This window comes from Pezoporus flaviventris, unplaced genomic scaffold (assembly GCF_033815535.1).
Source record: "Pezoporus flaviventris isolate CSIRO_AGI_PZ_B2104156 unplaced genomic scaffold, CSIRO_AGI_Pfla_v1 ptg000004l, whole genome shotgun sequence".
Lineage (NCBI taxonomy): Eukaryota > Metazoa > Chordata > Aves > Psittaciformes > Psittacidae > Pezoporus > Pezoporus flaviventris.
In genome coordinates this window covers 717,746-999,333 of record NW_026892552.1, presented here as the reverse complement: position 1 = coordinate 999,333, position 281,588 = coordinate 717,746, and the positions used below count along the sequence as shown (strand labels likewise).

Below are 281,588 nucleotides of genomic sequence, written 5' to 3'. Positions count from 1 at the left end.
ATACATTTCTAATACCCTAAGCCATGTATCTTATTTAATTGCTTCTGCACACTTAGCTGTACTTGTGCAAAAGTAAGGATGTTAAAATACTATTACAGAGAAAAAAAATGTATTACCACTTTTTCCAGAAAGACAAGTCAAAGAAAGACACAAAAACATTGAGAATAAAGACAGAAGGTATGCCTTTTAAATGCACATAGAGACATACATCTCCTGAAGTTCTCCTCTTGGTTATCTGTTTGAGGAAACATATACCAGCATAACATGCTACTATAGTCAATCATTTTCAGAATGTGGCTAAGAGTAAGATCATTACCTACCTATTACAATCAGACACCAGCCACCCACACAATTCATACACAAAATGACTCTTGACTTCCTCCTCCAGTACTACCAGTAACAGGAAATGAAGAACACTCCACAAGACTTTAGCAAAACTGAGAATAAAAGCGTACTGCAGATTATGAAATGCAGCTTTTTCTTGTGCTTATTTAAGTAGCCACTGGAGCAGATTTCAATGGACCCAAGTCTCTTTTGCAAAGCTCACTCAGGTTAGACTCATTCTCTTCATTTGGTATTCCTTCAGATGTCATTCACAATGCAGACTGTTCTTGGAACAGGCACAGGTTGGGAAAAGACAATTCTGAATTTCAGTAATCTGTAAGTCCAGCCTCTGGCAAATGCAAAAATTTACCTAAGTCATACAAACATTGACATTAGTCAGTACCTCAGAAACCAGCATGAATGAAACAACAAAACTGATTTTCAATTATCACTGCACAGTCATCTCCCTGGAGGATGTGCAGGCTCTAACCTACTGTGATCAGCACCCTCTGCTCCTGATCTAGCCAAAAAAAAAAAAAAAACCCAAACCAAAACCCAACCTACTTCTGAGCTTAACAAAACAGTGAAAATTCTCAAATACTGATAGTCTTCAAACTGTGTACACATAACATGACCTACCTTGTGAATGCCAGAGCTACACTTCCACAGTTATAAAAAGGCCATTTCACTCCAAAAAGGGAACAAGATATATGACAACATCAGCTTCAACTGCATGTTCAAGTAATTTCTTTTACTTAAAGAAAGATGCCTCCAAAAGTTCAGAGCATTTTTCAGCCCTAGAGGAAAAATCTAAGCACATCTTAGCCAGGCACATGCTTTACACTGCCTTTTTTTTTTCAAAAAGACACACTTGCTATCTGCCTTCAGCAGAAAGAGACAAGTACTTTTCTTAAGGTAAGGAAACGGTACAAGTTATCAATACTAGAAATAGGTATTACTCCTCTAGCCACCTCAAGTGGCTGAGAGGAGTAATGTTAAGTCTTGCCAGTCTGAACAGGGACACTCTGAGCATAATTTTCAGACTGCTGCTTCTTTAGTAAACCCAAGATACTAAATGTTCTGATAACCATTTGTCAAAGTAATTTTTTTGTTGCCCCCTCTCAATTCTCAGCAGTTCCCCTTCTTGTCTCTTCTCTGAGCCCTCAACTGTTGTGCTACTCAGTATTTTCTGTTTTCTACCTTTACAGCTACACAATTTAGAGAATTAATGAAAAGCAAAGACTTACACTCTTTCCTTCCTCCTTGCCTGATACTTCTACATAGTGCAGAGGCAGTCACAGATGCTGCAGTCCAAGAGCTGTTTTAAAGCATTACAATGCTAAATGTAAAGGCTTAAACATAAATATTACAGGCTTACGTTGTGATATGTACAGGACTTGCTTGTGCTGGGGAGGAGCATAAAGAAAAAAGTGACTCATTTTAAGTTTTCATTTTCAGAAGGGACTAATAGTTTTACTTTCTTAGACTACTGCATAGAAGATTCTCAAGCTACTACACTTCTTAACTGTTAAGGGCTAAGTGACTTACTCTACTGTCTTGGTTCTTCACTTCAGCATGCATGCATAGCGCTTAAGAACAATTCATACCTTACTTGTAGCAGTAGCACTGGATCCTGCTACCACAGGCACATTGGTCACTTGCACTGATAAGTAGTTATTGTCTATGAGAGGCCAAGCACCTTCCACTTTGCATGTCTGGAAGTGATCCTTAAACGTTCTCAGATGAGGATCACCAAACAAGCCACAAAATAGGTAAGTAGGGGGATCAGTCTTCTCCCCACCCTGATGTTCTCTGGCTTCTGGGTGGCCACTGTAATTGCAGGGATCACGGGTTACTTCAGGGTTGCTGGGTGATGTGGGTCCATCTTTGGAACAGTTTCTCTGGCTCATGAGGTCACTGATCCCAAGCACTGCAGAATGATAAACTAGGTTTCCACGGCATACTCTGGAATTGCGATAGGTACAGGCAGAGTATGCTCTCAGGGCCTTGCAGAACTCCAAATCAAAGCTCTCAAGAGCCAAGTTTAGATGTGAAGTTAAGGATACAAAATCAGTGGTGCACTTCTGGATTCGACAAGGCATTTGCAGCTGGCCATAACCTAAGCACGAAACAGATGTCAGAAAGAAATCAAACAAACCTCTTAGACTGCAACACCCCATGACATACCCACAGACACTGTAGAAAACAACCTGAAAACAACTTACAGTGCTCATCCACTAATGAAACACCATATAATAGAGAAAAAGGGGTTGAGAGGCAGAGAGATAGCAATACAGACTATCTCAACGGCTGAGATGACCCATGCACGACTTAACTGTTACTTGATATTGTCTAGATGAAAATTAAAAGCACTAGCTCCTGCCAAGCAAGAGCCCAGCCTTTCTTTCCAGATATCAAGGTAATGATGCAATTCTGTGCTTAAGTTAATTGCTTAGTCAATAAGCAAGCCTCCATTTTGTCTTTCAGTGCTTTACACAAGTTACTCAACTTTTAAACAGAAACCTACTCCTCTGAAGAACGTGGTAAAGGCAGCAAGCAATATATGTTCAGACAAAAACAGACTGAATGAACCAAAGTTTCTTTTCTACAAAACAAGGTGGGGGGGAAGGATGGCAGGGAAACAGGCAGGCCATAAATTAAGTCTGCTTTATTTCCCTGGCATTGCCATAGCTATAAGCTTCACTGCTCGCCTTCTGCAACTTATGAACAAGAAAACCCACAGCTGTCTGAAGTGCATATTGCCAGCTAAGGAATCCATACACTGCAATAGCAGTATGTCTTACAGGGCAATTCAATAGTAAGATTAGGAGCAAAGAAACTCTCCCCACAAAAACCTTTACTACTTATCAGATGTGGACAACAGGTACACACTTCAGTTTACATGAACAAAACAGTTATACCTTATCTGGTCAGCTGATTCCCACAGAAAAAGGCATAATTACCATCCCAGCAAGCAAACTGGAGTTTTACAGCCCTCTCCTCCACAGCTCTCATTGTCATGAACTGAAATCCTTCCAGATTTTCACTGGCAGTTAACAGTCTTCTGCAGGTAATTTCTACAGAAGAAGGAGCAGAAAAAAATGAGACTGCACCCTGCACTAAGGAAACAACAGCCACATGTTTCACAGGGGTTAAAATTAGGAGTACCCCAGTCAAATGAGAGATCATATTCCTTCCCATCCAAAGACATGAGAACAGCCTTAACAGAAAATGGACCTTCATGAAAAGTATGTGCAAGACTTTATCCAATAGCCTGGGGGGTGAGGGGAATAATCAAATTCTGGTTTTCAGATACACAAACAAAAAAACCCTGTGCCTAGCAAAATACTCAAATCTACTAGAAAAATGCTGCACTTATCTGTTAATTTATAACCTATAAAATTCAGCTGTGCATATATTAATGTATAATTTTTAACTGTCATAAAGCAGATTTTGAACACCACAAAAATGCTTACAAAGATACATGGAAATATCTTTGGGATTCCTGGGATACTTAATAGAGAAAATACCTAACAGATATTCTTTTCCCTCCTCTCAAACCCTTTTTTTCCTTTTCCCACTTGCTTTGTGTGTCCTCTAAGTAAAACAGGCATGGGTCCAGCCTGACTTCTCACTTAGCAGCCTACTTAAAATATTCCTGAGACACCAGGAGTGGAAAATGGACTGAATAGTAATGTAGCACTTCTAATTTTAAAATACAGTTACTTTCTACAGTTCCCAGTGATGAAAGGTTAGATACTAGCAATTTCTTTGCTTCCCCCTTAGCTGACCCTCCTGTGAGTCAGCACTCACATGACTTACCCTGAATATCTAAACCACGAATTTAAAGGCAACATGTTTTGCCAGCGATGCGTAGCTAACACAAATCTCCCATCAAAATCCCAAGCAACAGAGTAGAAGGAGGAAGGCTCTAGCCTAAAACCAAGCATGACCATGAATGAACAAGCAATATATTTCTCACTTCATCTTTGCTCAAGTGACATGTAGCTTTGCAAAAGAACGGGGTGGGGTGAGGGGAATAATCGAATTCTGGTTTTCAGATACACGAACAAAAAAAACCGTGCCAAGCAAAATGACACAGGCAACACTGGTCAGGAGCCTGATTGTCAAAGCATCAAAACTTCGTGTATTTCCTTTCAGTTATGATTTGTGATAATATTTTAATCACATAAAAGTCTAGCTGAGCAGGTAAGTCAAGTTATTAAATAGTCTAATAAATCTGTTCCTGCACACTCCTTGCAACTTCAGGTAATCTGCTTGCTGCTTTTAGTACGCTCTTGGTACAGAGGGGGGTGAATGAACAGCGACTTGATTAAATGGGATGACTTCTCCCTAGAATTTATTTCATTAAGACTATAAATATACGAAAGAGCTCAAGTTAGAGAAAAACATTTTCACAGAAATACAACTTTTCAGATCACTTCCGAGTTGAAAGCAGAGACCACTTCAGCTAGCACCTCCAGTGTGCGGGGCAACTTTCACCTCCTTCCCAAGGTTTACAGTCTGCCAGGCAAACGCTGGCTCCACCTGAAGCAAAAAAGCAACAGCGGTTCCCTGTGTCCTGAGGCAGGCCGCCGCACAGCCCGGCTTCGCTCCCATCACTTCCAGCGCTGCTTTCCCCTTCCCACCCGCAAGGTGCCCCTCGCCCCGGTACCTGAGCCCAGCAGTGGCCCCAGGGTGGCGAGAAGACAGACGGCGGCGAGCGACGTGCGGCGCGCCGGCTCAGCACAGGCGGCGGGGAAGGCCCAGCTCTCCCCATGCCCATCCATGCAGGTCCCCAGACTGGCGGCGGGACGGGGCCGTGGCATGAGGCGGCAGGCGGGCAACCTCCTCCTTGCGGCTTCCTCTTCTTTCTTCAATGGCGCGGAGACGAGGGGAGGCTGCTGGCACACAGCGGGGCGGGCGCGGGGCTGCACGGCATGGCTGCAGAAAGAGACCCGCACAAAGGGAAGGAACCGGTGAGGGGGCGAAGGAGGGGGGTGAAGAAGGAGGGGGGGTGAAGAAGGAGGGGGGGTGAAGAAGGAGGGGGGGTGAAGAAGGAGGGGGGGTGAAGAAGGAGGGGGGGTGAAGAAGGAGGGGGGGTGAAGAAGGAGGGGGAGTGAAGAAGGAGGCAAACGCGGGCGCGGCTGCTGCATCCCCGAACACCCCACCAGCCTCCCGCGTATTGTGCCCACCCCCCACGACTCTCCACCCCTCTAAGGCCGCCTCCACCCATTGCCTGTCCGGCCTGTCCGACGAGCCCCACGACGGCCCGCCCCCTCGCGCCTTGCCTCCTGCCCTGCGGGGCGCTGCTCAATAAGCCGCTCCCCTACCCGGTCCAGCCGGACGCGGCCACGCTTACTGCCAACCGCGGCGGTCCCCCCCGAGGGGATTGGCAACATGAGTGGCGGGAGGGGCTGCGGTGCTACGTGTAGCCGCCAGCGGGCCAGGTGCAGGTGGGGGTGTCGCAGTGGCAGGGCTGGGCAGGGCTGGGCTGGGCCGCACCGGTAAAACCGTAGCTGAAGCGAGGCACGGGTAAAACTTCCTGCAGACTGACCCGTCCCACCACAAGCTATATTTACTGGTACACCGTCTTCCTCTGCGTCCGGCCATTCATAAGGCAGAAGTCCCAACACTATCAGTCAGTGGTCACTCGCCCAAGGCACACCTCATAGTACCGCAGAATGGTTTGGGTTTGAAGGGCCCTTTAAAGCTCATCCGGTTCCAGCCACCTGCCACGGACAGTGACACCTTCCACTAGCCCAGGTTGCTCCAACCCCCATCCAACTTCAGTGGTTAAAGCTATTTACCTGAATTATTTGTGGACAAAAACTGACAGGAATTTCATTCGATCAAATAAGGCAAGTCGTCTGAGTGGTGTTCACATGCAATCACGTCTGACTGATGTGGGGACTCATCTGCAGTTGATGCTGTAAAGCCCCTGGGAAGGGTTAATTTCACGGCAGTCACAAATTCTTTGTAGTACCTCATCACAGCTTAATTATTCATTTGGCTGTCACACAGCATCAAAAGTGTCCTGACATAAACAGTGCTACTCAGGGCATACTTTTTTCCCTCACAGATAATTCAGCATATGAGCATATGATGCCACTTTAGAATAGGAAATTATGAGTCTTTTGGACAAAAGACGTACCCATTTTCTTACTCAAGGGAAGCTCTTTATTGTTCCTAAACACAGCCCACAGCACAAAAAGTAGACCAGTTACTTAATTTCAACACCTTCAGGCTCACCAGGGAAGTTGTAAGACAAGTGAAGGAAACAAATATACACCATGTATCTTGGGGTCATGCCCCAAGATTAATGAGCTCCCAGATGTGACAATTTATCCCTCTCTCTCTCAAGCTCTGTGAATGTGCTAGTAAAGCTAAATTAAGACATTTGGTACATGTGTTATGTTGGAGCAAGTAACCAGAGGCCTTTCAGATCTACGAAAAAGTAGAGTATCTCTTCAGACATGATTACTGTTGTTACTTTCACTATGTCAAATACCAAAGGGACAAGAAAGCCAATTTTATCATATCAAAGTTTAGCTGGACTAGGATAAGCACGTATTTCTGCTTTAACAAGAAGACCTCATGTCACTGAGTTTAGTCAATGATGTGTTTTGCTTAAGGGAAAAACAAATGAAAACAGCTTAGTATTTCAAAAAGGAAATTCAATTAATATCTTTAACAGATGAGCATAGAATGTGGTAAGACTACTGTGAAATATCCTTTGGGTTTTAATCAATTACACTTTATAGTTCAAGTGGCTCAAATACATTAATAAGTCTTGGTGATCATATGGTTTTATGGTGGCAGTTAACTAATAAAAGGCAAAGGCAAACTTCAAGGACAATTTAGCAGCTAATGAGACCAATAATAGTAATATGAGTGATGTAGAAATTTATTTCAATACCACAGGGGTGGGAAGATACAGATCACCATTAATACTATGATATCCGTCATTGTGGCAGAAACCTACAATTCAGTCAACAAGCCAAATTCTTTGAAACCCAGTCACATCAACATTCTCTTGGGGAAGACAATAAAATGTGATTCCTCAGTTGTCGCAACTTGTCACTGAAGGAACAAGAAGACTGCCATGCAATATGCTTAAGAACAAAATTAAGGGAACATAAAAATCATACTGTCAGAAATTGATACTTTGGTTTTATTTATCAATATGAATCCAGTGAAGTTTGAAATGTTAAGGTTTTTTTTTCCAGTGAATGGAATGTGGAAACAGAATATATTTGACTGTAGTGAAATATATTCTCACCAAATAGTAACGTTTTATAACAAATATTACAATGTCATTTTCTAAATAAACCAGAAATAGTGAGCACTGCCTCAGTTCAGTAATGATACACATCTTCCTGTAGTGGCACGAAGTCTCCTGGGCCACTGAGAAAGGTATTAACTTACTTATTTTAATATGTAGTAATTTCTTGGCCAGCATAGATTGTTTCTGAAATCATCTGAACCATGTGCCTTAGTCTTTAGAAGACCACCATTAGTTACAGGAAGTGTAATTCAGACAGACAATATATTTTGTAGTAGAAAAAGATAATATTTGGGTATACCAAACTGCCCAAGAGCCAAAGCAGGAGAACCTCAGTTGCCAAAGACAGGAAGTGGAAGAAGAAATGAGGCCTGTAGAAGACTTTTGTTCTGTTCTTTTCTGTTCTGATTCTGTGATTCTACACTTTCTCCATAAAACACAACTGTTCTATCTCTAGTACATTATTTATACTTGCTGGTTTTCATTAATAGATGAAATCAGAAGGGACCTACAATCATTTAGTTCAACTGTCTGAGAAATTTAGCACTGACCGAAAGTTAAAAGCATGTTACTCAAGTTATTGTCCAAATGCCTCATAAACGCCAACAGCATGGGACATGGACCACTCCCTAGGAAGCCTGTTCTAGTGTTTGACCACCCTGTTAGTAAAGAAATGTTATTTAATATAGAGTCTGAGCCTCCCTTGATGCCATACTTTGAACCATCCTGATGCATCCTGATACTGGATACTAGGGAGAAGAGATCAGCACAGACAGATTTCATGCTGTACATGCTATGTCTTTCCACTGTCTTCTCTCTACTAATATTCTGACTCGATTTATTTTGCAAGACCCCCACACTCAACCTCAATATATCCAACATTAATTGGATTAGAATCTGATTTTCACATTAAAAAAATTGCCAAGCAAACACAGCCTTTTAACAGTGCAGTCACGGTTAGCAAAGTTCCTAGATAAACTGTTCTCTATGCAGTAATGAAAGTATTACAGATTATGATCCATTAAACAAAGCAAGTACTTCAAGGAGGAAGTGTAGAGTATGAATTTGATTTATTACATCAGGCCAGTTATTACTGCAACAGGCCACCTAATTACAGTAAATGAAAGGTGTCTCTTTCCTTTGAAGTTACCATGAAATACTAGTTGCAGTGCAGTAATAGTACACAAAGACATCAACTGGGAATACCAAACAGTGGACACAAACAGGATGAGGAATTTCATAAAGCATGTGGAAGATAACTTTGTCCAGGTACTACAGGAGCTGACTAGGAAAGATGCCCTCCTAAAAAAAAAAAAAAAATAATCAAAAAGAGAAAAATTGGTATTTTTAATTATAAAAGAATATAACAGTTTATCACACTGTTTTGATTTGATGAGGCAAGGTTTTGGCACTGGAGGAACTGCATGGGTGGATGAGACCAGGGGCTGCACCAGTGAAGCTGGTGGTGCCTCTGTGAAAAACATATTTAAGAAAGGGTAAAAAATGCTGCCCAGTGACTGAAAGAGAAAAAAATATGGAAACAATGATCCTGCAGCCACCAAGGTCAACAAAGTAGGAGCAGAAGGAGGTGCTCCAAGCACTAGAGTAGATGTGCCCCTGCCACTCATAGAGGACCATGCTGGAGCAGAGGAAAGATTCCTTCCATACATCAGCCCATGGAGGACACTATGCTGCAGGAGGTGAAGATGCTCTGAAGGAAGCTGCAGCCCACAGAGAGCCCACACAGGAGCAGGTGTTCTGGAAGGAGCTGTGGCCCATGGGGAACCCATGCTGGAGCAGTCTGTTCCTGAAGGACCATAGTCCATGAAGAATGACCCAAGTCAGAGCAGTTCACGAAGGACAGTAACACCTGGAAGCGGACCAACGCTGCAGCAGGGGAACACTGTGAGCAGTGAAGACTGGCAGAGAGGAATTCTTACGGACTGTCCACAACTCCCATTTCCCCATCCTCCCTGTACTACTCAGAGTGGGCAAGAAGGTGGACAAGTCAGGAATAAAAGAGTAAAGTTGAACCTGGGAAGAAGGCTGGACAGAAGGTATTTTTAAGTTATGTCACCATCCTACTGTGTTTTAAATCAGCAATAAATTAATTTCTCCGAGCCTGTTTTGCCTATGACAAGAATCTCTAAACAATCTTCTGTCTTTATCTTGAACCAGAAGCATTTGATTTTCAATCCCCCTGTCCTGTTGAGAAGGGCATGTGAGAGAGCAGCTGAGTAGGTGTCTGGCAGCCAGCCATGGCCAATCCACCACACCAGGTTTGGACTCCATGAAAGGACTTGCATATGAGCATAGGGAGGGAAAAAAAGAATAAAGGGGAAAAAAAGGATGAGAGAGGTCCAATGCTTTTAACTGCTTTACTGGGAATGAATATTCACAGTATATTTGGCTGATCCCTAAACAGCCACTACAGAATAGAGGCCCAAGTCTGTATTTCCATGAAAACCATATGCCCATATGCCAAAACAAGCTCATTTGAAAAATCTTACCTCATATGTGGAAACATATGTATCTTTTAAAAGAAGGAGGACAAAAGAAATAATTAAGTGAAATATTTGCCATGCCAATAATCATTATTTATTAATTGCAACATGACATACATATTGGGAGGTAATCATATTGCTTACAGACTTCGCATTTACTGCAAAAATTCCTAAATTCCAAGAATATTTACCATCACAAAAGACTACTGACTCCAAATGTCTACATGGATACAAATATTTGATGGGTTCAAACCGCACACTGGACTCTTGTTAGGCAGAACACTTTTTTTTCAGTGGAATAATCAGCACATATTCCAATAGCTCTCTTTCTACCTATTATAATTTCAAAAAAAGGCACCTGTTTCTTTGCACAAGCTAAGTAAGCAGGTCTTTGCCAAGATTCCTGTCTATTGTGCATTTATGAAAGCAAACATGAATGCCACTGGATGCCAGTAGGAAGTCTTGCAGGCCTGACACATTCAGTGCCAAAACAACGGCTCTAATTAGTGAGCAGTTCTGGTCAGACAATAAAGGCCTTAACCTTCCTTGGGAAATAATGAGCAAGGCAATGTTTGAAGCCCCCAGATAAGCTTTAGAGAACAGGGAGGGTGCAGAGAACTGTGTTAAAGGGACTAAACTGACAGACACAGATGACCTAACAGTGAACTGTGTACTTGGCAATCAGCAGCCAAATGCCTGCTATACATAGGCATCATTCAGTCTTTGATTTCCCTACTTTGTCTGGATTATCAACAGAATTCAAAGGATTATATTGGTCATTACAACTATTTAAAACAAAGCAAGGGATTTGTTGAAATAGTTTGGAGTACCTCCAAACTTAAGCAATTACTTCTATTCCAAGACAAGGCTTCCTGAGTATACTAGGTAAAATTTTATCTTAACAGAATAATTAAAAACTTACTAGCAGTATCAGACTTTGAGAAGTAGAATCATCCAGCACCATCTGCAATTTAAGACTGTTATCAAGTCACATACTTTTATCAATTTCTACAGGAAATCTATCTAAAGAATAAACCTACACAGGAAGTCCTTTCATATTGAAGAGTGGGGTTGATTGAAGAATAAGGTGGATTGAATAATGGGGTTGATTGAAGAATAGGGTTGTAAATAAGTAACCTCAAGAACTTTGGGCTTTGTTAGCAACTACAGAGAAAACTAAAATTACTAAAATAAGCTTTGCCAGAACCACCTGGTGGTTGCTGATATAACAATGATCCTAAAACAAAGTGATGAAGAAATAACCACCGGGGGTCCGAAAGCCCACTGCCACATTTTTGTATGCATACAGGAGGCATTGTCTAAGAAGTATGATGTAATGTATGTAATGTAATGAATATGTGTGTTTAAGGACAATATAATGACAGCTTGGTTGATGCCTGGTAGAGACACACTTGGAGGAGCTATCCGTGTCTCCTGGCGCTGCAATAAAGAATACCTGCTTGTCAACCTAAAACTTTGTTGGCGAGTTCCTGGAGTTTTCTCCAAATCAATCTGGCACCCCAGATGGGACCCTCTTTGCTCGGCTGCAGGACCCACTGAGGACAGGGCTCCCTAGGGCCCTCGGGAGTTTTTCCTGGAGGGACCCCTTGACTCATTCGGATCACTGCGGGAGCAGACAAGGACCATCTCATAAAAGGTATTCTTTTCTTTTATATAGTCTGTAAGATGCAAGGGGCATCTCGGTTTGGTAAACTGGTTTGGTAAGCACATGCATAGTTTGGAAGCCTTCCGTAAATCATGATAGGAAATCTCGTGGGTAAAGGCGTATACCCGGCTGCTAGCGTCCGTTTGGTATACACCCACAAGAAGCAGGGGGCTTCCTGTGATTTGGGTCCTGCAAGACGCAGTGGGTGTCTTGTAGAAAAGGTTTTGGTTTTTACCGGTATACAATCACAAGAAGCAGGGGGCATCTTGCGGTTTGGGTCCTCCAAGACACAGTGGGTTGTCTTGTAGAAAAGGTTTTGGATTTTAGTGGTATTTGACTTATGTTGTGGCTTATTATAGTTATGATTTTGGTCTTGTGATTTTGGTATTGGTGACAGACTGTTATAAATGAGTTATTAATTGTTGTCTCTGTTTCAGGTGTTCTAAGATTTTGGTCTTGTGATTTTTGTATTGGTGACAGGTTGTTAGTTTGATACAATTTTAGTCTCTGTCTCAAGTGTTGTAACTGTGTGGAGTGTGTCTGTGGGATCCCATATGTGTGTGTGAATGCGAGATTGATAATGGGAAATCATCAGAGTGGAGAGATCTTGAAAAAGAGTCCTTTAGGATGCATTTTGGCACACTGGAAAGAACTTGGAGGGTTTCCTGGGGGCTCAGTAAATGAGAAAACATTGACAAAATATTGTAACCAATGGTGGCCTTTGTATAGTTTGGAAGATCAGGAAAAATGGCCTAAAAATGGAAGAACTTTGAATTATAATACATTGTTACAATTAATGTTGGTTTTGAGGTGGCAAGGAAAATGAGATGAAGTAATGTATGCAGATACGTTTTTCACTTTAAGAAACCACCCCACGTGACAGATGGAATGCGAAAGTAATATATCTCCATCAGATCCCTTAATTTTGGCTTTGGAAAAGGATAGAGAAAATCAGAAAGCTAAGCTGGAGAGATGTTGTTCAGCCTGTGATATTGGGGGAATGATGTTTAAAGCTAAAAAAGAAACCCACAAAAAAAAAAACACAAAAGAAAAAAAACAAACCCAACAAACCAAACAGAGTAATCAGGAAGATAGGTTGGGGGATTATGTATCACAGGTACCTCTGAGAGGAGCACTCTTGGCATCTGCCCTATTTGTTATTGATAAGGAGGAAGAGGTTGCTGTCACTGGTAACAGAGCAGAAGGACTTGAGAATGTTAAAGAAGTGTGGGGAGTGTATTGGAATCGGAAACATGTAGAGAAGAAAGAGCTGAGTTGTGCTATAGGCATGGCTGCAGTGGCTGCTTTGGGACAAGTAGAAACTGCTGGAGGGACTAATGTGAGAGGATGAGGCAGAGGTAGAGGAGGAATGACAGGCAGAGGTGAGAAACTGAATTCTCCTGTGGGATGGGATCAGTGTGCATACTGTAAGGAGTTTGGATGTTGGAAGTGAGACTGCCCTGGGCAGTGCCATGGGGTGGCTCCAGTGACTGAACTGGAGCTAGACTGACAGGGACCTGGGGAATCTATCCTAGCAGATCCACTGATTAAATTAAAACGAAGAACTAGAGGAAATAAAGTGGAATTTTTAAGTGGATACAGAAGCAACCTATTTGGCATTAAATCAGAGGGAAAAGAATTTGTTACAGATGTGGGAGCTACTGGCCACCAAGGGAAAAAAAAAAAAGGGGGGGGGCAAAAAGAGGCATTCTTTCTGAAACCCTTAGAGTACAAATTGAGAAAACAAATAGGAGTGCATAAAATTTTTATGCATGCTAAATTCTTTAAAATCTTTATTAGGGCGAGAAGCAACATTTAAAGAAGGCAAAATGGAATTAAGAATTAAAAATCAATGGCCCAGATGCCTAAGGGCTGTGGCAGCAGTTGTCATGAATATTGAAGAGGCTCATAAATTCACCTTAGGACAAAAGATTACTGTACTAGTGTCCCATGTTGTAACAGCAGTCCTGGAACAGAATGGAGCCCACTGGTTATCTTCATGTTTTTTAAAATACCAGGCCACCCTTGTGGAACATGATGATATAGAAATTGTGGTCACTAACGTTGTCAATCCAGCATCCTTTTGTAGGAACAACCAACAGAACTATAACACATGACTGCTTGGCCACTATAGAGACTGTGTATTCAAGCTGACCAGATTTGAAAGAAACCTCTGGAACATGCTGAACGAGAGCCCTGGAATTGGCTAAAGACAAAAGGATAAATATTTGGACTGATTCTAAATATGCATTTGGTGTGGTCCATGCACATGGTGCCATCTGGAAAGAACGAAGACATTTGAACACACAGGAGAAACAGATTAAACATGTGTCGTGGTTTAAACCCAGTCAGGTAACTTGTTCACTCACTCCCAGTGAGTGGTGCCGAGCTGACAACAATCGAGGTCGACAAGAACAGTCCAGCAACAAATCACCACCGCTACTATCAGCTAAAACAATACTATACCACCGGCCAAGAAAGCGAGTTCCACCCGGAAGCCCCTGTCCTTCCGGGTAACTCCCAGTTACCCCCCCACCCCGGGCATGACGTGCTGTGGTATGGAATACCTCCCCGGCTAGCCCGGGTCAGGCGACCCGTCTCTGCTTCCTCACAGCTTCCCCTCCTCCCTGGCAGAGCATGAGCCTCACAGAGTCCTTGGTCAGGGTAAACATCACTTAGCAACAACCGAAAACATCGGCTTCACCAACACTGTTCTCAAGCTAGAAGTCAAAACACAGCACTGCACCAGTTAACACAAAGGAAAAACATGACTGCTACTGCTGAACCCAGGACAACATGCTACAGAAATTCTACAACTACTGGAAGCTGTTCAGCTACCTGAGGAAGTAGCTATTATATATTGTTGAGGGCATCAACAAGGTGACTCTGATCAGGAAACTGGAAATAATTTGGCCAATTTTGAAGCCAAACAAGAAGTTGAACAATCTAAACTCATTCCCTTAATCCCTGACAGCAAACTAACAATTGAGAAATCTAAACCTAGATATTCAAAGGAGGCCAGAATATTGATTGGAGATCTCAAAGGAGAGGAAAACAAAGAAGGCTGGGTTCAGATACCTGATGGGCGAATTGTAATCCCCTATAACCAACTCTGGAAGCTAGTTCAGGAGGAACATAATAAAACTCATTGGGGTAGCAACTCTTTGTATAAATACTTAGACGAACAAATTGCAGGAAGGAATCTATATACCATAGTTCAATTAGTGACAATGTCAGCTCTGTCTCAAGAATAATCCTAAAATTGAAAATAGAAATCAAATAAAGTTTTCTGAATTACCGAGAACAGGAGGTTACCAATATTTGTTGGTGTTAACGAATACTTTTTCAGGGTGGCCAGAAGCATTCCCTTGTGGAATAAATAATGCAAGACAAGTAATTAAAACATTATTAAATAATGTAATACCTTGTTTTGGAGTATCAGAAGCTATTTCTTCCGACCGAGGCTCACACTTTAGTGCAAAATAATTACAAGAAATTAGTAAAAAAAATTAGAAATTGATTGGCAACTACATGTTCCATACAGGCCTCAGGCCAGTGGGCAAGCAGAAAAGATGGTTCATCTGATCAAACAACAGACTGGTAACATATGTCAGGAAATGAATTAATATTGGTACCAAGGTTTACCACTGGCTCTATTAAGAATTCAAACTAAACCTCAGTCAAAAGAAGAGGCTAGGCCATGTAAAATTTTATATGAAAGACCATATCAGTCCCAGTTTAAAGGAGAAAGTCTTCTGGAAGTGGGAGAAGGTTAGGTCCTAGAGTTTCTGGTCAATCTGGGAAAACAATTAGAAGAAATAGGAGAATACTGGGGACAAGAGCGAGAGGCATGTTATTATCCGACTCATCCTTTTAGATCCAGAGACTGGGTTTATGTTAACAATTTTTCAGGAGATTCTCTACAGGAGAAGTGGAGCAGACTGTACCAGATAACATTGACCACCTTTACAGCAGGGAAGATAAAGAAACAACCTGCTTGGATACATTATTCAAGAACCAGAAAGACATCAGAACCAAGAAAAAGTATGGTGCATCGAGTCTTCAGGACCCACACATATGAGACTACATCGATTATAATTTGGACTTGTATAATAATACGTGTAGAAGCATACAATCAAAACCTGTATCTGAGATTGGTACAAAATGTTACTAATGTCTTAAACAAGAGTGATTGTTGGATCTGTACTCATCTACCTAAATCAGGAGAGAGACTGGATATTCCTTTAATTAGCCTCCCTATCCCCTTTAAGACAAATTGGAATAGATTATGGAGAGATCCTATTTACACCGACAAGGGCCATACAAATTTACAGGCTTTAAGGATACAAGCCTCAAATATATCAGAAGTTAAATGTATAACCACTAACAAAACTCTTAATCAAGGCAACATGTCAGTAGGAAATTACCCATATTGCAGCTGGGCAATGTAAATATCTCAGCGGCAGTTGAGGAAATGGGAAATTGAACTGCTGATGCTATTCTAGCATTACAAGAAGAAATAACCAGCCTGTCTAAAGTAGTGCTCCAAAATCGAATGGCATTAGATACACTGTTAGCATCCCAAGGAGGAGTTTGTTCTGTAATCAATGATAGCTGTTATTCCTATACAGATCAAAGTGGAAGAATTACAACTGATCTAAAGAAAATGTGGAAACAAGTTAAAATATTTCATGAGATGGCGCAGGACAACACCTCATGGGGATTCGAAGAAATTTGGGAAAAATTAACATCATGGGTATCCAATTTCTCCTGGTTGAGACAGTTGTTTTTTACTGTATTTGTAAAAATAGGAGTGGTTGTAATTACATGTATAACGGTCCAATGCTCCTTTTGGTGTTGCAAACAAACCACAACGAACTATGAAGAATGGAAGAGAAATAAAATTAAGCATCAAATAGAAACAGGGAAATACTTCAGGAAACTTTAAATAAAAATGACACAACTCAGTTGTTACAACTTTTCAAAAGACTTCTGAAAATACTTTTTAAAAAAAATAAAATGCAAATTTTAAAAATTAAATATTAAAAGGATAAACAGAAACTAAGAAAAGCAGGCATCCAAATTTGTATTATATAGATATGCAAATTGCATTTTTCCTTTCGACAAGAAAATGTTTGGTCTTTGTGATGTATGTTTTATTTTTAGTGTCAAGTTGATGTTAATTTTAACTACTTGCTTTCCCTAAGTATCCTTCATTCTTGAAGAGATGTAAGAAAATTATCTGGGGAAAAAAAAGAAAAACAAAACAAACATCACAAGCAAAAACCCAACAAATACTATTTCAAGCTAATTCTTGAAGATACATGAGAAAATTATTTATTTATGAAAAAACATTAATAATTTCAAACTGGTTTCTGATAGTAAAGTTTTCTGCATTTTGTTTAGAACTGATTATTCTTACTAGTCTGAGAGTCTATGATTCTCTTAGCAGCAATACTGCTATAAATCTATACTAAAACAATTAAGAGATATTAAAAAAAAAACCAGAAGAAAGTAAGTGTATCAGGAATTACGTTTATACATAAAAAAAAAACAAAACCAAAAACCTACCTTAGTGGCAACAGTATGTGGAGTGGCCTAAGGAAATAAAACCACAGACCCACAAGAGCATTATTAGAACTGAGAACAAAAATACACTTATAATACTGCTCTTCTTTTCTACAAACCCACGCAGAGTAGAATTAAGGATACAACTTAAAATGCACAAATATATCCTACAAATGGCTTTCTTAGAAATCTTATTACAATAAAGGGATGTATTTTATTAATTCTATTCATAAAAAAAAGTCAAGCAAATAATCAGAATGTTATAATCTACACCAATTTCAATTAATTTACTGACCCAATTGCAAGACACACATATTCAGACATCTCTCTACAAGAAAGTTATGTAGACACAAAGTACTTAAATCCAGCAAATACTAGTATTTTTATTAAATGCGGACTTGTCATGATCAATAGCCTCCAAACAAGAATGTCAAGGGAAAGAAGCTGGAGAGGTGTTATATGGAACAGAATCCCAGGGCTCATTTAGGGTAAAATTTTATGAAACAGATGTCAAATCCCACTGCCTCCTTGCGCTCACAAGAGGCAAATAGTCCCCTCCTCATTCCCTGATTGGTGCTACGGCCTCAGATGTCCCACATGGCTGCTCTTGTTTCTTGGCTGAATACACACAAGGAAGCCCTTTTTCTCCTCAAGCCCTGCTAACCAGCCCAGAGAGCTGAACTGGCACACAATGGAGACAGAGGACACTGGCAAAAGCATCTAGTCAAGGGGAAGTGCATTATCACTGGCATTAGGTCTCCTGATTAGTACTGCTGCCTCTTGAAACCTCACCCCCTTATAAAAAAAAAAAAATTAAATAAAAGGAGAAAAAACACAGCAGTTCTAGAAAGAACAGCATTCATCAGAGTTTAGACTCTCAAACTAGAACAAGTGGGAAAGCAAGTCCAAAAGGCTTGAAAGTCTAAAAGGCTTCAAAGAGCCTTCCATATAACCCATACGGCTACACATCATAAAAAGCTCCATGACTCTTCAGTTAAACCTAAAAAGCTCAAGAAACTAGTGTGCTACAGAAGACAGAAGGAGCTTGCAAACACAAGGATCAATTTCAATATGCAAGAATGGACCACAGGGTTCTAAAGAGGTAACGTCCTTATCAAACTGCCAGCCCAAGCCTAAAATCCCATTGAAAATAATGAAAATTTTGCGTAAACAATAACTATTACATATGGTATGACTATTCTAGTTGATATATAAGAAAACATGGAAAACTGAAGAAAATTCAGGATGATCCTTTTTTTCCAATCTAGTCAAATGTAACACTAATCTATACTCCAGGATTATTTGCAGCAATCAATACTTGACAGGAATAGACACCTTAGTAGCTGAAAAATTCAGAAGTAAACATTAGATACATAGGCCCGCAATCCTAACGCAAATACAATTTCATTACTTCCTCATTTTCTTCCACTTGATTGCTATTTTTTCTGTTTTGTCAATAATTTTTTTTTTTTTTTGAGTCATGGAAGATTTGAAGGAAGAAGAAAAAAATTACAGTCTGAAATGCAACATGAAATAGCAATATTGATTTACAAATGAAATTTTATTGTTACAAAAAAAGTTTGGTTTGGGGTTTTTTTTTTCAAGTACAACATGCGCTGATTAATTCAGATTGGCTTTACAGGCTGTTCTGAAGGGCTTTAACATACTTAATGTACGAGTCAGTTACATCGAAGGGACAGGGAAGAAACAAGCTTTGATAGAAGCAAACAAAAATTTTACAAATACTTCTTTCTGCATAAAATCTGTGAAGGCATTCAGATGAAGAAAAGGAGAAAAACACTGGAATGCTTTGTTGCAGTAATGTTCTTGCAGAATTAATCCAGATCATAAATTAGGATTAAAAAAAAAAAAATCACCTATTCAGGCAGAGGACTCAGGTATGGAAGGGAAACAAAATAATTTCCTAAATACTAATATTAAAAGAAGACTCTAAACATATCCCAGGTTACATGAAATCACTTCAGACAGTATGGATTATTAGATCCAGCAACTGCAACCACTGCTCTGGCTGATACACTACAATTCTCTGCATTGGTGTCTTCTAACAGTGCTTTTCAGCAAATACAAAGTGTGTTTTTCCCCTATTACCCTTCTGACCTAAGGACCTCAAGCCCCTGTGGTACTAAAGACACAGGATTATAGATGTTGCAGATTCTCCTGGAAGGCATGCTAAGGCACATGAAAATCAACAAGGTGCTTGGTGACAGCCAGCATAGCTTCACTAAAGGCAAATCCTGCCTGATCAATTTGGTGGTCTTCTATGATGGGGCTACAGAACTGATGGACAGGGGTAGAGCAGTTGATGTCATCTACCTGGACTTGTGCAAAGTGTTCGACACTGTCCCACATGACATCCTTGTCTCTAAATTGGAGAGACATCAATTTGATAGGTGGACCACTCAGTGGATAAAGAACTGGCTGGATGGCCGCACACAGAGTTGTGGTCAATGGCTCAATGTCCAGTTGGAGACCAGTAATGAGCGGTGTCCCTCAGGGACTGGTGTTGGGACCGGTCTTGTTCAACATCTTTGTCAGTGACATGGACAGTGGGATTGAGTGTGCCCTCAGCAAGTTTGATCATGACACCAAGCTGTGTGGTTCGGTTGATATGCTGGAGGGAAGGAATGCCATCCAGAGGGACCTTGACATGCTTGTGAGGTGGGCTGATGACAGCCTTATGAAGTTTAACCATGCCAAGTGCAAGGTCCTACACCTGGGTCGGAGCAATCCCAGGCACAGCTACAGGTTGGGCAGAGAAGAGATTCAGAGCAGCCCTGAGGAGAAGGACTTGGGGGTGTTGGTAGATGAGAAAATGAACATGGGCCAGCTTCAGTGTGCGCTCGCAGCCCCAAAACCCAACTGCATCCTGGGCTGCATCAAAAGGAGCATGACCAGCAGGTCGAAGGGGGTGATCCTGCCCCTCTACTCTGCTCTTGTGAGACCTCACTTGGAGTATTGTGTACAGTTCCGGTGTCCTCAACATAAAAAGGACATGAAACTGTTGGAGCAAGTTCAGAGGAGGGCCACGAGAATGATCAGGGGGCTGGAGCACCTCCTGTATGAAGACAGGATGAGAAAGTTGGGGCTGTTCAGTCTGGAGAAGAGAAGGCTGCGTGGAGACCTCATAGCAGCCTTCCAGTATTTGAAAGGGGCCTATAATGGTGCTGGTGAGGGACTCTTTGTTAGGGACTGTAGTGATAAGACAAGGGGCAATGGGTTAAAACTTAAACGGGGGAAGTTTAGATTACTGTTAGGGTGGTGAGGCATTGGAATGGGTTGCCCAGGGAAGTTGTGAATGCTCCACCCCTGGCAGTGTTCAAGGCCAGGTTGGACAGAGCCTTGGGTGACATGGTTTAGTGTGAGGTGTCCCTGCCCATGGCAGGGGGGATGGAACTAGATGATCTTAAGGTCATTTCCAACCCTAACTATTCTATGATTCTACGTTTTTGTAACATACTGCAAGAGGAAGAAATATTCTTCAAACCCCTGTATCATATTCTCATTTTTAAAAACTATCTTGACATCCTACATGGATACAGGTAAAACAAAAGTGCATATGTGAATGTGCATCAAGGAAAAAGGAAAAGACGGGTGAAAAAAAAAGCCGTATCAGTAAGGCAAGTTAGGTATTCTAAAAAAACCCAGACAAACAACAAAACACAACTCTTCCCTGTAAAGAAAGCAGAACAAATCCAAATTCAGTTTTAAGCTACATACTGTAGCTTAGAAGAAACCTGAACAATTGAGTAACACTAAATATGTCCCAGTTTGATGGCAGGTATTGCAGATTAGTTCTAGAACCACCTCCCATAAGAATACTTTTGTTGCCACTAAGACTTCTGACACATTGATTTAAGACATACAGGGGAACAAAAAAGAAAAAAAAAGAAAAAAAAAGGCATGACCTATGATTCCTGTTAAATGCTAAAGTGATTTTAAAGAAATGCACAGATTGATTGTGAAGATGCAGTTACAATATCCAACAACCACTTTTGTTTAATCAAGTGTATATGCATATTACCAGGACTGAGAGCATGTTTGCTTGTAGAATCAATGCTGCAGAGAATTAACTAGCCTATCATTCCTTGGAAAGGTCCCCACCAAGAGGGTATAGAGGTATATTTAAGGTCCATTTGCGTTTTCTACTCAAACTTATATACTGAATAGGTGAATAATAACTAACTTGGGAACTATTGTTTGGATAAAATTTTTAATTTCTCTTTCAAGTAAAAAGGTAGGAGGAAAGGGGGAAAGGCAGAAATTACCTAGACACAGTCTGTAACATCTTCTCTTCTTCAGCTAATCAGTAAAGAATACCACTTCTCTGAATTTAGAAAGACAGTCAATTACTAATTCACAGTGCAAACCTGACTCCAGAATCTGTTTATTCATATGACTTTCCTGTCTGGCAGAACAAGTGATATTAATAGAAAATGCAACCATTTTTAGGACTGTTTCCACCAGAACTGCACTAATTTGAAGGTTATTGGGCAAGTCTCTCCTGTCCCTCACTTAATTTTAAAGTAAGAATGCCAAAGAATTGTCAAGTATTATGACAATAAAGTTGTGGAATATTTTCAGCATTCCACTCATGATGTACCACTATTAAATACTGTGTGTATTTTTTAAAGGGAGTTTTGTGGGTTCAGGTTTGTTGTTTTTTCTTTTTTTTTTTTCTTAAAGTACCTAAGAGTGTGGTGCTTTAAACCTTGAAAATTCAGCAAATACATTTTTAAATGATTTTGTGAACAGCTCCAAATACAAGCTCATTACATTTGCAGGTATACCTATCTGCAGATGTCTGTACATTTCTGATTTAATTGTTTAGTTACTCTATGCAAAGTAAACCAAATTGTGACATTTATTTACCACACTTCTTCTGATATGATTAATGTACATCCTGTGTGCATGCAAAGAAATTCAAGTATTTTAGAGTGTTATTTATTATCAGTTTGCTGAAATACAGACCAAATGAACAAATATATTTTTAAAGACTAATCTGTGCTAGTTATGTATGCCATACTTAATAACAAACTTCAAAATCACCTTTACAATAAACATCACATTTATCAGTTCACATCTACCTGAGTATAATTCTTCCAAGTTCTCTACCAGTGCATCTCATATTCTAAACAGGACTTTTCAGTGTACACTACTAAAACTAGACAACTAAATGCAAAGTTCTCTTTTCAAGATTATTTAAAAGTGATAAAATTATATAACAGGAAACTTGAACTTGTATGAACATGCTTTAAGGTTACTAGCATGCCTAAATAGTAGCTTAATGTTTATAACATTCATAAGCCTACCCCTGCTACTTGGATCAGTATCACCATAATAAGGCAAAGCAGGGAAGTTTGCACTCATGGAAAGAAACCCTCACTAATATCCTTCATGATCACTAAGATTCACACACTGCTTGGCGTAACAAAGCAATAACCATAGAATAATAGAATAGTTAGAGTTGGAAAGGACCTTAAGATCATCTAGTTCCATCCCCCCTGCCATGGGCAGGGACACCTCACACTAAACCATGTCACCCAAGGCTCTGTCCAACCTGGCCTTGAACACTGCCAGGGATGGAGCATTCACAGCTTCCCTGGGCAACCTATTCCATGCCTCACCACAGTTACAGTAAATAACTTCTTCCTTATATCCAATCTAAACTTCCCCTCTTTAAGTTTTAACCCATTACTCCTTGTCCTATCACTACAGTCCCTAATGAATAATGGTGTGGTTTGTGTTTTTAACAATGGAGTCTGAATAGCTGACCAAATAGCTATTCTGAGAAAGATTTATGAGTGTTAAACATTCTATGTCATTTAATTAGAACAGAAAAGTTCCCATGTTACCTACTCTGAAAACTACCCTGCTTTAACTGTCTTCCAGGAGGGTATTTTCAGCCGTAATGAGGGAATGGATCACAGCTAGACCTCACACATATTGCATGAGCTACAACTTTGATGCAAAGTGAGCTGTCTGACCACCAACTAACATTCATAAAGTGACCAAACACCTCTTCAAGTGCCAAATGCTGACTTGGAATTCCAGGTATAAACATGTGGGTAAAATACAGCAATTGCTGTGGGATCCTTATACATACAGTATATGTATATATTTTAGTAATTCAGACATATTAGGAGTTACCTAAACTAGAAACTGTAGCACTGCCACAAACTATCCCCTAAAGAATTACTACTAATTTTCATTTTAAAAGTGACTCCTGACAATAAAATTATAAGCATTCATATCTGTCTTGAGAACAGTAGTTTTCCAAAACTGCTATCGAAGAGTCTACTACATGAACTGCGCTGTTCAAACCTTATATCCAACTAGAGCTTTTTGGGGATTTATAAAACTACCTTCAGAAAGGAATGTGCAGCATTTGTACATCTGGCATAGACTTTGCTAATCATTAGAAAAGTTTTTACAAATACCGGGGGGGGGGGGGGGGGGGGGGGGGTGGTGGTGGTGTCTATTCACATACACAAGCACACATGAGTCAAAGTTTAAAAATATCAAAAATGCTATTTTGCTATTCATATTCTTCCTGATAAAGGCAATATGACCTTAGAAGTACACTGACCAGCCAAAAATAACCATATTTTTACAGCCCCCACTAACTTTGTTATATGAGTGCAGACTTCTAGAGAACACTTTTTTTTTCATGGTTATAATTTTAAGCTCACAAACAATTTTTAAGAAAGCTTCAATTATTTTAACTGTTTGTACTGGGAATTTATCATCTCAGTTTACATGTTAAACTTTCTAGAGACCTCCTTGTAAGTTCAGAATATATTTGTGCTGGAAAGAAGTGATTCTATATTAAGAATATGCAAAGTATCTGAAGGACAGTAGCAGTAGCTCATACTAGAGACAGACAGGAGGGAAATCTTTAAAGTTACTATTCCTTGTTAAGGGCAATGAAAATGAAGTTCTGGAAAGAAGTATTATTATTACAGAAGTATATTCAGGCTCTTAACTAACAGCCAGTTTCTTAATTAAGTAACTGTACAGTGGCTTAGTGTCTTCATTTTTTTGCCTTGAGATACCTCATTTGGAAACTCATCTTGCAGTCACATGCTCCTGGTGTTTCTAGCACAAAGATGTTATAGAGCCATCACATCTTCTAAGGCTTCCCAGCAAACCTTGCAGAAGAGATTCCAGACAGCAGATCAGAATATATCATTGTGAGAACATGGATGAAATGAAAATAGTATTAATTAAAAAACCAAACCCAAACAAAAATACACAGTACCTCCTCAAAAAAAACAAAAAAAACCTAACCACCCCCCCCAAAAAAAAACAACAAAACCACCACAAACCACAAAATAACAACAACAAAAAACAAACCCACACCAAAACAAACTACCCTAAAACAACAAAACACCTGACACAGGTGCATTAACTGACATACATTATCTAGCCAACACATCATAGAATCATATAGGTTGGAAAAGACCTTGCAACCCTCAAGTCCAACTTCCCCCACACTGCCAAAGCCACTAAACCATGTTACTAAGGGTCTCTTATACACGGATTTTGAACACCTCAGTGGATGGTCCCATTACCAGTTCTGTGGGCAGCCTGTTTCAATGCCTGAACACCCTTTTGGTGAAGAAATTGTTCCTAATACCCAGTCTAAACCTCCCCTGGCGCAGCTTGAGGCCATCGTTTCTTGTCCTATTCCTTTTCCTGGAGTGAAGAGACCCCCACCTCCTGACTCTATCCTCCTCTCAGGTAGTTGTAGAGAGCGATAAGATCCCCCTGAACCTTCTCTTTTCCAGTCCAAACAACACCAACTCCGCTGTTCCTCATCACATGTTTACTCCAGGCACTTCGCCAGCTCCGTTAGCCTCCCCCAGACCCGCTCCCCCACCAGTGACAAACACAACCGCCAGCACCCCCGCACGCAACTCCCTCTACCTGGGCGGTGCTTGCTGCTCCGTGTGAACACTCTGCGCATGCGCTTGGGCGGTGCGGTGGTTTCCTCGCTGCGGAGGGGACTGGGTAAACGTTTTTTGGCGTGAGCGGACTGTGCTGCTAACGCGTGCCGGCGGCAGCAGTCATGGGGAAGCTGAACGTGGTGATGCTTCGGTACCTTTCCAGGGAGCACTTCAGAGTGCTGACAGCGGTGAGTCGGTGGGGAGGCCTGGCTGAGGAGGCGGGGAGGAGATGAGGCCTGGCCCAGTCCTGCTCACGTAGCTCCTCGTGGCTAGTTAGTTAAGCAGGGTTGGGCGCGCTCCATGCGTTCATGGGAGACGCAGACGGCAGCGGAAGAAAGGCTGCAGGAGAATGGTTCTCGCCGCTTTGCCGAGGGTCCGGTTTGGCGTTTTCTGGTGAGGAGGGCCCGGTGAGGTCGTGCTGGTCTTTTCTTCCTCTGACCACCGTGAAGGGATTATTAACACTAGGGCTGCCCAGGTGATATAAGTCATTGTCACCAGTTTCTCCACGCATGCTGATTGCTACTGACAGCTGAACTATTAGTGGAAAGGCAAAGTGAGCCATGATTGTATGGGAAAAGAGTCTCATTTCAGAAATGTAGAACTCCTGAGAATGAAATCTAATAAGCTGTTCATCTTCTGTCCAATACTGTAGAAATTTCAAGGCAGAATTATTCGAAGGATATCAAGGGCCAGTAGTGCATATTAAAGGTTTGGTAAAGTAATTAAAAAGTAACAATTTATCCGTGAAAATCTATTTTAGTCTCAAGTGGGATCTGTTATTATTCCATTGTTGAACACAGGATCTAACAAATCTATTTTTATTTATTCTTTTAGGTGGAAATGGGCATGAAAAACCATGAAATAGTTCCTGCTAGCTTAATTGCTTCCATTGCCAGCCTTAAACATGGTGGCTGCAATAAAATTTTGAGAGAGTTGGTGAAACACAAACTTCTAGCTTATGAACGAACTAAAAGTGAGTTTGAATTTTGTATTGGATTTCCTCTCTTGTTCTGTCCCTAATGTCTCACAGTGGTAATTGCAGAAGTACCGCAGCTTGGTACGTGTGAGCATCCAGAGCACTTGCTAGCCTTACCTTCTGGACCTACCCTGGAAAAATGGGTTTGTGCAGCACCAAATGTTGTAGCTGTCTGCTGAGTTGCTTATGCCTGTAAGGATGACAGACAGAAAAAGATGAACCGTTAACTTTATTTTTTGCAAAGTCATGAAAAATAGAAGAATCATCAGTTAAGACAGTGTTAAGTTGTGCACAGTAATCAAGCCAAATCCCAGATCCCTGCTGTTTCTCTTATATGCATATCTTCTGAAATGCTCCTTATGTTTTTCCAGGCTATTTAAAATACTACGATTGCCTCTATTAGAGAGGGGCTGATGGCATGTTTGTCATTTGCCCATTTGTCAATTTTCATAAACCTGCAGGAACTTAAATGTTTTTACCATTCTGTCAGAGTGGACTGATGTTAGCCTATGGGTGAAATATTACTTGGGTGTAGTGCGCTGTAAGCTAAAAGAAGACTAAATTGAGACTTACTTCAATTGTAATGTATACGTAATGAGAAATTGTTTATTCTTACCTAGCTGTACAGGGTTATCGGCTAACTAATGCAGGATATGATTACCTTGCTTTGAAAACTCTGTCTTCTCGACAAGTCATAAATTCTGTTGGAAACCAGATGGGTGTTGGCAAAGAATCAGGTAATTAAAAAAAAAAAAAATTAAGTAAACACACCTGTAATGTTGTGTATATTTTGCTAGAAACTAGGCAAGTTTTACTCTGGAGAGTGACATCAGTTAATCTGTCAAACACCGAGATTTGTGGCTCACTAGTTGAAGTACTATGTGAGGCTTCTGGCTGCATTTGAGTATTTCTTCACAAGAGTATTGTTATACTTCGACCATTTTGTCTGATTCTTAGTTCATCCCGTAAAAGGTACTTTGCATGCAGATGCTGTTTGTCTCTGTCCTGGATTGGCTGGGATAGAATTATTTTTCTTCCTAGTAGCTGGTACAGTGACGTGTTTTTGCTTTAGTCTGAGAACAGTGCTGATAACACACCAATGACTTAGTTGTTGCTCAGTAGCCTTTACCCTGATCAAGGACTTTCCAGCCTCTCATGCTCTGCCAGTGAGAAGGGGCACAAGAAGCCGGGAGGGAGCAGAGACAGGACACCTGACCTAAACTAGCCAAAGGAGTGTTCCATACCAGAGCATGTCATGCTTGGTATAGAAATCAGGGGGTTACCTGGAAGGGAGTGATCACTTGTTGGGTCAGTGGATGGTAAGCAATTGTATTGGGCATCACTTGTGTTCATTGGGGTTTGTTTTGGTTTTGTTTTTTTTTTCCCCCTTTTAGTTTGATATATCTCTCCTTGTTATTTCCCTTATTATTACTACTAGTAGTATTAGTATTGTATTTTATTATATTTCAATTATTAAGCTGTTTTTATCTCAACCGTTGGTTTTAAATTCTTTTGATTCTCCTCCCCATCCTGCCGGGGGAGGGGAAAGAGAGGGGTGAGTAAGATGCTGCTTGGTGCTTAGTTGCTGGCTGGGTTTAAACCATGATAGTCTCATGGTTTGTGAAGAGTTTTGGACCATTTTGGCAAAAAGATAATCTTTTTCATCACACTTAAGTCTGTTTTACTTTACTATCTTAAAACTACTGCAATACTTTACTGGTTCATATTATGTTAATGTTGATGTTTATTTGATAGAGTACATAACTTGTGGAATTGAAGAATGAGAAGGTGATTATTTGGGACAAATGGTAGAAATAAAACATAGGGTATTTGTTAGCCATGTTTAAATTTAGAAGCTGGTCCCTTGGGTTGTCAACTCAGTAGAAAAAAAGGCAGCTCTTCCACAGTGTGATTAAGAACAGCAGTATCTGCCCTAGATTTCTCTCAAGGATTGCTTATACTTGTTATTTGCTGTGCAGATGGCCTGGGGATGTTAACATGAGTATAGGAATGGTAAAATCTAGTGCTACATGAGATGTTTCAGATCACATCAATATTTCTTCTAATAGGGTACTGTGTAGCTGTCTTTACTAACTGTAGTAGAACTGGCCATGCCAGAAATAGTAATTGTGAGAAGTGACATAGCAAGCTTATTGCTGCACCTTTTTAATCAGATACTAGCTTGTTGGATATCATTTATTTCTTGGACCTATGCCATTATGTGCCTTGCAGATATTTATATTGTTGCAAATGAAGAGGAACAACAGTTTGCATTGAAATTACATAGGCTTGGAAGAACTTCCTTTCGCAGTCTGAAAAATAAACGTGACTACCACAAGCACAGACATAAAATGTCATGGCTGTATTTATCCCGGCTAGCAGCAACGAAGGAGTTTGCCTATATGAAGGTAGGTGACCACTCATGCAATATCAACAGTGGTGTAATAGACTGGAAGATACTTTTCTAACTGTCTTTTGATCAGTTTATATTTGCAATGTTTGTAAGATTTACACTTTTTTTGTCCCAAGTGGACTTAAAGTATATGTCTCGGAATTTCAGTGCTGTATGTCTTTTACACTTTCCAATGACAAAATGAAGCTTTGTCATGGAAATCATAAGAATAGTTAGGGTTGGAAAGGACCTTAAGATCATATAGTTCCAATTCCCCCTGCCATGGGCAGGGACACCTCGCCTAAGCCTCTGTCCAGCCTGGCCTTGAGCACTGCCAGGGATGGAGCGTTCACAGCTTCCTTGGACAACCCATTCCAGTGGCTCACTACCCTCACAGTAAAGAACTTCCTCCTTATCTCTAATCTAAACTTCTCCTGCTAAAGTTTGAACCTGTTAACCCTTGTCCTGCCACTGCAGTCCTGTGGAACAGAAGCAGGTGTCATGAAAAAGTTTCAACAGTTGTTACTTAGGGATAGACAATTTATGTATCACCAGTTCTGCTGTTTTTCCTTTAAAATTTATTGCATAAGCTTGCAAAAATACCTTAAAAATTAAGGAAATTTACAATTATTTGGCAGAATTACTGGGAGTTTTTCTGTTCAGTTGTCGTTCTTTTCTTTTTTTTTCCCTTTTTTCCTAATTTCCCGTGTTTACAGTTGTTCCTGTGCTGTTGTGGAAAATCTTTCAATCTAGACAGGTGTTCTGATCTGAAAAGGCAGGCTTTGTTCTATACTGTGGGAAAAGATCGCATTTCCAAGCATATGTTGCTACTCCGATTTTTTTGTTTGTTCGTTTTTAACCTGCTTTAAAAAAATACAGATGTTCTACAGTGATTGAAAGTTAATAGTGAAAAACATGATTATTTATAAAAATCTAGTTTTCTCTCCTCCTTTTGTCTGTTCAACAGATCTAGATATATTTTCTTGTTTCTCTTAATAAGCACACTTAGTGTCTAAACTTAGGTTTGTTGTTTTTTTTTCAGCAAAAGCTGAAATGGCTGTTACAGTCTTCCTTCTTAAGTGTGTCACGATGCATCCAGTTAGCATTTGAGGAGTGTATGGTGCCTCCACAGTAACATTTATCTTAGGTGGAAGTTTGTCAATATATATAATGTTTTCTTAACTATTCAATTTTAATTTTTCAATATACTGTCTCCAGGCTTTACATGACAGAAATTTTCCTGTTCCGAAACCCATAGACTACAACAGGCATGCAGTTGTTATGGAGCTTATTGATGGCTATCCTTTGTAAGTACTGAAGCTTGAATTCTCTGTCTTATTAAACCCTAACAGTGTTAGGCTCAATAAAGTAACAGGGTTATGTTTTTTCATTGTCATGTGAGCGAATTCTGACTTCACCATGCAGAATAATGTGCTCTAATCCACACTTACTAGCATTCTACTTAACTTGTAGTCTTTCTTCTCTTACCTTTTTATTAAGAGAAATTGTTTTTTTCTTAGTCTGACGAAACTAGTGAAATTTACTAATTTTTTAAAGAATACAGTAAAAGAGTAGCATGACACAGGTTAGTATTCCAACAGTTTCCTACACATAAACCACATATTCTGTATGCTATTGGATATGTACAATATTGAATATAATATCCTTCAAGTTCTGAGCTCCAGTTTGTGATCCTTGCTCTGGTAGTTCGGGTAAGGTTATAATTTACTGGTTTAGACCTTCTGCTCTGTTTATGTATAATTTGGTTCTGCTCCTCCAAAACAGATTACTTTGCTTGAGTTGTTCAGCATCTAGGAAAATTAAATCTCTTTGTTTGAGCATAAAGGGATGGTTTGTTCCGTTTGCAAAACAGAATGCAAAAGCCCTATGTAGTTGATATAACGTAGAATAACTTAGCTACTTATCCAGAGGCTTAAAGTGTAATTCTAGAACTAACAAATCCATGCTCTTGTATAGTAATCAAGATCTAAAGTGGGCAGTTTAATCAAAAGGAAATTAATCCCAAAGTATAACAGTTGAAGAGTAACATGGAAGAGACTTCATTATATTTTCTCCCCACCTTCATTTTTTTTAAATAATTCCACATCCATCATATACATAGAGGACTTCCAAGTTCCATGTTGACATCTGCAATGGAAGTTTACCATGCTTTTCTTGTTTCGTGATTCTAACTTGGAGATAAGGATTGGATGAGAATTATTTCAAATATAGCAACATAAAATAATCGCCAAAAAGCTGGAGGGATTCCAGCCAGTTGCCAGTTTTATTATTGTCCATTGCCTGTGTTGAAAAACTAGTGCAGAGTTGGTGACCTTGGTAAACAGTTATTATGCTGTCTTTGACAAGTACAACCTTATTCAAAGTTCTGGCAAATTGGTCTCAGTTTTTCTTAGCCTACCTCTTTATTTCACATTTCACAGAGCCAGAGAGTATTTGAGGTTGGAAGGAACCTCTGGAGGTCATGTAGTCCAGCCTCACTGCTTGAGCAGGGCCATGCAGAGCTGGTTGTCAAGGACCATGCCCCGATGACTCTTGAGTGTCATTAAGGAGGGAGACTCCACAACTTCTTTGGGCATCCTGTGCTAGTGCTCAGTCATACCCACAGTGGAAAAAGCGTTTCCTATGTTCATACAGATTCTCCTGTGTTTCAGTGTGTGCCCATTGCTCTTGTCTAGTCACTGGGCATCACTGAAAAAAGCTTGGCCTTGTCCTCTTTATACCCTCCTTTCTTCAGGTGTTTATATAAATTGATTAGATCCCCCTGAGGCTTCTCTTCCCCAGGCTGAATGGTCCCAGCTCTCAGCATTTTCACACAGGAGAGCTTCTCCAGTCCCTTAATCATCATTGTGTTTTTTAGTTGGTCTCCAGTATTGTAAGTGCAGTGATGCAGTGCTCCAGGTGTTCCCTCACCAGTGAATAAAGGGGAAGCATTACCTCTCTTGACTTGCTGGTGATGGTTTGTCTAATGCAGTCAAGGATACCATCAGCCACCTTTGCAGGAAGGGCACATTGCTGACTGACATTCAACATGGACCCCCAGGTCCTTTTCTGCCAAACTGCTTTCCAGCTGAGTAATACACAGTGTATACTGGTGCATGAGGTTCCTATGTGCAGGACTTTCCACTGATTTTTGAACTTCATGAGGTTCATGCTGGCCCATTTCTTGAGCCTGTTGAGGTCCCTCTGGATGGCAGTACAATCCTCCGGCATATCAGCCAAACCCAGTTTGGTGATGTCTGCAAACTGCCCAATCATGCAGCTCATTAATGAAGATGTTAAATGGAAACTGAAACCACTTTCAACTGCTGGGGCCGCACTGTGAGTCACTGGTCTCCAAGGAGACTTTGTGCTCAGGCTTTCAGTTTTCAGTCTACCTCACTGTATATCTAGACTATACATCAACATCAGATCCTTTTCTATGAGGATCATATGTGAGGCACTGTAAAGGCCTTACTAAAGTCCAGGTAGATAATATTCACTGCTATCCATGCCATCTAGCAGGCCAGTCAGTTAATCACAGAAATTCATGTGGTTGACTATTCTGGATGATTTTCTTTTCCTTAATGGGTCTGACAGTGGTTTCCAGTATTACCAGTTCCTTCACCTTTCCAAGGTTCAAGGTGAGGCTGATCAGCCTGTAGTTTGCTGAGTCCTTTTTCTTGCCCTTCTTGAACATCAGTGTCATTTGCCTTTCTCCAGTCTTCAGATGCTTCTCTCAGTTGCCATAATTGATCAATGATTATCAAGAATGGCCTTGCAGTGCCACCTGCCAGCTTCCTTAAAGCTCAGGTGTACATCCTGTCAGGGTTCATGGACTTCTATGTCCCATTTGCCTAAGTATTTAGTGAACTCCAAGGGTAGATCTTCCTTGCTTCAGCCTTTCCCCCTGGTCACTGGGACCTGAGATTCCTATCTTGCAAGGTATCAGTTAACATGACTTCCAAATTCAAAGAGCATGTGGGATAGGAGGGACTCTTCGCTAGGGACTGTAGTGATAGGACAAGGGGTAATGGATCAAAACTTAAACAAGGGAAGTTTAGATTGGATATAAGGAAGAAGTTCTGTACTGTAAGGGTGCTGAGGCACTGGAATGGGTTGCCCAGGGAAGTTGTGAATGCTCCATCCCTGGCAGTGTTCAAGGCCAGGCTGGACAGAGCCTTGAGTGGCATGGTTTAGTGGGAGGTGTCCCTGCTCATGGCAGGCAGGTTGGAACTAGATGATCTTAAGATCATTTCCAACCCTAAATATTCTATGATTCTATAATACGGACCTGTGCCTGTGAGAACAGTCACCAATTTTGGTACAAATATGAAAGGGTTCAACAGAAGCCTTTTAAATAGCGGCTATATTTCCATTGTTCATGCTTTGTACTGTACAACCGATCCATTCTTATCATATTGTAATGCTGCATTTAGATAAAAATACTTCACAATAACTGTAAATGCTGACAGTTCCTGGTACAAGAAGATAACTGCCACTTTACTTGGTCTGTTTCTAAAGACATGTTACACTGAAGGTACTTTGCTTTCTCAGATACAAGTTCAGCAATACTTTCAGCTTTTTTTTATTTTTTCCCATAACTTGGTCTAAAAAATACATTTTTGCAAAAGAAAATGTTGTGGAGATTTTGAATTTCAATACAATACCTATTTTCTACTGAGACCATAAGATGGTACCTGAAACAGGAGACATAAACATTTATGGATCTATTATTTAAACAATGCATCATGACAGTAGTGCCTGAGAGGGAAGACAATGAGCATAAGCTGAAATGAGATTTAGCCTGGACAGACATTTTCTCCCCTTGCAGAGAGCGAGGCAGTGCCACAGTGTGCTTTGTGAGATTGCACAGTCTCCATTCCTGGAATTTTTCAAGCCCTGAGCAATCTGGTCTGATCTCACAAGTGACTCAGCTTTTGAGGAGCTTCTTAGACTAGAGACCCAAGGACCCTTTTAACTTGAATTACCCTGGAATTCTGTCAGATGTATTTCATATATTTTGTCAATATTTTAAAATTAAGAGTTTTTTGAGGTTCACAGTATTTTATTTAACTTTTCAGGTGCCAGGTGCACCACATGGAAGATCCTGCCTCTGTCTACAGTGACTTAATGGATTTGATTGTAAAACTTGCCAATCATGGTTTGATTCATGGCGATTTCAATGAATTTAATCTCATATTGGATAATGATGACCATGTCACTATGATTGATTTCCCTCAGATGATATCAACATCACACACAAATGCCGAATGGTAGGTTCAAATTTAAAGATGTTTTCTAAGTAAATCTGACAAGTGCTTGTGACAGTAAATTGTCAACCATTATTTGTTTCCATACACCTGTCTCTGATGCTTTTTCTACCATTGTTGTCAGGCAGCATGAATAACATTTCAAACATAGTTTGATTTATGAAGGAGTAGAAATGTCTCTTTAGGATAAATAAATAATTCACTGCTTCTCAGATAGAATGATGTTTTTTAGTTAAGAAATGCTTAGAAATAAACTGCATGCAGTTTTTTTCACTATCCTTTTGTCTTGGGATCACTAACAAATAATTTTCAAATGAACTCAGTATAAGGTGAGAAATATACGGTAAAAGTTTGTCATTGCAGTAGACTTCATTACCTTGATTTTGTGCTTGTACAATTCTGTGTTTTTTTTCTTTTCAGGTATTTTGACAGAGATGTGAACTGTATTAAGGAGTTCTTTAAGAAACGCTTCAACTACGAGAGTGAGGTCTTCCCAGAATTCAAAGATGTCAGGTATAAACTTCCAGATGAATTTGAGTTTCCTATTTGTTCTGGTTTTATGAGAAAAATGGGTGTCTGTAGGATACCTGTAGAAGAAATTAAAGACAAAAAATTAAAATATGCCCAACTGTGCATTTTTTAGATTATATTTTTGTCATTCCTATTATGTTTTCTTCAACCAGAGTTACTGTAAGTGGCTTCCAGAAAGCCAGGGCATGCTTTAAAATCAGCTATTGCCTCCTTTGTCTTTCCTCTTGCAGCTAAGGAAGAAAGATCCATCCAAAAGCTTGATCCAAATGGTAAAGGATCTGGGAAATGTTACCAGTGATGCAGAATCAGTTTCTCCCATTTCTCAAAGCTATTTGACAGTTCCAGTATTTGGAGGGTTAACTTGGGTTTCAATTTTAAATTTATTTTTTAAATGCTAGTAAATAGTGCTTGCCTTGTCAAACATTATTGTGTTCAAAGTTTCATCCTAATGTCTTTTGTCCCTTCTGAAAAATAATTTTCAACTTATTTTAAGACTGAACCTGTTGGAATTAAAAGGGTTTTATTTCATTCTGAGCACTTTTTCAATGTGGTACCACACTTGAGTCAGTCTCTGTGTGTCCTTTATTCTTCTGTTTACTTAAACATAATCTGAACCTAAAGCCAGATTGTATTCCTGCTAACGTAAAATAATTTCTATAAATAAATAAACAAGTGAATGCTGGTTTTGAAGATGGAGTAATTCTCTGTTTGTTTCTCTCAGGTCACATTCTGTTAATACTTTACCTAAGCAAAGCTTAGCACTATCATCTGGTGTTTTGTACGTTTCAACAGAGTACACCCTCTTTGTTAGTAGTATGTGTAATTACAGTCTAGTTTGATTAGTAATTTTAATCCAAAATGTAGCATATTGGTAGCTTGATGAATCAGCTTATCAAAAGAAAACATACTTCTTTCACAGGAGAGAGTGTTCCCTTGATAGAGAGATTGCTGCCAGTGGTTATACAAAAGAAATACAGGAAGATGGTGAACTGCTTTACTCACGAAGTTCTGATGAGGATGGTAATACAACAGAGGCATCAGAATTTGTAGAAGATGCTGAAAATAAGCTCAACTTCTTCAGCAAAGATAAAGAAAATAATGCAGACTTCATGTCTGAAGTGGGTGATTTCTCTGGAAGCAGAACCTCTGACCACTTGTATAACAATAAAGAGGCTGACACAACTGAAAGTAGTGAAAATACACGAAGGCTGGATATGTCAAAGTTAAGTTCAGCCTTAGAAAAAACTGAAGAGCAAACCATGCTTTGGAAGTCCAACGAAAGTGCAGAGAGTCCTGCAGTTGCTTTTTTTAAGGGAAAAAGCGAAACTGAAAATGCTGCTGAAGTAAAAAGTAAGACAGGTGGAAGAAGGTGCTCTGATGATAAGGAAGATGAAGACAAATGCCCTGATCTGGCTGACTTGTCAACTTTAAATGAGAAATTCGGGCATTACAGGTAGATTTATATTTACAATCTAGGAGTGTGGTTCCTCCTCTCTCCCCAGTAAATGTAAATCTTTCAAGTAGCTCAAAAAGGACTACTCTTTGGCTACCCTTGTTTAAACTGAAGATTAATAATTCAGTTTATTTAGAAAAAATTGCAGTATCTTTCCTATTGATCTCATGATAGGTAACCTGTTGATAGATACAAATTCTTCCTTTCATATAATACCTGTTTTGAAGAACTAGTCTTAATACTTAAAATGTAATTGTTTTGTAATACTTGCATATTCTATTGGGAGTTCTCAGATTATATCTCAAAGTTAAGACTTAAATTGTGCTCATAAAGGCAAAGGATGTTTATCTTGCTAGTGGAATAAATTTATTTATGTTTTTTAGAAATGAAGAGAGCATCACTTACATTGCTGAGCACAGAACAAGGACTGAAAGTATCACATCAGTAAGAAGTGCTGGGAGCTGCTCAACCATACCAGCAGTAAGTACTATTGTTGTTATGTTACTATCTAGTTTACTCTCAGACCATGTTAAAATGAACACAGCTGTTAGTACCTGTGTGTAAAAATGTTCTTCAGGATTAATTATCTTTAAAGAAGACTGTTACCATGTACCTCTCTGGTTTGCATTTCCATGCCCACAGAAAAATAGGACTGATAGCTGTGTAAGTTTTTATGGGGAATGATTTCCAGATCTTTCCTTCATGTATTGGTCTTTAGTGTTTTACCTAAGCTCTATATCAGCATTAACAACTCTCATTTACCCAATAAGAGGTTAATGTATGTTAATGTACTAACATGTAATCAGTTCATTCACTTCTTTTGCTAGCCACAGTTAATACTACTTAATTTAAAATTGGATGCTTGACTCAAGATTTAATTTGGCCTTTTTCACCTGTTGATACTGAAAATGCAATATCATTGTGTCATGTCTCGGTCCTAAATGATCTTCAGAAAGTTCCGATACTTGTTTGTTTATTTGTAGGAACTGGTGAAAAGGAAGATAAAACGTCAACTGACCAAGCAGCAAAAGTCTGTTCTGAGGCAACAGTTGCAAAAAGGAGAGGCAAATATTTATACCAAGCAACGTCGAGAAAATATGCAAAACATTAAGTCAAGCTTGGATGCAGCTTGTTTCTGGGAATAATTCATTAAAGCTCCCACAGAACATGAGAAAATTCATAATGTCTACAGTTGAAAAAAATTATGCTAATAACCAATAATCCTTCCATATACATAAGCAAATGTTTTCCTGGAAGCTAATAAACCTTATTATGGTTACTGTGATTTTGATTGGGGGATTTTAGTTTGTGATTGTGATTGAAACTGTTGACTGTAATTTAAATGGTATCAGTAGTACTGCCAAGATCACTTAACTACAGCGATTTCCAACAATATTTTTTTAATATATAAATCAGTTGTACTGTGTCTTACGATTTGAAAGTCCTGGGGAGCAAAGGCATCTTTGTCCATTGGGCAGAAACCGGAAGTGTCTTTGCTTCAGCACATCACCAACGTCACTGGCACAGGTTACCCAAGGAGGTTGTGGCTGCCCCATCCCTGGAAGTGTCCAAGGCTAGATTGGATGAGGCCTTGGATGACATGGTCTAGTGTGAGGCACCCCTACCTCACAACACTCCCTGCAGGTGGGTTGGAACAAGATGATGTTAAGGTCCTTTCCAACCCTAACAATACCATGATTCTGTGATCCTGATCAAACACTTTCTCCCCCTGTATGTCAGTGTGTGGAGCAAAGAAGCAATAGGAGTGAGCCCAGACATCTGCCTTTACAGCTAGTTAGCACACAGCAAAAATAAATAATCCAGGGAGGTGGACCCTATGAAAGATTCTGGAGTTAGGGGCAGTGTCTCTTTGGCAGAATTGAGGAGATTCTTTAGGAATATAGTGCATAAACAAACTGCAAAAATTCAGCCCAGGATTCAACTAATTCTGCTATGTAGACAGCTTGTGCATAAGGAAACTGTCTGTAAAAGCAAACCCAAGATGTACTGAACCTTGGAGTCTTTGCAACTTGTAATTGCACAAGTTCTTCTTAATAGAAGTATTTCCTACCCTAGTATTTGAAGACTCTGAATACAAAATTCTTCAATTGCTTTATTTAATTAAAATGTCTGCTACAGTCAAGATATTAAGACATAGAAGTAATTAATTATAGAATCATAGAATGGTTAGGGTTGGGAAGGACTTTAAGGTCATCTAGTTCCAACTCCCCTGCCATGGTCAGGGACACTTCACACAAGACCATGTTGCCCAAGGCTCTGTCCAACCTGGCCTTGAACACTGCCAGGGATGGAGCATTTACCTTTTTGAGCAACCTGTACCAGCGCCTCACCACCTTCACATTAAAGAACTTCTTCCTTAGATCTAACCTGAACTTCCCCTGTTTAAGCTTAAACCCATTGCCAATTGTTCTATCACTACAGTTCCTGATGAAGAGTTCCTCTCCAGCCTCCTTGTAGCCCCTGGGAGTGAGTGAACAAGTTACCTGACTGGGTTTAAACCACGACACCCCCCTTCAGATACTGGAAGGCTGCTATGAGATCTCCATGCAGCCTTCTCTTCTCCAGCCTGAATAGCCCCAACTTCCTCAGCCTGTCATTGAATGAGAGGTGCTCCAGCCCCCTTACCATCCTTGTGGACCTCCTCTGGACTTGCTCGTTACCAGTCTCCAGTTGGACATTGAGCCCTTGACCACAACTCTGCATCCGGCCATCCAACCAATTAGTTATCCACTGAGTGGTCCATCCATCAAATTTACGCCTCTGCAGTTTAGAGACAAGGATGTTGTGTGGGTCAGTGTCAAACACTTTGCACAAGTTCAGGTAGGTGACGTCAATGGCTTTGCCCCTTTCCATCAGTTCCGTAGCGCCATCATAGAAGGCCACCAAATTGGTCAGACAGGATTTCCCCTTAATGAAGCCATATTGGCTGTCACCAACCACCTTGTTGGTTTTCCTGTGCCTTAGCATGCTTTCCAGAATGCCCCAAGAATTTGCCAGGCACAGAAGTGAGACTGACTGGTCTGTGGTTTCCCAAGTCTTCCATCTTCCCCTTCTTGAAAATGGGGGTTATATTACCCTTTTTCCAGTCATCAAGAATTTCACCTGACTGCTGTGGTTTTTCAAGTATGACGAACAGTGGCTTAGCAACTTCATTTGCCAGCTCCTTCAGGACCCACGACCCACAGGTGGATTTCATCAGGTCCCATGGACTTGTGCACATTCAGGTTCTCAAGATGATCTTGAACCTGACCCTCTCCTACAGTGGGCCTAAGGTCTTCATTCTCACTGTCCCTGCATCTGCCTTCCAAGACTTGCGTGGTGTGGTCAGAGCACTTGGCAGTGAAGACTGAGGCAAAGAAGTCATTAAGAACCTTCAGCCTCCTCCAAATCCAGGTTAGCTAGGTGACTTGTATTTGCATGCATATCATAAACCATAATACTATTTTAGCTCCACATCACCTATCTAAACAGATGCTGGTTGGGTTTTAAGTTTTCACTTCAGAAGATTGATTCAGATCTTTTTTCTTAAGATACTTAAATTACATTCTTTGTAACATCCATCTGGTGGTAAAAATTTCTACTTGACAGCCTTGGAAATTTGGTATCGCTTTTCTTTTTCTAGTAGTTTGTTCAGTCTGCTTTTTAACTGGGGTTTCTGTAAAGCTTCACAGTATCAAAACCTTACCAGTTATGTTTATACAGATGCAATTTAATATGCTGCTTCTTGAGCATACAATGTTTTTCTACAAGTAAAGGAATGGGGGTGTGGGTTTGTTTGTTTTTTTTTTTTTCTATCAGACTTGAGCTTAAATGCACATTTCACATTCATTAATAACCTGGGAATAGTGTCCATAGTCAAGTCCATCCCTCGATCACAAGCCCATCTATATGTTCCATCTCTGTCTTGATGGCCTGAGGTGCCATGGGCCCACCAGGCCAAAAATAATTCACCCTTCTGTTGCCATAATAACTAGATAAAATAATACAAAGAACGAAAATTTAAAAAGCTATGCATCCCATGACAGACAGGAAATGATTCAAAATAGAAACAGGAGTGAATAAAAGTATATGTATTTCAAAACGAAAGCAATATAATTAGGTTGATAAATGAAAAAACTAAAAATATGGACAGTGAACTAATGCAGAGACCAAAAAAGCAAATTTAAAAACCAGCATAGTACACAACAGACAAAAAAAGAAGTAAAAAATAGGGATGACAACTTGATAAAAGCCACCATGGAAAGACAATTTAAAAAACAAAGGTAAAAGGACATACAAGAAAAAAGTTTAAAAATACAGACAGTGGACTGGATAAAAAAACACAGAAAATATTAAAATTAACGGGAACTACGAAAATAAAGGAAAAACATAAAAATAAGGGCAAAATTAAACAGAAACAACAAATTTTTAAAGTGATGGGGATTTAGAAAGGAAAAGATTACAAAACAGAGACAAGAAACTACATAGACACACATACACAAAAAAATAACAACCATGTTAAAACAGGGGGAAAAAAAACACACCCCCCCCCCCCATGACCGACAGGACACAAATTAAATATAAAGCTTGATAAAAGCAGACATAGCAACAAAATCTGCAAAATCCAAATGGTAAGAGGGATGAGTGAATGACAGAATAGGCCAAGGGAACCAAATAAAGGAAGACTAAGATAGAAAATGCAAAAAACGAGAGCTGTAAAGAATGCAAGAAATACTAAAAAATAAAGACAGAGCAGTGGATAGAAGCAGACGTGTTATCCGACAGACAGGAAAGGGTTAAAAACGAAGGCGTGAACCCCGCGGCGTTGCCCCGCGGTTGCAAGGGTCGTGTTCGGGGACGCGTCGCTGTGCACAAGGACGCTGCCGTGGAACGAGCGCCGCCACCGCGGTACTATAGCCCTGCTACGGCGCACGAAGCCCTGCGGCGGAGGTGGCGGGCATCAGGACTCCGTTTCCTCACGTGACTCCTCACGTGACACCCCCTCGTTCCCGGTCGGGCACTCTCAAGATGGCGGCGGCAGCGGCTGCGGTCCGGGGTCGGCGCTTTAAGTGGTCGTTGGAGCTGGCGGCGGCGCCGGGGGGGCGGTGAGGCCTGGACAGGAGGGGGGGGGGGAGAAATGACACGTATTTTGTGAGGTCCAGGGGTCTCCCTGTCCTCATCTGCTCCCTTCTATCCCCATACAGGCCCCGCGGAGCCGCAGAGGGCCGTGGGCCGCTGGGGTTCGCCGAGCGGCAGCTGGGGGAGGGAGGTGTCCACGAGAGCGACAAAATCCTCATGGAGAAGGTAGGCCGGGGGGGGGGGGGATGGGGAAGAGGGAAGAAGGGACACCCGCCAGATGCCTAGGTGTTCCGTGGCAGAGTAGTCCCAGTCCCACATGCCCAGGTGCTGTATGGGAGCTGTCCTGTATGTATCATGGACTTCTGTGCTCTCTCCTTCCCTGCAGCGCTGCTGGGATGTGGCACTGGCACCGCTAAAGCAGATCCCAATGAACCTGTTCATCATGTATATGGCTGGCAACACCATCTCCATCTTTCCTGCCATGATGGTTTGTATGATGGGCTGGCGCCCACTGCAGGCCCTCATGTCCCTCTCTGCCAGTGAGTACAGCCCCGTGTGGGTGTGGGTGACAGCTCCCTGGGTGTCCCCACACAACCAGCTCCTGCCACACCACACTTGCCCCACTTACCTGCTGTGGTCCACTGCCTTACATCTTCCCCAGCAAAAGTCATCCCCTCATATCCCGCCACACTTGTTCCTGCAACAGCCCCTGCCCCACATATGTGGGACATTGAAACCTGGACAGGGCTTTTTACAAGGGCATGGCACCACAGGACAAGGGGGAATGGCTTTAAAGTGACAGAGAAGAGATTTAGATTATATATTAGGCAGAAGTTCTTCCCTGTGAGGGTGCTGAGGCCCTGGCACAGGTTGCCCAGAGAAGCTGTGGCTGCCCCATCCCTGACAGTGTTCAAGGTCAGGTTGCACAGGGCTTGGAACAATTTGGACTAGTGGAAGATGTCCCTGCCTGTGGCAGAAGGTTGGAACTGGATGAGCTTTAAGGTCCCTTTTAACCCAAACCTGTCCCACTGCAACAGTTGGCCCTGTGTCACTTACCTGCACGGGTACCCCAGCAGTCATTCCTATGATATGATCCCTCATCAGTTTCTCCACATGTTCCAGAACAGTTGCCCCCATCCTATGCATCCCCCAGCAGTCACCCCAATGTCACTTTACCACCATGCTTTCCCCTACAGTTGTCCCTAAGACAGTTGTATCCATGTTGGTCACTCCTGTGTGTTCCCCAGCAGCCACCCCTGTGCAATCCACCCAGTGCCCCCCCCCCCCCCCCCCCCCCCATGAATCCCCACCTGTCATTACCCCTGGTCCCCAGTGGGGACAGGTCCCCCATCCTCCCCATCTCTTCCTGTCACCCCTGCAGCACTGAAGGCACTGGAGAGCTCAAGCCGGCGGGCACTGCAGGGTCTGGTGTTCCTGGTGGGCAATGGGCTGGGGCTGGCACTGGCTCTCTACAAGTGCCAAGCCATGGGTTTGCTGCCCACCCGCCCCTCCGACTGGCTGGCCTTCGTTGCCCCCCCGCAGGTATGCCCAGATGTCAAGGTCTCCCCACCCCATTTGGCCTGATGGCAAGGTTCCCCTTGGCCTGGATACTGGGGTTCCCACACTTACCCGATTTCTCTCTCTTCCCTCTGCAGCGAATGGAGTTCACTGGTGGGGGCCTCATCCTGTGACCCAATGCACCCACCCACCAATAAAGGTGATGGCAGGCTGGTAATACTGTTTTTGAAGGAATTATGAAGGTTTAGGGGTGCAGCCCAAAGAGGCACGGGTCAGAGCAAAAACTGTTTTTGCTGTCTGCTGGGAACACTTGGAGTGCACTGGAGGAGCACTAAAGCCTGTGCTTGGAGTGCCCTGTGAGCTTTGGGGCATGTACCGGGAGGCTTGGGATTCACACCCAGAGTATGCTGGGGCTGAACTCAGAGCCTTGGGGCCCATCCTGGGAGCCTCAGGGCCTGTACTGGGAGCACAGGGAGCCTTGGGGGTCACAATGGGAGTACATTGGAGCCGTAGTTAGAGCTTCAGGGCCCATATTAGGGTGCATGCTGGGAACACCAAGAATGCACTGGGAGTGTTTGGGTCCATACTGGGATCATACTTGGAGAGCTGCAGCCCAGGCTGGCACTGTACTGGGAACACTCGGTCCATACTGGGATGTTTGGGCTCATATTAGGATCTTAGTTTAAATGTAGCTCATACTGGCATTATACTCAGAGCACTGGGCCCACAGGGGGAGTGTTGGAGCCATATTGGGCTCCCAGATGAAGAGCTGTGACCAAAACTGGCATTGTACTGGGAGCATTGCCGCTGTACTCAAAGTACTGGGCCCATACTGGGATCATGCTTGAAGACCTGTGACTTAGGCTGTCATCATATGGGGAGCACTGGTAATATACTGGAATCATACTCCCAGACTGGCATTGTACTGGGAACACCTGAGCTCATACTAGAACACTGAGCCTGTACTGGGATAACGCTTGAAGACCTGTGGCTCACACTGCCATCATACTGGGAGCACTGGGCCCATATTAGGATGGTGGACAGTGAGTTAGGGCAGTGCATATGCAGTACTGGGATCTGTGAGGCCATACTGGTGTGCTCAGGGCCTTGGGGAGATCCTATCATCCACACTTTGGATGTGACCCCTGACACCTTTTACCACAGAGAAGCCTCAGCCCCTTTGTCAGCACCTCCAAGAACTCCATGTCTGACCTACTCCAAGAGCTTGAACCATGGCTGCCCCTCAACTACCTTCCACTGTCCGTAACTGCCCTGCAGTTCTCCCAGCTGCCCCCAAACTATCCCACACCTCTCCAGGTATCCATAATAGCTCCAGATTTCCCCCAAGTGTCCCATAGCTGCTGTCCCTGCCCCACAAACACCTACAGATTTCCCCAACTATCCAATTTTTGCTTCTTTTTCCCCCCATTGTTGTCTCTGTTTTGCCTCTGTATTCACCAGGTTTTGCTCCTTTTGTCCTGTTTGCCCATTTTCACCCTGTTTCCTCCTATTTATTCTTGGTGTTAGCTCACTTTTCCATGGTTTTCCCCCATTTTTCTGTGCTCTTGTATGCCCCATTTTGGCTTATTCCAAATGTTCCTGCCCCAGCCACCGTAACTGTTTGGTTTTGCCCCATATTGCCTCCCCACCCCCCCCCCTCCCCGTTTTTGACCCATTTTTCTTCGTTTGTGCTGTCTCCTTCCTCTTTCCCCAATTTCCTTCATTTTTCCACTTCTGTTTTCCATAATTTCCCTGCTTTTACCATTTTTCCTGGTTTTGCTGCACTTCCACCCTTTCTCCTCCTTCTCCCTATTCCTGACTCATATCTGCGTATTTTTCCTCATTTTCCCAGTTTCCCCTTAAGTTTCGCCATCTCATGTTTTCCCTTGGCTTGTGCCTGTTTCTGCTCTTATTTCCCCATTTTACCCTAAGTTTTTTTCCGCTATTTCCCCTGGTTTTCTCCCTACTTTTTGCCGATTTGTGCCACCTGTATGTGGCACGTTCCCCCTCTCCAACAACCACCAGTAAGTGCCAGTACACAGCCATTGCCGCCGCCCGTCCCGTCACCCCCTCCGCCCCCCCCCATGCCCCCGTACGTCTCCCAAGTATGGCTCAGAGCCTCGTCATGATTTTCAGGATGGTCCAGACCCTTGCTTTTCAGTAGGGTCCAGTGAATCCTAGTATGGCTTAGCGCCTTCCTCAAGACTTCCAGTATGATCCAGATCCCCATTCCAGTATATTCCATTGCTACCCAGTACACCCCACTGGCCTCGTAGCGCTTGCTTTCCAGAACACCCCGCTGCCTCGCAGTGGCACTCGCAGGCTGGGGCGCCGGCAGAGGACTCCCTTCTCCCACGCTGGGGCTGCGATGAGGCTGGTGACCTTTCCCGCCTGGTCCCCCTTCTCCCAGTTGCTCTGGCCCCGGAGGCCATTTCAAGCCGGCCAGCCCCGGGACACTGCCGCCACTCTGCCATCAGCCAAAGGATTCGGACCCTCTCTAAATGGCCGCTCCTTGCCACAGCCAGCTCCTTCAGCCGACTCCGACAGCTTCTCCACTCCACTCCGCTCTGCCCCCCCTGCCATCCGCCACCGGGTACCCTCCAGCGCCATGACCCCCCCCCCTCAAGCAGCCAAGACCACGCCCACTCTCAGACTCGCCAATTACCTGGGCACCCCGTGGCCACGCCCCATCCTCTCCGCCCGCTCCTGCTGCTGCCGACCCCCATCTGTGACAGGGCCGTGACTCACCAGGACGGGCCTCAGCGGCCACCAGCACTGCGGTGGTGGCCAAGGGGGCACTGAGGGACGTGTTAGAGACCCCACCGCGTCCCCTGTCTCAGGGCCCAGCGCCCCTGACCACAGCCTCAGGGATAGCCCCCTGCTCCCCCCATTACTCTGAGGCCAGTACCCCTGTACTCACCACAGTCAAGGTCATTGATGGCCTTGGCACTCAGGGACATGATGGCAGCACAACCTGAAAGGGGTATGTGATCCCTGACACTTCCCTTTTACCACCAGGTGTGACCCTAGCTTTACCACAGGCCTGACTTGCAACCTCCCCTCAGGGTCATTAGGCTGGTTAAACAGTACATTTTGGTGTCTCTGAATTGTAAATTTCAGCATGTGACTTTTTTTTCCAGTGAGTGATATTTTCATTTTTCCCAAAATTTTCAAGTTCTGTGAATGAGTCACACATTACTTCCAATCATGAGAAACTGGTGAGTACTAGTATTTGAAAGCATTGCTCTCCATCTTCAGGCACCAGTCAATAAACTTGCATTAAGCCACCTGATTTGTAAGTGGACTGAATACTAAATATCTGGCATTCGCCAGTGCAGTGCCAATTGCTGGCAATCAAAGTAACACCTCCAGAACAGAGGCTTAAGTGGAGAGAAATTTTATTCCTGCATGTGTGATAAATGGACATTTTCAAACTTAATTGTACTGCCAAAACTGAACTTAAAACCACTTTGTGCTTGTACAATGGGGGATATGGGAGAGAGGAAGCACATGATTTGACTGGTTCAAAACCTGACATGGTTTTATGCTAAAGGTTCTTAAACATTATGGCTGTAGAAAACTGAAAGTGAGTATGAAGTTGAAGCTGCATTCATAAAAATGAATAAAAGTAACTGGAAATTAGTTGACTGGGACAGAAATGGGGCAAGCTGGCAAAATAGCTATGCAACTTCTCCGTGTAGTGAGCAAGACTAGCTCTCTCAGCCTGTCTCCAAAGCAGAGCTGCTCCAGCCCTTGCAGCATCTCTGTGGCCTCCTCTTGACTCACTCCAGCAGCGGCACATCCCTCTTGTGTTGTTGCCCCAGAGCTGAATGCAGCACTGCGGGGGGGGGGGGGGGGGGGGGGAGACTCACCAGAGCACAGTACTGGGGGCAAATCCCCTCCCTTGACCTGCTGCTCACACTCTGGGGATGCAGCACATCGCACAGCGGGCTTCTGGGCTGCAAGTGCACACCGGGGGTGCTGGGGCATGGGGAACTTCTCATCAACCACGATGACCCTCCAGGATGGGGATACATCCAAAAGACAGGGCTAAAACCTAAAGCAAAGCACTGCATGTAGACAAAGAATATTCCTGCCGTAAAGCCTAGGCCCTTCAGTTGGGGAGTCTTAATCAGTGGCCATTGCATAGGAGCTCTTCCTTTTTTTGTCACCCCTTACATTGGTTGCCAGGAGCACAAAACTTCATTAAGGTTTTCTGACTGTGTGACACTGTGTGCTGTATTCAAGTTGGTGGAGTTACCAAAAGCTTTTAAGAAATAGAGAGGCTTGTTTCTTTCTGCACTTGTCTGTACTGAGAAGGGGCCAGAGGGGCTGGAATATCGTCTACAAGTATGACAGAGGACACATGGAGACCTGCCCCACTCAAAACAGCTGCAAGAGGCTGGCAATCACCAGTGAGCAACTGGATCAAGCCCTTGATACTCCACCACAGTGAGAAAAAGCCACATATAAACTGGAGGGCGACACTGTAAGGGTACTGTTTAAAAGTCAAGGATATTACTATTTCCTACCAGGCTCTACCAACAAAAAAACCCACACAAGATGATTTTCCCTGCCTCTGTACAGCCTGGGAGTCAAATCTGGAAGTGTCAGCCATTGTCAACTGAACTGCTTTATAAATCCTTCCATTTGCCTAGATTGTTGCACCATTTGTGTCAGCAGCCTTCAGCAGGTTTCCAGCTTACTGAGTTGACTGAGACTGCATCTAGAGTAGGCTGGGCCGCACTTCCCAATGTGTTGGCTGCTGGGTCACCTGCCTGTCTCCTCCAGCTGCTGGATCTCACACCAAAGCACATGGTCAGAGCTGTGTAGCTGATGTGTGGAGCTGTGCACTGGGGAAACATAAGAGAAGAGAGGTATTCTGACAGCATGTAAAGGGAAGAGCACTTTTATCTCTACTGAATAGCATCTGTCTTTCTCAGGGAGGGGGCCAACTAGAGACAGCTGCTCTTTATTTGGGAATTATTTTCTCACAAACACCAGGACAGTTAGTTGCCGAATACAGCCCATCCCAGGATGCCTCTGTCCTCTGTGCCTGCATCAGATAATCCCAAGCAGAAGATTAATGCAATTTAAGTGAATATTTGCACATGCCTAATAGGTTCTTGTCTGGTATATATATCAACTCTGTTCGGACAAAAAAATACTACCAATTTCTTTAGTTTCTGAACTAGGCAGCCGCAGAAAAAGCCTGTTACACAACCTTGTCACTGAAAAGGAAAGTTGTAAATGGGGAAAGCATTGGACAAAGGACTTCTCTAGCTGCATGTTTGTGACACATTTAGTAATTAAGAGGCCCAGAATAACGCTTTGTAAAAAAGTGCAAAAGGTCTTCATGCAGGAGAGCCACACAGACTATTCAGTTTTAGATACAAAGCTGCAGTTACCTGAGTTAAGCTATTTAATGTTCTGCTTTAATTTGAGTACTGAGTAGCATAGATCACTAACATTATTATCCTTTCATGCAATGGGTGATACACAAATCTTCAGGTTCAAAAGTAAGGTAAGCTTATTTTAGAAAATGCCAAAACAGCTCTGAGAAGCGTAAGTGCATGGAAATGTCATGCTGATATGGTCTCATGCTGGACTTAGGATCAACTTTTTTTCAGTCTTAACATCCTTTACCTAAGGCAAGCTTGCAACCTGCTTGCATCATGTTAACTATAGTCAAACAGATGAGGACTCCACACTGAGTGTGACATAGGTTTAGACTGTCCTCAACACTCAGACTTCCATCACAAATGGATGACATCGGTCCCTGAGACAGAGCAGAAATAAAACTCTGTTACTAAGGCCTAGAATGTGTGGAAAAATTAGAATGTTTTCCTCCTACTGCCAACAGTCATAACATCACCTGAAAAAAGGTACCTACAGGATAAGCTGAGCTCTGAACTTCACAAGGACTTATGTTTTACTTGTCTTGCTATCCTGACCCTATACTTGACATAGGCATTCTGTTTGTGATGAGATGTTTCTGCAGGGTCTGAGACCACACAGCAGCAGCACATCTTACACTTCAGCAGAACAGGCCATAGAAGTGAAAAGGCAACAGATGAGTCATCAGCCAGACTGCAGTCTGACACCCCACTCACTCTCCTGCTGGAGATCTCTCCCCTCCTGCAAGAAGGCTGCTGATAATGAAGTTGCCTGGCACATGAGATTGCAGAAAACCAGAGTCATCAGAAAAATATCAGCCATTTATTTTCTGCTATTTTAATAAAGAGATGGCTTCATCTCTCAATGTGCCTGAAAGCAAGTTCCAAGAAGTGTCTTTAACAGTTCTCAACAGCCAGTTTGAAGAACTGCTGACATGTCAGCTGTGTTATGCCTTGAAACGTGCCTGCAAGTGGACAAACTGCCATACATGATTTTAAGGATAAAGTGAAGTTGCTTGCTAGAAACCTTCACATCCTTACACTGCTTGAGTACTCCACCCCTCTATCTCTTGACCTTGCACGAAGACCCAACACCAAAAGGGATTCCAGTGTTTCATTCTCCAGAGCTGGGCAGAGGACAGGGTGGCTGAAGATTCTGGCCAGCACAGGCAGAGTATCTCTTTAATGTATCTCATTACTCCCACCATCAACATTGTAACTCCAATGCAGTTACCTACTGCATTAACTTAATTTTAATTAGTAACTGGATAATATAATTCCACAATTTATTCAGTTACGCTTGCTCTATTTTACAAAGATATCAGAACAATGAGCTCAGGAATATCCTTACTTTAATTTCTCCGAAAAATCCTGAGAATTAAATAGGACTGGATTATTTGACTGCAGTGGGCATCCAAGGCTCCAGTGCTATGCATCAGCTCTGGTTAGAAGTCTTCAGATTAATTTGTTATGCTTCCAAATTAATATCCAGTTTCCCAGCCTGCCATTCATGAACTGCACTTTCAACCCCTACCTGTCTCAGGGGCAAGTACTCAGTGTGCCTTTTTACAAGTGGCTTTGCTTGCACTCCCCTAAGTTATTTCCAGGCATTAAGTACAAGTCTGAGAAACATTTAAGCCTCTCTGGAGATTTAGTGTGCAGCTGATCTAAGGGATATCAAGTCAAATCCTAAATATATCTTTTAAGACTTAGGCAAACCAAACCAACTGAAAATCCAACTCCTGCTTTGGTAACTTGTTATAGGGCCGATACTAATAAGCATTAGTACAAAGTTTACTAAACCCCTTTCAGAGAGGACAATCACAATCTCCTTTGTAAAGCAAGCTGTTTCTCTGAGGAAATACCCCCTATTTTGACATCAGCATAGGCAGTGCAAGCATATTGCAGGCAGCTTTGGAGTAAAATAATACTCTTGAACTACCAGAATACAGCAATTTGTCATGGTAAAACAAGCTTGATTCATGATACTAAATTAAAAAAAAACAACAAACTAACAGACCACCCAAACCACTGCCAGTACTGGCAAGAGGCAGTAACAGGCATTGTAAAAAGACTGTTGTGACTAAAATTCGGTTACCTCTTAAAGAAGAAATATGGTGGTGTTCCTGCTTTTCTTTGTGGAAATTCAAGACCCAGGAGGTTCTAATTGAAGGGAAAACTGGTACAGATCTGCTGGATAAAGCTTTAGCACATTTCTTCATTTCTCTGAATCTTGACTAAATGATCATGTCTCTCAGTTGCTTCAGGTACACATTTAGCAACCTGAAAAACACACCATTACCTTGTCTTTTTTCACTCTCTCTTGCTTTTCCTCAATATAAGTTGATTTTTAAGGTGGAGGAGGGAGCAAGGTTAAGACAAGAACCAGAGATATAATACCAGATGACCTCTAGCTTAAGTGATGAGTATTAAAAACAAATCACTACCAGAGTTAAGTGACAAAACTACTCTTCCATTTATTTCAAATCAAGCTGCTGTGAGCTGGATTCATTAACTTCATTTTTCAAGCTGGATTCTTTAACAACTTCATTTTTCATACATACAGGTTCAGTAACATTGATAGCATGTGGCAATTTAGAGGTAGCTGCATAATAAAAAGAAATTACTAACATTTAACACTTTGTATAAAATGGAGGTGAAGGGTTTTTCAAAACAGTACAAGAAATGTTCCATCACAAGTCGTTACTTGATGACACTAGGGAGTATTCTTTGACCAGAATTCACCTGCAGGAACAGGCATCTTCCTGGCTATCCTTCTCAGGTCAGATATGCTTAAGTGAACATTTTAGAACCATTTAGTATTAGATGTCTGCCTCTATCACAATACTTAATTAGCAAACAGGAAAGCAGCTACAGTCCATTTTATGTTTTCATACACTGAGACTTAAATGTTCATATACTGTCCAGCTTCTTCAGGATGAAAGGAGCTGAAAAAAGAAAATAAAGCCACATGAACTTAACTCAGCTGAGAGTAACAGGAAGTCTACAGTGAGTCTGCGATGAAACTACAACACGTTTACGTGGCATCTAAAATATTCAGACTTTGGGTGAGATACCACCCCCCGCCTCCCACATCGTCCCTTCTCTCCCTGCATGACTGCTTTAACGGGTGAAGTAGCATGATTCAAGGGGGAACAGGGTATGCCCGCTTGTGTTGCAGTTCAACGCCGTGGGCAAGCGCTCGACACCACCGGGCGCAGACGGAATCACACAAACGGAGTGAAGAGCACCCTGAAGAAAAGCTCTGATGCAACAAGTTACAGCACTGCCTGCAAGAACAGGCAGCATGGCGATGTTCTTCCATGCTCTGGGGAAGTCCAGAACCGCGGAGTTCGCCCAGGCCCCGCCGGGATGCCGAAGCTCTCCCGCCCCCGTGAGGACGCGCCCAGCCACCGGCACACGCAGGCCCTGGCTGCCACCAGACCAGACCCGACCCGACCACGCCGCGTACTCACTGATCCGCAGCAGCGCGACATAGATGAGGAAGTTGCGGACGGAGGTGAGGACGTCGCGGCGCATCTTCCGCTTCAGCTCCTCCGGGTCCATTTTGGGCCCCAGGCCCTCGATGCGGAACATGCTCACGCCGGCGTCCCCGCGCGCCGCTGCGGCTGGCGCGAAGAGCCACGCGCGCTGGCCTCACGTGCACAGGGTGGGCGGCGGAGCGAGCGCAAAGAGGCGCGCGGATGCGCTAGATTGCAGCGGCAGTACTGCGGCGGCTCCCCCCCGGGGCTGAGAGCGTGCTACGTGCTTACGTTCTACCCCTTCCGGCGCCGCGCTTCCGCCTCTCCTGCGCTCGCATGCTGCCTCTTCCGAGGCTGTAGTTGCTCCTGCCTTGCGCTTGCGTCCAGCTTATGGGTGCCGTGCTTCCGCTTCTTGTGCGCTCGCGTCCTGCCTCTCTTCTGGGGTCGCGCGTCAGCCTCTTGTGCTAGGCTGAAAGCCGGGACACGGGCGCCTATTAGGGGGAGCGAGCTCGGGGTGGGGGGTTGTGTGAGATTTCCGCAGGGAGAGTTCCACTGGTTTGAACTCTGGTCTTCAAAGCCCCTTCCAACTCAAACCAGTGGGTGATTCGATGGTTCTGCCAGCAGCAGTGCGTGTTTCTTTTGCTCCTGCCAGATTGCAGACAGTAGCATGCTGTTTCCTGCGGCAGAGATGGGTCTTTGGTGGGGAGCTGAGCTGCTGCCTGTTTGGAAAAGAAGTCTCGAAACACACTCCAGCTCTGTTCAGAGAGGAGACAACGTTTATTTTCAGAAGGTTGCTTGGGACATTTCTACAAATAGAGCACACCCAATGCTGTCTTGTAGGTTACATTTATACACAAAAGTTACAAGGTAGTACAGTCCAGTTACAATGACTGGTCAGTAATGTACAATCGTTGGCTCTTCTGTTCTCCCATCTCCTTTTAAAGGCATAGTATTGATTTATTTCACCATGCATGTTCTGTGAGTAAGTGTCTCTGTGGGCAAGGGTCTCATCTCAAAGAAGTGTGATTTTTTTTTAATATCAATGAAGGCAGTCCAGGACACCATAAAAGTTAGTTTCATTGCCAACTCTAGTAGAGATAAATGCTCTTGGCCAAAGCATGTTTTCCTCCTCCTCTGGCGTCCTTTGGCCTTTGTCCATTCTGTCATCTACTGAGAACAAGACAGTTCTTTGTCTAAACCTTGACACATATTTACACAGTTTCGTCTGGGTTAAGTCTTCCTGCTGCCAATCCAGAATCGGTACCACCTGAGTCTCTGATCCTCAAGGGCTGGAAGACAGCTCTCTCCACCCTAGGGTTAAGAATACAGCAAAGCAGCCTAGAAGCTGCCTGGTCTGGTTGACCTGTGGGTGTGAACTTGGGAAGCTGTGGTGCAGGCAGGACACTTGCATGGGGGCATGGAACGGGAGTTCTGGTTAGATGTAGCTGTCATGGAGGAGAGTCATGTATATATCACAAACCTTTCTCCTCAGCCCAGTGCTTTCCCTCAGACGTAAAACAACCCTACATAATAAGGCACAGAGAAATTGTACAGTGCCATTCAGTGACCTTGATTAAGGGTTACAGTGTCCCTTCAGCAAGTTTGCTGATGATACAGAGCTGGGTGGACTCTCTGATACACCTGAAGCTGTGCTGCAATTCGGCAGGACCTTGATAGGCTGGAGGATTGGGTGGGGAGAATGAGGTTCAACAAGGGCAAGTGTAGGAAGGGGAACACATGGGGAGGAAGAACCCTGAATTCCAGCACAGGCTGGGGGGTGAGCTACTAGGGAGCAGTTCAGCTGAGAAGGACCTGGGAGTGTTGGTGGATGACAAATTGACTTTGAGCCAGCCCCTGGGACAAGAGTGTACTGGGGTACACTGGGAAGTGTGGCAGCAGGTTGAGGGAGGTAATCCTCCCCCACTACCTGACCCTGGTGAGGCCACATCTGGGGAACTGTGTCTGGAGTCTTTGGTACAAGAAAGACAAATAGCTACTGGAAAGGGTCCAGGGGAGGCCCACAAGGATCATCAGGGGTTTGAAGTAGCTTTCTTATGAGGAGAGGTTGCTGGAGCTGGGCCTGTTTAGTCCAGAGAAGAGCAAACTGAGAGGGGATCTCATTAATGCAGATGAATATCTCAAAGGTGGGTGCCAGGAGGATGGTGCCAGACTCATCAGTGGTGCCCAGCAACAGCACAAGGAGCAATGGCCATAAACTAAAACACAAGAAGTTTCATCTCAACATGAGGAAAAGGTTCTTTACATTGAGGTTGTCAGAACCCTGGAACAGACTGCTCAGGGGGGTTGTGGAGTCTCACTGTCTGGAGACATTCAAAACCCACCTGGACATGTTCCTGTGTAACTTGCTCTGAGTAGCCCTGCCTTGGCAGGGAGTTGGACTGGGTGACATACAGAGGTCCCTTCCATCCTTAATGGTTTTGTGATTCCATAGCTCTGTAGTAGTAGTTCTTGGGATGTCTGTTACCAGCGATTGGTCTGTAATTGATAATGGTTTCAAGGAGCTGGTATTATGTCTGATCTTACCTTGGGGATGGGAATGCCTTACGTGGCTCTGTCTAGAAGTGGTGGACACAAATAGAGGAGAGCCTCCTTTTGTGGATTACAGTTCATGACACTTCAAAGCATGTCCCAACACAACAGCTTCAAAGTCAGCAGCTCCAGCCATGTTATTGCATCCCCCACTGCAAACCCCACTGGCTTCCCAGTCTGTGTGGTACTACTGTGTGTACATGAGGACAATCCTGAAAAGTAGACTAGTCTCAGTGTGCTTGATCACTGGGGAGAGAAGGTTATAGTGCACCAGGCAGGAGCGGAGATTGCCTTGCTAGCCCCTCTGAACTCTTCTGAGTGCTTTCATTCTGGGTAATCTATTAACAGTAGGACTTCATAGATAACTGTTTTTTCTCTAATTGCAGTAAAGAATTAATGTAGTTGTGCAGTCTTCTGAATAACACACCATTGTCTTTGGTACCATTGCTGATCTAGAGAGTTTGTTACTGCTTCAGCTAGTAACTGACTTATCTGTGCTACTTCATTTAGTATAGTGGAGCCTTCACCTCAGCGCAGAACCCCATCATGCAAGGTCTTGTACAAAGGCAACCCCTGTTCCCAAGGAAGTGTAGAGAGAGCATCCAAGGGCAGTAATACTTAACAGGTACAAAGAGACAAAGAGGGACAGAGATCTTGACTTTGGCAACGTCCCTTGCCAACCACAAAGCCACCTCTCTGGGTGCTAAAGGTCATGGGAAGCTGGGCTATGGGTGAGTTTCAGTCAGGGTAATGGATCACCCTGATTGCTGACTTGAATTACCTCCCTCTGAGCTCCGTTTGTAGCATACAGGTTTCAGCCAGCCAGCCAGGTTTCAGAAGTAGCAGTACTTTCAGAACTTCTACTCACATTCCAGGAATACGGTCAGAGATGGCCACAGGTGCTGTTAATGCGTGGAGACAATGAAGCAAGCAGTCAGAGTCTTGTGGCTCTATCCACCACCACCCACTGGGTGCCGCAGGCCGCCCTGCTCTGCCTATGATTTTTGGGATCAGAGAATGCACTGTAGGCAGATAATTCAAAAAATGGATTTCTCTCAGCTAAACTGCCTATGATCCAAGGCAAAGCAAAGTACAGAGCAGCTGCTTTCATTGTGCCACTGTCTGGGCTGTCACCCAAAGTCAGGAGAATAAAACTCCTTAATACCAATGTAGCATTAAAAAGTAGGCACTTCTTTATTGCAGCACTGGGTGCTAGGTGGAATTTCCACAGATCAAGCATATCCCATGCCTATCTCATAGTTACTTTTATACATTAAAATTACAAGATAGTACACTCCAGTTACGATGATTGGTTAGTGATTTGCACACAATTATGGTATCTGCTGTGTCATTCTCTTCTGTTACTATGCTTGTGCTGAGGAAGGGTCTTCACCTGGGCAAGGGTCTTCTTGATCCGTGGGTACATTTTTTAGTATTATAATGAGAGCATAATAAGGATATTTCATCTAAAGGACACCCTAAACTTATTTTGTTGCCAAGTTGGCTGGCTACCTTGCCAGGTTGTCAAATAACTCATCCTATATACAATAGACCCTAGGTGCTCTGGTTATGGTTTAGAGAGTAAGGACTAAGGTAATATGTGCCAGAGAACAGGGACTTCAAGCAACGCAGCATTGGATTTCAAGCAGCACAGCAACCCATACTAACATAAGGGCTAACTTCTTCAATCAAGATGTTCTTATAGGTAAGTGTTTCACAAACAAACACAAAATATAGAAAGATTCAGTAAAACTTAAGACAATCTGCAACAGTGCTACCTCAAGAGCCCTCCATGACTTTGCAAAGAATGGCCAAGGAGGAGTGTTCTTAAACTACCTTACTCCTAGCATATTTGCCAGACATTCAATCCCACTCCCCAGTGCAAATGAAGGGGCAACATCACCGCTGAAGTTGGAAGACTGCCCTCCTGAGAGCTTTACAGCAAGGCTCTGGAGGAAAATACAATAGAGCTGCCCAGATCTGCAATTAACATAAACTAGCCTTTTTCTGCTGTCTTCCAAAAAGTCTTGTTGAGATTTCACTCTGAATGTAGGTTTCTCTGGTCTTTGCTAGCAGAAACAGGTAGGCAGGTGCCAAGCCAATCTTTGCAGAAAAGCAAGGAGTCTTGTCTTACATTTCAAGACTGTTGGTCCTCCCAGTCTTGATTTGTATTTGAAAAGCAGAAGTGATGCTGTTTTCCTGAGCACTGCTCTGCAGAAGATAAAGGAACCTGGGCAAATCTGGGCAAAGCTGAATCAAATATGACACACTTTTGAAAAGAGACTAGAGCAAGAAGAGCAAAATGTAAGTGAGGACTCTGCCAGGACATTGGCCGAGAAGCTGTTGCCACAAGTTTTTTCACCGGAGCCACCCCATTCTCCTTGTCCTTTTATGAGATGTGGGGATGATAAACATTTTCTTTAGGAGACATCCACATGGAGTAGGCAGGAGACTTAAGGTGTGGAGTGACCAGCAAGGAACAGAAGACATTGGCTTTGGGTTTTTACAGCAGGATGAACAACTTCCTGAGCTGTCCTTTGCAGCAATTTTCCAGCATTCCCTCAAACCTCCAAGTGAAGCAGTTTTGATAACTTGTACTCTGCCCTTAGTTTTACTCAGTCCTGTAATTGTATGAAAATTTAGCTTTCATTTCCTGGGGCTACAGGCAGACTACTAGCCACTGACTTGAGGTTAAAGTCTCTGAATAGAACGTGGACAACATGGTATGTGAAATGGCTGCATGTGGCAGGTAATAGCATGAAAAGCTGACAAAAGTTGCAGATAACGAGTGGCGTCCCTCAGGGATCAGTGTTGGGACCAGTCTTGTTTAACATCTTCATCACTGACATGGACAGTGGGATTGAGTGCACCCTCAGCAAGTTTGCTGATGACACCAAGCTGTGTGGTTCGGTTGATAACGCTGGAGGGAAGGAATGCCATCCAGAGGGACCTTGACATGCTTGTGAGGTGGGCTGATGCCAACCTCATGAAGTTTAACCATGCCAAGTGCAAGGTCCTACATCTGGGTCAGAGCAATCCCAGGCACAGCTACAGGTTGGGCAGAGAGGAGATTCAGAGCAGCCCTGCAGAGAAGGACTTGGGGGGTGTTGGTCAATGAGAAAATGAACACGAGCCGGCTTCAGTGTGCGCTTGCAGCCCCAAAACCCAACTGTACCCTGGGCTGCATCAAAAGGAGAGTGACCAGCAGGTTGAAGGAGGTCATCCTGCCCTCTACTCTGCTCTTGTGAGACCTCACCTGGAGTATTGTGTGCAGTTCTGGTGTCCTCAACATAAAAAGGACATGGAACTGTTGGAACAAGTCCAGAGAAGGGCCACGAGGATGATCAGGGGACTGGAGCACCTCCCGTATTAAGACAGGCTGAGGAAGTTGGGGCTGTTCAGCGTGGAGATCTCATAGCAGCCTTCCAGTATCCGAAGGGGGCCTATAGGGATGCTGGAGAGGGACTCTTCATTAGGGACTGTAGTGATAGGACAAGGGGTAACGGGTTAAAACTTAAAAATGGGAAGTTTAGATTGGATATAAGGAGTAAATTGTTTCCTGTTAGGGTGGTGAGGCACTGGAACAGGTTGCCCAGGGAGGTTGTGAATGCTCCACCCCTGGCAGCGTTCAAGACCAGTTTGGACGAGGCCTTGGGTGATATGATTTAGCGTAAGGTGTCCCTGCCCACAGCAGGGGGGTTGGAACTTGATGATCTTAAGGTCCTTTCCAACCCTAACTATTCTATGATTCTATGATTCTATAATGCCACAAGGAACAGCTGCATCTGCCAAGTGGCTTTGAAGCAATGATGTGAGGAAAAGCGAAACTTTCAAAGATATCTGGAGAGAAGCAGGGGGGTCTTTCTGGGATAATGCCAGTAACTGTCAGTAATAGCACATAATGCCAAGATTACCTAGGTAACAGTGTCAGAAATACCAAAGTGGACATAGATGTTAAAAAACCCCAAACAAATGAACCCCACCACAATACCAATGGGGAAAAATAGTTATAAGACAGTTGTTCCTTTGGGAGGAGATTGGGACAGACAAAGGAAGTACAAGATTTGCAAAAAGGAAGGCTGAGGAATGGGAAAAGGGCATACCAAGGTACACAAATGTTGTGACCAGTGTTGCATAGAGGAAGCAGCCAAGCAGCCCTGTGTGTGATCGCCATTGCTAGAGCAGAATCTTAAAACAAACCTGTTGTTTTGACTGTAGCATGTATATCAAACCTATGTCCTGATCAGGAAGATGAAGGGGAAGGCATGTTGTTTTCCCTAATAGACTTGAGAACACTCAGGTAAATGGATTAAGCTTCTCAGTATTGCCATATAAAGGCATCTTCTATGTTTGATGGCTTTGGCAGCCATCAAAGTTCCTAACATTGCTTAAAAAGAGGTTCATTTTTTTCTAGCCTTGCTGAGAAAAGGTTGACTAGTAACACAGAATATTAATTTGTACTCCTTTAGTAAGCAAACCAGTTCACTCCACATGTCAGTCACTTAAGGTTCACATAAGCCAAGGTGCATTTCATATACCAAGGATATGATACCGTGGTCTGGCTGCCGCTTTAACTCAGTGGCAAAACTACCAAGAAGCAGGCCCAAGTCGAGGCATCCTTCTGCATGCACATTAAATAAATCAACATTCCCTTGTGCCTGTGATTTGGATGACTTGTGTGTGCCTAAGTGAGGAGCTTTGGTACTGATTTCTTCTTCCATTGCTGTGAGTGGAAGCTATCTGGGAAACTGCAGGATTCAAGTGCAAACAAGCTCTGCAAGCCTTGGAACAGAGACTCCAGATGACAGTGGCAGGACTGTATGCTGGGTGGGAATGCAGAGAAGCATCAGGGCTGTCCATGGATCTGAGCTAGGACACACTAGTGAAAACTCAGAATTCTTGCACTGGGGATTCTCCCCCTCCCATGAAGTGCTGGCACTGATGCTGAGGTAAGCCACAGCTAGTGCAGAGGAAAGGCAAGAAATGGTGCTCAGTAATTAAATTCGCCCTGATCGCCTTTTTTATGACCTCAGGCAGGTTTGTGGGAGAAAGGAACTCACTAAGATGGCTTGATCCTCCTTGATGAAAATGTTTTGTGAAGTGGCCCTCCGTACACTCTTCTGGGGTGTTTCTGGGGCTTCTGGGCTGCTCCCACATCATGGAGATGGTTCATCATGGCTGCCTTTCTCTTAGGCAAGGCTGCATTAGCCTGCTCTGGCTAATGTTGGCCCCTTGAGCATCTACCAGTAAGATTCAGAGAAGTGCCAGAAACCTTCACTTCTTGCATTGGATCATGCGGTTTATCACTGATTCATATCAAAGGCATTTTAGAGGCCCAAGGGAAGCCTTGCAGAAGCGCTAGGGGGAGGCAAAGCAGACAGTGCTGGAACCTTGGTGCTACCAACCATGTTTACCCTTTCACCCCATCAAAGGAATCGATATTGATACATATACTAATGGCAGCATTTGTCTTTGTGGGGAAAAAAAAAAACCTCTGTCTGGCCAATAAATTTCAGCTTGACATTGTGTAGTCTCTCTCTATGGGCTCTACACAGTCGGTCAGACTGTACAAATATGTATTTTCTGGGCTTCATCAAACCAGCACAAAAAGCAAATTAATGTGACTGCCAATTCAAGTTGAAGGGACACTTCCCTCCCACCCCACTGATGCCTCTCAGCTTCTCAGGCCTGGTGTAAAGGGCAATGTTATCTCTCCTAGTGCATAGGTACACAAATAGTGCGCATGGCCCTTGCTGCTGGAGTCTGAGCCTCGGTGCTCAGTGCATTGGCTTCCTGGTGCCTTGAAGCTGGAGCAACTGTACTCACTGTTTCAGTTCTATTTCACTAGATATGGCTACAGACCAGTTGTATGATGAGTCTAGAACTGGCAAATCTACTGCATACAGTGCTGCACAGGTATGTGAGAAGATAGAGCTACCTAACCCAGGCTTAACCAGGCAAACGGTGTCTGAGTTAGACTGGATTAGGCTGGTTCAGTGAATGCAAGAGAGCTCTCCTTCATAAAGGAGAATGCTCTGGCAGACCCTCCAAACAGGACTGTTTGTCCTGCCAGTATTGCCTGTGAGAAGCTGGGTCTGCCATTTCAGTTCAGTCTCATCCCATTTTTCATCTCCCTTTTTTTTTTTTTCCCAGCCTGTGTTTTCCAGCCTGTATCTGCAGCCTCTGGAGTGAAGGATAGGTAAGAAGACAAGGGCTGTTTTATAGGATTCTGCAAATTTCCAGCGAGTTTTTCTACTCAAATGGTTCACAGCTAAATGCAGCTATTGCACATGGTATCTGGGGCAGCTGTACAGCAAGATCAGTGCCTATAGTTCACACAGTAGTCATACTATCCAGGGCTAAGTAGCAGACACCCAGAGACAGCATGGTCTTCTGTCCATTCATCTCCTCTCCTAAGTTTTCTGAGACAGGTAACATCCCCATCTCACTGAAGAGAAAAAGTATGCAAGATAGCCATCTGACTATACACAGAGCTCTGCCTCTGATTTCACTAGGTTCAAAGACTTTCAACAAATTTCAGTCAGAAGCTCTGGCATGGCTTGCAGCTAATGGGAGCTACTTAGGGCTAGGAAAGTCAGCAGTGCCAATCACACCTTTCCAGCAGGAATCTTGGCGATTGTACAAGAGGAAGACTCTCTGGCACAGATAACTTCATTGAATAGCAGACTCCAAAATGGAAACTGTATCTACTTCATCTAACACTGTGCTTTAGCAGAGCTGTCAACTGGATGGCTAATCCAAAGGGGGAAGCAAAACGGCAGGGAGCTTAAGCAGAGAAAGATTTTGAAAAATACATTGCACTGACTTTTTCTAGGAACAAGGTAGGAGGCTGTGTAGATTTTCATGCAGTGGTACATTCAGCCGCTGTGTCAGCTCTTCCTGTCCAGCCCCAAAACCTGCCTCAAGGAAAGTATTTCAGAATCACCATTCACTTACCTATGGCCTGGGACAGGGACAACTGGAAATGTGATCCCCAAAAAAACTGTGATACATAGCCACAGCATGTTCTGCCCATGCACCAGGTGGCTGAACATGATTTCTGATGTCTTCAAAAGTTTGGATGCACTGATCTTTATGCTGAAGGGAACCAAAAAGTGGAAATAATTTGTATCATTTGTCTGTATCACTTTTAAGAAGTAATTGCTACTCTTAAGTAGAATCAGAGCATGTAGCAGAATATTATGTGTGCACAGTTTGAATGAGTTGAACCTTCAGGAGAAATATTTTCTGGTCAGTTACATAAGTAACAGAAGTATTTCTCTTATCACACTCTCTCCGTTGCCTTCCATTACATACAAAAATTGTGGTTTCCTTTTTGAGCCCTCTGTCATTGAAACAAATTGTCAAAGATGTAAGAAGGAAAACAGAAGTTTGAAGGGCAAATTATGGACTGTATAGTTTGTCTCTCATGTATTTGAGCTTTTCTGCTTCATGGGTTCATTTGTCCATTCCTTGCTAAGGGTTCTGAAAATATTTCCTTAAAAAGAGCTTGGTGAGGAGTGCCTGCACAGCAGGCTTTGGAGCTTCTCAGTGCTGTCTCTTTGCCATTTTGCTGTCCACATTTAAGAAGCCGGCTACTAGCAAGAGTGTCAGGGTGAGCTGTAAATAGACAGAATGTGCCCTTTTTAAGCACACAGGGGTAGGCATTCTGCATGAGAGGTTCAGAGAGATGGCCTGGTTCAACCTACAGCCTGGCTTGCCAGACAGGTCTATCCAACCAGGAAGAGCTGGTGCACATATAAAAGCTTCGAAGGACACACACCCTCCTCACAACTGCCATTCCTCTGGATGGACTCCAGTACCAGCACCTGTGCAACACATCTTTCTCACCTCTTTTGACTTTTGAGCTGCTTTGTCTTTTACTGGTCACATATGCCATGTTATATTTTAAAAAGGTGTCTTGGGTGGCATAAAAAGAAGTGTGGCCAGCAGGTCAAAGGAGGGGATTCTGCCCATATAAACTGCTCTGGTGAAATACCACCTTGAGTACTGTGTCCAGCTCTGGAGTTCTCAGTAGAAGAAAGACATGGAGCAGGTCCAGAGGAGGCCACGGAAACAATGTGAAGGCTGGAAAACCTTTGCTGTGAAGAAAGGCTGAGAGAGTCAGGGTTATTCAGCCTGGAAAAAAGAAGGCTCCAGGGAGACTTGCAGCCTTTCAAAACATAAAGGGGGGGGCTATAAGAAAGATGGGGACAGACTTTTTAGTAGCACCTATAGTGATAGGACAAAGGGTAATGGTTTTAAACTAAAAGAGGGTAGATTTAGATTAGATATAAGGAATAATTTTTTTACAATGAGAGTGGTGAGACATTGGAACAGGTTGCTCAGAGAAGTTGTGACTGCGCTATCCCTGGAAGTATTCAAGGTCAGGTTGGATGGGGCTCTGAGCAACCTGATGATTGCAGGTTTGACTAGATGACCTTTAAAGGTCACTTACAATCCAAACCATGCTATGATTTTATGATTTTAAGGTAAAATTACTGTGGCTTAATTTTATTTCTTTTTTCAAACTCCTGCTTCCTCTGTGGATCGCTTTGAAAACTTCATCCAGGGCACTGATAGAAAGGGAAATGTAATGCAGATTGTCCAGGAAAGCTCCATGAATCAGCAGTTGATGCAAGACCTTTTCCTGGCACTGTTTAATATTATATTGATTATAGATTTCATGCCCCAGCCTCATTTTTGTTAAGTTCAGTAGCTGCAAAGTAGTGCTGATCATGAAAGGTGACAGAAAAAAGCTTTTACATCAGCAGAAAAGAAAAATAACCATGGGTTCTGTGGGTGAGTTGCTTTGGGAGAAAAAAGCTCCATGAATAAGGAGCAGAAAGAGTAGCATAGGTAAAGGCAGAGGGACCAAAAGTGCAGAAATACTGTGGCTAATTAGGGAATATGAAAGAGCAAAACCAGAAAGGCACAAAACAGAAAAAAAATCAATAACTTTCAGTAGGTGAGTCTTTGTTTCCTGATGAGCACTGTGCTAAATAAAGAGCTGCGGACAGTTGCAGAAGAGTTTAAGCACAGAGCAGGGCATTTTTACAGCAAAGGCTGGAGTCAGAGAAGGAAACTAAGAGCTGACACAGTGGATTTGGGTTCCTGTGTCCCCATTTGTGCCTAATGAAAGTCACATAATGCCAGGCAATCTTCCAGCACCTTGTACCCACTTTCTTTGTCCTTCACGACACTTTTGTGCACAGAGTACCAAGAGCAAGAGTGCTGCACACTGTGTTATGTGACAAAAGTGCTCTACACACCCACAGAGGAGCACAGAGGCCAAATGGCAGTGGAAAGACAAATAATACCCTGCTCTACCTACTCCCATGCCCATACAGGAGTCATCAGCCCAACAGAAGGCCACCTCCACAAGCCCAGAGGATCACAGGGGCATCAAGGCAGTTGAGAACACAAATTAGGAACTCAGAGGAAGAGAAATCCTGTCCAGGACCTTCCCAGAGCTGTCCCAGGGGAGGCTCAGGCCCACAGTCCAGGCATGGAACCTATCAAAAGGAGCTGATGTCTGAGCATCCTTAGGACCCTACCATCAGCATGGGACATGCTATGGAATGCAGGGGAAGAGCATTCGAGGATTGTACAAGGCTTATTAGAGGGTGCCCAGGGGAGGAACCAAATGTGGGGAAACACAGGCATTGACATGGTTTGGGGAGAACAAATGTTGGAAAACAGAGGAATAAGGGGATAAAAAGGGACAGCAGCATATAAACAGTTGTGGTCGGGGTGCTGCTCTGGCCATTCTGTGTCAGTCTCTGTCCTGCCACCACCAACTCCACTTCTAGCAGTTTTCCTGAATGAGAGACTCTCTATCTGCTGTGTCAGAGTGGCCCAATGTCAGTGGCGCAGCACCTAGAGTGGTGTGGGTGTGCAAGAAAGTGTGCAAGTGCTGGTGATGATCCAGCCTGACAAATGGTGAGGAAGTGATGTGACCAGCCTGTGTAGGTCTCTGGGGGTGAGATCACCAGAAGGACCGACCATTGAGGGGACCGGGACCGTCCTAGGCAGCTTTGTATGTCTGTGTGAGTGTGCTGGTATGCACAGAAGGGTCTGGTCCAGCAGCTGGAGTGGGGCCATGGCCTCGGGGACTTGTCTATGCTGGCAGGGCGGGGCGGGGGAGCGGACCCGGCGGGGTGGACCCGTCCCCGCTGCTCCGGCCCCGCCTCCCGGTCACCGGCCGCACCTGCCCCGTCGCCACAGCCGGATCCTCGCTTTGCTCCCGGCAGCAGGTAACAGGGGGGCTTTTCTCCACGGTGGGGTGGGATGTGGGTCGTCTCCTGTCTCGGGAGCATCGGAGCTGCTGGACCACCCCAGACACGCGCCGACATACGCGGCGGCTTCGGGGCCCTCGTAGGGGCCCCGCCTCGAGGCTGCCCCTCGGGGCTCCGGTGGGTGGGTCCGTCCCGCTAGAGCCCCCCCCCCGAGGAGCGGGCCGGGAGGCACGGGAGAATGCGGTGCGGCCGTTGAGCTTCTCCCGCTGCAAGAGCGGGCTGGCCGGCCCGGGCGCTGTCCCCGCTGGCGGGGCAGGCTGGGATCCGCTGGGTCGCGCTGCCAGCGGTGCGGAGCCGCGTGTGTCAGCTGAGGTGGTCAAAAGCTGAAAAAGGCTTTGCAATAAGTAGTACTGCTGGTCTGGGTTCCGCATCGGCGGTTTCTCAAGAGCCACATGAAAAAATTGTTTTGCTTCTGGAATTTACAGCCAGTTGCAGGGATGTCTGCCCCAAAACTGACTGTCAGCAGAAAAGTGAGTGTTGCTGCACTGGCTTAGCTGGTGGTGGCCAGGTTGAGATGGGAGACATTGTGACAATCTAGCCCGGGGTACAACAGAAAGCTTGTGGCTTTGAGGTTTGGTCTACTGTCCTGCTGTTATGTTTCATCCAGAAATACCTGCCTTGCTGGGTGGTAGCTGCTTTAGCTATGTCTGTGTTAGTGAAACATTCGTGAGCTTGAATTTTGTGTGCCTCTGTTTTCATTTAGGTGACTTGCTAAGTGTCTTCTGGCTTGATCTTGCACCAAACACTGTGAGATAATTTTCTTTTTCATGGGAGGAAGCTATACATACATCACCACCATCCCTCAAATGCAAAATTAGCAAACAGTAAAAAAAAAAATAAATAAAAACCCCAACCCAAATAGCACTTCTCCTTTGTGGAATTCAGTCAGTGATTTAGATTTTTAACCACAATAGGAAAATATTGTGAGAGACATTTCAACTGTGCTTAAGGGAGCAGAAGTCAGAGTGGCTTTCATATGCAAGCATTAGGTGCAGCACTCTATGATGAGCTTCTTCCTTGCCAAGAGCAGTAGTCTCAGTGGGCAAAGACAGGATCTCTGTGGGGCAGCTGGAGCACAGAGGTGAGAACTCTCTAAAGGACAGCTACATAAAGTCACGGCGACAGTAGGTGTTTGCCTGCTAGGTGTTACAGATTGGTGTAATCCAAAATGTTTGGATTCGCTTTATTTGTACATCCTTATGATAGCTGTCTAACCACTGAAAATGTGCCTGCCAGCTTCCACCTGGGTAACCTGTTCTGGCTGTACATGCTGATCTCTACCTCTTGAGCATCATGCGTCTTTGCTGCAACACTCTGTTGAGGAGGGGTTTACCCCATTAGTGGGAATCTATCTGAAGTTTCTCCTTCCTGGCAGATTTGGCTGAGATTTAACATGCCAGTGAGATGCAGGAGATAAGGCTGAATGGTCTAAAGGGGCTGTAAGACAAGAAATGTTAGGAAGCCCATTAGTCATTGAAGTCTTGTCCTGGGGAAGGGTCCTGGTGGCCAAGAAGAATCTGCAGAATTAGAGGTTGAAATGATTGTTGTGATAGATAGGGAGCCATCGGTGAACCATTTTCTCCACTTTATATCTTTCTGTAGTGCTGTTCCCACTCCCATATGGGGTTCTCTGTAGCAGGGCAGAGAGAGAGAAATGTTCAGAGGGCTATCATACAACTTGATAAAAATCTAAGATGGGAAAAGAAAAATAAATCTGGAAGTCTGCAGGAAGCATTTTATTCTCCTTATATAAATGCTGGCTAGTATCAATGACAGAGGCACCTAATCCTCGCTCCATACCCCCATTTGTGAATCAGCCCGTGCAGCTCTGGCAAGACTGATGAATAAGCTCTGGGACTATACTGTGTGGGAATGCCAAAAGCAAGGGTGCACTGGAGTGACTGCAAGGACTCAGCACAACTCAAAAAAGCATCATTTACCATGATATTAAAGCAGTAATAAAGACGGTGATGTGGAGACAGGTCTTTTTCAGAAAGTGTAGAGGGGTAGGAGGGCTCTGGGTGGACAGGGGGCTTAAAAGAAACTTCTGGAGCTTCCCAGCAAATGGCAGGTGTAGTTCTTCTCCTATTGACTGACAAAGCTTCTCAGTCATGTCCTGTACCAACTGCAACTGCTATGGGAAAGAATGGCTTGGCACCAGAAATGGCATACTTTGGATGCAGCTGGGCTTGCAGCCAAGCATAGAGTTAGCTGTGGTGGAGACTCCTTTGCTTCTCTAGCAGGCATATGGCACACATTTTCAAGTTTAGTGATATCTAATTTATACTGGGTGTTGCTGCTCTTAAGTTTTTGTAAATTGCCCTGTAAATTCTTGCTGAGCAATCTGCTAGCAAATGGAGCAGTGTTTTTAATGCTATTTAGTTATCTCAGCTCTAATGCTTGCAAAGAGCCTGGTGTTTTTAAAGCTGAAGAAAACCTCTTAGGCTTTTTTTGAAATGGCTCTGTACACAGCATGAAATTCGCAAATCGCTATTTTTGAAATACATTTATTTTCCCTTTATTTACTCTTACTTTCTTGGCATTTGCCAAAAGGCTATGGAGAAGTTGTTTCCTAATATATGGTCTTCGTGCTTGGTGAAACACAAGGCGCATGTAAAGATTATCCATACCAACGGATGTGAAGGAACATGTTGTGTTGCCCACCTTGAACTTTTATATTCTGAGGTGACTTTTCTTCAATACAAACAATCACAGGAGGACACTGGGAATACTCCAAAGTGCCGAACTTTAGAGGCTGGTTTGCTGGTTCAAGGGCTGCACCGAAACATGGTGCACGGCTATGTGGAGTTCTCCACAGAATCTGCTTGGATGTTGTGTTTTGTGTTGCTTGGTTTGATTTCCCCCACCCTGTTGTTCAAATCAGAGGTGCCATAAATGTGTTACCAACAGGTTGAGCTGCTTGATTCCATGATATTGTGCATATAGGGACTGAGGCATTCTTTCTGTCATGGCAGTCCTTGTCCAGAGAGATATAGCTGAAGGAGTAAAAGTCTTCACACGCTTCCACACAAGTCTATTTTTAGAGGTGAAAGCTATTCAGGGGAAAGTATTGCTTTTTCTCCTTTCTACCTTGAACATTCTGTTTAGCATTTTCTTCAGTTTGCGTGTAATGGACTGCACACATAGCTATTTTTACTTCTCTCCTTCCCCTCTAAATATGTGATCCAGGCAAGGATGTAGGCCCTTTGCTGAGACAATTTTTATTTGGTGCCTGAAGTCTTTGCATGCTACATCCAGAACCTCATATTTTAAAACTAATTCAGATGTGGAACCTCTTATGTCAGCCGGAAATCAGAGCACAATGAGGTGTAATGATACAGGCCAGACTTGCAAATAACTTCAGAAAGAAAGCTGACAGCTGCCACTGCACTGCAGATTAACTGGGGGGAGCAGCAGTGAATGGATAACTTGTGCTTGTGTTTGCTATTGACTTCTGGCCACCAGTAGTATGTCTGATCACACTAAAAGAGGCAAAGGGATTGTCTTGACGGATATCTGGCTTTGAACTGACAGAGGGGTAATTTAGATGAAACATTAGGCAGAAGTTCTTCCCTGTGAGGGTGGTGAGGCCCTGGCATAGGTTGCCCAGAGAAGCTGTGACTGCCCCATCCCTGGCAGTGTTCAAGGCCAGGTTGGATGGGCTTTTGAGCAAGCTGGTCTAGTGGAAGGCCTGTGGCAGGGAGTTGGAACTGGATGAGCTTTAAGGTCTTTTCCAAACCTAACCATTCTATGACTCTAATAGGTGTGACCTGGCAGTGCTGGTCACCCTGCTCCTCTGACGGTTGTGTCTGTTCTGGGGCAAACTACAATATATGCTCCTGGCTTCCTGGGGCTGGCCAGGTGTTACTTAGCTTCTGCTTAAAGATGCCACATTATGGATTCCTCTGGGCCTCTTGGAAGATGGCTATGGTAGGTGATTGCTGTGGAGGGTGTAGCTCATTTGGAGCTTCAGGGTCATCCTTTAGCTGGCCAGTGGCCACTGGCCTCTTCCTCTGTTACTCTGCTGCAGCAAGGCCCTGCTCCAGGGCTGGGTGTGGAGCTACCTTGCCAGCAGTGCTGGCATCAGGTCCCAGAAGTGCTGAATCTGTGACCCTGCTAGTAAACTATGTATCCACAGGTTGCATGGGGTCTTCTGCTATTCCTCTGCTCCATGGGCACCTAGATCCCAGACCGTGCAGGTCCAAGGGTGTGTCTGCTGCACAGCAGGGTCTCCCATGAAGAACATCTGAAGAGTGCACTGGGACTTGTGAGAAACTTTGTCCCAGATGACATGCACCTGTGCCATGGTCTTTCATACCCAGGGCATATCTGTGTAAAACCTGACAGTGCCGTGGGAAAGAGGATGGTTGGAGGACTCAGGTGGTTAGTGTGTGCAAATACAAGCAGCATAGGCTGTGTCTCTTGAGTTGTCCCTGCTGTTCCTGGGAAGAGTCTTCTGTGTGCCACAATTGCAACAGGCAGGTCTCAGCAGCACCACAGACTGAAGCAGAACCTCTTCTGTCTTCCATGGGCTGCCAAGTGCTCAAAATTCTCCTGCTGTCTTTTTGATTTAGGGCAGCATTTCTTTGTAAGTGAAAACCTGTGCTTCCAATAACCTTAAAAAACAATAGTGCTTTTAATTTGTATTTTGATGGTGGGCTGGGTGGATGGGTGGTAATGCTAATAATTTTTTTCCTGATATTACGAAGAAGTGCTGAGCATCAAAGGTTTTTCCATTTTGTATGAGAAGGAAATAATGTTATGACTTGGCAGCACTTGTGGGAACTGCAGCTTGGGCACATGATGTTTCTGATACGGATTGCACCTCCTGAAAAGCTTCATGGCTTTCTTATTACATGATGTGCCACTTTCCTCCTCAAAGACTGGAGGATATGGTGTATCGTGGGAACGGTCCAGTCGAAGACTGTGACTTTTTAAGGAGCTGCAGAAAGCATCAGAAATGACACTCTCTCAGGCTGTCCTGTTCACTTTACCTGGGTCAGAAGCTGCTCTGGCTCTGAGGGTGGGCTGATGAGTGGGCATGGTGGTGGCTGCTACTTTGTTTGAACTGTGATGAACCACTCAAGTGCAAAGTACTTTCATTCTGTAGAAACAAAAGCCTAAAATCCAAGACACACTGATGGCTGGATAAAAAAACCTAAGTAAGTCAGCTGACAAGCCAGAACTGCTCACCTGCTCACTGAATGCATGGCAGTCCGAAATGGTGACTGCTTGCATGAACACCTGGAGAAGGCATTGTAATTGGATTGATGAGATGGATTTGCCTAGTCTTACTTCACATACAAGGTCATGTATTTTGGGCACAGCACAGGTTCTCTTTCTGGCTGCCAATGCTAGTAGATGAACCAGAGAATGCACAGAAGATCATGCAGGGTTGTGTCAGTGTGCTGCCTCCTGACCAGCCTGGAGGAACACAGCCTTTATTTCCACACAGCACCAGGTCACAAGCTTGCTGACCCACTGGCTGGTGCTGTAGGGCTCCTTACCCTTTTAACCAAGTCAAAGCTGCTCATTTTCTGGGTCCCAGCGCAGCTTCCCTAATATGGGGAGGCTGGACTGAAGAGCTCAGAACTGTCATGTGGACAGAGGGACAACCACTCAGATGTGAAGTCCTTGTTAAGAGAGCAAGCCATCATGTGCTACTAAAGCAGGTATAACTAGGGCCCCAGAGGTGATCAGACAAGCATCTGACTTAAGAGTGTGGTGGATAAACTCTGCTGAACAGATCTCAATCCTATTAAGTGACATATGGCAAAATTGAGTAGTGTCATGAGGGTCATGAGAAGCAGTGCTGCTGTAATGGGACTGACATCATAACACACAAGAATGCTTGTGGCCCCCTTGTGGGGAGGATCCTGCTCTGGACCCTGCTCCTTGGGCAGCAGAATAAGCCCCAGGTGGACCCATGTCTCTCATATGAGGGTGGTAAGGCACTGGCACAGGTTACCCAGAGAAGCTGTGACTGCCCCATCGCTGACAGTGTTCAAGAGCAGGTTGGACAGGGCTTGGGGCAACCTGACCTAGTGGAAGGTGTCACTGTGGCAGGAGTTTGGAACTACATGATGTTGAAGGTCACTTCCAACCTGAACCACTGGCAGAAATGCGTATGGAAAATTTGGGCTGCCCTTTGTTCTGGGCAAGCTCTGTGTGAATGCAACTTGTCTCTACAAAAGCCAGGTAAACATCACAGATTTGCTCAGGGGAAGGCCAGGCTGGCTGTCTTGAATCACTTCCCTTTCCTCCATGTGCCTTAGCATGGCTTCTAGGAGGATCTGTTCCATGATCTTTTCAGTCACAGAGGTGAGGCTGACAGGTTGGTAGTTTCCAGGGTCCTCCTTTCTACCCTTTTTAAAAATGAGTTCAATGCTTCCCTTTTTCCAGTCTCTAGACTTGACCTGAACCGCCATGACTTTTCAAACATATGATGTTTGGTGTGGTGGCTTGGCAGCTACATCAACCGGTTGCCTCAGGACTCTGGAATGCATCTCATCAGGCCCCATAGACTTTAAGTAAGTTCAGGTTCCTCAGGTGGTCTCAAACCTTATCTTCTCTTACAGTGTGCCCCCAGTCCCTGCCTTTAGGTCCATCCACTGGAGAGATGTAGGAAGAGAAATTGCCATGGAAGACTGAGGCAAAAAAAGCTGTTAAGTTCCTTAGTCTTTTCCTTGTATGTTTTTTGCCATTTTGCCAGTTGTGTTCGTTGGGGACATACACTTTCTTTGAGCTTCCTTTTCTGGCTGGCATACCTGTAGAAGTCCTTATTATTATTTGTGTCCCTTGCCAAGTTCAGCTCTATCTGCACTTTGGCCTTCCTGACCTCATCCTTAAGCAACTGGGCTACATCCCTATTTTCTTCCCAGGATACCTGTCCCTGTTTCCACTCCACTGCCTCTGCATTTTCTTCTTGCCTTTTAGTTTGACCAGCAGGTCTAGATGCATCGTCATCCACATTACCAACTGACTGACCTTCAAAATCCACATCTTTATACCTTTTATATAGAATCACCTGTAAATGTGAGGTGCATATGGTGCAGGGAGTACTACATTAATCTTTGCATTGCTGTACAGGTTCCTGATACATGCTCCTTAAACCCCACAGAGAGCAAGTTACAGTAACTGGGTATCTGCTGCCAAGTCTGGCTTCATCTTCCACTAGTACCATCAGCTGGAATGGTAAGACATCAGAAATAGTAGTAAGGCAAATGCTGATCATCTACTTTCGAGGCAAAAAAGTGTATTTTGTAAAGAAAAAAATGCAGCTGTTCCATATCTGCTATAAATAACATATATACTCATAGTAATATTTGTGTCATAGCTGCTGATTCCCAGTATTTAGAACAAATCAGCCCCCAAACTCCAGGAAATTTAAAACAAACAAAAACCTTAAATTCCTGTCAATTTGCTTCATGAGGACACACTTAGGGTCACATACCAAGGATGGTCAAGGGTGGTTTTGTTGCCACTGTAAAGGTGAGATACTTCACTGTCATGGTAAAAATCAAAACAGATCTGAAACTTCCAGCCATAAGTATAACTTTATTGCTGAGGCTTTGGGAACATTGGTATGAGGGTGGCTGGGCTGTAATGAGTTGTTAGTGCTGATGTAAAGATGGCAGTGTTGGAGAAAGATCCTGTATGTGCACTCTCCATGTTGCTGCAGCTGAGTGTCCTGCCCTTCCCGGCCAAATCTAGCGAGTCACTAATGTCCACAGGAAGCTTTTGGAGCTTTGCATGGGATGCTCTTCAAAGCAGAAGAAAGATATTTTCCTCAGCTGTCTTGGCCACCTCTGACAATGTCTTTGGGAGAAGGCAGAAGACAGATCATCTCTCTCATAGTGTTCCAGCCTTGAGAGCTCAGCATAGACAGATGAAGTCAGACCTGACGATCATCTCCTTCCATCTGCTTCCTCCCATGCTGCCTGTTGTTCTGCTTGCTCTCAGGTGACCTGCCTGATGTCTCTGTCAGAATCAAAAAGCTGTATAAGAAAAGGAACCATGCTGAATATCCTGAAGAGAGCCAGAAGTTATTTGACCTAGGTCATCCTTGTTCTCTCTGCTGGTTACTCCTAGGAAGTCTCAATTTGGCCTGGTGCTGTCTCAGCAAATTGTACTCTTGTAAGATGCCGATGGGGAAAGAAATTGCAACAGAAGAGCAAGAGTTGTATTCCCATAAACCATTATTATTTTTTGGGTGTCTTGAACACAGGACCCAAGTTAGTAGGCCAGGTCTGCTGGGGGCTGGTGGAGCTGGTCTGACGAAGGGGAAGAGCGGTTTTGGTAGGAGGCTTGCCAGACTGGTCAAGGAGGCTTTAAAAGAGATGTACTGGGAGAGGGGGGCATCATTCCATCCCAACACACCCAGTCAGTTGCCAGAACCTATAATAAATGCTTGGAGCAATGCAGATATATCCCAGCCGCTCCAGCCAATGAGCCGGCTTCATCTGGAGCTCGGCTCAGATGCCTCTATACAAATGCCCGTAGCATGGGGAACAAACAAGAGAAATTAGAGATGTGTGCAGGTCTACAAGGGTATGATACAATAGGCGTCACAGAAACATGGTGGGATGGCACCTAGGACTGGACTATTGGAATGGAAGGCTACAGGCTTTTTGGGAAAGACAGGCCCAGCAGGCGGGGAGGGGGAGCTGCTATTTATGTTAGGGATAGGCTGGAGAGTATGGAACTCTGTCTGGGGACAGGTGAGCAGTCAACAGAGAGTTTGTGGGTCAGGGTTAAAGGGAGAACAGTGATGGGAGAAATTACTGTGGGGGTCTGTTACAGACCGCCTGATCAAGAGGACGTGGTGGATAAAGCACTCTATAGACAGATAGGAACAGCCTCATGCTCGCAGGCCCTTGTTCTCATGTGGAACGTACAACCACTCTGATATCTGTCGGAGGGATGGTAGAGCCCAGCACAAGCAATCCAGGAGGTTCCTTGATTGTGTAGAAGACAATTTCCTTCTGCAAGTAATAGAGGAGCCAACAAGGAGAGGTGCCACGCTTGACCTCGTGCTCACCAACAGGGTAGGACTGGTTGGAAATGTAACGCTCCAGGGCAGCCTTGGTTGCAGCGATCATGAGATAGTCGAATTTGAGATCCTCTGGACAGTGAGAAGAGCGTGCAGCAAGCTCACTGCCCTGGACTTCAAAAGAGCAGACTTTGGCCTTTTCAGGAACCTGTTTCGGAAGGTTCCATGGGAAACAGCCCTAGAGGGCAGGGTGACCCAAGACTGTTGGGTGATATTCATAGAATCATAGAATAGAATCATAGAATTGTTAGGGTTGGAAAGGACCTTAAGATTATCTAGTTCCAACCCCCCTGCTGTGAGCAGGGACACCTTACACTGGATCATATCACCCAAGGCCTCGTCCAACCTGGCCTTGAACACTGCCAGGGATGGAGCATCACAACCTCCCTGGGCAACCTGTTCCAGTGCCTCACCACCCTAACAGAAACAATTTCCTCCTTATATCCAATCTAAACTTCCCCTGTTTAAGTTTTAACCCGTTACTCCTTGTCCTGTCACTACAATCCCTAATGAAGAGTCCCTCTCCAGCATCCCTATAGGCCCCCTTCGGATACTGGAAGGCTGCTATGAGGTCTCCACGCAGCCTTCTCTTCTCCAGGCTGAACAGCCCCAACTTCCTCAGCCTGTCTTCATACGGGATGCGCTCCAGTCCCCTGATCATCCTTGTGGCCCTTCTCTGGACTTGTTCCAACAGTTCCATGTCCTTTTTATGTTGAGGACACCAGAACTGCACACAATACTCTAGGTGAAGTCTCACAAGAGCAGAGTAGAGGGGCAGGATCACCTCCTTTGACCTGCTGGTCACGCTCCTTTTGATGCAGCTCAGGATACAGTTGGCTTTCTGGGCTGCGAGCGCACATGCCGGCTCATGTTCATTTTCTCATCAACCAACACCCCCAAGTCCTTCTCCTCAGGGCTGCTCTGAATCTCTTCTCTGCCCAACCTGTAGCCGTGCCTGGGATTGCTCCGACCCAGGTGTAGGACCTTGCACTTGGCATGGTTAAACTTCATGAGGCTGGCATCAGCCCACCTCACAAGCGTATTGAGGTCCCTCTGGATGGCATTCCTTCCCTCCAGCGGATCAACCGAACCACACAGCTTGGTGTCATCGGCAAACTTGCTGAGGGCGCACTCAATCCCACTGTCCATGTCAGCGACAAAGATGTTGAACAAGACTGGTCCCAACCCTGATCCCTGAGGGACGCCACTCGTTACTGGTCTCCAGCCGGACATTGAGCCATTGACCACAACTCTTTGCATGCGGCCATCCAGCCAGCTCTTTATCCACCGAGTGGTCCATCCATCAAATTGATGTCGCTCCAATTTAGAGACAAGGATGTCGTGTGGGACAGTGTCGAACGCTTTGCACAAGTCCAGGTAGATGACGTCAACTGCTCTACCCCTGTCCATCAGTTCTGTAGCCCCATCATAGAAGGCCACCAAATTGGTCAGGCAGGATTTCCCCTCAGTGAAGCCATGCTGGCTGTCACCAAGCACCTTGTTGATTTTCATGTGCCTTAGCATGCCTTCCAGGAGAATCTGCTCCAAGATTTTGCCAGGCACAGAGGTGAGACTGACTGGTCTGTAATTCCCTGGGTCATCCATTTTCCTCTTCCTGAAAATGGGGGTTATATTTCCCTTTTTCCAGTCATCGGGAACTTCACCTGACAAATATGATGGCCAGCGGCTTAGCAACTTTATTCGCCAGCTCCTTCAGGACCCACGGATGGATCTCATCAGGACCCATGGACTTGTGCACATTCAGATTTTTAAGATGGTCTCGAACCAGTTCCTCTCCTACAGTGGGCGCAAGGTCTTCATTCTCACAGTCCCTGCATCTGCCTTCCAAGACTTGGGTGGTTTGGTCAGAGCCTTTGCCAGTGAAGACCGAGGCAAAGAAGTCATTCAGAACCTCAGCCTTCTCCAAATCCCGTGTAGCCAGTTCTCCCGAGACCTTCCTGAGGGGGGCCTACATTCTCCCTAGTCTGTTTTTTATTTGCTATGTACCTGTAGAATCCCTTCCTGTTATCTTTAATACCTCTAGCTAAGTTTAATTCTAACTGAGCCTTAGCTTTCCTAACCTGGTCCCTAGATTCTTGAACAACATCCTTGTACTCTTCCCATGCCACCTGTCCTTGCTTCCACTTATTATAAGCCTCTTTTTGCAATTGAATTTTCCTCAGGAGCTCCTTATCCATCCATGGAGGTCTCCTGGCCCTCCTGCTGCACTTCCTTCTGGTTGGGATGCAACACTCCTGAGCTTGTAGCAGGTGATCCTTGAATATCAACCAACAGCCTTGGGCCCCTCTGCCCTCTAGGGCTGTATCCCATGGAACCTTCTGAAGCAGGTTCCTGAAAAGGCCAAAGTCTGCTCTTTTGAAGTCCAGGGCAGTGAGCTTGCTGCACACTCTTCTCACTGTCCTGAGGACCTCAAATTCGAGCATCTCATGATCGCTGCATCCAAGGCTGCCCTGGAGCATCACATTTCCAAAAATGTGAAAAATCATGGCAGTCAGGTGAAGTTCCTGACGACTGGAAAAAGGGAAATATAACCCCCATTTTCAAGAAGGGGAAAATGGATGACCCAGGGAATTACAGACCAGTCAGTCTCACCTCTGTGCCTGGCAAAATCTTGGAGCAGATTCTCCTGGAAGGCATGCTAAGGCACATGAAAATCAACAAGGTGCTTGGTGACAGCCAGCATGGCTTCACTGAGGGGAAATCCTGCCTGACCAATTTGGTGGCCTTCTATGATGAGGCTACGGAACTGATGGACAGGGGTAGAGCAGTTGACGTCATCTACCTGGAATTGTGCAAAGCATTCGACACTGTCCCACATAAAATCATTGTCTCTAAATTGGAGCGACATCAATTTGATGGATGGACCACTCGGTGGATAAAGAACTGGCTGGATGGCCGCACGCAAAGAGTTGTGGTCAATGGCTCAATGTCCGGCTGGAGACCAGTAACGAGCGGCATCCCTCAGGGATCAGGGTTGGGACCAGTCTTGTTCAACATCTTTGTCGCTGACATGGACAGTGGGATTGAGTGTGCCCTCAGCAAGTTTGCCGATGACACCAAGCTGTGTGGTTCGGTTGATCCGCTGGAGGGAAGGAATGCCATCCAGAGGGACCTCAATACGCTTGTGAGGTGGGCTGATGCCAACCTCATGAGGTTTAACCATGCCAAGTGCAAGGTCCTACACCTGGGTCGGAGCAATCCCAGGCACGGCTACAGGTTGGGCAGAGAAGAGATTCAGAGCAGCCCTGAGGAGAAGGACTTGGGGGTGTTGGTCGATGAGAAACTTTGATATGAGGCAGCTTCAGTGTGTGCTCACAGCCCAGAAAGCCAACTGCATCCTGGGCTGCATGAAAAGGATTGTGACTAGCAGGTTGAGGGAGGTGATCCTGCCCCTTTACTCTGCTCTTGTGAGACCTCACTTGGAGTATTGTTTGCAGTTCTGGTGTCCTCTACATAAAAAGGACATGGAACTGTTGGAACAAGTCCAGAGGAGGGCCATGAGGATGGTCAGGGGGCTGGAGCACCTCCTGTATGGAGATAGGCTGAGGAAGTTGGGGCTGTTCAGCCTGGAGAAGAGTAGCATTTGAAGGGGTCCTAGAAGGGTGCTTCATTAGGGACTATCGCAATATGACAGGGGGTAATGGATTAAAACTTGAACAGGGGAAGTTTAGATTTGATATAAGGAAGTTCTTTAAGGGTGGTTAGGCACTGGAATAAGTTGTGAATGCTCCACCCCTGGCAGTGTTCAAGGTTGGACAGAGCCTTGGGTGGCATGGTTTAGCGTGAGGTGTCCCTGCCCATGGCAGGGGGGCTGGAACTAGATGATCTTAAGGTCCTTTCCAACCCTAACTATTCTATGATTCCATGATTATACTTTTCTTAGCCTTGCAGGGTTGCTTCCTACATACATAGTGGTCCATACGTTGAAGGCTTGCTGCATGGGGAGGGAGAAAGTGAATCATAAGCTGCATATCTCAGTTCACACAGAAGAGCACTGAATGCTCTTTGTCAGCTCCTGTTACTGTACTGTGCTTTGGGTACTGGGGAAGGACAGGGCATGTTATATACTGCCCTGAATTTTTATTACTGCCTTTCTTGAGATTGCTCACTACTGACTGGCATCCATTACAACAAATACTTAGAAAGACGCTTCCAAAAGTCCAAGTGAGTGAAGATACGGATGTACAACATCCAGAACTGTTCAGTGACAGCGTAATTGCAGCAATTTCTGTTCATGCAGTTCTGAGTGGAGGAGACCTGCTAATTCTGACCACTGTTCCTGCTGCTACATTTTGATGTTAGTGAAGACTTTAAAACAATGATGTAGCTTCAAAAACATCAGTCAGATTTTTGCCCATCAGAAAATTTCAGTTTGAAGTAATACTTCTCATGTAATGACACAGAAAAATATAAGAATTCTCCTGGAAAATAGAATGGTTTGTTTATTTGTTTGTTTCTTTGTTTATTTTCCCTTGCTGGTCAAATCTTGTCAAATCTGGGATAAACGGCTGAATACGCTTCCTTTCAGTGCCTTCTGCCTGCTTGTTCAGTCCGCACACATTTTTCACTGACTCCTCTCCTCATACGGCGCTCTGCCACCAACTTTACTCTCCCCTTTGGAGTGGAAAATAACTGAGTTATGTGCGATCAGTTTATGTTGTCCTTGTTTGCAGCAGGGGTGTAATACATGAACCTGCTGTGGATCTCTTGTGGATGAGAGGGAGGCTGTGAGAAAGGATACTGGTGCAGAAGCAGTATTCTTGCTGCTATGACAGAGGTGCCTGACATCCTCCATGCAGGTAACAGTGCATTTCCTGTCAGTGCTATCTGTTGTACAAACTTGTGGCTGCATACTCTGGGGTTTGCAAAGGCCCTGTCTTTCAAGCTGTGTTTTTCCTGAGAATCCAGAATCACCCTCCCAGGTTTCATAGGGTTATAGAACAGTTTGGGTTGGAAGGGACCTTCAATATCATCTAATTCCTACCTCCTACCATGGGCAGGGACACCTTCCACTAGACCAGGTTGCTTCAAGCCCATTCAACCTGGCCTTGAACACTGTGCCCCAGGGGTGAGGCAGCCACAGCACATCTGGGCAATCTGAGCCAGTGCCTCGCCACCTTCATATAAGATACATGGGTTCATTTCACTGGTTCCCCATGGTTCCACCCTCACAGGGAAGAACTTCTTCCTGAGATCTTTTCTAAATCTCCCCTCTGTCAGTTTAAAGTCATTCCCCCTTGTCCTGTCACTATATGCCCTTATGAAAAGTCCCTTCCTGGTTTTCTTGTAGGCCCCCTTCAGGTATTGAAAAAGAGACCTGTTAAAAGGTCTCCCTGGAGCATTCTCTAGATTGAACAAGCACAGCTCTCTCGGCCTGTTTTCCTTCTGTTTCCTTTGAGACACAAAGCAGTGGCTGTCTGGATGGGTCAGTTAGCTGTGCAAATACCTGGCAAGTTTATTCTCCTCTGACAGAGTTTAAGGATCTTTGTGTATTAAGGTGACAGCCCACTCAAGCTGCTTAGTGTTGTGCTCAAGGGCTTGGCTCAAAAAGTTACAAAAGGACAGGTAGGAGAAGGACTCAGGTCAGAGCTTTTGTATGACAATGACATTTCTGAAGCAAGCAGGAGGTGCCAGCTGCACATGCATGATGGTTCTGTGCAAAAAGCTAGGTAATCATGTCCCACTCGGTACACATGCAAGTGCCTGTGCATCCTAGGAACACTATGAGAAAGAAGGCTGCTGCCTTGTGTTTTGCACTGTTATAGGAAATATCCATATCTTCTAAGAAGCTTATTGTTTGACTCGAACATTCTGGTTTACTAAAATGACAAGGTGGTTTGTTTTTTTTTTTTAGCATTCTGTCTGGGTTTTTTTAACCATTTATGTTTATTCTTAAAGGTTTTCCTCCTTGTCCTGTGGGTTAAGAGACTTTATCTGGAAATTCTGTTTTGTGAAGCACAGCAGACTTATAGAAAGGAAAGGCTGTCCTTTCTGCAAAGGAGTAAAATATGTGGGGCAGGGGCAGAGAGGCACATAAAGGTAGAGAGAGAACCAGTGAATGCATCAATAGCTGAAGCAAGTGCCTTCTAGGCATCCAGAGAACCGCTTGTGAAGAAGGACCAGTTGCAAGCAGGGCTTTCCCTGTGGCTCAGAGGGGAACATTACAGCATCTGAAGAGATGTAGGAAAGCCAAAGCACTTTATGCTACTGAGAAGAGAGATTAGGTCAAATTCAGAAGATGGTTGCAGCCACACTGTTGCATGAGTGTGTTAGAGTGTCTACAGAGCTGACTGTCAGAATTGGTGGAATACAAAGGCTCAAACGAAACATGCTAAGTGTAGATGATGACTGCTTAGGCCTTGTTTTATGTCCTGTGTGTGTCTTTCAGGCTGCAGAATTCCTATGTTTCTACTTGGTCTGTGGTTACTTCCCAGTCACTCTCTGGAATGGAGCAGATTTCCCATCCTATAAGCTCTAGTTTTCTTCAGAAAACAGCATTTAATTGCACGGGTAGTTGTTTTTAGTTCAGAGATGCTGCTCAGAGGCAGTTACAGGAGCAGTGTGCCTGAAAGAGCAGTTTTAAATTGTGTTGCATAAGAAAGAGCAGCCAGGAGAATGTGCAGTGAAAGAACTCCTGAAGGGTTGAATTTTATGGACCTCTTTTTCTGTCCATTGCTGTGCAGGCAGGAAGCAGGCCAGAATGGCTTCCTGGGAGTGAAAGAGACATCAAGAACTGTTGATCCTGTCCTCTCATGCTTGTTAGAATATGTGAGTTAGGGAGAGCATTGTGAGTTGGGTAGGGACTGATGAAAACAGGTGCAGTTTGTGTTGAGATAAAATTTTGGCCTCATTTCTGTCAACTTCCAACCATCTTGTTTATATCTTGTGATTCTGTAGTTAGCTTACTAATGTGTGTCTGCTATAGCATAGCTCCTGCTATGGACCAGCAGCACACTGTCCTGTGTACTGTCCTAGCATAAGAGACAATGTCCCCAGTGTGCAGAACTTACCATCTGAGCAGAAGACACAAGAGTGGAGCTCAGGACATACAAATCTTGCAAGCTGACCAGAAGATACAGTGTAAAAAGTGGATAGAATAATTCTGTTTCTTTGCTGAAATACAGTTGAAACACAAAGCGTTGATATTCTTCATGACTTCTTGTAGATGCAGATATATTTTCTGTTCATTTTGGTTTGGCTCACTTTCAGCCCAGTGAACAGCTCTTTCCAGTGTTTGAATGAGTAAATGAAAATGATATGTGGCTATAGGCTTTCTGTATCTCAGAAGGCACAATGTTAAAGTGGCAAATTTCCTCTGTCTGGTTTGATAGAGGACAAGTCGACTGGTGAGTTCAGTTTGGGGTCTGGAAGCTGCCCTTGCCTTTACATCTTCAAAAGAAGGAATGTTGTTGGGTGCAATTTAAATTGCCATGAATTAACCAAATCTGAGCCAAACCCTTTTAGTTCTACAGTTCTTCAGTTCACTAGGACTAAAAACACCCTGTTAACAGCAGAGTCTACACACAAGGAGCAAGTTGGGTGAGTGATCATTTTGATATTGTTGAAATAGAGCTTTTAAATGGAAGATCCAAGATGAGCCACTTACTTTACTAATTCCTGGAACTGCATATATTTGCAGAGTTCCAGGACTAGTAAACATCAGTACACTGGACCATATTTGTCAGAAACAAATTTGAGTTCATGATCTTAGTTTAGAGACTTCTTCTAGTGCAAACAGCAGTGTCCAGCAGCTTGTGCTGGCCACTCAGTTTCTTGCTTCATTACTACTCTCTGTAGAATTCCTGTGACTCTATTAATCGAAGAAGTAATCTGTCATAGTGAGGAAATACACCAACTCTGCCTCCCCAAGGCAGACAGGAGTTGGCTGTAAACCTCATTGTTGTGCCCTGAAGTGTTTGATACAGCTAAAGGCCGTGTACTTGTCCCTGAAATGATGGTCAATGGAAGAAACATGTCTATGTTGGTAACACTTACCTGTACATTGATCAAAGCTTATCCTTCAGAGATCCCAGACTAAAATAGAGAAAGGCTTTGCTACGACTAGGTATAGCAGCTTTCTCTTATTGGGAAAACACATAACTTGATCCTGAAACCATGAAAAAGGACTACAGAGGTTACTGTTTCATTGTCTGCCACTATGACCATCAACATGGACTAACCAAAAGCACCGGGCAGGGAAGACTGGTTAGCCAGGAGGAATCATAGTGTTACAGATGTTAATGTCCTCTGTTAAAGAACATGGTCTTCCCAAGGTGCTAGTGGATCTCTTTATTACCAAAAAAAAAAAAAAAAAAACCACGTGATTTTGTGTTGGTAATTCTGAAAAGTGCCTAGAAGATTTCCTCAATCTTTTTCTGTTTTCCTGTGATTTCTGTCACTTTCAGGTAAATGGAAGATTTGGAGGCTAACTTAATCCAGACAAGCAAAGCATGTAGAATAGAGCAAATGGTAGCAAAATGGCTTCATCGCACTCGGGATGGTGCATCAAGGTAAACATGTTTTTTGTGAAAGAAACATCTGTGGATCACCTTTGATCAAAGACAGTGCAAGCTTGTTCTCAGCAGGAACAGGTTGCAGATCTTACTCATTGTTTAAGTTGTTTGTGGGAAACACGCATACAGTAGTCCCCAGGGTCAGGAAAAAAAAATAAATAAAAAGGTGGTTTTAAGCATCCCTCTTGGCTTCCAAGGACAGATGTTCCTGCTTTCAGGCATTCTCGTTCTGTAAGCCACAAAATTCTGCAGAAATACAATATTGCTCAATGTAAAATGTGCTTTTCTTGAAGGAAGGGTTGTACTTCTCTTTGTCTCTTGCCATGGGCCCATGTTTTTAGCTCAAGACTGAGTTGCACTTACAAGGGATCTTGGACCACAGCTACCTTACTTTCCTAAAGTCTGTGAATCAAAATTAAGGTAGACCGGATCCTGGCAGAAGCAGAGACCTGTAAATTTTGTCACTGCCTTGCTGGGTAAAGGTATTGCTTACTGCGGGGCACACCTAGACTTCTCCCTCTATGTGACCACTGGGCTGGGGTGGCTAGAAGAGTTGTGGTTACAACCAGCTAGTGCCACTGGTCTTTTATCTTAAGCTTTCTGTGGAGCCTGGAGGATCATTGCTGGCCTGCACATTGCAGGGCCACCTGTGGGTACCCAGAGAAGTGTTGGCCTCTCTGTGTACTGACACAGTCCGCTGAAAATGTGTGTGGATCTATGACCCTTCTATAAAGTATCATCAGATTGTATCTTAATGACCAGTATTTTGTCTCACAGGGGCAGTGTGTCTGTGACAAACAGCAGCAGTGATGGCAGTAGTCAGCCTGCCAGCCGTGTCAAAATTACTGTCACAGTATATAAAGATTTGGTCCTCCATCACTATGGCTTTGAGATTTGTCCAAACCTTCCTCTTACAATTGCCTCTGTTACTGCAGGTAAGCACCATTTCCTTGTCCCTACAATCATAGGTATGAGAAGCCTAAATTGTCCCAGTTGGCCTTAGTGATGAACTCTGGCCAGTATTTGAGTTTTTCAGGTACTTCTGGTTGGCATGTGATCTCTGAATTTTAATGGCAAAAGCCTGTGTGCCTGTGCTGTGGAGAGTGCTTGAACATCTACTGCATTCTGATGGCGTGGAAAAATCTAAACTAATGGCAACTTCACTGCTAATTCTTAGCCTGCACTCAGACACAGCTGATCTTCAGGGATGTGAAGATCCGTTTCAAAGCAAAGTTCTTTCTCATGTTTTATCTGAAATACAAAGGAAGAATTTAATCTAATCTTAGGAGTTTTTATTCCCTAGGATCTTACATCCATATAACACAGAGATCACTGCTAGTTACAGGCAGTCCAGGTGAAATTCTGCTTAAGTTGGGCAGATCAACTCTTCCAGTTATAAAAGGTATAACTTTGCTTTTAAGGTGGCTTGGGGGTTTTGAATAAAAACTTGTGAATCTGCTTTTTTATATACCTTTTTCTTTTTTATATACCTTTTTCTTTTTTAATGAGTACACAAAAATGCCTGCCTTTTTATCTGTTGGTATGAGTGTGACAGCCAGAGAAAGACTATGCCCAAGCTGGGCAGGTAGGTGTTGGGAGGGTGGCAGGAGGGCTGGCTTAGGCTCTGCCTCTAGCTGCCCATGTGGACTGTGGCATCCACCATCTGCCTGAGGGAACGGCCTATCCAAGCGCTTGTGCTTGTGGGATGTTTATTATAAAGGCACTACAGTGTGGTCTCTGTCCTTTCACAGTGATTTTGAGTGAAATTTTCTCTTTTTGCCTCTTCCTATAGGAAACATGCCTAAATTAGCTGAGGGTATTGGGGTCTAAGAAATGGGGAGGGAGGTTTTCTGTCACACTTTTTTCCTAATTGCAAAGAATCAACATTTTATTAAAACTGAGGCATGAAGAAACCTGTCCTTTTAAGTCCTATCCTTTGCTGTGGGAGTCCATGTCTAAGAGCCATTTGTTTAATTCTAGGTGATTGTGTTTTGCCTTTCATAAATGCTATCTGGCCCTGGGATCTCCCTGAGGGGCAGGTGGAAGGTGCTGCGGATTACATGCTCAATCATTCATCTCAGACAAGAGGTCCACCTGCTCCTTAAACCTCTTGCATCTTTCAGCTGCCACTCTCCTGGAAAGCAAAACTCAAAAAACATCTTTTTCACTTGTTGTGGGTCCTCCCGTCAACCAGCGAGGTTATGAAGACCTCCTCTCCCAGGTTGCACAGGGGGATCACCATGCTGGAAATCAAGCCCAAATCTCCCAAGGACTGCTGCAGGAGTCTGGATGGTGGCATAGATGGTGAATCCTTGGTCTGGATAGTGGCATGCTAGGAACACCAGGCCCTAGCCCATGCACCGTATGTGGTCAGCCACTGGGATGTAACCAGCACGGTCAGGCCAGGGTGCAGATCCAGCAGAGAGGAGCACCATGGTGTGCCAGTTGCCCACAGGCCTGTGTGTGCCCAAGGCCTGCAGGCAAGTGAAGGCACTGCTTCTACCTCCTAGTCCTCCTGTGGTTATCCAAAAGCCTGTGAGCTATCCTGCTGCACCTTGGGCAGGGATGTGTGCTGGACTGCAACAAGGAAAAAGAATGCATGAGAGTGATTTTCTGTGGTGCAGGGGCAGCTTGTGAAGCCAGAGAACAGCCCAGGCAAAGTGGCATGGACATGGTCAGGGGTATACTGGCTCCCATCAGGATCCAGCATCCTATGGCCCCTTTTTATTTTGCCATCCAGAGGCAGTTGCTGAGGCAAGTGTGTTGAAGGCAGGATAAGGAGCTCACAGTGAGCGTCCCTGGTGGGAGGAGGTCTGCTGGTATGGTGCTGTCATGAGTAACAGTGTACCATTCACTCACAGGGAGCACTGCTGAAGGGAAGCTGCAGCCAGGTGACCAGGTCCTCCTGATAAACTCCACCGTGGTGGATGACCTATCTGTTGAACGAGCGGCTGACATCATCAGGTGTGGTTCCTCATCGCCTGCAGGGCTGAGGTGGCAGAGGGCTGAATGGAGAGATGTAGGGATGAGTTCTCACTAGGGGTTACAAAGGTGCACAGTGATGTGGGGCTGGCTCAGTGGGGGCCTGTCCTACAGCAACAAGTCTGCCCTGCAGCTGAAGGGCACAGCAGCCCAGGAGAGTGGGTTCCCTCACTTTTCTCTGTCTTGGTTGGACTGTGCTGAGAGCCTTCCAGCACAGTGGGGATGGAGGGGATGGAGGCCTCACTGGCACTATCTGCCATGAGACTGGGGAGGAAGGCACAGGCAGCTGCTGACCCTGCCTGACTACATGTCTCTGTTACAGGGAGGCCGGTGATGAGCTCCTCCTAACTGTCCTGCGCTGCACGTCGGTAAGTGGCCTTTCTTCAGGACTCAGCAGTCCCAGCAGCATTGCTGCAGTGTGGCCCACAGGGAAGATGTGGTGGCTGGGCTGGCACACAGGATACAAAGGCCTGACCAAAGCCAAAAGAGAGCTGCATGGGTTCTCCCTTTTTATGCATGCCCTTTGAAGAGGTTTTGGGGAGAATCAGTTGTAACTCCTCACAGCTCACTGGGGTGAAGAACCATGGTGGCTTTCAGAGCCCACCACAAACAGAGGCTTGCTGAACTGTTTGAGCCCATACTCTTTGGAGCTGGAGGCTCCATCAGGAGCTGTGAGAGCCTGACAAGGCTCCATAGGGGACAGGAGGTCACAATGACTGGATCACAGGCAGGTCTCTTCAGCAAGCTGTGACCAGCCCACTAAGAACACCCTGGAGTGCTCTCCATGTGATGGAGCTGCCTGAGACATGGGGACCATCCTGACATGAAAGACAGGTGCCAAGGCTGCAGGCCCAGCATCTGTCCTAGGTGCTCCTTGGAAGCTCTTGAGATTTTCCTTTTGACTGCTGGAAAAATTACTCTCTTTTTCTCCAGGATCCATGTGGTTAAGGGCTGGGACCTGGGAGTGGCTCATACTTTGGGAACAGAAACCTTTATTCCAAAGCTTTATTACAAAACTTTGGTGCTGACTGCCCATTCCTGTAGCATTAAATTCCCCAGAAGGCATGCACTGTCAACATGATGTGTTTATCCATGAGGATTTCAATGTGTACGTATAAACACTGAGCTGGAAGGCAAGGTCAAAATTGGGTTTGTGTGCTTTTTGCTTTCTTGTGGTGGCAAGTGGCCTGGGGGGGGGTTGCCCCCCACACCCTGGAAAGCATTCTGGGAGTGGTTTTTGTTTGTTTGGAGGTTTTGGTTTTTTTTTAATTTATTCCTAGAAACAAGAATGATAATTCTTTCAGAAGAGTTACTGGAGTTCTCAGGCTTAATGTCATGAAGTTTCTTGGGCCTTCAGTAAAGGTACATTAAAAACAAAAATCTCTTCTATGAATTTTTCCTGCACAAAGTTTACCATTCAACAGATGTGCACAAAGCCAAAGTAACCACAAAAACTTTAAGCAAACCCACTTAACAGTGGTTTCCCTCTTTTGTTAATCTAATCTCCCTTGCATAGTACATTCACTGTCAGTCTTGCCAGGCTTGATCTCGCTCTGGAGAAGGGAAAAATAAGAATGAGTTTTACAAGGCTTAAATGCCTGCCAGAAGGGTTTCAGAGAGAAAAGGATTTTGAAAACCCTGCGTGGGATTTGGAACACCCTTCACAGGCCTTCCTGCATTGTTGAGAAGCAAATGGGGCACAAACCGGTTTTTGTTTTTCCATTTGAAGGTCATTTAAGGACATGTCTAAGTACAGTCAAGGCTGATCTTTGGTTTGGGGTTGTCTCTTGCCCCACTCTGAAGGCAGCTGTGCTTAGAGCTGAGAGGTAATACCTCTCATCAATGGATACCAGACCCCCTGCCGGGGCTGCACTGGCCATACTAGAAGAGATATAGGAGGCCTTGGCCCTTCTCAGGGCAGCTGTGGGGCATGATGCTCCATACAGCCCAGCAGACTCTGGAAGGGTTGCTGGCCAAGCACAGAGACTCCTGCCTGACTCCCGTCCTCTGTCCTTCCCAAATGGCCTCAGGGCAAGATGGTGCTGTGTCGATTGGGAGATACCTGCACTTCCGACAAGAGTGTAGGGATTGAGGGATACTGCTTCTGTTCTTCTTAGGGAATGACATGTTTTACAAGATCAGGACATTTGCGAACAAGAAGTTGGTGGTTCCTAGACTCACATGGTGTCTTGTGAGATTGGTAGGCCCCTGGCATGGTGTTTATGCGATATGGTTATGTGACAATAGTGTAATGCAGTCAAGTTGGCTTTTTAGTCTTGGGCAGTTTTCTTAAAAGTTTGCAATATGAGAGTATGCTCTAGAAACCCCAGCTGAGCTGGGATATGCTGCATACATGGCTGTGCTCTTGTGATACACTAATAGGGGATTTTGTCTGTCACTGCAAGGCACTCTGCATGTGTTCATTTATGGTGCTGTGTAGCCTTACTGCAAGCCAGCTGTTAGTAGATAAACAGTTGTTCTGCAGGATTCTGGCTTCATTGCAGGAGTTGGGGAAATGTGTAAACACAGTAGCTGGTTAACCTGCAGTGAAATTAGGAGTGCAACAGGATGTGTTGCATGTGTGTCCACTTGGTGAACAGCTGGGTCTGGGTTCAGAAGGCAGCAACCGCCCAGGTAAGTCTTGTAGCCCAGGTAGGTTTTGCCTGTAGCAAGCCTGGAGGCTGAGAGACTCCTAACATCACCTGTTCCTGTAAGTGTGAAGCAGTGTAGTGTGAGCAGCTTCAGCATGGGCTGTGCTCTCACCCCTCCCTGTACTGTGGGCCTCTGCATCTTGTACCTAACTACAACAGACTGAGTTGCCAACCAAGTGCTCGTTTTTTCAGGGTGGGCCCAAGTCATCATTTCTTACTGCAGAGAAGAGGGCAAGGCTGAAAACAAACCCTGTGAAAGTACGGTTTGCAGAGGAAGTGCTGGTGAACGGACACACACAGGTCAGTAGGGTATTGCTACAGCCGGATGCCGTGGACAGTGCATGTTGGGAAGAAATGGGTCCCATCTGGGGACAGATACCAGGCTGGCTTACAAGACCTACAGAGTATCTGCACCTGGATATACATCCAGGCATCTGGTGCCAACTTGTTTCCTAGGCACATCTGTGATCAGGGAGGAAGCACTAGAATCTCTAGAGGGGTTTATGTTTTGTTTGCTTACTTAGACTAATGGAAAATACTTAATGAAGAGTCCCTCTCCAGAATCCTTGTAGGACCCCTTCAGATATTGGAAGGCTGCTATGAAGTCTCCACACAGTGTTCTATTCTCCAGCTGAACAGCCCCAACTTTCTCAGCCTATCTTCATACGAGAGCTGCTCCAGTCCCCTTATCATCCTCGTGGCCCTCCTGTGGACTTGCTCCAACAGTTCCACGTCCTTGTTATGTTGAGGACACCAGAACTGCACACAGTAATATGTAGGTGGAGCTTCACATTAGTATCTGCCTGGGAGCTTCCATGGCGCTGTTTCAGACAGAGACTGGGCACTGGGGTTGTAGCAAGTGCAGAGGAGGGAGACAATCAATATGTAGTTTGTCATTCATTTAATGAGAAATAAAGGTAAGAGAAATTAATTTGTATGTTGGGGTCCCACCTGCTCCAAGGTCAGGAGTGTGTCCCAACTAAAAGGAAATGCAGCAAGAGGGCCAGGAGGCCTCCATGGATGGATAAGGAGCTGCTAAGAAAACTTAGAGGAAAATAGAATCTTACAGAAAGTAGAAGCAAGGACAGATGGCCTTGGAAGAATATGGGGACGTCATGCAGGAAAAGAGGGAGAGGGTCAGGAAAGCTAAGGCCCAGTAAAAACTGAGTCTGGCAAGGGATGTGAAAGATAACAGGAAAGGCTTCTATAGGTAGATTGCAAACAAAAGACAGATTAGGAATAATATGGGCCCTGGCCCTCTCTGGAAGCTAATGGGAGAACTAGCTACTGTGGATTTGGAGACAGCTGAGGTTCTCTATGACTCCTTTGCCTCAGTCTTCACTGGCAAGTGCTCTGATCACGCCGCCCAAGTCTATGAAGGCAGATGCAGCGACTGTGAGATTGAAGAATTTAGGTGCACTGTAGGAGAGGGTCAGGTTCAAGATCATCTTGAGAACCTGAATGTGCACAAGTCCATGGGACCTGATGAAATCCATTCGCAGGTCCTGAAGGAGCTGGCAGATGAAGTTGCTCGGCCACTGTCCATCATATTTGAAAAATCATGGCAGTCAGGTGAAGTTCCCAACAACTGGAAAAAGGGAAATATAAGCCCCATTTTCAAGAAGGGGAAAATGGATAACCCAGGGAAACTACAAACTACTCAGTCTTACTTCTGTGCCTGGCAAAATCTTGGAGCAGATTCTCCTGGAAAACATGCTGAGGCACATGAAAAACAACAAGGTAGTTGGTGATAGCCAACATGGCTTCACTAAGGGGAAATCCTGTCTGAGTAATTTGTTGGTCTTCTATGACAGGGCTACAGAACTGATGGAAAGGGGCAAAGCCATTGATGTAATCTACCTGGATTTGTGCAAAGTGTTTGAAGCTGTCTCACATGATATCCTTGTCTCTAAACTGGAAAGATGTAAATCTGATGGATGGACCACTTGGTAGATAAAGAATTGGCTGAATGGCCACACACAAAGTGTTGTGGTCAATGGCTCAATGTCCAGCTGGAGACCAGTAATGAGTTGTGTCTCTCAGGGGTTGGTATTGGGACTGATCTTGTTCAACACATTTGTCAGTGATGTGGACAGTGGGATTGAATTTGCCACCAGCAAGTTTGCCAACAACACTAAGTTATGTGGTTCGGTTGATACACTGGAGGGACCTTGACGTGCTTGAGACATGGGCCTATGCCAACCTCGCAAAGTTTAACTATGCCAAGTGCAAGGTCCTACACCTGGGTTAGGGCAATCCCACGCACAGCTACAGGTTAGGCAAAAAAGAAATTCGTAACAGCCTGAGGAGAAGGACTTGGGGGTGTTGGTCAATGAGAAAACGAACATGAGCTGGCTTTAGTGTGTGCTCACCACCCAGAAAGCCAACCGTATCCTGGTCTGCATAAAAAGGAGCATGACCAGCAGGTCGAAGGAGGTGATCCTGCTCTTCTGCTCAGCTCTCGTGAGACCTCACCTGGAGTATTGTGTGCAGTTCTGGTGTCCTCAACATGAAAAGGACATGGAGCTGTTGGAGAAAGTCCAGAGGAGGGCCACGAGGATGATCAGGGGACTGGAGCAGCTCTCATATGAAGATAGGCTGAGAAAGTTGGGGCTGTTCAGCTGGAGAATAGAACACTGTGTGGAGACCTCATAGCAGCCTTCCAGTATCTGAAGGGGGCCTACAAGGATGCTGGAGAGGAACTCTTCATTAGAAACTAAAGTGGTAGGTCAAAGGGTAATGGGTTCAAACTTAAACAGAGGAAGTTTAGGTCAGATATCAGAAAGAAGTATTTTACTGTGAGGGTGGTGAGGGACTGGAACGGGTTGCTCAGGGAAGTTGTGAATGCTCCATCCCTGGCAGTGTTCAAGGCCAGGCTGGATGAAGTCTTGGGTGATGTGGTTTAGTGTGTGGTGTCTCTGCCCATGTCAGGGTGGTTGATCTTAATGCCCTTTCCACCTTCTATGATTCTATGGTGTTAGCTTCCCTTTTCAACAGGTGGAGACAGTATAATATTAGCATGAAGGAAGAGTAAATAAATGTGTTATATATTTATGACTATTTCTGGAAGAACACTGTTCATCATAGACAGCAGCTACTCTGCTCGAGTGTTTCAGAATTGCTCTCCTTTCAGTGGACTGATGTATTAAGACAGCCAAAGTGGGTATTATGGCCCCGAAAAACTGCAAAGCTTCCTGTTTCAGTAAATAGAGTACTCTTGTCATCTTAATGGAGCATTGCTAAATGATCTCTGTGGCAACTGCAAGGAACCCAGAGGCTGCGTTCTGCAGTTGAAATCAGAAACTCCTGTTTGTGAACATAAATTGTTAATAAGCCTCAATGCTACACAGCCTTCATTTTCTACTGCAAACTGATTATGTATTTCCATATAATGGAATGATATGCAAGATACAGGTCCCTTAGGATCCTCAGGCAGCATCAGTCAGTGTGTTATTAGAAGCTGTGGGCCTAGCTGTAACGTGGAGTAAATCAACCTTTCACCAGATAAAACAGGAGGGGTACACCTGCTTAAGACATAGCAGAAGCTTTCAGAACTAATTCATAGTAGACTATTAGAGCCTCAAAAATAGACAGAAATCTCATCTGGGTGCTCTGGCCATCTGATTGGATCTGGAAAGGGGAGTGGTGATACTTAATTTGTCTATGAATTTCTATATAGATTTTAAGTTCTTGTATGTGCTGACTGTAGAAGGCCTCATTCATATGATAACTTGTGACTGTGGGAGCAACCAGAGAAAATGTGCAGTTAGTGTAAACCAGCATCACTTTTCTTAAATTGATGGAGGACCCAAAGCCTGTGAAAGATGTGATGTGTTTGTGCTACTCGACATACAGTTACACCTTGGTCTCAGGAGCAGTGGCAATGTTCACTCTTTTTTCCTCAGTGATGACTGTAGGCAGCTTTGAACCCCATGAAACGGAGGGGAGGAACAAGATTCAGATGTGGTTTATGTTTGTTCTGGTAATATTTCCAGGGTATATGCACTCTCTGTCAAGATAGATCAAGGTTGTGAGATTTACAAGGTGTTGCACAGCAAATGAACATAGGAGAGATCATCTTAGAAATGTGTTCTCAGCCTTGACACTGTCATGACAACTAGATAAAGATTGGAGGAACATGCTGGTCCAAGAACATAAGAAGGATGTTCTGAAAGGGAAGTCAAAGGGTGGAGGAGTAACTTTCTCAGCACTGGAATACAGTAACACCAAAAACAAGAAGGAATATGCAGATGAGTTGTACTAAAGGAGTAAGGTAGAAGGCTAAAGGTTGCAGCTCTCAACAGCCCTAGAAGGACAAAAGCCAAGTTCCCAAAATTTCAGAGCACCCAATGGAAGTGCTTTTGTTATGGAAGTCAGTGCCTTGTCTAATGCATTTGAGATCCATCTCAAGAAACTCTGGTGGTATCATCTCCTGTTTGGGAAGCCCCAGAGTCACAAATCCTAAGGGAATGCTCAATAAAGTATCCTGCATATTTAGCTGAATCCTACAGCTTTCTTGTGGTGTGCAAGATCCAGTCATGGAGTGTTTAGGTAGCTCTGAACTTGAAGTCATTGCTGCTGCTAGTGAGAAAGTGTCAGCAAGGTGGTTAGTGCTGCCTGGTGCCCAGGAAGATGTCTTTTCTGGCAGACATCACTGCTTTTCTGGTAATAGAGTTGCAGAATGCTTCAGGTTGAAAAGGATAAGAGCATCTAGTTCCAATCCACCTGCCATGGGCAGGGACATCTCACACTAGACCATGTCACCCAAGGCCCTGTCCAAGCTGGCCTTAACCCTGCCAGGGATGGAGCATTCACTTTCCTTGGGCAACCTGTTCAGTGCCTCACCAGCCTCACAGTAAATAACTTCCTTATATCTAGCCTGAACTCCCCCTGTTTAAATCTGAACCCATTAGCCCTTGTCCTATCACTACAGTTGCTGATGAAGAGTCCAGGGAAGATGGCCCTCAGCTGGCAAATCTTCCTATATCATGTGGGAAGTGATCAACAAGCATGTATAGGCTATGTGCAGCTGTTGCACTGGCTGGAGTTTTATGGTAAAGGCATTTGTTATGCTCTTCCCTTGTTCCATGCCATAAGCATCATCAGGGAATAAAGCTTGGTGCCACAGAAGAGGTCTGCAAAAGCAGATAAAAATTTTCATTTATACTAGCATGTGCTGTGTCACGCAGAGCAGACTGGTGCCTGGAGGCTTAACATCCAAGGATTAGTGCTGTTGATTTTGTTCTGCAGGGGAATTCTCTTCTTTGTATGCCCAGCGTTCTCAAAGTATATTTGGAAAATGGACAGACGAAGGCTTTCAGGTTTGAGACAAGCACTACTGTCAAGGTAACAATGCTTGGTTGTCTGCCTTTATTCCCACTACCTAAATTCAATCCAGTAGTAAAGGTACATCCAGCGGAATTTGCAACCTCTTGGTTTTATTGGCCAGCTAGTGGAACTGGATTGCCAGCTGATGCTGAGCATACTGGATTTTCCATGTTCTTTGTGCAGAGGAGATGTTGCTTTAATTCGCCACTCTTTTCTTCTCAGCAGCCAGTTTTCACAAAACTTGCAAGAACTTGGCTATGAGACCATTACACTTCGTGAAGTGTGATTGAAGTGGGGCAAGAGTATATAGGTTGGTGGGAACTGGCAAATCAGCAGCTGTCCACTCTAACATTGATTTCTTTGGAAACCACATGACAGAATATAGAGGAAGTTGTTTAATATAGCAGTGACAATGTGCATCCATGAGAGGGAGAACAAGACCTGGGACCTGAACAGTGGAGTCCAGGTTTGGCTATCATGTGGATATCATGTAAATACAGCAAGTATAATTGTGATGGTTGTTCCTTAAAGTTCCTGTCTGTGCAGCCTTATTTTTGCACTCATGAAATGTTTATGTTTCCCTGTGGAGACATAAAACCTGATTAACCTCTTGAGGGGGAAAAGCAGTACAATCTACCTAAAACCACTTGTGCTTGGAGGCATAATAGACAGGTTACTGTCATTCTCTTCAAAATACAAGGTGCTGCTTTCCAGAGCCACTAACTAGCACTTTCCAAAACTTCCATGCTTAGACATAGACTTACAAACCTTAAGATTTTCTAGCCTGATCTTTAGAGTTGATCAGTGTTTATGTTGGAGTTAGTAAGATTTGCCTGTGCATAGTGATTGGAGGCCATTTCTTTAAAGGATATACGATGTCCTGCAGCAGTGCAGTTACTGTAGAAAAAATGCACAATAGACAGGCTTTCTGGAGTTATCAGGCTGAAAGAATGTTAAGGGGAAAAGCAAGGAGATTTTATTTATAATGTACTGAAAACTTTTCTTAGAAAGGAGAAATTTATTGTCTAGTTTATCCAAACTTCACTCTCGTGGTCTCTCATGCAAGTAAGTCTATGCAAGTGTTGTGACTTGCAGGGCAGAGAAAAAGAAAATGAAACAAAGCAGGGAAATAGTAAGGAAAGGGGAGATGAGTTGTAAAGAGAGATCTGAATGCCCACCTGCAAGGTATTAATTTCTAAAAGATGGATTAGCTCGTCATGTTAGGTTCAGTTTGCTCACCTCTGATCTGGAACAAATTTTTCCTTACTGGAATTGAATGCAAACCTCACCAGCATCCTAACAGAAACACTCAAATGGGTAAAATGCTTCCCAGGTCAGGTGCTTTCAAAAGTTCCTCTGCTGTTTAAGAGATCGTTGCTTAAAACTGAGGTGAGTCAAATATTTGTGCTTACCTTAAGAGTCTTGAGTGAAGAAAGGGAGTTCTCTTTCAATTCAGTCAAGCCTTATATGTTTTCTGTTTGCCAAAAATAAACCCAGTTATTTTCATGAGACTTAGTATTCCAACAGAATTCACCATATAACAGGAACACCAATTTCAATCAAATTAAGTAAGTTTTCTACAATTATGCTCTCAAATTCTTGTTTATCGGTGGGCCACCAGTTCTTTGTAGTTTCTTCAGGAAGTGTCATAGAGTTCTAGAAAGCTGGAATGGTCAACAGCAAACATTTGAATCAAGGGTGACAAAAAGTGCTCAACACCACCAAACTAAAAACTGTAAGGCTGAAACTTTCAGCGTGGCTGGCTCTGAACACCATCCTGCTAACTGCCTGGCTAGCATGTTCTTTTGTTGCTTAGACATCCAGCTGGGATAGCACAGCAGCTAACTGCCAAGCTTGTGCTTGGTGTCCCAAAGAAGTTGCTATCTCCTGTATCTCCATTTCTGATGAACTTGCAGGCTTTCACTAGCCTTGAGACCTCTGTGGTTTGTTTAGGTCAGCGTGTTCAGAAACCGTTAGTGAAGAGGGAAAGGCAGTACATAAAGGCACTGTTTTCCTGTGAAACAGTTCTAAAAATTTCACTGTGTTGTAGCACCAAGCATGTTCTTGGCTGCAGAGAATTTTGTCTGGCCACTGCCCTTTCAGTGCTTTTCCACATGGCTGCCAGCAGCAGGCTAGAATCATCCACATTCATGCGATATACTAGCAGTGTTCAGGAGCTCTGTCTAAATTCTGTTCGACTAGCTATGGACTTTCCCTTCCCAGGACATTGTTCTCACCTTGAAGGAGAAGCTCTCAATCCGGAGCATTGCGCACTTTGCCCTTGCTCTGGAGGAGCAGTACAATGTGGCAAAGATCCACCTGCTGCATGAGGAAGAGTTCATCGAGCAGGTGAGAAGAACCCTTTGCATGCCCCTGCAGTCATGCTGTGAGGGGGAAGAGGGATCACCAGCACAAATTAATTTTGGCCAGTGAAGTGCAGAGAAAACTTGGCTCTGCAGGTATCACAAGAAGGTGTGAGCTTGGCCCCATCTTCAGAGGTGCTGTTCTCTCCCTGTTGCATGTGTTACTACAGCATTAAATAGAGCTCCTGGAGAAATGACACTTTCAGAAGTGTCTCACTCCATTCAGAGTGCCCACAGAATGATACCCATGGGATGGTGTTGTTTGGACTGTGTAGTGCAATTAAGGGGATGAGCATGTTTTGTGCCATTTGCCAGATAGGCCAATCTACAGAGGACTGTTTCAGACAATCTTAAAATAGCTGTGTAGACAGCTGTTTACTGTTCCCTAGGTGGTCAGAGAGTTAACCCAGCCAGGTGCCACTTTGATTAAATTCTAAATCAAAAGTTTAACCTCTGCAAACACGAGGTTAGTTCTCTTAGTAATTCTATTGCTCTGCTACTAATTCTCAACTAATCTAATTTATGAGAATGTGCCTACCTGGGAGTCTTATGTCCATGCTGTTGACTTTGTTGGTCAGTGTTACACTGTGATGCAGAGAGGTTAAGTAGCTAACCCTGTCCAACCACTGAGCATGTGTGCCTGAGAATTTCTGCTTTGTTTCAGATGGTAAGCTTGTATGGGATTTTCCCAGAATAAAATATGCTAATGTGTAACCCAGGGGACATCATATTGATAATTATGATGAAGATCCAAGTGTCTCTTTAGGGCTGCTGCTATCTTAGACTGAACATAAAAGCAGGAAAGCTTTGACCTTTCTCTGTCATTATCATATGGCCTTGCAGCATCTGTCCTGGTTATACTACAAATAGATGAGATCAATGGATATTTAATGAAGCTTTGCTGTCAAAGAACTTCCAAGCTACCACAGGGAGAAGCAAAAACCAGGACAAGAATCTAAGATAAAATTACAAACATTAGCAATGTCTCCTTGTATTTGCTGAGGACAAATGGCTAATCTGCAGTCATCCCACTTGACAGTATCTTTAAATTATTTCTGAGTTCATACAAGGCAGAGGCTTACTATGCATTTATGAAATGAAGAACTACAGCAGTCCCTGTGGCATGATGCTGTTTGTCTGTTGCAGGTGGTCCAAAAAAGAGAATCTCAGGACTACCGGTGCCTCTTCAGAGTTTGCTTTGTCCCAAAAGATCCCTTAGACCTCCTGCAGGAAGACCCAATTGCCTTTGAATATCTCTACTTGCAGGTAAAATAGAGGCATTTCATGGTTTTGGATCTCTTCTCATCCAATTCTCATTTCTGCTTTAAACCAAAGCATACTTCAGGCCAGTTCATTTACATGAATGTGAAATGCAGAGCACTTAGGAACAGAGCATTTGGATTCAATTTGTCTTAAATTCTTAAATCAACTTACATTCTTGTCTTTTAACAGAATGAGATTGAAATTAGCTGAGTGGCTCCCTTTATGACTTACAATTACTTAGTTATATCAGAGGCCTTCTTGAGCTCACATCATCATGCTAACTCACCCATATTTGTTCCAGAGCTGCAGTGATGTGCTTCAGGAAAGATTTGCTGTGGAAATGAAATGCAGTGTGGCATTACGTCTGGCTGCTCTGCACATACAGGAGAGGATCTATGCTTGTGCTCAGCCACAGAAAGTATCCTTGAAATACATTGAGTAAGTTCCCAAATTTCTGTGCTGTGTTGTGGCTAAGTCTGGCAGAACAGGGAGCCAACTAAAAGTGGCATCAGCTCTATGTTTGCCCAGTGTTTAGCTCTGGATAGAAGCCTGTCTCTGACCCAGAAAGACTGCAGTCTCTTAGTTGTGCCAGTCATTTTAGGTCAAGGTGGCTTCAGAGCCTGTCTTTAGCCTGCTGAGCTGCTTGAATAATATGTACAGTATAACATCTGGACATGTGCCTAAGCAGAGGGAGGTTCTGATCTGTAGGTAGAGCAGGGACATAAAATACTGAATCTCTCAGATAGTTACGGTTACTCAGCCTGCCCCTGCCACTATACTAAGATTTGCATGCAGTAGTTGAGAGAGAGGATACTAATCAGCTCTGCACAGCCACTACACCCTTTCATCCACCATAACTATTTCAGAAATATCTAATTTCAGCATAAGTGATAGGTCCTGTGAAGTAATGGGATCTAGAAAAAAAAAAAACCAAAATGTGCTTTCACAAGCAGCGAGTGTGCTGTACTGCATGTCAGTGCTGTTAGACCGCACTTGCCCTGAAGAACAGCCCTGCTTTAAGAATTTGTGATGAGCCAATCATTGAATAACAGACATTTGTGTAGTAACTGCACCACTCAGCCTCCACCAGCCTGGGCAAGTGCTGCTGATGCCTGCATATAGCCAGACATACCCAACAGTGTGCAGTTAATGAAGAGTGAGAAGTGACTTCAGACAACTGCAGCATTCTTAGTTCCTGGATATTTACTCCTTGGGCTGAATGAATCCACATTTTTGGGTGTAGGGAGCTGCAGATGTTACGTAATGATCTTATAACCAAAGTAAAGAACCTTCATCCTCTGGGAGGCACAGACAGATTGGGACTATTATGCTGACAAAGCTTGTAGATTGTCTCCTGTATAACCATGTAAAAATGGCCATTCTGCATGAAAGTGCGTGGTCCTCCAACCCACCTCCTGTCTCAGTAGCAGAAGCACATAAAAGTGAATTTGAGTAAGGTAGTCATGTTCTGTGAGCTACACCCAGACATGTTACAGCACCCTGATCTAGTTGGAAGATGTCCCTGCTCATTGCAGGGGCATTGGACTAGATGGCCTTTGAAGGTCTCTTCCAACACAATCTGTTCTATGATTCTATGCTTCTATGACTGGCATGGTGCCTTTGCCCTTCTCTGCTTCTGGCTAGCTGTTGTTCTGCACATTGTTGTGTTGTTGGGGGACAGCACAGCTGGGACCCCCTTTGCTCCCTTCCCATTTTTCTGCCAGGAGGGACTGGGGAATTGAAAATTTCATCTCACCAACCCTGCTTCGAAACATGAGAGGGAAGGATATCAAGAAAGCCATCAGCTACCACTTGAAGCAGAACCAGATGCTACTGGACCCTCGGCAAAAGGTAGTGTTTATTCCCTGGATTCAAGGTGTCTCCCAGGATGGAGGCAGCATCTCTCACAGTCAAAGAAGCAATGTCTTTTCTCCATGGGTCTCTCCTCTGTGGGATCACGTGGGACTTTTCTTCTATCTTTTCCTCTTATAACTTCATCTGCTGTGCACGCACTCTAATTTCCCTACAGAGTGTGTTCTGTTGTGGGGTTGCCACATGGCAAACGTAGTAATGTGGGGTGGTCCTGTACAGATCAAGTGCCCATCCAGACCAAGCTAGATGTGCTGGTCAAATACTAAGTCCTGTATGAAAAGAACATCTTCTACCCCATAGGCTACCTGGAAAACCTTGTTTGTCTGTCATGTTTCTAAACAGTATTCCTTCTCTTGCAAAACGAAGCATGTGCTCACAGCAGTCCAAGTGCGCCTGAGCTACCTGCAAATACTGGGAGACCTGAAGATGTACAATGGGAAGATCTTTAATGCCACCCTTATGGTACGAGTGCATTTATTTATGCAACTGGGCTTTGGCATACTGTCTTATTGCTTTGCTTTGTGCATCTCTTATTGTACTTGGACAATAACTGCAAAGATAAGGATGCGAGAAGGAGTTTTAACCTTTTTATTTCACCAGTGTGTAAGATCGTATCTTAACCAAAGCAAACCCTATCTAAGGCAGAAATGTTTCAATATTTTTCTTAACTGACTGTTGATGTGAGACTAGCAACCTTTTACTGAGTCTCCTCACTGTCTTTGCTTTGATCCTTGTAGAAAACGTAACATTAGCTCTGGTGATGCTGTTTAAGACAGGTCAGTCACACTACTTTTCCCTACCCTGGGACTTCATGAGAAGTCATGAGGGACTCTGCTAGGATAACTGAGCATAATACCATTGAAGTGAATAACACACCAGCCTACACAATAATTCTGCATATTTTTTCAAGTTGAAAGCTGTGACTCTTGCTCTTCAGATGACCTCTGTTTATATTTTTTATGTTGTAAAGTACTTAAGAGATCTGGGGATATTTCAAAAACCCTTGAAGAGGTATTGGCTATGCTTAAACCTTACTGTAAAAGAGAACACTGCTCTTCTCACAGTTCCCCAAGAGTTTCTTGGGTTATTGTTCTTTTTTTTTTGCCTGTCCTCATTTGGATCTGTACTGAACTATAGACCACAAGTTGTTTTGTATAGCACACCGAGCAATGTAGGTAGGATTGTATCAGAGGAAGACCTTACTGATGGGTTACAGTAATGCCTAGGTTTACGGTTGTGTGCAAACTGAAATAGTTTTGCCAAATTATTTGGGTGTTAATTTATTTCTAAGTGTCTGATCCTAACAGAAAGTGCTAGGAAGAACTTTGGAAAGTTCTTCCAAAACCAGAATGCCTTCCTGAAGTTTCTAGCCAAATCTAGTAGGTCTCACTTGGTCCATCTGGCACAGCCTGCCAGGTGATACTTCTGATAGCAATCTGCTGCTGATCTGACCTCTCTGGATCTGCTAGATTGCTGCTGCTACTCTGAGACCATCTGCCTTGGGGGTACAGGGAAACTGGTGATCCCCAAGGCAGAGAAGAGAACAGAACAGCTGGGAGCAGGTGAGCTGAAAGCCTGTAAGTAACAAGGGGCTCCCTTTGCAGCTGGTTACAGCACAGTTGTAAAGAGTCCAGTGTTAAAATAGTACACAAGAACAGGTGACTGAGGAGTCCCTGCCCAGCACAGGTGATTTGATTTGTGCCTAGATTTTGGTTACAGATTTAACCTCTCCTCCTTACAGCTACAGGACAGAGAATCATATGTTGCCTTGTTGGTGGGTGCCAAGTATGGGGTGAGCCAGATTATCAATAATAAGCTCAACATCATAACAAGTCTGGCAGAGTTTGCAAACATCAGCAGGTTGGAGCTTACAGAGGAGTCTGAAAAAGTGAGCACTGTCAAAATCTATCTGCAGGATCTGAAGGTAAGTTCTTGATGGCTGTGTCAGGGCTAGAGAACAAGTGGGGAATCATTCACACCATGTATTCTTTTCAAAATCTGACATTTAGCTGGTGGTATCATCAGTAAAAAAGGCTTAGAGCAGACTCGGAAGGGGAAGCTCATAAAAAGAATATGAAATTACTGAAGAAAAGTGATTCTTCTTCCTGTCCTCCATCAGTGAGACATATCAAAGAAACAAAATAGGAGAAAAGCAATTTATCTTGTTTCTCTGTGCCTCATGCAGAAACAGTGCTTTGGAATGATGGTGGTATGGGGGAGAAGGAATGTCTTTTCAGTGTGCAGCATGTTCTTGCAGATGGCGATACAAGCAATATTCGTAAATTTGAAAATATTTTTACTGTTTTCTTCTCTCCATGTCCTTAAACAACAAGCTGCTGACTCTGCTCCTGGAATCAAACAGTGCAAAAGACCTTGTCTGCCTCATCATTGGCTATTACAGACTGTTTGTGGATGCAAATGTCTCCATATTTACCTGGGGGGAGAAAAAACGGCAACTGCACCGTGTCTCAGCTGAAGAAGGTTTTAAAAACCCAGCCTGTTTGTTTGTTTGTTTGTTGGATTTGGATATTTTGTGTGTGTGTGCATGCGTGTGATTTTTGGGTGGTGTTGGTTTTTTGTTTGTTTTTTTTTTGTCAAAGGATGGGGAGAAAGTGAGTGGATCCTCCAGCACTGGAAGTGTTATTTTCTCCTGGGAATAGTATCATGCTAGAACAGTAGCCCAGTGGCATCTGCAAGTTATTAAGACTGTCAGCCATGGTGCAGGCAGTGCCAGGTTTCCATCAACCCCAGACTGTCGCATAGCAGAAGAGCAGCAGTAATTGGCAGCTTTTCCCAAGAAGTGAAAGCTGAATGCCAGTCACCGGAACGGCAAACCTATCACTGAGCACTTGTGCTCTTCTGCCAGCCTCCTGAACAACTCCCATCTGCTGGCACCCCTCGGCCAGGAGAGAGAGGATCCGTTTGCCATGCTGTCCTGTCCCTTGTCAGGATAATTGCAGCGTCATAGGGGTTACAGACTGAGGTTTTAGGCAACGAGTTAGCTGGCTGCTGTTCCGCAGCTCCCCCTGGTAAAACCAGGCAAAGCAGGCAGGAGGGACCAAGCCTCCACTGACAGGTTGCATATGGTCCTGGAGGTCTGATTGTACCTTCATCTTGTTTGCTGATGAGCAAGTGAGGGCAGAACACTCTGGGCTTTAAGGCTCTGCTCTTCAGACAAGTTCATAACCCTTGTCTGGCCGTTCCTTCTTGCCACTGTAAGGGACAGGCTGATAGATGTGTTTAAATCCCAGGATACGAATCTCGAACCTGCAGTGACTTTGAAGACTCCTGGGAGCAGGATTCCTCTTCAGACCATTGCTTGGACACTCCTACAGCATACAGCAGTGCCCATCCTGTGTGCAACGAGGAGGAGCTGGGAGAGCTCCACAGTCTGGAAAAGGACAGCACAAAGCCCCAGTCTGAGGGGAGTGACCAGTATGATATGTGTGACAATGCAACAGACAGCGCATCTGAGGCTTCAGATTCAGCCAACACTGAGAGCCGAGGATTTAAGACAAGTGGCTCTAGTGACTCTATGGATGCACTGGAGGAAGATGAGTTGGAGATGTGCTCTTCCTTCAGGCCAGAATTCTTCCACTTCTACACACCAACAGTTCAGGAGATGAGCCACTCTTACAAGAGCTTCTTCCCCATTCATGCTGCAGGAGGGTCCATCAGGGCAGAAACTGGAGACTACTTCTGCTTCTTGCAGGTACCGCATGCAGAGGAGCTTGGGTGTGAGAACAGTCCCTCTGAGCAGAGAGGCGAGGACACTGGTACATCTGTGGTGGAAACCAGATTGTCTGAGAAAAACACCATGGGCTATTACAACCTGTGCTACAGCATATCCCCTGCAGGCGGTGTGGAGAGGAGCAAAATCAGCCACAGCCCTCAGAGAAGTCCTTGGAAAGATGAGTCTTCCCAGGAAGGGGCACCATGTGGAGCAGAGGTGACTGCAGAGGCAAGCGACCCCATTTTGGAGCCACCCCCAGGCTTTGGTGACACCAGCTCTGAGGAGGAGTTCTATGATGCTGCAGACAGGCTTAGCCCTCCAGACACCTTGGCAGGTAAACCCTCACCCATATGCTGCAGGCTACCTTTCTTCCACCCCATGGACTAGGGTGTTGCCTTTTTCCCATGTCAGTCTTCCTAGCGAGATCATCTTTCAGCTCTTCATAGATTTCCCAGGATTTTTAAAGGACCTTTGAACACCCATTCTTTATAAACCATTCTTCAGCAGAAATACAGTTGATGTGCACATAGGGGTCAGAGCTGCAACTCTGCAGGGAAATCTTCATCACATCCGAGCATTAGATCCCAGAAAAAGTCAGTTTTCAAATGAGTCTGGCATTCTGGAGGGTTCCCAGGTTTCTGCAGGAATTCCAGAATACTGATATATGGTTCTGCTTGATTCTGAAGCCAGCATGCTGCATGAGTAAGTTCTGTGCATCCTTCTATGTAGGCTGAATCTTCAGGGATTAAAAGAGTGTTGCACTAAGAGGGAGCTTTATGGTAAATATTCCCACTGGCAGGCAGCACCTTCACTCTCCTACCTTCCTTCAAGCTGAGGAGAGCTAAAAGCTGTAAAACATTATTGTCCCATGTACCCACAAGATAATGATCTTTTGGGGTCAGGAGCACATTACATAACTGGGTCAAGGAGTTCTGTGGCTGAGCAGCTCCCTGGTCATTGTATTTTCTCAGAAAGAAGAGGATTCTTGTTTCTGAAATAATAATTTCTTTCAACATTAATTGATCTTCTTCATTTGTTTTGTGTATTTAGTACAACTTTACATTTTGCATTCATTCACAGTAACAATACCATGTTCAGACACAACACTGCAATCTCTGGAAATTTTTATCACCTAAATATCCAAGCTGGAAATTTCTGATAATGTTAATAAATCTCCAGCTGTAGGCAGCACTTGCTGTAGCTGCTGCTAATACCACCAAATTAAACTTGTAAATTACAGATGTATCTGCAGTCAGATCAAGTGGCTCCAATAAGCAAAGGGAGAGACTACCCATCACCCTTTATCACTAGTGCTGGACTTCAGTCTTTGTAGCCATAGGCACAAATTCTATTTTCCTTGACATAGGTGATTCCAAGATGGTGCTTGATCATAAGAGACAGTTTCCTTTGGCACTTGGGACCCAGGCTTTGCAACCAAACATTTATGTCGGCAATTGCAGGACATGTGTTAAGAACTTTTAGGCCCACTACATAGACGCATGGATATTCTGCTGCCTGGGGCTATTTTCTGACTTGCATGGTTCTTTTTCTTGCCAACAGGCTACAATATGACATCCCAGGAGAGTACAGAAAACTGCTCCTGCATGCTAAAGCAACCAAGGTGTTACAGCTTAGGAGAAAGCCTGATGACAAGGCAGACAGCAAAGGAGAAGCACAGAAAGGAGAAGGAGATGACATATGCTAAGAGCCTGAAGAAGAGGAGATCTTTCCTGAAAACCGATTACACTTCACAGGTCACTTTTCCCTTAGCTTTACCAGGCCCTCTGCAAAGCTGCTGCTCTTGGCCACCGACCCCAGCACTCCATGCTCAGCTGCCCTCTTCACCCTCCTCAGAGAACATCAAGAATGCAGAGCTGCGAGTTCCTGCTGCAGCCCGCGCCCAGAGAAACAGTGCTAGCCCAAATCCATCCTCTGGCCTTGTGGAAATGGAGCCTGATACCATGGAAACAAAATCAGTGACTGACTCGTTGATTTCTTCCATTTCAGCTGTTTGCCTGCAGGGTGTTGCCATGCATGTGGACAGCAGCCTCCAACCTACACATGCTGTATATCCACCTTTCCTGTCCCTGGAGGAAGGTGTGCCCCTTCGTGCGGGCACATCTTGTTTACACGCTGTCAGGTCACCTGCTCAGGGAAGTTCCTCTATGAAGACAAATAATGGGTTGCTGAGTGAGGAGAGCTGTATGGACACCAGAGGCTGGCTGGCCCAAGTGGCACAGGAGGAGAAGGGTGAGGTGATGGCAGCCCAGCAGGCTGGTGATACACATCCATGCCCTAGCCAAGAAGTGACTTGCCCTGCTAACAAACGCACACTGACAGCTCATGGCTCCAGCATGGGCTCTCCTCATGAGGTGAACAAAGACCACGACCAGGAACTGCTGCTCACTGCTGAGAGGGAAGCAGCATGTAAGGAGCCTGTCCCAGCTCTTTGTGAAGAAGGAAAAGCTAATTGTGACAGCTGTGCTGAAAACAGCAGTGACAGTGCCTTGTTACAGGCAAAAAGCAGACCAGTGATAAACAAGGAGGCCTTACAGAAAGCGAACAATAAAAATCACATAGGTTTTCCAGATGCAACTCAGCTCTTAACAGGTTGCAGCAGCACTTCTGGGGTTGAAACTCACCTCTCCTGGCTCTCATGTGGGCTGAGAACAGACCTCGCATCACCCAGCCCATCTCAGGAAAGAGTAGATATCCCACTAGAGCTTTTGGCCTCCGAGAAGACTAGTGGGTGCCTGGAGGCTGATGCTGTTGGAAAGGAGATACAAACATTCCCAGCTGGAGCACTGTTTGTGAAAGAGTTGCTAAGCAGCCAGGAGCTGGATGGAGACCCTAGAAAAGATGCAGGAAATGTGGCTCTCACACAGCCACAGCCTATTCAGACTCCTCTTCCCAGAGAGCAGCCTACTGAGATGGGAAAAGACTCTCCTATAACTCCATCTGTAGGGCTTTCCATCTCCTCAGGCCCAGTTTCCTTTGGCTTTTTTGAGAAAAAAACAGATCATGGGGCTTCAAAGCACTCCTTACTCTGCTTTAACCACAAGGAGGATGAGCAGAGTCCTTCTGACCCCATCATGATCAGGTCCTTGGGTTTTTCCACAATGAAGAAGACATGTCCACCACAACTTGGGATGGACAAGTGCGGCTGTCGTCTGTCCTATATCAGCTGCTTCCACAGGTCTGATGACAAGGGGGAATGTGAAACTACCATCCCCATGTGCAATGCATTTCTGGGGCCCCTCACCACTCCACCGTACAGCAGCTGTAGTCTTCCTGGGACCCCTGTGAGCAGTTACCCAGTCTCCATTGCTAGGGACATGGCAGGGTGGGACCCTTATGTCCAAGCCCTCAGCAAGCTGAAGGACCAAGCACAGATGAGCCCTGCAGATTTTTCCTGCTTCCTGGCCTACACCACAGAGCTTCAGGAGGTTGTGGGGAAGCTCTCCAGGACCCAAGCAACCCACCTGCAAGGTCAATGTTCTGAGCAGGGTGCTGAGAGCAAGGGTACCCTTGGCTTAGTCTCCCGGGATCTGCTGTCCAGTTGCCAGGAGCTCCTGAAAACAGAGCAGTCCCTAAAAGAGCTGCAGGGTGTGCTGAGGGTGACATTCAACCACCTAGTTCAGCTGGCAGTGGCCTGCTTCCAGGTGACACACTGCCAGCTGTGCAGGCAGAGGCAGCAGAAGCTTGGGGTTGCACTCATGGATGTGGTGGGAACCTACCAGCAACTTGTGCAGGCTGTTCACCAGCAGATTTGCAGGCAAGGCTGCCCAGATGTGGGTGCCAAGCTCCTTGCCCGCCAACACACAGCCCTCACAGCTTCCATGTTTTGTCTTCTGCAGCAGTTCAGGGTACCCCCATTGTTGTGATGGGGATGTTTGGTGGCATGAGCGCACTGGGTGGCAAGAGCCCAGCCATGTTCCTTCTGTCCACTATCAGGTTCTCCCCTACAGGGCGTTTAGCCCCACAGTTCACAGAATGGGCATGGAAGCACGTGTCCCTGTTGTCAGCTTAGCTCCACCAAGAGCCACCCCTGTGCAGAGGGTGGTTGTGACGCAGGGCATACTGCCCTCCAGCCTAGCTTTGCGCAATTTTGTGTACGCAATCTATGTAATATACAAATTCATAGAGTACTTCAATGGCTTATGTATCTTGCCTGGGGCTTGTCCCTCACCTCCCAAAGGCCTTGCAGGTGGCTGGTCTCAAGGTGTTGTCTTAGCCTTCTGTCACCTGTGGAGCCTTTTAGCCTGCCTTTCTTGCCACTCCATACTCTCCAAGCAGTTTCCAAAATAAAATTATGTCAGATGCCACCCTGGCCCCATGTGAAGGAAACCAGGATACTTTGTCCACCACTTGTGGCTGAGGATGTAACGGAAATCTCTTTGGAAAGAAAGCCATGCTGTATTTAACTGCCTTTTCTTGGAGCCACAGAAAAGAGGCTTGTCCCAGGCAATGTAGGCAACACCACATCCTGCTTTTCTGATCTGGTTTCTGTGTGTCAGCCAGCTCTTCTATTTACATTTGCTGATGCTTGAGAAAGTCCCTAACAAACGCTCCCCCTCCCCTGGTCTGGGCTAGCATATGTTGCTGCATAGCAAACTCAGGGGCTCAATTGTAAAGTTAAAGGCTCTTACACTGGAGCTGAAGTGCAAACCTCTAACTACACACCAACAGCTAATGAGAGGGGGAATGTGAAGACTAAGCATTGGAAGGGCACATAGGGCATAGCAGAGCTGCAGGCACTGGCAAACGCAAATTCAGCCAAAATGCGGAGAAAGGCCTGGTGCAACAGGCCCTACTGATAATGCCTCATGGCACTGAATTCCAGGTGTTGTAAAAGGCTCTTGATATGAAAGAAAAATGAAAATACATATGCAAATGAAATAGCATTTTACCTCAGAAGACCTTCAAGTCCTTGCACTGGTGGCTGGAGCTAGTCATTTACAGTAACGCAGAGGCTGTTTGGTGGTTTGTTGGGGTTTTGGGGATTTTTTTAGCAATAACGGCTGAGGTTACATATCAACTTAGATGCATCAAAGATGCTTTCTGCTGTGGCTATGAACTATATCTGTTCTTTTTGTGCAGGGCAGAGTCAGATCCCAGATACCCTTCCAGGAGGAACTTCAGGGTTAGTGAACTTTGCATGTCAGCGTGTGATAATGTACCATGCATAAGTAACTATAAGGATGCGATGGAAGTTTAAGAGTAAACATTTTATTTTAGGTTTTTAAAATAGAAGCACAGGATTAGCTATAGGCTTCAACAACTCCCCGAGTCTTCAACTGATTTAAAGTTGTTAGGACATAGTGCACCTGGAAACTGTTTCTCCATCTGGGAATCCCATCTTGTGCTCCCCAATTGGAATAGTATTGTCCTTTTCCATGGGAAGAAATTTTCCTCACCAGGGAGCTTTGCAATTTTAACTTCACCTTACTTACTGTTTTAGCAAGATGAAAGAAATACATTAAAGCACTCCTTGCTGCCCCAGAACAAGTGTAGATGCAAGAGTCAGAAACATTAACAAGCATCTGTAAAGAAGTAGAACTGAATTCCTGTCAGTTTTCACTTGATCCCAGGGCTGCTTATGTTTTCTGTTTGAGAGGAAAAAGTATTTTCCAGCATTGTACTGCTGAGTCGAAATGCATCACTCTTGATAGGGTCCTTGAACAAGATTTAAGCAGAGCTATCCTCTCTATGCATATTCATGCTGGTGCCTCTGCTCAAAATACGGAGTTTGTCTCTCTTGTCTGCACAGCTCTTTAACATTACAAAATAAAGAATTTTCTTGTGCATTATCATGCTGAGGTGTTTTCACTTATTTCACGGCCTCTGGCAGCACATAGCCTTTTCCAGAAGAAACTCCAGCTTTCAAGGCTGCTGGCCAGCTTCGAGTCTCATAGTAAGTTGACAAGATATCAAAGACTGTCAAGAAGAGATGTGATAACAGTATCAACAGCAAGCTCTATTAATATACACCCCATTGGCTGCAAAGCATCAGGAAGTTACAATAGCTGATAACAGAGAAGGTTAGCATGGGATCTAGTGGTTTGCCTTCCTCTCATTTAAAATCTGACGCGCAAGTGTTTGAGGCAGCTTCAAAACAGCACATGAAACCAGTTTGAAGATTACTCTGGGGAGCTCTGGGTAGCCAAAACAGAGGCTGTGTCAACTAAAGCAAGGTTCCCCAGTCACCATTTGACTAACCTGTACTACCCATCTGTGCCACTGACCACGATGGTGGGTTATACCTACTGCACGTCCACCACTGTTTCTCAGATGCTGTGTTTCCACATCTCCACACAGTGGTCTCTAGCAGCTATGCTTGTGCTTTGCAGGGCCCTCCACCACCTCCTCTGCCTTGTGCTGATGGAGATGGCAATGATATACTCATGCCAGAGGTAAGAATTTACTAGAGCTGGCCTAGGACACCTCTCTGCTCCATAATCTATAGCAGAGAGATGTTCACATTAAAAAGCCACAGACCACTGGTGGAGGTAGAGGAGCATGGACACATCCACTGGTGTGACTGGGTGGCCCAACCCATAATCATGACATGAAGCCATCACAGTGGTAGAGCACATCACAACATCCTGGTGTTGTGAGCCTTGCCTTGACTGAGTCTGACACAGGCAAGACAATTTCTGTTCTCCCTAGCCTGGGACCTTGTATGACTCATAGCAACAGCAGCTTCCTCACATCTCCCTCACACTAAATGTTCACTGCTTTGTGCAAAGCAATCCTGTGTCCCTGAGAATGTGCTGATGCAGAGAAGCACACAAGACCTTTAAAAAGGGGGTATCAGGAATAAATATTAAGAAAAACCCCTGCTCCCAGTGCTTCCCCCATTACTCAGCAATGGAGAATAATTCTGAAAATATTTGGCTTCAGTGCTTGATAGCCCTCTCCCCCTGCCCAGGCAAGTGATAGGACATGGCTCAGCCTCTCACCTTGATTAATTGCCAGTGTCTCTGAGTGGTAGTTCTTGGTGTTAACAGCTTTCACCATGTACTCGCGAATGGGGAGACGGGCTGTTTGCAAGGACTGCTCTCGTGCCCTTTGCAGAGTCAGCTTCTGCAAAGGAAACAATAACAAGGTGCCCCACATGCACAAACTTGCATATGCACAGCATGCACAATGTTTCAGGTGCAAGCTGCTACAAAGCTAAAAGCTGTCCTGGGGTATATTTCACCCAGACTGCCACAGTCTCTCAGCCTGGTGCTGGATCCAGGCAGAACCTTGGGGAAAAATGTATGGTGGCACAACAGTGATGTCTCAAATCAAGGCAGCAGGAACACTGGGTACTAGAAGTGGGATGTCTCTGTTCTCAGGAGATAATGGGGGAGACAGCACCTTCAGGTTCCAACAGCCTGCTACCCACCTTGTGAATACTTTCATCCACCAGACCTCCAAGGATGTATACTTTATTTGGATCAATATCTTCAAGGACTAGAAACAAGATAAGCACTTGCTCACCACCATACAACAGTAAAATCCTGCGCTACACCATTTTCCAAGCAAGAGCCCACTTCCATAAGAAACTGTGGCCAGAGTCACACTTTACCCTGGAGCCTCAGACCATGCAGGAGGCTGAGACTTCAGAGACAGACGTGTCTGCCTGAACCTGCAGGCAGCATGAAAGGGAGAAACGCTTTTCTCAGCCTTTTCAGGCTGAAAGGACAGAGCACCAGAGATACCATACATTGCTCCCTTTAACCACTGTCCGTTGTGAGATGTGGCTAATCTGGTCAATCTGATCCCAATCTGCTCCCGTGTTCCCACTACCAGGGTTCCCTACTAAAACCTTCGCCCACCCATACCAGATTATTTAGCAGAGTAAGGCATTTTTGTAAAACAAGACAAGAGATCTGTGCCCTCAGCAACATGTGGCAGGTTGGAAATAAAGGAAGAGGATAAAATAAAGATAGTAGCAAATTAAGCAATAAAGAGAACATTGTAGCTGCTGCATTTCAGAGAAAGATGTCATTTAGACTGTAGCCAAAACTGCCACAGCATCTCTACCACTTCCTAGTATTACAAGCTGCAGAGGATGTACACGCAAGTTTTTGTTAAGTCTGCTGCAGATCACCCACAGCCCCAAGTTGAAACCTCATTTCATAAAAACAGATTGAGATAGGAATAGATTTAGCATCAGATCTAAATACACAGTACATCTCATACCATTTGAGATAGCAAATACCTGGAATTGAATCACGTGAAGTATTAAATAGTCTGGAAAAGAAAAGCATAAAAAACACCCATTTGCCCTCGCTTCCCTGTGCCTAAAGTATGTGAAATATTTACCATTCTCAGAGTCAGGAGTGAGATAAACAATTGAATCTACAGGAAACAGGTCCAAGTAACTTTCTTGAGTTGTATCCATCTGAAAAATGCAAGACATGGAGAGAAGAAGCCCATGAGGCCAAAGTCCATTTGCCAGAGCAAAATCCACTCTCAGACACAGAACTATATGGACGATACTGCCTTAGGTGTTTACACTCCTGCAGATAGTGGGTTTTGTCTTAACTGGAAAATGTTTCCATATGAGCATTGAACAATACATATTTCAAAATCCCCTTAAATTCTTTTCTAATCAAAATCACTGTTCTTTAAGGAAAGGAAAAAAATCACCTAATTTTAAATGAGATTGTAATTCTTCAGAGATTCAGGAATCTCCACCTTGGTTTGTCCCCTCACTATTACCATGTGCAGACCCCACATGTGCTGTAGGGTTTAATGTCACTGCCATGTGTGCATCCTGTGCTTGAGTCAGACCAAGCTCAATGTAAAAACTCAGGACATGAATGTGTGACTTGCCCAAACCCTGACCAAACTTATACAGCTGCCTGTCCACAGTATCACAGGTCTTTTTACAGAAGTAGCATCTGGAGAAGGAATTCTCCTGCAAGCAGGAAGGACAGGAGCTCTAACCTGAAGCATTCGTACATTGCCCCATTATCTGTCAGTCTTCATCTCCTGTCAAAGGGTAAGAAGATCTGAACTTAACCACCGCCACTAAACTGAATTCCCACATAACTCCCAGCTCTCATCTGAGCGCACCTCAGCCTGTCATGGGTCAACACTGAAGGCCAGCAGCAGCTGCAGGGTGCTACAAGCCTTGAATGCACTGTCATCAGAGACCCTTACCAAATAATTGGAGAAGCCGTCGTTCATGCGAAAACACTCCTCATAGATCAACGAGCCCACAACAAACTCCGTCAGACAGAGCCAAAATGGCTTCTCAGCCCGCCTGTTGGCCCCATAGAGTCTCCTGATCTGGGAGGCGAGGCGGCTTGTTTCCTTCCAATAAATAACAAGCACAGTGACCCACAAGTCAAGGGGCAGGGGGTTACACTCAGGGCCTGCAGACATTCATGATGCCCGAGTCACCGGCTGCTCGCTGAGGCTCTGGAAAGGCTGTTCCTGTGGAGCACAGCTCAACTGCCTGAAGGAAACCCAGAGTTGGGTGTGCAGCCAGTCAGGAAGCTGCGTGCAGGCTAGGGGGCGTAAGGACAGGCGGGGATGCGAGGGGACAGCATCCCCCTAGAGGCTGAGCTCAGGTGAGCTGCTGCGTGGACCCTTCTAGTTGAGCTTCAGCTCTAGCTACGCTGAAGCACTGGTGCAGAGGACACAGTAGGCAGGGTGCCCCGTACCTTCTCAGTCATGCAGTCGGCCACCCCGAGGTCCACGCAGAGCCGGGGCCCCGACGTCTTGGCCTGCAGAAGGCGCTCCTTCGCGAGGGCGGCCGGGGCCTTCCCGCAGTCCCGACTGGCAGCTCCTGGGAGGCAGAACAGCGAGAGGGCAGCCTGAGCCCCGGCAGGGCAGCAGAGCCACGGGCGGACTCCGTTCCCTCGGCCAGGAGCCCCTCGACGGGGCCACTCTGTACAGTGCTGTGCCGTGCCACGCCATGCCATGCCGCGCCGTGTCGTAGCGCCTCTCACCTGCGCCACCAGCCTGCTGGGCCCTGCTCCTCTCCCGCTCTTGCGGCCTCTTGCTCTTCTTGGCCGCCAACACCCGCTCCCAGCGCCTCCGCTTCCGCATCACATTTCTCTGTGGGAGCAGCGGGCCCTCAGCCCTGCGGCCTCCTCCCGACGAGGAGGCCGTGGGACCGGCGTCACGGCGGAGCTAAGCCCTGCCACCCCTCGCCCCGCCCGCGGCACCTACCGAACACCGCGCCGCGCTGCCCGCCCGCCCCGCGCCGGGGCTGACGGCCGAGGGCTCGATCCGCAGCAGACGGAGAGCCTCGCAGGCTACCACCGCCTCCTCCTCAGGCTCCACCGACAGACAGCCGTCATCTAAGCCGCCGCCGGACATCGGCGCCACTTTCCCTTCCCGGGGTGGGACCTTCCACGGGAGGCACGGGGATCGAGGAGTGTATCCCCGTGGCGCCGCGGGAGCTAGTGAGCTGACAGAATAAACCGCGACAAGCACTCAGCGTCCGCGACTCGCTGCCGGTCGGCTAACCGGGCCCTCCCCTTTGCGAGGCGAGGCGGGGCGAGGCGTGGGGCGGGCCCTGCCGAGGGAAGGCGGGTTAGGTCAGGGGTTGCTCAGGCACTTCTGTTCCGTGGCCCGCGTGGAGAGGTCTGGCAGTGAGTGGCTCCTTCCTGCGGGGCGTGCGGTTGCGCCTCGGCCGCCCGCCCGTGAGTAGGGGCTCGACCGGTGGTCCCTGGGGAACGGTAGGGAGGCACCTTCTGGAGGAGCCGCCCTCCGGGCCGCCCGGGGCCTGTTCGCGGAAGGAATGGTGGAGCGGGAAGGGGTCATCGGCTTCTATGGTCTCCTACCCTTTCATTGTTTCGTCTGTAGCCTGCAGCTAAGATGGTGCATAAGAGGGGGGCAAAGAATGCTTGCTGGATGCCCACACAGCAGCTTAGGGCTACAGCCAGGAATAGGACTTGGGTTTCTGTCTTCCAGAGCACAGATTCCTTTGGTCATGGAGTACCAAATGGCTTACAGAGGTGTCCCTCACTCCTGCCAGTAGCTGAGGAAAAGTCCTCTCTCCTTAGGCTGCCAAGATGGTAAGTGGTCCTCCAAATAAACTTTCCTGCCTCCTTTCTCCCCAGTTGGTGCCTCTTCTAGCTTCAGGGGGACTCCAGAGGCAGCCCTTGGTGGCATACAGCACCAAGGAAGAGAACACTGCAAGGTCTGTTGGGCAGTACCCAGTACCCAGCAAGAAAGACATGCCATACGACATCATGGAGCTCATGGAGGAAGTAGAAAGGAAGGTAAAAGAGTTGCAAGATTCTGTCAGTGGGAAGGGTACAAAACCTGGGTAGGTTATAAATGCTAAAAGAGAAGTTCTTATCCACTCTAGTCCAGAAACCTGACAGGAAGCTGAAGTGAGGAGCACTTCTTGCAAAGCTCCTTACAGTGTACAGGTTATAGATTTTACTGGAAATCATGCAGTGTGCTGACACTGCTGTAAGTCTGCCTGGTTCCATGAGACTAGTGGGTTGTTTCAGATGGGTCCTGCACATGGGTTAAGCTGGAACACTTTGAAAAGCACTTTGTTTTTCTGGGAGAGCAACTGTGTTTACTTGAGACACTATTAGGAGTATTTTTAATGCTTTTAAAGGAGAAAAAATGGAGGAGAAGCTGTTTTGATGACAATATTAAAAGGCTCAGGAGCTATTTCTGCTTTTGAGCTTGACATTTTTTCTCCAAAGCTAAATGGGCTGCACAGTAACAGAACAGTAAGCCTAACCCAGAACTGTGTATAAAGGGAAGAAGAAGGACTTGGATAAGAGTGTCCTTCCCTACTGTTGCAGAGGAGGAATGCCACAGAGTCCTTCCTGATGTCTAAAACACTCCACCAGCTACAGCTGTCTGAAAACGTCTCTCTCCCAAAAACTTCTTCTCAGAGAAGTGCTGGTCCATCCCTCCCTATCCTTCCCGCCAGCCTGTTAAATCTGTGCTCTGCTACCATTGCAGTGGCCTCGTAAAGTCTGCTTCATGAAAGGAGTCAGCAGACTGGAGGGTAAATGCGGTATACCGGGGAAGAGTCAGCTCAAAGTTCACGCAGTGTGACACAAACCTCTGTGTGTCAGTGCACTGATGGATTCAATAAAGACCTGCATATAGGATCCAGTTGACCTAGTGGACTCAGATAGCTTACCTCTGTTGCCAGAGGTTCCTAAGCAAACTAATATGTTATGGATGAAGAGGATAGAGCTTCCCCTTGGTTAACTAACAAGCAGACAAGTGAAACAGGAGGAAGGTACAGGCAATTGTGTGGCAGTGGAGGGAGGTTGCCAAAGGGGTCTGTGACGCCTGAGCTACTCTCCTTTTTCGTAAAACCCCTGAAGAACAGCAGCTAGTAAGCTAATGGTGTCTGTGGGCAGTTACCACAATCACAGTGAATCTAGCTTGTTTAGTAGAACTGCAGTGGACAGCCTGGCACTGAGGCTGAACCCCTGCTGATAAATGCCAGCTGCTGGGATCCAGACACAGGTGGGTGCAGCATCAGCTAATCCTTCATATGAGAGGCAGCAAGCCTCTGGGAGAGGCAGCCTCAAACACTATCAGGTAGACTGGGCATTGGCACTTGTCAGGAGAGAATGGGGAGACAAGCAGGGCAGCATTGTTGTGCCAGCAGATATATCCACTGTATGCTGGCACCTCAAAAAATGTGCTGTTCAGATAGGGCCAGCCATGTCCTGTAAGCTTGGAGGTAAGAAGAGAGTTAAGAAGGTTTAGGATGGTCAGATGGGCATAGCAGCATCTGTGCAGGGAGAGCAAGTAGAGGCACATCATTACATGTTCAGTCATATCTATATGGGCTCAAAGGGCAAGCGAATGGGTCTGCAGAGATTCCCCAGCACTGCTGTGCTAAGAAATTGTTCTTTAAGCCTAGTGCACCAATGTCACCTCTGTGCTCTGTGTTAAGTTGCAGTTCTTGACTTGTTTTTCCTTGAACAGACTGGATTTCTGCCCAATGTGTTCAAAGCCATGTCTCATCGACCTCCTGAATTCAGAGCTTTTTTTGCTTATTACAACACCATTATGAACAAAGACACAGGTAAACCATACAACCACCACACTGCCCTTCCCTATGTAGATGCAGAACTTTACAGATATATTGGTTCACCATGCCTTCCCCCAGCCCATAATAGTGGCTAGCAGAGGCTGGAACTGCACACAGGTGCTTCTGGCTTTGCTTGTACTGCATACAACTTCATACTCTTTAGCTTGTGGTTAAAAGCAGCTCGCAAACCAAGCTCTGCTGCCTCACTGCACTGTACTCTCTTGTCACGACAAAGAAAGGACAGGCTGCTGCCTACAGGAAGATGAGCTGGGAGCCAAGTGTGCTGGAAGGGCACAGGCAGAGGCAGTGGTTTCATGTGCAAGGCTGCAGCCCTAGACTATAGGAGTGAGACCAGCAGGGCCGGTCCAGCAGTAGGGACCAGGGCCAGCCAGGATTTCCCAGCCAAGTCCACGGTGACAAGGCTGATCCAAGATCAAGCCAGAAAGTCATCCTCAAACAGGTCACTCAGGTTCCAAACCAGTATGGTTATGCAGCCAGGCAACACAGCGTGGTTCAAATTCGGTCACAGCCAAGGGTCCAGCATAAAACAGCTCCCAGGGGAGAGGCAGGTGTTTGCTGAGCCTGTCTGCAGCTCTTCACAATGGTTCTTGGCAGTGAGTGGCCCAAGAGCAGTAGCAAAATTTGTGTGAGGGTGGCTATGCCCTCTGGCACCTGATGTGCTGCACCAGGGACTTTGAACCCAGGGGTATCTTCTGCAGCAGCAGGGAGAGGAGCAAAGGCGCTTGCTGTACACTAGGATGCCTGTGCAGGGTGCCCTGGTGTAGAGATAAGAGAGGGCTGTCTGCAGCTGCTGGGCAGGGCTGTTGGGAGCTCTGCATAGCTCTCCAGCTTTTGAGGAAATGCAGTTTGAGGACTGCCCGTTTCTCCCTCATTTCCTGTAGTAGCCTGTGGTAGAGGGCACCAAAAGGCCTCTTCTCATTGCTTTGGCTCTTGAAGGTACTGTAGTAAATCTAGTGCATGTAGACTGCTCCTCCTGCATTTGGGAGATGTGGGCTAGGGCAAGAGTGTCTCAGCAAGTTCTAGGGGCAGTGAGTAGTGCAGCCTTATTGCATCTCACATGGTATGTGCAGTCTCTGTATGAAGCTTTCTGATCTGCTTATGCTGCTGGAATGAAGCCATGCCCCTACCTGTAACAGGGTTTCTTTCTCCCTTCTCATTTCCATGCTTCCTTTTAATCTGATTTAAAGAATAGAAATACTTTGGATACCACCCTCTTAAATATTTCTCCTGCAGCATCACAGTGTGGCTGCTTTCTAAACTAACCCAGAGCAAGAAGGCCTCTCCTGACTCCTTAACTCAATAGGTTTTAGCAGTGTCTTTCATCTTCTTAGAAACACTTGTTTTATGGAAATATTTTCAAAGTCCAGTAAAGCAGTAGTTTTTGTGGGGAAGGCTCTTGACCTTCCCTGTGAAAGGTAGTTTTTAAAGAAAGGTAGTTTTTAAAAAACCCTTCTGCTTATTATCTTTAAAAAGGAAAGAGCAGCACTGGTGATGTGCAGCCAGGCAAGTTCCTCAGATCCTGTGCACAGTCCTGTTGTGGATCTGTTTGTGAAAATAACTGGGATTCATTCTGAGTATAACAAAGGACAGTCTTCTTTTCCACAGCTTCTTTAAAGCAGTCACAGAGATAGACACTGTAGAAGTCATGGTTTGTCTGTCTGATGGTCACTAGGACTACTCAAAACCACAGTCCTAGGGTACTTCATTGTTCCTCTTGTGGAGGTTGTTTATTTACTTGCTGAAACCTGTTTAGTGGGTTTTAGAGCACTGCCCTTTTCTGTAAAAGCAGCAATAAAGCATCAGAAAATGAACAGACAATACCCTTCCTTGCCATTTGCCTTTGAGGTGTACAAAGAGAAGTACCAACTGAGCTGCCTACTCAGTGAGCAAGTAATTTTGCTCCTCTGAATTTTCCTGTTATGCAGAATCGTTGTTTACCTGTTGACCAAATCTCATGTACCTCATCCTAATTAGGTGCCACATTGTTAGCGTAAGAACTGACACATAACCACTGGAATGGTTATATGAGGTGCTTTATTGCAGCGCTGGGAAACCAGGGGCATGCGCCCAAATCTGGCTTCAACCCCGTCACATCGCGCTCGCAATTTATACACTAAGAATTTCGTAGCTAATACATATTCAACACAGATTACATCATTGACTAATACATATGCATCAAAGATTGCCACATCTTGTCTATTACATCAGCCTCTTTTGCGCTTGCGCAGCCCCCTCTGGTGGTCGTCCTGATGAAGTAAGGAGCCTTCATCAGCTTGTCCTGTTCACTTTTTGTTCCTTGGACATGTTCCAACCATTATGTGGACGCCAGCATTCTCTTATTTTCACTTGACTACTCCTGGTACTTCGTGAGTTCTGCTTCAGTAGAGTTTCACAATACTCTCCTAAATCCACCCATATACGCTTCCCATATATGGCTATGTTAATTGCTTATCATTGTAACTACCATTGTAATGTTTAGTTATAAAGTAACTAAGATACACAATAGAAGGATTTCAGCTTGTTCTTAATACAAAAGAAACCCTCTACTGATTAACAGATTTTCAAATATAATTATCTTTTCTCTTTGTACTATTGTTTCAACACACAATTTCACCTATTACTAACAACATGAGCAACTATCCAGGTAAACTGTTTGCGTGGATGGATAATTATAGAATCACAGAATGGTTTGGGTTGGAAGGGACTTTCAAAGATCATCTAGTCCAGCACCCCCACTGCCATGGGCAGGGACACCTTCCACTACATCAGATTTCTCAAAGTCACATCCATCCTGGCCTTGAAGAGTTCAGAGGTGGGACACCCACAACTTCTTAGTGTCTCACCATCCTCATTGTAAAACATTTTCTCCTTATGTCCAATGTAAACATACCATATTTCAGTTTAAACTGTTGTTCCTTGTCATGTCACCTAGGAGCTTTGCTTGCTCTCTGGTCCTCATCTCCTATGCTGTAGTGTAGGCCGCTTGTACACAGAGCATTCCTCTCCCTGTTTCTCCAATGATACTTGCTGTGATGGATGTTTTAATAGGAAAGTGTGTCAGATCTTTTGCTGTTTCTGTAGGACGACTCAGCAAGGCAGACAAAGAGCTCATAATTGTGGCTACGAGTGTTGTGAACAGATGTCCCTACTGTGTGATTGCACATGGAGCACTTCATTGGATATATTCCAAGCAGCCAACATTGGCTGACCAGGTCAGTAGAATTACAACAGCGTGCTCCCCACTTCCTTGGCATAGTCCTTTGGGAGGTGGGAATAGCCCTCTTGTGTCTGCTTTTTCACATGAAGTTTTGATCCTTAAAGTCTGTGTGGTTCCCAGCAATCTTGATATGTCTGAGGCCCTAACTCAGTACCTGGCTTACTGGTGAGCAGTCAGGCCAGTAGCTAGTAGAGTAGGACTTTGAGGTAGGGGTTTATGTATTGTCATCTACCTTCCAAGCAAGATGCAAGGAGGGATGGTTGACCATGCAGAGCATGCTGCTGCCCACATTCTTTTCTGTTTTAATTTGGTCTGTGGAAGAACTTGCTAACAATGGGGAGATGATACGTGCTGGTGGCATTGGGTCATTTCAAGAACTCCTCCATAACCTGCTCAGCAAAACTGTCATAGTCCCTGAAACAAGAAGGATGATAAAATATATGAGTTTTCGTTTTGTTCAGGTGCTGAACCCTGCACCCTGTGTACTGCCACTCTTTGGTTTGCAAAGCAAGCGGGTCAGCCAGTTACTGTTTGCTGGGTCCATCTGTGCTGCCTCTTGGTTTTGCTTTCTCATAGGTCGCTGTGAATTGGCAACTGGCTGACCTGAGTGACCGGGACCTGGCAATGCTGGAGTTTGCTCTTGTGGTCTGTTGAGCTGATAATATCACTGAAAAGCATTTCCAGAAGCTGGAGAAGCATGGTTTTGACCATGAAGATGCCTGGGAGACAGGCATGATTTCTGCTTTTTTTTGCTATGTCTAATCGCGTAGCACATATTGACCTACGCCCAAACAATTCTACACAATGGGCAGGATGCTGTGTGGAGAGGAGGAGAAGGAGGAAGCTTAGCATGCCTAATGGCCCCCTTATGCCAATGCATCTGAAAGATTGATCAAGCTCTTAATTCTCAAGCTAATGTGGCTTATTTCTGAATCTGTAAATGCTTGCCATATTGTAGGCGTAAGGTATGGTGGGCTTCCCTTTTCGTCAGTTTGGAAGTCACAGAATCCTAGAGTGGCTTGGAAGGGACCAAAGCTTTACTCTTACCCAGTTCCAGCCCACGGGCAGGAGCACCTACCACTAGACCAGGTTGCTCCAAGCCCCGTCCAACCTGGCCTTGAACACTGCCAGGGATAGGACAGCCACAGCTTCTCTGCACAACCTGTGCTAGGGCCTCACTAGTCTCTAGTGACTAGTCCCAGTGTGACTTCTGCTGACTGCAGCGCTTCTCTCCGAGCACAGCTGGAAGAGTGCAGCTTTGGTCTTGGTCTTTGCCTAGCTGCGCAGGCAACAAGCTCGTTGAACCATTACGTGACTTAGCACAAGCCGTTGCGCAGCATTTTGCTACCTCGGCAATGCGCGACCTAGTATACCTAGGTGTCCTGGCCGTTCTCTTAGCAGGGGTCTGGGGTTTCCCGGGCTAAAGGAGCACGAGGTGACCGGCTCTTCCCCGCTGACTGCGTTCGGCCGCCGCATACCGTACGCTGGGCGCGAAGCACGGAGACCGCCGGTGACGTGTGGCGAGGGGCGGTGCGGCACAGGCGCGGTGCTGCCGGTAAAGGGCAGGCAGCGGCGGGGTCCGGCAGTGTTATGAGCGCGGAAGCCGGGGTGTCGCGGGCGGGGGCCGGTGGCAACGGCTCTGCGGCCCTTAGGCCCGGCTCGCCCGCCGCTATGGAGCCGGCGCTGCCGCCTCCTTTCTGGCGGGCGGTGCCGGGGGCCGGCCTATTCGGATGGCTGCGCGGGCGCTGCCTGGGCCGCAGCGCCGCCGTGGACCCGGCACGGGACACGTTCCGCGCTATGACCGGGCTTTACGGCTCCATCCAGCCTGCCGACTCCATGTATCTCAGCACCCGCACACACGGCGCCGTCTTCAACCTCGAGTACTCACCCGACGGGTAGGCGAGCCCCTCGGTCCCGCTGAGCTGCCCGCCTCTTTCTGCGGGTGCGAGCCGCGCCGGGCGAGTGGACCGGGAGCCCTTTGTGCCTGGCTGCGGGAGGGCGCGGGGTGTCTCAGGTTGTAGCAGCCCAGTCGCGCTGCAGGAGGCTCTCCCGCGTGTTGTCTAGGGCTGGGGACCCCGCGCGTCGTCGGTCTCTGCTGGGGAGGGGGCCCTGTTGTAGTGACCCGAGGCTGGAGGACCGTGCGGTCCAAGGCAGCTCCGCAGAAGGAGCAGCGGGACTGCAGCGCGCAGCAGCGCTGGCTCGGCAGGCGCGGACACGACGCCCTGGCGCTGCGCGGTGGCTGCACCCGGCCGCGGTTCCCGCTTGCTGTCACAGCGGCAGCCCGGCACGCTGCAAGTGGCGTGGCTGGTATTTAACCCCAGGCATTGCAAGCAGCAGGCACAGGACGGCACGAGTGGAGCAAGAGAGCGGTAACAGGGAGAACGCCCCCGTATGGGGTGCACTTCCACTGCCCGGCGGTGTTCCAGCTCCTTTCTGTGGGAGAAGGGAAGGCAATAAACGGGCACACGGTTGAGATCAAGGCGGGGGCAACCCCTTCTTTGTTCGTGTCAAATGTCTTCAGAGACCTAAGTTTCTGTTTGAAATGTGATATTTATTCATTTAGGGTTCTGTGGGTCTGCACTGACAGATGAGTTTAGACACTTGTAGCCGGGTAGACAAAAGCAAGTGACAGTTGGACTCGTTTAGAATAAAAGAAGCCCTTGCACACCAGCTTAAAGCAGAGTTCAATTCAGAGATATCTGCACAATTGTCTTTCAGTATGCTTATAAGTGAAGTTTTCTTGGCAGAAAGACCTTGCGAACGAGGGTGGTCTCAACAGGTATTTTTCAGTTTGGATAGTCAGAATTGACATCTTTGTTACCCTTAATGGCTAGTCAGCTGCTCCATTCGCATTTCATCAGAACAGAGTTCTGGTTTCCTTGAACACGTACCCTGTGATGATTTTGCCATAGTTGTCCTCTAAAGCCAAGTTCCAACTCCTTAGGTATTCCTCTGTTTTTTGAAGAGGACAAATTTAAGCTCCAGAAACTATCAAACCATCATTGGGTGACTGTTGCTGGAAAGTAATTTCTTTTGTACATTCAGGGTGTCCTGGGCTGCATCAAAAGGAGTGTGACCTCTACTGCACTCTGGGGAGACCCCTCCCGGCAGTCCTGTGTACAGCTGTGGGGCAACAACACGAGGGACGTGGAGCTGTTGGAGCAAGTCCCGAGGAGGCCACAGAGATGCTGTGAGGGCTGGAGCAGCTCTACTGTGGAGACAGGCTGAGAGAGCTGGGCTTGTTCAGCCTGAGGAAGAGAAGGCTCTGGGAGACCTTAGAGCAGCTTCCAGTGCCAAAAAGGACTGACAGAAAAGCTGGAGAGGAGTTTTGGACAAGGACCTGTAGTGACAGGACAAGGGGCAATGGCTTTAAGCTGACAGGAGATTTAGATTAGATACTAAGTTCTTGACTGTAAGGGTGGTGAGGGACTGGCACAGGTTGCCCAGAGAAGCTGTGGCTGCCCCATCCCTGACAGTGTTCAGGGCCAGGTTTGACAGGGCTTGGAGCAACCTAGTCTAGTGAAAGGTGTCCCAACCCAAACCATTCTGTGACTACTGGTTTAAAAATTTTGCTCCTGAATTTGCAGTCTGAATGTCATCTTTATGTTGATTTTGGGTGGATGCCAAACTAAATAGCCATTGAAGTCAGTGTGACAAAAAGAGATGAGGAAAGCATATGTCTTTGCCCTGGAGAAGTTGATGGTTGTACTTCAGCACTGGCTGCCTGTTACAAAGAGGTGATGTAGCTGGAATAACATCTGTAAAGGTCTTGGGGGAACACTTTTCTAGTTAATGCAGTGACAAGAGTATAGGTTATCCGGAGGTGGCTCACAGCTGGTTGGTTCACACACATGAGCAGGCTGCCAGCACTTGCCGCTGCAGTGCAGTACAGCATCTGTCAGACCCTTGCATTTTACAGAGCTCTTCATCTTGTCTTCTGACACCCCAAAAAGCAAACTACAGTGTCTCAGAACTCCTCAAAAATTGTTGCCATTCAACAGGTGTCGGAGGAATACCATGACATGGGCACAGTCAGATGGGAAAGCTGCAGTAGGATGTTCAGAGTGGATGCCTTTCCACTTATTCGTGGGTGCTGTTGTCTTTTTTGTTTTTTTGTTTGGGCTGGGTTGGGTTTTTTCCCTGCAAAATCAAGCAGGTATCCTCACGTGAACAAAGCAGTGGGTTTCATGTCAGAGCTTAATTCTTTTTTCCCCAGACAGGAACCACTAGGTTCATGCACTTCACTGCACAAATCGCCCTCAAGTAACTTATAAATAAACTCACTGATGTTAATACTCTTAACTGTGTGATTTAAATAATGTCATCATTGGATCTGGGAACTATATAGCTGTTATAAAACAACCACCTTATTTATTTATTTATTTTTAAAGTGGTTTGAAAGGTGATGTGTTCTGTCCAGCAGATGCGTCAGCTGTGCCTTAATTATGCCAACTGCCAGGCAGAAGAGTTATGGTCTCTTGAAAAGGGAGTTAGAAGGTGATTTCTCTGGAATAAAACAGCATGCTATTTTCTTCTGCATGTTTTGTGTATTAGGTGCTTGTGAATAGGCATCGGCAAGAAGGCATTAAAAAAAAGAAAAAGTAAACGCTGCAGATTAGTGCAGTGTAAACAGAAAACCAAGCTAAGTAATGGTGAAGCTGTGTTTCTGTGAGAATAGGGAAGGGATGTTCACTGGATACACAGAGATCTCATTTCTTTTACTGAATACAAATATTTCTGCTTTGCCTTACTCCCCTGCAGGTCAGTGCTGACTGTTGCTTGTGAACAGACTGAAGTACTGCTTTTTGACCCAATATCTTCAAAGCACATCAAAACTCTCTCTGAAGCTCATGAAGACTGTGTAAATAATATCAGGTAAGTCAGAAGGAATATTTTGTCTTACCATAGATGCTTTTCTTGTGACAGTGTGGTAAGTTTGTGTTATATGCATTCTCGGAGGGTGTGGGGTTTGTGAAGCTGTTAGGCTGCAGTTTGCTTTGTGCCATTTTTCTTCTTTTGGGTATTGGAGGTGCAGAAAGGCTGAAAAGGGGAAGAAAAGGAACCTGAAAGTGATGGTAGCGGTATGCAATGCTGTCAGGTACTGCAGTTTATGGGAGGCAAGAGTATTAAGCTATTTTATTATTGCCTGTTTAAACTTGCCTTCGGAATGCCTTGAATTAATGTGGTAAATCAGAGCATAACAAGTAGCATGTGATTTATGTTTGAAGTGCAAGTCTGAGACCATAACAAGATTAGGTATTTGTATGAATATGGCTGGTATTTTGAATTGTAAGAGTAATTGGCACAGTTGCATAGGAATTTCCAAGGAAAGATTGTCTGCTTTAAATGCAGGTGTGATACGGAAGAGCTGGGAAAGTGAAATGGCTTCTACAGTTCAACTTGAACTCAGTATGTGTGATTTAAATCCACTGACTGTTTGTCAGGATGAAATAGGAAATGGCAAGTGCAGAAACCTAAAGACTGAAGTTTTACATCATTTGGATGTCTGTCTTTCAGAAAAGCTAACGTAAAAGCTGGGGCTAGCTGACATAAATAAAAGAGGAGATGTTTAGAACATGCTCTTCTGTAAGGAAATACGGCTGCTTGTCTTGCCTGACAGTGGTTGTCCTTTAAACATGCTTAATTTTTAGATAAAGCTAGGTGAGAAATAAAGCCGTATTATAAAGATATCAGAAGGCAAAGGTAAAATGAATTTATTTTGGGTTTTATACATCCCTAATTCAGTGTCTGATCCTGACATTCATACGGCTGAAATAAAGCCGTATTATAAAGATATCAGAAGGCAAAGGTAAAATGAATTTATTTTGGGTTTTATACATCCCTAATTCAGTGTCTGATCCTGACATTCAAACTGCTCTTGCTAGGTCTCGAATTAGTGAGATCATATTTTACAAAGAGCACTCTGTTGCAGGCTCTTTGGCTGGTTGGCTGTCTCTGTTGCACTGTGCTCGTCTTGAAGCTTTAATTCTTTGGTTGGGAACAGCAATGAAACTTCCTGTCACTTTCTTCTCTTATTGAAAGGATGTTCTTTCTTTCCACTTTGTCTGCCTCTGAGGCTTTGTAAGTTTGGTCCTTAAATGTCTGTTCTTTGTGTAGTTTGATTTACATAAAAGTACAAGTACTAGTTCCAAGCAGGTAATTGTTAGGTCTACTATCTAATATCTACCAGACTAAGGTAGTTCGTAGCAATGTATAGTAAACTTTATGCTTTCCTTCAAAATGCTTCTTAAAGCTTTATTTTGTTTTTATAGGATATTGGTGTCTTTTTCTGTGCTTTCCTGCATGTCTCCATTTGTTATAAACTTAGTTACAAGGAACTTAATAGTGTATTACAGAATATTGTTAGTACATCATTACCTAGAGTATTATTTCTGCTTAATGAGCAGGACTTCAGGCACTGCAGTAATACAGAAATTCCTTGTAATAAGCACCAAAAATAAGTTTAATTACTTCTGTGCCCTACAGCAGGTGCCTCAGAGCTATGTATGAACAGAGAAGCACATAGTAGTCCTCTTCTATCAGTCTCCTAGTCACTGAGGATTTGTGTATAGTAATCTGAAGGAGGTTTTTTTTCCCACCTGAATTTGGTCAGGTTTTTTGCTTAATTAAAACTACCATGGCAGAGCTGCATGGCACAGGAGCAGTTAACAGTGTTTTTGAAACTTTCTAGCTAGCCTGAGGTCCTCTAGATTTTTTGATTTCTTAAGTAGGGAGACGAGGAACAATTAATCTCAATTTATTTCCTCCTGAGTCTCATGCACCTTCAATTAGCTGTTTTTCAGGTGAATCCTAGTTTACTTGGTCCTTCTATATATGAAAGCTGTTCACAATACCATTTGTTTCTCCCTGTCTATTTTTTGTCAAACCTGTTTGTGGTGAGTGAAGCAGGGTTGCCTATAGCTTCCAAGATAAAGGTAAATGGATTTATACAGGCGAGAGATGTACTCTTGTTTACTTTCACACTGAAAATCTGAAATGTTCAGATACTGGAAGGCTGCTATGAGGTCTCCACGCAGCCTTCTCTTCTCCAGGCTGAACAGCCCCAACTTTCTCAGCCTATCTCCATACAGCAGGTGCTCCAGTCCCCTGATCATCCTTGTGGCCCTCCTCTGGACCTGTTCCAAGAGTTCCATGTCCTTTTTATGTTGAGGACACCAGAACTGCACACAATACTCCAGGTGAGGTCTCACAAGAGCAGAGTAGAGGGGCAGGATCACCTCTCTTGACCTGCTGGTCACAATCCTTTTGATGCAGCCCAGGATACGGTTGGCTTTCTGGGCTGTGAGCGTGCACTGAAGCCAGCTCATGTTCATTTTCTCATTGACCAAGCCCCCCAAGTCCTTCTTTGCAGGGCTGCTCTGATTCTCTTCTCTGCCCAACCTGTAGCTGTGCCTGGGATTGCTACAACCCAGGTGTAGGACCTTGCACTTGGCATCATTAAACTTCGTAAGGCTGGCATCGGCCCACCTCACAAGTGTATTGAGGTCCCTCTGGATGGCATTCCTTCCCTCCAGCGTTATCAACTGAACCACATAGCTTGGTGTCATTGGCAAGCTTACTGAGGGCACACTCAGTCCCAACGCCCATGTCACTGACAAAGATGTTGAACAAGACTGGTCCCAACGCCAGTCCCTGAGGGACGCCACTCGTTCTTTACTGGTCTCCCACTGGACATTGAGCTATTGACTGCAACTCTTTGCATGAAGTCATCCAGCCAGTTCTTTATCCACCGAGTGGTCCACCTATCAAATTGATGTCTCTCCTATTTAGAGACAAGGATGTCGTGTGGGACAGTGTCCAACGCTTTGCACAATTCCAGGTAGATGACATCAACTGCTCTATCACTGTCCATCAGTTCCGTAGCCCCATCATAGAAGGCCACCGAATTGGTCAGGCAGGATTTGCCCTTAGTGAAGCCATGCTGGCTGTCACCAAGCACCTTGTTGTTTTTCATGTGCCTTGGCATGCCTTCCAGGAGAATCTGCTCCAAGATTTTGCCAGGCACAGAGGTGAGACTGACTGGTCTGTAATTCCCTGGGTCATCCATTTTCCCCTTCTTGAAAATGGGGGTTATATTTCCCTTTTTCCAGTTGTTGGGAACTTCACCTGACTGCCGTGATTTTTCAAATGTGATGGACAGTGGCTTAGCAACTTCATTCGCCAGCTCCTTCAGGACCCACGGATGGATTTCATCAGGTCCCATGGACTTGTGTATGTTCAGGTTCTTAAGATGATCTTGAACCAGATCCTCTCCTACAGTGCACCTAAGGTCTTCATTCTCACAGTCCCTGCGTCTGCCTTCCAAGACTTGGGTGGTGTGGTCAGAGCACTTGCCAGTGAAGACTGAGGCAAAGAAGTCATTAAGAACCTCAGCCGTCTCCAAACCCAGGGTAGCCAGTTCTGCTGATAGCTTCCGGAGATGGCCCACGTTGGCCCTAGTTTTTCTTTTATTTCCAGCGTAATTACAGAATCCCTTCCTGTTATCTTTCACATCTCTAGCCAAGTTTAATTCTAACTGGGCCTTACCTTTCCTGACCTGGTCCCCAGCTTCCCAGACAACATCCCTGTATTCTTCCCAGGCCTCCTGTCCTTGCTTCCACCTTTTATAAGCCTCTTTTTTCAATTGAATTTTCCTCAGGAGCTCCTTATCCATCCAAGGAGGTCTCCTGGCCCTCCTGCTGCACTTCCTTCTGGTTGGGATGCAACACTCCTGAGCTTGTAGCAGGTGATCCTTGAATATCATCCAACAGACTTGGGCCACCCTGCCCTCTAGGGCTATATCCTATGGAACCTTACTAAGCAGGTTCCTGAAGAGGCCAAAGTCTGCTCTCTTGAAGTGCAGGGCAGTGAGCTTGCCTCATGCTCTTCTCACTGTCCAGAGGATCTCAAATTCAGCCATCTCATGATTGCTGCAACCAAGGCTGCTCTGGAGCATTACGTTTCCAACCAGTCCTTCCCTGTTGATGAGCACGAGGTCAAGCATGGTTCCTCTCCTTGTTTTCTCCTCTATTACTTGAAGACGGAAGTCCACACAATCAAGGAGCCTCCTGGATTGCTTGTGCTGGGCTGTACTGTCCCTCCAGCAGATATCAGAGTAGTTGAAGTCCTGCATGAGAACAAGGGCCTGCGAGTGTGAGGCTGTTCCTATCTGTCTATAGAGTGCCTTATCCACCGAGTCCTCTTGATCAGGCAGTCTGTAACAGATCCCCACAGTAATGTCTCCCATCACTGTTCTCCCTTTAACCCTGACCCACAAACTCTCTTGAGTGCTCGCCTGTCCCCAGACAGAGTTCCATACTCTCCATCCTATCCCTAACATAAATAGCAGCTCCCCCTCCCCGCCTGCTGGGCCTGTTTTTTCTAAAGAGCCTGTAGCCTTACATTCCAATAGTCCAGTCCTAGGTGCCATCCCATGTTTCTGTGATACGTATTATATCATACCCCTGTAGACGTGCACACATCTCTAATTCCTCTTGTTTGTTCCCCATGCTATGGGCATTTTTATAGAGGCATCTGACCTGGCCCCCTACATTGAGTGCCATGTTCTAGATACCCAAACCCCTGACTATGGCACCGCAGTTCTAACCATTTGTTAACCTGCGAATCCACCTGGGCTTTTTAAGGTCCTCCCATTTGTCCCAGACAATCTGAGCTCCAGAGCCCCTAACCACCTCTCCCACGGCTCTGTAGTTTTTCTTTATGTTCTCTGGGCTACTGCTATCACTAGCACGCACATGGATCACTAGAAGTGAGTAACAGTCAGTGGGACTTACTAGAGCAGGGAGCCTCTCTGCAACATTCCTCATCCAAGCCTCTGGTAGGCAACACACCTCCCTTGAGACTGGGTCAGGCTGACAGATGAGTGCCTCTGTTCCCTTCAAAGTAGAGTCCCCTACCACTACCACCCGCCAGTTTTTCCTGGCAGCACCAGTAGTGATCTTCTTTACCAGTGCATCAGCTGGTTGTTCACGGTGCAGATGTGTTTCCTTGTTAGACCCCTGCAGAACTGCAAAGCGGTTCTGGGTGGGGACAGCAGATTTAGGAGGAAGCTGCTTGCTTTTAATTGTCCTCTGCCTCCATTTTTTGTTGGTTTTTTTTTGGTTACTAGTTCCCAGCTTCCTGTGTTAACAGCCTCCTTCTTTCCTCCATGAGCTACAGGGGACGCTTGAGGCCTCTGCACAGTTTGGGCCTGGAGTAAGCATTCCTGCTTCGTCTCAGCTTCCCTGATATCTTTCAGCCTATTGACAGTGTCCCACAGCTCAGCCACCTGCTGCAGAAGGACCTCCACCAGGGAGCACCGAGTGCAGCCCTGCCCATTACACCCTCTCGCCTCAAGAGATCAGTGCAGGCACTCTCTATACTCCGAGCTCTGCACTGCAGCCTCCCCTCTCATTCGCTCTGTCTGGGTGCCTATGTTAGCCACCGCTGGGGCAGCCAGAGCAGAGCTCCCAGACCAGGTCCTGGTCATAAGGCGAGTGCTCACCATCCCGCAGTAAGGGCATGCATAAATTGCAGCAGTAATAGAGTATGATAAACTTCAATCTGTGTAATGCAACAAATAATTGTATCCCATGATTTTCTCAGTGAACCAAGTAACTTGTATAAGTATGCTTAGACAAAGTCTAGTCTTCAGTTTTTGGGTTTGTTTTGTTTTGTTTTTTTTCACAAGACCACAGATTTTCATGATAAAGAATTACCACCTGAACAGGTCAAGTACTTAACCCGATTGGTGTCATAATGCAACTAGACCTATATTCTTTTCCACTTTATCATCTTCTCCCAGTATGACTAGACTGACTAGTCTGTCAGAAAGCAGGAACTCAAGACCTGCTAAATGCAAAACATAAACAGTGCATGTGGATGCACATGGTATAAATTCACTGCTGTATAGAAGTATACTGTAGAACTACAGGCCTCTAAATACTTTTTGAAATACAGAGCAGTAGGCTTGCTCTTCTTGCAGTAGTTTAACAGAATTGTATGTTATTTTGTGATCCAAATTCAAACCTCTCAAATGCACACTTGTATTGGACAATTCCAAAATTTGGGCAGCCTGTGCCAAAGATGATCTGAAATTCTTGTCCTGAGCAGTGCTCTGTGCAGTCGCACTTTGATACATGTACCTGCTTTTGTGCATTTGAAAAGCCCAACTTCAGTGTGCCTGCTTCAAACACATGAACTGTAGTTTAGGGAAAGGAAAGGCAGAAACATGGGCACAAAATCCCATTGCTTTTTGATGGACACTGTTTAGACTGCCCAGGTGGTATAAAACCTCCCTGAATGCAGGAGGTCTGTATGGCTCCTCCTGGCTCTGCAGCTGCAGCGAGTAGTGCTCATGAGGCATTGTGTTGCTGGATAGGCATCTGAAGAAAGAGATGGGCAAAGGTGAAATGAAATTAAGGGTCTAGGGACATGTGCAAACAGTGGTAGTGTTCAAATTTAAATTTACTACATGTTTCCAAGATAGTAATACCATGTGTAGTGTAAACCATGTGGTTAGTAATGTGAGCCATACATTAGACAATTAATCTGCTGGATTAAATCTCTTGGAAAAGCACTGTTTTATGTCCTGTGTAAAACCGTGGGGCCAGCTTCTTAGCACGCTCAGTGCAGACATGTGCCTCAGGAGGTCTGGTTGGAAAGGGCCTCTGGAAATCCTGTAACAGGCTTCAGGTAAGAGAAGACTGGTTTGCCTCACTGGCACATGGATAAGTCTGGCACTGAGTGTTTCCAGCACAAGTGGTTCCACTGCGCTCTGGGCTGCACTGGCTAGGCACAGTGTTTGTAAAAGCAGGCCCTATTGCAGGCTTTGCAACAAAAGTGTTGCAAAGTGTTTTTGTGTTCTGCCTGTGCCAGTGATGCAAAGATGTGGTGGGAGCCTTCAACAGGGGCTGACTGCGTCAGATGCTGAGCAATGATGTGTGGTACAGAGCAGGCCTGGCAGAGAGGGAGCATTCAGGAGTTAGTTAAAGGAGACTTGGACATCATGTGTTTTGGCTAAGCTAATGGGTTATGGGCCACGTGGGGCAGCAAGGCTTAAAACAACTAGAGGCCTTCTAGTAGCAAGGAAAGTGATATGTATTTTTAAAAAATTCTTTGAGTGCAGAGAGGTTATGCCTGTGGTGGGGAAGAGAGGAAAATCTGCAGAATAGTAGGGGAAGAATGAGGGTGGATATGTGGGTAGAAATGAAAAGAGTAAAGAGCATGGGTTTAATTATGATCCAATGGGTCCTTGTGTAGTCAGAAATTTAGAATTGCTGTGTCTTCTGGTGCTGCCTGACTGTAGTAGCAATAGGATCTGGCAAAAATGGGTAAGAGGCATAAACCACATTCAGCTCAGGCTAGCAGACCTTTATTGCAGAGACTGCCAGGCAGCTCAGTAGGAGTATCTTGCCAGTGGTCTAAAAACTGACCAGTCATGTCCTGTATGTCATATGAAGACCTGTTAAGTTTAAAGCTGAGTATTATCCAGATAGGTAAATGATGTATTTTTTCCACTGGTGGTTGTGTAGTTGTGTGATCTTTACGTGATTCATTTAAAAAAAAATAAAATTCTGCTACGCATCTACAGGCTTACTAGTTTACTACTACAGATGTACTACTGGTTCATATCCCGACAGCACTCTTTTGTGATGGAACTGTTGTATTGGCAAACATTCTGCTGTATCTACTATCTGTTTTGGTGGTTTGTGTTTTTTTTTGTTGTTGGCCTTTTTTTTTTTTTGTTCTGTTTTGTTTTTGGGGGGATTGTTCAGGTTTTGGGGGGTTTTTTAGTTGTTTTTTTTTTTCTTCCTCCTCTGTGGCCACTGTATTTCTTGTGTTAGTTTAAATTCCTGCTTAAGCATATTTAAGTTAGAAAAGGCACTAAGCAGGCACAGTATTTCTTTCCTATTTTCAGGTTTCTCGATAATCGACTGTTTGCAACTTGTTCTGATGACACTACAATAGCACTTTGGGATTTAAGAAAGCTGAACACGAAAGTGTGTACTTTACATGGTCACACCAGCTGGGTTAAAAACATTGAGTACGATACCAATACAAGGTTACTAGTAACATCAGGATTTGATGGAAATGTGATCATCTGGGACACAAACAGGTATGTGGCTGTGTTCATGCTGTTATGTTTCTGTTCATGTTCTTCACGTTCTATTCTGTTCATGCTGTTAACGCTTCTACAAGGATAGGGTTCTTCTGTACAAGACGGAAAACCTGCTTTCTTGAATGGCGCTATACTGTGTTCATAAATACCATGATCAGTTTATAGCCCTTATCAAGAATTTGAATCTCCATTATGTGGTTATTGTACAGTAGCTAAAAAAGAGAGCTTTTCTTGCTGATGCACCAAAATGTAGTTCTTCCTTTTTGAAAAAGCTCTGTCTTCATTGTTGTAGTAGAATGAAAATGTGATTTCTGCCATTTCATTCAAATCTAATTAAGTAGGATAAAAACAGTACTCAGAAAAGTTTTAGGATGAACACAGATGCTTAGTATATTTTTGACTCCTATGGACGTTATTAGGGACTTCAGGCAAAGCTAATTCCAGCCATTTCTTGTGCTTTTTTATTTTGCTGTCAAGGTGCACAGAAGATGGATGTCCCCACAAGAAGTTTTTTCACACCCGTTTTCTTATGCGAATGAGGCTGACGCCAGACTGTTCCAAAATGTTGATCTCAACCTCCTCTGGTTATCTTCTGATTTTGCATGACCTTGACCTAAATAAATCTTTAGAGGTTGGCAGCTACCCAATTTTAAGAGCGAGGAGGACTACTTCATCAAGTTCAGGTGAATGCTTTTGGAAAAATATGTGGCAGCTTCTGTGTTAGAGGTGTTTTATGGGATATTCTTAGCTATCAAAAGAAGTCAGAGGTGGAGTCGGCAGAATTCTGCCAAGGAACCCTTTGGCATGTTAGCTGCTCTGTTGTTCAAGGATCACACATCTGTGCTGTTGAGTGGTAATTTTCTGACTCAGGTGGAGTTCTAGGGTGATCTTTGGTATCAAGATTGTAGCACTACAGGATAGAGTGCCCATGGAGTTTTGTCACCTCGAGCTGGCCATCTCTAGCTTTATTTATGTTCGGTTCTTGTCCTGTAACAGAAGAAATTAATCCATGTTGAGAGAGCTGAATCTGCATGAGCTCCAGCAACTAATATTGACTGTTGTGTAGTAGTGTGGTTGCTCTTGACAGCAGACCTGGAAGAACTGCATGCTCTGAAATTTCACTGCTTGATTCCTCCTGCTTTGGGACGGTAATAGAGTAAAATAGTGACAGAAACTGCCATTTGGGGTGTCTGGATATGAAAGGAATGGCCTGGGGAAAAATTCTTAGCCCAGCTTCTAGCAGAGACAGTGCATAAGAAGGAAGGAATACAGCTTGGCTCTTACTCCCAATAGAGTCCTGTGGTGGCAGTTTGTTTGTATGAGGCACAAATAAAAAAGTACTTTTAGACTATAAACTGAGCTTTGGAAAGTATTTTCTTAATAAGATGCCTTACCATTTACTTAACACTTCTAAGGAGGGTTAAGTGGGCAACATGCATAGTATGTGGGCTGTGTTAAGCTGCTATGTTCATATGGCTGATGCTGTTTGCAGATGTAACTTCATCAGGTTCCTCTGGTCCTCGAGCTGTTGGTTCACCATGTCACCAGAATGATTCAGGTCCGCAGTCTGAGAAACACATGTCACGTTCCTCCCAGCGAGAAGGTAGGAAGAGACTTTTAAAAAGTAAAAAATCATGGACTTGGACTCATTGTGTCCAGAAGAGGCCAGAGTGTAATAGTGAAATACTGTGGGTTTGGCTCTTAAGACTTTTTTAAAAGAGTAGTGTTGCTATGACTTCTATTAAACCAATAAAATACCATTGCACACCAAATCTGGGCATCTAATTTTATTTTTTTTTCCCCAAGAAATCTGATAACAGCAACAAGTTATTTATTTTATCTGATTATGTGATTGTTATGTAGAAAAACACAAAAAAACCCACTGAACTCAAAACCAGCAGTAGACTGATGAGGAAGGTGAAGATCAATGTCTGGATTTCATTGATACTTACAGTTGACTTCCCCTTTTAGGTGGATCACCTAGAAATAGTTTGGAGGTCTTAACACCAGAGGTTCCTGGAGAAAGAGATCGAGGCAACTGCATTACGTCACTACAGCTGCATCCAAAAGGTTGGGCTACGCTTCTTCGATGCTCAAGTAATACAGATGACCAGGAGGTAAAACAAATATGTTTTGGTTTCTTGTTTTGTTGTTTGGGTTTGTTTTTTTTTTTTAATACATTGAGATGTATTGATCACAAAACTATATTGACATTTCCTTGTTTTGCGGGTAAATTTAATTAATGCCAACCACAAACACAGGCTGGGCAGAGGCTGTTTTGAGAGCAGCCCTGAGGATAAGGACTTGGGGGTGTTGGTTGACAAGAAGCACCTCATGACCAGGCTTCAGTGTGCACTTGATTGCAGAAACCCCACATGTGCTGGGCTGCATCCCCAGAATGTGAGATGCAGGTCAAGGCGGGGGATTCTCCCCCTCTGCTGTGCTCTGAGGAGATCCCCCACCTACAGTCCTGCGTCCAGCTCTGGGCCCACCAACATAAGAGGGATGTGGAGCTGTTGGAACAAGTCCAGAGAAGGCACATCTCCTATGAAGACAGGATGTGAGACTTGGGTTTCTTCAGCCTAGAGAAGACTCTGGGCAGACCTTATTAACAGCCTTCCAATACATAAAGGGGACAACAAGAAAGCCAGAGGATTTTTTTGTAAGAGCAAGTAGTGATAGGACAAGGGGGAATAGTTTCAAACTGACCAAAGGGAGATTGAGATGAGATCTTAGGCAGTTCTTCCCTGTGAGGGTGGTGAGACACTCGCAGAGGTTGCCCAGAGAAGCTGTGGCTGCCCCATCCCTGGCAGCGTTCAAGGCCAGGTTGGACGGGGCTTGGAGCAGCCTGGTCTAGTGAAAGGTTTCCCTGCTTGTGGCAGGGGGTTGGAACTTGGTGAGCTTTAAGATCCCTTCCAACACAAACCATTCTATAAGTCTATGATAAAATTGCATTTGAATAAACTAGACAGTTATTTCTGCTTACAAATGTATTTAATTTTAGACCAAAATGAATTTAATTTTTTTAATGACCTCATACAACTTTTTATCCTGCATTCAGTACTTCTGTTGCCCAGTTTTTCCACAGAATATACTTTATGGCTCTGTGAGAAGTTTTCAAATAGTAGCTGTGCTGTGAAATGCATGATGTAAAAATACACACCTGCCAAAATATAGGAGATGTCAGCTTGGAAAAGACAGAGGATTGGACAGTTGTGTACTGGTGAACATGGTTTAAGTTGAGCAGAGAAGCTCCTCTGAATTCAAGTGCCTTTGCAATTTTTTCTGCCTCCCAGGATGAAGTGCTCCTGCTGTGCTGATGAATGCTTTCCAAAGGCTGCTCCTGCACTGCTGTGAAAAAAAATCTCATGGCATATTTCTGCATCTGCTTAAAACTGCCACAGTGTAGGACTGAGTATGGTGAACTCCAGTGATGTTTATGTAATGTCAAAGTGCCTTGATCTCAGCTCTCACCCTAAAACTCTGCAATTTAAATATAAATTGGATATTGTTCATCTTCCTGGCAGAATCCATTTCAAGCCTTTACTTGAAGTACTGTCATAAGACCAGCTGCAGCTCATCTGCAACTTGCAGATTTCACTTCCTAAAACACTGCTTTAAAGAAGTAATGGCAGACTTTAAGGCCTGTGATTGATTATGTTTCTCAAATTGATTGTGAAGTGTCACATCATTGCTACTGTATTGCACTGGGACCCTGTTTAAAGACAAAAAATCAGTGTCTAATGCACTCAGAAATATTGAAAAAACCCTGACTTCTCATGGACTGTATACAAAAAAAGTAAGAAACTCCAGGTTTGAGCACCTGCTCTTGAAGTTATCCAGGTTAATTCAAGTTCACTTATAAAGCCCAGGCAGAGCCTTCAGAACACATGGATTTTTCCATGTGGTTTTAGGGTTATTTCAAAAGTAGTGCTGTGACAGTTGTGCAGACCACTCTCTTTTCAAGACACAGAGGTTTTACATTTATTTGCCAAAATCACAAATAATTTTTTGAATACTTTAGTTAATAGTTGATGTAAATTTGGGTTGGTTTGGTTTTGGGTTTGTTTGGGGGGGATGTGTTTTATGGGTGTTCTCTGGCGTTTTGTTTTGTTGGGTTTGTTTTCTGTGTTTTTTTGGGCTGTTTCTGAAGAAAACCACTGTTTGTAATGGTAACCTGATACAAGTGTGTAGAGGACTGAAAGGAAACTCAGCAGATCAAGCCCCTATATAACACAGAATTTTGAGAGTGCAAATATTATATTGGGTTGATTGATACTGATGATTGACCTAGTTATGGTTTCCTGTAGTCCTAGTGTCTGCCTAGTATCTAATTAATACTTAATTAGTATTGTTTCCTTTGTGTTTATTTCAGTAGAATACATGGTACAGGAATAAGAACACTTGTATGGTGGTTGAAGTTGAATCTCTGAACCAGAGCTGGTTTTGCATTTCATTTGAGATCAGTTGCTTTGGTTATACATTAAAATTCCAAATTGTCTCTAAAGTAACAAGATGGCTATAGAGCTGTTCATAACACTCCTTCAAATCTGTTTCCCTCTTGGTTTTAAGATTTCTTTCTTTTTGAAGTTAAGGGCACAAAATGCCTATGGTCAGTTATAAATTACAGTAGGCAGAGTTCTGCTTTATTGTAGAATTCGTTTAAATGTTTACTAAATTAGAGCAGATGCCTGGCCAAAGGATTAGGCTTTGCTCATTTCAGATAAAAGCTAGATTTTAAAGGATTATATCTAGCTTCCATTTAATTATAAAAGCAGCTTTGATGCTAGACAGCTGTTTTGCTTAGGCAGTTCAAAGCAGTAGAGATGTCCATGAAATGACCTGTTTTCAGTGTTTCATAGTAGATGCTTATTGAAGAGTAGACAAGCAATAGCATTGAGCGTTCCTGTTACTCAACATGCCACAGGAGGGAATGAGTATTTGCAGTGGTTTACTTTTCTTTCAATGTTCCTTTCTTTGCCTCTCCCTTTAGTGGACTTGTGTCTATGAATTCCAGGAAGGAGCTCCTGTGCGCCCTGTCTCGCCTCGCTGTTCCCTGCGATTGACTCATTGCATTGAAGAAGCCAATGTGGGCCGAGGTTACATCAAAGAACTTTGTTTCAGTCCTGATGGCCGCATGATTTCATCCCCGCATGGCTTTGGGATCCGTTTGTTGGGGTTTGATGCACATTGCAGCGAACTTGTTGACTGTTTGCCCAAAGAAGCCAGTCCCCTGAAAGAAATCCGTTCCCTCTACTCTCACAATGATGTGGTACTGACAACCAAGTTTTCTCCAACACACTGTCAGATTGCCTCGGGGTGCCTTAGCGGACGTGTTTCTCTGTATCAGCCAAAATTCTAGGCACACCTTGCATCAACGAGACCTTCAGGTGGTTGTGGGTTTTACTTCAGTTTAGTTGGAGTGTGTTCTTTCTGAAATCTCCAAAGCCAGATAAGATCATGGTTACTATGATCTCTGAACACAGTAGCAGAATGTGTTTTCAGCCCAGCACTGTATGCATTCTCATAGTGCATGCACAAATCTGCTTCCATGCACAGTATTTTCAGCCTTCCAAGCAGACCTCTGATCCTGTGCCATCAGGTCATTGTTCTGGTTTGTTTGTACCATACTACTTGTTGATAATTTCTTTCAATGCAAATTCAAGTGGGCTATTTGAAACTAATGTAGAGAGGGCAAGGGTAGCAGTTCAGCCAAAACTCAACCAGGATCCACAGGTACAACACCTCCTTGTTTCAAAGAGCTGGACTTCATCACGTAAACATCCTTGTACACATTGCTGAAACTACTATATGGTGATTATTAGATAAGGAGCTTCTTTTCTGTGTAGTAACACTATTAGTTACTGTCACAAAAAGAAAAGGTTTTTCTCATTTATGTATTTGATTGTGATTGGCTAGAAATTGAATCAACTTTCTGTAATGTTTTGCTACACTTAAAGCATATGGTTTCCTGTGGTTGCATATACTGTGTTTATTACCAGAAGGAAGAGGTTCTAGATAGAGATGTAGCTGCATTTGTTTTCTCCAGGGAATTTAGTAGGAAAAGACTGGGGCAATGAAGCAGGATTTGAATGGGTGAAGACCCTGCCCTCTATTCACTGCAGACAAACTGGATGTTTTGTATAGTGGGGGTGTTCTTGGTTGGCCTCTTTTAGGCATATGTGACTCCTCAACCTCTAGGGTTACTGTTGTAAGGAGCCTTCTGCATCAGTAACATAAACTTCCATACTGCTTTTAAAACTTAACACTGCAGAATTTTCTGCTGATGTTAAGGCTGTTTCCCAGCTGACTGTTCTTCCACATCTTGCCTGCACCATTGCTGTGAAAGGAATATATTTCATAGTATCACCAGGTAGACTTTTTTCACATGTACTGTTTTGGAATGGATTAAAAGCATGCCTGTCTACAGTAAGATCTATTTGGATTTAACTGGGCTTTTCATACAATGTGAAAAACATTAATGTTTACCATTAAATCACATACAAAGTATGAATGCTAAGTTTTAGCCCTTGAGTTAATATAGCTAAACTTGTAAGTAGTTATTTCAGTCTTGTACATCCAAATCAGTTTATAATATTCTCACTGCTTGTATTTTCCAAAATGTGGGTTGTTTTTTTTTTTTGGTGGGATTTTTAGTTCTTATTGTGCGTGTGTGTGGTTTGGTTTTGTGTTGGGGATTTTTTTGTGTGTATTTCACTAAGGTTTTGCTGCTGCTTAATTCAGCAGGAAACCTTAGTGAGGTTATCTAAAAGAAACTGTTCTCTAAAGGAGACTGTCATATTTTGGTGTTCAGATTTCAACTATCTCTGACTCAACAGAGCATGCTTTTTTACAAAGCCTTCTATGAAACACATGTCTAGGGAAAAAGAAGACATTGTAAAGGTGAGATAGCTGAAAATACATAAGCCTGATGATCCTTTCACAGTTCTGAATTTGTGTAGGTAGCAAATACTACTGCAATATACACGGGGTGTTGGTGGAGCACTCATTGAAACTTCAGGTTCTTATGCATTATGAGAAAAAGAATTTAAATTTCATCTTTTGGAGAAATTGTTTAGTATTAAAAAGCCTTCAATATTGCACATTTGGTAATCTGAGGAATCAGTTACTCCTGCATTAGGTTTTCAGCATGTTTATCATGTCTAGCAGTCTTTCTGAATCTGACTGATGCACTGTCAGCACAGCTGACAGATTTATCGTTTATTGTTTGGTAAAAATCCTAACTTTTCTGTTCTCATGAGTTTTAGCAGGATGATTTGGTGACAGTATCTCAGTAGAACATTATCCCAGCTGAAGGAGGAAGAATAGTTTTTAAAGTAAATATACTCAGTTAACTTAAAATGCAAATGAATGCCCATAGTCTTCCCAGCAACTTGTAAGTTGAAATGTTACAGAGCATATCTTCTGAGCAGTTTTGCTGCTGAAACTACTGTCTTGAACTCAAAAGTATATCAAGGAAATAATAAATAGAGATGTCCCATTTTCTGTAACAGTGACTCTGAAGTTCAAGCACTTGCACCTTTTGAATACTTTTGGTACTCTGTGCAAGGAATACAATTCACTCTAAGTTAATTGCCCAAGCCATGAAATAACTAAATAAAATATGCAAGTGTATCTGAGACTAGTTATAAATACATCACTGGAGCCCAGCTCCTTTTGCATGCATGGAACAGCCTGTGATCCGAAACTACGTATGGGGCAACTTGGATCTGCTGATTTGTTAGAGTTCAGGGGGACTTCTATCATCTGTGACTTAAAAGCAGTGGAAGTGAAGTGTGCACCAAACTTGAGACTGTTTGTGGAACACAAGTTTGTTATGCAAAGGAGGAGCTAAGCTGTTTGCAGGGGGACCCACACCAAACAAAACAAAACCCACGAAACTGTTAACTGTGTGGCAAAACTTCTGCATACAGTGTTCTTGGTATTAGACCAGTGGAAGTGCTAAGTTACATGTGCCTGAAGTATTTTGAAACAATGCATTGTGACTGTATGAACACTTGCATTTCTCTGACTCCCGCCATTAGAATTTGTTGCCTGTTAGTAATAAACAGGTTCTACCCCTATCCCTCCAGTGGACTATGATGACTTTTCCCTAAGCACTCGCTTCTAGGCTGCTGTTTTCTCACCTCACTCTTTTACTAAACACCATTGAAGGGACTACAGGGAGCTGAAGATATCTTACTGTTCTCATAGGCTTGAACTGTGTTCATTTTGGAGGTAAAGCAGCACACAGGAAATCAAAGTAGTTCTTGGGTCTGTTTGTTTTCGTGGCTGGTTTTGGTTTTTCCTCTCAGAAATTCCTTGAACTGGTAGACTGCTTATGACTTTAATTCTATGCCTGTTAATATGCATTGAGTGTTACTTTTTAAATTCTACCTCACGATCCACTGTTTTTTTACAAGAGTATTGTGCTGAAACATTGGATACTAACTTTTCTGTATAAAGAAATTTTACTCCCAGGTGACACATCATCACAGCATTGTGGCTTGACCAGCCTTGCCCAGCTCTGGAAACCAGAGCTGCTGAGCAGGAGTGTAGGATTGATGCTAAAAGTTGACATTGATCTGATGAAGGGGTTTGATGGTAACACTGATGTTTTTGTAACATGTCCAGCAGATGCATATTAAGATTAATTCTGTCCATGTATGCTGTAGAAATGTTACTTAGTTCTTCTGATTATATTGGTAATAAGTTGAATTAGAATAAGTAATATTAGGTTTTGATAATTTGATTATTCCCTTTCAACACAACTTGGAAATTTTCAATGGAAGTTAATCTTCTTTACCTGTGAAGTTCAAGCAACACATATTGAAACACTGTTCAGTAGTTCCTAACTGATACGCTTTGCAGTTGCAGGCTTATCGTAACTGATGCCTTTCTACTGTCTTGGTGGAAAGAGTAATTTTCAGTTATTTCTGAATAGTATTACCTTATTGAATTAATGAAGTAATTTGCTGATGAGCTTTGGATTATTTCTAGATAGTAAAAAGAAAAAAAGGTTTATCTTGCTGTTATGTTTCAAAAGATGAATTCTTAACCTTCCATAAATATATAAACCTGAAATAAATACAAAAAAAATGTTTCAAATGGTGAAAGACTGCACAGACTGCACTAACAGCAAAGTAAGCTATTGACTTACATAGGAGGTCTCTTTAAAATGTTTACTTTTGACCAAGTGTTTATCATTTGACAGATTTTACAGTATTTATACTGAATAAGAGATCTCAATTTGATTGTAAAGCATGTAGTATGTTTAAATGGATGGTTTCATATTCGTTAACTTCTGTAGTAAAAGAATTCCTCCATTCACAGCAGGGCTCATCAGCAAAAGCAGATAAACTGTGTAATTAATATCTCTACAGGAATGTCAACGTATAGCAGCAATGACAGGAACCAAATCAGTGTCTGAAGATGGTAATCTTCCGTAATAGTCCAGTGACTGTATGTTGTGGGAGAAAATGTGCATTTTCTGAGTATTCCATTAGGGTTCAGTCTGTAAATCACTACAGCACTGTTGGACATTTGTGGGTAGGGTGAGAAACTATTAACAGGACTGTACAATGACATTTGTGTATATGTACTTTATCCATATGAGGTAATTTCATTTCAGTATGTGTGCAGCCATGGGGCATGGGCCCACTTGTCAAACATGGGTAGTTCAGGGAAAAATGTAACCTCCAAACTGAACTATTGGGGATAGAAAGAAAAGCACAGTGATATAGACAGACACACAGACATTTGTTTGCACTCTTGGAAGTCTTGGTAAGAACAGTTTGATTGCCTACTACCAGAATTAGAATGTATGCATCAGGTTCTTCCGGGGTTTTGGGTGATGGTGTGGTTGATTTTCGTGGGGTTTTTTTCTTTGTGTGGTGGTGGTGATTTGGTTTTGGTTTTTAATTTGGGTAACTGATGTGGAAATGGTCCTGATAGCATAAAATACGGGTTTGTTGCTTTATGAAATATGAACTCTTAGAAAAAGGAAATACTCTTGCCAAATGAAAGCTTTTTAAAAATCTAGTTTACAAGATTCTAAAAAGTTGGAGTAAAAGAAAAAAGTCAACAGCCTGCAGGAAAAAGAAACTTCTCATTTCCTGATCTTAGTCAAAGGTGCATTTTTCTAAAGCACTAAGTAACTTCAGTTAAGGTTTTTATTACAAGAATAAATTGTGCATGTAGAATATTTTGAAACATCTGAGATTTCATAGTGAAAATTGTAGCCTTTTAATATAGTATAGGAAGTACCAGACCTGCTCTTAAAATATTGTACTTACAGTCGTACAGTAACTTACTATTTGTGCACAGTTTCTCTTGCTTGCATAATAAATTAAATATTTAATAATTCACTGAATTAAAATCTATTTTAATGTATTTATCTCACACTGAGCTGTGTTTTGTAGTGCTCACTGGTTCTTGCCTACTCCCTACAACTAAGACTTAAAAAACAGTGCTTACAGCAAAACAACTTCTGTACGCGGGTCTCTTCCCCCCCACCGCTTTGCTACTGTCCTTACTGTCGAGCATGCTTGTAAGAAGAAACAGTTCACTCATGAAGCCCGGAAAGCAGAACACATACTGGGGCTAGTATGATAATTACAAACTAAGTACAAGTAACTAAGTACAACCATTCTGTTGCCCAAGACAGTACCTGTGGGTAGAGAGCGCCTTTCCAATCCTTGAAGACAGCATTGTTGTTCTTTGTAAAACTCTGCATTCGCTTGGTGAACAGGCAACTATCTGTCCACGGAGAACAGCCTAAGACTGAAAATACCTGTTTGCTTTGCCGTGGGTAGCTGTATCTGAGGCAGAGGTTCGTGGGCTGGCTGGCTGTAAGGAGAGTGACACACTGCCCTCTTCCACTTGCAAAGGTTTGGGCTCCAGTAAAGCCACTCACCATTAGGCACAGCAAAAACATCTGCACAAAAACTGAATTCTACCTCACCACCTGAAGAACTGATAAATGTCACTGTGTCATGCAGGACTGATGGGGCACGTGAGGCACTGGGTGCTGAAGGTACATTGTACACATCGTCTGCTGTTTTCTGTAAATAAGGCCTTCAACACAGATAGGAGCAATGTGACATGGGTTTAAATCAGAAGGTGGATCTGAGCTTGGGCAGAGGAATACAAACTAAGCACCTGAGGAAATGAGCACGCTTTGCTGTCCTGGCTTCACTATAATGGTGGTTAATTCTAAGCTGCTGGTGCAGTTCTCAAACTTGGTGGGTTACAGACCCAGCTGTAGCACTTCTCCATCAAGCTTTGCTGAAAATAAGCTAAGAAGAATCAAAATCTGACTCTAGACCTCTTACCCGTACAACAATGCTGTTTGATGAAGATCACCAGAGCAGGCAGTGATTGATAAACAGTCTGTACCCTGCCTAAAATGCATACACTGTATCTAGTTTACCTATCCTGATGCTGCAAAAATGCTGTTTGGGCTTGTCAGTGCTTGTGGCTTTCTCTCACCCCCTCATCACACACTGCATAATAAATGAGAAGAAAGCTATCTCTCTAGTTGTTAAGAGGTGGTATTGGATTTTTTTCTATGACCAAAATCTAACTGAACTGTCACAGCCTGACTGGTATGTAATGTTTAGGTCTTATAGCTGTTACTGGAGCCTCTTGCCTTTTCCAGCCAGTCATTTCAGAGGTGCTAAAAGCTGTTGCCTTCATATTAGTTTACTTTCCCATGCAAAAGATTTCCCCATACCCCACTTCTGTAAACAGCTAAGAACTGGCTAAACTTAATTAACTGATTTGCATAAAATATTGTATAGGTGGTCTTGGAATAGAAATATGCCTGAAAACCCACAGAGCAGTATTTTGCAGTATTACCCTCCTTTGCTCAAAGCACTTATTACCCGAAGACTAGCTCTATTATTCTCTCTCTATTCCAGTTATTATTGTTGTGGAATTCCCCTTCCCAATTCCCTTTCCCTTCTTTAGCTGGAAATTATTGCTGTAGTCCACCAAGAAAAGCAACCACAGCATCAGCAATCAGTTTTAAAATTCTCCTTTAGAGGCTGATCAAAACATGAGCTATATGTTTTCAGAGAAGGCAGCAAATGAGGCCCCTCTAGCTGTTCAGGCAATGTACTGGGTTAATAGCAACACAGTGATGAGACATGGCAGCAAAACATTAAGGATCCCACTCCTGTGCTGTCCCATAGCAAAGGAACATAAATACTAGAACAGTTGAAGCACTGCAGCTCCTTCTCTGCTCTCTTGAAGACCAATTACACATCCTGTCTTGTAAACTGTAACTTTTGTAAGCAGTAACTTGTGTGCCAAAACTCACTGGATCCCTCTCTTCACTGATTTTGAGTATCTGTCCCCTTACGCATAAAACATCTGTATCTTAAGCATACAGTTCCTTTGAGTGTGCTGTAATACTGTCAGTGGCTATAAAAGTGATACTTGAACTCTGTTCCATCATGACAGATTTGCACTGCACTCAATCTAACCATGCAACATAAGCAGTTACAGCAACAGATCAGGACCACTTTCCTTTTGCTGCCAATCACCAATTAGGGGCAGGCTTATGTTAATATTTTATTCTAAACACTTCAGATTTCTCTTAGAAATATCAGAGAGGTATGTATCATTTATCACAGAGAAACAGGATGAAATTTTTTTATTCCACTGAGGAATGATTACAAAAAACCAGTACACAGATTCTGCCAGTAACAAACATTCAGTAAACATTTTATTTAAATACAGATGATCAAAACATTCAGATACAGGATGCTCACTTGTGCCTGGGCATTTCTGACTGTCAAGCTAGGGACTATATTACAACACACTGATTAGAATCAATGTTTTGGGACAGTTTAGCAAATGGAAAACTCAAATTTTAAAAAGTAATAGCCATTCAAAACTTATGAAAAGACCAATTCAGACCAGTTTTTGAAAGCTTTCCTGCCCCCTATCATTCAAAATATTTTTTTAAATATAAAGTTTCATAAAGTCCCCCAGGAAAATCAAATGCTTTTTGTTGAGACCTTCATCTGTTTTATGGTCATGCTTGCTTTTCTGTCCCTTTCTCTAAGGCCTCAAGTCTTCTCTCTCAACTCCCAAGTCTGTAAGACACATAATTCTTCCTATTTCTGTAAGTCTTTTTCAATAGTCACCTATAGAAGACTTAAACACATCTCCAAACACTGTATCTTTCCTAAATAGTTGCTTCTAAAGTAATCTTTGGCTGTTATCTCTGCTACACTTAAAGGCCTCCACTGAAGTCAGTAATACCCAGAAACCTCATCTTGTCAATGCTGCTATACAATTCTGCCTTACAGAACCATCAAGAGTTATGTATCAAGTAGACAGAACACCAAGCTTCAGGTTAAAGTACCTTCTTGTGATCCATTATTCCACAGCTCAAACGAAACAAAAGTTTGCAATCGACAAGATAACTCAGTATAAAGAGCTGTGTTTGTGAACTATTTTCTCTGCTGCAGAAAGCTAACTCATTTCATAAGCATTACAGAAAGGGCCATCTTCTTTCTAGCCCCATAGCTGCAAGTAAAAGAAAAAGCAGCAATAAAAAAAAAATCCCCCAAACCAAAACCAACCAACCAACCACAAAAAGCAGAACAAACTCCATGTTTAGAAGTTGAAGTTTTTTTAACAAGGAAGGACACTTTAAAGCTTTAGTAGATTTGCCATTTCATTCCTTCCACTTTTCCCTTTTCACATGAAGGCACACATGTACATATACACAGATTCCACTCTGGAGTCAGTTTACACTGAAATTAAAACATTTGGTAACCACTGCTGAATGAAATACTCATCTGAAACCCAAGCATCAAAACAGCTGGCAAAAAGCAGTATACGTAGGCTTAGTTTAAGTTTGAAGTTCTAAACTTCAGTTATCCCCATCTGGATCTGTCCTTTTAGCTTTAAACAGTAGGAAGTACTTAGGACTCTAAAACATTATGAAATACAGTTTGTAAATTGAGGTTTTGATGTTTATTAGGCAAAAGAATCATTTTCAGCAGCCGATCCTTGATTTTTATGATCTACAGTGTGGGCAATGGATCAAATGTGGACATTCTATCAAAGTGTTACAAAATTTTGGGAATGATACAGAATAAGCTGCTGGACTAATAAAAGTATTTTTAAATTTCCTTTGTTTTAAATCTTTTATTTGTCTAGTAGCTCCATTATGGGAAAACTCACCTGCCAGCAAATAAATCATTTTAAAAGTTCACCTTAGTTGCACCAAGGTTTAGAATCATCACCATTCACTCCATAAATATTGAAGGCCAAGACTAATGACCTTTCATACTACACAGGCACTGTTTCCTGGGATTAAGTGACATTGTATGTCCCAACAAACACATAAACAGAAGAGCCGAAGGAAGATAGTGGTTTTCATGACAGCTTTAGCAAGAATTCATAGGTTGCATTGATTATGCCCCAGGACAGGAGAGAACGATGGTAATTCAGATGGGCTCCTCGGAAAAGGTGGATGAGTTTTCTATCTCGTTCCAGCCAGATCTTCACAAAAACTTTTGAGAAGGACTGAAATTCACCACCAATCTGAGCTTGCATGCGAGTTTTTACAACATTCACTGGGAAAAACAAGAATCCAAGCATGGCACCCAACAGCCCTCCGCAGATAAAGTCATTGACCAAATGAGTGCTGTAAGAAGTTGCTTCAGGCAGACACTGTTTAATAGGTCCCCGTAGGCCAAAGAAAAGTACATTACTGGGTCCATTTCGGAGCAGAATAGGCACCAGTCCCCGATAATACTCTCTCACCCCATAGACTTTCAGTACCTTGAAAGCCTGGTAAGTGTTTGTAAATTTATCGTGGTGTTTGTAGTCCTGAAGCAAAGTCTGAACTCGCTCAAAAGGTGTAAGAACAGCTTCTGTGGTCCCTGCAAGCACTGCTGCCATGCTGCAAGTGACTAGTTCAGGAGCATTCGTGTGGCTATGGAGCAGGGATGAGACATCTTCATACAAGCCAAACATTAAAGCCAGTGTTGTTGTTTTCTGCATTAAGGGAGGAAGGATACCACGATAGAGATTTCGAATCCCGTCCTTCTGCAGCTGATGTACTGCATCCTTTGTTTTCAAACCATACAACTGCTGTCGAAAGAGGACCTTCTGGATGGGAAAAGTGATTGCTATATTTGTGAAGGCTGCACAGCAGCCACAAAGATAATGTTTTCCAGAGGTAGCCATTACATCAGTGCTTAGATACTCCTTTGCCTTCTTTGGGGCAGAACCTTCTGAATCCATCATACTGTTTTTCTTGCTACAGTTCATCTCAATTCTCCTTACCTACATCAAAAAATGAAAAGAAAGAACAGGAGCAGAGCTGTAGGTGACCCTGCAGCTTTTTTTTTCCACACTAGCTGATCATTCCAACAGCACCTGGTATCTTACACCTGATGAAAGCTCATAAAATATGAAGGAGAAAAGTGACAAATACCAGATATGACAGATGTTGTACTGTTTTCTACTCAAGTCTCACAGACCGGAAAAAGTGGCAGTTTTTCCTTTCTACACATTTTCAAATTGAAATAGAAGGAAACTGGGAAGAAAACTGAGATAGGAACTTCACAAGTGCTACATCACAGCTAACAAGAGGAAGCTTATACACTGGACTTCCCCATTCACTGTGCCAAATAATTCAGTGAAAGGCCTACTGTCACGCAAATGAAATATACATCACCAGGATGGTGGTGATGGGAACAAAAGAGAGCCTAAGAATAAATAAACAAATAAATAAAATACATGCTGTAGTATTACAAATTCTGGTTTTCCACTCTGCCTTTCTCTGTGGCAGAAAACATCAGGTAATTTAAGTAACAATTTGTTAGTTGTGGTTTAATCCAGCCAGCAACTAAATATCACATGCTCATTCTCCCCCCTCCGAGAATCAGGGAAGTAAAAGTGAGCTAAAAAGTTTAATAATTAAAAAGATTTTAGAAGTATCTTTTAAGGGGCACCTCTCCACCCCCCCCACCCCCCCAAAAAAAAAAAAATCGAAAAACCCAACAGAGAGAGAGAGGAGCCAGCCTCTGAGCACCATCCCAGCTCCAACCTCCCTCCCCCAGATTTATTGCTGAGCATGACATTGGTATGGAACACCCCTTTGGTCAATGAGGGTCAGCTGTTTTACTTTGTATCCACTCCAAAGTCTTGTACACCCCGAGACTGCTTGCTGGCAAGGCAGCATGAGGAACAAAAGAGCTCTTGACTCTGTGCAATCACTGCACAGCAACAGATAAAACATCCTGGTGCCACCAACATTATTTTCATCACAAATCCACAATACAACCCTGTATCAGCTACTGTGAAGAAAATTAACTCTATTCCAAATCTAATACACAACCGTAATCACAGCTTTAAACAACAAGAAAAATTCTAAGTTTTGAAAATTTCTGAGCATTCCAGTTAATTAATTTGCAGCCTTATCCACAGAGAAAGATTGCTTCCTGAACCCACACTTTGTTTTCATGTTCTGTCAAGAAGTTTAGGACCTTGAGCTTGGCTCAATCTGAGGTTCTGAAGGACACAAAACCAGAGACAGTTCTATCAAATAAAGCAGAGAAGCACTAAAATAATCATTACCAGGCAACACCTGTTCATCACTTAAAATGGGATTACTTGTTCAACAATTATAAAAATCTGTTTTTGCAGCTGATTCGAATACTAACTTTCACTACAGAACAATTTGAGCTAAGTTGGTAACAATCAAGTGAGGCAGGTGCTGGCTTGCAAACTTCACATACCACCTGCCAGCAACCGGCATGACAGTCCCATGATTTCAAAATGGTATTTGAAGCTAATACTTGTAACTGCCATGAGGACCTGATTCTCAAGGTGCAGCCACTACAGGCCTGTTATGTGAAGGATGTGTTGCAGAAGCTATCCAGAAACAAGCTGGATTGCTCAAAGCAACCTGACAGATTATTCTGACCAAGTACACAATTTCTTCCTAAAACAAAACACATATTTACCTTGACTGGAATCTCCCCTACGCTTACACGCTATTTAATCCTTTAAGGTCTAGCAAGTGAAAATGCCACTTTAATATTTTACAAAGATGAAGTGTTTCTGTCAATATAAGAAGGAACATAAGAGACAAGGATTTGTATTATATGGCTTATACATCACTATATATGCGGTGGTTTACAGTATTATTCAGATTACTGTAATTCTACTTGTATATACTAAAAAGCCACATTTGAAAATATGCTAGCCTTAGACAGGGGATAGTGGGTCATGTTAACTAACAGTGTGGAACAGTCTCATCACAGACAATAACAACACGATTCAGAAGGTCTTTGACAACTAGTCTTTTATATGGGTGACAGCTGACTGAGGCAAAAACCAACAAACAACAAAGACAAAACAAAACTAAGAGAGAGAGAGAGACTTAGTTTCAGAAGCTACATGCTCCTTTTGGTGTAAGTACTGGATGTGTGCAGTATGGAGTTGTTTAGGACTGCAGGATCCTAAACTTTTGAGTTGGGAACTTGCAAGAGCCAAGCACAGCAAGTCCTCCCAGAAGTGTTTATGACAGAACCCTTGTTTTCAGGCACACTTTGTATGGCCTGTACCATCTACAAGTATATCAGCACAGCAGCCATTTTATTACAATTTAACATTAAAAAACACTTCTCAAATAAAAAGAAAGTTGTGAATTAACAAAATTGCCTATATAGGTGAACACCTGAAGCTGCTGCAACATCCCATTTATACATAGAAGTTCCCCTCAATGCAGCACCCAAATTCAGAGTACTCAGAGCAAGGGGGCACATGCAATTCTTTTTGACATCAGGTTCCTTAATCCAAGGTCTGTACATCATATGGTACATATAATTAGTCTCAACCCATTTACCTGCTTAAATTGCCATGGCCTTCAAAATGATGGCAGGTGACCCACTAGGTCTGAAAAAAACAAGGAAAAATAAAGAAAAAGGAATTTGGTATCTGGTATTGCATTATGTCTTTGTATTTCCAATTCCTGCAGGAGACTGCAGTGTTTCCTGTCATCCTGACTGCCATGGAACGAATATGCTGCCTAGGAACTCCTCCTGGCCAAGTCACTGTTTAAGATTACCCCAAACACTTGCTCGATCAGTAAACCAAAGTAGCTCTGCAAACTCACACGCCATCGTGAGAAATGTTCACCCTAAAATACTAACCAAACCCTGAAGGTATGCAGTCAGCACAGAAGGCTGATGGATTCGTCCACTAGTTTCTCCAGCCGATCACCTACTGCGATGTCAAACCCCAGATTACTACCTCCGGCTCAGCGGCCCGCCAACAGCACCGAGCCCCTCCCCGGCCACGCTTCCAAACTCACTGCATTACTGGCGTGGGAGTTACGCGGAGCCACTGTGCCAGGCCAAAACTCGCCGGGCTGACGCCGCTGAAGAGCCCTCAATGCTCTCGACGACGCTGGCAGGGCCGTCCGGCCTCGGCGCCGGTGTGCCGGGGACGTCTGGTTGCGATCGCAGCCGCTCCGGGACACGGCGCCAGGGGACCTAAAAGCAAGAAGCCAAGCACAAGTCAGTACCGCAGCAGCGGAGCAAGTGGGGAGGCCACGAGAGAAAACGCCCGGCCTTCCGTTTGAGTGGCCAGCAGCTCGGCGCTCTCCCGGGCTGGGGGCTGAGGCGTGGCCCCGTTCCCTAAGGCTCTGGGCCCCGAGAGGGAGCTCAAGGTCAGGCCCGCGGCGTGGCGGAGTGGGGGGCGGCGGCTGCAGCCCGCTCCCAACGGAACCACGCTCTCTCGCCCGCCCCCGACACAACGCGCTTGCGCGACCCCCGTGCCGCGCCGAAACGATCCGTTTCGGAGCGCCGGTGGCGGGGCACACCTGAGGACGTACCTGCGGCCGTTGCCATGGCGGCAGCAGAGGGGCGGGAGGGGACCGGAGTCTTTGCCGGCGGGCTGAGCCCCCAGCCACCGCCTCTCGTGCGCGCGCTTGTAACGCAGCCGCACTGCCCGATGCAAGGGATGACGAGGACAGAGGGCGACGAGAAGAGGGCGGGGAAACGTAGCGCCGTCTCCGCTCCACGTGACCTGATGCTCCCCGTCAATAAGGTGACGGTACGTTCCGCGCAAGTGCGGGTTCCATCGTGCGGGGAGCCGGGCTCGTGGGGCACGGGAGCGGATGCGATGCGATGCGATGCGATGCGATGCGATGCGATGCGATGCGATGCGATGCGATGCGATGCGATGCGATGCGATGCGATGCGATGCGATGCGATGCGATGCGATGCGATGCGATGCGATGCGATGCGATGCGATGCGATGCGATGCGATGCGATGCGATGCGTGATGCGTGATGATGTGTGATGTGGTATGTGTGATGTGATGTGATATGTGGTGAGATGTGATATGTGGTGATATGTGGTGATATGTGGTGATATGTGGTGATATGTGGTGATATGTGGTGATATGTGGTGATATGTGGTGATATGTGGTGATATGTGGTGATATGTGGTGATATGTGGTGATATGTGGTGATATGTGGTGATATGTGATATGTGGTGATATGTGATATGTGGTGATATGTGATATGTGGTGATATGTGATATGTGGTGATATGTGATATGTGGTGATATGTGATGTGATGTGAGATATGTGATACGTGATGATATGTGATGTGATGTGAGATATGTGATACGGGATGATATGTGACGTGATGTGATATGTGACGTGATGTGATATGTGACGTGATGTGATATGTGACGTGATGTGATATGTGACGTGATGTGATATGTGACGTGATGTGATATGTGACGTGATGTGATATGTGACGTGATGTGATATGTGACGTGATGTGATATGTGACGTGATGTGATATGTGACGTGATGTGATATGTGACGTGATGTGATATGTGACGTGATGTGATATGTGACGTGATGTGATATGTGACGTGATGTGATATGTGACGTGATGATGGGTGGGGTGGGGTGGGGTGGGGCGGAGGTAAGCGCTGGACAGCCGAGCGCTCTCGGGCAGCCCCGTGCGACACATCGGTAGGGCGGGAGGGGCTCTGCTGCCGCGGACGGGGCATTCCCCCTTTGCGGGTGCCGCGAAGATTTCGGGGAGAGAACGGGGGAAAGCCGCGGAGGGGGGCGCTGCAGAACTTGTATCCTGATGTCTTCTTTCCCCAGCTTCGCAGCCCCCAGTGCTGCTCTGGGTTTGTGTAGGTCTCTCCGGCCCTGTTTGTGTGTCCTGGAGAAGCTGTTTCAGGATCGGGTACTGCATCCTGGAGGGGCGGTCCTCAGGAGACCGCAGGCGCTCGTCGGGAGAACGCCTGCTAGTTAGCCACGCAGGTCCTGCATGCCGCGTTGTTCCCTCCTAGCAGCAAAACCTGGCCGAACACTCAGCAGCTCTGTGTCGTGCAGCGTGTGCTCCCAGCCGTGCTTTTCATTCACCAGAGGTGCATGTGTCCTCTTGCCCACCCTGCCTCGCTCCTGGGGTCTTACGCCATGTCACTGCGTGGGAGCTGGCAGACAACTCTCCCACGGAGGTGACAGGAGGGGCTGGGACAGGGGAAGCTGCAGTGGGAGATCCATTGTTAGGGGAGGATGGATGTGCTTGTTTACGTGCATCTTTGAACCTTAAACAACAAACTTTTAAACACCCTGAAAGAGCAGAGACCTCAGAACAGGTTGTTTGGGCATTGCTGACCCATGAATGGGGCTAGCAGGAAAGGGAGGAAGGGAGGGAGGGACAGGGGTGATGGTGGATGGAGCACACCATAGGATGAGTGCTGAGCGCCCCTTGGTCAGATCCCATGTCTACCTGAGGTGTGCCAGCCTGCTACCTTGGGCCTGCTCCTGTACAGTTCTGTCCCTGGAGAGGTATGTTCAGTGGGGACTTGCATGTCACTGTCAACATGGGGTCCCTGCCCTGAGCTCTCTGGACACACCACTGACTCTGTGTCTTGTCCTTTGCAAGTGCTGGTGGAGGTTGGTAGCCTGCCAGTGTAGCTGTGGCAGCTCATCTTAGCCTACCTGTGCCTCCCTGACCTGGGCTGCTGCAGCTTGGTCTGCACGGCCTGGTATGAGTTCATCCTGAGCCTGGACAAAACAGGAGATGGCTCTGCCTGGGGCTGCCTTGAGCACAGATACCCCAACTGGCCTAACCAGCCTGTGGAGCCACAGTCCTGGAGAGAGGCCTTCAAACAGCACTACCTGTCCTCCACAGCCTGGACCAAAAACATGCAGGATGTGCAGTCCTCCAGCTGCGTCTCTCTCTTTCAGAGGAGGAAGGGCTGGTGCCAGCTCTGTGTTAGCATAGGGGCTGAGTTCAGCAGGCTCCAGGCAGCCCTTGGCACTGCCAGCCCCACCTTGTGCTGCTACCTGGTGCACATGAGCAGAGCAAGGTGCTGCTGAAGGTGCCTGTGGAGGCTGTGGGGCAGGCCAAACTGGGGGATGTGGCACTGCTGGCAAGCATTGACTGTCCCACTGTTCACTTCCACAATGTGGTCTTCATGCTGTCCCGCTTCTCCTAGGTGCTCTACAAGGTGAGGCTTGGCAAGGCAGAGTCGTGGGGATGGCGAGGTCACCAAAGAATTCCCTAGGATTCCAGAGGATTCCGGAGGCCACCTGAATTCCCTGGGTGTTCAGAGGGCACACCCAGGAGTTCTTGGACTCCTTAACACATAGGGGCTCGGAGGCTTTATCCTTCAAATGTCTCCACTTGATTACAGATTGCCACAAATGCCACAAAAATGTCTTTGTGTAATAAAGCAAATATAAATATCTATCAGGCTATTACCGATTACTAGCAGCGATTAGTGATACAGTACTAATCGATAGTATGGCAGCAATCAGTAATAGCAACAATCTTACAGCAACAACCAATAACAGTAGCAAACAAGTGGGTAAATATTATTACAGGTTACTGCAAACTTACCACTAATACAATAACAGATATGCTTATGATAGGTTACTTATGTAGATAATATAATACACTTATCAGGAGAATTAGATTTCAGAAGGGATCAAACCAGCTGTGAATTAGGAGAGGTCATTGTTGTGGTGTAAACTAGAGGATTTATTAGTGGTTGAATGATGATCAAATTATAATTAGTCAGTGATTGCATAATAATTAAATGGTAGTAAAATTATGATTAAGCAATAATCAAATGGTAATGAAACTGATTTGACAATGATTTGACACTGATTTAAATGATTTAAACAATAATTTAGATGGTGGTCGAGCACTACTGCTTACTATACTTTTAAATACACAACAGCTGGATATATAAATGTAATCAATATAGAACATACTTTTAGGGAGGCCTACTGTAAAACATTGCTTACCTCGTTATGATACCTCATATCATATTACCTCTTATCAGATGCCATATTAAGGAGTCTTTCAGGCCGAGGGAGTAATCTTGAGAGGCATGCCTCCTTGAGGGAGGTCACCGCAGTGCAACCCTAGAGGAGGACTCAAAGTGATGGACTTGTCAACCCCCACTCTTTGTGTAGGTGCACAGCTATAGCAGTTTTTGTTTTGTTAGCTTTAACCGTTTTCTCAGCTCAGGCTGGCACTGTTAGCTCCTGATAAGACCTGATCTAGCTAGTCCCTGAGGAGGTCTGGCCTGGCACTGTTTGCGCTGCAGGTTTGACTTTAGTCATGGCTGTTTGTGCTACCTGGACCAAAGCGCTGTTCACTCGATCAGAGTGGGTGTGTCTGTTACTCCATTTAGAAGGGAGCCCAGCCATCCCAGGGGCAGGAGAGCAAACTGAATCAACCCCAGAAGGGGGGCCAAAGGAAAAGTATATGCAGGATGGGACATTCTCAGAGAGAGGCTTAATTTTGGATAAAAAGGTCTGTTTTAAGGGGCTGTAGCACACCACCACTTCAAACAACCAGTAAATGCTGTTGATTTAAATTTTTCACCTGCAGCAGCTAATAATGATGGGTTTTGTTCTTTCAGAGTGATTTTATTTTTATGGCCTGTTTCCACTTTTCCAGATGATAGGTTGCCATTGCAGTCCCTTGTATGTTTCACCTGTTGGTGGTATCTCAGGATGTCTTTAGTACCCAGCTGCACTTCAGAGATGCATCTGTGCTTCTCAGGGATGTTTCTGGCTCCCAGGCTGGTGGGCATTTTCCTTTGTTCTGTGATATTCCCCTTCTCACCAGCCACCTTTCCAACTGTCCATGTGGCGAGGTGTGAGCAACCTAAGAAGCTGGGTGTACAAGAAGTACCCCGGGAGCTGGCAGTCCTTACAGTGTGCACCACATCAGCCCCTCTGCCCCAAAAGCTTGATGCTGTTGATGTGCACTCTGCCTCAGCCTGGGCTGGGAGCCCTCAGCTGGGATATCCAGGGTCTTCTGTATACCTAAGGCAGAACACAGTATTGTGGGCTTAGCCCTCTTGCCGTAGTCTACCCTGATAAGGCTTTGGTCCCCATGGACAGTTGCTGACTGGTCTAGAGTGGGATATGCCCATCATGAATGCTGCACCCATGGGCTGTGCCTCCAAAAAAAAAAGACTTTCCTTGTGATAAGTTAGCCCATCATTAGCTATAATGTACACTTTCATTTCCTTTTCACAATTTTATGATATCACATATAATATCATAGAATCACAGAATAGTTAGGGTTGGAAAGGACCTTAAGATCATCTAGTTCCAACCCCTCTGCAATGGGCTGGGACGCCTCACACTAAACCATGTCATCCAAAGCTCTGTCCAGCCTGGGGTTTAACACCACCAGGGATGGAGCATTCACAATTTCCTTGGGCAACCCATTCCAGTGCCTCACCACCCTTACAGTAAAGAACTTCCTCCTTATAGCCAATCTAAACTTTCCCTGCATAAGTTTTAACCCATTACCCCTTGTCCTATCACTACAGTCTTTAATGAAGAGTCCCTCCAAGCACCCTGTAGGCCCCTTTCAGATACTGGAAGGCTGCTATGAGGTCTCCATGCAGCCTTCTCTTCTCCAGGCTGAACAGCCCCAACTTTCTCAGCCTGTCTTCATATGGGAGGTGCTCCAGTCCCCTGATAATCCTTGTGGCCCTCCTGACTTGTTCCAACAGTCCCATGTCCTTTTTATGTTGAGGACACCAGAACTGCGCACAATACTCCAAGTGAGGTCTCATGAGAGCAGAGGGGCAGGACCACCTCCTTCAACCTGCTGGTCATTCTATCATATGTAAATCAGTTTGAAAGTCCTCAGGAGAAAGATAACGCACTGGCACATGGTGGGAAAACTGAGTTGCAAATCTGCTGAAATAGTCCCTGTTTGTCCGTGGCCACATGCTGGGTTGCTAATGCAGACATGTGGTGTCTTGCTCAGTAATATCTCCTGCATTTGGCTGGTCAGTGTGGCTGCATTTCGCCTTTCAGACTGTTGCTCTGGTCTCCATGTGCAGCTGCAGTTGGTGAAATGAAGGCATTTCCCCACAAAGCCATCAATGAAAAATCATAAAAAGCAAACTTACAGCAATCTTACTGGCAGTCATAAGAACCCTGCAAGTTGCAATTTCAGAAAGGTTTTCACAAGCAGCCTCTCAGAAGCTTATTTGATTGTATCTCTGTTTATTAGCGCTTTTTAATTAGAAAATGGAAAGCTATGATTAAGTCTGGAGCAGGCTAGTGGTCTGAAGGGATTTCTGTGTTACTGTCTTGGGGTACAAATAAGTGCATTTCAAAACCTTTCTGCAGTATGACCACTTCTGAGGTTGCTCAAGGCTGAAAGCAGATGTTAGGACTGTATGTTGGCTGCAGACTCTGGATATCTGTAAAATTGCCCCAGCTCACTTGTCACAAGCTATTTTCAGTCTGCTTTTAATGTGGTGCACCAATCAAGGAAGAGAAAATAATGATTTAAGAGATTCTTGTCAAATTAGGAGCACTGTGAAATTCCAAGCACACTACTCAGCTTTTCTCACCTGGCTCCTCTGTACCTTGTTGCATTACAGTTCGCCTTTTCAGTAGATAAGCAGAGATACTTGGCCATGCACAATCATCCTGGTGGTATGCCAGCACCCAGAAATTGCTATATGTATTGCTTAACAAAGTAGAAAAGTCATGGTAGGGATGGCTCACAGTTCTGCAAGCACCAGCAAGTCAGATGGTTAACCACAGTGAGGGAACAAGGAATTGATTGTGTCTCTGCCACCGCAGTGTCACAACATAATGCCTGTGCAACAGTATGGCACAAAATTTTACATTCTTTGCTTTGCACTTGATACATTGTGGGTGCAGCATCCTTCACCAATTATGCTAATGGCTCAGGGGAGAATTGTAGCTCTCCAGGTCACCCATGTAATGTTTGATGTCGTCTTAACTTCTGATTCACCCAGTAAACCCATGAGTCCATTAACAATGCCCAATGGCCAATATGCATCTCTGAAGTTGCAAACTACTGTGTAGAGAGTGTTGCTAAGGTTTAATGATCTTGGCACATCAGGCCCTGTCCGCTCCTTCTTGTGGCTGCTGGGCCTCCCTGAGCAACTGTTTAACCACATTAAAGTGGCTTAAACCACTTAAACATTGAAGTGATAAACCACGACAACTGCAAAGCTGTGTCTTGCCTGTGAAGTTAAGGAAATGTTGCCAGCACAGAAGAAAGTCAGTAGATATCACTTGTTGCAAGATACTTGCTAACTCGGCTTGCAGCACTGCATCTATGTCTGTGTGAACTTGTTTTTGTGACACCTGACTGCATATTGTGAGCATGAGCTTGTTTGCTGTGGAAAGACTTGATGTCCAGGACCACTTTTTCTTGCTTTGTGCAATGAACTCACTTTGTGCTTACTCTCCAGACAAGCTCAGGCTATGTCCAGTTAGACAGTTGCAACTTTGAAAATGGGCAGCTGCAGATCCATGCACCAGGGACGTGCCAGGTGAAGTTCTGCACTTTCAGCCAGTTCAGCATCTACCTCCACAGCATGGCCCTCTGCATCCTGGAGAGCTGCGAGTTCACCAGCAGTGGGACTGCCTCTGTAACTGTGAAGGGCTGCCCAAGCTCTGACTGTAACTGGGCCTGCAGCACCTGGCCATGCTGGCCAATCCCATGCAGCGTCCATACGGGAGCCCAACCCAGCTGGCTGCCCTTTGGCCAAGCAGGATGGCTGTGAGGGAATCACTGCTGGGGCCAGTGAGAACACTAGAGATTGTTGTAGGGTAAGGACAAAGCAGCTTCCTCTCTGCTGTTGGTGCTCAAGCCCTGCTTGGCTCAGCCCAGGAAGGCACTGAATTCAGAGATGGCTTGCAGGCAGCAAAGGAGGAGGAATCCCCAGCCCTCAACTCAAACTCTAGTGACAGTGACTTAAACAGCAACAATGCAGAGGATGCTCAGGCTGCCTACAAACTGCCCTATCAAGCTCACAGTCTGAGTGACACAATTGCTAATGTTACGGACAGCAGGTTTCAAAGCAACAGACTGCACACTCTTCAGAGGGACCTTAAACTCAAGTCTCTGCAGCAGGAGCTGCAGCAGGACAAGGAGGCCCAGTCTTTGGCCAACTCTCTGCAAGGCTGCATCATCTGACAGTGCCTTTTCAGGGATGGGAAGGGAGGACTATTCATTTATTCACAAGGGCAAGCAAAACTGGAAGGAAACATCTTCAGGGATCTTACCTACGCAGTGTGCTACATACAGAACAGAAAGGTGCTGTGAAGACTGCTGTGAGCCCTCTTCCCTCTCCCTCCTGCTCCACTGTCTCCTTTTCTATGCATTGCCTGTGTTAACCAGCCCAAATGAAAGGCAGGTCACTTGCAGCCACCTGCTTTCTTCATGTAATTGCAATTGGAGATGTTAACTTGGTGGCATGCTGGGGTCATGTAGTCAGGCCTGCTCTACCTGTAAATTAAACTCTCACCCTATAAAAGTGCTGCAAATCACATACCACAAATGCAGGGACTGCAGGACTGTGGTGTCAGCCTCTGGTCTTGACAGTTGCCGTGGCCAGATGTGGCTGCTTCAGGAGACCCTCAGGGGAGGGATTTTGGCTCAGGACATGTGCTGGAGGCTGAACTGAGGTTTTCTCTCAGCACAGTGCTTGCCCAAAGTTCACCTCTGTGCCTGTGTTCCTCTTCAGACAGGAACAAGGACTGGGGTGATAAAAATCCCCCAGTGTGAGGGAAGCTGTGGAAGATCATCTCCAGCCCAGAGCAAGACCATCCCCACTGCTTGGTCAGGGCAGCTCAGGATCTGGGCCCACTTTTCAGTTTATTGCTTTTAAAGACTGCAAAGAAAAGTTTTGTGCAAGGGAAGGTGGGGGGATGTTTTTCCAGCTGACTCTGGGAAAGGGTGCTGCTGTGATTTCTGCTAGCTCCTCATCTGCAGTCCCCACCCAAGATCACTGTTCCTGTGCAGAAACACCTTGTTTCTTGCCAGTGGAAGACCCCTCCTTTATTTCCAAGGAATACCTGTATCAAAGGTGCCATCCTGAAGGCTGACCCATGGACATAGTAGTAGCAGGAGGGAGTGGAGGCTGAATTTAGCTCTTCAGCAGCTCTGAGATGCTATGGGGCTGTTTTCATAGGAGTTAGGCTGGCAACAAATGCAGATCCAGCATTTTGGCCTCTCTTCCGTTGTTCTCTTTCGTTTGCTTTCAGTTTGCTCAGCAGCCTGGTTTTAACTGGTGGCAAATGGGAGGGAGATGCGGCCAGCCCAGCTGCTGCTCTCAGTGAGAATTTGCTCAGCTAGGAATTAGACCAGAGGCTGTTGTTGAGAGATGGGTATCAGAGCACCAGCCAGTGGGAGGCAGTGGAATGCATGGATGTGAGATGGGAGCAGGGTGATACACGAAGTGGGAGTGTGGTGGAGCTGGCAAGGGCTCGATGTCCTTGCACAGCCAGGACCCTCCAGTGCGGGGCAATCCTGGGCCAGGGTTTGGTGTGTGGGACCCAGCTCGGGCAGGTGCCTGCATTTCTTGCCTCTTGTAGGTGCCTCCCCAGGCAGCCAAACGTGTGTTCCTGGAGGATTGCCTCTAGGATGGTTTCACAGCTTCTCTTCCTTCACACCCTTGCAGCTGCTGGTGGAAGTGTGGATGTCCAGTATGAGCACATTGTGTGTTCTTCCTGCCTGGCCCTTCTTTCTAGAGGTCGGCACACGTCACACCAGGCCCTGCAGCCCACAAGCAGTTTTCTGTACCCTGGGCACTGCTGGTAGTCTGCACTACTCTGGCAGGGTGGTAGGGGCTTTCCTCAGCTGCCAGGCCTTGCCTGAACAGGCAGCCACAGCCACTGCCCCAAGCAGGCAGCAGTGAGAGGAGGGACAGCCATGCTGGGGCAACCAAGGACAGCGAGGACACAGCTGTCTGGCCAGAGAAGATGGATGGTCCCTGCACTGCCTGCACTTACCCTTGCAGCAGAACAGCAGATTGAAGTGCAGCACCAAGCCCTACACCCCCAGCTAGTGATAGTGATTGTGCATTGCTTGTGATTGCATGTCACATGCACTGCTTTCCCACCCTGGTTCACTGCTGCAGAAGCTCCTCCACTCACTTCACAGCCTGGTTGGAGTGGAGCCATCTCTGGTGAGCATTCCTGAGAGGATGCCAAGGCAGTCTGTGGCAGGCACTGTGCTCAGTTGGTAGTTTTATTTCATGATCAGCCTGGTTGCTCTTCTCCTCTGCATCTCAACAGCAAGCCAGAGATTCAGGATCACACTGGGGAGGAGGAGCTGGTGGTGGGGTTGCGGCCCTTGGGCTTTGTTCCTTCTGACAGGAGGCAGGTGGAAGCCCAGGGGATGGCATGTGACACCTTACTCATGTGCAGCGGGGCCCACATGTGCTCTGCAGGCTATCATTTCCAATGCAGCACTACCTCTGCTCCTGCTACTGTGTCTAATGTTTCCCACCATCAACCATGGTCGCATCTGCACCGCACATCTGGTTTTGGGACTTCTCTCAGAGCAGCAGTCCCATGGCTGATAAAGCCTCTCACCTCATCCCTAGTGTGAGGAGGATGGTTGAAGGAGGCTAAAACCCAGACTCTTCTGTGACATCAACCGAGGTGGGCTTCAACTGCTACATGCTGCTTCTCCTGTACTTTTCTACGGGGCAAAGGAGCCTGCAGCTTGGAGCCCCTCTGCTCCTCAGCACCTGGGGTAGGGAGGCTGCAGCAGCTTGCAGTGGGTAGCCTGCCTCCCTGTGTGATGCTCTTTGTGGTGCTGGAAGAGCTGAACATTAGGATGGTTTGCATATCCAAGACCAAGACTAGATCCTGCTGAACCTAGGTTCCATCAGGAATTTAGAAAGGAAGATGGTCTACTCTGAATCTCGTAATTCAACAGGAGGGTTTCCCTTACCCTTTGTGACTTTGGTCCCTGTATCAACCATCCCTAGCTCAATTTTACCTCGACTTTCCTTTGTATGGGTCATCCATGTAATACGTAAGAGTGAACCTTGCCACTGAATTCTGTTAGGTTGTGCCTTTATAGATCACATTAAAACTGCTCTTGCTAAAACCTTTGAAGAACGTTCTTTAACACTAAGCTACTCATTTTGCGAAAGCACCTGGCTGTGGGTGGCCCTGGTTGCACAGTGGGACAGGATAAAGTGACCACAAGAGCTCCCTTCCAGTATCAGCAATTCTGTGATAGAAACATTCCTATCTGCAGCCTAGAAACATTCCTATCTGCAGCCTACAATTCCCATGGGATTAATTCTCCTTTACTCAGAAAACTGGATGTTTCTGTCACTCCTGTGAGTGACAGAGCTGCGAGTAGTGAGTCATTAAGGTGTGCACTGAATTACTCTTAAATCCCAGAATTATGTACTAAACTCAAATTACAATCTGGAGCAAAAACACCTCAAAGAGAAGACTGCTCTTGACAGCCCATGTTACTGTTTCACATAAGCTTTTTCTCTTGGAGGTAATCCTCAGCTTTTCAGAAGCCCCAGATTCCTACAGCCTTGCTTAGTATACACTTGGAATGAGCCTTGCAGCCCAGGACTAGACTGAATACACAGAGAAATTAACCCAGCAGTCTCTCTCCCAGGTACTGAGAATCCTCAGTAGTCAGTGGAGGACCTGCAGTTTCAAACCATGTCTTCTTGCTCCAGCACAACCTACATCTTTCTCCCCTCATACAGACAGGAAGAAAGAAAAAGGTTTTACTACAGCTTTTTCTACATAAATGAAAAAAAATAAGCAGTTTAATGAGGTGAACATATCTTGCAACCCAGCCTTGAGAGAGGATTTCAGCAGGGTTATGTGCTGATGCTGGACAGCCAAACCCAACAGACAAAAACACTCCTATGATGTGGAACAGCAGTGAGAAAACAACTGTTTTGCCCCTCCCAGACATTTTAGTTCATTTTCTTGCGCTTCTTTTGGTTCCCTGATGCCTTCTGCATAGGCAAGGGGAGAGAAAGAGTGCCCAGCTTGTGGTTCTGATCATTTTCAAATTCTGGCAGTCCCTTTGCCTTGGAGACCTTCAACCGCATGGCCTTTGCGATGTCCATCATCCTGGAAAACACCAGAGAAACACTGTGTGAGCAGGGTGCACAAGTCTTCTGTCCCATGATACTCCACAAAAAAATCAACTAACAGGCTTTTGCCACGGGGCAGAAGCCAAAAGGCATGAGCAAGCAGGATGTGTTCTCTGCATGTCAAGGATACCATGGAGACAGATGCTGAAAGTATTCAAAGACTATGAGGTAGATCGTTCCTGGGGAGACTAGAAGGCTACTGAGCTCAGCACCAGCACCTTGGATAGCATTCTAAACCCACACTGCTTTACTCAAGCTTACCTGAGAGAAAAATAATGCTTCCCTATGAAAAGAACAGGCACTGTTTGTGTTCAGATGCTGCTGCTGGCAGCCCATGGTTGCTTCCCTGTGCACTCATCTCTTGTGTATTTTATGATGAATGGAACTTTGTATAGCAAGAACGTCTCTTAGCAACTAAAATTGAGCATTCTTACCTTAAGAAGAGAGGCTTGGCTGAGATGTATAATGTGAAGAGTTTGGACAAGAAAGCACAATCAGAACACACCTGCAAGCTTGTCCAACAGAGAGAACAAAGTGCAACTGAAGGGAAGCTAGCAGAGAAATATATGTCCTGATTTCATCTGGGGTCTTGAGAACACTCAAGTCCCAGAATCCTCCCAGCTGACTTTGTATCTTTGAAAGACATACAGATTGAGTTGGGAAGGGTTCTTCAGTCAAACCTCTCACTTGAAGCATGGATCATCCCATCAGGGGACTTGGGGCTAGGTGTCTCTCCACAATTTTTCCAACAGGTCCTAGCCTCCTCCACCTTTTTCTCAACAGCATCCTATGGCTTGTGTTCTCAGCTTCAGTACAGTAGTTAAGAACAAAATTTTGGTATCAATTGCAAAAAACCAACACAGATTCCTTAAAAAAAACTTAATTGCAACAAGAAAAAGAAAAATTAAAAAAAAAAGAAAATGAAAAAAGGAAAAAATAATGAGAAGAACAAAAAGAATGAAAAGAAAGGGGAATGGGGAAAAGCCAAGAGAGAAAAAGAAAACAAGAAACAGAAGGTGGAAACTAATAGCAAACACTGCTGTTAAACCCACTACTACACATCAAAGAATAAAGAGCACAACTGGGGACAAACTTAGAAGTAACTGCATCATGGCTGACTAAAGAGCTTGCAAAATGAGGAGGTGACTAAGGGCTCAGATTACCTCCCGATATTAATGGACCGTAACATTACACCCCTCAGCCAGAAACCCTAGGATATGCCACAGTGTTTTTCTGAGTTGCAGTGAAGGGTTTGTGTCCCTCCACAGGTCCTACCTGGATGCACACTCACTAAGCAATCCTGATAAGAAAGACCACAGTCTCAGTGACTGAGTTAGGAAGCACATGTCCTTGGTGTAACCATTGCCCACAAAACAGGACAGGGTGTAAGACAGGTGCTAATCAGCACAGCTGAGCAGTCACTAACAGAGGCACCTGATCTCTTTCCAGACACAATTAATAAAAAAGTGCCTGCTGAGCTGATGTCTGCTTGCTGGGAAGCTTCTCATCAAGCACAGTGTACTTCTTGAGCAGTTCTCATCGATGCCTGATTAATTCAGCAGGGGGCTGAGAGACAGTACAGTGCATAAACTGGAATAGAACTCCCAGAGCCTGATGAGCTGGCAGCAGGCTCCGACTGACAGATGCTGGGAAAAGCAGGTCTTGCAGCTAATGGCAGGTGCATGACACTCCTTAGAAAATTGAAGTCTATGGAGCAACTGCCCCAAAGTGCTAACACACCAAGGGTTCTTTGCCCTGAAGCTTATTCTGCAAGCTGTTTTCTACCCATTCACTTTCACTAGATGCGATTTGGCAAACATTTCAAATACTGCCAGCATATGCCATATGGCCAGCATTTCTGCCTACAACCTCTCCCCATGATGTTTGTCGCAGAGTCCCCAAGTTTGTCAGTATTTCAAAAACAATCTTCTTGGAGCCAAGCCCAGAATGGATAAATTTCAGGGGCCTGGGATTCCTCCATGTAAATACAACTACATGCTCAGTGTGCAACTGTGGGAGAAAACCCGTTTCTAGTTTTCCTGTTGCAGTCAGTTGCAAACCTTACAGGTACCTTTGAAATACTACTTACACCCAAATTGGTACCTAACAGGGACTGGAGCTCTGCAGGACAAGGGACACAGAGGTCAAGAAGGTCAAGAGTGATGTGATTTATCATGCAAGAAACAGAGCTGAGTGGCAGGGAGTAAGTCCTGTCGTAGAATCTGCCCCACCTGGCTACCTCTATACTGCCTTGCCTTTATTTTCTTCCCTGCAGAACAGCTGAAGAGCCTTTTGATGCAGTTGAGGACCTCTGTGGCAAGCACCCTTTCTAAGTTTCGGATGTGTAACCACTCCCCTTTACAAATAACAGGGCTTCAAAATAAAGCTTCAACAACCTCGGAAAAGATAGAATCCAGTTACAACAAAAGGGACTTGCTAGCAGGTATTACTGTGCTACTCAGGTACCAGAGGGGCTCCAGAGTGAGATCTCTCCTCAGAGCTCTTTGTAGGAGGGTCACAGCATATCTAACCAGGTGTGAACAAACATGACAACTCACCTGCTTTCTTGGAGCTTCAAGTCATTCTGCAGGACTGTGAGGTCGATTTGGAAGTTGTTAATGTGCAGAGCCAGTGCAATGACATATGCTGTGATTTTAGCCTTCATTGATGCAGAGATTAAATTCTGGACACTGCATGGCAAGAGGAAGAACACATGAGATGTGAAGTGTCAGTGAACCCAGAACACAAGCCCCATTAGGTGCAGACAGAACTGGAGCCCCAGTTAGACATGGTGGACTTTTCCTAGACACCAAAGAAGAGCTCAAAGCAGCACACCTCTGATCACAGGGGCTTAACAGACTTCTTTGTCCACCTCAGGTGCCTACTTCTGTTCAGAAGTAGGGGGCCCCTGAGGTTATCATTATGCAGCCTTGACAAATCCACCAGCTAACGACACTTCAGTCTCTTTGGCACTGGTCTCTTGCAAGAAGGTGGCAAAGGAAAGCTGTTCTGAGGGTATTCAGTGTAAGTACTAATGGCACCTTAAATACATAATCCACACAAATCAGATCCCTGTCTGGTGATCCTCTCGGAGCATTTGACTGCTTGCCATTTGTCACTGGTCAGAGTCTTCAGACAAAACCTGGCCCATTTGGACTCAAACTCTCTGCTTCTGATAGATCAACAGTGGTAGTACAGCTATGCAATAGCAAAGCATCACCATTATGCCCCTTCTAGGCAGCGTGGGTGTTGCCTCTCTGAACATGGAGAAGGCACTGGCAAGAGCGAGGACACTCTTCACTCTTCCCTTTATTTTGGTACTTCCATTCAACAGGATTGCCAGACTCTGTTATAACAAGAGCACTTCCCTGAGCAAGTCAGTTGAATCACCCTCTGATCCAGCAGGACTGCTCAGTCAATGGTCTCTATTAACAGACTGGTTGGGCACAAGGTCTCAGCTTTCTTGGGGCTCTGACAAATAGATCAAACACTAGGGGTTGAGAAAATCTCCCCTGTTTTTACATGATAGACCAGCATTGTCTGAAAGTGCCTACCACCAGCCACAACCCAGTGTTCTGCAGGGATGGAGGCATGAATCAAGAAAATCTACTTACATTTCGGTAGGTTTCCTGATAATGTGTCCATAGACCTTTAAGCTGAACTCTGCTGTATGTCTGGCTCAAGAAAATCAAAGCAAACATAATTCCTTACCTGCTATTGTTGTAGGTCAGTGAAGTGAAATGCTTCATGAGTTTCCTGCTAATAATCTGTGGGCATTCAGGACCCATTGGATCTAGGACAGAAAAGGATTTTACAGTGGAATGAACATACTCTTTCTTGTACTACTACTCCAGCCCCCATAAGAGCACACCTATCACTATGACATTCATCACTCTTCCCAGGAAGATAGAAAACCCAAAAGAAACCTCAGCACTTGATTTCTAGGTCTCATCATTTTTCAGGTCTGAAAGAGGCTCCTAACAGCTTTTATTTTATTTCTAAATGGGATCTCCTACATCAACACTACACAATCTAGAATGCGGGCATGTGCACCTATGCATATATTTCTTTTAATAGATTTCTACCTTTCAATAGATGGTCCTGTCAGAAAATATTATTAAAACTGAAACCACGCTAATGAATTCCTACTAGCACCCAAGACCTGTCATTTCCATGTCATCCTTGACTAAGTTCTACAGGGTGACTCCTCTGTTTACAGCAGTGCAGGAGGATATTCACAACAGGCTTACCATGTCCTCCTCCACCACTCCCTGCCATTGAAAATGCCAATGACATTTTCACCACTGACAAGGAGATACACAGGTTCTATGGAAGATGATAAGTCCTGAAGATTTCAACCAAAATATTTTGTGTAGTCATTTTGAAAACAGCAGTTCCTGACATTTTAAAAGCAGAACCCTGAACGTAACAGAGATACGATCACCGTGACCCACAGACTGAACTAATAAGCAAAGGATGATGAAGACAAAAGCACAAAAAGAAAGATAAAGTATATACTGTGTACTGAATGCCTTTTGCACCTGGAACACGGAGGCTGGATAACACTTTCCAGCTTCTTGGCTTAGGACTAAAGTGTGAAAACATAAAACTTGTTTATAAGTGCAGCACTATTGATAAACTAGGGAGAATCTCAAAATTTCCAATCTAAGCTATCCTGTCTCCTACAAAGAGAATCTCATGGTGCCATTCTGATGCACACCAGTTGCAAACATCCATCTCCCAGCAGATGCAGATCTAGCAACCCTCAACAACATGGAGATCACCAACTTCAGCATGAAATAGGCTGAAATAAACTGCTGCAGCTAGCTGCAGCCTTTCAACCACTAGCTAGCTCTTTCATCACTCAACTCATTCTGGGCAGCTTCATAATTTTCTACTGCAGTAATTACAAAACAAGTCTCAGCATTAAAAAGTCACAGCTTAAAAGTAGAGAAGCTGAAAACTCTTACACTTTGTTTTGATCACTTTCTGGTAGCTGAACTTAATAAGGGTGTCCAGGAACCAGAGGCATCGGGCTTTGTGATCTCTGCTCTTCTCATTAGCAGGCAGGAACTTCAGCTCTTCTAAAACAAAGCAGCAATGGCTGAAGAAAAAAGGAGAGGCTGAGGCTCAAAGAATTAGGAATCAATTTATATCATCAGAAGGACAGGACACACCTGTAACTTCAATGCTCACCTGTTTGAGAATTGCTCCCCGGACACCTCTAAGGATAGCCCAGGAGACTGCTTTGTGAGCACACCTTCCTGTCAATGCCCACCATGTTCAGCCAGCCCCTTTTAGTGTGCAGCTACTAGAAAGGTCCCTGCACTGCAGAAACTGGAGGCTGTTCATGTGGCACAGGCAGGAAGCACAGGTGCAGTTTATGCTCTTCCTGCTCACTTCAGACCCTTAGCAAACAGCCTAATAGCTCTAAATGTATGTCCATGCCAAGCCACAGCAACCTCAACAGCAAATCACTATTTGGCTGTGACAGTGCCCAGCCATGGGAATATCATGTTCAGTACAGGTCTGTGGTCCATCTTCTAGGCACCTGCCTTCAGACCCCACTTAGGATTTCTCCACTCTCTTCCTCTGCAATCAGTTCCCCAAAGAGCAACCATGCTGCTGTGCACACAGTTTCCTCACATGTATAAAATTATACCACATACTCCCCAGGGTAAATGTTGCTCAGCTGTGGCTGGATCAAATGTCCTCCCTCTGCACTGAAAAGGTCAGCCTGGGTACATTGGAGCTGGCAGCAGTAGCCATCTTGATCCACAGATAAACTACAGCTTCACAGGGCACATCGACTATTAAGAAGCTGTTTGCAGCAGCATTACCTTCTCTCTTGTGTTTTCTTGGTGATTTCTTCTGGAGTGATGTTAACAAAAGCTGCTGCTGGAATCCGCAATGCTTCATACTCTGCGGGGGACAGAACTGGAGGGATTTTAAAGAAAAGAACAAAACACCTTTGCTCTCCTTTCTGGTCTGAACAGCCCACAATGAGATAAGCTACATCCATTCTAATTTTAGGAGATACGGGGCAGGGAAGGATGAAACGAAATTACAAATAGGCAGGATGTAACTGCAACACTTGGAAGCTGGCCAACAACAAAGGTCTCTAAAGGACTGTAACTGTACCCCAAGTCATGTCTGCATAGCCAACTTCATTCCTAATCTCAGTCGAACTACTGCCAACAGCGAGGCACAGCATCCTGCTCTCTTGTAGCAAAGAGGCAGGATAAGGGAGAAATCTCAACACATTGTGTCACTGCTCTCAGCTTTTGGCTTGCGAGGGAAGGCGGCTTGGCTCATTCACACACTTTGCAACACTCACTCCCACACGTCAGATCACTGACATCAAGGCTTACAGTTGTATAAGAAACCACTGTGCCACAGAAAAAGATACTGTCCTCAAACTTGTAAACATTTTCTGGTTTGTTAGCATCTTCATTACATGGTGGGAGGAAGGTAGAGATGTTCTGTACATCATCTTGGGCCACATCCTGGATCAGAGCTTTGGAGGGAAGCAGGAAAGAAAAGTATTTGCACCATACAAACAAAAACACTGAGAACATGACCGCAACCCAAATCCTTTCTTTAAATACAAGCCTACTCCATGGTGGTTCTTGCATCAACACCAGTTTAGTCACTAGTTTAAAACACCAGTTTATTTCACTTGGGACAGTAGCAAGGAAAGGCTACAGCTCTTCCACATTTTGTTTTGTTCCTGACACACGGAGGTGGTGACTGTACAGAAAGCATTCCCATAGGCACAAAAAGGCTGACAGTTTCTGACATGCCTGCTATGTACTCAGCACCCTGGGTTTAGCATAGTGTCACCATTTCCACAAAGAACTTCCTGCTCCTTAAAATTTAGAAAAGCCTCTCCAGACTAGATAAAAATCTGGGAAAGAAGTGCACCAAGACAAACTGGTTGCTGCTGCTGCTGCATCTCTTGCCTGCAGGGTGGACAGTATACGTTTTTTGCACTATGGGTTCCACTGGAGAGCCATTTGGCACAAAGCAGCTCCAAGAGCACAGACATTATCCAGCTGGAACAGAACGGATGAGAGCTGATGGGTTCTATAGTCAACAGACATCTCTCCCATTCATAGCCAATGAAACTCACAATCCCAGAAGCACTAGTGGAAAGGAGCTCTGGAGGTCTCCTGTCAAACCTCCTGCTCAGAGTAGCGCTGTCTACAGCACAGTATCAGTGCAACCCTAGATTTGTCCTCCCAAAGCTTGGAAGTCCCAAGGATGATGAGTCTACACCTCTCTGGGATGTGTTCCAGGGCTCCACAATCCTCTAAGGCAAGACAGCTCCCCCAGTCTCCCATCTGGTCCTCTCAAGGTTCAGGTACCACTGCAGCTTGTGCTATTGGTTCTTGTACTGCCTGGTACTGCTGAAAAGGGTTTGGCTTTGACTGCCCTTCAAGTAGCTCTGGGCTGCTGTTAGATCCTCCTTGGCCTCCTCTTTACCAGACTAACCAAGCTCAGCTCCTTCTACCTCTCCTTGTCAGTTGCGTGGCCCCTGCCTGCAAGTTGCATGCCCTCTCCTCTGTCATTTCTTCACCTCCCTCTTGATCAGGACAGGGTAGCAGACTGGACAACATGATACAGATGCAGCTTCACCAGCACTTCACCAGCACTCAAGGGTTATCAACTCTCCTTGAAGCTTCAGCTCAATATCATGCTTTGGAGAGTGAATGTTGCCTGCAATAGTGACAATAACTAAGCGCATGGCAGACTGCCTATTTGCTGCAGGCTCCTCCATAGCAGAAGCCTAATTCCATCAACCTATCTCACAACAGCACATGGAATTGCACTTGATGGGGCTGTGACCTGATTTAGGACATGGACTATTTTACATAGACATGACACTGTGAAGCCAGTGGTACAATTCACCTTAATGAATGTTCAGTGTCTCAATTCAGACCAGGTGAATGCACTGCCTTTATCCCAGAACACTGAATCCCAGGAAATCCCAGAAGAGCTCCCAGTAATGGCCAGGGACATTGATGCCACAGTAATCTTTCCTCCTTCAAGCAACTCCCACAGCAAGACTAGCAGGATCAGAAGGAAGCAGCTCCTTTTCCACTAGAAAGACCTGTGAGTTCTTCCACATGTGCCCTTCTACAGCTGCCTGCTTAGTCACTCAAAGACAACCCCTTTCTTCTTCTCACCATACTTGGCAAGGAGCAGACAGAAAAAGGGGCTTCTGATTGCCTTCATTAAACCCCTGAGACAGTAATATTACCTGTTACTCCCTTTGCATCTATAATGTTTGCTGCTGCTTTTGTCACAGCTGTGTTCAATATATCACTTCCCACTGCATTCATTCGCCGAGAGTTCAGAGCTCGCTTCTGCTTGCTCGTACCAAAGGCCTCAATGCACAAATCCATCTAGGCAAGAAAGATGCAAACTGAAACACACTGCTGAACTGAAGACACTTCGCACACAAGAAGAAAACTCAGCTAACCACCACTTGTTCCACATTCACACTCTCTTAAGAAAACTTCAAACACTGCACTGGGCACAACCCAATCATGCAACAAGCGCTGATCCGCAAGGGTCAGGAAGTAACTGAGATTGCAATCAAACCTAAAATAATTATGAAAATTCTGCAAGGTAGGCACTAATAATGCACTACCTCTTAGACCTGTAAGGCACAGAGGGAGTGCTGAAACTACCCAGGTTTACCCAGCAGTAAACCAAACATCACGTCTCAGATAAGTATCATCTGCCACTGTTAGTGGGATCACAGCAGAATACAATACAGGATTTCAACTTTACCTTCTCCCTGTAGGATTTATTCTGATAATCCTTTGTGTCATCAGGTACTAAGTTATCTATAAAAGGACAAAAGTTAGTATGCTTAGATTGCAGGAGCAAGGACAGCACAGTTTGGTATCCCCTTAGCTCTAATCCATTACTAAAACACTAAGCACATCACTTCAAGATCTCCTCCACAGGACTTTGTCAATTACAGAACACATCGAATAAGAGAGTATGCACCTAGAACACAAAAGGAAAGACAAGCCAATTATTGCTATAAAGTCTATGAGCATAACACATGGACTGCAGCACAGGGGAAAAACAAGCTCCCAAAAGACCAAATTCTTTGGGTTACCCTCCTGAGTTCAATTAAAAAAAAGCAGTTCTGCTGAAGAAAAGCTGTTTTGTTTCTTCAGTGATCCAGTCCCTTGACCTGATAATTTCTAGGCTTCCCTCAGCAGAGCACACCTAGACAAGGCTACACTATTCTGAACAGAATATTCAGAACCTCCACCCTCCCACCCATAATGCTCTCTGGCTAACATCCACCCTACATTTCACCTTAATTTATTCTGCCTGTTTTCACATCATTCAGTGGTTCGGAAGGAGAGTGTAATGTATCCTCCTTCCTTCATACTAAGGGAATAAGGCAGAAATGAGGAAGAAAGAGCAGCCAGGGAGAAAACAGAGTTTTGCTGTCAGCAGTCAAGCAGTCAGTAGCTGAATGCATACATAGGTCTAGCATGCTGTGAATCTGGTGCTGGGGTTAAACAGTATCTTCTTACCTGACAGCAAGGGCTGCATATTGAATATTTCAGCATTATACACTTCCATTTGCCCAGAGTCCTTGTCTAACACACCAATAAAATACCTGGGAAGAAGAGGGGCAAATTATTAGTGAGAGACAGTCCAGTGGAACTGATGTTTTAAAATATATAGTGCAAAGCCATGTGTATTCCTCACCCTCTGCCAATTATTCTGCTTTGCAAATACAAGTTTTCCAAGCGCATTTAGGATGTCACAGTAAAACGAGTTACTGCATGCATGCACATATATAAAAATATAAAGACTTGTTGCCCTAAGTAAACGTAGAAATTTTATGACAATTAAATTAGCTCCAGAATGCTAAATTGTCTTTTGCCTTTTTTGATGTGCCAGAACCTTTGGTTTCTCTTCTATGTTACATATATGTTATGTATAGTGCTTCTATGCAGTTGGCTGTGTTTATAAGCTTTGGTTCCTTGTGGCCAGTTCTCTGCTTAGTACAAGTCACTTTTAAGTCCTCAGAGCTCCTTGGAAATGTGACTTTGCCATTTCTGAAATACGATAATTTCTCTCAGGTAACTTCCTTCTCATCCCACATCTCAAAGGGGCAAGCCCAAATGGTTTATACAGCTCCTCACTATGTCTCATGACCCACCAAAAAGAACAGGCTGTTATGTCACCCTTGGCTAACATGGATCAAGTTATCATCTGCACCAGCTTCTTATCCAGCCAGAAGAGTTTATTCCATATGACCCCTTCTGACTGGTACCTGAACTTCTTCCAGCCCATAACACATTTTCCTAGAAGTCAAAACACGTTTCCTGAAGCAAAAAACCACTTGCACAACAGGCTGCCTACTGCAGTGACAGCAACACTCTATGGCCTCAGAGGAGCTGCCCACATACAGTGGGAACCTCAGCACCTCCTGGCCAGAAAAGATTTTTGGGCAGTTCCTGCTGTCCCAGGAAGCCAAGAGGTTGGATGGACTCAACTCAAGAATAAAGACTTTCCACACAGAATAAAGAGTGGTTTGATCAGAGCTAGTTTCTGCTCCCTGTTACACTTACTTGAGCAGTTGTGAATGCACATTTTTAGGCTAACAGCTGCTAAGAACTATAGGAATGGATCCACTGGAGGAAATCCTCATACATGCAGCTGAAGCAGATGAGGGAGAAAAGGGACAGAAGGATGGTGTGGGAAAACTTAAAAGAAAAGCAAGAAATTACTTAATTGATTCTTGTCTGCATCTCTGTGGATCCTGAGGCATGTGCACACATAATGCAAAACTAATACCTGAAGTTGAACATACTATCAGCAGTCAGCTTGGCTTGTTAGTGTCCATAGCTCAGGATCTTCAGAGGTGCAGGTAAGAACAACTTAAGCCATTAAAACCATCTCTTAATCAGTGCCCAGAGATAAGACTGCTAAATATGCCTAGAAATAATACTGCATTGATATCTGTATCATACATACTCAGAAAATTAAATTTATCATTCAAACTCAAAAACAAAAAGCTCCTTGATGCCTTTTTGCAGCTATAGTATCTTAAACTGAAGACTATTACATCTGAAGGTGCAGTTCTCTGTGTTTCACTTCCCAGAGAAAAGAACAAAGAGTAGTATTAGTATTATTTTGACAGACCATTTGCAGAGGTGAAGCCTGTTCCTTTTACAGAATAGTTTCAGCTGGAAAAAGCCTATAGTGATCATTTAGTGCAACTGCCTGACCAACTCAGGGCTGACCAAAAGTTAAAGCATGTTATTACGGGCATTGCCCAAATACCTTTCAAACACTGACAGGCTTGGGGCATCAACCAACCCCCTTGTAAGCCCGTCCCAGAGTCTGAACACCACCTCTGTAAAGAAATGCTTCCAAAGGTTGGTCTTACTCAGAACACTGGACCATCAGGCTGCCAACATCTGAAAACACCTCCTCTCCATAAAAATTGTACACAGCTCTGCTTTTTACTCCTTCACCTGCATTTTAACTAGTCAGATACAAATCACATCAGTACAGTCCAACTACAGGAGAGATGACCAATGCAAGCAAACCACGTGGGTCAAGTGGAGTGGATCTACAGAGCAAAGCATTTGGTACCAAGATCCTGACATGCACATTAAATGCATTTCAGTCTTGTGTAGGCTAGAAGGAGCAATAATATGCATCAAAGGAGAAAATAAACACCTTTGGGTATAACAAGGCAAGATTATTTCACACTGGCTCTCTACCCTTTTGGTGATGGGTCTGTTAGAGACTGAGAAAGATTTCACATACAAGATACTTAGAGGAGACCAGTAGGATCTGCCCCACTGCCACAAAGGTCATATTGTTACACCAGGACATGTAAAGGCTGGTGATTTCACCAATGTTCTTTTTACAGTGTGGCAGCTTGTTATTTCACATAGCAACCCCGTACTGTGGCCCTGAAGTTAAATGGTGATTAATGACCCAGAAGGTTCCTGGGCAGCAGCAGATGATCTTGGCAATTTCTTAACGTTAGTTTTATAGCTTCTTAATAGCAAAGCTATTATTCCTACATCTCAACTACATCAAATCATCTCCTCAGCTTTTCCTTCTGAAGACCTTTTCAAACACACACCATATGAAACATCACAACTTCCAAAGGGATGTAAAGTACACAAACTATGCAGCTGCCAGATACTGGAGTCTTCCAACAAATCAAATCACAGCCTCCATGGGAACTTCTGAGCCACATTTAAAAAAGGCTACCAGGAACTTTGTGTATGAGCAACACCTCTGCTTCTGCCTCCAAGTTCATGCCCCCATTTTGCTAGCAATCCATACCTGCATAGGGAATTACATTTCATAGCTCCGCTGCCAAAGTTATTCCCCACATATGAAAGCCTTTCAGTTTCTGAGACCTGAAAAACAAAGGAAAATTACTTGAGTACGGGACTGTGAATAACCTTCTCTGCATTTCATTTTCCCTGGTGCCACACAGCTCTACATTCCTAGGCATCAGACACTAGCCCACCCTGGGTACACTGAGCATCAGGTCAAAATCTTTAACAGACAAGATTTCTTGAAGCTGAGACCACCAATGATATATAATTCTACCTCAGCTTTCACTTTAGCCAGAAGATGAGGAACCGCTGCAAAGAAATCATGTGAATAGTAATTTAAACGTAGAGTCTATGTGTGTAATATAATTTTCAATGATCTACCTAAAGGTCTAGTACTGCCAAGGGACTACAATTCACTGACTATAAAAAAGAGCCAGCACTACTACAAACACCTCAACCACCTAAATGCATTTCAAAATATTTGTGTTTGTACTATACTACAGTGTGTTTCCCCTGAGTAATTGGAATTACTCATAACTGGCTGAAAAATAAATGGCTGAAAAGCCATTTATTCGTTGAATCATGCATGTAGGCAGCTGCAAAACTTACCAATAGCAGAACAAAGCAACTTCTGACTTTAATCTTGGCTCCCTCTTCAGTGAAAAGATATAAATTCCCTTATAATGTAACTTAACAAAAACAACAACAAAAAAATTTGATAAAGAATCCACTGTGTTCACTGCATAAACATAACACAGCAGATTTTGTGACCAAATGGACATGACTAGTTGTTAAGTAACAGCTTTTCATTTTCAAACATTTTTTCCCTCTAGGTTATTAAAATAAATCATGAACACACGCAACTTCAGTGCCTCAGCCTTTGCCTAAGAATACCATGTATACATCAAATTTTTGTCAAATAAGCACATACTCAGCTCTGATGGAAATTTACTCACACATCTGTCTCGATATCCTTAATCACAAACATTCCATATTGCAATTTTTCAGATTCCTTTCTGTTCCAAGAGTTAACTCACAATGCCAAGAGGGTGATCATGACGTGCTCCACAGAAACCATAGTGGCCCTGCAGAACCTGCACCCACTTCTCCAGGGTCCAAGGACTCCTTGTGGGTCTCTGCAGAAATGCCGGGAGCGTGGCTCACCAGCATAGAGCATTCTGCAGAGTAAGGGAAGGGTTCTTCCCATCCGTGCCAAGGACTTCCCTGTTCTGCCACACCCCTATCACGCCCAACTGCATTATGGCAGCAGCCCACATAAGAACCAGAACTTCACAGAGTGACAATCAAACAAGTTGGAAAAGACCTTTAAGATCAAGTCAAAATGTCCTCAACACTGCCAACGCCACCACTAAATCATGTCACTAAGGGCCTTGTCTAGGCGGTTTGGTGACTCCACTGCCCTGGGCAGCCTGTTCCAATGCCTCACCACCCTTTGGAAAAGGAATTGTTCCTAATCTCCAGTCTAAACCTCCCATGGTACAGCTTGATGCTGCTCCCTGTTGCCCTATCCCTTGTTCTTTGGGAGAAGAGTCTGTGCTTCTGTACCTCCAACAGGTGCTACCGCCTCCCGGCATGACTCTCCAAGTCTAAAGTGCAGCAGTGCAGCCCTCGTTACACGGCTACATAAGGGCGGGTAGACGGTACCAGCTGCACGGTACGTACCACGAACGGTACCATTTCGGGGCGGCCGCAGCTCCAGGCTTCCGCGGCCACCCTCACAGGAGCCCACACTGCTGCCCACACGAGGCCCGGCTACAGAGTGTGATCTTCAGGCGAGCCCTTACCAAAATCCTCCGGTGCTTCTTCCGGGGGTGTGCCGTGTCCCTGTTTCGGTAGACGATGAACCGCATGGAGCCGGTCCGCTGCAGCCTGCCGTTGGAGAACTGCACTGCAGGGCGGCGAAGAGAGGCCGTAAGCCAGGGTGGCCTGGCCTGGCACTGCCCTGCCCCACAACCCCGATCCCGCAACCCCGATCCCGCTCCCGTCCGCCCCATCTTGGCTCCTGCCTCACCCAGCACCGCCGGCTGTTCCGAGCCGGGGTGTCCGCGGTAGCGCCAAGTAGCGGTGGCGCCGGCCATGGCGGCAAAACGCGAGGACTGCCGCTGGCTCTCGGGGAAGCGGGACTCACTCAATCACGGCTGTGCTTATTGTCGTATCCGGTGGGGAGTAGGGAAGAAGACGGCGGCGCCGTTGCCTATCAGTAACGAGGGCTCTGATTGGTTGATGGCCGGGAAGGCCGGGAAGGCCGGCCTGCCCCCGCCCGCCGAGCGGGTTGCTGCACGATGGCGTCACTTCCGTCCGACGGCGCTGCAGCGGAGGTCCCGTGAGGGCGGAGCCGCGAGAGTGGGGCACAGGGCAGCAGGGACGACGACGGCGCTGACAGCAGCAGCAGCCTCGCCCTGTCCTTCCTGCCTCCCAGGGCGCCCCGCCGCGGCCCTTCCCGACCGGAGAGCAGAGGCAGCGGGGGGGCGGGGACCGCAGGTGAGCGGCGGCGGGTCCGGCGGGTAGTGCCGGCGGCAGGCATCGGGGGAGGTGCGGGTGACGCGGGCGGCCGGCGAGCGCTCCTGCTACAAGAGGCCGCCCCTTCCCCGTCTCCGGTTCCCACCCCGGGCAGAACTCCTAGGCCAGCTGGGAGCACTCTGTAGACCGAGGTGCCTGGGAGGGTGGTGCGCTGTTGGCGGAACAGAGCAGCCGCCGGAGCCACCCCGGGGAAGAGCGCAAGAGGTCATAACGCCGCCGGTGTTGCGGAATGGGCAGCTGCGGGTGGCAGTACCGGTATATGCTCAGCTGATGGCAGGGAACGCGATTCTGTTGTTGAGAGGAACCCCCAGGGTAGCAGGCGGGCCCCACGGGCTGGTGCTGGCTTCGCTTCGCTCGGAGCCGCAGTTCCCTTCACTGGATTTCCATGTGCTGTTCAGGTCTGTGGGCCAGTTCAGTCACGGGCTGGTGTCTGCAGGGTCACACCGGCGAATGCAGGGCGCCTGCAGTGGTCGGGCGCTCCTTCAGCCAGAGTCCGGTGGAATAGAGCTTGTGCTTGGCCTCTGCCTCGGGTCTTCTTGAAATGCATTTGGCTTCGACCTTCTCACTACATACGCAGCGGTTACGCTGAGCCGAGATGCTGCGTTTGAGAAGGAATTTCTGGGTGGCCTTTTTTGCTGAGTCTGCAGTGATGTTTGTGCGATACCTGCAGTGATGTTTGATAATTGAACCATATCCCGTCTTGTGGAGGACAGCGTACTAGTGGAGAGGTGTTATGCATACTACTGGTGTACAAAAGTTGTGTGCACACCAGTTGCTTCTCTGGAATGTGTTATCTCTGTGGCACTTACACCTGTAGATGCCAGTTTTCCTCATGGTTGTGCTAACAAAGACAAACTCTGCAGTGTTCAAGCTGGTAACTATGTTAGGTTCTGCTGTAAACCCATATGTTATAAAGAAAAGGTAGTCCTGTGCCAGAACAGAGAAGGAAGTTACCAACTCTGGACCAACAAAAGCTGCTTCCTGTGCCTTTCAAAAATTATTAAGAAGGAATTTAGTTAATTCGGCATAATGCATTCAGACCGTGTAAGTTGTAACCCTGTATTGTGACTTTCAAATCGTGATTAGGGCAATGTGTTCTTCCAAATTCTTCATTAGTACATGCCTCTTTTGGGGTTTGTAGCAAGGTTTTAGTAGCTGAGAGGCTGCAGGAGTTTATTCTGTGAGAAGACAACAGAAGCTATTCCATACAGGACAAAGCCTGTTCCAGCCAGCTCCAAGATGGACCTGCTGCTGGCCAAATAACATATTTGAGAAAGGCTGGAAAACACTGGGCAGCAGCAGCTGTGAGACAGAAGTGAGAAAAACAGCCCTGCAGCCACCACGGTGAGTGAAGACGGAGAGGGAGGAGGTGCTCCAGATGCCAGGGCAGAGATTCCCTGCAGCTGGTGGTAAAGGCCATGGTTAGGGATATTGTCCACCTGAAAATAATCAAGCTCCACAGTGGAGCAGATGGAGTGCCTTGAGGGAAGCTGCAGCCTATGGAGAGCCTGCCCTGGAGCAGGCTCCTGACTGGACCTGGCTCCTGACTGGACCTGCAGCCCCAAGGAGACAGAAGCCCATGCTGAAGCAGGTTTGCTGGCAGGACCTGTGGACCATGGGGGGCCTGCACTGGATCCATATGCTCTTGAAGGACTGCACCTTGTGGGAGAGACCCACGCTGGAGCAATGAAAGAGTGTGAGGAGGAAGGAGCAGCAGAGATGAAGCATTGTGAACTCACCACCATCCCCACTGTGTTTTCCCCTATGCTGCTTGAGGGGAACAGGTAGAAGAATTGGGAGTGAAGTTGAGCCTGGGAAGAAGGGTGGGGGGAATATGGTTTTGGTTTTCTTTCTTTCTATCCTACTCTTACTTATGGGCAATAAATTAAATTAATCTTCCCCAAGTTGAGTGTTTCAGATGGTAATTGGTGAATGATCTCCCTGTCCTTATCTCAACCCCCAAGGCTTTCCATCTTTCTCCTGCATCTTGCTAAGGAGGGGGAGTCAGAGAACAGCTAGGTGGGGGTCTTATAAACCCCTCACAATGCCAAAATAGACAGAACTGTGCAGTGCATCCATGAGGATAAAAAGACAATGTTAGAAGATGAATTTTGGAAATGAGTTTGGGAAGATCAGGAGCAGACAACTCAACAGTTCTCATTTGAAATATAGCAGTCATCGGTTGAATTGGTTATGTGGATGTAGGTATTTGATTGGCTAAAGCTGTATAATACTAATGAATCCATTGTGGTGGTGTCAGACTAATATTTCTTACTTCAATCTAAACCGTTTTCTGGCAAAAGTGCATGTGTATTCAGTTAACTTTCAGTTTCACTGGTGTTAAAAGCTTAGGCAAAGGAATCAGCAAGGAAGGCTGTTGAGCAGGGTTGTTTAAAATTCTTGAATCTCTGGTAAATAGTGAAGAGCTAGATTTAGAAATTATTGCCATATTAAGCAAGAAGACATCATACTGGTGCTGAGCTGCCTTTGGGACCTGTGCCTGAAGACCTTTGCTTCTGCATGGTGTTTCTTGTTTGGTTAATAAACTGGGGTGAAGGTAGGCAGGAGAAGCTGGCAACTAAGTTTGCTTCGCAGCACTGGACATTGTTGCGAGAGAACTATGGCAGTGACGGAGACTGCCGTGGTACCATGAATCTCGAGTTTTTTTGAACTGATAATATAACTGAGTTCAAATCAATCCTTGTTGATGGCAGCTTATCTTCCCATGCCCTTAAATGGCTTTACTGCCAGTTCTGTGTAGCAGCCTTCTCTGCTTTTCCCTTTCAAAATAAGTCAAATAGTAGTAGTGCCCAAACACCTGTCTTCAGGTGTTTCTTTGTGCAGTGCCTATAAAACTTTTTATGTTCTGGGGAGCAACCATTTTCTTATATCTAGATGCAGGTTTTTTAGCTTCCCAAGATCAAGAATAGAATCCATTATCATCATCTGTTTCTTATTGATACCTAGGAAACACTGTGCCGTTGTAAGTTGACCAGAAAAGCATATGTGAACTCTTGAGAGAGGCTGATGTCTGTGAAAGCCATGGTACTGACCTTGAAGCTCAATCAGTGGTTAGCCAAGAATTACAAGGGGACAGTATTCTGTGAGTTAAGCATATGTAGCAATGTAGGTGTGTTAAATAGTGGAATTACAACAAGAAAACAACCCCCCTGGTGACAAGCTGAAATGGTGCATCAAAATGTGTGTCATGTTTCAGTCTCCTGTGTGTCTTCCTCTGAACTGTCAGCTACACTGCAGGATTTGGAGACCCAAGAGATGCATCAGAGGGTTGGGAGGAAGTGAGTAGAAATATCAGAAAACAGAAAGATGGCTGTGTCACAGGTAGCATCTCTTCAGTGTCTAGGAAAAATTTAGCCATTTTTAGGAAGCGTTTTGTTGCTTCTTTCAGAGATGTTTTTTGCTCCTGGCAAGCTGTGCTGTTACTGTTTGTTAATGACTTGGTGTTGCCATGAGATAGACTATCTATCTGCAGTACCTTTCAGATGATGAGAAAATACTAAACCATATTTTAATCTCTTCACTGGAGGGCTGATGTAACCAGCAGCAGCTTTTGCAGTGCAGTTTATCCTTTCTGATTCTTAGACAAGTTTTAACTCATCCTCTTTGACAATAAATAGGGAGATAAACTGTGTGAGTAGAACTATATATAAAACTTGGCTAAGGAAGCACCTCAAATGAGATGCGGTAAGCTTAACTGTCAGTCGTGAAAGTCGGTAGTTAGAGATGCTTGTCAGACACACACAAAATGCCTTTCATGTTCGGCACTAACTATATTGTCACATACATGAAAGTGATGTAACACTGGAGTCTGCTGTAGTTATGTGGCACAGATACAGAAACTGTTTTAACGACTGTTAACTAAAATTTCATCATATGTTCGGATTGAAAACGCTCTCAGAGCACAAAATGCATATCATCCATGTTTCAAAGTGACCAAACTTGCAGAAGATGTCAAAGTGAAGACTTCAATTTCTTCTTGCCTCTGTGCTCCCACTGCCCTGCTGACTTGTTAAAAACCCAACTGGTAGTTAAAAACCTAATTGATAGTAGAAAGCATTTTCTAAAATAACACATGTATCACTGACTCCTATCTAGATTTATATGTGTAGTTCAGGCTTCAGGGGAGCTTTATATGAGGTGTATTTTTTTAAGCATGTTGCTTAAGCACAGTACAGGTGCATTGTAATGTTTTGTAAAATGTCATTTAAGCTAAGGGGAAAGCAGTTATGTTGGCATGCTCTCAAGTTCTGGCTATATGTCAGGAATTCCTGCAAGCTTGGTACCTAGAATACTGACTGCATTTAAACACAGATTGTTGGGAATGGGGTTTGAGATGCAAGTAATAACTTGTCCTTCACTTACCTGATAAAGAAAAACCAAGTGCCTAGTCTGAAGTTTTCATTAGTGTATTTGTATGTGAGATTTCTTCTGATACCATTCTAATGAATCATATAGTTGAGGCAGCTTTTGTTGGTTTAGTAACACAAAATCAATTACTTTGCAAACTTTTAGAAAAAGTTTGCAAACTTTAGGGGAAACTTGAGGTTGCATTTAAGTTTTTTATATGTTTGACTGCGTGTGTTTGACTTCTTAACAGTGGCTCAGGATTATAGTGTAATCTAAACTGTGTCCTGTAGTATGGGACATAGTAATAAAACTGTAACTAGATCATTATTTGGAGTTATTTTTACACTATTTTATAGTGAGTTAGCCTTTTTTTTTTTTTTTTTAAGAAGTGAAAGAAAAGGTTTGGATTCTGCAGCAGTTTCAGTTCAGGTGTACTTAAATACTTGCCTTTTCCCATATGAAGAAATTATTACCATTAGAAGAAGTAGAAATATGTGCTAATAAAATCTGATTTCCTATGGAAAGATCTAGTGTCCCTTGTCCTGCTACGTGTTTGCGTTACCAGCTGTCCCTTGTGTTTCCTGGCTGGGCAGGTGGCTGCATGAGTGCTTTATTGATAGCTGTGTGTTCAAACTGGTCAGCTGGCTGGGTTTGAGTGTTTTGTGGTGTTTAAGAGAATATGAAAAGTCATCCTTACAAATCTGGCTGCTTCTGTAACCAGGCACCAACAGAAAATATGGGAATTCAGTATGTAATCTCATCTTTGTTTAATTTGGTTGGAGTTGACAGACTCTGAGATTAATAGCTAATAAGAAATGACTAAACAGGCTGTGTAACTGTAAACTGTAGGTATTTTTCCCTAGAATTTCAGAACACTTGCATATCATCTTCCCAATTAGGTATTTTTAGTCCTGATGCTTTCTTAATATGGAAAGCTTAGTTTAAGAAATTTAGGCCATATATTCATCCACAGATACCACATATATGAGAAATATTATACTATATGACACCATGAATGTCCAGGAACATGATCAAAGCTCCTCTGCACAGCCCTAGGGGAGCTTGGAAAGACAGTAGTGGGAGGGGGAGCCTAAACGCTACCCTGCAGAGCTGCTCCCAAGGCCATCCCTGAAGCTAGCCCATCACAAGCCCATCTCCACAGGCCCAGAGGACCATAGGGGCACAGTAGGAACCTAAATCAAGAACCCCAAGAAAGGAGCACCCTATCCAGGCCCCTGCTAGGGCAGTCCAGCAGAGCATCTGCCCAGTGTCCCGTCATACTAAAGAGGTTGCTGCCCACTGCAGAGATACAGGGGCTGCAGGGAAAACCGAAAGTCTCACGGGACTTACTATGGGATGTTTACATGAGAAACCAAAAGTGGGGCAAGGGTATAGTTTAGGAGATTTGAGGAGAAACAAGTGTGGAAATACAGAGGGGATGAGAAGAGCTAATCATGTGTAGGCATTTGGCTGGTCAGTAAGCTTGCCTGACCATGCCCTGCATGTTATCAGTGCCATCTATCCTGCTCCTCACTGAATTCCTTCCTGTCTCTCCTGTGTGAGGGATCTGTGGTTACTATGAATGCAGCTACAGGGCAGAGGGTCACCATGTCCGTGGGGCATTGACTGAAGCCAGTGTGGGCATGTGAGTGTCTAATAGCCAGCAGAGATCAAACTGGATGAGCAGGTGAAGTGGCCTGGGAGCAGGGGGATTTGTGGGTCTGCTTTGCAAACAGGCAGGGTACTCAAAACAATCACATGGTAGCCGTATAACATGCCCAGTTTATTCAATAAGCACACTAATGTGAATCAGGTATATATGTATATAGTAAACAAGCACAATACAGCGATTCAGAGATATATGTATGTATAGCACAGAGGAAAATTAACAATGCGTCAAATCATTACTGCATAGAGAGAAGAGAGATTAAGAAGAAATACATTGCCAGTTACCACCAAATCATCATCTATGCGCACACTTCAAGCTGGGAAGCCCCATTGCAGGTGATGCTGTGAGTCTCAGGTAACTGGGAAAACTCGCACACATCTATAGGTGAGGTTGCCTCTGAGGCTTCAGAGGCCTGCTTTTTTTCTCAGAAACACAGCTGGCTATAATCTATAATTTTTTACTCGTGAGGCCGTGCAGTTTCTCACTTTCTCGCTGTTGGCCACACCAAGAGCATTGGCCAGGCACTCTGGCATGGCCAAATGTGATGGTCATACAACAGCTGCATGCATGTTTTCCTGCCTCTTTCCAACAGATAGTCATAATGGATAAAAAGATATATACTTTCTCAAATACACTTTGTAAAAACCTGCCTCATTAGTGCTTCTCATGATCATGAGAGGGAATCGCTCTCAGTTAGGTTCCCATCCATTACAGGGTCTGTAAGGGCAGCTCTGGGTGTGACAACAGCTGCAAGATTGTTTCTGTGTACCTGTGAGAGTCTACTGGCAACTGGAGACAGGCTGTGGCCTAGGGATTTGTATGCATGCAGACTGGGAATGGGGAGACTGGGACCCACAGGACAGCTACTGGGAGGGCCAGCTGCTGGAGGAGTCTTGCCTGCATGTGTCCTCCAGCCAGAGAGGACAGCAAGATGAGGCCTTTGCTGCTACCTGTGTTTGTGTGAGTGCTGAGTGTCTCTCGTGTATTCATATGTTCCATGAATTTGTGCCTGCTGGGAATCCATCATCTCCGACTTTCCTGCTGCAATCTGTGGACATTTAGCAATAGCAGCAGTCTCACCTCTCGTGGGCTGTTGGTATATTTTCCTCTAGCAGTGAAGAGGCAAGTATTTAAATATATCCTGAGCATATTTTTTTATTCAAGGACTAATTACCTTTTTAAGTGCATAATCAAAATGCTACATAGAAGATGTGTCCTTATTTTTACCAAATTATTCTTACATTTAAAAAAAAACTTAGTTCTCTCCTAAAACTCTTCAGAAATAACAAATCAAGCTGTAAAATACAAAGCTAGAAAGGTAAGTGTATATAAACCTGTACCTCCAGTGACTTGGGGTTTAGTGACTTCCCTAGGTAGAGGTGACATCTGAATATTTAATAGCTCTCATTTGGTTATTCTTCAATGCATCTACATAATTGCTATTGAATTCACATGTACTTGCCCATGGTGAGGAGTTCTGTAGCTTAACTGCATTATGTGAAGGAGATTTTCTTTGGTTCTTACCCTGTGTCATGGTTTAAACCCTAGCCAGACAGCTTGTTCACTCACTCCCAGTGAGTGGTGCCAGGCTGGGAGAAATCGAGGCCCCCCCCTTCCTACCCCCGGGGCTCTCCCCTTCCCTGCTCCCAGAGGAACGGGGAGGAGGATCAAAAGAGTGCAACTCCCACAGGTTGAGACAAGAACAGTCCAGCAACCAATGTACAACACAAATCACCACCGCTACCACCAACGACAAGAATAGGAGAAAATAACAAGGGAAGAGAATACGATACCACCGGCCAAGAAGAGTCCCACGCGGAAGCCCGTGTCCTTCTGGGTAACTCCCAGTTACATCCTGGGCATGATGTGCTGTGGTATGTAATACCTCTTTGGCTAGCTTGGGTCAGGTGTCCTGTCTCTGCTTCCTCCCGGCTTCCCCTCCTCCCTGGCAGAGCATGAGGCTCACAAAGTCCTTGGCCAAACCAAAACATAGCTGTCAGCTCTGTTCCAAGGCTGAAAGTCAAAACACTGCACTGCAGCAGCTACCAAGAAGGAGAAAAATGACTGCTACTGCTGAACCCAGGACACCCTGGTGGTTTCAGCTCATAGACCTTAGCCCAGGGACAGGCAGAATGTTTGTATTGCGGTCAGGATGTCATAGAATCATAGAGTGGTTTGGGTTGGAAGAGACCTTAAAGACCATCTAGTTCCAGCCTCACCTGACAGACCAGGATGCCTTCCACTAGACTAGGTTGCTAGATGTTTTTTCATGGCTTGTTCTTAAAATTTTTATGGCTCTGACTATTTTTACTTATTGGTAATACTATTTGTATAGATTTACTGAACAATTATAGTATTTGCTAAACAAGTATAGGATATTTGTATAGTTTTACTAAACAAATTATAGTTTTACTAAAACAATATTATACCAAACAATTTGGTATAGTTTCTTTTCAATTGCGGTCATTTTTTCAGTTGCTATTCCCTTTCCTCTTCAAAAGGCTGCTGGACTCAGTGTGTGCTGTTTGCACCACTGATGCTTCCCCTGAGTCCGACAGACTGGATCTGATTCATCAGAATGTTTCATCTGACTTTCCCTGTGTCCCCAGGATATGAACTGGAGCTGGCTGTGAGCCTCCTGAAGGCTGCAAAGACTGACTGCTGAAACCACTCACTACTCAGCTGGGAACATCTCTATCCTTCATCTGAGTAGGCATTTGCACACCATGTTATGGGATACCACCCACTGTGTGCTGGAGATGTAGGGTCACTAGACAGGAGAATGATGAGATGTGCAGCCTATCAGTGTTTCAGCGGTGTTTTTACAGCCAGCTGTTGCTGAAGGGTGAGGTATCAGTGGAACAGGAGAGGAAGGCAGACAGAATGGGTGTGTCCTGAGGTATGCCACTCATACGTATTTTGATAATGACATAAATGCTTTGCATGTATTTAGTAAGCTGGAGTAGCTGATATCTAACCAAATGTGGTATGTGGATAGTATACGATATATACAAATCAAATCTGGTTTATAATTTTCAGTTGATCTTGTACAAGATCTCAAGTTCTTCATTTGTGGGGTCTGTTTGTTGATTCTGATTCAAGGACTTCAGCCTTTATGGGGTAGTAGAAGTTAAATACCAAGCCAAATTAATGTTAATTGAAGCAAAACTGGGTTAGTATTATTTCAGATGAAGGACGCAGTCACTTTTGGTGACTCTAGGGAAGGACTCTGTGAACTCTGAAATCCCAAATCATTGGTCAAAACAAGTTCTGACTGTTTTCTCTGGTTCAGATATATATTCCTGCCTGGGCAGAAATACCTTAGACCATCCCTGTAGCCTGTGTTCCTTTCTGGAGTCCCTCTCAGTGTTTTTACTGATGTGAAATCCTGTCCTCATGTTGCTTGGTGTTTTACACCCCCAGCCTTCTCTGTGCATTGGTTGGAATGCATTATTATACAGCCTTCTGAAGAATGCCAGCCCCTGGGATTGGCTTGATAAGGGCAATGTATGAGCTCTCAAGTATTTTGTCTTCTACAGAGTTTCCTAAAATGGCATAAAGCAGTACACAGACTGGGAACTGCTTGAGTGCTTGTGAGCAGCTTGCTTCTAATGACCGTTGAAGCTGGAGCAGTCTCTACTGGGCCTGTGCTTTCTGTAGTGAAGGTACAAGTGGAATGTTTCATTCTTGGTTGCAGATAATGCACAGCAAAGTGCTCCTGTCTTAGCTGCCCCTGTAGGTGGTGGTGCTAATGGTTCAGCACTGCTGCATTTTGGAAAGTCACTATAGTTAAAACTACAGTGCCCTCCAGTTCTAGTCCCGAAGGAAAGGAGATCCCTTGCCTCTCCTGGTGTGGTGTGTGTCTGGTGTTTTCCAGGGCATCTGCCAAGTGGGCTGTAGCATTGTACACTGTGTAGATGAACCACACAACTGTTTCTTGGAGCTGTCAGTCTTGACTGGGGAGCAAGGTGAAAAAAAAGGTCACCCAGCATCTAGGCCCGCAACAGCACACTGATGCTTAGTGATGGTACTCTAAAAGGAGCGTTTCCTTGTTACTCTGGCAACTGTTGCACCCACCAGCCTCTCCCATCTCCTCTCAAAATTCTCCCCTAGATCTTTTAGTCCCACAAAATCAAGAACAGACGGTATAACATCTGGCCCATCTCAGAGGTGAGCAAAAGAAGATAAACGAACAATTATTTGGCAGTCACCTCTCAACTTTGCAGAGATGGCTGGCTGGAGGGGACCTTTCTTGACAGAGACAATTGTCTGTGCATGGTGCTTGCTGGAACAAAGGAGGGCGTAAGTTTAACCAGGTGCGCTGGGCAGCAGAGGCAGACAGCAGTGTTCGAAGCAGTACTCGAAGCAGTCCTGGCCTCTGCCACATTCCAGACATTTCTTGCCAGGACTTGTGTCTCTTGTCACAGCAGGCTCCCCAGTCTTCCTTTTGTCTGGCTGCTGGAGATCAGTGAGTTTCAGGGTCTGCTCTTTCGTTCCTCCTTCTTCCAGGAAGGCACCAAGAAGTATTTCCTCCCTTTCCGTTGTCTTACACTTCTCTCAGAGGAAATGTAGAAATAAAAACTGCAATTACAACGTTTGTTTAATGTTTTTTATTTTGAAAATGTTATTTTTGCTGTCAAATATGCATTGGCAGTTAAAAAGAAATAAACTCGGGTATTGTCTGCATTCCTGTTATTTAAAAAATAAAGTGTCAAACCCAAATTCTTCTGGTTTATTACACAGCTTGATAGTGATAAGGGAGTACTGTGCCACAGTACTTAATTAAATCTCATTATGATGTTATTTCAGGCATCATAGCCTTAGTGCTGCCAAGTTAGTGGATTTTTGATGCCACTAGTAAGCCTGGACCCTCTCCATTGCTGGAAGACATAAAGTGTAATTTATTTATTTATTCTTTCTAAAATATTCAGGAAACAATTACAGTTGAAGGCAGCAGATAACTTGCCAGCAGAAATTCCAGCTTTTCAGTGTTTAGGTAAAACTGAAGTTCTTTGTGAGCCTGTATCTGTTGGAGAGGGCAAAGGTTCTTTGTCCAGTGGACTATGTCTTGAAATCCTTTTCCAGCAAAGACCTGCAAAACATATGTTGTGTCCCATTACAGATGGAGGAGGTGGGTGAATGCTGGCTGCCTCTCAGCTAGAGAACAGTAGCTACTTTGCACTAGCTACAGCCTGACAGTTGAGACAGTCTGGGGCCATTCTGTGACATGTTTTGTGACCTAATGGTTTTAGTCTTTGTGGTTTACGTTAGTTTGCCACCTCTTCTGGCACGAATTCAGATCTCTTCACCTACTGTACTACCAATTCCATTAATTTTATATCACCTGATGTTAGTCAAGTACCGCAAAAGCCACAAATGCCACAAACTTGAGCAAGTCCCTTTGTTTGTCCAGGTTGCCCCTAAGGCATTTCATAAGCCTGGGAATCAGAAAATGGCAGCTGTTCACCACACACTGTCTATAGTAGCCTCAAGACAGGCTTAAAAACAGAGAGTATCTGTAAGTCTTTACTGCAGGACAGCTGTCTGTAGCCACCTGTCCTGGCAACACAAAACTTTGTTATTTAAGGACAAAAAGTGTTACAGGGCATGGTTCTCTGCCCACTCCTTCTGTAGCTATTGGAGACACTGGCAAGTTTTGACTGAGGATACCAGTATTTAAGTCCAGCATGGTTTATAGCTGTGGGACTGTCCTGGGTTCAGCAGTAGCAGTCATTTTTCTCCTTCTTTGGTAGCTGGTGCAGTGCAGTGTTTTGACTCTCAGCTCAGGAACAGAGCTGATAACAAGGATGTTTTGGTTTGGTCAGGGACTTTGTGAGCCTCATGCTCTGCCAGGGAGGAGGGGAAGCCGGGAGGAAGCAGAGACAGGACACCTGACCCAAACTGACCAAAGAGGTATTCCATACCACAGCACGTCATGCCCAGGATGTAACTGGGAGTTACCCAGAAGGGCTGGGAGTCTGCAGGGTTGGAGGAGGTATCTGTGGGTGCTTGGTCGGGCTGGGGGGGTGAGTTATCGGTTGGCTGGTGCTGAGGTGTTGTATTCTCTTCCCTTGTTATTTCCTTTACCATTGTTATTATTGGTGGTAGCAGTAGTGATTTGTGTTATACCTTAGTTACTAAACTGTTCTTAACCCGTGGGAGTTGCATTCTTTTCGATTCTCCTCTCCATCCCTCCGGGAGTAGGGGGAGGGAAAGAAGGGGGGGAGTGAGTGAACGAGTTACCTGACTGGGTTTAAACCACGACAGGGACTAATAGAAAAGGGGGGAGGGGCTAGCTTTGTCCCCTTGCTGGGTGGAACCAGCATGTATACAGCTTGTGCTTGTTCAGTTCTGCCAGTGGATGGCGTGACTGAGAAACCTAATCTCATGCTGCTGGCAGAATAACTTCCAAATGAGTTTAAAAGGAATATGTTCTTAATAAAAGAGGATCAAGAACCTTTCCACTTTCCCCTGACATGTTAATAGTGATAATCCAAGGCTGGGGATCATTGCAGAGGTACTTTCCTTGTAGGAACCAAGTTGCTCCTGGAAACCCACAGATCCTCCTAATTCCACAGCTGCCTGCTTACATATATGTAAGTGTGTAAATCCGTCAGTGGTCTTCAGTGCGTTGCTTGTCTTTCTGACCCTTAACCAGCACAGTCTTACAGCAGTATGTGTCTTGAAGTTGGTAGTCCCTGGTCTGTCCTGCCTTCCTTTCTTCCCTTTGCCTTCAGTAAAGGAGAGCACAGAGCTTTGAGATGGCAGCTTGAGGTAAGAGCTGACCGTTTGTCCCGGTGCAGAACTGTCTCCCTTCTTTTCCCTGAACTTTTTTTTTTCTGTGTTTCTATGTTGAAAGCAGATACCTGAATGTCAGTTCTGCACAGTATCTGAGAAACTATGCAGAAAGTCATTTGCAGAAGATGAAGCTGGATTAAATGAGATGAGAATTAAAGTTTAGACTTTTCAGCAGGAGGTTATCAAAGGCTGCAGTAGATTATTCACAGATTTAAAAAAAAAAAACACAAATGTTTTACTGAAGAGTGTGTTTTCGTTTGGACAGGAGCTAACGGAGGTGAAATGACCTGTGTTACACAGTTTGCAGCAGAGCTGCCCGTGACATGTCTGATGCTGAGGCGGCTGTTATTCTAGGTCAGCTCCATGGCAGAACCTGCATATTCTTATTCCTAGTCTGCCCCTGCAAGATTGCCGACTTTGATGCAGTACCAATGTGGCAGTGGTAAATTAAGATCAGTTATTGTTCATCTGTGCTTCAGCTGCCGTCTTGCATTGTCAAGCCCAGTTTGGCTGTGGTCTGAATAGGACTTGTTTTTAATATTATAGTTTCTTCTGTTCTGTTTTACAGGATCATGGATTTTCCAGGACATTTTGAGCAAATCTTTCAGCAGCTCAACTACCAGAGGCTTCATGGTCAGCTTTGTGACTGTGTCATTGTGGTGGGAAACAGGCATTTCAAAGCCCATCGCTCTGTTTTGGCAGCATGTAGCACACATTTCCGAGCTCTGTTTACTGTAGCAGAAGGAGATCAGACTATGAATATGATTCAGCTGGACAGCGAAGTGGTGACAGCAGAAGCTTTTGCTGCTCTGATAGACATGATGTATACTTCCACACTAATGCTTGGGGAGAGCAATGTTATGGATGTCTTGCTGGCAGCTTCTCACTTACATTTGAATTCTGTTGTTAAAGCATGCAAGCACTACCTTACTACCAGGACACTGCCGATGTCTTCACCAAGTGATAGAGTTCAAGAGCAAAATGCACGCATGCAGAGGTCTTTCATGCTGCAGCAGCTTGGACTGAGCATTGTGAGCTCTGCCTTAAATTCTACTCAGAGCACAGAGGAACAACCAAATACTATGAGCTCCTCTATGAGAAGTAACATTGAACAGCGCACTACTTTCCCTATCCGTCGTCTCCACAAACGTAAACAGTCTTCTGAAGATCGGGCCAGGCAGCGTATTAGGCCTACCATGGATGAGTCTATTTCTGATGTGACTACAGAGAGTGGGCAGTCAGTAGTTCATTCACGGGAAGACTTCTTCTCACCGGATTCACTGAAGATTGTGGACAACTCTAAGGCTGATGCTGTTGCTGATAACCAGGAGGATAATACTCTTTTGTTTGATCAGTCTTTCAGTACTCAGGAAGATGCTCAAGTGCCCAGCCAGTCTGACAACAGCGGAGGAAACATTTCACAGATGTCTATGGCATCCCAGGCAACACAAGTGGAAACCAGCTTTGACCAGGAGGCTGCTTCTGAGAAGAACAACTTCCCATGTGAGAATCCAGAGGTCAGCATGAATGAAAAAGAGCACATGAGGGTGGTGGTGAAGTCTGAGCCCTTGAGTTCCCCGGAGCCTCAAGATGAGGTGAGCGATGTCACTTCCCAAGCAGAGGGGAGCGAGTCTGTTGAAGTGGAAGGAGGAGTAGTGAGTGCAGAGAAGATAGAACTGAGTCCTGAGAGCAGTGATCGTAGCTTTTCTGACCCACAATCCACTACTGATAGGGTGGGAGACATCCATATCATGGAGGTGTCAAATAACCTGGAACACAAGTCTACCTTCAGTATCTCAAATTTTCTAAATAAAAGTAGAAGTGGTAGCTTCAGTGCCAATCAAAACAGTGATGACAATATTCCAAATACCACCAGTGACTGCAGAATGGACAGTGATGCCTCTTACCTAATGAGTCCAGAGTCAGGGCCTGCTGTTGGCCATTCATCTGCCACTGTCTCTCATGTCGAGAATCCATTTAGTGAGCCTGCAGATTCTCATTTTGTTAGACCAATGCAGGATGTGATGGGTCTCCCCTGTGTACAGACTTCTGGGTACCGTGCAGCAGAACAGTTTGGCATGGATTTTCCACGGTCGGGCTTAGGCTTGCACTCCCTGTCAAGGGCAGTGATGGGCTCAGTAAGGGGTGGAGCTAACAGCTTTCCTGGTTACCGACGCATAGCCCCTAAAATGCCTGTGGTGACCTCTGTCAGGAGCTCCCAGATGCAAGATAACTCATCCAGTTCCCAGCTGATCATGAATGGGACCACTTCTTTTGAAAATGGGCATCCATCGCAACCTGGTCCGCCACAGCTGACACGGGCATCTGCAGATGTCCTTTCAAAATGCAAGAAGGCCTTATCGGAGCACAACGTCTTGGTTGTAGAAGGTGCACGCAAGTATGCATGCAAGATCTGCTGCAAGACGTTTTTGACCTTGACAGACTGCAAGAAACACATCCGTGTGCACACAGGAGAAAAGCCTTATGCCTGCCTCAAGTGTGGCAAGCGGTTCAGCCAGTCCAGTCACCTGTACAAACACTCCAAGACAACCTGCCTGAGGTGGCAGAGCAGCAATCTGCCTAGCACTTTGCTTTAACCTTATCCACTCCAGGCCGGAAGGAGCATGCCAGTGCAGAGATCTAGCTCCCTGAAAAACATGAACCCTGTTTTCTTGAAGGCTGCAGGCTTAGAAGCTGCTCTGGTCAGTCAGTGAACACAACATATGATCGTGCCACACACACAAAAGTCTTGGTTCTATAAATTGGGGATATAACTGTACCTACCTCACAGGGGTGTTGTGAGGCTTAAACAGCTGTAAGCGGAAAACTTGAGGATCATCAGAAATCACACTGTAGATGTGTGATTACAGTGATGTACATTCAGGCCTTGGGCTGATGGGGATAAAATCAATAAAGCTCAGCAGTTCCTTTGCAGGGCAGAGGAGTGAGAGCATAGTTATCTCAAGAAGTAGCATGTTTCAAGAATGAGAAACTGAAGTGCAAATTTCCTCTTTTTCTTTTCTTTTTTTTTTTAAATTTTTCCCCCCTAAAGTGTTTTGTAAAATTTCAAGCATTTAAATAAATGACCTGTAAACCAAGTTGTTGCATTATGTGTGGACAGTAATGCAAGCACTGTTTACTGTAACTAATGCAGACCACGTATCTTGAAAAGAGAAAACTTTGGGTGCACCTGTCTGACATAATGCTTTAAAATATGCTAATTATAAGAACAGTTTTAGGGTCATGAATGTATGTTTGGCTGTTTTGTAGTAAAGGACACTGTGTAATGAAGGTGCTTAAATTAAATCCAAGACAGGTAACTTTTGGGCTGCCAGATGTGTATATGATTTGAATACAGCAAGATCTGGGTGTTTGATTTTTTTCTGTAGAAACTTGTAGTAAGTGATAAGTGAAGTACTGTTTCTTGTTCGTGCTGTTCTTAGCAGTATTTTAACCAATTTGTATCTCTTATGTTAAAATTCTATATACACAGAAGTCTGAAAAGAGCTTGTCTTTGTCTGCTTTGTTATTTTGAAGGAGAGAGATAATTTGTGATGGCTTTTTTACTGTGTAAGATAGTCTTTTGCTGTTTCCCATGCTGATAGTGAATTTGATCCCTGTTATTGCAGAAACATATTGGGTTTTTTTTGACACTCGTATCTTTAGGCTTTAATTTCCTCCTCTGTACACTTACTTTTCTTCACAATTGTGGATTGTTCTTCAGGTCAAACCAGTCAGGGATAATCCTCATCTGCCATATTTATTTATGTCTTTATAAAATGTAGTTGTCAAATCTAGTCCTTCCTGTTAAAACAGTGTCAAAAATGTACTTTTCCACATACATTTATAAAAAAAAACTAACATAAATTTGATTTTAAAAAATAGCACTGTACACGTTGTATAGCAGAAATTCAGTGATCCTTATTCTTCAAGTGAGTTGTGTAAATCTTGCTTTAATTTCCTTTTCTTTCATGCTATTGTAACTAACACTGTCTGCAGTGGGTTTCTTTTTTTTTGTTTGTTTGTTTTTTATTAAAGATACACATGAACTAACTACAGGCATTCAGCATATTAGGTTTGTAAATAAAATTTTGGGGCACTTCTGTTGATAAATACTGCCCTGCCTTATGTGAGCTGGGTCAGAGCTACAGCATGTCTTTTCTGCTCAGGAGAGACAGGATTTACATTTCATAGTGTCTAAGTCACAGAGCAACAGCTTTCCATTAATATTAAAAAAAGAATGGCAAACCTTTCGCTCTTTTTTTATTCTGTCCAGCAAATGTATCCTCCGTGATGATATTCAGCAGTTTTATGGAATTTGTGCTACCTAATAGTTAGCTTTCTTAAACATCTCAGATTTATATTTAGATAAACTGAAAATAAAGTCCTAATCCACAGTTCTGTAGGTCATTTAACAGGATGATATCAAAACTGTTGAAGCACAGAAACCAAACAGTCACTAAACTGTCACAAACCAAAGGAAATATGGAAATCTTTCTGTACCTGGCTTTATGTGAAATAGTAGTCTGCTAATAGGGAAGTGTGTCTTTAATTACACTGCTTCATGTTGAAAAAAATTGCCAGATGTCTGTCAAAGTGTCATTTGTACCTTGAGCATCCAAGGTAAACAGGAACATAGAAACACAGTGAATGACTGGATTAATTCATTTAAAATATTAGTATTTTGTCATAGGTTTTATTTAATGGTCATATTTCTGGCTCTTGATTTTATAAGCATTAAGGAAATGTGCTGCATTTTTTAAAAGCATTAGGATATGCTGTATTTTAATTGCTAATGATTTTGATATCGGGCGACTAACAGCATTGAGCTATACTAAGCAATCTCACTGAAACATTAATAAACTGCAGTATTTTGTACTTCAGTATTTTCTCATGTATCCTTATTGGTAATGTCCTGACATTGTTTCAACTCCCTTGCATTTCTAGTGTTTTGTTTTAAAAATAGGGGGTTTTTGTATTTTCTGTCTGGTCCTATAGCACATCTGAATTCCTTGAATTCTTACACATCACAATAAAGCATCTATCTGAGTAAGGAGATTAGAGTAATTAAGAACTAATATGAGCAGATAAATATACTTAACTATACTTTTGATCTGTTTTTATAAAAAAATGATATTTCAAAATAACAGAACTTGTGCAGGAGGACTTCTGTCTTCTTTCTTTAAGAAAAGATGCAACTTAGAGCATTTTTTGGAAGTAGCAATTTTAAATTTCATTATTCATTGAGATCTAGTGCATCTGGAGGAGCACACTGCAAACCCAGGAGCCTGTGGCTGGCTTGTTGCTCTCTTAGACTTCCAGTATGAAGCAATACCTCAGAATTGTTATCTCCACTTAACTACCCTCTACAGTAAAACGAGAGTCTCTCATCTCAAAGCCTAGTAACTTTGTCAGAATTTATCACTCTGACTTTTGTTCAAAATTTAACTTTGCAAATGCTACAGTGACATCTCATGTGAAGATGTCCATATGTTAGTAGTATGAAACATCTGAAAATAAACTCTGCATTTTTGTGCTGCTGTGTCTGACTTGATTTACTTGTTTATGTTATCCTGAGGTCTTTGCCAAAAGCATATAATGTATTGACTAAACAAGTAATGCTTGTGTTTTAGGTGACTGGACTCTTTGTGTTACTAGTCACTTGACAGTGCAAAGTAATCCTATTCAAATGTAGGCACACATGCATTTTTTGTGAAATGGGGTCAAGCATGTAGTGCTGCCCATGGCTGGCATCCTGCTTCATGCTGAGGCTTTGCCAATTTGAGAGGATGTGTAGTATCTGATCAGCTAGAAGTGGTTTCATATTTGAGCCAGTATAAAGTCTCAAAGGACTGTGTTGTCCCATCAACACTTTTAGTTTATAGCCAGAGTGTGGCTGTACTTGACTGTAGTGGTTTTGATCAGGCTCAGAGTGGTAATGTCTCACAGACCCACTGCCTCAGTGTGGTGGACTTCTTCTGGCTAGCTCTCTGATCGGGAGGTGATATTAAAGATGTTTCCTGCACATCATTTGAGATGCCCTGCAGCTGGCTGACCTACTTAACAGAGATTCCTGCCACAACCTGGATGGGAAGGGGAGCATTGCCTGCATATTGCTCATAAGACAAAGGCTGTAAAGCCTTGGGATTCTGGGAGCATCCCTAGTTGTGCATGGAAATTATTGACCGTTTTTTCAGCTGTCTAACCCACACATGTGCTTGTGCTGGCAGGGTAAGTGGCTGGTAATGGTGCAATTAATTTTGATTATAACATCTGAATGCCCATCAGAAACCTCCCGTGTCTGCAGCACATGGCAACTAACAAAGACTGGCTTGGTGACTTGCATAATAAAATGTATTAGTGCTGACAAGACTAAATTTCATGACATGATGTCTTGAATAGACATCACAGTCATTAAATAGATTTTGAAAAGGCATAAACCCAACAGTCTATAGTTTAAAAGCTGTATTCCACTCTTAATTTCCCTTAATAATAGGTGAAAATAAGTTTAGTCTGGAGCTTCCTGTAAAAAGGAATGAGTGAATTAATGTGTCAGTGTTGCAGAATGGCTCTAAGAGCAAGGCCATGGAGCCTTAGAGGCCTTGTGTGAGCAAGGCAAAGTGTAGGCCTCACAGGTAACTGGATACCGGATGTGGGAGGAGAATGTGAAGGAAGCTGTGTAGAACTAACCAATACTGTTCTGACTAGTAGGCGTGGCTAAACACCACGTGGATATAAGCGAAGTGCGCCACAAATAAAGTAGAAGTTTGCTTATCACCCATATTGGGTTGGCGTGTCTTGCTTCTCCTCACCGCTTACATGTCAGTTGGTAGAAATCTTAATACCACATCTATGTAACCCTGCATTTGTAGGAGTGCATGCTCAGCTGAAGCACAGTGTTCACTTACGCTGTCAAATCTGCTGTTCTTGCCAGAAAATGTACTCTTGGAAGGACTGTGGCAGTTTCTTGTTGGAAAACTTGCATAAGGCGAGGCTTCGTGTTCTGTCCTCTGCTAGTTGCATCTGCAGGTGTCTGTTACACATTGGTGACTTCAGCAGGGTACTGCATCTCTGACTCCTAATTCAACCATGTAAAACACTACCAAACCACAACAAGAATTCAGAAAGTCCAAGGGAGGGGTCACTCTCTGCCAATGATTGTTTAAACAGCAGTAGGTTCATGTGCCACTTCTGTGGCACTTTTACCACCTTTCACTGCACATATGTTATGCAGTGTGGGCTGACCCTTGTAAGCAGCTGAAAAAAGCAAGCAGGGTACTCAGCTCCACAGACGCTGGCTACCTGTCTAGAGGGTCTGTGTTCCCATGCCTCTTCTTTGCTGTGCTCTGGGCTCTTCCTGCTGCTGTGAGCGTGCTGTGAATGAAGAAATCACTGCTGGTATGAGATGTTGTTTCCCTCAAAGCAGGTTAAGTGCATGTCTCCTTGTTTGCATCAGCCAAATAATCACCAAAACAGGACATGCAAAAGGCACCTGCAAAGTGATTATTGCTCTTTATGCAAGGCTGTAAAGAAATACTTGTTCTTAGCAAAAAGTAATCATAAAAGCCTGTATTTTACTTACTTATTAATAATTTTGTTCCTGGTAGAATATACTTTAAGAGATTATTATTGTTTCTGAAATAATGTTAATATCTACATGACATCTGTAAAATCCATAATCCATTGTGATTGCTGTTCTCTGAATTCCCATGGGAACATGCTGACACTGGTCTGGAAGCCCAGTGCAGCTACTGGGATGCTGCTGCTTGCTCACCACACTTTCTAGCGAGTTAGTTGTTGGTGGCATAAAGTTTTGACTAGGGATTGCTGGTATGGGTTATGTCCATAACTTGCTGAGCAAGAAATCCTGTCAAGAGGTGTTTGCCTTTGGACAGAGATGCAGCAAGGCTTACCTGTGCTTTGCTGTCATTAGGCTGTGCTCTGACCAGCCACACTCAAGACTCACCCAAAAAACTACAGGTTCATTGAAGCTGGGGCAGAAAGATAAGGTTATTATTTTATCATTTACAGGTTTTTAAGTACTTTTAGAAAGCAAAAACTTTTCACTAATGATTTCTCTGTGTGGCAGAGCAAAATGATAGCTGCAGAAGGTTCCTTTCTTGAAGAAATTCCAAGATGTGACACCTGAAATGTGCTTCAGTCACTACAGCAGCCTTATTTACAAACTTGTGTCTATTTCTTAATGTGTCTTAATCTAATACAAGTGCTCAGGTACCAGTTTACAAGTGCTCAGGTACCAGTTCATTTACACTTAACTATTTCTCACATTATTAGGGGTCACAATAACCTCTCAAATATTTAGTCAACATCCTTCAGCATTTCAATAACTTCACCAATACCAGGATCTTTAGGGTCAAACCTCAAAAAATCATACAGACAAGCAAACTAACCTGATGGATTTACATCCATGTAATACAGCCAAGGTTTTCACATCAATGTAAGTCCTTCCGCTATGTCACTTGGAAATTTCCAGCCAGTTGAGATGCTCAGGAGCCCATTCCCTTCCTATCTGCCAACCTTTCCTTGGTCAGCAGAGGTCTTACTAGAAACTTCCCAAACACTCTGCTTCTGATGGGCAGTACTCAAGCAAGGCTTGTGAATCAAAACGAAGTTGCGAAGCCGCTGGCCATCATATTTGAAAAATCATGAAGTCAGGTGAAGTTCCCAATCACTGGAAAAAGGGAAATATAACCCCCATTTTCAAGAAGGGGAAAATGGATGACCCAGGGAATTACAGACCAGTCAGTCTCACCTCTGTGCCTGGCAAAATCTTGGAGCAGATTCTCCTGGAAGGCATGCTAAGGCACATGAAAAGCAACAAGGTGCTTGGTGACAGCCAGCATGGCTTCACTAAAGGCAAATCCTGCCTGACCAATTTGGTGGCCTTCTATGATGGGGCTACAGAACTGATGGACAGGGGTAGAGCAGTTAATGTCATCTACCTGGACTTGTGCAAAGCATTTGACACTGTCCCACACAACATCTTTGTCTCTAAATTGGAGCGACATCAATTTGATGGATGGACCACTGGGTGGATAGAGAACTGGCTGGATGGCTGCACACAGAGTTGTGGTCAATGGCTCAATGTCCGGCTGGAGACCAGTAACGAGTGGCATCCCTCAGGGATCGGTGTTGGGACCAGTCTTGTTTACCATCTTTGTCAGTGACATGGACAGTGGGATTGAGTGCGCCCTCAGCAAGTTTGCCGATGACACCAAGCTGTGTGGTTTGGTTGATATGCTGGAGGGAAGGAATGCCATCCAGAGGGACCTTGACATGCTTGTGAGGTGGGCTGATGCCAACCTCATGAGGTTTAACCATGCCAAGTGCAAGGTCCTACACCTGGGTGGGAGCAATCCCAGGCACAGCTACAGGTTGAGCAGAGAAGAGATTCAGAGCAGCCCTGCGGAGAAGGACTTGGGGGTGTTGGTTGATGAGAAAATGAACATGAGCCAGCTTCAGTGTGTGCTCACAGCCCAGAAAGCCAACCGTATCCTGGGCTGCATCAAAAGGAGCATGACCAGCAGGTCGAGGGAGGTGATCCTGCCCCTCTACTCTGCTCTTGTGAGACCTCACCTGGAGTACTGTGTGCGGTTCTGGTGTCCTCAACATAAAAAGGACATGGAACTGTTGGAACAAGTCCAGAGAAGGGCCACGAGGATGATCAGGGGACTGGAGCACCTCCCGTATGAAGACAGGCGGAGGAAGTTGGGGCTGTTCAGCCTGGAGAAGAGAAGGCTGCGTGGAGACCTCATAGCAGCCTTCCAGTATCCAAAGGGGGCCTATAGGGATGCTGGAGAGGGACTCTTCATTAGAGACTGTAGTGACAGGACAAGGGGTAATGGGTTAAAACTTAAACAGGGGAAGTTTAGGTTGGATATAAGATGGAAATTCTTTCCTGTTAGGGTGGTGAGGCACTGGAATGGGTTGCCCAGGGAGGTTGTGAATGCTCCATCCCTGGCAGTGTTCAAGGCCAGGTTGGATGAGGCCTTGGGTGATATGATTTAGCGTAAGGTGTCCCTGCCCACAGCAGGGGGGTTGGAACTAGATGATCTTAAGGTCCTTTCCAACCCTAACGATTCTATGATTCTATGATAAACACGCCAGATACTCTCTGAGGCATGAAACAAAGGTCTTCCTTTAACTAGCCAGCATCTGTAACTAATTAACGAACATCTCCCAATAGCTATTACTGCTATCAGAGTATGGTTCACTTAACATCAAGACAAATTCAAGTAGAGCACTCAGTACGAAGAACACTTGCCATGGGACAGAGAGAGAAGTACAGTGTACTAGATGAACTTTAATTCCCAAGCACAGGCTTTTCTCTGTGTATTCCAGCTTCCTCCCTGAACCAGGCTTACACTGCTATCAGCTACTGCCTTCCCCTCTCATTTCTTAAGAATTGTACTGGATTATTATGCAGGACCCTGCTCAGTTTTTATATATGATGAGAATTGGAGACAACAGTGCACTGCTGCCATCAGAGATGCAGACTTTTTACTCTTGCTAGAAACTTTCCTGTGCTGTACAGTAACAAGCAATGAGTTAAGCAGTTCAGGCATGTTATGGCTGGTTACTGTCTTGGGCTGTCTTCCAGAGGCTGTTCTCTGTCCATGTGGCTGCATTGCTACCTCCAGGCTTGAGCACCTCTGGTGGCACGGCTGCCTGGTGTGCACTGCTTGCCTTGTGCCTGATGGGCTGGGAGAAGCGAAGCTGCACAGGGCACTGGTTGCCTTCCAGGAGTGGGCTGGCTGGGGTTTTGGTTGGTTTGTTTTGGTTTTCTTTTTGCTGTCTCTGTTTTCATCATTAGTACTATTGTATTTCAACTATTAAACTGTTCTTATCTTAACCCATGGGTTTTACTTTTTCTCTGATTATCCTTCCCATCCCACCTGGGCAGGGGGTGAGGGAGTGAGTGGCTGTGTGGTACTTGGCTGAAGTTAAACCATGACACTGTCCCTTAACTGTGTTTAATCCCAGCTGAAGATGGCTCCTCCAAAACCACAAGCTCCTGAGTTGTGTTTAGGTGTTGTGCTGTGGAGCACATGGTGGGCTCCTGTGCCCATGAGGCCAATGGAGCTGCTGCAGTCCTGTCTTTGGAAACATAGTATGCTGTCACCTGGTAGTGGCCAGGTGGCTGGTGCAGGTGCTCCCTTGCTGTCAGAGCCTGTAACTGCTCAGCAGATTCAGCACCTGCCCTGGCTGAATGCACTGGGCATGCTTTGTGTTCTGTGTCTGTGGGACAGATTCCCCTGGGGTCAAGCAAACTGACATGTTCATTTGCTTCCTCCTCTGCTCCACACCTCCCACAGCCTTGGAAATGAGGCTGTCATTTGCTCCATATGCTGCTCTGAATGCTGAAACCTGGAGAGAATAGTGACAAGGCATGGAGAGAAGGATGGCCAGTGGAGAGCCACAGCTCACAAGGAACCCGAGTCCAGGCCTGCTTTTCACCACTTTCCACAGCACAGTGGCTGGAAGCACACGGGGTTGGGAGGAGGCTGGTTTAACACTGGTGAGAGCCATCTCCACACCATGCAGCAGGGGCTGGCCAGGGTGGATAGCACCATGCAGCCATGACTGGCAGGTCTGTGAACAGATCCTGCAGGCAGCAGGCAGGGTGGTCCCATCTGCCTCATTGTAGTAGGTGCCAGGAGGGCACAAGGGGATGGGACCATGGCAAGACCACCCTGCACTTCCAAGCAGCCTTGCCGCCACTGGGCAGTGATGGGCCATCTGGACCCCAGTCTCATCCCCTACCAGCCCTAGCACACTGCTCTCACCAAGGCTTTCCCCACAGCCCTGCAGATGTAGAACACAAAAAGAAATTGAATTGAACTGGCTTCCTCATCATACATTTGTTCATAAATGGGGAACACAAATTCGCAACTTGCAGATGTGTCCAGCTCTGGGCAGTGCTGTTGCTGCAAGACTAGATACAGAAAAAGTTTCTGCTAGATCTCCAGTGAAGTATCAGCAATGTGCTTGTTTAATGCTGTCGAATTCAAAATGCAGCATTTGTATACATCAAATCCTAGCCTTTTACTCCCAGTTGGGTGTCTTCCTTTGCTGTGTAGTAACTTTTTAACAACTCCTCCCCAAGTGCTGGCCATACAGGATGGGAAAATTTCTCGTCTATACCATGAAGCTGTGACCCTGCCTCCTAACCAGAGAACATTTCCCATGGACCCCAAAGGGCTCAGATCCCATCTGAGGAGAGATGCCTGACCTGGTCTTGCTTGCAGAAGACTGGGAAAGGCTGCTGCAGGGGACTGTGAGGAAAGCTGTCCCTTTCGGGCAAGCTCCCAGAAGTAGCAGGGTAACACTGGGAAAGGGGCTTACTCACTCCTTATTCTTGGAAAGAAAAATGCAAGGACATAGCCAAGCCCTCTGCTGAAGAAAGTAAGGGATAAGTTGCTCTTGTCCTCAAGAGCATGGCTGGATGCTGCAGGGTTGTGCACTCCCTGTGCAACATCCTGCTACATATGGCTTATGGGCATGCCCCCACAAAACTGGAGTGTCCTTGACCCTTTCCACCCTAGCAGCAGGAAATTGCTTGGAGATCACACTCTACATACACCCATTCAAAGCAGGATTTCTAACAAGCTTTACACATGTTAAAGTCCTCTTGCCACTGCAATGCAATGTTGCAGCCACCTTTCTTTTTTCCTTAAGAAAACAATGTCATTGGGACATGCAGCCCTCAAACAGGTAAGCAGCACAGAGCAATCCAAGGAGCACACCTGGGAGCCAATTGTGTCATCAGCTGGAGCAGAAACTCACTGTGGAGAACTGGCACAGAGAGATGGGTTCCAACTCCCGTTTATAGAAGTGGGACAGTACTAGAGGAGAGATGGACCCCTCAAAGCCCCTGAAATGTGCTCACCCGAGCCCCTCTTGGCAGCTAGAGGGTTGGCACCTGCTCAGGCTTTCCCCTGCACTAACATGTGTCATTGCATATCTGGGAAAAAAAAAAAAAACAACCAAACTGAGGTGAGTTGAAACCAGAACACACAGGAGGATGTAGAACCTCCCAGTGTGAATTCCAGTTCGCAATTCACTTCAGAGTTGTGCCCAGAATTAGTTACAGAGACAAAAGCAGACCTGAAAATGCCAGGGCAGCCATACAAGCGTTTCTGCTTTTGACGTTTGACAAATGGAAACATCACACCTTAGCACTGATTCAGCAAGCCCCTTGAACACATGCTTGACAGCAGCTCTCTTGGCAGCAGTGGGCCTGGGCCAATTGAGCAATTACCTCTCCTCCCTCCCTTGCTATGAGGCTGGGAGTTCCAGTATGGAACTGCATGGCCTCTCACTGTGACCCCAAGAGCGAGGCTTCCGAGGACAGGTGCTGCTGCAGCAGCTCTCTTACATATGACACATGCTGGCTAACATTCAAATCCTAACACTGCAAGTGTTTTCTGAATTGGGACTTAACACTATCCATAGCCTGCTGAGTTCAGCAGCAACATGACCAGGGGACTTGCAGCCCCCTGCAGAGCTGTGTGCTATGTATGCCATGTGCACCCGGTTCTCAAAGAAAATAAGCATGACACACTCATTGCTTCTCTTTAATAGCTATGGTGCAGTTCCCTCACCACAGGGACTGCTGGCATGCTGCTGCAGAGGCAAGGAGGCACAAGACTGGTCTCCAAGACTTCTCCAGGGGACGGTAACACCAAGTCCTGCTGCCCTCCAGGATGGGGACTCTGGCCATCACAGCAGCAGCTCATGGGGCATGGCCTCCCCCCGCAGCCCAGCCAGGAGGTTGTTGGCTGCCAGTACTGCCATGGTGCTCCTTGTGGCATATGTGGCACTCCCAATGTGTGGCAGAATCACTGCGGGGAGACAGGGAAGGTTACTTGCTTGTTCCTTACCTTTGCTGACCTCTTACAGCCTCTTTCAGGGGTCTTCCTGGGATGTGGGCAACCTGGGTCCACCAGGCACCAGCTGCTGCTCCACCAGGAGCTGGCAGCAGACAGGGAACAAGAAACAAATGGCTAACTGGGCTTTTTTAAGTCATCCAGGCCAAAGACAGTCAGCCAAGAGCAGGTCCTCCTACTATCCCTGTGGCAGACAAAAATGCAGTGAAATATACACACTGTTGTGTGATTACCATATGGCTTTAAGGAGGATCAGCTCACTGACAGGCATGAACCAACATATATTGCAACAAGACACTGAAGACTACTGTGAAACATCCTGGTTTACAGACCCATGGGTGTACTGGAAAGGCACACATGGAGGCAAATGGCCCTTGCAACAGAGCTGGTACGCTGTAGCATAGTCAGGGCAGGGATTTCCATCCACCTGTGTGGAAAGGCTCCTCTTATGCAATGCAAAGGAATGAGCCAAAGTTGTTTTAGTAGTAAATTATTCAACAATAGTGAAGAGTACTTGCCAAAGGTATGGATAAAAGTCTCTGCATCTCTGCTTGTTTTGTAACAGACAGCAACTACAGGCAATGCAGAAGCCTGAACACCTGACATGCTGCTGTCTGGGGATAAAAGGCTCTCCCAAGGACTGTGGGGCCACATAGGTCCTTTCTCCCCAAGCTGAGAACAGTCTGGGCTCCTTGTTTGCTGTGAAAGCAATGTCAACTCTTCTTCCTGTCTACTATGGGAATCAAAGCAAACAGGTAAAAAAAGTCTTAAAAAAAAAACCAAAAAACCCAAACCATAATGTCACAGCTATGACGTTGTACTTCCGAAACAGAAGCTCAGCCACTGGCAGTTCCAAATTTTCATGGATGTCTCTATGGTTTCATTTTGATACAGACATTTCCTACTCCAAAAACCTCCTTCCTGGAGAGAGGACATGCTGCTGCCGCCTGCACAGCCACTCTGGTATTTTGCCCACATAAACAAAGGCTCATGCACCACATCTCCTGCTTCAGGTGCAGTCTGAGCAGCCAAAGCACTCAACAACGTGAGAGGAGGCTACTCTGGCCCAGCTCGTGCCATCAGCTCTCAGGAAGGCTGGTCACCTCAGCAAAGCTGAGCATTCAGGTAGGAACAGGCACCCTGCTACTGCACCAGCAACGGGGCTGCAGACAACTGCATACATTCACTTTCCAACTAGAAAGCTGTGTCTTCTCTGTGTTGTGTTTCTGTTTTATGTATTTTCTGCCTCAAGGGATACAAGTGAGCTTTACTGGCTTGTGTCTGAGTCAGTCCCACTGAGTACCTAGCCTGGCCTACACATTCCCTGTCTGGAGCAGCAAAGCTCCTCGCCCCATTTTACAAGGACTGGGCCAAGTTACTCACTGAAGGCCACATGAGGGGAGGCAGTGACTACAACAGGAGCTGTCCCTAACTCATCCCAGGCTGCCTGTGAGCCCGTGGTGCCTCTGAGGATGAAGCTGCGCTGGTGTGCAGTGAGGCCATGGAAGATGCCACCCTGCACAGTCCCTTAAGTCTGCTACAATGACGATCCCAGGTAAACTCTGAGGGCTGCTGATGTCTTGCACTAAAACATCATTGTGCCCCACATAGCAGTTCTCAGCAAGCTTTCAGGAAAGCATTAGTGAAACTAACAGTGATCAGCTACTGCCTCTAATGGCAGGCACTCCCACTTCCAGTCCAGCAGCCTGACAATACTGAAGCACAAGAGCAGCTGAGCAAGCACCTTCCTACCCAACCTGCTTCATCCAACCCAATCTCCTCTGAAGAATACATGCACTAGTCCTGAGACCAACATCTTCCTACTGGCCTGCCGCTTGTCACCATACAGAAAACAGGCTGCCTGAACTCACTGGGCTCCACTTTACCAGTCAAAGTTGCCCTAGTTTGTCCAGGGGATACAGCTAGATCTGCAAAGAAATCTCTGCTCATCCCATAGCATGAGCACCTGCTGGCCTCTTCAGCTAGGGGCTGTATAATTTGCTGACATCTGATGGCGAATGTGGATGTCAGGACAAGGCCAGCACTGCAGCACTTAAGTGAACTGTGCTTTTGAGCACGTAGGCTGAACCTGCGCCTGGCAGCCCAGGCTCACAGTGCATGGGATAGCTGGAGAGCTCTACAGTGGCTGCAGCACTCCCAAGGCCAAAATTCTTCTAGGCAGACTCAGCACCCAGAATTTTAGCCACATGGGAAATGTTTCTAACAGAATATATGCTAGAATACAAACATGTATTATCTATATATTATATACATCATACACTCTAGGTATATAATGATATATACTACTATACATTTTTATATATGTAATTATTATATATATATCTTCTCTATCTATTCAGTATCTATTCTGTATCTACCTGTGTTCTAGCAGAACATCTATACCACAGCTTAGCAGGGCATGAGCAGGGATTCAGTTTCTCATTCAGGCACCCACTGGTATCAAGACTCTTCCATGGATTTCTCCCCATGCCTTTAACGATCAAATGGAGATCCATCAGGAAGGTGTTAAAAAATGAGCCGACCTCAGCCGCTTTCTGGAGAATCAAAATACCTCCCACGTTTGTTTTACATCATGTTGATGAGGTCTTCCACCCTACCAGCTCTCTGCATTGTGCAGTGCCTACCTACAGTTTGCTTAAATACACTTGACCTTCCTGTCCTTTCACGTTTCAGTGCTTGGTCACACTGGCAGGCTAACAGGGGCAGGGAATCCCTGTCACTCCAGCTAGCAGGTCCCCAGCCACGGGCACACGAGGCACTCAAAGTGCAGGCTGTCAGAGCAGACTGGGGGCCCAGCCACTCACCACAGTTCTTGAGGGAGAGCAAGGGGTGATCAGTGGGCAGTGGCTCCGGTGTTGTGACGTCCAGGCCTGCTGCTGCGATCTGGCCATGGGCCAGTGCGTTGTACAGATCCTCCTGGTTCACCACAGATCCCCTGGCAAAAACAGAGACCCCATGCTGCTGAGAGGTCCCATGGGCTCTGAGGGGCACATAGCCAGGACACAGCCCATGTGGGACAGCCTCAGTAGAGGCACCTGGATCCCGTCTGCCTGAGAAGATTTCAGACTCTCTCTGGATCTGCCTGAACCTCGCAGCACAATGGGCTACTATTTCTTCTGGTCCAGGCTGCCCAGCAGTGGGAGAGGAGCTGAGTGCCCAAGCACAGGACAACTCTGGGGCAGCTGTGTGATGGAATAACTTATGCTGCCTTTGCCTTGGTCCCAAGACACCTTGGGCCATGAAGGTTGTACAGACTGTCTGGACCTGCAGTGGAAGCACATCTCATCCTACCAGATTCTCCATGCAGCTGTAATTGTCAGGAGTGACTGTCAACCCCCAACGCCCCAGCCCTTTGCAGGAGACTGGGTTGTGATTACCTGCTTGTGTTGACAAACACAGAGGTCTTCTTCATTCTGGTGAAGAAGTCCTTGTTGCACATTCCTTGGGTGGCTGGAGTCAAAGCACATGTCACCACAACGAAGTCTGATTCTTCGGCCAGCCTTGTGAGTGGGACTGAGTGGAGAAAAACAGGTCACAGTTTGGCCTGGGGAATCTCACCAACAGACCTCAACAACCTTCTTTATCCAAAAAGTTCATCTGCAAGTGAGTGCTGCTCTGGAGAGACCCCTCTCAACAAATGGGGAGACACAAGGACCATCAAACACCCAACAAAAATCATACACATCCCTACAGAAACTACTGCGATGTTTCATTTCACTTTTGAATTAAAACCAAGCCAAAGGGGAATCTAGCAATGCTTCAGCCATCTGGCCTAAAGGAGGCCGTGGTACATACTTCACATTTAGGCAGCAAAATATGGCAGCACCAGCTTATGCCAGCATTAAATCTCTCTATGTGTTACTTACAGATGACTTCATAGAATCATTGTAGAATCATGAAAGAATGGTTTGGGTTAGAAGGGACCTTAAAAGACCATTTAGTTCCATCCCCCTGCCACAGGCAGGGTCACTTTCACTCCTGGAGGTGAGAGGAAAGTGCAAGGGGCAGGAGAAGTCCTGCCAAAGATCCATCCCCTCCTCAAAGGCACAGCTGCCACTTTCCCTTCCCTGCTACATTCCACTTCCTTGCACAAATGAAACTAACTGAAAATCATAAATGGATGGACACAGGAGAAAGCTGAAAGGCAAAAGCAGCTGAAACCACCACAGCCCACAACAATGGCTGGCTGTCAGTTGGAGCCTAGGTATGTGCAGCTTACTGGCTGGAATCACCTGACTCAAAGAAGGCAGGTCTCTCTCCCTGCCATCCACTAACACTGCATGAGAAGCCTTTGGGATTCCCATTCCTTCCTTTGCTGCCCCCACTGTAGTTCATGTCAGCTACACTGAGGAAGCCACCTGGAACCTCCCTTCTCTGCTGGACCACTCCCAGGGAGCGACAACTCCCCAGTGAGCCCCAATAGTTCTCTGTGCTGCCATGAAATGGATGCTGCCCCTGCTCCTGAAGCCTTGCTTACCGAACTCAGCTTCAAACTCCACATCACTCTCTGGTTTTGGGCCACTGCCAGTGTACAAAAACTTCTTGACCCCAAATGGCTTTAGGCGGCGGGCAACTGCCTGTCCTAGAAGGAAAAGAGAAGACTGTTCAGCCGCTGTGCCTGCACGATGCATGCTGCACAGAGACCCGTGCTGGGCTGCGAGGGTCTGTCAGTACTCTCCAGGCAATCCATCCTTCAGTGAGCTCACGCTTAAGAGTAGAAAGCACACTGCTTGCTAAAGGGTCATTGTGGTGGGATTCCTCCTGCCAGGCTGCTTCCCAGCCTGGAGCATGGCGAGCACGGGGTGGAGGTCTTCTGCTGCTTCTGAAGTGAGCAGGACTGAACTCCCATAGCAAAACTGTGGAACTGGAGCAATGGGATGTTAAACCTGAAGATACTCTAGGGAGCAAACTGGAAAGTGAGGAAAGAAATAGCCATCTGACAAAGTCCACAACTGAATGGATGACAAACATGTCACCTTGGACTTTGTCAGGGCTTTTGTTTACCTGAGTATCAAGAGGATGACATCCAGTTTGCTGGATGCATTTGAACGCTTTAAACTTTCAAGGTTTAGGCCTGATGAGCCAAGATCACTGCTCAGAGATCTTGACAGCTCTCCTTGTTGCTGTCATGGACTTTAAAGAGGTGAGCAACAGGGACACCACCTTGGCTGAACACCTCCAGAACCACCTTGCTGTCACTGGAGACACACAAATCTTGTGCGTGACCTGCACTTACCTATTCTCCCCAGACCTATGATGCCCACCGTACTATCAGACAGACCATAACCACACATCCACAAGGGCTTCCATGTTGTCCAGCCACCACTAGTAGAGAAAGTGAGGTAGAAACAGATGTCAGATGGCAGCAGCAGAGAGCCTGCTCATAGCCCAGTCCAGCCTTTGGGCAAGTACATACAGTTACAATGCTGGGGGTGGCCAGTCCCTCTGACACAGCCAGGTGATCTTACAGCCAGCTTCTGAGGTTCCTGCTTCAAGGGACCTTGGTGGTCTCCTGCAGGTCTCCTTGGGTATGCTGCAGAAGCAGCTGCCTTGGGACTGATTTAAATTAGGCACTGCTATCCCCAGCCCTGGAGCAACTGCCATTCAGGGAGCTCTGGACAGACCTTCCGTGTGTGCTCTCCTAGAGGGGTCTGCAGTGGCTTTGGGTGCCCTTTCCCACAAGCCCTCTACCTAGCATACAGAGGGGAGCTCTGCCCCTCTTACAGCCCCTGAGCAGCATGTCTATGAAAAGCCATGGAACTGCAGGGGACTCCCACCTTGGCCTGCAAGGAGGTTGGTGCCAGCTCTTGCCCCAGCTGGCTGATGGTGATACTCACTTCTTCACCTGCTCCACTGCCTCTGGCAGCCGGCGGCATGCAGACAGAAGTAAAGCTACAGACAGCTCTGCGGTGGCATCGGTCAGGACATCAGGGGTATACCCCACACGGATCCCACTGCAAGGCAAGCAAAGGTCTCTGGGGCAATGCTGCCAGCCTTGGGGTTCTACCTCAAAATTTCTGGGCAAGTCGCTGATGTTCTGGGCAAGTTGCTGAAGTTCCCTCTTCTATGTATCTGCAGTACCACATGCAAGAGGACATCCCTTTTGGCTTCTCAGCCCGTCCTCCAAGGAGTCATCTCAACAGCAGTTGGGGGGAGATCCCAACCATACCCTGACATCGAGAGGCTCCTCCAACCCCAGCTGGGTTGGAGGTGACCCTAGCCATACCCTACCAAGAGGGAGGTGCAGGTCACAAACCCTATCCACCTATCCAGCCCCATGCTCTGTCAAAGCCACCCACCACGCCTGGGTCAAGCAATCCACTGTGTAATCTGCTGTGTGAACAGCGGGATGAGCTCTGAGCTTCACCCTGCTTCCCAACCACCTCCCCCGGCTGGACCCCATCCCTCACAGGGCAGGGTGAGGTACAGCACAGGGAAAGGTTACCGCTTCTTGATTTCCTCCAGGGCGAGGTGGTCAAACCCCACGGACATGGTGCTGATGACTTTCAGGCCAGGACCTACAAGACACCACAGCACGCTGCTGCCCAGCATCGCCCCGGAAGGGCGAGCGAACGCTGATAAGGGAACGGGGAAAGGAACGGGAGAGGGGCAGTCCAGTCCCGCAGGCCGCACCCACCAGCTGCCTCCAGCACCTCGCGGTCGATGCGGTCGGACAGCAGGCAGAGCACCCCGTGCTTCCCCGCCACTCCCGCCAGCAGCTCGGTCCGCGGCACCGGCTCCTCCGAGTCCCACTGCTGGACGCGGCACCTGCGAGAGAGCGGCCCGTCACCAAGGCCCCGGAACGGGGCCGAGGGCGGAAACGACCCACCCGCACTTGGACCCAGTCCCGCGCTCACCCGCCAGCCTGAGACAGTACGCGCAGCCCCTCGGCCGGGATCCGCCGCGTCACGAACACCGCCATGGCCACGACGCTGAACCAACCCAACCCGTCACCGCTGCCACCGCAGCGACCCCGGGCGGCCGCTCCGCTCCGCGCCGCCCCGCCCCGGCAGTGCCACCCTACCCCGCCCCGCCCCGACTAGGCAGGCGGCCGCGCAGTGTGAGCGGCCATTGGGGCAGGCTGGCAGGGCCTCTGCAAAGTGTTTGGGCGATGGACACACGGACAGAGGGCACAAGGCCTGGCTGCTGGCCCACCCCAGAATCACGGAATCAGCCAAGTTGGAAAAGACCTTTTTAGACCGTCAGATCTAAGCGTTCCCCCAGCACTGCCAGCACCACCACTAAACCATGTCACTAAGGGCCTCGATTACACTTTGAATGCTTCCAGTGGTGGTGATTCCACTCCTTCCCTGGGCAGCCTGTTCCAATGCCTGACTGCCCTTTTGGTGAAGAAGTTGTTCCTAATCTCCAGTCTAAACCTCCTCTGGAGTAGCTTGATGCTGTTTCCCCTGGCTCCATTCTCCTGTCAGGTAGTGGTGGAGAGCAGTAAGGTCCCCCTGAGCCTTCTTCAGACTAAATGCCCTAGGTCCCTCAGCCGTTCCCCATCACACCTGTGTCCCAGGCCCTTCACCAGCTCCGTTGCCCTTCTCTGGACCCAGTCCAGCACCTCAATATCTTTCTTGTAGTGAGGGGCCCAGAACTGAATGCAGTATCCGAGCTACAGCCTCAACAGTGCACAGTACAGGGCTCTGCCCTGGTCCGGCTGGCCACACTTGTGCTGATACAGGCCAGGATGCTGTTGGCCTTCGTTGCCTGGGCACAGGCTGGCTCATGTTCAGCTCTGTCAATCGGCACCCTGAGGTCCTTTCCCACTGAACAGTTTTCCAGCCACTCTTACCCAAGCATGGAGTGTTGCATGGGGTTGTTGTGGCCCAAGTGCACGACCCGGCACTTTGCCTGTTAAACCTCAACCACTCATGTTGAATCACCGTGCTGGGGCTGGGGGTGGTGCCCTGCTAGTGGTGGGCTGATGGCTGCTGGTCTGCTGGTGGTGTCTTACAGGGCTTACAGCCTCTCTGCAGCTCCTCTGCCTGATTAATGTTGCCTTTTCTTCCTCCAGACTGAGGTGTGTATTCATGCTGCTGGTAGATTAGCAGCTTGTCATGAGGACAGCCAGTAAGTGACCATGAGGTTTCAGGTGTGGGTTGCTCACTGCAGAGAGCTTTGCCATGCCCACCAGGAAGAGCAGCCTATCTTTGCCCTGCAAACCCACTGGTCTGGAGGCTTGGGTGGGAGCTTCACTGTTCTGAGCCACCACCTCCACTTCAGAGGAGCCCTCCCATTGTGCTGCTGGTGGTGCTTGTGTGGGTGGCAGGAGACCAGAGCCAGGAGGAGCCAGCAACACCTCTGCACTGTGCCAAGTCCTGCAGGGGCTGCTGGGGGCCCTCCCTCAATGAAGCCACTCCGCATGCAGCCTCCCATTCCTGCCTTGCACAGGACAAAAGTATCCAAGGCCTAACAGTGGCTGCAGGAGGGAAAGGCTCCTGCCTTTCAAGCTGCTGGATCGGTGCCCTGGAGAAGAGAGGGTCTGACGGTACCTGGATTGCCTAGTCTGGTGGCGCGCACCCAGCAGTGTGGCTGGGACGCAGATGGGTAACGTTTAAGGATTGTAGAGGGAAGGGTGGATTGTATCATGAAGCAGGAGATGGAACCTTACGTAAGCCTCTTGGAGATGAGCAGCTCCACTGGACACGTGGATGCTGCAAATCCAGAGAAATGGAGTGAAGGCCTAGCTGCTGTGCTACAGCTTGCAGACGTCTGCATTCAGAGCAGACCTGCTGCGGATCTGCCTGCCTGCTCTCTGCCTGTGGGCTGGCAGGGGACTGAAACGTATACAAGTTCTGCAGGGCTTTTAAAAGATTGCTTAAACCTAAGATGAGGTTTTAATAAAATCTGTCTGTATTCTTGCAGGTGTCCGTGCACTGGTGGCTCAGAAAAGCACGGTAAGCAAATGGAAGGACAGAGAACAAACTGGGTGCGTCCCTCTGTCAGACCTTCATGTATGTGTGCGCATACAGGTACGCATGTCAACATGGAGGGCTAAGCAGCCCTTGGTTCCAGGAGGCGGCTGATGTGGACGAGGTATACAGTTATGCACACACATGTATGTGCATCTATATTTGCATACATTTATTTGGATTCCTTTTGACGTTTTTCAAATTCCCTGCAATAGCAGGGTTTTATTTCTGAGCCCTGGTGTCTTCTCCAGGCAGAGGGGCTACTACCAAATATTGCAAACTATGACACTCACCTCTGTCTGTCACCACAGTGATGATTCCATACCTTTGTACAGAAGTAAGGCTATAATATATAATGCTGTTATCACCGCATCACCAATCAGCCAGGGGTCTGGTAATCTAGGTAAGCAAGGTGGGGTGGGAACTGCATAAATCAGCATTTAGGCATGGGTTTTTCCTTTCCTTTCTTTTTTTTTTTTTTTTTTTTTGGTGCCAGTGCCCTTACAGTTGGGTCGGTGATGACTGGTACCACTTTTGCTGGGAGAGTGTGTTTCTGGTCCTAGATTCTGTTTTGCCGCGGTCACTCAACCTGGTCCTTGACAAGAGGTGTAGAATATTTTATTGATACAAGATTTCTCAGGCACGCTGATGAAAATTCCTTTGATGCTGTTGAGAAAATTGTTTACAGTAATCAGATTCTTGTGCTATAAGTTAGGAATTCAAGTAGAAGTAGAAAAGCACGGAGCATGGAGGGTTTTTTAGAGTTAATGTTATAGTCATTCAATTTAGATTATATCAGATTAGGTGTGCGACAGCAAGTTTATTCAGTGTCCGTTCTTTTTCTATGGGGTGCATCACCTATGGGGTCTAGGCTGAGCTGGTTGCCAGCGCTTCATAGAGAAGGGTTGCCACCTCTAACCTGCAGTTGATGCTACAGGTATTTGGTAGTGGCTTAGGATGAAAGTTTCCACCTCAGAGCTGCCTGCGACTCCTTTGGGAGCTGTCCAAGGCCAGAGATAATCAGAGTAAAGTCTCTTTCAGTGCTAAACAAACTTTGCTTGTTAATACACAGATTTAAATTTGCTGGAGACCTGATCTGATTCTACTCTATGATCACAAAATGAACACAGGTATATGAGTGGGACACACATACACACCAAAAGAAGACATGAGCTTTTATAGGAAGTGGGATAAAACAGATGTATTATCTCTGGGCATAAGCACAGAGTCATACCAGCATAAAGAAAACACATTTGTGGACGGAGGGCAAGTGGATTTTAATGTCCCAGAATATCTATCCAGGATTCCTTCTGCTGCTACACAGCAGGTGCTCCACAGGCTTGTGCCACATGAGACAGGGACATGTGCAGCACACTACACCCCTGTGGGTTTGTGTTTCGAAAGATGACAACCTGCAGGCAGAGGCTCAAGCCCTATGACTCTGTTTGGCAGCTGCGATGTGACCAATATGACCATGGGGCAGAGCCTGACTGGATCACCATGGTTCACTGTGCCAGCTCTGCTGGGAAAACAAAGGGTCTATGCACTCTGTGGCTTCTTCCTCATCATTGCCCTGGGAGGTAAAAGCCTTCATTACCTAATGGAAGCTTTAACAAGAGGGCTGGAGAGAGCCAGAGTGCACACCCATCTGATCTTAATGGGAGCTTTACGGTAACCTCGGAGGCCAGGGATCAGAGTGCTTTTCTTTGGTACAAATCACCAGTGCTGTATGAGGTATCCGCTTATGTAAGGAAACGGTACTGGTGGGATTTTCCTTCACCGCGATGCATGCCTGCTCCAACCGTCATTATGCTGTCAGATTATGCCAGTAGTTTTATTTGTTAAATAATTGCTTGAAAGTTTATTTTATTGAGCTGGGTTATCATTAGAGCTGACATCTTATCTCCCTCCCTGACCACATGAGGATTTATGTCAGGAGTGTATGTTCTTCAGTATGCCATATCCACACTAATCTTGTGGCACGGTGGCTGCAAGGGTTTTCCTTTTCCCTTTCCTCTGTCCTCCTCTGCTCATCCAGGTGAATGTGGTAAAGTCGTTGTTGAATATGGAGTGACACCCTTCACTTGTAAAAGCAGCAGAAATATGTCTATTGATGTAAATTTTGTAAAAAAAAATGTCAGTAAATGTGGCAGTGGTTTAACAAGATTCAATAGCAAGGTACACTTGAGTATTTACTGCATAGAGGACAGGGTCAGATTGTCAGGGAGACCCTCTCCTTGAGTCATAAGGTTCAGAAAGGGGGCCCCCTTGCATTCTAAACTCCTTCTCAGAGAGGAGTCTAGGTGTAGCAGGATCAAGACTTCACACTTGGTCAACGGTTTATGTCTAAAGGGTTGTATGTGTACAGACAATCCTTTCCATCACTTAGCTAAGAGTTGAGTTTAGCATGCTGTTAATCACTTACTGAGAATCTCTTGCAGCAAGGCATCTCTCAACCTTGAGGAGTAACCTTGAGAGGCATCTCTGCTCAAGGGGAGATCCTGAAGTGCAGCCTGCTGTCATGCAGGATAGCTCCATGGGCTCTGTGCTGCCCACCAGCTATGGAGTGAGAAAATTGACTCATAGTCATGTTTGCATACCAACTACAGAAACTTGGACCTTGACCAGAACTACAGGGGGTGGGGGATGTGGGAGCACATTGTTGAGATTAGCCTTGTGTTGTTATCCATCTCCCCAGAACTGAGTTGCAGCTATCACGACCAGACCAGACGCATCCATTACCAGCACTGCTGATGGTTATTACTTGTGCAGAATTACAAGAAATAAAGGTGGGGGGGGAAGGGTGGTGAGAGGGAGGGGGAACTTACCATCACAGTAACTCATTTGGAAGAATCTGTTTGTGACTCCAGAGCCAGTGCACTGTGTGCTGTGGCAATGTCTGAACACTTCACCGGTTCGTCCAGTGGCACCAGTAGGAGTGAAATGGAGACCTCCAGAGAGGATTTATTTACAAACCAAAACACACTATGCAAAAATGTGGTTTTGTCAACATAATACATTGCACACCTGCTGTTGGTAGTCATCCTTAGTGTATGTATAGGATCTTGAACATGAGACAATAAGAAATTTGTAAGAGAAAACCAGGTCCTGGTCCCGTTTGAAAAAATCAAAGGAGAACATCCAGGATTGACTGTACCAAGGATAACTTGTTTGACAGCTTGGCCAAGTCACCATTTGATTACATAAACTGGGGAAAAAAACTAACTTTCAAGGTGTCAGAAAGTGAACTGCCTTCATTATAATACTAAAAATCAGATCCACACCTCAGAAAGACCCCGGCCAGGGTGTAGACCCTTCCAAAGAGCACATACAGTGATTAGAAGGAATGACACAGCAAATATTACAATTATATAGAGATTACAACCGATTACTGTCACTGGGACTGTACTACCTGTACCTTTTGTGTATAAACATAATAAGAAAGCCGCACTGATATGATTGACTTGCGGAACAGTCCACTGAGCACCCAGCCTGAATAAATAGTATCTCTCCTGAGTGTGTTGAATTGCTTTACTGCACACCGGGCATGAACCTGCTATTTGGACCACAGTGGTACTGGCTCTGCAATCTTCCCAGACAGACTAAGTCTTTCCCAAATAAAAAGAAAGATTTACATTTCTGGGGATAAGGTTCCATTTTCTCCCCAGTGGCAGAACAGGAAAACCTACGTTTTGGGAAGAGAGAATGGGGCCACTCCTTTTGGGCAAGCCAAAATGTATTTTACTGGCCTGGAGGTGCCTCTTCTAGATGAGGTGTCATCTTCTATTCAGCATCTGACAGTTAACAGCTCCTGATGAACAGGAGTGTCCTGATGAGCACAGATGCCAGTTAGGAAAACTGTTGATTAATTTCCTGCATGTTTTTTCAGTCGTTATTTAGTAAATCATAGAATCACAGAATCATCGAATAGTTAGGGTTGGAAAGGATCTGGTGACCTGGCCAAGCTGTCAAATAACTCAGCCTTTGGTGCCACCAATCCTGGACATTCTCCTTGGATCCTTCGAACACAACAAAGATTGGTTGTTTCTTTTTAAGAGGGGCGCTTTGTCCCAGGCCCAAGATACAATAACTATGAACTGTGGCTACCGATTGCAGGTGCACAGTATAACAAAAAAGCAATATATCTTAATTGGATAGAAAAGAGATTTCAATAGAAAATTTAATAAAAATTTTCTTTCAAAAATTATGTTGACATAATTAAAAATGTCAACAGAAAACTATCTATTGCTGTTTCCTTGCACTTGGAGGAAGAATCTCATAGGAAGCTCGCTCAGTCCAGTGCCCTGGATCAGACCAGCTGGTTAGGGATCCTCCTCCTCTCTGCCCTCCGGAGGCAGCACCACAGTGCCGGCAGGAAGGAACTGGCAGAAGGCTCTTCCCATGCATCATACAGCAGCTGCTTCATTTCAAGCGCCAGGGAAGAGACCAGGGGGCTGCTGTCACTCTCCATGTTTTGAAGGGCTGGGATGGAAAGGAACAGAGCCACGGTCACATCGCAGATCTGCAGGGGATCTCCAGAGTCCCTCCAGCCAGGGCCACTCCCGCCCCACAGCAATTCCCACAGCCAGGAGGGAGGCGGGGTACCGGGATTAGATGGAAGGTGTTGCCCACCAATGTCCCACATGCTCCTCAAATCTCTCTACTCTGCCCACGCCATCCGTCACCCACAGAGGGAGCTGAGCCCTCCTAGGCCAGGACAGGGATTATAGCTCCCTACCCAGGCCCTTTCCTCCTACCCACAGGCACCCCACTGCCCTCACTCACCCTCATTAATGACCAGGATCTCCTCCTCGCACCCGTCCGTCAGCTGCTGCCCAGCGAGCCCTAGGCACACACAGCCCGTCACACATCCCGCTGACCTGACCATCCCAGCAGCCCAGTCCACCCCCACTGACCCACTGGGCAAGGCTGAGCCCAGGGTAGCTCCTGGAGCGTGAAGTGGCCTTGAGGGACCCAGCCCCACATCAATCACATCGGGCAGTTGGGGCTCTGCAGCTCCCCGGTGGATTTGGCAGTAGCCATGGCTGGGGCTAAGCTGCTGAGGTACAGTGAGGGACCCCCGGACAGGTTGTGGCTCACCGATGAACCTGACAGCCACCTCGCGCAAGGGCTCCTGCGGGCTCTGCAGGTGCAGCAGGCTCTGGTGCAGGTACTGCTCCAATCTGGTTCTGCTTTTCTTCAGCTAGAGCGAGCACACAGGGACGGAGTTGACACAGACCCTCCTCCCCCACACCCAGGACTGGCCTCTCCTGCCAGGACACCCGCAATGCCCAGCCAGCAGCTAGCTGGTGCCAGGGTTTGGAGGGAGCAGAGGGCAGCGTGCTGCCTGGCCAGGGTGCTGCAGTGCCACCCTGCCACCAAAGGCCAGTGGGGCACCCCTGGAGTCTGGGCGGCGGGAAATGGGACCCTTGTGCGCTGCAGGCAGGCAGCACAGGGCTGCCATGGAGGGCAGGGGGAAAGCTGCTAGCCCCATGCACTGGGGACTGGGGGAGAGAGGCTTCTCCAGGCTGGCTTGCGGGGCTTTGGGGACATCCTTACCATGCACTTGCCAGCCCTCCATATCTGCTCTGTCTGCAGCAGCTTCCGGAGCTGCTGCCACCTCAGGAACTTGGCGGCTTCAACGACAGCTTCCTTGGAGGCCTTCAAAGCAGCAGGGACAGGGAAATGGCACCTCTACCCAGGAAAGAGGACCTGGAGTTCCCTGGACAGAGCACAAGGGCAGTAAAGGTTGGGGTCAAAACCTGCCCTTAGGCACCTGCAGGTGCTGCTGGAAAGCCCACAGGGCCTCCAGTGCTCAGGTCTTTGTGGCCAGCAGTGAGGCTGGGTGTCGTGGTTTAAACCCAGTCAGGTAACTCGTTCGCTCACTTCCAGTGAGTGGTGCCGAGCTGACAACAATCGAAGTCCGTGTCCGTCTCCCCCCCCACCCCCCCCCCCACACCGGGGCTCTCCCCTTCCCCGCTCCCAGAGGAACGGGGAGGAGGATCGAGAGAGTGCAACTCCTACGGGTTGAGACAAGAACAGTCCAGCAACAAATCACCACCGCTACTATTAGCTAAAACAATGATAAGGGAAAATACCAAGGGAAGAGAATACGATACCACCGGCCAAGAAAGCGAGTTCCACCCGGAAGCCCCTGTCCTTCCGGGTAACTCCCAGTTACCCCCCACCCCGGGCATGACGTGCTGTGGTATGGAATACCTCCCCGGCTAGCCCGGGTCAGGCGCCCCGTCTCTGATTCCTCACAGCTTCCCCTACTCCCTGGCAGAGCATGAGCCTCACAGAGTCCTTGGTCAGGGTAAACATCACTTAGCAACAACCGAAAACATCGGCTTCACCAACACTGTTCTCAAACTAGAAGTCAAAACACAGCACTGCACCAGTTAACACAAAGGAAAAAACATGACTGCTACTGCTGAACCCAGGACATTATCCACCCCTTATTCCATACCATTCACGTTGTGCTCAGATCCCACATTTTCAATACACCATCGCTCTCCCACATATATACATCCATATACATACAGACCAAGACGAAAAAATCATTTTCTTAGTGCATGGACCAATCCCTATAATGCTGCCGAGTCCATTCGGTCCATGATGTTCCAAGTTCATTCTCTGTTGGGATGATGGCTGGAGGGAAGTCAGGGCCAGTCGCTGGTGACCTGGAGACATCTAGTTGATGGGCTATAAAAGCATTACACAGCAGGCAACGGCATACAATTGAGTTCACTGGCTGTTTTCCCCTAAAATCAAATCCCCTTGAGGTATACATCGGACTTCCCCATCTTCCAGCATTACCCACCAAGTATATCCAGGTCCCTGAGCAAAAGCAATCCCACGAGTGGGTTTGCCTTTACCTGAAGCAGGAATAACCCAGACTGTCTTCCCCAGCAAATTCTTCATATGCACCACGGGAACTTTGTCCCCCTCTACAATATGTAAAAGTTCTGACTGGGCTGGGCCAGCCCTGTTGGCAGATCCTCTGGTGTTGACCAACCAGGTGGCCTTTGGTAAATGTGTATCCCAATGCTTGAAAGTTCCCCCACCCATCGCTCTCAGTGTAGTTTTTAACAGCCCATTGTACCGTTCGATTTTCCCAGAGGCTGGTGCATGGTAGGGGATGTGATATACCCACTCAATGCCATGCTCTTTGGCCCAAATATCTATAAGGTTATTCCGGAAATGAGTCCCATTGTCTGACTCAATTCTCTCTGGGGTGCCGTGTCACCACAAAATCTGTTTCTCAAGGCCCAGGATGGTGTTCCGGGCAGTGGCATGGGGCACAGCGTATGTTTCCAGCCACCCGGTGGTTGCTTCCACCATGGTAAGCACATGGCGCTTGCCTTGGCGGCTTGGTGGCAGTGTGATATAGTCAATCTGCCAGGCCTCCCCATATTTATACTTCAACCATCGTCCTCCATACCAAAGAGGCTTTAACCGCTTGGCTTGTTTAATTGCAGCACATGTTTCACACTCATGAATAACCTGGGCAATAGTGTCCATTGTTAAGTCCACCCCTCGGTCACGGGCCCATCTATATGTTGCATCTCTGCCCTGATGGCCTGAAGTGTCATGGGCCCACCGGGCCAAAAATAATTCACCTTTATGTTGCCAATCTAAGTCCATCTGAGCCACTTCAATCTTAGCCGCTTTATCCACTTGTTGGTTGTTCTGGTGTTCCTCAGTGGCCCGACTCTTGGGTACATGGGCATCTACATGACGTACCTTCACCACCAGGTTCTGCACCCTGGCAGCAATATCTTTCCACAGTGCAGCAGCCCAGATGGGTTTACCTCTGCGTTGCCAGTTGCTCTGCTTCCATTGCTTCAACCACCCCCACAGGGCATTTGCCACCATCCATGAGTCAGTATAGAGATAAAGTACTGGCCACTTTTCTCGTTCAGCAATGTCCAGGGCCAGCTGGATGGCTTTCACCTCGGCAAATTGACTCGATTCACCCTCTCCTTCAGCAGTTTCTGCAACTTGTCGTCCAGGACTCCATACAGCTGCCTTCCATCTCCGATGCTTTCCCACAATACGGCAAGAGCCATCAGTAAACAAGGCATACTGCTTTTCACTTTCTGACAGTTTATTATATGGTGGGGCCTCTTCAGCACGCACCACCTCCTCCTCTGGTGACATTCCGAAATCTTTGCCCTCTGGCCAGTCCATGATAACTTCTAGAATGCCTGGACGACTGGGATTTCCTATTCGAGTTCGTTGTGTAATTAGTGCAGCCCATTTACTCCATGTAGCATCAGTTGCATGATGTGTAGAGGAGACCCTGCCTTTGAACATCCAGCCCAGCACGGGCAGCCGGGGTGCCAGGAGGAGCTGTGCTTCAGTGCCAATCACTTCCGAAGCAGCTCGAACCCCTTCATAGGCTGCCAGTATCTCTTTCTCAGTTGGGGTATAGCTGGCCTCAGATCCTTTGTATCCCCGACTCCAAAAGCCGAGGGGTCGACCTCGAGTCTCCCCTGGAGCTTTCTGCCAGAGGCTCCAGGTAGGACCGTTCTCCCCAGCTGCAGTGTACAGCACATTTTTTACATCTGGCCCGGTCCGGACTGGTCCAAGGGCTACTGCATGAACTATCTCGCGTTTAATTTGCTCAAAGGCTTGTTGCTGCTCAGGGCCCCATTTAAAATCATTCTTCTTCCGGGTCACATGATAGAGAGGGCTTACAATCAAACTGTAATTCGGGATGTGCATTCTCCAGAACCCCACTGCACCCAAGAAAGCTTGCGTTTCTTTCCTATTAGTTGGTGGAGACATTGCTGTTATCTTGTTGATCACATCTGTGGGGATCTGTCTACGTCCATCTTGCCATTTTATTCCCAAAAATTGAATCTCCTGTGCAGGTCCCTTGACCTTACTCCGTTTTATGGCAAAACCGGCTTTCAGCAGGATTTGGATTATTTTCCTCCCTTTCTCAAAGACTTCTTCCGCTGTATCGCCCCACACAATAATGTCATCAATGTATTGCAGGTGTTCTGGAGCTTGCCCCTGTTCCAGTGCAGTCTGGATCAGTCCATGGCAAATGGTAGGGCTGTGTTTCCACCCCTGGGGCAGTCGGTTCCAAGTGAACTGGACACCCCTCCAAGTAAAAGCAAACTGTGGCCTGCACTCTGCTGCCAAAGGAATGGAGAAAAATGCATTGGCAATATCAATCGTGGCATACCACTTGGCTGCCTTTGACTCTAGTTCATACTGAAGTTCTAGCATGTCCGGTACGGCAGCACTCAATGGTGGTGTGACTTCATTCAGGCCACAATAGTCTACTGTTAGTCTCCATTCTCCATTAGACTTTCGCACTGGCCATATGGGGCTATTGAAGGGTGAGCTGGTCCTGCTGATCACCCCCTGACTCTCCAGTCTACGGATCAGCTGATGGATGGGAATCAGGGAGTCTCGGTTGGTGCGATATTGCCGCCGGTGCACTGTTGTGGTCGCAACTGGCACTTGTTGTTCTTCAACTTTCAGCAACCCCACAGCAGAGGGATCTTCTGAGAGAGCAGGCAAGGTGGACAGCTGCTCAATTTCCTCAGTCTCCAAAGCAGCAATACCAAAAGCCCACCGGTACCCTTTTGGGTCTTTGAAGTACCCTCTCTTGAGGTAGTCTATGCCGAGGATGCATGGAGCCTCTGGACCAGTCACAATAGGGTGCTTTTGCCACTCCCTCCCAGTCAGGCTGATTTCAGCCTCCAGCACAGTCAACTCTTGGGATCCTCCTGTTACTCCAGAAATATAGATGGGTTCCACCCCTTGACAGCTTGATGGCATCAGGGTACACTGTGCACCGGTATCTACTAGAGCCTTATACTTCTGTGGGACTGATGTGCCAGGCCATCTGATCCACACAGTCCAGTAAATCCGATTGTCCCCTACCTCCACCTGGCTGGAGGCAGGGCCCCTCTAATGGTCGTCACAGTATTGGACACTTAAGTCGTGTTGAAAGGGATTATTCTTCATTATCACAGGAGCTGGAGTAAAATCAGCTCTTCCACTCCATCTGGGAAACTGCTCACCAGAGACTGAAGCCGTAGCTCTCATGGGACGATCAGTCTTGGCCCTTGCTCCCCTCTTCAGTTCACTCACCCGTTCCTCCAAAGCTGAAGTAGGTTTTCCATCCCACTTTGTCATGTCTTCTCCGTGATCCAGCAGGTAAAACCATAGGGTACCCCGTGGCGTATACCTTCTGTATCTCCTCTCTCGAACAATAGGACGTCTTTTGTTAATAGCTGAGACGTGTGTTGGTACACGTGAGGAGCTGGATAAATCAGATACATCGTCCCTCAATTTGTCAAGGTCCTGGGACAGTTTTTTCACAGCTGAGATGATGGAAGGAGTGAGATTGTCTTCGAACTCTCGGAGTTTATGAACCATTTCATCCACTGTTAGTGGTACTATGTCATTCCAGGTCACTGTTGCCAATGAATGGGCATATGATGACGGTGCATTCCGTGTAAGTTTTCGCCACATGGGTCGTGTACATTCAACTTCATCTGGATCTATAGGTGTATCCCCGTTATTCGGCTTGATGTGATAGATCATCTCTACGATGGCCGATTCCCTCAGAGACTGGATGCCTTTGTCTATAGTAGTCCACTTGGCCGAACGACTCGTAACATTGTCCTTGTACGGAAACCTTTCTTTCACAGCTGCCAAGAGCCTCCTCCAAAGGCTGAGGGACTTTTTCTCTCTTGCAATTGCTTTGTCAATTCCCCCTTCTCTAGCAAGTGATCCCAGCTGCTTGGCTTCTGTACCTTCTAGTTCGTGACCATCGGCCCCATTGTCCCAGCATCGGAGTAACCAGGTGATGATGTGCTCCCCTGGTTGACGGGTAAAATCTTTTCGCGTATTCCGCAGCTCGGTTGAGGTCCGAGGTCGAGAAGTTACCTCTTCTTCTTCTTCTTCGTCATGTGATGATGACTCCTGATCAGATTCTGGACCGGGTGGTGAATTCATTGGTTCTTCATCTCGCTTCACCCTTTTTGCCTCCTTTTTGCTTGTTCTCTTGCGTACAGGGGCAACTGATATTGGTACGAATTGGTCCTCTGGTTTGGCTGCAGTGATTATCACTGTGGTTTGAGTAGCGACTGTACTTGTTGCTGGGGGTGGTGTAGCTACCGTGCTTGGAGCTGGGGTAACCGCGCTGTCTGTTGCAGGTGAAGTTTGAGCAGCTGCTGTACTTGCCACTGGGGTAGCTGCGCAGTTCATTGCAGCCAAAGTTTGAGTAGCGACTGTCACTTTGCCCTCAAATCCGCCGACATTCTTTTCCTTTTGAAGGTGCTGGATAGTGTTGAACAAGGCCCTGTAAGCATAGGCCAAGCCCCAGCACGTTGCCGTGATTTGTCCATCTCTGGTATGGCCAGAATGACCACACACCTCATTTAAGTGTTTTACTAATTCTTCTGGATTTTGCAGTTGTTCGGTAGTGAAATTCCAAAATACTGGAGGGGCCCACTGACCTAGATACTTGCCCATACTATCCCACACACCCTGCCACTCATGGCTGTCCAGCCTCTGGGAAAATCTCTCGGTCCTCCTACATCGTCGTTTGACCCCAGACAAGACCCAAACCTGAATCTGCTTAACTCTTGAAATCAGTAGTGGGCAAAACACACTCTGTATGCGTGTTAGCATGGTGATTCCCATCACCATCAGCAAACAAGTCTCAACAGCATTAAAAGGCCATTCAAAAAATTCAAAACTCTCAAATGTAAATGGTCTGGGGGGACGACTAGGAGGGTAAAAGGATGTCTCCTTCACAGATTGAGCACCTGAGAAGGAGAAAAAAGATGTGTAATTGCTAAGCACCTCCGTCATATACCTCCCAAAGTATAAAGGTGGTGACCACACTGGGAACATAAGCCAGATCAGTTTCATGATCAATGATTCTATTGTATTACAAGTCATTACCATAAAGTACAATGGGATAAAAACCTTAGCCCAAGCCCCACACTTAATAAACACTAACACAGCGAATACCGGCTCTACGTAAGATATGATATACTGAAACTGTGAGATCAAGAGGAAAAACCTTGAGAGGCAATAAATCAGCATTGTGACGAGTGACTATCAATCCAGTCAGATCTGTTCTTATCTCAACCCCTCGTGCCCCACGTTGGGAGCCAAAAAAGAACTGTCGTGGTTTAAACCCAGTCAGGTAACTCGTTCGCTCTCACTTCCAGTGAGTGGTGCCGAGCTGACAACAATCAAAGTCCGTGTCCGTCTCCCCCCCCCCCCCCCCCCCCCCCCCGCACCGGGGCTCTCCCCTTCCCCGCTCCCGGAGGAACGGGGAGGAGGATCGAGAGAGTGCAACTCCTACGGGTTGAGACAAGAACAGTCCAGCAACAAATCACCACCGCTACTATCAGCTAAAACAATGATAAGGGAAAATACCAAGGGAAGAGAATACGATACCACCGGCCAAGAAAGCGAGTTCCACCCGGAAGCCCCTGTCCTTCCGGGTAACTCCCAGTTACCCCCCACCCCGGGCATGACGTGCTGTGGTATGGAATACCTCCCCGGCTAGCCCGGGTCAGGCGCCCCGTCTCTGATTCCTCACAGCTTCCCCTACTCCCTGGCAGAGCATGAGCCTCACAGAGTCCTTGGTCAGGGTAAACATCACTTAGCAACAACCGAAAACATCGGCTTCACCAACACTGTTCTCAAACTAGAAGTCAAAACACAGCACTGCACCAGTTAACACAAAGGAAAAAACATGACTGCTACTGCTGAACCATGACTGCTACTGCTGACATGACCATCCCAGCAGCCCAGTTCACCCCCACTGACCCCCTGGGCAAGGCTGAGCCCAGGGTAGCTCCTGGAGCGTGAAGTGGCCTTGAGGGACCCAGCCCCACATCAATCACATCGGGCAGTTGGGGCTCTGCAGCTCCCCGGTGGATTTGGCAGTAGCCATGGCTGGGGCTAAGCTGCTGAGGTACAGTGAGGGACCCCTGGACAGGTTGTGGCTCACCGATGAACCTGACAGCCACCTCGCGCAAGGGCTCCTGCGGGCTCTGCAGGTGCAGCAGGCTCTGGTGCAGGTACTGCTCCAATCTGGTTCTGCTTTTCTTCAGCTAGAGCGAGCACACAGGGACGGAGTTGACACAGACCCTCCTCCCCCACACCCAGGACTGGCCTCTCCTGCCAGGACACCCGCAATGCCCAGCCAGCAGCTAGCTGGTGCCAGGGTTTGGAGGGAGCAGAGGGCAGCGTGCTGCCTGGCCAGGGTGCTGCAGTGCCACCCTGCCACCAAAGGCCAGTGGGGCACCCCTGGAGTCTGGGCGGCGGGAAATGGGACCCTTGTGCGCTGCAGGCAGGCAGCACAGGGCTGCCATGGAGGGCAGGGGGAAAGCTGCTAGCCCCATGCACTGGGGACTGGGGGAGAGAGGCTTCTCCAGGCTGGCTTGCGGGGCTTTGGGGACATCCTTACCATGCACTTGCCAGCCCTCCATATCTGCTCTGTCTGCAGCAGCTTCCGGAGCTGCTGCCACCTCAGGAACTTGGCGGCTTCAACGACAGCTTCCTTGGAGGCCTTCAAAGCAGCAGGGACAGGGAGATGGCACCTCTACCCAGGAAAGAGGACCTGGAGGTCCCTGGGCAGAGCACAAGGGCAGTAAAGGTTGGGGTCAAAACCTGCCCTTAGGCACCTGCAGGTGCTGCTGGAAAGCCCACAGGGCCTCCAGTGCTCAGGTCTTTGTGGCCAGCAGTGCGGCTGGGCCATGCTGGATGTGGCAGAGCAGGTATAGGGTATGTCCCTATCCACCTTCACAGGGGCTGCCAGCTCTGCGGCTGCAGGCAGGAAGGGGATCCGAGCCCTCAACAGGGCTCCAGCTGAAACACATTCAAAGAGCTGAGAAATGCCCACCTGAGCCACACCTGAGTCACAGTCATGCAGGTGGAAGAACAAGGGCAGGAGGCATCTCTGCACATCCTTCCTCATCTGCTTTTTGTGAGACCTGAATGGAACCCTCATCACATCTCTGCTGAGGAGGATGGACCGCCTTCGCACGCAGCTGCTCGCCTAGGACGAGAGAAGTAAGAGGAGAGGACCTCAGCCTTCGCTCCCCCAAGCCACTGAAGTGAGAAGAACCACCACTCACAGGCCAGTGAGCACACATGGAGAGGGGTGCACCATCCCTGAGCCACTCACACATGCCACCCAAGGGGCTCTCTCGCTGCCTTACATTTTCAAAGAGTGGCAGGAGCATTTTGGGCAGCTGCAGAGCAATGGGGCCAGCCGTCTGCCTGTCTACAGCGCAGAGCACGTTGCTGAGGACAGTCAGGGCTGCCTTCGTGACGTCGCAGTCATCATCCTGCAGTTGCTGCATAACGGCTGGCAGCAGGCCTTGCAGAGACATAGCCTTTGCCTATGTGAAAAACGCTTTTTGGTGACACAGTCGAGGAGGACAGCACCAGCAAAACCACTCCGCTTGCAGAGGGGCAGAGAGAGATCTCTCCATGCGCAGCACAGCCCAATGCCCTGCCTTACGCGTTCAGTGGCTGAGGAGCTGCTGAACAGGGCAGGGAAGGCAGTGGGCACACCACTCCCGATTCCTGGCACAGCCCAAGCACGCTGCTGCGCACACCACCGCCTGCTACCCAGGCCCGGGCAGATGCTCTCGCTGAGCCTGGCTGCCCATGCTCACCTGCTCAGGATTCTCAGACAGCGTGGCGAGGCTTGTGACCGCTACCTTGTGCGGCACCGAACTCCTGCTACGCAGGTGCGTGTGGAGGACATGCAGGACGGGGCTATCGTCAGTCTTAAACCTTGTGCAGTCCAGGAGCTGAAACACACCCGGAGCAGAATGAGAGCCCAGCACAGCAGCAGAGCTCCTGGAAGGCTCAGGGCAAGGTAGCAGAGCTGGGCACAGCTCCGACGGGAGGCAGTGGCACCCTTGCCACCTCCGCTCTGCCTCATGCATGCGGCCCAGCTTCCCCCTGCCTGCTCTTGGAGAAGAAATACTTGCCACCAGGCCCACCTCAATGAAGACAATAATGGCACAGATGTCCTCATACGATTGTATGATTCCAACCGCGTCTTCGCATATGGAGGCACAGCTGACCTGTTCTTTATGCTTCATCACTCTAGCAGGGGGAAGAAGGCATTGGCAGCACCGAGACAGACAAAGCTCTCTGGGACCGTGGCGCCAGCCCCAGCCATTACCCTGTAGGCCAGGCCACACAGGCCAAGCCTCCATCTGCACCTTGTGCTGGCTGCTTGCGCCCCACCACCTGTGCTAAAGAGGATCATGCAGGGGACCCTTTCTCCCCGGGGGGAAACACAGGCAGACGCAAGGATGACTGACAAAGCTCTTACCTACTCAGCACCCTGATTCCAGCGGGGTAGTCGCAGGGGCTCACGAGCATGTCCCAGGCACCCTGCCCTTTGATGTCTTCAACCAGGGAGTCACCACCCAGAAAATGGAAGAAAGCTTGCATGGTCCTCACCATGCACCTGCACGCAGAGCAAAGCATGGTCACATGCGGAAGCCTGGCCCTGGCTCTGGCCCAGGGCAGACTCCAGGGAGCAGGAACAGAGTACCTGCGACGGTTGACTACACGATCCTCAGCCTCCTTTTTCCAAATCTCAAAGCAGCAGCAGCCCTCCTGTGGGCTCTTCATGGTGAAGGAGATCTGCAAGACCATTGCCATGAAGAGCTCCTCTAAAAGTTTCCTTACGTTGCTTTGGTTGGAGGGCACCAGGAAGACCATGCGCATGACACTAGCTACCTGCAGAAAACACCCAGGGACACTCTCGCTGCAGAGATGTCCCTGCAGCGTGCCTGGGGCTGGGGGGTTCAGGAGCTGCGCGGAGCTGAGGGAGATGCCAGGACAGAGTCCAGCCAGCTGCATGGCCTGGAGCTCACCTGTGGCGGCATTCAGGGCTTGGTGCCCGTTTGTAGCATGGGCACATAAGCTTTGATGGTCCTGAGGGAAGAGCTCAGCCAGCCCCATGGGCCATGCTGGCTACGCTGCACTCACTTTCTCCAGCCCCACAGCCTGCTCTGCCCCTCAGGCTTCCTGGCTGCCCAAATGGCAGGAGGTGGGGAAGGAGGACGACCCCCAAGGGCAGCAGGGGCAGGCTGCCTGTCAGTCTGCTGCAGGGCCGAGCAGCATGTGCTGCCTTGCCTGGCTGTAGCCTCGAAGCCCCCAGTGACCTTTTGGAGGTGCAGGTTTGGGAGCAGATGGAGAGGGGAGGAGGAGCTGGAGGGGGGTGCGCAGCTCCAGGCAGGGCGGACCAGGCCTCATCTGGACACTCACAGTCAGCAGTAAGTGGCAGTTGCATTTTGTGCCGAAGTTGTTCTGCGACATGCTTGTGTGCTGGATCAGCAGCAGCGACTTCAGTATTCCGCCCGAAATGCTGGGCTCACATACCAGCATGTTCCACATGGCCTCGGCAGTGGCGTGATGCCAGAGCTCAGAGTCAGTGGGGCCATCCTGGCCATAACAAGTTTTGTCTGGGCAGTTCTCAGAGGCCCTAGGATTCCCCTGAAGCTGAAGGGCCACATCTATGTCACCAGTGATGGAAATATGCAGCAGGCTAGTGGTCACATCCCAAGAGTGCAGCTGCGCCATTTGGAGAAGGGTCTGCATCAGGATGTCCCGCAGCGACCTTCTGGTGACAAGCATCAGCTGCCTATAGATGATCTGCACGAGGTCGTCCACCTGGCGGAGGCAGGAGTGTGGAGCTGGGTGGAGTGCAGCCACGGCCCCTGCTGCCACCAAGAACTGCTCCTCTCCTGTCACACCTTGCCAGCCTCAAAGGTCACCAGACATGTGCCCTGAGGGCACACGCACGGGGCAGTCCAGCTGCACACTGCTTACCTTGGTCAGCTTCAAGCACGAGTGCGCCAAGACTACCTTCAGCGTGTTGGCAATCACCTGGATGTTAGAGACTCTTTCTTGTGCCATGTTCCTCAAGACTGTGAGGACTAAGTTGTACCTCTCATGTGGGAGTAAGAACCTCCCAGTTGCCTAAGGGAGAAGGAGAGGGAAGAGTTTCACCCTGAGGGCCCTGGTGGCAGAGCAGAGCTAAGCAGCCAGGTTGGCTCTGGGCTGACATAGCCGGGGCAGTGCTGGCCCACCTCCAGGACAAGTGCCAGCACTGGGGGCTGCTCTGGGGTGACTGCAGCCACAGGAGCATGTGTGAGAGGCTGAACTGAAATCAGGCTCCACCGTTCATTGCCTCAAAGACTGGTGTGAAAGACTGGTGTGAGGAACTGAGGTCCACTGTCTCAAAGACTGCTGCCCATTGTCTCAAGGACTGCTGACAGACATGTGCAGAGAGCTGGCTGCAAGACCAGCGAAACTGGATGCATGTGATCAACCAGGAATGTGCAGTACGTGACATTACGAACAGAGGTACTTCCCCCCAGCGCATAATGAAAGGGGACAAACGTATTTGCAGGGTGGCCACCCAACAAGGAAGATGACTATGCGCCCTTGGGACGCCACTGGATCCACGGTGGTGACTATCTCTCTGCACTCTGAATGCTTGCTTAATTTCTGCCCTCTTTTCCGAACTGTCCTATCACTATATATTTTATAATAATCTTTTTAAAATAATTATATTTTTATAATAAAAAAACTGACCAACTGTGGCACTTGACCTCATTTGCATCTTAATTTCACTCTGGGAATTACTAAAAAAGTATTTCTGACACTAGGTTTTATCCAGTCGGACCTTCAGAGCGTGTAGAGGGAGCTGCCCTGTGGGCTGAAGGAGAGGGGTGGGCTGAGCCACGGGCAAGAGCTACAGTGTGCTGGCTCTGCCAGGAACCAGAGCTTGCCAGTGGCCAGGACGTCCAGAGCTGCTCTGCTGACATGGGGTTAAAGCCTCTGCCTACTCCCTTGTGGAGCACGGGAGGCCATGCCATCCACCACAATAGCCGAGGCACTGGTTCATGGGGGTGTCCTGCCAGCCCCACAGCCAAGACCCCCAGCAAGAGAGGAGGAGGTTATTACCACCATTTCATCATTGAGCTCCATAGGCCACAAGGTGTTAGGGCCTTCCCGCTCCAGAGGGATCTCTGCATCCTCACATTTTGCACAGTAGCCTGGGCAGGAGGGAAAACAGAGAGTGAACAATGGCAGGAACAACAGAGAGCTGGAGGCAGCAGGTGAGGCTATCAAGGAGAGCTGTGCTTGGCTCTCCGTTCCATGGGAGCTGGAGACGTGCCAGGGCGGTAGCAGGCCCGTTTACCAGGGGAGGAGAGGAAACTGCCTCTTAGGCTGTGGAAGGGCAGGAGAGTTAAGTCTGGCTTTCTGCTCAGGGGGAGAACAGAAGCCTAGGCATGCTGCAGCCACCGGCTCTCCGGCTCAAGGGTTCTCGGGACAGGCCCCAAGCTGCTGCTCCGCAGCAGGCTGTGTGTGCCCTACGGTTTGCACAGCTGCTGCCCTGCTCCAGCCTCAGAGGCATTTGCTGCTCCTTCCTCTAGCAGAGGAGGGGGCTAGGGCAGTGCGGCACCTTGCCTGGGCCCTTGCAGCTGGAAAGCTCCAGCCTGCCTCAGTGTCTCTTACTCTGTCGCACCAGAAGGAACCTCCTGAAGTTACACAGTGCCTGGAAAGCCCCGCAGCTGATCTCCTGGTCCTCCTCAGCACAGGACAGGGCAAGGTACCCCATTGCCTGCCCTAGGAATTCCAGAGGCTTGCTTCTGGAGAAGCACTGCATGCCGTGTCTTGCATTCAAATGCTGTGGGAGAGAAGAAGCTGCAGTAGCAGGGCCAAGCTGTGGCAGATGGGCTGAAAGCCTTAACCTCTAAGAGCAGCCCCCAGGCCGAGTGCCACGTGAGCAGCAGCTCTGGAGAGCTCTGCCATGTGCTGCACCGCGTGGAGACCCAATTCATGGCGGTCAAGCCAGGGCAAGGACTGTGCTGTCTCCCTGCAAAGGGAACTCAGGAAGGGTTCTGCCTTCTCGCCCTGTGAGCCCCTGGGACTGGGGTAGGTGTCTGAAAGAAGACTGACACCCTGGATCTGCTGCTCCTCCAGACCCACAGTCAGCTGACAGAGCCCTCCTTCACCACCTGCAGGACTCCCCATCTCCAGGGGAGGGAGGGCTGCCAGAGCTGCATCTGCCAAATGCTCTCACGCCCAGGGACAGCACTGGCTCCTGAGAGAGAAGGCACAAGACAGAGTGCAGCTCCCAGAGAGAGGACCAAAGATGCTGGTGCAAGGTTGAGTCTTGCTGAATCCCCTACTGCCCTGCGCCCAGGCTTCCCTTGCAGGGGGCCCGGAGTGTTCGGCTACTCTGTGGCACCAGCAAGGGGCAAGTCACCTTCATCACAGGCTCCTTACCTCCAGCATTGAAGAGGGTGATAAAAAGTAGCTGAGGCGTACAATCCACTCTACAGCCTTCCGGCGCTTAGCCATGTCCTCGGATGCCGTGATGGGCAGCAGAGCCTGAGAAGGGAGAAGCTGCAGGTCTGCTGTGGGAAACAACAGTGACTCCCAGAGCAGTGGTTCTGCCAAGCATCTCGTGCTGTTTATGCGATGTACTGCCAAGGCTTCCCATGGTCCAGAGTAAGACCTGGAATGGGGTCCATCCATGCTGTGATCTGGGGACCACTGCCGGCTGTTGGTGACCTGCTGCAGTCAAGGAAGTTGCCCGATCCCATCCCCAAGGCACCTCTGCCCCCTTCCACATGCAGCTCCAAAAAGGCTCCCGCTCCAAGAGGACCAGAACCTCTGGCAGGGGCTGCACAAGGGACGCCAGGCCCATGAGGAGGCCAGAAGAGAAGACCTTCAGGGCTGGACTCCCACTGCACTATGCACCTTGTACCACGGCCGTATCCTAGGGCATCCCCACCCTGCTGGCAAATGGGGAGGAGAAAGTGAACGGGGCAGACAAGTGAGGGCAGTGGCTCAGCAGTGCCAGAAACTCCTTTCACCCCTCGGCCTGGGGGCTGGGGTGCGCATGCTTTAGAAGGTCTCATCACTTTAGGGTAAGGCAAGGAAGACACCCCATGAGCTCTGCTCTTGGTAAATGCCTGACCTGCAATATTTTCCCTGTTATGAAGATGCAGGATCTCTGTGAAGCACCACGTATCAGCACCTCCAGCACACTGTCCAGAGTTTTCAGGATCTGTAAGGAGAGACACAGACAAACACAGATACACACAGATGCAGCAGGTTACGTGCTTGACCTTGCCCTGGCCCTTCTTCCTTGCAGAAAGCTTGCTTGCCTGCCTTCCACCTGAGGTGGGCCTCAGCTGCCCTCTGGTGCCCAGGGGGGAGGCCTCAGGGTCTCCCTGGCCTTCCTTCTCCTGTCGGCTTCCAGCAGCCAAAGTCAGTGAGGAGACCGTGAAGGACAGGCTGTCAGGCTCTCTGCAGCTCAGCCCACATTTACCTGATCATAGAATGGAGTACGCTGGCTAATCGTCTCACTTGCAACAAAACTGAAGGTGCCACCTATGTGTTTGTAGAGGCGGTTGTCCAGCAGGTCTTCCCTGTATTCGCTGTAAGGAGAGAAGGTGCCAGCTGGATGCAAAGGCTTCTACACTGGGGAAGGTGCCCACAAACACTATGACTAGCAGTCCCCAGGGTTGAACCTGCACAAGGTAGGCAAGGCATCACCTCCCTCCCCCATTCTGCTGAGTCAGGGACAGAGGGCAGCCCTGGCCAGTGGACCCTGAAGCCCTTTCCATCTCCTGCCTCTTCCTTCAGAGGAAAAGCCAAGAAGCGTCGGGGAGCCCTGGAGCACCCACTGCCATCCTGCCTGAGCCACTGACGGGCTGAGAGGTGAGAGAGCAGAGGCCCAAAGACCACGCCACCAGGACAGGAAATGCCTGGTGCTACCAGGCCCATGGGAGGCTCTGGCCTGGCCAGGCGCTGGGACAGGTACCTCAGTGCAGCGACGGCAAGCAGGGCTTGCTGCCACATCATGGTGTCCATGTTGTCAAAGGCCTCGTTTTGCATTAGTGCCTGGAGAGGAAAAGCATGGCTGGGATGGGCCACAGCAGCTGCCGGTGCCTGCCACCAGTCTGCCAGTCAGCAGAGTGGGCAGGGCAGAGTCCGCAGGTCAGCTCCAGCACCCACAGCAGCCCCTTGCTCTGCAGAGGCCCCAGTGGCGGAAAGGGCTGTTCCCACAAGGCCTGTCCTACCCTCCCGCTGTGCCCAGACGCCTGAGTGCTGTCCTCATCACCAGTCCGGTGCTTGGCCATCTGTGCTCACTTCCCTTAGCCCCACTGGGGGGGGCCCTCACCTCCAGTTTATTCAGCAGCTCATGGGATGTTGGGCTTTGGTACCTTCCCCGCAGTGAGGCTCTGCAGAGCATGTCGATGGAGGCCAGAAACTTCATCTTCGACTCCCGATCCTGTCAGTCCAGGAGAAGAGAGACAGAGAAGAAGGGGAGGGGGGGCGGGGAGCACAGGCACAGCCAGCAGGAGTGGAGGCTTGAGGGGCTGCAGCAATGGTGCGGGGGGGGGGGCAGGAGGGGAACAGCTCTGCACTGCCAGCAGCCCTCCAGGAGCCTGTGTGTGGACAGCATACGTGGCAGCACCCAACTGGGAGCTGCTGGCAGAGCTTTGCTGACAAATTCTGCCATTACCCTTCTGGTGCTTTTGACAAAGTCCATGATGTAGCCGTGGGCTTCCTTTTCCTCATTCTGCAACTGGATGCTAGAGTCGGAAGCAGCTACACCTGATGAAGAGCAAGAACGGGGAGAGCTGCAGGCCGGGGTAGGAGGCAGAGGGAAGAGAGGGGTCCTCTCTCCAGCCCTGCACCGGCTGCTGTGCCCACAGCACACCCTGGGCCAGGGTGCTGATGCCCTTCTCATCTCCTTCAGGACGCTGCCAGGAGCAGGGCGAGAAAGGTGCCAGCCCTGCAGCACCGCTGCCTCCTGCCCATGCAGCTGCTTCTCCCTGCCCCGTTCTGTGCCCCAAGGTCGTCCCCTGGGGTTCCGTTGATACCTACTCATGTAATGGATGGTGACACTGTGAGATTCCTCCGTGGGCATTGCCTGGGTCTTTCTGACTGCTGATGGTCACCATCAGCTGCCCCAGCAGGGGCTCCTGCACGAGCTGCTTGGCTCTTCTCTCCTCAGAATCCTGGATACTGTGGGGCTGGGCACGCTACTTGCCATGAGGGCCCCACTGTTACCCACTACCCAGGCCAGGAGGGAATGTATCTTGGCCCGCATTGTGACCTATGTGCTGCAGGGCCAAGCAGCATTGTTGCCTTGCCTGGGTGTGGCTCTGAACCCAAGTAACCAAGAAACCACATTTTCTTCCACCTTATTTCTTCTTTTCATTAACAGCTAGAATTTCACTGGATGGTGAAGGTTGGAAAGGAACTTAGGATCATCCAAGTCCTCAGAGGAGGCTGAGGGAAAGACATTCATTCAGCCTGTAGAGGAGAAAGCTCCAGTGCAGACCTCACAGCAGCCTTCTACTACCTACAGGAGCACTTGAAGACAGAGCTAGTTTCTTCACAGCAGTGCATGGTGGGATAATGACAGACAAGAGGCATTGGGAGACATTCAGACTGGAAATAAGGAAAAGCCTTTCTCCTCATAAGGACAGCAAAGAGATGAACAGGTTGCCCAGAGAGACGGCGCTGTCTCATGCCAGGAAGATGTGACTGGACAAAGCCCCAAGAAGCTTGGTCTGATGCTGCTTTGAGCACGAGGTTCAAGCAGAAGCCTCTAGAAGTCAATTCCCACCCAGTATACCACATGATCCTGTGAGTAGGCCAACTCCTACAAAAAGGTACGTACAAGGCGTTGGAGGCAGTTTTCACAAGCTGTCAAGGAAAATGCTTGGGCACTAAGAACTGGCTTTTCTCAGAGATGCCAGGGTCTCTAAAAATGCAACTGTTGAACCCCTTGAAGGGGAAATGGACTCAGCCCTTCCACACCCTAAACCAATGCTTCAACTCTGCAACTACAGCAGAGCCACACGACAGGTCCAGTAGCATGCATCACCCCCTACACCTTGTGTCTTCCCCCTACACCTTGTGTCTACACACTAGTTGTTTTCAAGTACTGGCATCCCTTTTGCCTTTGGTCATGAAAAGAGAACACTGTGCACAACAGAGTGGGGCCACAAAAAAAAAAAAAAAAACCCAAACAAAAACTTTCCAGCTATAAGCTGGAATAAAGGAGAAAACAAAACAGCCAAAGCAACATTCCAAGTCAGATCTATGTCTCTGCTTCACTCCCAACTGGAGCACGTTGTTCTCCCACTCTTTGAGAGGAAGCTCCTTCCTCAGGCATAACCACGCCCAGCCTAGCTGAGGCACATAGTATCGAGCAGAAAAAAATGCTTTTTCAGAAGACATCAGATAAAGAGCTGTTCTGGGCTCCACTCACACGCTTAGCAGTAGCCCCTCTAGGGCAAGGAAATCCAAACGCCGCCAGGGAATGGAGTAGGAGCCGCGCTGCCGGGCGCCGCCACGCACAAGATGGCCCCGGGGCTTGCCACCACACACAAAATGGCCGCCGGGCCTGAGGCCACGCCCGAGATGGCTCCGCGCCTGCATGCAGACGCTGGTGGAACATATTATTTCTGTAAATTGTCTCTGCTTTGCAATCTTCCCAGACAGACTAAGTCTTTCCCAAATAAAAAGAAAGATTTACATTTCTGGGGATAAGGTTCCATTTTCTCCCCAGTGGCAGAACAGGAAAACCTACGTTTTGGGAAGAGAGAATGGGGCCACTCCTTTTGGGCAAGCCAAAATGTATTTTACTGGCCTGGAGGTGCCTCTTCTAGATGAGGTGTCATCTTCTATTCAGCATCTGACAGTTAACAGCTCCTGATGAACAGGAGTGTCCTGATGAGCACAGATGCCAGTTAGGAAAACTGTTGATTAATTTCCTGCATGTTTTTTCAGTCGTTATTTAGTAAATCATAGAATCACAGAATCATCGAATAGTTAGGGTTGGAAAGGATCTGGTGACCTGGCCAAGCTGTCAAATAACTCAGCCTTTGGTGCCACCAATCCTGGACATTCTCCTTGGATCCTTCGAACACAACAAAGATTGGTTGTTTCTTTTTAAGAGGGGCGCTTTGTCCCAGGCCCAAGATACAATAACTATGAACTGTGGCTACCGATTGCAGGTGCACAGTATAACAAAAAAGCAATATATCTTAATTGGATAGAAAAGAGATTTCAATAGAAAATTTAATAAAAATTTTCTTTCAAAAATTATGTTGACATAATTAAAAATGTCAACAGAAAACTATCTATTGCTGTTTCCTTGCACTTGGAGGAAGAATTTCATAGGAAGCTCGCTCAGTCCAGTGCCCTGGATCAGACCAGCTGGTTAGGGATCCTCCTCCTCTCTGCCCTCCGGAGGCAGCACCACAGTGCCGGCAGGAAGGAACTGGCAGAAGGCTCTTCCCATGCATCATACAGCAGCTGCTTCATTTCAAGCGCCAGGGAAGAGACCAGGGGGCTGCTGTCACTCTCCATGTTTTGAAGGGCTGGGATGGAAAGGAACAGAGCCACGGTCACATCGCAGATCTGCAGGGGATCTCCAGAGTCCCTCCAGCCAGGGCCACTCCCGCCCCACAGCAATTCCCACAGCCAGGAGGGAGGCGGGGTACCGGGATTAGATGGAAGGTGTTGCCCACCAATGTCCCACATGCTCCTCAAATCTCTCTACTCTGCCCACGCCATCCGTCACCCACAGAGGGAGCTGAGCCCTCCTAGGCCAGGACAGGGATTATAGCTCCCTACCCAGGCCCTTTCCTCCTACCCACAGGCACCCCACTGCCCTCACTCACCCTCATTAATGACCAGGATCTCCTCCTCGCACCCATCCGTCAGCTGCTGCCCAGCGAGCCCTAGGCACACACAGCCCGTCACACATCCCGCTGACCTGACCATCCCAGCAGCCCAGTTCACCCCCACTGACCCACTGGGCAAGGCTGAGCCCAGGGTAGCTCCTGGAGCGTGAAGTGGCCTTGAGGGACCCAGCCCCACATCAATCACATCGGGCAGTTGGGGCTCTGCAGCTCCCCGGTGGATTTGGCAGTAGCCATGGCTGGGGCTAAGCTGCTGAGGTACAGTGAGGGACCCCCGGACAGGTTGTGGCTCACCGATGAACCTGACAGCCACCTCGCGCAAGGGCTCCTGCGGGCTCTGCAGGTACAGCAGGCTCTGGTGCAGGTACTGCTCCAATCTGGTTCTGCTTTTCTTCAGCTAGAGCGAGCACACAGGGACGGAGTTGACACAGACCCTCCTCCCCCACACCCAGGACTGGCCTCTCCTGCCAGGACACCCGCAATGCCCAGCCAGCAGCTAGCTGGTGCCAGGGTTTGGAGGGAGCAGAGGGCAGCGTGCTGCCTGGCCAGGGTGCTGCAGTGCCACCCTGCCACCAAAGGCCAGTGGGGCACCCCTGGAGTCTGGGCGGCGGGAAATGGGACCCTTGTGCGCTGCAGGCAGGCAGCACAGGGCTGCCATGGAGGGCAGGGGGAAAGCTGCTAGCCCCATGCACTGGGGACTGGGGGAGAGAGGCTTCTCCAGGCTGGCTTGCGGGGCTTTGGGGACATCCTTACCATGCACTTGCCAGCCCTCCATATCTGCTCTGTCTGCAGCAGCTTCCGGAGCTGCTGCCACCTCAGGAACTTGGCGGCTTCAACGACAGCTTCCTTGGAGGCCTTCAAAGCAGCAGGGACAGGGAAATGGCACCTCTACCCAGGAAAGAGGACCTGGAGTTCCCTGGACAGAGCACAAGGGCAGTAAAGGTTGGGGTCAAAACCTGCCCTTAGGCACCTGCAGGTGCTCCTGGAAAGCCCACAGGGCCTCCAGTGCTCAGGTCTTTGTGGCCAGCAGTGAGGCTGGGTGTCGTGGTTTAAACCCAGTCAGGTAACTCGTTCGCTCACTTCCAGTGAGTGGTGCCGAGCTGACAACAATCGAAGTCCGTGTCCGTCTCCCCCCCCACCCCCCCCCCCACACCGGGGCTCTCCCCTTCCCCGCTCCCAGAGGAACGGGGAGGAGGATCGAGAGAGTGCAACTCCTACGGGTTGAGACAAGAACAGTCCAGCAACAAATCACCACCGCTACTATCAGCTAAAACAATGATAAGGGAAAATAACAAGGGAAGAGAATACGATACCACCGGCCAAGAAAGCGAGTTCCACCCGGAAGCCCCTGTCCTTCCGGGTAACTCCCAGTTACCCCCCACCCCGGGCATGACGTGCTGTGGTATGGAATACCTCCCTGGCTAGCCCGGGTCAGGCGCCCCGTCTCTGCTTCCTCACAGCTTCCCCTCCTCCCTGGCAGAGCATGAGCCTCACAGAGTCCTTGGTCAGGGTAAACATCACTTAGCAACAACCGAAAACATCGGCTTCACCAACACTGTTCTCAAACTAGAAGTCAAAACACAGCACTGCACCAGTTAACACAAAGGAAAAAACATGACTGCTACTGCTGAACCCAGGACATTATCCACCCCTTATTCCATACCATTCACGTTGTGCTCAGATCCCACATTTTCAATACACCATCGCTCTCCCACATATATACATCCATATACATACAGACCAAGACGAAAAAATCATTTTCTTAGTGCATGGACCAATCCCTATAATGCTGCCGAGTCCATTCGGTCCATGATGTTCCAAGTTCATTCTCTGTTGGGATGATGGCTGGAGGGAAGTCAGGGCCAGTCGCTGGTGACCTGGAGACATCTAGTTGATGGGCTATAAAAGCATTACACAGCAGGCAACGGCATACAATTGAGTTCACTGGCTGTTTTCCCCTAAAATCAAATCCCCTTGAGGTATACATCGGACTTCCCCATCTTCCAGCATTACCCACCAAGTATATCCAGGTCCCTGAGCAAAAGCAATCCCACGAGTGGGTTTGCCTTTACCTGAAGCAGGAATAACCCAGACTGTCTTCCCCAGCAAATTCTTCATATGCACCACGGGAACTTTGTCCCCCTCTACAATATGTAAAAGTTCTGACTGGGCTGGGCCAGCCCTGTTGGCAGATCCTCTGGTGTTGACCAACCAGGTGGCCTTTGGTAAATGTGTATCCCAATGCTTGAAAGTTCCCCCACCCATCGCTCTCAGTGTAGTTTTTAACAGCCCATTGTACCGTTCGATTTTCCCAGAGGCTGGTGCATGGTAGGGGATGTGATATACCCACTCAATGCCATGCTCTTTGGCCCAAATATCTATAAGGTTATTCCGGAAATGAGTCCCATTGTCTGACTCAATTCTCTCTGGGGTGCCGTGTCACCACAAAATCTGTTTCTCAAGGCCCAGGATGGTGTTCCGGGCAGTGGCATGGGGCACAGCGTATGTTTCCAGCCACCCGGTGGTTGCTTCCACCATGGTAAGCACATGGCGCTTGCCTTGGCGGCTTGGTGGCAGTGTGATATAGTCAATCTGCCAGGCCTCCCCATATTTATACTTCAACCATCGTCCTCCATACCAAAGAGGCTTTAACCGCTTGGCTTGTTTAATTGCAGCACATGTTTCACACTCATGAATAACCTGGGCAATAGTGTCCATTGTTAAGTCCACCCCTCGGTCACGGGCCCATCTATATGTTGCATCTCTGCCCTGATGGCCTGAAGTGTCATGGGCCCACCGGGCCAAAAATAATTCACCTTTATGTTGCCAATCTAAGTCCATCTGAGCCACTTCAATCTTAGCCGCTTTATCCACTTGTTGGTTGTTCTGGTGTTCCTCAGTGGCCCGACTCTTGGGTACATGGGCATCTACATGACGTACCTTCACCACCAGGTTCTGCACCCTGGCAGCAATATCTTTCCACAGTGCAGCAGCCCAGATGGGTTTACCTCTGCGTTGCCAGTTGCTCTGCTTCCATTGCTTCAACCACCCCCACAGGGCATTTGCCACCATCCATGAGTCAGTATAGAGATAAAGTACTGGCCACTTTTCTCGTTCAGCAATGTCCAGGGCCAGCTGGATGGCTTTCACCTCGGCAAATTGACTCGATTCACCCTCTCCTTCAGCAGTTTCTGCAACTTGTCGTCCAGGACTCCATACAGCTGCCTTCCATCTCCGATGCTTTCCCACAATACGGCAAGAGCCATCAGTAAACAAGGCATACTGCTTTTCACTTTCTGACAGTTTATTATATGGTGGGGCCTCTTCAGCACGCACCACCTCCTCCTCTGGTGACATTCCGAAATCTTTGCCCTCTGGCCAGTCCATGATAACTTCTAGAATGCCTGGACGACTGGGATTTCCTATTCGAGTTCGTTGTGTAATTAGTGCAGCCCATTTACTCCATGTAGCATCAGTTGCATGATGTGTAGAGGAGACCCTGCCTTTGAACATCCAGCCCAGCACGGGCAGCCGGGGTGCCAGGAGGAGCTGTGCTTCAGTGCCAATCACTTCCGAAGCAGCTCGAACCCCTTCATAGGCTGCCAGTATATCTTTCTCAGTTGGGGTATAGCTGGCCTCAGATCCTTTGTATCCCCGACTCCAAAAGCCGAGGGGTCGACCTCGAGTCTCCCCTGGAGCTTTCTGCCAGAGGCTCCAGGTAGGACCGTTCTCCCCAGCTGCAGTGTACAGCACATTTTTTACATCTGGCCCGGTCCGGACTGGTCCAAGGGCTACTGCATGAACTATCTCGCGTTTAATTTGCTCAAAGGCTTGTTGCTGCTCAGGGCCCCATTTAAAATCATTCTTCTTCCGGGTCACATGATAGAGAGGGCTTACAATCAAACTGTAATTCGGGATGTGCATTCTCCAGAACCCCACTGCACCCAAGAAAGCTTGCGTTTCTTTCTTATTAGTTGGTGGAGACATTGCTGTTATCTTGTTGATCACATCTGTGGGGATCTGTCTACGTCCATCTTGCCATTTTATTCCCAAAAATTGAATCTCCTGTGCAGGTCCCTTGACCTTACTCCGTTTTATGGCAAAACCGGCTTTCAGCAGGATTTGGATTATTTTCCTCCCTTTCTCAAAGACTTCTTCCGCTGTATCGCCCCACACAATAATGTCATCAATGTATTGCAGGTGTCCTGGAGCTTGCCCCTGTTCCAGTGCAGTCTGGATCAGTCCATGGCAAATGGTAGGGCTGTGTTTCCACCCCTGGGGCAGTCGGTTCCAAGTGAACTGGACACCCCTCCAAGTAAAAGCAAACTGTGGCCTGCACTCTGCTGCCAAAGGAATGGAGAAAAATGCATTGGCAATATCAATCGTGGCATACCACTTGGCTGCCTTTGACTCTAGTTCATACTGAAGTTCTAGCATGTCCGGTACGGCAGCACTCAATGGTGGTGTGACTTCATTCAGGCCACGATAGTCTACTGTTAGTCTCCATTCTCCATTAGACTTTCGCACTGGCCATATGGGGCTATTGAAGGGTGAGCTGGTCCTGCTGATCACCCCCTGACTCTCCAGTCTACGGATCAGCTGATGGATGGGAATCAGGGAGTCTCGGTTGGTGCGATATTGCCGCCGGTGCACTGTTGTGGTCGCAACTGGCACTTGTTGTTCTTCAACTTTCAGCAACCCCACAGCAGAGGGATCTTCTGAGAGACCAGGCAAGGTGGACAGCTGCTCAATTTCCTCAGTCTCCAAAGCAGCAATACCAAAAGCCCACCGGTACCCTTTTGGGTCTTTGAAGTACCCTCTCTTGAGGTAGTCTATGCCGAGGATGCATGGAGCCTCTGGACCAGTCACAATAGGGTTCTTTTGCCACTCCCTCCCAGTCAGGCTGATTTCAGCCTCCAGCACAGTCAACTCTTGGGATCCTCCTGTTACTCCAGAAATATAGATGGGTTCCACCCCTTGACAGCTTGATGGCATCAGGGTACACTGTGCACCGGTATCTACTAGAGCCTTATACTTCTGTGGGACTGATGTGCCAGGCCATCTGATCCACACAGTCCAGTAAATCCGATTGTCCCCTACCTCCACCTGGCTGGAGGCAGGGCCCCTCTAATGGTCGTCACAGTATTGGACACTTAAGTCGTGTTGAAAGGGATTATTCTTCATTATCACAGGAGCTGGAGTAAAATCAGCTCTTCCACTCCATCTGGGAAACTGCTCACCAGAGACTGAAGCCGTAGCTCTCATGGGACGATCAGTCTTGGCCCTTGCTCCCCTCTTCAGTTCACTCACCCGTTCCTCCAAAGCTGAAGTAGGTTTTCCATCCCACTTTGTCATGTCTTCTCCGTGATCCAGCAGGTAAAACCATAGGGTACCCCGTGGCGTATACCTTCTGTATCTCCTCTCTCGAACAATAGGACGTCTTTTGTTAATAGCTGAGACGTGTGTTGGTACACGTGAGGAGCTGGATAAATCAGATACATCGTCCCTCAATTTGTCAAGGTCCTGGGACAGTTTTTTCACAGCTGAGATGATGGAAGGAGTGAGATTGTCTTCGAACTCTCGGAGTTTATGAACCATTTCATCCACTGTTAGTGGTACTATGTCATTCCAGGTCACTGTTGCCAATGAATGGGCATATGATGATGGTGCATTCCGTGTAAGTTTTCGCCACATGGGTCGTGTACATTCAACTTCATCTGGATCTATAGGTGTATCCCCGTTATTCGGCTTGATGTGATAGATCATCTCTACGATGGCCGATTCCCTCAGAGACTGGATGCCTTTGTCTATAGTAGTCCACTTGGCCGAACGACTCGTAACATCGTCCTTGTACGGAAACCTTTCTTTCACAGCTGCCAAGAGCCTCCTCCAAAGGCTGAGGGACTTTTTCTCTCTTGCAATTGCTTTGTCAATTCCCCCTTCTCTAGCAAGTGATCCCAGCTGCTTGGCTTCTGTACCTTCTAGTTCGTGACCATCGGCCCCATTGTCCCAGCATCGGAGTAACCAGGTGATGATGTGCTCCCCTGGTTGACGGGTAAAATCTTTTCGCGTATTCCGCAGCTCGGTTGAGGTCCGAGGTCGAGAAGTTACCTCTTCTTCTTCATCTTCGTCATGTGATGATGACTCCTGATCAGATTCTGGACCGGGTGGTGAATTCATTGGTTCTTCATCTCGCTTCACCCTTTTTGCCTCCTTTTTGCTTGTTCTCTTGCGTACAGGGGCAACTGATATTGGTACGAATTGGTCCTCTGGTTTGGCTGCAGTGATTATCACTGTGGTTTGAGTAGCGACTGTACTTGTTGCTGGGGGTGGTGTAGCTACCGTGCTTGGAGCTGGGGTAACCGCGCTGTCTGTTGCAGTTGAAGTTTGAGCAGCTGCTGTACTTGCCACTGGGGTAGCTGCGCAGTTCATTGCAGCCAAAGTTTGAGTAGCGACTGTCACTTTGCCCTCAAATCCGCCGACATTCTTTTCCTTTTGAAGGTGCTGGATAGTGTTGAACAAGGCCCTGTAAGCATAGGCCAAGCCCCAGCACGTTGCCGTGATTTGTCCATCTCTGGTATGGCCAGAATGACCACACACCTCATTTAAGTGTTTTACTAATTCTTCTGGATTTTGCAGTTGTTCGGTAGTGAAATTCCAAAATACTGGAGGGGCCCACTGACCTAGATACTTGCCCATACTATCCCACACACCCTGCCACTCATGGCTGTCCAGCCTCTGGGAAAATCTCTCGGTCCTCCTACATCGTCGTTTGACCCCAGACAAGACCCAAACCTGAATCTGCTTAACTCTTGAAATCAGTAGTGGGCAAAACACACTCTGTATGCGTGTTAGCATGGTGATTCCCATCACCATCAGCAAACAAGTCTCAACAGCATTAAAAGGCCATTCAAAAAATTCAAAACTCTCAAATGTAAATGGTCTGGGGGGACGACTAGGAGGGTAAAAGGATGTCTCCTTCACAGATTGAGCACCTGAGAAGGAGAAAAAAGATGTGTAATTGCTAAGCACCTCCGTCATATACCTCCCAAAGTATAAAGGTGGTGACCACACTGGGAACATAAGCCAGATCAGTTTCATGATCAATGATTCTATTGTATTACAAGTCATTACCATAAAGTACAATGGGATAAAAACCTTGGCCCAAGCCCCACACTTAATAAACACTAACACAGCGAATACCGGCTCTACGTAAGATATGATATACTGAAACTGTGAGATCAAGAGGAAAAACCTTGAGAGGCAATAAATCAGCATTGTGACGAGTGACTATCAATCCAGTCAGATCTGTTCTTATCTCAACCCCTCGTGCCCCACGTTGGGAGCCAAAAAAGAACTGTCGTGGTTTAAACCCAGTCAGGTAACTCGTTCGCTCACTTCCAGTGAGTGGTGCCGAGCTGACAACAATCGAAGTCCGTGTCCGTCTCCCCCCCCCCCCCCCCCCCCCCCCCCGCACCGGGGCTCTCCCCTTCCCCGCTCCCGGAGGAACGGGGAGGAGGATCGAGAGAGTGCAACTCCTACGGGTTGAGACAAGAACAGTCCAGCAACAAATCACCACCGCTACTATCAGCTAAAACAATGATAAGGGAAAATACCAAGGGAAGAGAATACGATACCACCGGCCAAGAAAGCGAGTTCCACCCGGAAGCCCCTGTCCTTCCGGGTGACTCCCAGTTACCCCCCACCCCGGGCATGACGTGCTGTGGTATGGAATACCTCCCCGGCTAGCCCGGGTCAGGCGCCCCGTCTCTGCTTCCTCACAGCTTCCCCTCCTCCCTGGCAGAGCATGAGCCTCACAGAGTCCTTGGTCAGGGTAAACATCACTTAGCAACAACCGAAAACATCGGCTTCACCAACACTGTTCTCAAACTAGAAGTCAAAACACAGCACTGCACCAGTTAACACAAAGGAAAAAACATGACTGCTACTGCTGAACCATGACTGCTACTGCTGACCTGACCATCCCAGCAGCCCAGTTCACCCCCACTGACCCCCTGGGCAAGGCTGAGCCCAGGGTAGCTCCTGGAGCGTGAAGTGGCCTTGAGGGACCCAGCCCCACATCAATCACATCGGGCAGTTGGGGCTCTGCAGCTCCCCGGTGGATTTGGCAGTAGCCATGGCTGGGGCTAAGCTGCTGAGGTACAGTGAGGGACCCCCGGACAGGTTGTGGCTCACCGATGAACCTGACAGCCACCTCGCGCAAGGGCTCCTGCGGGCTCGGCAGGTACAGCAGGCTCTGGTGCAGGTACTGCTCCAATCTGGTTCTGCTTTTCTTCAGCTAGAGCGAGCACACAGGGACGGAGTTGACACAGACCCTCCTCCCCCACACCCAGGACTGGCCTCTCCTGCCAGGACACCCGCAATGCCCAGCCAGCAGCTAGCTGGTGCCAGGGTTTGGAGGGAGCAGAGGGCAGCGTGCTGCCTGGCCAGGGTGCTGCAGTGCCACCCTGCCACCAAAGGCCAGTGGGGCACCCCTGGAGTCTGGGCGGCGGGAAATGGGACCCTTGTGCGCTGCAGGCAGGCAGCACAGGGCTGCCATGGAGGGCAGGGGGAAAGCTGCTAGCCCCATGCACTGGGGACTGGGGGAGAGAGGCTTCTCCAGGCTGGCTTGCGGGGCTTTGGGGACATCCTTACCATGCACTTGCCAGCCCTCCATATCTGCTCTGTCTGCAGCAGCTTCCGGAGCTGCTGCCACCTCAGGAACTTGGCGGCTTCAACGACAGCTTCCTTGGAGGCCTTCAAAGCAGCAGGGACAGGGAGATGGCACCTCTACCCAGGAAAGAGGACCTGGAGGTCCCTGGGCAGAGCACAAGGGCAGTAAAGGTTGGGGTCAAAACCTGCCCTTAGGCACCTGCAGGTGCTGCTGGAAAGCCCACAGGGCCTCCAGTGCTCAGGTCTTTGTGGCCAGCAGTGCGGCTGGGCCATGCTGGATGTGGCAGGGCAGGTATAGGGTATGTCCCTATCCACCTTCACAGGGGCTGCCAGCTCTGCGGCTGCAGGCAGGAAGGGGATCCGAGCCCTCAACAGGGCTCCAGCTGAAACACATTCAAAGAGCTGAGAAATGCCCACCTGAGCCACACCTGAGTCACAGTCATGCAGGTGGAAGAACAAGGGCAGGAGGCATCTCTGCACATCCTTCCTCATCTGCTTTTTGTGAGACCTGAATGGAACCCTCATCACATCTCTGCTGAGGAGGATGGACCGCCTTCGCACGCAGCTGCTCGCCTAGGACGAGAGAAGTAAGAGGAGAGGACCTCAGCCCTCGCTCCCCCAAGCCACTGAAGTGAGAAGAACCACCACTCACAGGCCAGTGAGCACACATGGAGAGGGGTGCACCATCCCTGAGCCACTCACACATGCCACCCAAGGGGCTCTCTCGCTGCCTTACATTTTCAAAGAGAGGCAGGAGCATTTTGGGCAGCTGCAGAGCAATGGGGCCAGCCGTCTGCCTGTCTACAGCGCAGAGCACGTTGCTGAGGACAGTCAGGGCTGCCTTCGTGACGTCGCAGTCATCATCCTGCAGTTGCTGCATAACGGCTGGCAGCAGGCCTTGCAGAGACTTAGCCTTTGCCTATGTGAAAAACGCTTTTTGGTGACACAGTCGAGGAGGACAGCACCAGCAAAACCACTCCGCTTGCAGAGGGGCAGAGAGAGATCTCTCCATGCGCAGCACAGCCCAATGCCCTGCCTTACGCGTTCAGTGGCTGAGGAGCTGCTGAACAGGGCAGGGAGGGCAGTGGGCACACCACTCCCGATTCCTGGCACAGCCCAAGCACGCCGCTGCGCACACCACCGCCTGCTACCCAGGCCCGGGCAGATGCTCTCGCTGAGCCTGGCTGCCCATACTCACCTGCTCAGGATTCTCAGACAGCGTGGCGAGGCTTGTGACCGCTACCTTGTGCGGCACCGAACTCCTGCTACGCAGCAGTGTGAAGTCTTGATCCTGCTACACCTAGACTCCTCTCTGAGAAGGAGTTTAGAATGCAAGGGGGCCCCCTTTCTGAACCTTATGACTCAAGGAGAGTGTCTCCCTGACAATCTGACCCTGTCCTCTATGCAGTAAATACTCAAGTGTACCTTGCTATTGAATCTTGTTAAACCACTGCCACATTTACTGACATTTTTTTTTTACAAAATTTACATCAATAGACATATTTCTGCTGCTTTTACAAGTGAAGGGTGTCACTCCATATTCAACAACGACTTTACCACATTCACCTGGATGAGCAGAGGAGGACAGAGGAAAGGGAAAAGGAAAACCCTTGCAGCCACCGTGCCACAAGATTAGTGTGGATATGGCATACTGAAGAACATACACTCCTGACATAAATCCTCATGTGGTCAGGGAGGGAGATAAGATGTCAGCTCTAATGATAACCCAGCTCAATAAAATAAACTTTCAAGCAATTATTTAACAAATAAAACTACTGGCATAATCTGACAGCATAATGACGGTTGGAGCAGGCATGCATCGCGGTGAAGGAAAATCCCACCAGTACCGTTTCCTTACATAAGCGGATACCTCATACAGCACTGGTGATTTGTACCAAAGAAAAGCACTCTGATCCCTGGCCTCCGAGGTTACCGTAAAGCTCCCATTAAGATCAGATGGGTGTGCACTCTGGCTCTCTCCAGCCCTCTTGTTAAAGCTTCCATTAGGTAATGAAGGCTTTTACCTCCCAGGGCAATGATGAGGAAGAAGCCACAGAGTGCATAGACCCTTTGTTTTCCCAGCAGAGCTGGCACAGTGAACCATGGTGATCCAGTCAGGCTCTGCCCCATGGTCATATTGGTCACATCGCAGCTGCCAAACAGAGTCATAGGGCTTGAGCCTCTGCCTGCAGGTTGTCATCTTTCGAAACACAAACCCACAGGGGTGTAGTGTGCTGCACATGTCCCTGTCTCATGTGGCACAAGCCTGTGGAGCACCTGCTGTGTAGCAGCAGAAGGAATCCTGGATAGATATTCTGGGACATTAAAATCCACTTGCCCTCCGTCCACAAATGTGTTTTCTTTATGCTGGTATGACTCTGTGCTTATGCCCAGAGATAATACATCTGTTTTATCCCACTTCCTATAAAAGCTCATGTCTTCTTTTGGTGTGTATGTGTGTCCCACTCATATACCTGTGTTCATTTTGTGATCATAGAGTAGAATCAGATCAGGTCTCCAGCAAATTTAAATCTGTGTATTAACAAGCAAAGTTTGTTTAGCACTGAAAGAGACTTTACTCTGATTATCTCTGGCCTTGGACAGCTCCCAAAGGAGTCGCAGGCAGCTCTGAGGTGGAAACTTTCATCCTAAGCCACTACCAAATACCTGTAGCATCAACTGCAGGTTAGAGGTGGCAACCCTTCTCTATGAAGCGCTGGCAACCAGCTCAGCCTAGACCCCATAGGTGATGCACCCCATAGAAAAAGAACGGACACTGAATAAACTTGCTGTCGCACACCTAATCTGATATAATCTAAATTGAATGACTATAACATTAACTCTAAAAAACCCTCCATGCTCCGTGCTTTTCTACTTCTACTTGAATTCCTAACTTATAGCACAAGAATCTGATTACTGTAAACAATTTTCTCAACAGCATCAAAGGAATTTTCATCAGCGTGCCTGAGAAATCTTGTATCAATAAAATATTCTACACCTCTTGTCAAGGACCAGGTTGAGTGACCGCGGCAAAACAGAATCTAGGACCAGAAACACACTCTCCCAGCAAAAGTGGTACCAGTCATCACCGACCCAACTGTAAGGGCACTGGCACCAAAAAAAAAAAAAAAAAAAAAGAAAGGAAAGGAAAAACCCATGCCTAAATGCTGATTTATGCAGTTCCCACCCCACCTTGCTTACCTAGATTACCAGACCCCTGGCTGATTGGTGATGCGGTGATAACAGCATTATATATTATAGCCTTACTTCTGTACAAAGGTATGGAATCATCACTGTGGTGACAGACAGAGGTGAGTGTCATAGTTTGCAATATTTGGTAGTAGCCCCTCTGCCTGGAGAAGACACCAGGGCTCAGAAATAAAACCCTGCTATTGCAGGGAATTTGAAAAACGTCAAAAGGAATCCAAATAAATGTATGCAAATATAGATGCACATACATGTGTGTGCATAACTGTATACCTCGTCCACATCAGCCGCCTCCTGGAACCAAGGGCTGCTTAGCCCTCCATGTTGACATGCGTACCTGTATGCGCACACATACATGAAGGTCTGACAGAGGGACGCACCCAGTTTGTTCTCTGTCCTTCCATTTGCTTACCGTGCTTTTCTGAGCCACCAGTGCACGGACACCTGCAAGAATACAGACAGATTTTATTAAAACCTCATCTTAGGTTTAAGCAATCTTTTAAAAGCCCTGCAGAACTTGTATACGTTTCAGTCCCCTGCCAGCCCACAGGCAGAGAGCAGGCAGGCAGATCCGCAGCAGGTCTGCTCTGAATGCAGACGTCTGCAAGCTGTAGCACAGCAGCTAGGCCTTCACTCCATTTCTCTGGATTTGCAGCATCCACGTGTCCAGTGGAGCTGCTCATCTCCAAGAGGCTTACGTAAGGTTCCATCTCCTGCTTCATGATACAATCCACCCTTCCCTCTACAATCCTTAAACGTTACCCATCTGCGTCCCAGCCACACTGCTGGGTGCGCGCCACCAGACTAGGCAATCCAGGTACCGTCAGACCCTCTCTTCTCCAGGGCACCGATCCAGCAGCTTGAAAGGCAGGAGCCTTTCCCTCCTGCAGCCACTGTTAGGCCTTGGATACTTTTGTCCTGTGCAAGGCAGGAATGGGAGGCTGCATGCGGAGTGGCTTCATTGAGGGAGGGCCCCCAGCAGCCCCTGCAGGACTTGGCACAGTGCAGAGGTGTTGCTGGCTCCTCCTGGCTCTGGTCTCCTGCCACCCACACAAGCACCACCAGCAGCACAATGGGAGGGCTCCTCTGAAGTGGAGGTGGTGGCTCAGAACAGTGAAGCTCCCACCCAAGCCTCCAGACCAGTGGGTTTGCAGGGCAAAGATAGGCTGCTCTTCCTGGTGGGCATGGCAAAGCTCTCTGCAGTGAGCAACCCACACCTGAAACCTCATGGTCACTTACTGGCTGTCCTCATGACAAGCTGCTAATCTACCAGCAGCATGAATACACACCTCAGTCTGGAGGAAGAAAAGGCAACATTAATCAGGCAGAGGAGCTGCAGAGAGGCTGTAAGCCCTGTAAGACACCACCAGCAGACCAGCAGCCATCAGCCCACCACTAGCAGGGCACCACCCCCAGCCCCAGCACGGTGATTCAACATGAGTGGTTGAGGTTTAACAGGCAAAGTGCCGGGTCGTGCACTTGGGCCACAACAACCCCATGCAACACTCCATGCTTGGGTAAGAGTGGCTGGAAAACTGTTCAGTGGGAAAGGACCTCAGGGTGCCGATTGACAGAGCTGAACATGAGCCAGCCTGTGCCCAGGCAACGAAGGCCAACAGCATCCTGGCCTGTATCAGCACAAGTGTGGCCAGCCGGACCAGGGCAGAGCCCTGTACTGTGCACTGTTGAGGCTGTAGCTCGGATACTGCATTCAGTTCTGGGCCCCTCACTACAAGAAAGATATTGAGGTGCTGGACTGGGTCCAGAGAAGGGCAACGGAGCTGGTGAAGGGCCTGGGACACAGGTGTGATGGGGAACGGCTGAGGGACCTAGGGCATTTAGTCTGAAGAAGGCTCAGGGGGACCTTACTGCTCTCCACCACTACCTGACAGGAGAATGGAGCCAGGGGAAACAGCATCAAGCTACTCCAGAGGAGGTTTAGACTGGAGATTAGGAACAACTTCTTCACCAAAAGGGCAGTCAGGCATTGGAACAGGCTGCCCAGGGAAGGAGTGGAATCACCACCACTGGAAGCATTCAAAGTGTAATCGAGGCCCTTAGTGACATGGTTTAGTGGTGGTGCTGGCAGTGCTGGGGGAACGCTTAGATCTGACGGTCTAAAAAGGTCTTTTCCAACTTGGCTGATTCCGTGATTCTGGGGTGGGCCAGCAGCCAGGCCTTGTGCCCTCTGTCCGTGTGTCCATCGCCCAAACACTTTGCAGAGGCCCTGCCAGCCTGCCCCAATGGCCGCTCACACTGCGCGGCCGCCTGCCTAGTCGGGGCGGGGCGGGGTAGGGTGGCACTGCCGGGGCGGGGCGGCGCGGAGCGGAGCGGCCGCCCGGGGTCGCTGCGGTGGCAGCGGTGACGGGTTGGGTTGGTTCAGCGTCGTGGCCATGGCGGTGTTCGTGACGCGGCGGATCCCGGCCGAGGGGCTGCGCGTACTGTCTCAGGCTGGCGGGTGAGCGCGGGACTGGGTCCAAGTGCGGGTGGGTCGTTTCCGCCCTCGGCCCCGTTCCGGGGCCTTGGTGACGGGCCGCTCTCTCGCAGGTGCCGCGTCCAGCAGTGGGACTCGGAGGAGCCGGTGCCGCGGACCGAGCTGCTGGCGGGAGTGGCGGGGAAGCACGGGGTGCTCTGCCTGCTGTCCGACCGCATCGACCGCGAGGTGCTGGAGGCAGCTGGTGGGTGCGGCCTGCGGGACTGGACTGCCCCTCTCCCGTTCCTTTCCCCGTTCCCTTATCAGCGTTCGCTCGCCCTTCCGGGGCGATGCTGGGCAGCAGCGTGCTGTGGTGTCTTGTAGGTCCTGGCCTGAAAGTCATCAGCACCATGTCCGTGGGGTTTGACCACCTCGCCCTGGAGGAAATCAAGAAGCGGTAACCTTTCCCTGTGCTGTACCTCACCCTGCCCTGTGAGGGATGGGGTCCAGCCGGGGGAGGTGGTTGGGAAGCAGGGTGAAGCTCAGAGCTCATCCCGCTGTTCACACAGCAGATTACACAGTGGATTGCTTGACCCAGGCGTGGTGGGTGGCTTTGACAGAGCATGGGGCTGGATAGGTGGATAGGGTTTGTGACCTGCACCTCCCTCTTGGTAGGGTATGGCTAGGGTCACCTCCAACCCAGCTGGGGTTGGAGGAGCCTCTCGATGTCAGGGTATGGTTGGGATCTCCCCCCAACTGCTGTTGAGATGACTCCTTGGAGGACGGGCTGAGAAGCCAAAAGGGATGTCCTCTTGCATGTGGTACTGCAGATACATAGAAGAGGGAACTTCAGCAACTTGCCCAGAACATCAGCGACTTGCCCAGAAATTTTGAGGTAGAACCCCAAGGCTGGCAGCATTGCCCCAGAGACCTTTGCTTGCCTTGCAGTGGGATCCGTGTGGGGTATACCCCTGATGTCCTGACCGATGCCACCGCAGAGCTGTCTGTAGCTTTACTTCTGTCTGCATGCCGCCGGCTGCCAGAGGCAGTGGAGCAGGTGAAGAAGTGAGTATCACCATCAGCCAGCTGGGGCAAGAGCTGGCACCAACCTCCTTGCAGGCCAAGGTGGGAGTCCCCTGCAGTTCCATGGCTTTTCATAGACATGCTGCTCAGGGGCTGTAAGAGGGGCAGAGCTCCCCTCTGTATGCTAGGTAGAGGGCTTGTGGGAAAGGGCACCCAAAGCCACTGCAGACCCCTCTAGGAGAGCACACACGGAAGGTCTGTCCAGAGCTCCCTGAATGGCAGTTGCTCCAGGGCTGGGGATAGCAGTGCCTAATTTAAATCAGTCCCAAGGCAGCTGCTTCTGCAGCATACCCAAGGAGACCTGCAGGAGACCACCAAGGTCCCTTGAAGCAGGAACCTCAGAAGCTGGCTGTAAGATCACCTGGCTGTGTCAGAGGGACTGGCCACCCCCAGCATTGTAACTGTATGTACTTGCCCAAAGGCTGGACTGGGCTATGAGCAGGCTCTCTGCTGCTGCCATCTGACATCTGTTTCTACCTCACTTTCTCTACTAGTGGTGGCTGGACAACATGGAAGCCCTTGTGGATGTGTGGTTATGGTCTGTCTGATAGTACGGTGGGCATCATAGGTCTGGGGAGAATAGGTAAGTGCAGGTCACGCACAAGATTTGTGTGTCTCCAGTGACAGCAAGGTGGTTCTGGAGGTGTTCAGCCAAGGTGGTGTCCCTGTTGCTCACCTCTTTAAAGTCCATGACAGCAACAAGGAGAGCTGTCAAGATCTCTGAGCAGTGATCTTGGCTCATCAGGCCTAAACCTTGAAAGTTTAAAGCGTTCAAATGCATCCAGCAAACTGGATGTCATCCTCTTGATACTCAGGTAAACAAAAGCCCTGACAAAGTCCAAGGTGACATGTTTGTCATCCATTCAGTTGTGGACTTTGTCAGATGGCTATTTCTTTCCTCACTTTCCAGTTTGCTCCCTAGAGTATCTTCAGGTTTAACATCCCATTGCTCCAGTTCCACAGTTTTGCTATGGGAGTTCAGTCCTGCTCACTTCAGAAGCAGCAGAAGACCTCCACCCCGTGCTCGCCATGCTCCAGGCTGGGAAGCAGCCTGGCAGGAGGAATCCCACCACAATGACCCTTTAGCAAGCAGTGTGCTTTCTACTCTTAAGCGTGAGCTCACTGAAGGATGGATTGCCTGGAGAGTACTGACAGACCCTCGCAGCCCAGCACGGGTCTCTGTGCAGCATGCATCGTGCAGGCACAGCGGCTGAACAGTCTTCTCTTTTCCTTCTAGGACAGGCAGTTGCCCGCCGCCTAAAGCCATTTGGGGTCAAGAAGTTTTTGTACACTGGCAGTGGCCCAAAACCAGAGAGTGATGTGGAGTTTGAAGCTGAGTTCGGTAAGCAAGGCTTCAGGAGCAGGGGCAGCATCCATTTCATGGCAGCACAGAGAACTATTGGGGCTCACTGGGGAGTTGTCGCTCCCTGGGAGTGGTCCAGCAGAGAAGGGAGGTTCCAGGTGGCTTCCTCAGTGTAGCTGACATGAACTACAGTGGGGGCAGCAAAGGAAGGAATGGGAATCCCAAAGGCTTCTCATGCAGTGTTAGTGGATGGCAGGGAGAGAGACCTGCCTTCTTTGAGTCAGGTGATTCCAGCCAGTAAGCTGCACATACCTAGGCTCCAACTGACAGCCAGCCATTGTTGTGGGCTGTGGTGGTTTCAGCTGCTTTTGCCTTTCAGCTTTCTCCTGTGTCCATCCATTTATGATTTTCAGTTAGTTTCATTTGTGCAAGGAAGTGGAATGTAGCAGGGAAGGGAAAGTGGCAGCTGTGCCTTTGAGGAGGGGATGGATCTTTGGCAGGACTTCTCCTGCCCCTTGCACTTTCCTCTCACCTCCAGGAGTGAAAGTGACCCTGCCTGTGGCAGGGGGATGGAACTAAATGGTCTTTTAAGGTCCCTTCTAACCCAAACCATTCTTTCATGATTCTACAATGATTCTATGAAGTCATCTGTAAGTAACACATAGAGAGATTTAATGCTGGCATAAGCTGGTGCTGCCATATTTTGCTGCCTAAATGTGAAGTATGTACCACGGCCTCCTTTAGGCCAGATGGCTGAAGCATTGCTAGATTCCCCTTTGGCTTGGTTTTAATTCAAAAGTGAAATGAAACATCGCAGTAGTTTCTGTAGGGATGTGTATGATTTTTGTTGGGTGTTTGATGGTCCTTGTGTCTCCCCATTTGTTGAGAGGGGTCTCTCCAGAGCAGCACTCACTTGCAGATGAACTTTTTGGATAAAGAAGGTTGTTGAGGTCTGTTGGTGAGATTCCCCAGGCCAAACTGTGACCTGTTTTTCTCCACTCAGTCCCACTCACAAGGCTGGCCGAAGAATCAGACTTCGTTGTGGTGACATGTGCTTTGACTCCAGCCACCCAAGGAATGTGCAACAAGGACTTCTTCACCAGAATGAAGTCAACACAAGCAGGTAATCACAACCCAGTCTCCTGCAAAGGGCTGGGGCGTTGGGGGTTGACAGTCACTCCTGACAATTACAGCTGCATGGAGAATCTGGTAGGATGAGATGTGCTTCCACTGCAGGTCCAGACAGTCTGTACAACCTTCATGGCCCAAGGTGTCTTGGGACCAAGGCAAAGGCAGCATAAGTTATTCCATCACACAGCTGCCCCAGAGTTGTCCTGTGCTTGGGCACTCAGCTCCTCTCCCACTGCTGGGCAGCCTGGACCAGAAGAAATAGTAGCCCATTGTGCTGCGAGGTTCAGGCAGATCCAGAGAGAGTCTGAAATCTTCTCAGGCAGACGGGATCCAGGTGCCTCTACTGAGGCTGTCCCACATGGGCTGTGTCCTGGCTATGTGCCCCTCAGAGCCCATGGGACCTCTCAGCAGCATGGGGTCTCTGTTTTTGCCAGGGGATCTGTGGTGAACCAGGAGGATCTGTACAACGCACTGGCCCATGGCCAGATCGCAGCAGCAGGCCTGGACGTCACAACACCGGAGCCACTGCCCACTGATCACCCCTTGCTCTCCCTCAAGAACTGTGGTGAGTGGCTGGGCCCCCAGTCTGCTCTGACAGCCTGCACTTTGAGTGCCTCGTGTGCCCGTGGCTGGGGACCTGCTAGCTGGAGTGACAGGGATTCCCTGCCCCTGTTAGCCTGCCAGTGTGACCAAGCACTGAAACGTGAAAGGACAGGAAGGTCAAGTGTATTTAAGCAAACTGTAGGTAGGCACTGCACAATGCAGAGAGCTGGTAGGGTGGAAGACCTCATCAACATGATGTAAAACAAACGTGGGAGGTATTTTGATTCTCCAGAAAGCGGCTGAGGTCGGCTCATTTTTTAACACCTTCCTGATGGATCTCCATTTGATCGTTAAAGGCATGGGGAGAAATCCATGGAAGAGTCTTGATACCAGTGGGTGCCTGAATGAGAAACTGAATCCCTGCTCATGCCCTGCTAAGCTGTGGTATAGATGTTCTGCTAGAACATAGGTAGATACAGAATAGATACTGAATAGATAGAGAAGATATATATATAATAATTACATATATAAAAATGTATAGTAGTATATATCATTATATACCTAGAGTGTATGATGTATATAATATATAGATAATACATGTTTGTATTCTAGCATATATTCTGTTAGAAACATTTCCCATGTGGCTAAAATTCTGGGTGCTGAGTCTGCCTAGAAGAATTTTGGCCTTGGGAGTGCTGCAGCCACTGTAGAGCTCTCCAGCTATCCCATGCACTGTGAGCCTGGGCTGCCAGGCGCAGGTTCAGCCTACGTGCTCAAAAGCACAGTTCACTTAAGTGCTGCAGTGCTGGCCTTGTCCTGACATCCACATTCGCCATCAGATGTCAGCAAATTATACAGCCCCTAGCTGAAGAGGCCAGCAGGTGCTCATGCTATGGGATGAGCAGAGATTTCTTTGCAGATCTAGCTGTATCCCCTGGACAAACTAGGGCAACTTTGACTGGTAAAGTGGAGCCCAGTGAGTTCAGGCAGCCTGTTTTCTGTATGGTGACAAGCGGCAGGCCAGTAGGAAGATGTTGGTCTCAGGACTAGTGCATGTATTCTTCAGAGGAGATTGGGTTGGATGAAGCAGGTTGGGTAGGAAGGTGCTTGCTCAGCTGCTCTTGTGCTTCAGTATTGTCAGGCTGCTGGACTGGAAGTGGGAGTGCCTGCCATTAGAGGCAGTAGCTGATCACTGTTAGTTTCACTAATGCTTTCCTGAAAGCTTGCTGAGAACTGCTATGTGGGGCACAATGATGTTTTAGTGCAAGACATCAGCAGCCCTCAGAGTTTACCTGGGATCGTCATTGTAGCAGACTTAAGGGACTGTGCAGGGTGGCATCTTCCATGGCCTCACTGCACACCAGCGCAGCTTCATCCTCAGAGGCACCACGGGCTCACAGGCAGCCTGGGATGAGTTAGGGACAGCTCCTGTTGTAGTCACTGCCTCCCCTCATGTGGCCTTCAGTGAGTAACTTGGCCCAGTCCTTGTAAAATGGGGCGAGGAGCTTTGCTGCTCCAGACAGGGAATGTGTAGGCCAGGCTAGGTACTCAGTGGGACTGACTCAGACACAAGCCAGTAAAGCTCACTTGTATCCCTTGAGGCAGAAAATACATAAAACAGAAACACAACACAGAGAAGACACAGCTTTCTAGTTGGAAAGTGAATGTATGCAGTTGTCTGCAGCCCCGTTGCTGGTGCAGTAGCAGGGTGCCTGTTCCTACCTGAATGCTCAGCTTTGCTGAGGTGACCAGCCTTCCTGAGAGCTGATGGCACGAGCTGGGCCAGAGTAGCCTCCTCTCACGTTGTTGAATGCCATGGTGGTGTTCGTGACACGGCGGATCCCGGCCAAGGGGCTGCGTGTACTGTCTCAGGCTGGCGGGTGAGCGTGGGTCTGGGTTCAAGTGCGGGTGGGTCGGTTCCGCCCTCGGCCTCGTAAAATAAAAAGGAGCAACCAATCTTTGTTGTGTTTGAAGGATCCAAGGAGAATGTCCAGGATTGGTGGCACCAAAGACTGAGTTATTTGGCAGCTTGGCCAGGTCACCATTTGATTACCTAACTTGGGAAAAGAACTAACTTTAAAGTTTGATACGCGGATTGACTCCACAACCCGTTAAAGTTGTAAAGTAGGTATGCTTTTTATTCAGCGCTAAGATGCACGGGGATAATTCCTCAAAGTCATGCATACCTCAGTGTTGTTTCCCTCTACATTTATTCTCTAAAGTTATATATATGCATGAGGTTGCACAATACACCTATACATATTCATGTCCTATCCCACTTCATATTATAATAAGCTAGAAGGTCCTTTGCACCTGTGCAGTGCTCCCTCTGGTCATGGGCAGTGGTTTCATGATGAAGTAAATGAGTCTTCCTCCTGTGGGTAGGGGTCTTCAAGATGAAGTAAATGAGTCTTCCTCTTCTTGAACTTTTCACCTTTTAGTCTTCACTCAAGTTGTCCTAAAGTGAACTGCCTTCATTATAATACTAAAAATCCCATCCACAGCTCAGAAAGACCCCAGCCTGTGTGAAGACCCTTCCACAGAGCATGCATAGTGATTAGAATCATAGGATCACAGAATCATAGAATGGTTTGGTTTGGAAAGGTCTTTAAGATCATTCCCCCCCCATGGGTAGAGACATCTCATACTCGAACATGATGTTCAAGGCCCTGTCCAACCTGGCCTTGAACACCCCCAGGGATGGAGCACTCACCACTTCTCTGGGCAGTCTGTTCCAGTGCCTCATCCCCTCACAGTAAAGAACTTCCTCCTTATATCTAACCTGAATTTCCCCTGTTTAAGTCTAAACCCATTACCCCTTGTCCTGTCACTACAGTCCCTAATGAAGAGTCCCTCTCCAGCATCCTTATAGGCCCCCTTCAGATACTGGAAGGCTGCTATGAGGTCTCCATGCAGCCTTCTCCAGGCTGAACAGCCCCAACTTTCTCAGCCTGTCTTCATATGGGAGGCGGTCCAGTCTCCTGATCATCCTCGTGGACTCCTCTGGACTTGTTTCAACAGTTCCATGTCCTTTTTATATTGAGGACACCAGAACTGTACACAATACTCCAAGTGAGGTCTCATGAGAGCAGAGTAGAGGGGCAGGATCACCTCCTTCGACCTGCTGGTCACACTCCTTTTGATGAAGCCCAGGATACAGTTGCCTTTCTGGGCTGTGAGAGCACAGTGCCGGGAATGAGACATCAAATATTACAGTTTTATGTAGATTACAACCGATCGCTGTCACTGGGACTGTACTTCCTGTACCTTTTGCGTATAAATGTAATGAGAAGGCTGCATTGGTGTGTTTGACTTGTGGAACAGTCCACTGAGCACCCAGCCTGAATAAATAGTATCTCTAGTGAGTGGGTCAAATTGGTTTACATCACACCAGGCGCAAATGGACTTTTCAGGCAACAGATGCACAGAGAACCTATAAACTGTGTCCTTAGCTGTGTGGCTTGAGATTCCAAAATCTGCTATAACTGTTCAGAACTGCTTTCCTTGAGTGCCTTGGCTTATCACCACTCCTGAGCCAGTAGCTTCACTCACAGGCACAAAGTGTCCTCAGAACCTGCCCAGTAAATGCACTCTGTCTCAGAAAATCACAGCTCAGTGGCAAAAGCTTGTGACAACATGATCTGGGCAAGGTTAAGGGAATGTGTGTTTCCCTGCATGCATCTGGAAGTCAGCTCCAGTGGGATGAAGCCAGCCTTTCATGCCAGACCTGAGGGTATTTTGCTCACAGACTCAGTCCTGCTCCTGTAGATCACATCACTGTGCGCAGCTTGGTGACAAAATCCTTTTGCACTACACGAGCCAGCAGCAGCCTGGTTCTACAAGCCTCTTCACTTTACAGGTGACAGCCCACAGGGCAAGAAGCTTATGGCTGCCTTTTGGAAAGGTGCTAGCTCCTCAGTCCTGAAGAGGCTGTCTGCGCCCTACATCTTACTGGTGTCCTATGTGACAGGGTGCAGCTCAGAGCCACAGAGTTTCTGAAGCTGGAGAAACCTCCATACACCACCTTGTCCAGCTTCTGCCCAAAGCAGGGTCACCTGGAGCCATTGCCATGTCCAGCTGGGATTAGGTATCTCTGCAGATGGAGGCTCCACAATCTCTTTGGACAACTGGTTCCAGTGTTCAGCCACCCTCAAAGTGAAAAAGTGTTTTTCTTCCATTTTTGGTGGAATTTCCTGTGTCTCAGTGTATGCCCATCACCTTGCCACTGGACACTGTTGAGAAGAGCCTGTCTTCTGCATCTCTGTTCCCCCACCAGGTATTCATACACAGTGATAGGACCTCCTGAGCCTTCTTTTTCCTCAGCTCCTGCACTGGTCAAAACCATGTTGTCAGGCCAGGCACAGATGGGATTGCACTTGAGCCTGCTGCTGACACCCATAGCTTCCTCACCCATATTGCCCCATCTCAAGTGCTGCTCAGAGCCATGGGTCTTGCATCACAGGATTGTGTGCTTGATTTTCAAAAGGCAGGAGTTTTATGAGCACAGAACAAATGGATCATGATTTCCTGTAAGTCTCTGCCTTGTGGATGACTGTGTTCAGTGTTGAAGGAGGTGCAGGTCTTGCTGAAGTGTTCCCAGGCAATGAGGATGGAGGGGTGAAGGCACTGACCACGTTTCTGACTTCAGTGTGTGATGCAACCCTTCCCTCCATGGGACACTGCAAGGTTCTGGCCCTCTACATGTCCACCTTTTACACTGATGGCTGTAGGAGTGTGGCTCACATCTCCAGACACAGAGTGCAAATCAAAGTGGTCCAGCTTTTCCAAATCCTTGAGTTTTTTTAAGCTGTCAGGTTGGAGAGAGGGGAGGTGGGAGAGAGCACTCAATGCCATTTGAGTTGTGGTACCTTGCCTTCCAGTGTGGGGGCGTCAGGAGTGTCTGCCCACCCCCTCTCTCCCTTCATGAATGACTTCTATCCATCTCTGCTGATTCTTCCCAAAAGTGCATGAAACCTCCATTCACTTTCATCCTAGCCTGGCAGCAGTCCAGCTTGCTAAAGGTGGGCAGAAGAAGGGAGACCAGGCAAGAGAAGCCTGCGGCTGCTGCTGGTCCTGCTGTGTGGTGCAGGCAGCCTGCCCACTGGAGGAGCATACAGTCACCTGGAGCCCTACCCAGCTCCTCATCAGCCAGCACTTGGGGATGTAGGAGGAAACTGGGAGCACTGTGGGAGAACTGGAGGGACTGAGTCAGGACCATAAAGCAGGGCCTGGGAGAAAGGAATGGGAGATGCATGGGGTCAGCTGCTGGTTAGGTAGGAAAGTCTGTAGATCAGCCAGGAGGCTGTATGGCACATCCAGAGGGTTTCCAACTGCTCTGCCACTGCAAGACAAACCAAAGCAGTGTGAAACCATCGCTGGGTAAGCAGACCTGCTTGTCCCTTGAGGGCACAGAGCAGCAGCAGGTGGCTGCACCATCTCTCTCTGCTTTGGGTGCTCCCATCCCACTTCATGCTCCCAAGGCTGGCCTGTTTCGCCTTCTTTGGGCCTTTCAGAGCAGATGTATCAGTAAAGCTACCCTAAGAAATAAACCCTTTTAATTAGCACTTCACCTGTACACAGAAATTGTGCTATTTGCAAAACATAGGCAATTTTTCTAAGCCTGAAGGGTCTGTCTGCGCAATGGAGCATCCAGTCTGTTTGTGACCTCTTTGGTGACTGGCTCGCAGCCATACACAGAAGGATGTATATTTCTTCTTCTTGTCCAATAGAACAAACTGGATAGCCATTCATTTTTTCCCATCTGGTGTTTTATAGATCCTGCATATACATATCTGTGTAAAAAAAAGACATACACACACACATGAATGCATACTTTGCATTTAATATTTCCCGTATTTCCTCTAATTCCTTTCTTTTGGTAAAATACCAGCCTGTGCTGGCTCTCCAGGGCAACCCCTGGCCAGCTCCCCACTCGTTTGTGCATGCTGTGAAGGTGAATCATAGAATCATAGAATAGTTAGGGTTGGAAAGGACCTTAAGATCATCTAGTTCCAACCCCCCTGCCATGGGCAGGAGTACCTCACACTAAACCATCCACCCAAGGCTCTGTCCAGCCTGGCCTTGAGCACCACCAGGGATGGAGCATTCACAACTTCTCTGGGCAACCCATTCCAGTGCCTCACCACCCTTACAGTAAAGAACTTCTTCCTTGTATCCAATCTAAACTTCCCCTGTTTAAGTTTTAAGATGTTACCCCTTGTCCTATCACTACAGTCTCTAGTGAAGAGTCTCTCCCCAGCATCCTTATAGCCCCCTTCAGATACTGGAAGGCTGCTATGAGGTCTCCATGCAGCCTTCTCTTCTCCAGGCTGAACAGCTCCAACTTTCTCAGCCTATCTTCATATGGGAGGTACTCCAGTCTCCTGATCATCCTCCTGGTCCTCCTCTGGATTTGTTCCAGCAGCTTCATGTCCTTTTTATGTTGAGGACACAATACTCCCAAGTGGGGTCTCACGAGAGCAGAATAGAGGGGCAGTATCACCTCCTTTGACCTGCTGGTCACGCTCCTTTTGATGCAGCCCAGGATACGATTGGCTTTTTGGGCTGCAAGCACACACTGAAGCCGGCTCATGTGCATTTTCTCATCAACCAACACCCCCAAGTCCTTCTCCTCAGGGCTGCTCTGAATCTCTTCTCTGCCCAACCTGTAGCTGTGCCTGGGATTGCTCTGACCCAGGTGTAGGACCTTGCACTTGGTATGGTTAAACTTCATGAGGTTGGCATCAGCCCACCTCACAAGTGTGTCAAGGTCCCTCTGGATGGCATTCCTTCCCTCCAGCATATCAACCGAACCACACAGCTTGGTGTCATCGGCAAACTTGCTGAGGGCGCACTCAATCCCACTGTCCATGTCACTGACAAAGATGTTGAACAAGACAGGTCCCAACACCAATCCCTGAAGGATGCCATTCGTTACTGGTCTCCAGCCGGACATTGAGCCGTTGACCACAACTCTTTGTGTGCGGCCATCCAGCCAGTTCTTTATCCATCGAGTGGCCTGTCTATCAAATTGATGTCTCTTCAATTTAGAGACAAGGATGTCATGTGGGACAGTGTCAAACGCGTAAATACATCAGGCTTACATCATATACATAAGGCTTAGCCATGGAATCTTTACCTGTCACAATATTCTCTTCCCACATTTTCCTTCTGAATTGTTTTCCCGCTGTGTTTGACTTCTTCAGCCACAGGAGGCCAGGGGGAGGCCATCCCACTGCTTCTGCCTGCTCCTTGCAGCTTTGCACCCGCCACTGTCCTCCACCATGGCCTCTTCCACCAACTTTTGCTGGCTTCTTGTGACATGCTGCGCAGTGTCTGTCAGCCTACCTGAGCTGGGGTGATGCTTCATAGCCTTTTCTTGGTCTACCACACTTTGCTTCACCCTGGAGTTTCAGAATGTTAAAGCAATTAATCAGTCACTGATTTGTGGCATGGGACCTTTTGTGTTATCTGGATATGCTGGTGAAAACTGAGCTGTAAACTCTGTTCTTACTGTCTGGTTTGTTTCAGACAGATCCTTTCACCCCTGGGAAACTCTTCAGAGCTCTGCAAAACCTTTCTGAAATCTGAAATTAGATGAACAGGTGCCATGTCTTTCTCCACTTGCCGGCAGGAGGCTGGGCTGCTGCTGGAGAATCAAGGAAGCTGGGTTTGTCCTAGCCAGGTCCACAGCCAGCTTTGCTTTCCTTCTGTGCAGACTTGCAGGGGTTGGCCTTAACAGTTAGCACATTGATGCTGTCACTTCTATAAAAGCCTCCCAGTGGGAGCGGCCTCCCTGAGCATGGTTTTCACACTTCCCCGGTGCAAGGCTATCAAATTCCCAGTGCTTTGCTTTTGTGTTCTGCTGCCAGTGGGCTCAGTGGAAAGAGAGAAAGCTGGCTGACTAGGTCAGGAGGCAGCTCTAGGAGATGTGTCCCAGCGTCACCTAGCCTCTCAAGCCATGGGGCCACTACAGGTGGGGCCACAGAGCTGCAGTGAGCTGAGCACCGGCCTCTGCCAGTGACTTGGTTGTGTGCTCCACTGGAGGAGATGGAAATGTCACCCTCTTCAGTATAGTAGGAATTTGCCGGGATTTTAGGAGTGCATGCCAGGGTAGGACTAAAGCAACCTCTGGCTTTCACTACATGAAGATAATGTCCTTTCAAATATAAATCACCCCAGCAAAGCTTGCAGCTCTTCAGAGGATACAGGAGTGTGGAGGAATGGCAGCTCCTTGTAAAAAGCCAGCAAAATGACTGGATCTCATCTGTCTCCCCATCCCATCCCAGTCCATCCCATCCGAATCCATCCCCATCCCATCCAGCCAGCAAAGTGACTGGATGTCATCTGTCTCCCCATCCCATCCCATTCTATCCCATCCCAACCCATCCCGTCCCAGTACATCCCATCCCACCCCACCCTGGGCATACATCCTGGGTTTTGAGGAGGAGCCATGGCTCTCCAGGGAGTGCTGGGAGTGAGAACCAATTTCCCAGAGGTTATATCACCCTGGACTGGAAAAGTACTTGCCAGAGGGCTGGTGATGGGACCAAATCCAGCCAACTTTACCCCCACCAAATTAATTGGTCACTTCTCAGAGCAAAGTCTATTTGTTGGGATCCAGTTGTTTAATTAATAATTCTGCTGTGGGGCATGGCTGCACTCTGATTTTAGGATATGCTGTGTCTCCATGAATAAAGCTGAGCACCAGCAGTGGCACTGGCTCCTGGGAGGAGCGGGGGACCTGGCCTGCGGGTCTGTGCCCATGGTTCTGCATGCCCCTTGCCTGAGGAGAGTAGGTCTGGGTGGTCCTTCCCACCCAGAATCCCCTAGAAGTCCCTGTTCCATGCCTTGGGGAAAGGGGCTAGATGTGCTGCTGCTTGCTGGTGCACCTCCTCTTTGCCTCCCTGGGGTAAACATGGTCATGTCGCACTGTGGTGGTGCTATGGTTCCTGCCATTGCTAAAGAGTGAGTGGTGGCCATAGCCTGGTGATGGTTTGCAGCTACCAGATCTGTTCCTGACAAAACTGGTAATCTTCTGCTGGAAGAGGCTGCCCTAAGCCAGAACTAGCCAGCCTGGGAGCAGCAGGAGAGCAGGACCATGTCAGTCAGCCTCATCACTCCACGCAAAGTCACTGGCTGTCCTCATGCAAGTCACTTTTCTTGCCAAGCAGTCTCCCTGTGAGCCTGGAAGCGCCCCCCCACTGCTGTGCTGGTGCTGCACAGCCCTCCATCAGCAGTTCTGGTGGCCCTGCCAGTCATGCTGCTGCTTCCAAGGCTGTGTCTCCTCCAGCACAAGCCCTGGGATATCAGGCACTTGCGCTGGGACTTCTGTGCAGGACTGGGGTCACTAGAGTCTTGCTAGTCAATGTGGCAGCTGGGGAGGTGGGACCATGGAAAGGATCAAATACTCAGAAGCCTATGGATTAATTTACTGAGCAAGTGCCTCTGGCCTCTTTATGCTGGATGGCTGGGTAGGCAGCTGTCCTGGGTTCAGCAGTAGCAGTAATTTTTCTCCTCCTTGGTAGCTGGTGCAGTGCAGTGTTTTGACTTTCAGCCTGGGAACAGAGCTGATAACAAGGATGTTTTGGTTTGGCCAAGGACTTTGTGAGCCTCATGCTCTGCCAGGGAGGAGGGGAAGCCAGGAGGAAGCAGACACAGGACACCTGACCCAAACTGACCAAAGAGGTATTCCATACCACAGCACGTCATGCCCAGGATGTAACTGGGAGTTAGCCGGAAGGGCTGGGAGACTGTGGGGTTGGAGGAGGTATAGGTCAGAGCTTGGTCGGGCTGGGGGGCCGAGTTATCGGTTGGTTGGTGGTGAGGTGATGTATTCTCTTCCCTTGTTATTTCCTTTATCATTGTTATTATTGGTAGTAGCAGTAGTGATCTGTGTTATACCTTAGTTGCTAAACTGTTCTTATCTCAACCCGTGGGAGTTGCATTCTTTTTGATTCTCCTCTCCGTCCCTCCGGGAGTAGGGGGAGGGAAAGAAGGGGGGAGTGAGTGAACGAGTTACCGGACTGGGTTTAAACCACGACAGCAGCTGAACAAAGCTGCCTGAAGTTGTTATGGGCCTTGCAAGGTCAGTGAAGAGGCAGCATGAAGGCAAGGATCCACAGGGGTGCACTGAGAGAACTGGCTTTTTGCTCCATCAGTCATTTATCTTGTCATTGCCAGTATCTCTGGTGACAGAAAGATTTTGGTTCACAGAAGGACCTCATGCTGTGATCCCACAGGTTCTCCCAAGGCACAGGCACTCACCTCTCCTTCCTCCTGGGCTGTGACTCCAGGTTCTGGTCTGCACTGCTCCTCAGCATCTGCACACGTGGAGGGGGACTGCCCTGTCCCACAGAGAGCTAAAGCCTTTCAGGATTGCTCTTCCAAATGCAGTCTCTTCCCACTCTCTTCCTCACTGCCACTGGATTCAAGACTTCCTCCTCGGAGAGAGGGATATGGAGCTGTACGTGGGAGCATACTGCCTGCATGACTATCGCCCAAGGCTGGCAGAGCCCAGCTTTTCCCATCCTGGTCTGGTCTGAGCTTCCTTCTGCTGCGGCTCCCACTTGCCTTGGCTGTGTGCCTGCATCCCCGCTTGCCTCGCTGTCCCACAGCAGAGGGGGCTCCTCTCCTCTGTGCAGTTTGCACAGCCAGGGATTTTGCATGTGGGCCATGAGGAGCAGGGCTCTGTTCAGAAGTCTATTAGCCAGATGAAAGTCTGCCTTTACTGGAGGGTGAATGTGTGCTTAGGCACAAGATTATTTTTAAAGCATTTTCAGAGTTTTCCTGTAGGGAGGAAATACATATTGTCTCCATTAGGGATTTCAACCACGCCAGTTTCTTTAATCCTTCTTAAGGGATAGCTAGGATTTTGTATTTAGGAGCAACAAAAACCTTTGGACAATGCTGTTCTAAGCAGCAATATTTTAATTTTCCTTTCTTAAAAGTGACAACTTCCATCTCTAAAAGAAGGCTCAAAGCTCTGCCTAGAGAGAATTCAGAGCAGACAGATAAAACTCACCACCAGTTGCCTTTATGCAGTGGCCTGGGTTTCTGCCAGCCAGGGAATGGAGGAGCAGCCAAATGACATGGCCCTGGACCCAGGGCAGCTCCTGGGTGCTTCCCTGTGCTGACTTCTGCCCTTCCTTCTTGTTTCCAGGTGGCTCAATGGACAAAACCAAGCCACCACCTCTGCTTCCATGATGGGCTGACCAGGATAGGTGGCAGAGGTGAGGTGCTTGTATTTTCACAGCAGCTGCCGGTTTTGGGTGGTTCAGGGTGGACTCCTTTATGGGGTATGACCAACCAGCACCCCCAGTGGGGCACAGAGCAGGAGTGAGGAGAGGCGTGAGCTCTGGTTCTGGTAATTGGGCCGCCTGAGCAGCTGTTTGCAGGCGCATATGGGGAGCACCATTTTCAGAACACTGAGGGCAGGGGGTGGTGACCCCATGCCTGCCCGGAGAGAGGGATCCACATCCTAGGTGGCAGCAATGGCTTGTGCTTGGCTCCCGTCTCTACCCTGTGCCTGCCCGGGTTGCAGGGAGAGCATCAGGCTGCCCATACACACGTCCTGCAGCCCCAGCCCTGCAGCTTGCCTCCCCCGACAGCTCTCCTCCTCTCTCCCCGTCCCCCTGTATCGTGGTTTAAACCCAGTCAGGTAACTTGTTCACTCACTCCCAGTGAGTGGTGCCGAGCTGACAACAATCGAGGTCCGTGTCCCCCCCCCACCGGGGTTCTCCCCCACTCCCGGAGGAACGGGGAGGGGGACCGAAAGAGTGCAACCCCCACGGGTTGAGACAAGAACAGTCCAGCAACCAATGTGCACAAATCACCACCGCAACTGTCAACTACAACAATGATAAGGGAAAATAACAAGGGAAGAGAATACGATACCACCGGCCAAGAAGACGAGTTCCAGCCGGAAGCCTCGTGTCCTTCCGGGTAACTCCCAGTCACCCCCCACCCCGGCCATGAAGTGCTCTGGTATGGAATACCTCCCTGGCTAGCCCGAGTCAGGCGCCCCATCTCTGCTTCCTCCCGGCTTCCACTCCTCCCTGGCAGAGCATGAGCCTCACAAAGTCCTTGGTCAGGGTAAACATCACTTAGCAACAACTGAAAACATCGACTTCACCAACACTGTTCTCAGGCTGGAAGTCAAAACACAGCACTGCACCAGCTACCACAAAGGAAAAAAAAAAAAAACCATGACTGCTACTGCTGAACCCAGGACACCCTGCCCCAGCCAAACGCTGCTAGTAGGTTAAGCTGGGCTGCAGCTCCTGAGGTGAGGGAAGGGTCATTAATCCCAAGGCTACTGCTGAGTGGGCTGCAGTGGCGCTGACAGCACTGGAACCATTTTTTGGCAGATCTCATCACAAGATCTTGTCCTGTTGTCCCCCATTCTTACCAAATGAGCTTCTCTCCTTCTCTCACTTTTCAGAAATGTAACGGCTTCCAGAAGAGACTTGTCTGAGAGATGCTTGGCACCTGCATTTTACCATTGCCATTACAGGCTGACATAGGAATTGTTCTTTGACTACATTATGTAGATATCACGCGTGGAGAGATGCTCAGCCTCGTCTGGTACATCTTCTGCTCCTGGAGCTTCAGGGCTCTCGCAGGATGTCACAATGTGCTACAGGAAGAACCTAAGACAAGTGCAGCCCTATTCCACACTCTTCATCCTGCTGGAGATACGGTCCTCCAGCCCCTGGTCTTCTGCAGCGGGGAGCTTGGAAAGACAATGATGCACAGGTGGGAGAGAACCCCCCCAGACAGGAATGAAAAGATGACTGGTGCATGCCTTGTGATGCAGTGCTGTGTATTGCTGCCAATTAACAAAACATGCCTTCCTCCTTTTAATGCTTTTTCCATAAAAATACAACAGCATGCCCAGGGTTACTACCTGCAGCAGGGTGAGGGGGAGAGGGGCTAAATGCAGCAAAAGAAAGCATGCTACAGTTAACAATGGATCATTTAGAAGAAAATAGAAAAAAGGCAGGCAGATGGCATGAATATTAGTGCATGAAAATGACTAACACTCTGAGAATTTCCCAGTGTACTTCTGACTGGTTTGGGCCTGCTTTTATAATTAATTTATGGAAAGCACCTAAATTGGGAATAAACACAATCTCGCAAATCCCTTCTAATCTCTGCCTGTATTTTTGAAATGATACCCTGAAGGTATAGTTTCTTACGATGATTAAACTGTTTCTCTTTTAAGAATTAAAAGGGACTTTTTCATGTGATCGTGCAGAGCATTAGTGGTCAGGACCAAGCTCAGAACTGTTTTAGATGCAATCTATTGTTGGAAATGCCTGGATGGGGGGCATTTCCCCACCATACCGCTGCATGCTAAGTCTGCCAATATTTTCATTTTGGATTCATGCACTTTAATAAAAAACATGACCTGATGTGCTGTCAGCCACCTAATGACTCAGATGCTTGACATTATGCTCTGACATTAGCATAAATCTGGAAACTTCTTCAAAAGAAAAAAACCAAACGTATTTTTCATTAAGTTGCTGCTTTTCTCTGACAATAAAAGCAAAACTCCCTCCCTTGGGCAGGATGTCCAGAAAGTGCTTCAGGAAGTCACAGAGCAGAAACTATGGGGGATCTGGAGTGTGCTGGTGGTTCTTGGTCTCTGGGTGCATGCAGGAGCAAGCTGTTCAGTAAATCTCTGCACATGAGGAGAAGCCTGTATAGACACAGGTTTTGCCCCGCAGTTGCCGCTACCAGCACTTCAGTTCCTGCTGGTCCTCACAGGGGATTTCTGCCTGCTGGGTCACATGTCCTCAGCAAAGTGAACATGAGCACAGCAGTTCCCTGGGATGCTTTCTGCTAGCTCTGGTGTGATACAGGTCCCCCGGGACAGTCATATGCGGCTTGTCACCAAGCCCCTGGGGAGATGAATGGCAGCAGAGCCTGCAGGAGCACTGTGTGCATGGAATGGTGGGAGGACTGGCGAGAGTCCACTTGCTGCTGGCTGCATTCACCCACCGTCCCTTTGTGCCCACACAGGTGGCAAGAGGAGAATCATGGAGTTACAGAATCATAGAATAGTTTGTGTTGGAAGGGACCTTCAAAGCTCATCTAGTCCAACCCCCTGCAATGAGCAGGGACACCTTCAACTACATCAGGTTGCCCAGAACCACATCTAGCCTGGCCCTGCATATCTCCAGGGATGGTGCATTCACCACCTCTCTGGGCAACCTGTGCCGGTGTTCTGCCACTCTCATTGTAGAAGATTTCTTCCTCATGTCCAGCCTGAATCCCCCATGATGAGGTTGTCACCCCTCATCCTGTTGCATCAGTCCCTGCTAAAATGTCTTTCCCCATCTTTCTAATAGGCTCCTTTTAAGAACTGAAAGGCCACAATAAGGTCTCCCTGGAGCCTTGTCTTCTCCAGGCTGAACAGCCCCAACTCTCTCAGCCGTTCCTCATAGCAGAGGTGCTTCATTCCCCTGATCCTTTTTGTGGCCCTTCTCTGGACCCTCTCCAACAGGTCCGTATCTTTCCTGTACTTAGGACTTCAGAGCTTGACACAGTACTCCAGGTGGGGTCTCACCAGAGCAAAGTAGAGGGGAAGAATCGCTTCCCTTGACCTGCTGGCTACATTACTTTGGATGCAGCCCAAGATACAATTGGCCTTCTGGGCTGCAAGTGCGCATTGCCCACTCATGCCCAATCTTTCATCCACCAGTACCCCTAAGTGCTTCTCCTCAGGGCTACTCTCAATCCCTCTGTCCCCCAGCATGTATTGATAGCGGGGATTGCCTTGACCCACTTGCAGGACCCTGCATTTGGCCCTGTTGAACTTCATGAGGTTCACATGGGCCCACCTCTCGAGCCTGTCCAAGTCCCTCTGGTTGGCATCCTGTCCCTTGGACATGTCAACTGCACCACTCAGCTTCATGTCATCTGCAAATGTGCAGAGGGTACACTCAATCCCACTGTCGTTGATGAAGATATTGAACAGTTCTGGTTCCAGTACAGACTTCTCAGAACCCACACGTACAAGAGAGACCCCAGCCAGAGAGACCAGAGAAGAGAGAATGGGCACCACCTATTGCAGCAGTGGCTGCTGGCGGCACAGCTCACTGTCTCTCATGCTCATCTACGGGGTGGTCCTTGGGATTTGTTTTTCCTCTGCATTACCATGCTTTGAGGCTTTGCTGCACCTCTGCAACTTGCCATGACCACAGGTGCATGATAGTGGCTCTGGTGTGACAGGGGACACCTGCCCATTGAGAGCTGCTATTGTGGGTGTAGAGACAGCACCGGTCAGGGAGGGAGGGCACCCTACTGGAATTTTAGTGGTGTTCATGGCTATGGGGCTGGGCATGATAAAGGGCTCCAGTACTGAGGATATGAGGGTGTGGAAAGGAAACAAGGTTTTTATTACATGGCTTATCATGTTTTAACATGGAAATCAAGGTAAGAATTACCCAGGGCACAACCTGTCCCTTTGATTTGGCCTTTGCAGCTCAGTCATGCATAGGAGAAACCTTTCCCTTGTTCCCTCCAGCAGCATCTCCTTGTAATGGCTAATGGGAAAATATCACAGCAGTGAAAAACTCTCACCCTCACACAATGACAAGGCTAAGTGATCTGTCTGCAGCATGAGCAGGACGTTTGGGCTGCATGTCTCAGATGAATGCTTCCCATTTTGCGGGCTGTTTGCATGTACTTTATGTGCTTCAGCAGTAATTCAGGCAACTGCCAGACAGATGACAGGAGACTGCCAGAGGATGCCATGATGCTGGGTGCTGCCAAGGACTTGTGGCTGGGACCACTCTCTCCCTGGGGTGACAAGCAGCCTGGCCATGAGGGCAACCTATGGTTGCAGCCTCCAAGGCCACCTCTGCTGCAGCACCTCTGTGTCACTGTGCAGTGCTGGGCAGAGTCCTCTTGGTGCTGCTCCGCATGGTGCTGCCTGCAGAGTCCCCACAGGCTGCAGGGTCACCTTGCTGGGGTGAAGGCCAGGAATTGAAGTGGACCTTGCAAAGTCCACTGAGGGGTGTTTACTTTTCTCTTCTTGTGGCTGTTTGATCGCAACTGTCCCAGGGGTCTCCATACTCTGTTTTGCTTAACAGTGCTCTTCTACATGAAGGATTGCTTTTTCTGTTCTCTGGGAAAAAGAAGAGAGTGAAAATATTGAATGTGGTCTTTGTTTTCAGAATATTACTGCATTAATTAAAATGCTTTGGAAGGTGTTCTGTTCCCAGAATAAATAAAAAAAAAATTTTGACTGTTTTGCCCCATTAATTGCATGTTAGTTAAATACATGTATTTTATAACGTGTATTCATTCCCCTGTTTACTCAACAGTTAGTGACAGTTAAATGCATATTTAAATATTGATTATACCCTTCAGTGCATTGTAATTATTTGGCAGAGAGCAAAGGCTTTCTAAGCAGTCCCTTCCAGTGGAGTACATGTTCGTGTGCATGCTGTCATGTTGACTCTTGGAAGCAAACTGCACCAGGTCTGCTGAGATCACGGGCCATGGCCGGCTGCAGGAATGGACAGACAGCTGCTCCCCTCCCTGCCTCCTGCCTTTTCCATGGCCAGGCCAGGCCCTCACAGAGCAAGTATCCAGCTTTTCCAAAGGGTTGGGCTTTGGGGGCAAAAAGAAGAGGAAGGACTGGTGGTGGTTCCCCAGGCTGGCCTCAGTCCACAGCTCCACTGAGTGACCTGGCATGGCCTGGGGTGGGTGACAGACACCTTGATGGCACAGCAGCTCCTCTCCCAGGGATCACGTGCACTTTTTGTGACAGCAAGTGCTGTCTGGAAAGGATGTGCAGAGCTTGCTTGGATTTCTTTTTCTCCTCCAGATCTCAGCAAAAGAGGCCCTAGTGTCAGATGGCTGAGGCCAGCATAGGCTCTGGACTCAGTGACCAGTTTGCAAGAGGGCCAGCTCCTGCTAGCCTTAGCTGGGGGCTTCAGGTTCTCAGATTTTGCAGGAAACATTGGTTGCATCCTTTTGTCAGGCACAGTTGGCTGGCACATCGAGTAAGAAGGTGCCTTGGTTATGCTGATCAGTGTTCAATAAAAGCTGAAGCCTGTGTCTGGGACAGGACAGGCCATTCCAGTGGATGCTGGCACCTCCTAGGATTACCTAGTTTTGCTTTTGGACTGTAGTACATGGTAGCAAGGCTCAGCATGATCACCATCTGTTAGGGAGAGTGTTAGCCCCCTGATCATACCTGTGGCCTCTTCTGGACTTGCTCCAGCAGCTATATGTCATAGAATCATAGAATCACAGAATAGTTAGGGTTGGAAAGGACCTTAAGATCATCTAGTTCTAAACCCCCTGCCATGGGCAGGGACACCTCACACTAAATCATATCACCCAAGGCTCTGTCCAACCTGGCCTTGAACACCTCCAGGGATGGAACATTCACAACTTCCCTGCTCAACCCATTCCAGTGCCTCACCACCCTTACAGTAAAGAACTTCTTCCTTATATCCAATCTAAACTTCCCCTGTTTAAGTTTTAAGCCGTTTCTCCTTGTCCTATCACTACAGCCCCTAACGAAGAGTCCCTCCCCAACATCCTTATAGGCCCCCTTCAGATACTGGAAGGCTGCTATGAGGTCTCCACACAGCCTTCTCTTCTCCAGGCTGAACAGCCCCAACTTTCTCAGCCTGTCTTCAAAAGGGAGGTGCTCCAGTCCCCTGATCATCCTCGTGGCCCTCCTCTGGACTTGTTCCAAGAGTTCCATGTCCTTTTTATGTTGAGGACACCAGAACTGCACACAATACTCCAAGCAATGTCTCATGAGAGTAGAGTAGAGGGGCGGGATCACCTCCTTTGACCTCCTGGTCACACCTCTTTTGATGCAGCCCAGTATACGGTTGGCTTTTTGGACTGCATAATGACCTGGCACAAGCTACACCTCTGCTGGGGACAGGGAGGTAAGCATTGGCACCACCTCCCCAGACTGTCTGGTGCAGCAGCATGCAGGGCAGACCTTCCCCTCTGGCCTCGCTTCATCCTGTGGCCACTTCTAGCTGCTTCCTGGGTGTACCAGCTGCCTGGGGAAGATCCCTGCTGGGGATTTCCTGCCTTTGAGAGCACCACTGTCCTCCCCGTGCAGCCGCACCATGGCATGCAGCACCAGTGCAGCTGACTAGAGGCAATGCCAGCAACAAAGCCAAGCTGCTCCCTGCGCTGTCTGTGCCTTGCTCCTCATCTTGGACAACTGTGGCTGCAGTGAGCCATCCCCACAGCATGGATGGGCAGCAAGCATGCACACACCAGCCTTGATAGATGCTGCACCTCACCCTCCTGGGATCCAACTGAGCCCTGCTGCCAGGAGCGGGAAGGAGGAATAGGGTACCCTGCGATGTTTTTGGTGGTACCACATGATCAGGAGCAGTACTTTTGGGACAGCAAAACTGCAAGGAAAGGGATCCGCATCCTTTGCCTGGCTCAGTCCTGGAACAGCTTTCATGGGCCTGAAAGAGAGGGGGTCCCAGCCCCATGCATGGAGTCTTTCCAGCAGTACAGCAGCTTGGGCTGGCCTCATCTTTGCTGCAGCCATTGGTCTCTTGGTCTTGGATAGGACCATTGCAAGCATGAGTCAAAGGTGCAGTGCTTCAGACCTGCTCCCGACTGGATGCCTCTCAGCAGTGCCATGGCTGAACTCCTCCCCAGAGCTGCAGGCAGCGCTGCATTAGATCAGTGACCCAATGTGGCCATGTTTCCAGCTATGGGTCTGACTGCAGTCTTCTTAGGAACAACACACTCCTACTGCATGGTACCAGATTGTACATCAAAACTATTATTTCCAACATCTCTGGCTTAATTGTAAAACTATAATACAAATGACATTGGGGGTTTGCTGGAGTTAAATTTTAATAGCAAGCCAGTGCCCTTTTAATGACATTTTATACATTTAAATTGGGCATGATCCCTTTGGGAACAGTAATTTTATTCATGGAGATTATGTCTAATTTGAATATAAAAACACTACTAAAAAGATATTGGATTTGCCATTTTTCACTTGCAGGAACTCTGGAGTCCAGTCTTCCCAACTGACTGGGCTTTGGTGGATTAAAAAAAAACCCAAACCAACAAACCCACCCCAACTTCCATCCAGTAAAGCATGGAACATAAATCTGTGCGTGTACAACTGCTTCAGCAGGTTCAGTTTGGCTCCATGGCTATCTCTGAGGCACAGTGACAAGCATCACAGGCAGCCCTTCACTGCAGCCGTGTCTGTTGCCTGCAGTCTCTACCCTTTCCTGTGCTGGAGCTGGCCAGACCCTCCAGATCTCAGAACCAAATTCCCGTGACTTCTATCAAAGGTTGCCTAAAGAGGCAGTGGATGGAGCCATCCCTGGAAACATTCAAGGCCAGGCTGGATGTGGTTCTGAGCTAGCTCAAGATGTCCCTGCTCATTACAGGAATGTTTGACTAGATGAGCTTAGAAGGTGGCTTCTGACCCAAAGTGTTCTGCAGTTCTGTGATTCTGTGATACTATAAGCAGGCAGATAGTTTGGTTGGGGTGGATCCTTGCCCCACATGAGGGCAGGATACAGCCCAGCCAACTCTGGTGGCAGCATTCCTGTCTGTGTTTTCTCATGGCAACCAAGTTAAGATGCATTCACTACTGGGGAATGTCACCAACCCACACTCACTGCACACTGTGTGTGAGTGACCCTCAGTGGCTCTTGCCTCTTTCAAGAGCAAAGGACAGTGCACACAAGTAGCACCAAGAGGCTGGTTCACAAAGGGCACCTGGACACTCCTGCTGCTGGTTCCTGCAGAGGCCAGATGTACTAAGCAGGGAAGATGCTGAGCAGAAAGCTGCCAAGTTTGCACAAAACACACCCGAGTCCTCTCCATCGGGCTGTGGGAGATTTGGGCTGTTTTGGTGCATACCTCTGTTCTGGCTGTACTTGCTGTGCAGACCATGTGCCTGCTCCAGGTGGTGCTGCAGGAGGAAGGCAGCCAGTGGGCAAGTGAGACCAGCAGATGGGAAACAGCTCTGCTCCCACCTGGGGACAGGAATAAAACTGCCAGGATTGCAAAACCCCTTTGCTCACTGGGGGACCTGGTGTACTGGTGGGCCTGCACAGGAACCATGGGTGCTGGTGAGGGACCTGGAGGGTGCACCCGGGGCCATGGTGGGCTAATTTGAGAGGGCTGAATTAGTCAGCACATGGGACTGCATAACGGCGCTGACACTGATGTGTGCCTCCACAAAGCTGCAGCCTCATCTCCAAGACAGGATAAACTGTTTGGCCTTTGGACAAGATTATTTCTGTTCAGAACAGGATTGTTATCACTTAATTGAAAACAATTATCCAATGCAAATTGGCTTCAAGTTAGCAGGCTGAGTTGGGAAGACAATGCATTTCCAAGCTGTCCTGAAGAGAACTGAGTGTGGTGGTAGGGTGAGAGGCTGGGACTGTCCGCAGGGCTGGGGGAGGACACTGAGGAGGTCGATGTTCTTTCTGCAGCACCCACACCCCACAAGGGAAATGGGGGAGCCTGTCCTGCCTGCCTGGTGCTTTCATTCACTGGGGCCCTCCAGGTTGCCTTTCCTAAGCTCAGACAAGCTTTGAATGTTCCCCAAGAGCAGGAAGCATCAATCCATGAGCAGGCAGCCCCAGCCAGCACCATCCTGCTCCCATCTCCAGCACTGGCTGCAGCAAGCAGACAACATGGGTGCAAGCAGGACATGATGCAACTTTGACCTGAGAGTGGCTCAGAGGTACACACTGCCATCAACCTGCTGAGCACAGCAGGAATCTGACATGTCATTTGGTGCCAGAGTGCTGGAGGCCATGGTACCCACACAGGTCTCCATGGGAGCACTGGCACTGGAACTAGAACTGGTTGCTTAAGAAACCTCTGCTGAAGTGTAATGGGGAAGGTGTTAACAAGACAAAACCCCATCTGTGGGATTTCTTCACCCAAATGATGCAGCTCTCCTGCTGCTGTTGACAGCTGGTACTGTAGAGGGGCTGGGCCACAGCTGGGATGTGGAAAGCTTTGGTGAACCAGAACCTCTGGTGCTCTGATCTAAGGGGCACCTAGGCCTCGGCTGAGTTTGTTCTTCTTCTACTGAACCTGTTCCTGCTATTCACAACCAACCCATCATTCAAAATGTCACCTGCACCAGCATGTTCTTGCTGGTAAACTTCTTAGACGAACTAGAGATCCCTATGTGTCTCTATGAGATTTCCCCCACCCTAAATGCCTCAAAACCTGCTGAACCTTCCACTTTTGGGGTCCCTGTGACCACGTGTGTCTGCAGGCTTCATTTGCTATGGTAAGCCTGAGGAGAGGGGTCTGCCAGGGAAGACCCTGCCTAGTGGAGGGTCACCTGGGGACTTGTCCTGCCCTGAGTGAGCATGAGTTCATGTCCAGTGAGAAGCCTTTGGGCTTTTGTTACTATGCAGTGGTCCTCTTCCTATCTGCCTACCACAGGAAGGCAGTCCAGAGCATATGTAATGGCAGAGGGACTCCAGCTGTAGGAGACCAATTGCACCAGCAGCAGCAAGCGCTGTGTGGTGAATAGACCTTGACGTAGAGCCTGGTTCTTTGGCTTCCCCTTCAAAAGGAAATGGAGATCATCATCCACCCCATCAGTGTCCTGCTCTCAGTTCCTGTTCTGCTTCTCATGTATGAGTGGGCACCCCCACAGTGCAGGGAGGGCTGGCAGAGGGAAGCAGTGGTGGATGCTTTCTCAGATGTGGTCTCAGCTGAATCTGGCTGGTGTCTGTATGTCCGCGCCACTGTTCTCCCTACGAGGATCCACACCTGCAGTTCAGGGGCCCTTCAAGGCAGTTCTGCCCTTGCTGTTTTCTCCTCTTCCTTTTCATTTTTTCTGCCTCAATGCATTTGAATTAGATAAGACCCTCCTGAATGTACACAACACTTCTGCAGTGCACAAATACATGGGAGAATACTGAGTTTTCACAACAGTTTTTGTATGATCTGACCAGACTGGTACAAGGTTAATTAAAAAACCCCAATGTTTAAATGCAGTCTCATCAGAAGTGTAAAATGCTTCTGCCAGAATCTCTGTCAGGACTTTTCAAAGATAGTGCATTTTACCTGGCAAACCACAATTAGACACAGTCAAATATTGTCCTGGTTAAATACTATTAATTTTCCTTACATTTGTCATGGATTAATTTTTTTGGGCTGTATCAACAGTGTTTCCTTTATAAATACAACTGGCTCCTTTACACTGAAAAATTAAATTTGCTTTGATAATGAACTGAGGTGCTAATAATCATTTTGCAATGCAAAAAAGTGCAATTACTGGCTGATGTGCCATGAGGTGACACAGGCAGTTGTAGCTGTCTGAAAGTCTGCATCAGTACCAATGGACACAGTGAAGACAGTTAAGAGCCACTCAGGGTTGCAGACAAAACTTTCTGCATCTGAAGTACAGAACAGTGCTGCACAGTTGTGAGTGCTCTGTCAGTCCCCTCTGTGCTGCTGGGCACTGTCAGCAGGAATTGCACAGCTGCCAGTGTAAACCCCTGTTCCCCAAAAGGGGAAGAACTATGCCGTGACAATGACGTTTTCTTTCTCTCCACGATGCCCTCATTCATGCCAGCAGCAAGGAGCTGAAGGGACATGCAGCCACCAGCTTGCGCCTTCTTGCCTGAAACCTCTGTCCAGACTGGGGACAGAATCAAGACTGGAAGCAATAGCTTTTCAGGCCCGTGCGCTCCTCTGAGATAATTCTGCCTGTCAGGGGACACACACAGTTTGGGTATTAGTCTAAACTGTTCTGGATTTCTCTCACCTGTGAAGAAGACAAAAAAGCAGAGGACTTTAGGTACCAAATCAGTGCACTACAGAGGAAGAGGAGGAATAGAGTCCATGCGCAACATCCGCTTTAGGTAGTGCTTCCTACCTTTAGCTGAGGCAGTTTTGCTAATATAATTTTAAAGTTAAAAAATAATCTCAGAATGTGTATGTATTTAAAAAAAAATATTTTGCAGCTTGAGTTGACTTTATTCTTTCATTAAAAGTAAATTATTAAAAGAATAATTATAAGACAAAAACCCCACAGTGCATTTAAAATCCACCAGGAGTTCAGTAGAAGCCTCTTGACACCACAGGCTAAGAGAAGGAGGAGAAGCTTTGCTTAGTCTGCTACAGCAAGTGCTGAATTTCTCATACAGTTGGGTTCTTAGCACTTATGTTCTGCCTAAGCCCTAACAAACAGTATGCAAATTAAGTTTTGCAGGACTTTGTGATTAGGAAGTCAATGCTGGAGACAAGCTTTCATGTTGGTGCGGGTCCTCCTGGTCCAGCATTGCTTTAGAAAGTGCACCCACTGATGTTTTGGCAGCAGCAATCAACCCACAGAGCCTCATCCATGTGGACAGCTTCCCTCACTTATGACTCGTTAGCCTATTGTATTTTTCACCTTTTGTAATAACTCTTGCAAAGAAAGAGAGTTCCTCCTGCAGAACACCTGCAGGAGACTTGTACCACAACACTGAGAAAGGGGGCAAGATTTAATCCAGACTCATCATTTCAATTCACTGCAGAGATCATCTTCCAGACCAATGCACACACTGTGAGCTGAATCAACCCTGTTTCCATGTTAAGTCTTTTTGTGGATGCTGGATCGAGCCCTTTGCACCTCTGCTAGCTGGCAGATTGTAGTGCTATTTGGGAGACAACCTGTAAGGACTGGATGAGGAAGAAAGGATTCCTTCCCACAAAAAGCAAACTCAGTTCTGGGAAGGAACCAGTCTCTGGTGTGTGTTGGTGACTTGCTGGCAGAAGAATGCAGTCGCGTCTAAAAGGTGGATGTGGAGCAGAGCAGTGTGAGAGCACCCTTCCTTGCTGATTTGGCCCGTGAAAGGCTGATGCATTGAGGTGTCCCCATCCAGGGATTCAGGCAAACTGAGCCTTGGATTGGCTGTCTTGGTTTGCTCACAGGGCAAAAACTCATCACTCCTGGAAGAGCCATTCAGTGACATGTGGGTGGAACAAAATCCGTTGGCAAGAGTGAGGCCGTCCCAAGGCTTGTGGGTCTGCAAGGGTCACCACAGACAGGACCTGACCCTTCAGGGCTCAGTCTGCTCTTGAGCTGCTGTGGAAGGAAAATGGCAGGAGATAAAGACAGCCAATTTTGTCCTGCTCTGTGCAAGCACCACAGCTGCAATTACATCCACTGCTTGCTGGGATCAGCTCAACAGCTCATTTGGGGGTGGTGACCCCAAACACGGGCACCTGGGGCCTAAGCCCATGCCTCTACACTTGCAGCACGTGAGGCAGGTGGCCCTTCCACTGCAGGTGGAGGCTGCTCAGGCTACCAGAGGCTATAGGAGTACATGAGATCCCGCATGTCTGTCAGGGACCAGAGGTGGTGCACCTCCTCTCAGCTGAGACCAGGGTTGCTGCCTGGAAACAAAACTGATCGTCAGACAAATTTTTCTTAAGATTTCCAGAGTGGGCAGGTAACGGTGTCTTCTGAGCTGCCGCTAAAGAAGGCTGGCAAAGCACAGCAAATTAAATTCCAGCCATGCTCTGCAAGTGAGTCATAGCAAGTGACTACTGCTTGGCAAAGATCAAGGGCTGAATCTCCAGGGTCTGCCAAGCCTGCTAAGCCAGCAGTGCAACTGCAGCTCCTTGCCTGAGAGGGAAGAAGGATGGTTTTAAGGGTGATGCGGGCCATGCCTGCACTCTGCTCCTGGCTCAGCAGCAGGTTTTAGGCATACATGTCTGGGCTTTGGCTCCACACACCAAAACCAGGTGATAATTGCTCCCTCCTCTGTCATTAAGCCTGTACGTCCTCAGTGCCAGGACACCCCACTTCTGCTCTCACTGCAGCCTCTGCACGGGCAGGACTGGGACACAGCTCTGTGCTGTGGTGCCCTGGTGCCACAGGAAGATCAGCAACTGACATTACGCTCTAGGGACCCCCTAGGGCAAACATCTGCACCAGCTTGCTGGCAAACAGGAAGTCAGACTGGAGAGCTGTGGTGTCCAAAACAGACTGCCTAATGCTGCTGCCAGATGAGCAGTGCCAACTCGGAGGAGGCAGCACACTCTGGTCAGAACATCATGGGACCCTGCACCTCGGTACCAGTGCTGTCTGATGGGGGAAGCCCCAAATTTTAGTCCTGCCATCAAAAGGATGCTGCTCAAGTCTGATGCTTCCCCAGGGATGTGGCTGGAGACCCACACAGCACTGGTGATATGGGAGCAGATCATCTTTCTGCCACAGGTTTCAGACCTCTCCTTTGGAGCTGTTTGGGGCCATGCAGCCTGGCTTTGATATTGAAAATTCTGGTCACTATTCACAGTGGTGCAGTACAGGGTGGCTGTGTAGCTCAGACATGCTTGGTTAAATGACTTTTCTAGCAGATTCTACAATATCTTGTACCTTGATATATATATATATATAAATATAAAAAATATATATAATATATATATAATATTTATAATTGTTTGATATAAAAGGTATTAAAATATATAAAAAATACATTAGCTAGAATGTATATAAGAATATATACTAAGAAAAATGTTTTTTATATATAAATAAGTATGTGTGTGTATATATATATATGTATATAAGGCAGACTTCAGGGAAAAGAAAGTTGCAAGGAGGAGCCAGCCCTCTAGTCCACTATATTACAAAGACCCATTTAATTCCTTTCTACTGCTTGCTGGTATGTTGCAGAGATGTACACCTCAAATCAAAAGTATTCCTTCCTTCCTCAACCTTGGTGCGTAGAGGCTGCAACAAATGATAGACCAAATACTCTCCTCTTCACTCCTGGGACAACTGCCCCCATTATCAAACAAGACTCTGACCTTTTGATCCATCCATCTTGTCTCCTCCACTGAGTCTGGGCTGAGCTACAGTCCTTTATTTATTCACGCAGTGTAGGTTTCCTCATGTTGCTTCACCAGTGCACATCAACTGTGACCTCAAGACACTATCCTCTCCTGGGATAAGCATGTTTTTCAGTCTCAGGCATCTCT

The 281,588-nt window shown here is 46.7% G+C and overlaps 14 protein-coding genes and 1 long non-coding RNA gene across 32 annotated transcripts in view; 7 read left to right on the top strand and 8 right to left on the bottom strand.

The window, feature by feature from the left end:
* Positions 1-5,318, bottom strand: part of RGMB (repulsive guidance molecule BMP co-receptor b) — a 24,736-nt gene extending 19,418 nt beyond the window's left edge. Inside the window, exons 1-3 of one of the 3 annotated variants that reach the window (XM_061445374.1) lie at positions 5,000-5,318; positions 3,288-3,401; positions 1,932-2,443 (exon numbers count right to left, since the gene is read on the bottom strand). In XM_061445374.1, the coding sequence (XP_061301358.1) occupies positions 1,932-2,443; positions 3,288-3,401; positions 5,000-5,153 (780 nt within the window). In that variant the 5' untranslated portion in view covers positions 5,154-5,318. The remainder of the gene's footprint in view (positions 1-1,931; positions 2,444-3,287; positions 3,402-4,999) is intronic. The other 2 variants (XM_061445375.1, XR_009741871.1) reach the window with 2 other exon arrangements.
* A 20,082-nt stretch (positions 5,319-25,400) lies between these two features.
* On the top strand, positions 25,401-37,295 carry RIOK2 (RIO kinase 2). 2 transcript variants are annotated; one of them, XM_061445372.1, is made up of 10 exons: positions 25,401-25,502; positions 26,149-26,287; positions 26,911-27,027; positions 28,523-28,698; positions 29,901-29,989; positions 33,764-33,955; positions 34,373-34,465; positions 35,403-35,936; positions 36,320-36,416; positions 36,920-37,294. In XM_061445372.1, the coding sequence occupies exons 1-10, from the start codon at positions 25,437-25,439 to the stop codon at positions 37,079-37,081; spliced, it is 1,665 nt and encodes a 554-aa protein (XP_061301356.1). In that variant the 5' UTR covers positions 25,401-25,436; the 3' UTR covers positions 37,082-37,294. The 2 variants fall into 2 exon arrangements, with proteins under 2 accessions (XP_061301356.1, XP_061301357.1); XM_061445373.1 differs by lacking the exon at positions 25,401-25,502 and having other exon boundaries at positions 26,256-26,371; positions 36,920-37,295.
* A 48-nt stretch (positions 37,296-37,343) lies between these two features.
* Positions 37,344-38,834, bottom strand: LOC133265125 (uncharacterized). The gene is made up of 2 exons (XR_009741869.1): positions 38,583-38,834; positions 37,344-37,771 (listed from the first exon to the last, which is right to left on the bottom strand). It is a non-coding gene; the product is annotated as an uncharacterized LOC133265125 (long non-coding RNA).
* A 2,078-nt stretch (positions 38,835-40,912) lies between these two features.
* Positions 40,913-42,750, top strand: EMC4 (ER membrane protein complex subunit 4). Its single transcript, XM_061445370.1, has 5 exons — positions 40,913-41,041; positions 41,141-41,240; positions 41,401-41,554; positions 42,397-42,557; positions 42,671-42,750. The coding sequence occupies exons 1-5, from the start codon at positions 40,965-40,967 to the stop codon at positions 42,704-42,706; spliced, it is 528 nt and encodes a 175-aa protein (XP_061301354.1). The 5' UTR covers positions 40,913-40,964; the 3' UTR covers positions 42,707-42,750.
* A 6,448-nt stretch (positions 42,751-49,198) lies between these two features.
* TOMM5 (translocase of outer mitochondrial membrane 5) lies at positions 49,199-51,617 on the bottom strand. The gene is made up of 2 exons (XM_061445369.1): positions 51,406-51,617; positions 49,199-50,877 (listed from the first exon to the last, which is right to left on the bottom strand). The coding sequence occupies exons 1-2, from the start codon at positions 51,524-51,526 to the stop codon at positions 50,843-50,845; spliced, it is 156 nt and encodes a 51-aa protein (XP_061301353.1). The 5' UTR covers positions 51,527-51,617; the 3' UTR covers positions 49,199-50,842.
* A 30,117-nt stretch (positions 51,618-81,734) lies between these two features.
* FRMPD1 (FERM and PDZ domain containing 1) lies at positions 81,735-107,850 on the top strand. 2 transcript variants are annotated; one of them, XM_061445366.1, is made up of 15 exons: positions 81,735-81,842; positions 82,623-82,780; positions 84,707-84,809; positions 85,150-85,195; positions 87,671-87,778; positions 92,729-92,824; positions 95,030-95,155; positions 96,316-96,435; positions 96,734-96,870; positions 98,157-98,283; positions 98,671-98,766; positions 100,046-100,228; positions 100,638-100,785; positions 101,556-102,371; positions 103,598-107,850. In XM_061445366.1, the coding sequence occupies exons 1-15, from the start codon at positions 81,742-81,744 to the stop codon at positions 105,919-105,921; spliced, it is 4,689 nt and encodes a 1,562-aa protein (XP_061301350.1). In that variant the 5' UTR covers positions 81,735-81,741; the 3' UTR covers positions 105,922-107,850. The 2 variants fall into 2 exon arrangements, with proteins under 2 accessions (XP_061301350.1, XP_061301349.1); XM_061445365.1 differs by having other exon boundaries at positions 98,647-98,766.
* TRMT10B (tRNA methyltransferase 10B) lies at positions 107,251-112,430 on the bottom strand. Of its 2 annotated transcripts, XM_061445367.1 has the most exons (8): positions 112,214-112,428; positions 111,991-112,099; positions 111,703-111,827; positions 111,197-111,349; positions 110,354-110,432; positions 109,431-109,498; positions 109,000-109,123; positions 107,251-107,974 (listed from the first exon to the last, which is right to left on the bottom strand). In XM_061445367.1, the coding sequence occupies exons 1-8, from the start codon at positions 112,361-112,363 to the stop codon at positions 107,868-107,870; spliced, it is 915 nt and encodes a 304-aa protein (XP_061301351.1). In that variant the 5' UTR covers positions 112,364-112,428; the 3' UTR covers positions 107,251-107,867. The 2 variants fall into 2 exon arrangements, with proteins under 2 accessions (XP_061301351.1, XP_061301352.1); XM_061445368.1 differs by lacking the exon at positions 111,197-111,349 and having other exon boundaries at positions 112,214-112,430.
* Positions 112,431-119,831: 7,401 nt separating this feature from the next.
* On the top strand, positions 119,832-138,088 carry DCAF10 (DDB1 and CUL4 associated factor 10). Its single transcript, XM_061445358.1, has 7 exons — positions 119,832-120,203; positions 123,070-123,183; positions 131,228-131,425; positions 131,906-132,111; positions 132,921-133,031; positions 133,400-133,545; positions 136,422-138,088. Exons 1-7 carry the CDS (start codon positions 119,899-119,901, stop codon positions 136,788-136,790), a joined length of 1,449 nt encoding a protein of 482 aa, XP_061301342.1. The 5' UTR covers positions 119,832-119,898; the 3' UTR covers positions 136,791-138,088.
* Positions 138,089-144,145: 6,057 nt separating this feature from the next.
* SLC25A51 (solute carrier family 25 member 51) lies at positions 144,146-150,335 on the bottom strand. 6 transcript variants are annotated; one of them, XR_009741868.1, is made up of 3 exons: positions 149,617-150,253; positions 145,731-146,740; positions 144,146-144,967 (listed from the first exon to the last, which is right to left on the bottom strand). XR_009741868.1 is itself a non-coding variant. In XM_061445360.1 (3 exons), the coding sequence occupies exon 3, from the start codon at positions 146,723-146,725 to the stop codon at positions 145,826-145,828; it is 900 nt and encodes a 299-aa protein (XP_061301344.1). In that variant the 5' UTR covers positions 146,726-146,740; positions 149,617-149,958; positions 150,300-150,335; the 3' UTR covers positions 144,146-145,825. The 6 variants fall into 6 exon arrangements, 5 of the variants coding, with proteins under 5 accessions (XP_061301344.1, XP_061301348.1, XP_061301345.1 ...); XM_061445360.1 differs by adding an exon at positions 150,300-150,335 and having other exon boundaries at positions 144,146-146,740; positions 149,617-149,958; XM_061445364.1 differs by adding an exon at positions 150,300-150,329 and having other exon boundaries at positions 144,146-146,740; positions 149,778-149,958.
* A 1,715-nt stretch (positions 150,336-152,050) lies between these two features.
* Positions 152,051-158,407, top strand: FBXO10 (F-box protein 10). Its single transcript, XM_061445303.1, is given in 4 exon segments — positions 152,051-152,768; positions 152,771-152,952; positions 157,219-157,444; positions 157,585-158,407. Coding segments are annotated over 4 exon segments (1,359 nt in total). The 5' UTR covers positions 152,051-152,308; the 3' UTR covers positions 158,076-158,407.
* A 3,097-nt stretch (positions 158,408-161,504) lies between these two features.
* On the bottom strand, positions 161,505-176,347 carry POLR1E (RNA polymerase I subunit E). The gene is made up of 12 exons (XM_061445357.1): positions 176,281-176,347; positions 176,054-176,157; positions 174,250-174,326; positions 171,465-171,550; positions 170,698-170,753; positions 170,162-170,306; positions 168,308-168,415; positions 167,739-167,835; positions 166,869-167,002; positions 165,610-165,691; positions 164,457-164,588; positions 161,505-161,875 (listed from the first exon to the last, which is right to left on the bottom strand). Exons 1-12 carry the CDS (start codon positions 176,345-176,347, stop codon positions 161,716-161,718), a joined length of 1,248 nt encoding a protein of 415 aa, XP_061301341.1. The 3' UTR covers positions 161,505-161,715.
* A 307-nt stretch (positions 176,348-176,654) lies between these two features.
* ZBTB5 (zinc finger and BTB domain containing 5) lies at positions 176,655-195,178 on the top strand. Of its 6 annotated transcripts, none has more exons than XM_061445352.1 (4): positions 176,664-176,750; positions 183,541-183,780; positions 185,328-186,491; positions 190,193-195,178. In XM_061445352.1, exon 4 carries the CDS (start codon positions 190,197-190,199, stop codon positions 192,219-192,221), a length of 2,025 nt encoding a protein of 674 aa, XP_061301336.1. In that variant the 5' UTR covers positions 176,664-176,750; positions 183,541-183,780; positions 185,328-186,491; positions 190,193-190,196; the 3' UTR covers positions 192,222-195,178. The 6 variants fall into 6 exon arrangements, with proteins under 6 accessions (XP_061301332.1, XP_061301337.1, XP_061301336.1 ...); XM_061445349.1 differs by having other exon boundaries at positions 183,541-183,786; positions 185,436-185,812; XM_061445348.1 differs by lacking the exon at positions 183,541-183,780 and having other exon boundaries at positions 176,655-176,750; positions 185,328-185,812.
* Positions 195,179-203,209: 8,031 nt separating this feature from the next.
* On the bottom strand, positions 203,210-210,537 carry LOC133265112 (glyoxylate reductase/hydroxypyruvate reductase-like). Its single transcript, XM_061445326.1, has 9 exons — positions 210,413-210,537; positions 210,193-210,323; positions 210,001-210,073; positions 209,393-209,509; positions 208,792-208,880; positions 208,033-208,137; positions 206,933-207,068; positions 206,360-206,490; positions 203,210-203,489 (listed from the first exon to the last, which is right to left on the bottom strand). The coding sequence occupies exons 1-9, from the start codon at positions 210,475-210,477 to the stop codon at positions 203,368-203,370; spliced, it is 969 nt and encodes a 322-aa protein (XP_061301310.1). The 5' UTR covers positions 210,478-210,537; the 3' UTR covers positions 203,210-203,367.
* A 6,098-nt stretch (positions 210,538-216,635) lies between these two features.
* LOC133265111 (uncharacterized) lies at positions 216,636-234,519 on the bottom strand. 3 transcript variants are annotated; one of them, XM_061445323.1, is made up of 16 exons: positions 234,051-234,518; positions 233,706-233,816; positions 233,346-233,425; positions 232,851-232,959; positions 232,497-232,586; positions 231,800-231,904; positions 231,026-231,197; positions 230,471-230,562; positions 229,331-229,480; positions 228,767-229,171; positions 228,048-228,235; positions 227,823-227,960; positions 227,152-227,590; positions 226,690-226,872; positions 226,371-226,526; positions 225,589-226,037 (listed from the first exon to the last, which is right to left on the bottom strand). In XM_061445323.1, exons 1-16 carry the CDS (start codon positions 234,456-234,458, stop codon positions 225,861-225,863), a joined length of 3,003 nt encoding a protein of 1,000 aa, XP_061301307.1. In that variant the 5' UTR covers positions 234,459-234,518; the 3' UTR covers positions 225,589-225,860. The 3 variants fall into 3 exon arrangements, with proteins under 3 accessions (XP_061301309.1, XP_061301307.1, XP_061301306.1); XM_061445325.1 differs by lacking the exons at positions 225,589-226,037; positions 226,371-226,526 and adding an exon at positions 216,636-216,955; XM_061445322.1 differs by having other exon boundaries at positions 225,901-226,526; positions 234,051-234,519.
* Positions 234,520-251,462: 16,943 nt separating this feature from the next.
* LOC133265110 (glyoxylate reductase/hydroxypyruvate reductase-like) lies at positions 251,463-255,639 on the top strand. Its single transcript, XM_061445321.1, has 8 exons — positions 251,463-251,587; positions 251,677-251,807; positions 251,927-251,999; positions 252,491-252,607; positions 253,120-253,208; positions 253,863-253,967; positions 254,932-255,037; positions 255,468-255,639. Exons 1-8 carry the CDS (start codon positions 251,523-251,525, stop codon positions 255,505-255,507), a joined length of 726 nt encoding a protein of 241 aa, XP_061301305.1. The 5' UTR covers positions 251,463-251,522; the 3' UTR covers positions 255,508-255,639.
* Positions 255,640-281,588: the final 25,949 nt, after the last annotated feature.

What these genes read in the sequence shown, in the direction of transcription:
- POLR1E (XM_061445357.1), bottom strand. Translation starts at nt 176,347, where the DNA reads ATGGCCGGCGCCACCGCTACTTGGCGCTACCGCGGACACCCCGGCTCG. An exon ending in GGAACAGCCGGCGGTGCTGG is followed by an intron (nt 176,158 to 176,280) that starts GTGAGGCAGGAG and finishes GCCGCCCTGCAG; the next exon opens with TGCAGTTCTCCAACGGCAGG. An exon ending in AAATGTAATTCCCTATGCAG is followed by an intron (nt 171,551 to 174,249) that starts GTATGGATTGCT and finishes TCTTCTTCCCAG; the next exon opens with GTATTTTATTGGTGTGTTAG.
- LOC133265112 (XM_061445326.1), bottom strand. Translation starts at nt 210,477, where the DNA reads ATGGCGGTGTTCGTGACGCGGCGGATCCCGGCCGAGGGGCTGCGCGTA. An exon ending in CGAGGTGCTGGAGGCAGCTG is followed by an intron (nt 210,074 to 210,192) that starts GTGGGTGCGGCC and finishes GGTGTCTTGTAG; the next exon opens with GTCCTGGCCTGAAAGTCATC. An exon ending in GGAGTTTGAAGCTGAGTTCG is followed by an intron (nt 207,069 to 208,032) that starts GTAAGCAAGGCT and finishes TTCTCCACTCAG; the next exon opens with TCCCACTCACAAGGCTGGCC.
- TOMM5 (XM_061445369.1), bottom strand. Translation starts at nt 51,526, where the DNA reads ATGTTCCGCATCGAGGGCCTGGGGCCCAAAATGGACCCGGAGGAGCTG. An exon ending in TGTCGCGCTGCTGCGGATCA is followed by an intron (nt 50,878 to 51,405) that starts GTGAGTACGCGG and finishes TTCTTTTTTCAG; the next exon opens with CTCCTTTCATCCTGAAGAAG.
- LOC133265111 (XM_061445322.1), bottom strand. Translation starts at nt 234,458, where the DNA reads ATGCCCACGGAGGAATCTCACAGTGTCACCATCCATTACATGAGTAGG. An exon ending in ACTGCCACTTACTGCTGACT is followed by an intron (nt 228,236 to 228,766) that starts GTGAGTGTCCAG and finishes TGTTTTCTGCAG; the next exon opens with GTAGCTAGTGTCATGCGCAT. An exon ending in CGTGTAGTCAACCGTCGCAG is followed by an intron (nt 227,961 to 228,047) that starts GTACTCTGTTCC and finishes CTCTGCGTGCAG; the next exon opens with GTGCATGGTGAGGACCATGC.
- RIOK2 (XM_061445372.1), top strand. Translation starts at nt 25,437, where the DNA reads ATGGGGAAGCTGAACGTGGTGATGCTTCGGTACCTTTCCAGGGAGCAC. An exon ending in TCACACACAAATGCCGAATG is followed by an intron (nt 33,956 to 34,372) that starts GTAGGTTCAAAT and finishes TTTTCTTTTCAG; the next exon opens with GTATTTTGACAGAGATGTGA. An exon ending in GCTGCTCAACCATACCAGCA is followed by an intron (nt 36,417 to 36,919) that starts GTAAGTACTATT and finishes GTTTATTTGTAG; the next exon opens with GAACTGGTGAAAAGGAAGAT.
- SLC25A51 (XM_061445360.1), bottom strand. Translation starts at nt 146,725, where the DNA reads ATGAACTGTAGCAAGAAAAACAGTATGATGGATTCAGAAGGTTCTGCC.
- DCAF10 (XM_061445358.1), top strand. Translation starts at nt 119,899, where the DNA reads ATGAGCGCGGAAGCCGGGGTGTCGCGGGCGGGGGCCGGTGGCAACGGC. An exon ending in CTCGAGTACTCACCCGACGG is followed by an intron (nt 120,204 to 123,069) that starts GTAGGCGAGCCC and finishes ACTCCCCTGCAG; the next exon opens with GTCAGTGCTGACTGTTGCTT. An exon ending in GACTACTTCATCAAGTTCAG is followed by an intron (nt 132,112 to 132,920) that starts GTGAATGCTTTT and finishes TGCTGTTTGCAG; the next exon opens with ATGTAACTTCATCAGGTTCC.
- TRMT10B (XM_061445367.1), bottom strand. Translation starts at nt 112,363, where the DNA reads ATGTCCGGCGGCGGCTTAGATGACGGCTGTCTGTCGGTGGAGCCTGAG. An exon ending in CCAGCAGGCTGGTGGCGCAG is followed by an intron (nt 111,828 to 111,990) that starts GTGAGAGGCGCT and finishes TCTGCCTCCCAG; the next exon opens with GAGCTGCCAGTCGGGACTGC. An exon ending in CACTCCTGACTCTGAGAATG is followed by an intron (nt 109,499 to 110,353) that starts GTAAATATTTCA and finishes TCTTGTTTCTAG; the next exon opens with TCCTTGAAGATATTGATCCA.
- FRMPD1 (XM_061445365.1), top strand. Translation starts at nt 81,742, where the DNA reads ATGGAAGATTTGGAGGCTAACTTAATCCAGACAAGCAAAGCATGTAGA. An exon ending in AATTGCCTCTGTTACTGCAG is followed by an intron (nt 82,781 to 84,706) that starts GTAAGCACCATT and finishes ATTCACTCACAG; the next exon opens with GGAGCACTGCTGAAGGGAAG. An exon ending in CCGTGTCTCAGCTGAAGAAG is followed by an intron (nt 100,786 to 101,555) that starts GTTTTAAAAACC and finishes TTTAAATCCCAG; the next exon opens with GATACGAATCTCGAACCTGC.
- LOC133265110 (XM_061445321.1), top strand. Translation starts at nt 251,523, where the DNA reads ATGGCGGTGTTCGTGACGCGGCGGATCCCGGCCGAGGGGCTGCGCGTA. An exon ending in GTACTGTCTCAGGCTGGCGG is followed by an intron (nt 251,588 to 251,676) that starts GTGAGCGCGGGA and finishes GCTCTCTCGCAG; the next exon opens with GTGCCGCGTCCAGCAGTGGG. An exon ending in GACTTCTTCACCAGAATGAA is followed by an intron (nt 255,038 to 255,467) that starts GTCAACACAAGC and finishes GGGACCTCTCAG; the next exon opens with CAGCATGGGGTCTCTGTTTT.
- EMC4 (XM_061445370.1), top strand. Translation starts at nt 40,965, where the DNA reads ATGGCGGCGGCAGCGGCTGCGGTCCGGGGTCGGCGCTTTAAGTGGTCG. An exon ending in CCTCATGTCCCTCTCTGCCA is followed by an intron (nt 41,555 to 42,396) that starts GTGAGTACAGCC and finishes TCACCCCTGCAG; the next exon opens with CACTGAAGGCACTGGAGAGC. An exon ending in CCTTCGTTGCCCCCCCGCAG is followed by an intron (nt 42,558 to 42,670) that starts GTATGCCCAGAT and finishes TTCCCTCTGCAG; the next exon opens with CGAATGGAGTTCACTGGTGG.